General features: G+C 47.1%; 4 protein-coding genes, 2 long non-coding RNA genes and 1 other non-coding gene across 15 annotated transcripts; 3 read left to right on the top strand and 4 right to left on the bottom strand.

The window, feature by feature from the left end:
• Positions 1-7,301: 7,301 nt before the first annotated feature.
• ZDHHC3 (zDHHC palmitoyltransferase 3) lies at positions 7,302-67,725 on the bottom strand. Of its 5 annotated transcripts, none has more exons than XM_072941109.1 (8): positions 61,786-62,124; positions 48,368-48,697; positions 37,846-37,970; positions 31,554-31,650; positions 30,804-30,885; positions 30,601-30,696; positions 26,141-26,271; positions 7,302-10,375 (listed from the first exon to the last, which is right to left on the bottom strand). In XM_072941109.1, the coding sequence occupies exons 2-8, from the start codon at positions 48,671-48,673 to the stop codon at positions 10,118-10,120; spliced, it is 1,095 nt and encodes a 364-aa protein (XP_072797210.1). In that variant the 5' UTR covers positions 48,674-48,697; positions 61,786-62,124; the 3' UTR covers positions 7,302-10,117. The 5 variants fall into 5 exon arrangements, with proteins under 5 accessions (XP_072797210.1, XP_031542554.1, XP_031542556.1 ...); XM_031686694.2 differs by lacking the exon at positions 61,786-62,124 and adding an exon at positions 67,480-67,725 and having other exon boundaries at positions 9,797-10,375; XM_015236370.3 differs by lacking the exons at positions 7,302-10,375; positions 61,786-62,124 and adding exons at positions 22,174-23,817; positions 67,480-67,725.
• A 30-nt stretch (positions 67,726-67,755) lies between these two features.
• EXOSC7 (exosome component 7) lies at positions 67,756-98,612 on the top strand. 3 transcript variants are annotated; one of them, XM_015236219.3, is made up of 8 exons: positions 67,756-67,860; positions 77,676-77,777; positions 78,077-78,171; positions 85,214-85,379; positions 90,005-90,075; positions 94,046-94,169; positions 95,197-95,352; positions 98,373-98,612. In XM_015236219.3, exons 1-8 carry the CDS (start codon positions 67,804-67,806, stop codon positions 98,475-98,477), a joined length of 876 nt encoding a protein of 291 aa, XP_015091705.2. In that variant the 5' UTR covers positions 67,756-67,803; the 3' UTR covers positions 98,478-98,612. The 3 variants fall into 3 exon arrangements, with proteins under 3 accessions (XP_015091705.2, XP_072797215.1, XP_072797216.1); XM_072941114.1 differs by lacking the exon at positions 98,373-98,612 and adding an exon at positions 95,862-98,094; XM_072941115.1 differs by lacking the exon at positions 98,373-98,612 and adding an exon at positions 95,600-95,834.
• Positions 98,613-106,427: 7,815 nt separating this feature from the next.
• Positions 106,428-125,540, bottom strand: LOC140686739 (uncharacterized). 2 transcript variants are annotated; one of them, XR_012060611.1, is made up of 4 exons: positions 125,398-125,540; positions 123,071-123,266; positions 107,445-107,533; positions 106,428-107,334 (listed from the first exon to the last, which is right to left on the bottom strand). It is a non-coding gene; the product is annotated as an uncharacterized lncRNA (long non-coding RNA). The 2 variants fall into 2 exon arrangements; XR_012060610.1 differs by having other exon boundaries at positions 106,428-107,533.
• On the top strand, positions 107,051-116,195 carry CLEC3B (C-type lectin domain family 3 member B). Its single transcript, XM_006200710.4, has 3 exons — positions 107,051-107,184; positions 111,219-111,317; positions 115,651-116,195. Exons 1-3 carry the CDS (start codon positions 107,076-107,078, stop codon positions 116,049-116,051), a joined length of 609 nt encoding a protein of 202 aa, XP_006200772.1. The 5' UTR covers positions 107,051-107,075; the 3' UTR covers positions 116,052-116,195.
• An 11,919-nt stretch (positions 125,541-137,459) lies between the features above and the next one.
• Positions 137,460-194,077, bottom strand: CDCP1 (CUB domain containing protein 1). Of its 2 annotated transcripts, XM_072941106.1 has the most exons (9): positions 193,844-194,077; positions 167,322-167,531; positions 161,906-162,268; positions 160,599-160,967; positions 148,495-148,716; positions 147,080-147,460; positions 145,299-145,664; positions 143,151-143,238; positions 137,460-140,795 (listed from the first exon to the last, which is right to left on the bottom strand). In XM_072941106.1, exons 1-9 carry the CDS (start codon positions 193,923-193,925, stop codon positions 140,363-140,365), a joined length of 2,514 nt encoding a protein of 837 aa, XP_072797207.1. In that variant the 5' UTR covers positions 193,926-194,077; the 3' UTR covers positions 137,460-140,362. The 2 variants fall into 2 exon arrangements, with proteins under 2 accessions (XP_072797207.1, XP_072797209.1); XM_072941108.1 differs by lacking the exon at positions 143,151-143,238 and having other exon boundaries at positions 140,628-140,795.
• On the top strand, positions 157,788-161,209 carry LOC140686738 (uncharacterized). Its single transcript, XR_012060609.1, has 2 exons — positions 157,788-159,284; positions 160,805-161,209. It is a non-coding gene; the product is annotated as an uncharacterized lncRNA (long non-coding RNA).
• Positions 194,078-197,224: 3,147 nt separating the features above from the next.
• On the bottom strand, positions 197,225-197,297 carry TRNAS-AGA (transfer RNA serine (anticodon AGA)). The gene has a single exon. It is a non-coding gene; the product is annotated as a tRNA-Ser (tRNA).
• Positions 197,298-246,491: the final 49,194 nt, after the last annotated feature.

Genomic DNA, 246,491 nt, shown 5'->3' on the forward strand with positions numbered 1-246,491 from the left:
TCATAAGAGAGACAGCTACCCCAAAGACTGTCACTCCTTGGGTTCCTTTGAACTGCAGACCATACATAGGCAAAAAAACTACCACCAGCCTGGGAGCCCCCCATGAGGCCACGCAGGTGCAAGGTCAGGGTACTGTCACCAGGGACAGGAAGAGGCCGTGGGCCCCAAGCAGGATCAGAGTCCCTACTATCTGAGATGCCTTTCTTCTCTGTGGACTGTTTCCATATGCTAACTAACTTCCGTGTGTGAGTAAACACAAATATTTATTAAGCATCTACCATTTGGTTGTTAAGAGGAATCCAGGCACAGAGAGGACGTGGGCCAGAGACTCCTGGTCCAGGAGCCTGGGGTCTGTCACAGAGTCAGACATGTTGGGTGCTGGAGGTGTCATGAGGAGTCCTCCTCTACGATGGCAAAGCTTTTCATCTCAAATGCCCACTCCAATCAGTGGGTCGTGGGTACCCAAGGCAGTTGAGAATGAACAGAAGAGTCCTGACAACAGCTAGTGATGTCTCCATGGATTTGGGATGGGAGCCTGGAGAACTCAGCCAACTGTTATTTCACCTGGAGCCCAACTTTGTGTTTTCTAAAGAAAGAGACCTGCCCAGAGGAGCTCGGTTCCATCCAGATTTAATCTAATTCTGTGCTTGATGACGAAAGCTCCTAGGGGCTGTAATAAATGGCCACACCCCTCCTCTCTCGCTCTTTAACATCTGAAGAGACGCTATCCTTCGACTCCAGTACCTACATGGGCAGCCTGACTTTGATGAACCAGTCATCAAAGGTTTTGTAATTGTGGAGTCCAAGGAAACGGCTGCCTCTCGGGTGTCTGCATCTTTCCAGTACCCTGCTCTCTCTGAGGTGCGCCACCTGCTGGCCAGAAAGGGCTCCTGCCTGGAGGTTGGCCTTGGTGTGGGGGTGGGGCCCTAAGACCTCTTGGCGGGGCCTCTGGTTGGCTTATTCTTCAGGTCAATTGCATTGCACCTTGTTTTTCTAAGCAAGTATTTCTGGAGAAGTGATGGACCTAGCAATTTTTTTTAAAGTTTCTGGTCAGGTGAGTTTTTAACGTTTTAATTTTGGGAATTAATATGTTCAAGTTATTAAGTTGCAAAAGATACAGTGAAAGGTTTCTTAACAACTCTTTCCACAGGTGATCCATGCCATCAATTTCTCGTGTATCCATCTAGAAATTTCATACACTAGTAGCTAAAGTGCGGGGCTTGGCACAGGTCCCCACATGAGTCAGATCAACAGTGCGAGGTGTAACTGAGTGCCAGAGTGTTCAGAGCCTTGCAAGTGAGTTTTCTCCCCGGGAAAAATGGTCCCTGTTCTAAAGACTTCATGGCAGGTTTCAAATGAGGCTGTGCTCTAAGCTTCTAATAGCATCTATGAGAACTTCTAAGCTGATAATTTACTTGAAGGGCCTTGTCACAAAGCCCTTCTCTTCTGAAGCCCTTGCCTACAGGAAGGGTTGTCATGGCCCTACAGGTGGGGGCCTGTGCCCAGCAGGTGTGCTGTAAGTGGGGACTGGGCAGGCTAACAATTTGCACCCCTCCTTTAAAGAGACTGTTCTTTGAATGTCTTTGGAGGTGGGGACAAGGACCAAGAGGGCAGTGTGCAGGGGCAGGACGCTGGCACTGGCACCACCCCCAACACCTGGACATTTGCCTGGACCCCACACACACACTTTGCCTACTCAGAGAAATGGGATCCCTGTGGTTATTGGGTCCACCCTCCTTGGAAGGCAGTTGGGAGTCTGTCATTATTTACATGTCAAGAGTTTATCTTGGGGATTTCACTCCCTACCCCCAATGGCTTAGCAGAGTGTATCTTCCACTTCCTGAGAGGAACTGGGGAAAATACACATCTCTCCAGCCAGTCGTGTTTCAGGCGCCTTGTAAACAGTGCTCTAGCTTTGCCTGGCTGGCCTGCCTCTTAATTGGCTCGGACTATATTTCAGGAATTAAGAGGTTTCAGCTAATAAGTCTGTGCTGCCCGTGGGAGGGAGAAGCCACGAGGTGTGGGTGGGGAGTGGGAACTGTATCAGAAGAGCTAGGTATTTGGATGAACATTAGAAATGAGGCCAAACCTGCAACACGCGGAACAAGATGCAAGCCTGGGGTGCTGTGGGGGCCCGAGGAGGTGGGCTCGGCCAGAGCCAGGGTGGGGCACGGGGCACACCAGTGTCCAGTGCTCCGGCTCTGGACGGATTAGAGGTAGGGGTACTCTGAGGGAGGAGGAACAGAGCTTAGCTTCAGTTCTGCTGCTTCCCCTGGGCTGCTCCATGAGGCAGCCTGGCTGGGAGGCCATTCTGGGACTTGGGGTCCTGTCTGTGAGGAGGTACGGTATCTATGGGGTTGGAGGGAAGCCCTGGTGGGGGATGCAGGGGGCCGTGTATTCACCCTGGAGCGTGGGAAGGGCATCTACGGGGATCCTCCCTCATGAATGTCCCATGTTTCAAGCCTCCCTGCACCTGTCCTGCTGGAGGGGGCATCTCAGAACCACAGGCTGCAGCTGGAGCTGGGCGGTGCTGGAAGGTCTTAGTTTGGTGAGGAGGGATCCTGATTAGGGCGGCAGAGCGGCCAGGATACAGGTCAGGCTGGAACTCTGGCTGGCACGGGATGACGTCTTGAGTCTGACAAAGCTCAGGATGTCAGGTTATATACAAACATATATGACTTCTGGCAACACCAGAAGCTAAGAGAAAGGCATGGAAGAGATTCTCCCCTAAAGCCTTCAGATACATAGATGTGTGTGTCTGTAGACACACGCACACACACTCTTTCCCGGCTTGATACAACTTGTCATTGTGTTTCTGCTCCTGGTGTAACTCACCTGAGAACATGTGCCTGACTCACGTGTGTCTTCTCCCCGCTCCTCAGCCACCCCCCGCCCCCAGCTGCCTCTCGCACACGGACCCCGCCAGCCAAGCCACTTCTCGGCACTTGCGTCTTCAGGGACACCCCGCACTTCCCTTTGACAGGCACCAAGTTCTCCGTGGAAAGCCTGGGCGTCTCGCCGCTGCAGACTGTTGACCAAGGGTGAGACTGCTTAAGCTGTTCTTACAAACAGGGCAGGACGAACTCAACAGGACGTATCTCTGCTCATGTGTGCAGGTATTTCTGAGATGTGATTTCCCAGTAGTGGGTTATAGGGTCAGAATATATAGATACATTTTGCTAATGTCAAATTGCTTTGGGAAAAGATTACATTGATACATCCTCCACCAACAGATCTTTTTGATTTTTGCCAACATCATGGTTGAATCATCTGTTTTAATTTGCATCTGATTATTTATGAGGCTGAATATTTTTATGTTAATTGACTATTTGTTGCCTGATCATATCCTTTGCCTATTTGAGTCATTAATTTTTTGTATTAGTTTGTGTGTAGTCCTTATATAGTAAAGAGGGTTACTGTTGCAAATCATTTATCATCATCTATTTTTTTAACCTTTACATGCCTTTCACCATTAGAACCTTTTAATTTTAATGTAGCCATAATGTAGTTAATTTTTCCCTTTAAGGATATTAGGTTTCACATCACCCTAAGAATATAGAAATACTCCCTATGCTTTTTCTAAAAATTTTGACTTTGTTTATACTATTAGGCATATGGAATTTAATTTTGGGGGGTGTGGAGTGATGTAGAGCCCCAACTTGGTCAAGTAATCTTTCATTTCCTAATGTTTTGAAATGCTACTTTTAATTTTGATACATATCTGGGTCTCTGGACTCTTAAATTTTCTCACTTATCTTCTAATGCAATGTTACACTAAATTATTGTAGTTCTGTAGTACGTATTGGTATATAGTAGGCTAATGCCCCCTACTCCCATTTTTCTTGTCCATAGAACTTATAAAAATTGTTGGGATTGAGGGGGGTGGGGTATAGCTCAGGTGGCAGAGCACATGCCTAGCATTCATAAGGTCCTGGGTTCAATCCCCAGTTCCTCCTCCAAAAATAAGTACGTAAAACCTAATTCCCCCCCCCAAATTAAAAAACAAAAACAAAAAACTGTCGGGAGATTGAGATTTGTACAGCATTGAATTTATCAGTTTATTTGGGGAGAACCAAGCCAAATGACAATGAGTCTTACATCCAGGTATGTGGGATATTATTCCATTTACCAGGTTGTCTTTGTTACATTTAAGTTTTACTGTTTCCTTTGTATATAACTCTCACATTCCTAGTTGGGTTACTTCTGAGATGTTTTTATAGCTTTTGTGAATGAAATATTTTTCATTATATTTTGTAATTGCTTGCTGGACTGCATGCAAACGATTTTGATATGCTGATACCCAGCAAAGGACTTGACCAAACTCTAAAGGTTTGTTCCTGAAAGGTTTCTGATGGTCTGTTTCTTATAGGGTGTCTGAATACTCCAAGGAAAAACCGGTAGATTACTATTTTCCTTAGACCTTAAGGTACAGACCAATTAACTGAAGTTTTGTAAAAATGGGTGGTATTCCGACTCCAAAGGCTGTGTGTGCGCTCAGAGACTGTTTCTAACAGGCTCCGAGGGGTTGCTGGTGTTGCGGCCCCAGACCACACTGTAATCATGAGAGGCTGGGTGATTCATGTGATTCATCGTAAAACAGATGTTCCTCTTGGATTTTCATACAGGAGACAACTGTTGCTCATGCCCATGGAGCAAGAGCATATGTACCCCCAGGCAAGGGTGGCCAGGAGGGCTTGTGAAAGGTCGGAGTTGGAAGAGGCCCCGGAAACCAGCACCTTGCTTTACATTTGAGAAAACTGAGGTCCAGGGAAGTGACTGTCATCGAAAGCATCAAAGCTTGGGGTCCCAGATTTGTGAGTGCCATCCTGGGGCCAGTTTATTCTAATTAGTTGGGGACTGGCCTTTGACAAGCCTCAGAATCTGAGCCTCAGTTTCCTCATCTATAAAGTGGGGATAATGTTACCTGTCCATTGGTTGGGATGGCTGTGAGAGTCAAATGGGCTGAACAGTAAGAGAAGGGACAGATGATGGCTTGAGTGCTTAAGGGGACCCAGGTCTGTCTGGCTCCAGAGGCCACGCTGTCTTCCCCCAGGGTGCTGGTGAGTGAAGAAGTCCATAGACCAGGGGGGTGCAGACTCGAACTGGATGGACCAGTTGGCGGTGGGTGTCATGGATGAACAGGAGTGGGTGCTGCCACTCGTCTCGGCTAACCAAGACAGGGTAGGAACCTGGGCCCCACACTTCTGGACCTTCTGACCTTTCATAATAAGCTGGAGGAGTGTGTGTGGTCTTCTACACTATAAAGCCTCTGGGTCTGAAAAGATGGCAAGAATTCAAGTTGTAAAAATCAGTGTGGACACAGCAGGTCAGAGACTGAACTTGTCCTTGGCTTGTGAGTTTATAAAACAGTGCTGCCAACAGCTGAGATGTCACTGGTGGGCCCCCCTCGCAGCAGGTTCCAACACTGACCAGCTGTGTCCGACTCTCCAGCCTGGGGCCTAATCACCAGTGTTTGTCAGAAGCTCCCTGGGTGCTTCGAACAGCACCCAGTGGGAGCGTCCCTTGTGCTGTGCCCAGTGATGGCCAGGACCTTTCACAGAGGCTGACCGGAGGCTGGGACTCCCGGCTCTGCACACAGCTCACCTCCCCTCTCCGCCGTCACCCTTGGCTGACCACATGTCTGTGTTTTTTGAATTTTCCAGGATGGTGAAGCAAGGTGAGACTATCAGATTCCAAATAAAAGGTACCCAAGAAATTTATCAAGTTTAGTTCCAATCAGGGGACAAAGAGGTTCCTGCTGAGAAGACTATTCTCAACCCCAGCTAGCCTCTGCCTGATGCTGCGGAAAGAGGCAGGAGCTCTGACTGGCTCTGAGCCTTGACTGAGCATTTCCTGATTTGGAATTAGCTTTCAGATCAGACGCCCAGCCTGGGCCACAGAACCCCACAACCCTGCCTTGAGTCATGGCCTCAGGGAGCAGGCCACGCTGTCTGCAGCCAGAACTAAAGGCATCCATGGCCACAGGTCCTTCCCTGGAGCCATAGGCCATCGGAAGCCCAGAGCTCCCCGCCCCGTGAGAAGATACCTGCTCTTCAGCTCCGGGCACGTCTGCCTGGGAAGCACCTGCCCCGTGGCGTCTTCCCGCAGCGGGGCTGGGGCTGCTCTGTTGTCTGCTTGGAGTCCACGGGCTTGCGCTCCCAGATGCCCCACCCCATCCCTCCTTGCCCCCTGAGTCCCGGCAGGTGGACGGGGCCTTTCCCTCGGACCTCTGCACTCACCGAGCCCAGGCCTGCCTACCAAACCAGAAGCAGGACTGAGAGCCACGTGGTGTCTGTCCACCTTTGACTTTTGACAACTTCAGACAACTTGAAACTGCGGCACCTTAAACCCAACTTCATGGCCTTTACGGCTCCCCAGGGCTGGGTGAACTGTTGTGGTACCGGCAGGTCAGTAGGAGTTCCTAGTCTTTGTGTTCGACTCCCCAGCCCCTTGGTGGTGGCGGATGACCCAGTGGCTCCCCTGCTTGGTGTTGGTAAGTTAAAGTCATGAGACTTCATGGGGTTCAGTGTGGGGAGGGAGGCAGATGATGACCAGCCCCGCCTCTCCTCGCGAGGGGGCCCCGCACCCCTGCTCCCTCCACCTGGTCCCTGAACCTTCTCCAAGGAAGCCCACAGCCTCCTTCACCTCGGTCCCACCCAGGCATTTCAGTCACATGTGAAAAAGACCCCCGACCCCCAGGCAGCGTTGGGAGAGAGCATCCCTTGCACACAGGCCAGCCAGCCTGAGCCCCTGGACTTGAGCCTCCCTGTGCAGGAACGCCTTCCCTTAGGACCCACCTTGGCTGTGGCCCTAGACCGGTCTGTGACTTGGCCGAGCCTGTTGCTTCAACTCCTCCCTCTCCTCCATTTCAGCCCCTCTCATGGCCAAGGATGTAAGACATCCCTCTGTACCGCCCACCCTCCCCACCCCCAGGAACAGAGCTGCCTGTGCGACCCTGCGGGCCTCACTCAGGGTGCAGGCCCACCAGAGGGGTCCTGACTTTGACCAGTCTGAGGAGAAGGGTCCTCAACAAGGGGCCCCTTTCTGACCACTGCGGTGAAGATATCCCCAGGGGTGCCCCACTTAAAGCCTTCCGCCTTGCCCACCCCCTCACCTCACCTGTCCTGACGGCCCCAAGGGCTGGCCTGGAAGCAGCTCAGGGACCTGCTGGCGATGACCCCAGCCCGCAGCACCCCCTCCCTTCGAGCAGGGGTTTGTTCCTGGGAGTGGTTGTCATCCTAGAGCAGGCACCTCCTTGTGCCAACGGGAAGCCCTTTCCTGTGCCGCCCTCCTGAGACATGTTCAAATGACCAATATGCTTTTAATTAGTCATTTTGAAGCCACAGAATGTGTGGTCCCCTGGGTCACTTTTTTCCTGTGAGCAAGCTGCTTTGTGTCTTCTGCTGGGATCATGTGGGAACATCCGGGGCCGTCTGATCATCTGACTTCCTAGGGCAGAGGACTCTCGGAGGGGTCGACTTCTTTGTTCTGGCCCCTGTGCAGGACACCTACTCCTCCCATGGCTATAACTCCAACTGGACACCCTCTGGCAGAGGTACTGTGGGGCTAAATGAGGGGTATTTTGTGCGTAATTTATGACAGTAAGAGGTGGGGGGCCTGGGCGCTCAAGTCAAAAACCTTCAATGCTGGGCACTCTTGGCCCAAATGTCAACAGTAGGTGCTCAATAAATGCTCATTACAGGAAGGTGCATTTTCCTCCTGCTGGAGATCTCACAAGATGATCCAGAGCCAAGGGTGAAGCTGGTAAGTCTGTGCTGTGTGACACTCACCTGCCTCCCAGGCCAGAAATGGTAGAGAAGAGGCTTCCTTAGAGTTGTCCCCTCGCTGACCTGAGAGGGGGCGCTGCCCCCGGGGCTGGCCTGGGCCTCTGGACAGGAGACTCCAGTGACCGAGGCGGAATTGAGCTTTTTATTCAAAGAGGCAGAGGCTTGTGCCCAGTTCCCCTGCCTGCAGCCCTCGTCCTGTGCTGCTGTCAGCTGCAGTGCTGTCTGGGGCTGAGCAGAATGTTACGCTGTCCACAGTGGCCGTGGTGACACAGCTGTGGCACTGGCAGGACCCGAGGCTCAGGGGTGGGCAGGTTGTCCCCAGCCAGCCCGGCTGGGGCCAGGCCCCACCCTCCCAGGACGCGGTCTGACCTGGCTGAGGTCCAGAGCGGACGGACCCGCCCACCAATCTGAACACAGGCCTGACTTTGGGGCTGGTGGGCACCGCCATTCTCAGGCCAGGCTGGCCAGAGGAACACGGGTTTCAAATCCATCATGCAAGGAAATTTCTCAAGGGCCTTGTGGGTAGCACACACCTCTGACCTCAGGCTTGCACACAGCAGAGACTGCGGTTCGCAGTGGCCAGCAAACCCTCTTCCCTGAGTCTAACCACAGCCTCCTCGGGGACTCAAGGGCTTAGCATCCTTTCCTCACTGATGTGGAGTCTGGTGTACAGTCCATCAGGCCTGCCTTCTGGGCGAGGAAACACAGCCGGCCTCCAAGGCCAGGCCACGCCCAGACTGAGTTAATGGGCTGCAGAGCCACTCAGCCTTACATTGTCAGTAATAAGTATTAAAGCTGACAGGGACCCACAAACGAGGCCTGCTGTCCGGGTGTGGAAGAGCCCGCACCTTCCAGTTGCTCTGTCAAGGCTGGAGCCCAGCGGCCGCCCTCCTGGGGGATGGCATCAGCGCGCTGGGACCAGGCGGGGGAGGCCCCGGAGCCTGGGTCGTCGGGTGGAGGCAGGGGTGCCCTCTGACAGCGGCACCAGGACCTGGCCCTCCTTTCCCCTAGGCACCACAGCCTTCATACCTGTGCAGGGCTGCCCCTCCCCCATGTTTAACTGGGGCTACAGGCCCCTCTGGACTAGGACTCACTCTCTTGCCTGCAGCCAGGAGAGGGGCCCTGAATCAGGGACGTCGCGTGGGCAGGCTCTGCCTGTCTGCCCACACTGCCACCGATGTTGGTGTCACCACCAGGGGAACAGACCAGAGAGAATGAAGACGCATGCTGGGGAGTGGGGGTGGGGAGTCCATTCTTACACCACATGGGGCACAAACCCTCTGCTGGACTTTGTGTGGAAGATGCTGCTTCAGCAACTAGTGGGGCGGAGTTTGAGCCTAGAAGCCCTGCTCAGGCTGTCAGTGCTGATCACGGACACCTCAGCCTTCAAAGGGGGTGACTAGGGTCCCGGCTCAGCCTGGTCCTGCGGGGGTGTATGGCTGTCTGCCTGGCTCTCAATCTGCAGGCCCTGCCACCACCTATCCTTTCAGAGACGCGATGGCCACTATCTTGGGAGAACTGGCCTAAAACACGCAGGCCGCGTTTCTGGTCAGTTCTGCCTGTGTTGGTGGTTAAACTTTCCAGGAGGGGCAGTTAAATTCAGTTCTCAGGGCGGAGGCCAGCATCCCAGGAGTGCCTAAGAGGTCCTCTCCTGACCTTCCCCTGGGAACAGACTTGTAGCCACAAGGCAGGACGGCTCCCAGCTGTCTGACTCAGGGATTCTAGTGTCTGGAATTCCCGGGTGTGCCCCGCACGCGTGTGTACAGCTTAGTGCTGGGGTCCTCGCTCAAGCCCAGCATGGCCTTCCTCCTAGTTCAGGCAGGCAGTGGGGAAACCCCTTTGGAGGAGGGCCTGGGATCCTTCCAGCCTCTGCAGGCTGGTCTCTGCTGCTCCCGGTGTCCCACCCCTGGTTCCCAGGGCCTTGCTCTGTCTTCCGCCACAGCCTCACAGCCTCGGTTCTCAAAACCCAGGAGCCAGGGCCCCAACTTTCTCAAGAGAAGACAGACATCTCAAGAAAGGCCAGAAGGTAAGTTCTGTTCTGCCCCTGGGCAACCCTGTTCAGAGATTCCTTTGCTGGGGGAGGCTGGGCAAGCTGTAAAGGGCGCCCCGGCCTGGGAGAATGGTTCCTGACACTCCCTCATGGGCACAGGAGCTCAGAGCAGGTGTCTCATCCTCTGTCACTCCCAGTCCACCGACTCCAGACCAGGCTAGCATTGGGGGGAGTCCCCAGGGCAGCACAGCAGAGGGGCTGGTGCGAGGGGAGCAGCGGGTGTGGGGGAGCACATGTCGCCCCCCAGCCACTCTGCCGGGCCCGGCCCTCGCTCACCGCATCACTCATCTGTCACCTCCGCAGAGTCCGTGTCCTTCCTCTCCTCCGTCTGCTCCTCTGTTGTCTCTGTGTTCTCCAAGTCTGACAGCGATGCCACCTGTCGCACCCAGTCCCTGTCACTGAGAGGCTTTGGATGACGTGGTCTGGAGAAGGGGTTGAACCAGTTCAGGGAAAAGTCCCCACCAAAGGCCTCTTTGACTGTCTTCCAGCTGCCAGTGTGTTCCCTGGGCTGGTTCTTTCGTTTGAGGCGCTCAATGCCCTGGAAGGACAAGGGGATATAGAGAGGGTCAGCGGGGCGGGCAGGGTGTCCTCGTCCTCGAGAGCACAGCACCGGAGGGGCACAGAGCGGGACAGCAAGCGGGGCCTGTGTTTCCCCCCACCAGCCTCCTTTCCTCCCCCAGGGGCCCCGGGGTGCTGGCCTCGCTCAGTAAGACCCGCCGTTGCCTGGGGCCCAGGCTGCCCAGTGGCCTCTGTAGGCGTGAGCTGGGCCACCTGTCCTGAGACCACAGAGAAAGACGACCTTCCCCAGGGATCCTGGGCCACCCACCCCCAACAGCAGGTGGCAGAGGCATGACGGAGCATGGAGGGATTCTGGGGACAGCACAGGACACACAGCACGTGAGATGAGGAAGCAGATGTGTGCACAGCGAGCAGCCAACATGCAGCTGGAGGTGCTCGGGGCGGCCGCGGGCCTGCACGTGCAGTGGGTGCACCCTGCGGCCTCTCCCAGCTGCCCACTCACCTGCCTCTGGGCTTCGGCTGCACAGGGCCACAGGGAGAGGGTGTCAGGGAGGGGCAGAAGCCAAAGGAGTTAAAGGCGCAGCCAGGCCAGATCCTTAGGCCCAAAGCACCCTCCGCAGAGGCTCGTGCTGGGGTGGCCCCGCACAGGGACGGCTCACCGACACGCTTTCCACCTCGGAACCGTTTCTGCCTGCCTAGGTCTAGCGTTTCTCTTCCTTTCGACCTTAGATCCTTACACAACCGGCATAATCCTTTCTCTTGTGCAGAAAGAGAAGCTGAGGCAGGCGCACAGCCCCAGCCCCGCCCACGCCCTGGGCCGGCTCCTCTCCAGCACTTTCTCCCCATACCGCCTCCGGGATTTGTTTCCTCGCTTTTGAAAACATGGTAAAGAACCCACTCTCAAGTTATCTCCTTGTAAGATACTTCCTAATTACAGACGGTTAGACAGTCACTTTTCAGTAAGGAAACCTTGCAGACATCGCCTGAACGGAGTGGCAGTCAACATCGCCAACCGTGAGATGTATGAGCATCACCGTGGGTACGGCACCCCTCGGGACGCACCACCACCTCACTGGTCTTCCTGCCCCAAGTGCACAATCTCAGCCTAACTGTGAGGAAACTTCAGACCACCACAGGTGGCAGGCTGCGTGGCCTCTGCAATCTCCAAGTCTGATGAATCGTTTTGAAACCAGACAGAAGGGGGAGCTGTACAACACTGTGAATGTACTAAATGCTGCTCAGCTACACCCTTCAGAGCGGTTGGTTTTACGTGAATTTCACCTCAATTACAGAAACTGTCAAGCTCATGAAAGACAAAGACTGAGGAACTGTCATGGATAGGAGACTAAAGAGCCAGGAAAAATGATGCAGTTGCATCCTGGAACAGAGGAGACTCGTGAGACAACTGCAGAAATCTGAATTAAGTACACAGATTAGTTAACAGTACTCTACCAATAAATTTCCAGGTTTTGATATTTGTATTATGGTTTTATAAAATGTTTACATTTGGAAAGACATACGGAAGCTCTTTGTACTATTTTACCATTTTTTGGTTAAGTCTGAAAGTATTTCCCAATAAAAAAGCTAAAATCTGAGACCCAAAGACTTATATAATACAGTCTTGAATGTGGAGTTATGAGAAGTTGGAAACAAAAAAATGTCTAATAATAACAGCTAAGTAAATTATTCTATAAAACAGAACACTATGCAGCTATCAAAAGTGGTGCTAATACAGGTTTACATACGCTGGGAAGTCCTGTCCCCGTGGTGACGAGAGGAAAGCAAAGCTTCATCTGACGTCATCATGGAATCTGGGGTTTAGGGATGGATTTTAGTTTTATTTCTGTAGGCTTCCTGCACATTCCACGTTCTCATCAATGAGCATGGGTGACTTTTAGAATCAGAACACAAAAGCTGTCTCAGTAAATGGCTCTGGGTGATACAACTCTTAAGGGAGCCTCTTGTGGGTCTGGGGCACAGGACGCTACGCTGTCCATAGCCTGGCCCCCCTGGCCTCAGTGACGGCCAACTGAGTGACTTGCTTTGGGGATCCTCAGTTCCCTTCCTGGGTGATCATTTGCAGCCTGTAGAGAGTTTTAACTGCGATTGCAGGGGAGCTCACCACGTGGCAGATCAGGCTGCAGAGGGGACACCCAGAAATGACACACTGGCTCAAAGCCATGACTGGGTCCTCACAACCACCCTGACAGGGGTGGGTATTGTATGCACACCTGGCAGATGGGAAGACAGGGCTTCTCAGAGGCTGTGACAGCAGCCAAAGCTGTCCTGCTGGTCAGGCCTCAGAACAAGGATGAGAACTCGTGTCTTCTCTCTGCTCAGTGTGTTTTCAATCCTACACAAATCCTCAAAGGCAGAGAAAAGCTGTAGAGGGAAAGGAAGCAAAAGAACCCACAGGACAAAACAAACAGATGGAAAGATACACTGTTTCTTAGATTGGAAGAATTAATATTGTTAAAATGACCACACTATCCAAGGTGAGCTACAGATTCAGTGCAATCCTATCAAAATACCAATGGCATTTTTCACAGAACTAGAATAAATAATTTTAAATTTTGTATGGAAACACAAAGGACCCCAAATAGCCAAAAGAACCTTGAAAAAGAGGAACAAAGCTGGAGGAATCACATACCCAGACTTCAGACTATAATACAGAGCTTCTGTAATCAAAACACTATGGTACTGGCACAAAAACAAACACACAGATCAGTGGAACAGAACAGAGATCCCAGAAATAAACCCACACATTTTTTTTGTCAATTAATTTAAGACAAAGGAAGCAAGAATATACAATGGAGAAAAGACAGTCTCTTCAATTAGTGGTGCTGGTAGGGTTTAGGATGGGGGGTAGGGTGGTGAAGAATAAGCAGAGAACAGAGGAAACTTAGGGCACTGAAAATACTCTTTGAGATTCTATAATGATGGATACCTGTCATTACACATTTGTCCAAACTCATAAAATGTACAACATCAAGAGTGAATCTAATGGTTTTTGGATGATTATGATCTAAATTATGATGTGTCAATATAGGTTCTTCCTTGGTAGAAAAAAAATTATATATATAGTACTCTGGGGGTGGCGGTGGGGGGTGTTTATAACGGTGGGGTCTGTGCATGAGCAGGGTACAAGAGAACTCTACGCACCGCTTGATTTTACTGTGAACCTAAACCTGCTCTAAAAATAAAATCTTCATTTAAAAACAAAACAAACAAAAATAAATGGTGCTGGGAAAACTGGACAGCTACATGTTAAAAAATGAAATTAGAACATTCTCTAACACCATATACAAAAATAAACTCAAAATGGCTTAAAGATTTAAGTATAAGGCAAGACATAATAACCCTCCTAGAAGAAAACATAGGCAAAACATTCTCTGACATAAATCTAAGCAATACTCTAGGGCAGTCTACCCAGGCAATAGAAATAAAAGCAAAAATAAACAAATGGGACCTATTAAACTCATTAGCTTTTGCACAACAAAGGAAACCATAAGTAAAACAAAAAGACAACCTACAGAATGGGAGAAAATATTTGCAAAAGATAAGACTGACAAGGGCTCAATATCTACTTAATGACAATGACAAATACAACCTAATGACAAAAAAAAACAAAAACCCCAAACAACCCAGCCCAAAAATGTGCAGAAGACCTGAACAAGCAATTCTCTAATGAAGGCATACAAATGGCCAACAGGCACATGAAAAAATGCTCAATATCACTAATTACAGAGACATGCAAATCAAAACTACAAGGAGGTATCACCTCACACCAGTCACAATGGCCATCATTCAAAAGCCCACAAACGAAAAATGCTGTAGAGGCTGTGGAGAAAAGGGAACCCTCCTATGCTGCTGTTGGGAATGTAGTTTGGTGAAGCCATTATGGAAAACAGGATGGAGATTCCTCAAAAGATTAAAAATAGACTTACCGTATGATCAAGCAATCCCACTCCTGGGCATATATACGGAAGGAACTCTTAATTTGAAAAGATACACACACCCCAACGTTCACAGCAGCACTATATACAATAGCCAAGACATGGAAACATCCTTAAATGTCCATTTACAGATGACTGGATGAAGAAGTTGTGGTATATTTATACAATGGAATACTATTCAGCCGTAAAAAAGAATAAAACAATGCCATTTGCAGCAGCATGGATGGACCTAGAGATCGTCATTCTAAGTGAAGTAAGCCAGAAAGGGAAAGAAAAATACGGTATGATATCACTCACATGCGCAATCTAAAAAAAAAAAGAAAAAGTACACTATGAACTCATCTACAAAACAGAAGCAGACTTGCAGACATAGTAAACAATCTTATGGTTACCAGGGAAAGGGGGTGGGAAGGGATAAATTTGGGAGTTTGAGATTTGCAAATGTTAGCCACTGTATATAAAAATTGATTTTTAAAAGTTTCTTCTGTATAGCACAGGGAAATATGTTCAGTATCTTGTAATAAGCTTTAATGAAAAAGAATATGAAAACAAATATATGTATATATATGCATGACTGGGAGACTGTACTGTACACCAGAAACTGACACATGGTAACTGACTGTACTTCAATAAAAAAATTTAAATAAATCCACAAACAATAAATGCTAGAGAGACTGTGGAGAAAAGGGAACCCTCCTATACTGTTGGTGGGAATGTAGTTTGGTGAAGCCAATATGGAAAACAGTATTGAGATTCCTCAAAAGATTAAAAATAGACTTACCATATGATCCAGCAATCCCACTCCTGGGCATATATCTGGAGGGAACTCTAATTCAAAAAGACACATGCACCCCAACATTCATAGCAGCACTATTTACAATAGCCAAGACATGGAAACAACCTAAATGTCCACTGACAGATGACTGGATAAAGAAGCTGTGGTATATTTATACAATGGAATACTACTCACCCACAAAAATAATAAAATAATGCCATTTGCAACAACATGAATGGACCTAGAGATCGTTATTCTAAGTGAAGTTAAGCCAGAAAGAGAAAGAAAAATACCGTATATCACTCATATGTGGAATTTAAAAAGAAAAAAAGGACACCAATGAACTCATGTACAAAACAGACTCGCAGACATAGTAAACAATCTTATGGTTACTGGGGGAAAGGGGATGGGAAGGGATAAATCTGGAGTTTGAGATTTTCAATGTTAGCCACCATATATAAAAATAGATTTTAAAAAAGTTTCTTCTGTATAGTACAGGGAAGTATATTCAATACCTTGTAATAACCTTTAATGAAAATGAATATATGTTAAAAAAAAAAAGGATTAAAGACCTAACTATAAGACCAGCAACCATAAAACTCCTAGAGGAAAACACGGGCAGAATACTCTTTGACATAAATCACAGCAATATTTTTTTGATCTGTCTCCTAAAGCAAAGGAAATAAAAGCAAAAAATAAACAAATGGGACCTAACTAAATTTAAAAGCTTTTGCATAGCAAAGGAAACCATTGACAAAATGAAAAGACAACCTACAGAATGGGAGAAAATATTCGCAAAGGATATGACTGATAGGGGGTTAATATCCAAAATATATAAACAGCTCATATACCTCAACATCAAAAAAAAAACCCAAACAACCTGATTAAAAAAATGGGCAGAAGACCTGACTAGACAGTTTTCCAAAGAACGCATTCGGATGGCCAACAGGCACATGAAAAGATGCTCAACATCATTAATCATCAGGGAAATGTAAATCAAAACCACAATGAGGTATCACCTCACACCTGCCAGAATGGCCATAATCAAAAAGAACACAAATAAGAAATGTTGGTGAGGATGTGGACAACAGGGGACCCTCACGCACTGTGGGTGAAACTGTAAATTGATGCAGCCACTGTGGAAAACAGTATGGAGGTTTCTCAAAAAACTAAAAACAGAAGTACCACATGACCCAGCAATTCCACTCCTGGGTATGTATCTGAAAGAAACAAAAACACTAATTCAAAAAGATACATGCACCCCAATGTTCGTCACAGCATATTTACAACTGCCAAGACATGGAACCCACCTAAGTGTCCATCAACAGATGAATGAATAAAGATGTATATAAATACAATAGACTACTCCTCGGCCATAAGAAATGAAATTTTGCCATTTGCAACAACATGGATAAACTTGGGGGGTATTATGCTAGGTGAAACGAGCCAGACAGAGAAACACAAATACTCTAGATCACTTACATGTGGAGTCTAAAAAATATAACAAATGAGTGAATATAACCAAAAAAAGCAGCAGACGCACAGATCTAGAGAACAAATGAGTGGTTACCAGCGGAGAGAGTGAAGAGCGGAGGGGCAAGACAGGGGTAGGTTATGATGAGGTGTAAACTATTCGGTATAAAATAAGGTACAAGGATGTACTGTATGACGCAGGGACTACAGCCACGATTTTGTAATAACTATAAATGGAGTATAATCTTTAAAAACACACTCACTATATTGTACACTTGTAACTTACATAATGTTGTACATCAACTATACTTCAATAAAAATTTTTTTAATTAAGAAAAAAAGCCCACAGAATGATGATTTTCCTCCTATGGCGGCGTGTTCCCAGATGAGCACTGCTAAGTTCCACTTGACTTCCTCAGCAGGCTTGTGAAAAAGTCCCCGTCAGAGGAAGTCCTTAGCAGTCAAGCGGACAGACATCCAGGAGCGTCAGCTCTGGGTTTGAAGAGGAGAAAATATTCCAAATGAATCTGATGTGTAAGAAAGGCTGAGGGTCTGGGCCTTCAGGTTCAGGAGGAGCCAGTGGGGTTTCTTTGTCCTGGCAGGACTGTTATGAGTTGTGTGTGGATTTGAAGGCGACCTGAAGGCAGAGTTCTTAAGCCGGAGGCGAACGAGGCAGCAGTGATACCCGCTTCGGGCTCAGGCAAACACCGATGGTTGATCCTGGTGAGGGGGCAATGGCCTAAACCAGCACCTCTTGCAGAAATGTGTGTCTTGGGCCCTTTGGGCCTGGTCTGCTTGGGTGACACAAGTTGTAATCTGTAAACAAACTCACTAACGCCCCAAAATGAAAGCAGCAGGACTCTGGCTGCCCAGGAGGCAGGGAGCCAGGCATTCTGTGAGGACGCGGCTCAGACCCACAGAGCAAGCGCAGGCGGCCCCCTGCTTCCTGCACCATCAGATGGAGAAAGTCCGAGGTGCCACAGCCCGGGCACACGTGCCCGCCTCAGAGATGCAAACTCTCCCCTCAGCAGTGGTTTCACATCTTTTTATTGCAACCCACAATAGGAAATAGTTTTCTGTTGCAGCCCAGCACACATGCGTACAAAGTTTCATGAAACAATACTTACTCTACAAAGTGCAATGCATTATTTTTTATTTCTTTAAAAAAATGCTGTTGCAAACCAATAAACAGATCTCACACATGAACAGTTCTGCACATAGTTTGAAAAGCACAGCTTCAACATTTACTAAAGCCATACAATGTGCCAGACACCATCCTAACATTCATTCCTCTCTGAATCTTCACAGCAACCCTTGTGATTGAGATTATCTCCCTGATTTTACAGATGAGAAAACAGGCTTAATTACTGCCCAAGGTCACAAAGGAAGGAAGTCATCTGAGCAGGGATTGGAACCAAAGACTGCGGTCAGGGCCGCAGGGTCCCATCACCCCACTACCCCAGCTGCAGAAATTCAGGGCATCCTTTATGTCCGTGTCAGAGGTTATGCCTTCCCCCAGGAGGTTTCTGCAAACACTACTCTGCAACATTTCTCATAATTCCTCGGATCAGTGTCATCAGCTCCTGTGCGGGCAGACAAGGAATCCCTGGGGCTCGCTCTGCTCTGTTAGGGTAATCACGCCATTTTAGTCATCGGTGATTTTTTTTCCTGAGGGAGAGGGTGGGGAAATGAAGTCTTCAGTTTGGGAGAGTAGACTGGCCAGTGGCTTGTTTCTGTTCTACTGTGAATCCTTTATCTTCTGTGAGGTGATTCTCAGGCAGGTATAAGTTTAAAAGATACAAGAAAAAGCCACATGGGTTTTGAGGCTCACAGATGGAAATCAAAGGTGAGGACACGTGCACGTAGCTGCCCTGGAAAATCACTCACCAACCACCACTCCTACTCAGAGGACCCCGATCCACTCTCTCCCCTCTCCTCCTGGGGTGGCTCTTCACCCAAAGGGTCCCTTGGTCCAGAAACCGGTCAGACAGAAGAGATGTGCAGGAAGATGGCTGGACAGACCACCAGTTTAGCTCTCCTTCAAAACACACCTTCCTTGTTTTCTCAGCACTCACTGGCTGGGGAGGCCAGAGGGGCTCACGGTGGGCACACCCCACCTCAGTGCCATGCAGGGCCAGCAGCACACAAGACCACAGTATCAGCAGGCACCAGGGCCACCTGTAGGGTGACCCCTGCCAGTCCCAAGAGGATCCTCAGACTTGAGTGTGCGTCACCGTCACCAGGAGGGCTGTGAAAATCCAGATCGCTGGGCACCCCCCCAGGGTTTCTGATTCAGCACGTCTGGAGTGGAGCCCGAGAACCTGTATCTCCAAGTATCTGGGGACCACACTTTGAGATGCACTGCCTCAGTACATCACCAGCAAGGAGATTCGCCAGAGGGGTTCCAGCAAAATCGTCCTCTCTTCACCTTTCTTTGATAATTAAAGGCCCCTTCTAAATTGAAACCCCTCACTTCTACTGACTGGCTCATCCTCTAGGATTAGGTACTATAAACTCTGAAGCCAGAGAAACTTAAACCCATTAATTAGCCTGGGTCTGGGGTTTCTGTGTGACACCAACTTCACATTGGTGTTTAGTGAATTACATTAAACACTGCTTAATTTAACTCCTTGTGAAAGTGGATTTTAACTAAGCAAAAGCTGGTAATTTAAGGTGTCTCACTTTGGGTTCTTCCAAGAAAAGAGTATCAGAAAGATGAAATGGTATGATTAAAAAGAGACATAGCTTCAGCAAAGGGTGTTGGGAAAACTGGACAGCTGCATGTAAATCAATGAAGTTAGACCACTCTCTCACTCCATACACAAACATAAACTCAAAATGGCTATAAGACTTAAACATAAGGCAAGATACTATAAACTTCTTTGAAGAAAACATAGGCAAAACGTTCTCTGCCATAAGTCTTAGCAATGTTCTCCTACAGCAGTCTACTCAGGCAACAGAAATAAAAGCAAAAATTAACAAATGGAACCTAATTAAACTTATAAGCTTTTGCACAGCAAAGGAAACCATAAGCAAAACAAAAAGACAACCTATGGAACAGGAGAAAATACCTGCCCATGATGCTACTGACAGATTTAATTTCTAGAATATATAAACAGCTCATACAACTTAATAACAAAAAGCCAAACAACCCAGTCCAAAAATGAGCAGAAGACCTGGCAGAGAACAGGCAATTCTCCAAGGAAGACACACAAATGGCCAATAGGCACATGAAAAAATGCTCAATACTGCTAATTATCAGAGAAATGCAAATGAAAACTACAATGAGGTGTCACCTCACACCAGTCACAATGGTCATCATTCAAAAGTCCACAAATGATAAATGCTGGAGAGGGTGTGCAGAAAAGGGAACCCTCCCGCACTGTTGGTGGGAATGTAGTTTGGTGCAGCAATTATGGAAAACAGGATAGAGATTCCTCAAAAAACTAAAAATAGACTTACCATATGATCCAGCAATCCCACTCCTGGACATATATCTAGAGGGAACTCTAACTTAAAAAGATACATGCACCCCAGTGTTCACAGCAGCACTATATACAATAGCCAAGACATGGAAGCAACATAAATGTCCATCAACAGATGACTGGATAAAGAAGCTGTGGTATAGTTATACAACGGAATACTACTCAGCCATAAAAAATAATAAAATGCCATTTGCAGCAACATCAGTGGACCTGGAGATTGACATTCTAAGTGAAGCCAGACAGAGAACGAAAAATACAAACTTATTTACAAAACAGAAACAGACTCACAGACAGAAAACAAACTTATGGTTACTAGAGGGGAAAGGGTGTGGGAAGGGATAAACTGGGAGTTTGAGATTTGCAGATACTAATAATAAAATAAACAAGTTCATACTATATAGCACAGGGAACTATATTCAGTATCTTGTAGTAACCTATGGTGAAAAAGAACATGAAAATGAATATATGTATGTTCCTATATGACTGAAGCATTATGCCTACACCAGCAATTGACACAACATGGTAAACTGACTATCCTTCAATAAAAATAGGTATGTACGAAAAAGGAGACGTAGCATATGCATTTCTACCCAAATCCACTTTGTGTGCAAGATGTTACCAAGCCCATGCAAATACGCATAGATCTGTTTCCTTTCTGAGGCCTTTTGCATGGTCAGTCTGGTTGCTATGAACACAGTCCGGAGGCTGACAGGTGGGTAGGAGTCACCTAATCCAACTGGCCCCATCACCTTCCTCTTTTTCTGCTCCCCAGAGCCCACATTCTGAAAATCTGTGGCTACTACCAGCTCTTTTTCCCACGCACACAACATTCAGTGCCGCCGGGACTCCTGTGTAAGACGTCCTCCTCCGTTAGACGTCTGGGCGCACTGAGGAGGGCTCAGGGATACCTGTTTCTTCCTGCGTGGAGGCCAGGCTGATGACCAGTCACTGTGCCACCAAGGACAGCCATGTTCCTCAGTCATTGTGCTCCTGGTAAAATGTTTTCCATCTCAACAAGATGAAACAGGAAGAACGCAGAGGGAATTTGGGGGGTATTTCTATATTCTGAGCAGCATTTTCACTCTGGCTTGAGAACTGGGGAAAATTCATTCCTTCAGCCAAAGGGCTCGTAAAAACCCAGAGGTAGAATCATACAGGATGTGGGAGGGAGACTGAGGATATAAGTGCTAGGCTCAGGTGTAAATGATGAGTTTCTATTTTTAGGATTTGAAAGAAAGTTCAATACATCTTCAGCAAGATCTGCTGCATTCTTTTGAAACTCCATGGGGGAAAGAACCAACTTGGGTCACTTTAAAAAAAAAAATGCCTTTGAAGATGGGGTATTGTGAAGCATCCAAAGACTTAAAAATATTCCCTGAGTCCTAGTCTCCCTTCCTTGGCAGGAGGAACAGAACTAAAGCACTGTCTCCCAAGGGCTGGATCCCTGAGGGGCAGGAGCAGAGCCAGAGTCTTCCAACTGCTCGAGAATCCTTCAACAGCCACACTTTTCATAAACAAAAAAAGAAAAAAGAAGAAGACACGTGGGTAAAAAAATGGTATAAACTAGATTTAAAAACAGCATTAAAAAAAAGTTCAGATGTCAGCCTTGACTATGGCATAAATAGTACAGCAGAGGCAGGTCAAAGTTAACTGATTTAGAAAAGGTCGCAGGGTTCTTTGGTTAAACATCCAGGGGATGGTGGAGAGCTCCTCAAAGCGGCGCCCTAGGATGTTTGGAGAAGTGTCCAGTGATTTCCTCTGACTCTGCTTTCCGCTGGGTGGGGCAGAGGAGAATGGGTCTCTTCCCCAGACCCAAGCCTAGAAGCCAACTCTGCAGACTTGATGAGTTATTCTGTAGCAATTGGGAGCCCATGAGGATGAGGGAAGGGACTCAGGCTGCAGAGAGAAAGCCAGAGGAGAGAGGCCCGGCGGGTCCAGCTTGTCCAGGAGGGGGCCATAAACGTCCTGTAGATGTGACCCAATAAAAACTTCACTCAAGAGAGGGAGCACACATAAATGGCCTTTAAAAGCAATGAAACAAACGCCCCGACAGAGCATGCTCTGGTTGGCCTGGACAACCGGCTCTCCCCGCCGGGCAACGCTGTGAGAGAGCAGAGCTCAGTCAGAATAGGTTTTGGAAAAATTTTATTGCGTTTTGTTTCCACGTGGAAGCACGTACAGAATTGAAAAGAGGCAGCATGTTCCACTTATTCTTCTGAAAGATCACAAGGCTAGATGAGCCCTCTCCCCACCCAGGGCTGATTTGATAAACCTTACCCCCACCCCACCCAAGCAAAGGATTAAAAAAAGGTCTGTGGTGATGGCTTAAAAAACAAATCCACGTGAGAAGTGTGAGAAGTCACTGAGGGTAGGTATTCGGACTTCTGCGATTTCTGCATTTGATGCGCACTCCGCCTCCCCTCCCCAGTGCTGTCTTCAGGCCTTTCCTTCTCCAGATGAGGCTCTACACACCAGTGTGCACATGGAAAAGCTCGGTCTTGGCGCTGCAGACTCAAGTGCCAATTCCAGTGGACAGGATGGCCATCTCTCAACTTCTTCGCATCGAGGTCAGCCCTGCACCAGGACCACAGTCTCCCAGGTTAAAATATAGACCAAACATGGGTATGTCCACATTTATGGGTCTAAAAATCTCACAAAGTGAACCCACTGCAGAGATTTACAAAACGAGGAAGGGGCTGACGGTAGGACTGTGGCTGTTTCACTGAGCGGTAACACGCTTGCTACGAGAGGGAGGGAGGGGGCGGTAAGAGAGTCAGCAGACTGTAGCAAAGGAAAACGTAGCTTGCCTGAAATTGTGTAATTTTCTTCTTCTTTTGATTGTGTAAGGCATTTTGAACTGGAAAAACTTCTTTCCTTCACATTCTTCCAAATAATCAGTTGGAATATAATTCGTGATTCAGAATACAAATAAGACCCCTTTCATCTCCACCCCACGACCCCCAGAGTCATTCTACACAGCCGGGGCCCATAAAGTACAAGGCAGGCAATTGATTTTGGGAATTAGGAGGCGAGTCATGTTCACATGGGGGCTGAGGCTGCCGTGTTCAGGGCCCTTCTTAGGGCTCCAGCCCTGATCCCGGCCCTCTCATGCCACAAGCGATAAGCATCCATGTTCAGTGAGGTTTTAAGTCCCATCAGGGTGCCCACCACTGCCTCCTGGGCAGGGGGAGTCCCAGGCCCTCCTGGCTGTCCTATGTGTCCCCAACTGGGCATCCAGGCTGGTCCATCCACGCACAAGTGTCACGACTCAGTTAGTACAAGGGGGCATGGCCTGGAGACAGCGCCTTCCACGTTAGTCATGCCAGACAGACAGCAGAGAGGAAACCAGAGGCCAGAGAAGTGATTTTAAAAAGGAAAAAAGAAGAGCAGCTTCAGTCACCAAAAAAATAGAAAGGATGATCTTTTAAAAATAAAACATAGGGAAATTTTTTTTTCTCTGCAATGCTCAGCCATTTTACTTGAACTTGAGACATTAAAAAAAAGTTTTAGAGTAGTTGTTTTGCTTTTTCGGTTTAGACATTCATGAGAACGGATAGGATGGTAGTGCTGGGATGTGGTTTGTGTCTGAGTGGCAATGCTGGTCAGGGGTCCTTCAGACCACATACTGGTACGGGTCTGCCTTCCCTTGGTCTGGCGTGGCAAAGGGGCTGGCCCAGCCTAGAGAGAAGGGGTGGCCAAAAACGGCTTTCATGTTCATCCATTTTGTTTTTTTAGCCCATCTTCTCTCTTCCTTTTTCAATTGTTCTATTCCCTGAAAACAAGAACAATCATACTTTCAGTCAAGCACTTCATTGCTGGGGTTTGGGGGGAGAGATATCCATTAGCTTGAGGTAGAGTAAATGCTTCCTTTTTAAAGCCATAAAGCTATCTATGTAGTACATTTTTCTTCTCTTTCTCTCATAAAAAGTGTTTTAAAGAATCATGTTTTTGCGGGGGAGGGTGGGCACACAGGCATATATGTATAAGTCCGTCCAGAGAGGGAGGGACAAATCAGCAAGGTCAGCAGGCCCCTAAGCCACTGCTCCTACTTATGCGATCCGGTGTGTGGTGTTAAGCGAGTCCTTGTCGGGTCTCTGCAGAGGCACTTCCCGCCCGGGGCTGGGCTGTGTGCAGGGAGCGCTGTGAAGGCTGGGGCGCAGGGAGCCTCAGAGATGGAGGGGGGCTCAAGATCATGATGGCCAAGGATAGCCGTTAATTTGAGATCGGTTCATGGGAAGTCTGAACCTACTATGACCACTTTGCAGACAAAAAAAAAAGGAACAAGTCAAACGACTGCTCTGGTGCAGTTAGTCCTGCCAGCTTGGGAGGCCAAGGGGTGCCCTGCTTGGCGGGGCTGGCGAGGCGCCAAGGAGAAGGTGGAACAGGAGGGAGAGGTCACCACAGAGGAGGGAGGAGAGTGATTAGTACAGGGTAGAGGGACCGAACAGACAGACCGCTCAGCCTCAGCCCCAGTCCCGGCAGAGGCTTTCCTGTGCTCCTCTGGGGAAAAGTGCAACCCAAGGCCACCTCAGCAGCTGTCACAGAGCCTGCACCACCCCCGGGGCCCAGGGATCGAGCTGGTCCCTCCTCAGTAAAGATCTGGTCAGCGAGCGGGGCCGGAGGGCAGGAGAGCGGCAGCCTGGCGGTAGCCTGGCCAGGGTCTGTCTGCCGTGGTCTCTGTGAGGCGGGGAGCAAGCGTGGGGCCCCAGGGGACGGCCCAGTCCGAGTCTCTGTTCACAGCCCAGCGCCCTGGGACCACACAGGTCAAGGGCAAGACACACTTTCCCACAAGCTGCAGGCCCTCGGCTCCGTTCTCCTGTTCTTTCAGCACGACTCCCTTTAGGAATGGTCTTGAGGGGAAAGAACAACCAGGGCTGTGAGAGTTTGCCTTCTGGCTCCCCCAGACCACGGCCTGTGTGGCCTGGCGGTGTCCCAACAGTGGGAGGGCCAGTCACCTCTGGGTTCCCTGTAGGCCTTACGCAGAGAAGTTGGTAACACATTGCTTGGATACACAGCTGGATCTACAGCACTGGCTACTGCTTCTAACAGAAGAAAAGGTGCCAAGAGGCCCCCAACCTCCTCAACCATCGGGAACATCATCCCCCCCCCCTTCTCTGCACGCTGATTTTCCACACCCACAGGGACGTGGCCTCAGCAGCAGCGGCGAAAACTATGTTTTCCTACGAGTCTCCATCTAGGGCTGACCACTCAAACGGCCGAAGTCCCCTCACAAGGCCCCTAGATGACTGTTGAGAACTGCCACCTGAAGGCGACCTCAGGCTGCCAGGACAGACTCATGACCTCAGAACTCTGTGCCTCACCTCAGAGCTAAGAGCTTCCCCTTCCTTCTAGGGCCCCTTCCTCGGACCCCAAAGCCAAAAAGGGAAGAAATGCCCAAACCACAGGCATGGACTGACAACCTCGAGGCGTCTGGACACCTTAGGAAGGCTGAGAGGTAGCAGCAGTGGCACCAGGGGAGTGAGCTGGCAGTGGCTGCGCCAGCAGCTTCCAAGCTCCCAGAGAAGCTGTGAGCAGGGGGGCACATAGGGGCTGGGAGAAGGTAACAGACGGGGAACAGAGATGGCCCAAGCTGAGGTGACCTAGGGGCCAGGCCAGGCCTTGTTGCCCGATGCTCCCGGGGGCCCAAGCTGGGCTGTCTCCTGACTCTGCCCTCAGGACCTGGTCATGAAGGCACCTCCTCTGGGCAGCTGACCCTGCCTGTGCCACCTGGGTCCGGGTGCTCTTGGTCCACCACCTCTCCCCAGGGCTGTGGCCACTGGATGGGAAGGGCATCCCAGTGCCCAGCAGAATGCCTGACACAGTGCTGTGTACAAGACAGGACCATCACGGGAGGATGGAAGGGCTTGTGGCAAAAGGAATTCCTCATGGAGGCTGCTGGGGCCCATTCCTGGTGTGACCTGAGTGCCAGCCCCAAGTGGGTAGGACTCGTGTGTGTGTGAAGATCCAGTGTTGGTATGGACAGTGGAATGTGCCCTGCACACCTTGGCTGGCCACTGGACTCCCAGGTCGGGTCTGTGAGCAGCCCTCCTCTACCCCAGCTGTGGAGACAAGTGCTGGGCAGGCTGTCAGCTTACCGTTTCGTCCGTGCAGATGGAGTGAACCTGGGTCCCGAACATCACCGACGTGAAAATGAGGAAGAGCAGCCCCTCAAAGCACAGCAGGATGAGGAGGATCACCGTGGTGGGCGGCGAGAAGGAGCTGCACTCTGCAAGAGACGGGACACGCGGGCTCAGGGCTGCCAGCTCCGCACCCTGGACTCCACTCTGTCTCTAGCCCCCCGGGCCCAGGCTCCTCCTAGGCGCTACGCCTCTCTGGCCTCCAGGCTGTGGCGGGGACTGTCCTGCCCCACACCTGGCTGCACCAGCTCTCCCTTGGGGAAGCCCTCCCTGGCGGGCCAGGCCTTCTTAGGCTTCCCCTCCCTAACATATCATCCTTTGTCTCTCTTCCCTGCCAGCGTGGAGGTCTGTATTCTGGTGCCAAGCATGGCGCACAGCACATGGAAGGACCCAGAAAAGACTCCACGAAGGCCTGTTGACACCACAGGGAGACCCTCCTCTCCTCAGAGAGCAAAACGCAGGTTGAACAGCAGGGAGGGCTTCAGTCCAGCCCTGGTCTGGCTGTGCGTTTTCTGGGCATTCCTGTGCCTCTATCTGCTCCTACACCAGGGGGAAGAGGAGCATCTCTCAGTGGCTTTGGGCTCTGAAGCTTGGTGGGGGCAGTCTACCTGCCAGGGCTCGGCCCTGACCCAGGTGTGAGGTAAGCTCCACGGGGAAGGCCCCTCTCGGGAGCATGTGCATCATGAAGACTGTCAGTCCTGAAGCTGGGGAGTCAACAGAAGAGCCACCTGGCCTGGAGCAGGCACCTTCACTCCCCCGGCCCCTGCTACCAGGCCACTACAGCAAGGTTTGACAGATGTGTGGTTTTATTTTAGGCAGAGTCCCTTGTCTGCACAAAGTCTAGTCAGAAACCCAACTCACTGAGAGAAAAACAGAGGTGCTGAGGGAGACGGTCGGGGGCGAGTGGGGAGGGGACCCCTTCTCTGGATCTTCACCACCAAGGCAGCTTCTCAGGAGAGCCCTGGACCGCCCGGGAAGAAGGGGGCCCTAGCTGGTGGCACTGGCAGCACGGTGTAGGCCCCCTGGTGGGCACTTGCTACCCAAGGACGCCTGCCCTTGCCGACAGTCACCAGGCCTGTCACACCCGGGCTGCGGCCCACGTTTCTGGCTGTTCCAGCGCTTGGGCCTGTTCCCCTGTTGGGAGGGTCCGATCCTGCAGGGCAGAGCTGGACTTCACTGGGCTTTGGGGATTCAAAGTGACCCTCTGAGCTGCCCTGCTGGCTCCCTCACAGGAACGTCAGGAGTGGGAAAGGGGGTTAAATCTGGGACTGAGCTTGCGGAGAAACTGGCATTGAATGGGTGGCAGGGTAAGAACATCGCGTCTAAATGCCTCATCGCCTCACCTTTCCCTCAGAAGTTACCACTTCCTCATGAATTCCCTTCTGGGTTCTTTGCTGGGCAGGGCGGGGCTAGGGTGGCTCAGCAGGCTGACGGGCTGGCCCTGGGTGGCCACCGCTGGGTCAGCTGCCTGCCTGGCTTCTGGGCCGGGCAGGGCTGTGGGCAGGACAAGGTCTCTGAGGTCAGGCAGACGCCGGGGGATGGATCCGCACCAACTCCTGACCATGAGCTCTAATGTTCTGTTCCAGCCCTGGTGTCATTCCTATCCCATGCACCAGGAATCACCTGTTCCTTCCTGTTCCTGCTTCGTATCTGCTCCTCCTACTACACCCCTAGGCTCCAGGAGGGCAGGGACTTCGTTTGGCTCACTGCTGTCCAACTAGCCTTGGTGCAGTGCCTGACAACTAAAGAATCTGGGCAAGAAGTAGCTGTCCCTTCTGCACAGGGGGATGACTGAGAACCCACGAGAGAAACTTTGCACAACTCGGCCTTGGCCTCCCACGAGCACGCGGCAGGGGGTGCTCCTTTGCTCCCTCCTGACCCACAGCAGCTGCCCTGAAGCTGTGGCCTGTCCTCCATCCTTGCACAGTTGCCAGTGTCTTCCCTCTCATGGGCTGCCCCAGGAACTATAAACGAAGCTTGGAGAGGCAGGAACCAGATTTTAGGAACGTGGAACTACCTCCCTACCCTTCTCTGAACATCACCCTGGGGCACACTGCTTACACACGCTGGATTGCCCCCTCAGCTCATCCAGGGCTGGGCAGCGACGGTAGGAACTGGCATATCCAGCCAACTCTCAGGCCTCCACTCGGGACTGTCCAGTACCTTCCCAGCCTGCTGCCACAGGAACTGGGTGCCTCAAGCCACCTCCATCAGGAACGCTGACCAAAGACAATCCAGAGCACGCGGGGAAGACGCTGGAGCCTTCCAGGCAGGGCAGGACTGACTGCTCCGCTCTGAGGCTTGGATCGCAGGCCCTCCTCTTAGCCACACGACTGGGGAACTGGCTCATTCTCTGTGAGCCCTAGCTGCTGTCATCTGCAAAACGGGATGCATCTTCCCTACCTGGCAGGTTTGTTGTAAGGTTGAAATAAGGACCATCTCAAAAGACCTGTGTGCTCTTTGCAGTATTAATAAAATGGCCCCTGCTAGCTCCACTGCCCCATCAACACACCACATGACTCTCATCACTGCCACGTCTGTTAACCCGACGACAGGTGAGTTACATCTGAGATGAAACAGTATCCTTGCTGGACTCCTCTACCACGTCGCCAGGCCACATGTGGAGCTGAACTGGATCCCCAGGGCCTAGCAAGGTGAGTGCACATTCAGCTGCTCACCAAGGAACCTGCTGGCGATGTGCCCAACTATCCCAAATGGCATCATCTGCAGAAATCCCCTCGCCCCACCCTCTCCTCGTCTCCAACACTGTCTAATAGCCTGACCTCCCCTCTTTGGCTTGTGCCAGAACGGTGGTGGTCACGAGAGTGAAGAGACATGATGCTATGGACTAAACTGTGAACCGCCCCCTCAGTTCATATGCTGAAGCCCTAACACACACAATGTGGTGTTATTTGGAAATGGGGCCTTTGGGAGGCAGAGGGTTGGAAGAGGTAGTGAGGGTGGGGCCCTTGTGATAAGATTAGTGCCCTTATAAAAAGAGACACCAGAGAGCTTACTTCTCTCTCTGCCATGTGAGGACAGAGGCGGAGATGGCTGTCTGCAAGCCAGGAAAAGGGGCCTTATGAGGAACAGAATCAGCTGGCATCTTGATCTTGGACTTTCCAGCCTCCAGAACTATGAGAAATAAACCTTAAGCCTCCCAGTCTATGGCATGTTGCTATGGCAGCCTGAGGTGACTAACACACCTGAGGCTCTCCTCCCCTAGGATGAGGTCAAGCCAGGCAGAGCTGGGGGCAGGGGCAGGGAGACAGAAGGGGGCATGTGAACAATGAATAGAGGCAGGGAAGGCCTCTTAATATCCGGTTGGGAGCTAAAGATACTGTCCTTTTCACAGCCTCTCAAGATCTGGGGAAAATAATAGCAAGAAAATGCCTAAGAAGTCAGTATGTGCAGGAAGAGCAAAACTTCTAAAAGATGATGAAAGGATCATCAAATGGGAAGAGTGAATATATGACGTTTCTGCTCAAGACACTCATCTCACAGCTTGCAGGGGGGAAAGATGCAGCCCAGCAGGTGGCCTCGCTTAATTCCTCCAGTTATCTACAGTAGTTCCCCCATCTTCTGCTTCCCTTTCTGCAGTTTCTGTTACCTGTGGTCAACCTCGGTCCAAAAATATTAAATGAAAAATTCCAGAAATAAACAATTGGTAAGTTTTAAAGTGCAGACTGTCTGAGGAGCAAGACGAAATCTCATGCTGTCCTGCTCTGTCCCACTGGGACGTGAGCCAAACTGACTACCGTGGGATCAGTGCTTGTGTTCAAGTAACCCTTAATCTACTTAACAATGGCCCCAAAGTGCAAGACCAGTGATGCCTGCGACTCAGATACTCTCTTACTGTACCTAATGTATAAAGTAAACTTAAACCCTAGGCATATATGTATAGGAAAAAACATAGTATACATAGTACTATCTAGTTCAGTGCTATCCGAGGTTCAGGCATCCACTGGGAGCCGTGGAATACATCCCCTGCAGGCAAGTGGAGACTACTGTATTAAAAAATTTAACTTTTTATTCTTAAACTTTTTAAAATAGTATTTATTTTTTAGCTTAGGATTTATGCTGTCTTCCTCAGCATTTGAACATTTAAATGAGATACTCTAAAAGTAGGAAGAATTTGTCTATAATCTTAATGTAAATTGGTGATTAAGCAGTTAAAAAACAATAACCACAAAAAAATCAAATTAACAAAACCATCCACGTCCTAGCCAGAAAGTTAAAAATGGATTTCCCTAAGGTTGGAATAAGAAGCCCTTCAATTAAAGTGCCTTGCTTTAAGATACAGAAGTAAGAGCTCTGCTGGCTTGGCCCCCACTCTGGGGAACGCGCCTCCTTGCTGGGGGCCTGCACTCCCCCTGGGCACACTCAGGCTAGAGGGTCTGTCCAACTCACTACTTTACCTGTGGAACTGACTTTAAGGGGCTGCTTTTTTTCGTGAAGAAAGATTCGGACCTCTGCTGTTTCTTTCCTGGTCAGTCCAAAGGCTTGCAGGAGATCTAATAAAATGAGGTTGGCCCCTGGCACCAGGACGGAAATAAAGAGCCCACCCCGCTCGGGTCACACACCCCCCGGAGCAAGAAGGGAAGCCCTGGCACATACTCACTTGTCCAATCTTCTTCAAAGCAATGCAGGAAGTGGAATCCCACCATGATGAGGGCGTGCAAGGAAATGAGAGCTATGTACATCTGAAACAGGAAAGCAGTGCAGACGCCATTGTTGTGAGGACCTTCTGGCCATGGAGGCTCCCGGGCTGGGATGCTCAGAACCTCCCACTCAGGAACACTTAGGCTGAGGGCTGGCCAGGACGAGGGCCAGAGAGGCATCTGGTGATTCCCCCACCGGTCCCACGCCCCCAGCCCCAGGTCTGAGGTGAGCAGCCATTCATGGGGAGCGTGTGGAACAAAAGCAGAAACGTGCGTGTCACCACGTGTGACCCAGGCTGCTCGGGGGCTCCAGGCCTGCGACTTGCCTGAAAAGCCAGCACTGACTGCCAACGGCCCCTCCAGCCCTCACTCTAAATACACTCCACCTACCTGCAGCGGAGGGAGGGTCTGCTGTCATCAGCCAAACCACCTTCTTTAGCTACTTAGACTGGACATCTGGGATGGGAGCCCAGAACACAGCCCTTGCTCGAAGCTAATCAGCTCGAGTCAGTCTTCCAGACGCTCAAGGGAAGGGCTTAGAAGCAGGCACTCGAGGAACCAAGGAGGGCTCTGGCAGAAAGGTGGGGTCTACATGGCCAGGCAGTATTCTGAACAGCAGCACAGAACATTGTGAGTGCTGGGAATTTTCAAAGGAATTGAGCGCTCCGTTGCTTCATGGAGGGTGGGGCAGAATTCGGAAGCTGACTTACTGTAAACAGGACGAAGTACTTCTGGTTGTTCTCGCCGACACAGTTATTGACCCAGGGACAGTGGTGGTCCATCTTCCGAATGCACCGCTTACAAACACTGAAAGAGCCGCAAGGCAGACCTTTGGGGGGTTGAGGGTCCTCACGGAGGCAGGAGGACCCAAGGGGACTCAGAACCCACACATCAGTGCCACTCCTCAGAAGTGGCCTCTTAAGCACAGCCTGGTGTTTTGCTGGGTATGTGTTCAAGGGACTTGGAAGGCAGGGCCAGGACACCCAGGGTCACAGTCATCCCAACCAGGGGGACAGTCATCCACCTCCAAGGCCTCTGGTTTAACAGAGAAATAGGCTGAAACTGACATGGCTGAGAAAGAGGCCGCTCTCCTGAGGTAACAGTGGGCTGAGAATTTCGTTTACTCAGAGGTCAGAATGAAGAAGCAGTTTCAAAAACTTGACAGGATGAGATGGGATACAGCCGCTCCTCATTTCCTCTCAAAGACCAAAACCCTGAGGGCAGGCTAGGTGGAACTTCCTAGGGGTGTGGCTGACGGGAGAGTCTGGAAGAGTTCAGAGTGGGGGCAAGTGCAGGTGTCACAGGGTGTCAGGAAGTCCCCCTCAAGGAGCCTTTTAGCTCTAAGATAATGGCCACTTGGCTGAAAATAGCAGAAAAGTCAATTGAGCTTAAGTGTTGATCACAAATCCCATTAATCTGCAAGTTACTAACTTGTTATTGGCATCATTTTTGGATTGTGACTCTTTCAAGTTTTGATATTTAACAGCAAACGCCCTCCCCACCCGTTTTTGGGTGATAGAAATAAGAATCTGAAACAAGAGTACAAGGCTAATAGGGGCTCGAAAACAACTACTCCCAAAGCTGCAGCTCAGAAAGACCCATTTGCCAACAGATAGGAACAATTTTTGATGAGCCTTTTCCAATCCATTAAAATAGGCTCCCTAACATTTATCTTGGGGGCATTATTTGTTCAAAACAGTTTGAAATACTATAAATACAAGCTTGGAAATAACAGGATTAGTTTTTTTTTTTTAAGCTTTTCTTTCTACTAGTTCCCATAACTAACTTTATCTCAGATTCTCACTGAAGTGCGCTGTGCTATGATGGACGGACCCTGCAGGAAGGGTTGGCTCGGGGCCCTGCTGAGAGGACAAGGCAGTCTTGTGCTCACACATGGTGCTTCCTGAGCTCTGGCTGGCCCACTGGCAGGACAGGGACAGCGAGGAAGGGGGGTGCTGTTCCCAGACTAAAGGCCAGGAAGCCCAGACCACTCTGAGGGAGGGCACTCCCACACCCCAAGGGGGAGGCAGGGCTTTTTCTAAGCACAGCATGAGCTCTGGTGGCAAGGCAAGCCTGGATCCACTGAGCAGCTACCTTGGTCAGACTGGCTGAATGCCAAGCCTCAGGTTCCCCACGTACAGGACATAAGTACTGTTAGAAGGAAATGTGAGAACAGATACTGGGCCTGGCTCAGACGAGTCAGGGAGTCATTCTGGTCTCCACCCTTGTTCTTTCCACAAGTTCAAGGGGCCATGCTAACACAGGTGCATGGGGAATGGGCACATTTCAGAGATGTTGATCCAGCTCCAGAATCTCCTTGGGAGCCAGAAAGCTAGGGTAAGAAGAGGATGGAAGAAAGGGACGTGGAAGGACATAAAGAGAAAGCCAGGTACCAGCAACTCCACTACCCAGTCATATCCCCCCCTCTGTTATCAATTAAGAAAATTTTAAAGATAAAATAAATAATGCTTGTTCCCCATATATAACCTTGAAAGTACAGACAAATAGGCAGTAAGGAGGGGGCTGCTCCCTGTGTCCTGGACCTCGGCCACCACATTCCCATGTGGAGCCACCCCTATAGCCCATTTCTTGCATGTCCTTTCTCAGCTCTGGGGTCTCTGAACCTCTTCCTGCCTGGGGAACTGCTGAGGGTAACCACTCCCCTGCCCTGAGCTCTTGAGCAGTTTCTCTTCTACCTGCACTTATTTCTGAAAGGGGTTTCAAGTGGGTGCGTGGAGGCAGTGTTTGCTCAGCAGCAGAGTGGTGCCAATGGCCTGACATCCTCCGAAAGCTGTCCAAGAGTTTAAGCAAGTGCTCACGGCAAATCCGTCCTTGCTCTCCCCTCCCAGCCTGTCTGAAGACGCCAGGTGTGAACCCTGGGAGGGTGGGCTTCACAATGGGGTAAGACTCACTGGGCAGCCAAATTAGAAAACTATTCATCCTTCAAGAAGCTGGGCAGCGTACAGCCCACTGAGAGCTGCCAAAGTTGTCCAACATGCTGCTCTCCGAGCTTCCTATTTGCAAAGACATGGAAGCCAAGATGGCACATCTCCCTCCGGCTTACAGAGTTGTTCAGAAGCAGACTTCTGGGCCGGGGGTGGCGCGTGTGGTTGGGGAAGGTCCATCCATGCATGTGGCTGGGGGCACTATTCAGAGGCTGATTCACCCATAGTTCACAGACACCCAGCCTGAACGGCTCTGGGGCTGGGGAACACTGAGGGCAACGCCTGCGGGTGGGTCCCTGAGTGGGCCGAGTGAAGGATGCCCAGGCCCGGGTGGGACTGCCCACATCCTGCTAGCTCTCCACCACGAGCACCATCCCTTACGAGGAGGAAGACAAAATGTGAGCCTGTCATACCCCGACATCCCTCTGAGAATCAGTCACCTCAGAGCTGGCCTTCCTTCCAGCCCCCACAGCACGGTGGGCAGGGCTCAGCGGTGTCCCCTCCCCAGACACAGCAGGGCAGCCCCGCATAGTAGCCACAGCAGGCTCCTGAGGGCCTCTCTCCACTCTCGCCACCTGGCAAAATCCACCTTCTCTGGGCCTCCTCCCTGTACCAACTCGAGTGTCTCACAAGAAGATGCTGGGGGCTGCTGAGCTCCCAGGGTACCAGGATGTCCTAAGCATGCAATGAGGGTCACTGAAAAGACCAGACATCCTAACTAGAGGTATTTTGGGGTTCCTGACTTCAGGGTTTCCCAGGCAGCTCCCACTGTTTTAAATCCTGGTTTTATGAGAGAGCGAGCATCCCCTCCCATCTTCCTCCAGGCCCCCTACCATTTTCAGGCACCAAAGTACTTCCTTCATAAGCCTGGAAAAATCCAACAAGTTCCCCAGCTCCCGGGCATTCAGGTTCTTTTGGGCTTGTGCTGCCTCTCCAGGGAGGTACAAGGCCCTTCCTTGGCCCTCAGCCTCCAAGGAGCAGGCTGAGGTCCTCTTGCCCACCCAGAGTGATAGCCCTGTGTCCTCTCCCTACAGCGGCACTTGCCAAACTGTATCGTGGTGGACAAGTGCCTCTGCCCTGCCTGGGCGGGAGACCCCGGGGTCAGGGCCATGTCTCATCCACCACTAGAGCCCAGAGCCAAGTCCGGGGCCCCGCTTAGTGAGGGTCCGTGGAGTGAAGGCTCTGACACTGTAGCTGGGGAAACGGGCTCCACCACCTCAGGCTGGGATGCCCCAGTAGCGAAAGAGAAGACATAGCAAAAAGGTACCAAAGGGACCATGCTCCACATACTGGTTTTCATCTCACACCTCACTCGCTATGATGAAAATTACAAGCAAAAAAGGCATCTACAGCATGCTGGCCCTGGCTCAGAAACCAGGTAGGGTGAGGCAGTGCAGGGTATTGGAGAGAACATGGCTCTCAGATCACTTTGGACTCTGGGCAAAGAAACTTAGCTTCTCCAAACCACCCTCTGCAGAACTAGCCCTGCTCTCCCAGGGTCAAGGGTGATGTGTGTAAAATGCTCTAAATCCAATACTAGTCTGATATAAATTTATCAGCAACTATGACCACAAGAAAGACAAGAATGTGGCAGGAGCCCTAGGCAGTCCACGATGGACTCAGCCTCAGCGTGTGTGTGTTTTTGGGGGTGGGCAGGGGTGTGAGGCTTTGCCAAAGTCTTGTGCAAGAACCTAACGTATAAGCCTAAACCCTTGGCGGTCCACATCAGCGTATCATCCCCCACCCCAAGGATTTCCACATGCTTCCACGGTCCTCAATGCCAGAATGAAAGCAGCCTGCTTGAAAGGAAGACCCACCCATGTACCACCGGGCTGGAAGGAACACCTACAAGTCCAAGGGCAGGGAGTAGCTGTGGGACCCATCAGAGCTCAGGGGAAAGAGTTTAAATCCTATGGACTCTACTGGGAGGAGGGGAAGCAAACAGCTAGGCACAAACACGTATCTGCCCCTTCACCTGAGCAGGAGGACTGGCACCAACCTCCTCTAACCGGGCAGTAAGCCCCTCGGCTCAACCAGCACAGACCCAGCTCTGTCTGATGTGCTGGGGAGTCCGCTTATCCAAAACTGTGGGTCCCCAGATGGCTTGGACCACCACGAGCCATCACAAAGGAGCAGTTGTCAGCACACATTTCCTGAGGCAGGAACAGGCAACGCACAGGCATCCTCACTCAAGTTCATCTGAATCAGCAGCTCTTGTTTAGCTCAAGCTGATCTGTTTACTAGCACTCAAGAATACCTCCCTCGTCATCCTGGGGAGAAAGGCGAGGAGGCGGTGAGGAAAATGCCAGGCGGTGGAGGAAAGTAAAAAGAACCACTGTGGTCACCCGAGTTCTTTCTGTAAAGTTGACACCTCCCTTTTTCTGGTCTAGCCTGTATAAACCCAGCACACCCCCGACGCTCACACGTTCCTCCATTTACATAGCTTCTGCTTACTGAGCCAGTGCCTCGCACACTTATTCCTGTTTAATCCTCCCAAGCGAGGGAGGAACAACCCCTTCTACAGAGGAGAAAGCCGAGGCTCTAAGAGACTTGGTGTCTGGCCCACCGTCCCCCCGTGTGGCGGGGACAGTGTGGCCCTTCCAGCGCTGACCTCTCCAGTTCCAAGGCTGCTCTGCCACATGGGGCTGCACTGAGGAATGACATCATTCAGGTGATGAAAACAGCTGGCTTCCCAAGCCTCAGGGTGACAGGAAAAGGCGAGACTGATGCCCCCGACTCAGGCACGAGAAAGCTTTAAATGAGTTTCTAACCCGGATCTCAGAAACAAGCTGACCCACAGACAGAATACTCCACAGGAAATGGCAATTCCCGTGGGCCTGCTCAGCCTCCTCAGCCCTCATCCCTGAGAGGTGGTGACTAGGTGGGGAGGTCTGCAGATTGCTCTCTCTCAGACAGACAGAAAAACTTACATACGGTTACATTAAGTTATACAAGTCATCTCCAAACTGGAGCCCTAGTAGAAAGAGCCCAGACTCAGAGCCAGAAACACAGGAACCCAATCCTGTCTCTCTGTGCAACCTTGGAGCAGCCACTTAACCTCCCTGAACCTTAACTCCTCATGCAGGGAGAGTCATTCCTATGGCAAAGCTCTCTCTTGGGTGACCATGAGGACAACAATGATGAGACAGGCCGGGCTGCCGGGCCCTGGACACAGCAGGTATCAGGAGCTGACCACAGCATCTGGATGTTGAGACCAACCGTCCTCTGCGAGGTGGGCAGTGAAGCCCACACAGAAAAGCCACCTTTCAGCCACCAGGACCTCTCACCAAACCCAGATGCTTCCACACGCTCATGCTGACAAGGGTGCCTCCCAACCCCACCCCAAACACACACCTTAAGTCTGAAAAAGGGACCAAGTGACATGTCTGTATTTCTAATTTAGTATTTAAAGTTCCCTTGTATTAATAAAGTACAATATTTAGATAAGATGTTTTTTGTCGAGAAGAGTCAAAACAACAAATCTGAAAACCAAAAGAGAAAAATCATCACAGATAAGATGGAGAAATAGCTTTTTTGGCCAGATTCTACAGCTGTCACAACCTCTAGAGGTTTCGTTTTAAAGAAAAGTCTTTCTTTTCTTTCAAGGACAATCCCTTCATTTCCCCATTTCCCTGTAAAACTTAATTTAAGTGAAATCGGGCCTGCCTCTTAAATGTTTCAAGTGCTAGATGTTCACAGAATGATTTTCTAAAGCTTTGTCTCATGTGCCTTAATAAGGTCATAAAGCTGTGAAGGGGAAGAGCAGGAATCCCCCCAGTCTCACAGATCTGGACACAAGCAAGGATCCGTGCAGGGTCCTCCAGCAAGTGTGGCAAAGCCAAGTCATGGAACAGGTGTCCTGAGCCCAAACCAAACGGCCTTTCCCGTCTAGGGAGCCTGTGGAGATGTGGAGGGTGAGTCACAGCGGTCACTCCGTACCTGGAGCAGGGGATGTTCACAAGGCCTGCTGCTGACGGCACCATGGGGGGAGGGTCTGCTCCAGAGTGGGTGTTGGGGTGGGTGTGGGGTAGGGGATCCTGGGCCGGCACATGCGTACCTGCAGTGGTGGGCGCGGTCGGGCTTGATGCTGCAGCACTTGGGACACTTGTACACTACCTGCCCCGGCTTCAGCTGTAAACTCTCAATGAATTCTTTAGTGGCATTTCCTTTGGGCACTGCCCCCTGTAAGAAAGAGGAAAGGTGTCAGGGCCGGGCTAGGGCTTCCCTTAGTTCTGAGACGGTTCACAGAGGTGACAGTCATGTGAAAGCAACAACTCCACACACACTGACAGGACATTTTCACCCCAACGACACGCGGGCTCTGTTCAGAGTTATGCCAACACCGATGATAAGTTACTGACAAAGAATTTCTACGAGGAAAAGTGAATGATTTTCCTCACTGGACAGCTTCACTGCTCCTGCTAATTTTCTCTTTTCATTTTACTAAAATTGTTTTCATTGAATGCATTCTCTCTTACGTAAATATTACAGTAAGGATTCGACTCCCCACTACTTTTTTCTCACATTAGATTTCCCAGTGAGAGCTTTGGTCTTTGTGCATTTCTACTGGGGATCATCATGTCTAAGAGTCCAGCTTTCCCAGGTCAAGATTCACAGCTCTGAATTTTACTAAGGGCTGTTTAAACTGGAACCAAGTTTTACTCTATTTTATTTTTTTACCAGTACTATTATTATGAAGGATTGGTAATCTGTGTTTATTTCTTATGAACCCACAAGCAACTGGGAGCCACTGCCCTCAGATATTCAACTTGCTCTCTGCACTGAGATGCTGAAAACAAGACATGACACAGGATAATGATCACCTCTGTGGTGGGGAGGCTGGGAGTGGGAAGAAGGGCTGGTGGGGTGTATAAAGAGGCTAACTTGTCTTTGCAATTTTTTTTATTTTACTTCCCGTTTTACTGAGACATAACTGACATACAGCACTGTGTAGTCTAAGGTATAGAGCATAATGACTGGACTTATATGCATTGTCTTTGCAATGTTTTATTTATGAAGCTGGGAGGTGAATACATGAGTGGTCATCATATTATCCTTTTCATCCTTTCAACTACTATCTCAAGTATTTCATTAAATTTTTTTCTAAAAGTTCAAAGAAAAGTGGAAAAAAAAAATCTGGTCTGCAAAATACAGCCAGATGCCAGAAGAGTCTATCATAGAAATTTTATTATCATTTTATCTTTTGGGGAGAGGTAATTAGGTTTATTTATTTAATGGAGGTACTGGCAATCGAACCCAGGACCTCATGCATGCTAAGCACACGCTCTACCACTGAGCTATACCCTCCTCACCTATCATAGAAATTCTAAAAGCAAACAAACTTTGGTAGGCAAGGACTATATGGTATGTCCTGCGCCATTTAGCAGGCAGTTCTTAACGTTAAATATGCCATAAAAGTACACAGTTATAGACACTGGAAACATGTATGACAGATTCTTAAAGGGATAAGTAGATTCCTAAACAGTATGTAGACTACAAGTCCATTTTAGTAAAGACTACATACACACACACACACAGATCCATGCCAAAGTGTTAATGGTTATTTCATGCAGTAAAATCACACGTAATTTTTATTTTCTCGACTATATTTCTTAAATTATGAACATGTGGCATTTTCAATAAGGAAAAAACTCATTTTAAAAAACAAGCACAGCAGGATATGCAGAGCATACTAAACTAATTGTGATAAAAATTTCATGATGTATGTAAACCAAATCATTATTCTGTGTATCTTAAAATTATACAGTGTTATATGTCAATTATTATCTCAAAAAAACTGGAATTAAAAAAAAAAAGCAAAAAATATACTCAGGAAGGAGCTAGCTAACCAAAGTAGGAATGTGACTAACTTTCCTGAATTTTGTAAGCAAAGTGTTATGACTCGTCTTATCTTGAGATGTCTGAGGGTCCCTCTGAGGCAGCAGTGAGGGGCCAGGGTCTGGAAGTCTTCACAAAGGCAAGGCAGGGCCCAGACCACCCAGACGAATGGATTTTAAAAGGGGCTTAGGAAGGGCACTGGCTCCGGCAGAGGACAGGATTGCAAAAAACCCCAGAGGATCTTATTCTGAATTCTCTTTAATGGAATAAGTAGTTGAGTTTATGCAATTGTGTGACCTTTTGTGGATCCTGAAGCCACAGACCCACATCTGGAAGTTGCTACTGTCACATGTACAAGGGAAAAGCACTAAGGAACATCATTTCCCCAAGGAGATGAAGAAATGTGGCTGTTTTCCTAAATGAGGGTCCACTTTTGTTTTTTTCCAGTCTAGTGTTTAAGGTACCGGCCACCAGAATTTGCTGTAAACCTCAGGAGACCCCCTTCATAAAGGGCTACAAGGGCCCCACAGCGCCAAGGCCACCGGAGCTCTCATCTGCTCCTCTCAGGACCGCCCGCTCGGGCAGACCACGATCAGAGACATCACTCAGCAGTGCAGCCTTTCCAAAAGTTTCCCCTCCGAGTGACTTCATTTGCATGAAAACCCCCTGGAAGCTCAGTCTCAGCCAGGCAGGACCCCACCAGCCCAGGGAGCCTCTCTCGCAGAGCCAGAGACCAGCCGGGCCAGCCCCCCAGACTGAGGAATCTGCGACACAGCACTTTCTAGTCTCTTTTTTTCTTCTTTAAAGAATAAGCTCTTCTGGGCTCATCTCCACAGATTTCAGAACTTACTCGTTCAGGGTAAGGAATTTTGTTCTGCACAATTCTGGATAGACGGCAGGGAGTCAGATGACCCATGGAGACACTTCTTCCTGCGCGAAGACACAGCTTCTACCTTCACCACCCGGCCCCACCAATCTCACGGGGACGGCTTGAAGCTTCCACATTATTGCACCCAGGAGGCCAATGACAGAGCTTTTTTCTCATTTCCTAAGTAATACTTGTTCATGATTTAAAAATAATTTACAGACAAGAGAAAATTAAAAGGGAAAAACCTACCCTCTGATTTTTATCATCCAAAAATCAGTACTATTAACATTTTGGAATACAGTTTTCCAGTCTTTCTTCTTTGTACGTAGTAAGATAAAAACACCTAAATGCTCTCATGCTTCTAAAACATATATTCAGTCCCGTAGTGGAATCTGAATCTGGGGGAGCCGAGGCATGACATGGCCATCAACCTTTCCCCTCAGTGACTAGCCCAGACTTTTAGGACCTTCCTCAATCCCTGCCCACCTCCTTGTCTAGGTCAGAGGACACTGGGGCTGCCAGAGTAAACCTTTCTTTCATATTCTTCTTCCTTCCCAATCCCTGGACCGCGGGTATCCACTGTGTTAGAGGACAAGGGTCCCTCAGGGGCTCATACTTCTACCTGAGCTTTTCCTTTGTGTTCTCAGCTGACTCCCATGCCGTCTCTGCCCCATCAGAGCTAAGCTGCTCCAAGCTCCGCTCCTTTCACCCACTCTTAGGTTGACGGCTCTCTGGCACTTGCTGCCTCCACACCAGGGCACTGCTCTCACCCGGTCAATGAGCAACTCCCTGTGGCTCCTAGCCCTCACCTTCCTCAGGACCACCGGGCCCTCCTGCCTGTCACTCTCCTCTGGCAGCTCCATGCCCTCTGGGTCTCTACCTGACCCTGGGGCTGGGCCTCTCCCTGTCTCCTGCGACCCCGTCCATCCTGGAGGTGGTGTTCCTCGGCTCCCCCGCCAGCCCTCCTCCCTGCTCATCTGTGTTCCCCAGACTGTCTCCCCCATCACCAGCTCCAACTCAGACCTCTTTTGGAGCTGAAGATGTCTCAACTGGTTGTTTAACTGGCACTAAAACAAAGTAAACCAAGCCCTCCAATTCAGCATGCTAGAATTGAACCCATCATTTTCTCCCCGAATTGTCTTTCCTGTTCTCCCCTCCCTGGCCCATGGGACATCCATCTACACAGTCACCTGGCGTAGAAACCCAGTAGTCGTCCCTAACTCTTTTAACCCTCTGTCCCACACTCCCACCTACTCCACCTGGTCAGTTTTGCCCCCAAATCATGCCTCAAATCCCATGTTCTCCCTCCATGCCACTCCCATGGCCTTAGTTGAGCCCTATCATCCTGTGCCCGATACGTTGAGTCTCCCAGGCTTCCTGCCTCCAGCCTCTCCCTTGCACCTTGCAGCCTCACCTCCATCCTTTCTCCCCTGCACCCTGCAGCCTCACCTCTATCCTTTCTCCCTACTATGTTCCAGAGTTAATTTTCTAAAATGTAAATCTGATCATGTAATTCCCCTTGCCTAAAAGCCTTCCCTGGCTCCCTGGAGCCTTCACGTGGTCCAGAGTCTAAGCTCCTGAGCAGGGCTCGGGCAAGGCCACCAAGACCCAGCCCTGGACCACTCTTCCAATGTCGCCTCCCTCCTCTGACAATCCTGCCTTGTGGACTACCTGGAGTTTCCCAAAGGCTCCATGCTCTCCAAGTCTTCCTCTGTGCCCTTAGGGACCCATATTAGTGCCTCCCCTCCAGCCTGTCAGGCACCTCCTGGCCTCTTGCACCTAAATCAAAACCTACTCAGCAATCACCTTCTCTGCCTCCTTCCTAGTGGCCCCAGGCTACACCCAGGACAGAATCCATCACTTGGCCCTTGTGCTACCACAACTTGCATTTGTCTTATAACACCTATCATTAAACTCTACACTGATCTCTCCTACAGACAGTAAATTCCTGGAGGACAAAGACAACGTCCTTTAATTTGTAGAGCAGTGAATTGCCCAGGGCCTGGCATGGAGCAAGTATTCAATAAACCCAAGTTGAATGATGATAATGATACACAGACATCTACTGAGTGCTTATATGCCAGGCACAGTTCCAACTTTGTCACTTAATTCTGACAATAAACCTAAGAGGGAGAGACTATGACATTCCACATTTTATAGATGAGGTAACTAAAGCAGAGAAATTAAGAAACTTCCCGTGATCATGACTATAAAGTGGCAGAGCCAAGATTCAGGCCTAGGCAGTCCAAGTCGAATCTATGACTCGGTCAGAAGACAACTTATGTACTTATTAGCTATTTTCATTAAGACTTGAACAGTTTTGTTTTGTTTTTTAATTGCCTTGATGCCATAATACCGTTCTCTTGCTAAGAACTGTATCATCACACCAACATTATGATTGAAACAAGCCCAGGATAATAAGGCCTGTTTTAGTTAGTACAGGATAGTACAATGGTGTAGAAAGGACACAATGAAAAGGAGATGGGTTCCAAAGAAGCACCAATGATTCCATTTATTTCAAGCAACAAGTATGAAAACTTGCTTAAGCTGTTTCAGGGCACAGGAGTCGAGGCATGCTCACACCTGCTGGTCCAGGCACAAACTCTCCCTCCAACAGCTCTGCCAGAAACAGGGTGACCAGCCCAGGCCTGTGTCGCAAGGCCATCTGTCTCCTCCACAGAAAAGTAGGAGGAAGGTAATCCCCAAATCAGTTACCCTCCTCCCTCTGGAGCTAGAAAGATTTCCCAGTCGATGTTTATGGATTACTCAGTGGCAGGCATGAGAGGTTGCCTGGCACGAGGGAGAATGCAGCATCTTCCTCAAATGGACCCTGAAGCAAGAACCCGACCTGACCCACGTAATGTGCCAACACCTCTGAGCGAACTGTGCAAAGCCCTTCTCTGGCTGCACCCAGCACCCAGCTGGTCATGCGGCTGCGGGACGACCCAGCGCTATTCCTCCTGTGTTCCCAACATCATGCTGCCACAGTACTGGCCTGAGTGAATTCTTGCTCGCTGACTCTGTACACAGCCGTGCTCAGTAAGCCCACCCAGAGTCCAGAAGGGAGTACCAACTGCACACTCAATTGAGTCCTGCCGTTTCCACTGCAGAACTTTGGCAGCTGAAACTCCAACCACTGGCCTGCAGTGGTCTCAGATGGTCACGTGGGGTCTGCTTATAGCAAGGTGTTTACAGGGTGGGATCCAAAGGCAGGGAGGGGCAGTGGCAGGCAATCAGATGAATTTTCTTTCTCTTAACGATGTGGTTAAACTGAATCAATTGCTATTCCTCCTCTTCTCAAATCTGAGATTTGAGATCATTTACAGTGAGGTTAATAAATCATTAGGTCCAAGGAAGCAACTGCTGTGACTGTGTAGCATTTGGCTTTGGGCTCCCTGGTAGCCAGGACAAAAAGAAAGCTGTCCCTCAGCTTTAAGCATCTGGGAGACAGACATTGTCCCAGATCTAAATTTTTTTTGTGGGGGGGAAAGATAATTAAGTTTTTATTTATTTTTTTAATGGAGCTACTGGGGATTGAACCCAGGACCTCGTGTATGCTAAGCATGTGCTTTACCACTGAGCTATACCTCCCCCCTGTCCCAAATCTAAATTTTAAAGGGAATCCTTCATGATTCCTGAGGGGGCTGACAGGGTGAAGAATTACAATGTATTCAGAACTGGAAAAGAACAGGTGGTAAAACTGGGATGGGGCTGGCAGGGCGGGGACAGGGTACTAAGATAAGAATGAGTCCAAGTTGTCTTTAAGAGGCTGCCTCCTCTGGGCAAGTGGAGCCACTCTAGAACTCTCAATGCCTCAAGTGTTTCAGGAACACAGAAAGCTCCTCTGATGACATTATAATCAGGGCAGGCAAGGAGAGGGCACCCTGGGATGAAACACCAGTCGCCCTTGTGCTCCTGCCCACGGCCACGCCACCTCCAGGCCACACACCTGCCAAGTGAGGCACTGCCCCTCTTTCCACCTGTCTCCTTCCCTCTCCTCACAGACCTGCCCCTCGTACCCCATTTCTTAAATGGGAGTTTCACCTCCGAGTGAGTCACTCCCCTCTTCCCAGCTGTTTTGATGCTACAGTTGGAATAAGAAATTAAAAGCTGAAAGTGGTACAGTAACTATTTGGCTGAGACTATAGGAGATTTTTTTTTTTAACTAGTAATACTAACAAAGAAAAGTGACATATAAGCCATACATTGTTACACACCGTTTATAACCTTAGGATGGACTTTTTCTGCCTAAAAAAATTATATACAATGCACACACTGTTATACATTGTTTATAACCTCTGGACATAAACTTTTCTCAAAAATTACAAACAACATGAATTCTTGAGATACAAAACATTATAATCTTATTAGGGAACTCTTTAGAACCCTGCAGTGATGCCTTTCTAAAAACAGACTCGGCCTGCAGTGTTTATAAGGAACCCCTAACCGATCTGCTTTCAGTGTGAGATCTGGGCTTCCAACTCCACCCCTTGGAAGCCAAGGTGCCCCAGGGTGTCCTTCCTCTGCAGCTCCACCTCCCTCTGTTTTGCCTGCTGGGTTTTGCATGAGATGTCACAGGCTGGGAGTGGGGAGAGGCAGAGAGGGGGCATGTCTGTAGGCTGTGCTTTGAGCTGCTCCCCTTAGATAGACATTTAACAGATGATGTGTTTTTTTGGCCCAGTTTTCTTTGGGGCACCAGCAAAACACCTAGGAGAAGCTGAATGGTGTTCAGAATGTTGTTTGTGGATCTCACTTACTTGGGATTGGAAGCTGAGCAACATACCACAGTGAGAATCATTTGCCCCTGCATCCAACTGCAAGGGGTCAGACCCAGGAAGTCCCCAGAGGGGCCACAGGAGTCAATGTGGGGGTAAAAGAACACACGGGTGTGAGGGCAGCCGGAAGGCCAGGGCGGAAGCCTCCTTTCCCTCCCACCCCACTTCCAGTTCCCCGATTCACATGCCTTCTAGAAACCAAAGACCTCCACACTACAATCTCTGATCCTCACTCCCCACCACCCAGACTTGGTATCTACTACCCACCTGGCACCTCTGCTTACATGAAATAGAGACACTGGCCGTAACAGGAGCCTTGATTTCTCCTCCAAAATCTGTTCTCCCCAGAGTCTCACATTCAGTAAATGGCACAAGCAAATCTCCAAGATTCTCAAGCCAAGAATATGGAAGGCATCCCCTTCCCGCTCTCTCCCAGTCTATTACTTCTCTGAATGGCAGTTCTCAGACCTGGCTGAATATGAGGGGCACCTGGGAGTTTTAAAGCACTCCAATCCCAGGGTCCCATCGCAGACCAATTAGAACAGAATCTCTAGGGGTGGGACCCAAGCATCAGTAATTTTCAAAAGCTCCCAAGGGATTCTAATGCGCAGCCAGGCCTGACAATGAATGACTTTATATATTCCAAATCCCACAGCTTCTCTCCCCCAGCTTCCCCGTTCCCACTCTGGTCTGGGTGGCCCCCGCATCCTGCATGGCCCACTGTGATACCTCTCATCCTCCTGTTTCTCCTCGTCCCACCTCAGACCCCCATCGCAAGCACAAGGCAATGTCTTTTTAAAAATCAGGTCATGTCATGGCCCTCTGATGGCTTCCCATGGCACTGACGAGAGAGACTGAAGTTCTCAGGAGGCCCTGCCCGGCCTGGCCTCTGCAGCCCTCTCCACCTCTTCCAGCACCTCTTGCCTCCACCCACCACACTGCAGTCACCCTACTCTTAGACCTGTTTTCTCAGATGTGCCAAGCACGCTCCTGTCTCTGGGCCTCTGTACCGACTCCTCTGCCCGCGAGGCGCCGCCCTCAGAGCCTCACCTCTTGGCCTGCAGCCTCCTGTCATTCGGGCCTCAAGTCACAAGGCACTGCTGCAGGGACTGTCCCAGATCTCCTTCAGCTAAACAGTCTCTCTTCGCCCCAGAAAGTCACCACCCCAGCACCAGACCTGTGGTGTTTTGCTGTTTTCCTGTCTTCCAAGCACTCTTCGCTTTCTGAAATTACCTTGTTTCACCACATCTTTACTGCCTGACACCATCCGCTAGGACGCAAGAGGGCAGGGATGTGGGGTGCCTCGCTCACAGCTGTCTCCATTGCTCAGAAGGCCCCTCTCACATAGTATGTGCTCAATGAACACGACACTCATTTTATCCCTCCCCTCAGTGGCCCCTGGGCTCCTCCTCACTGCTGCCAGCGTGATTCTTGTAAAATGACAACCTGATCTCATCACTCTTTCGTTTAAACTCCTCAGGGGCTCTAGATGGCTTCCATTATCCACCCTCTACTCTACTTCTTTGACACTCTGGCCATAACACCAACCCAAACCCATTCTAAGTTCCCACCACTCCAAACAATCACATTCTGCAGGCCTGTGTCTCAGTGTATGCTACTCCCTCTGCCTAGAACACGTCAATGTCTTCCTGCCCTACCACACTCCACCTCTCCAGCCCATATACACTGTTCTAATGAGAACTGGCTTGGGCATCGCCTCCTCCAGGAAGCCACCCCTGCTTAGATTGATTAATTCTTATTCTTCCACAGCAATCTGTGCTTCCTTTTACCACACCCTTCATCACATGGGGCTAGCCCCACCTGTCTCTCCTCTAGACAGACGACACCTTAAGGGAAGGAACAGTGCTTGGGGTTTAGCAGACACTAAATTATAAGCTGAGACAAATAACATCTTTTACTTCTGTATTCCCAACAGCAAGGGCAACATAAAATTTCTGAATAAACTCAACTTGTTTCCGGTCTGATCAAGTTGATGCTGCCAGGGAAACCCTTTCGTACCCTTGTGCTTTGGGGCACTTATAACCACGTACTTCATTTCCTTCAAGTGATAGTCGTCCAACAATCTAATGAGAGGTGGAGACACTGGGCCAACAGACCTGTGACTGCCAGTGTGTGTGATCTACCCAGGCATGCACACGAAAAGAGGCGCCGTCTGGGCCAGTGGCTAACTTGTCATTGAGAAGGGAAAGCTGCTTTCCTTAGGGACAGATTAATGATCCACCACCTGAACCAGCAGGAAATGGAGCCCTTTGAGAGGGCACACTAGATCAGGACCCAGCATCTTTCCTGCACTCTTCCTTGGGGCTCACACAAACAAAATCTGTGTGGTCAGTGCCACCGCCGTTGGCTTTCTTAATTTAAACACACTCCTCTGAAGTCCTGCAACAATTAAGCCGTAGGAGGTCTTTATCAAATAACGCACTCTTGCTTTTCCCATACAAGATAATGAGCAGGAACGGAGGATTTAATACCAGGGTAAATGACACTTGATAGCCACTTGCACAGCTTGGCACATTTAGCTATGTCACCGGGCAGAACACCACCACTGCTTTACCCAGAGATAGTCACCAAGAGGGACCTGCTATATCCTGAAACAGGCTTGTCCAGCTTTTGAGGAAAAGGGCCTCCCCCAAACAAAGTAGAGGCCATTTCCATGCAGGTTCCTGGAACTTGATAGGGCTTTCATTTCAGCCCCACACAGCTCCAGTCCTGTCTTCACTAGGAAGCCCCGTCCTGACCCAACTCCCAGCATGCTTTCTACTCCTGATCATCCAGCCCCAGCCTCATGGTTTTCGACTGCACCTTTCTAACTAGAAGCAAGATTTCCTGTAGGCTAGATGCCACCCACAGCAGGGTCAATTGATGTAGGTACCAACATACAGATAGCGTCACTCAACCAAGACAGCCTGGCTGTGGCATAGATGGTGTCCCCTCGGTGGGGCCTGACCCCACTTTCCCACCCCAGCCCCGGCTCTTGTCTCCACATTGCCAAGGTCAGGGGCACATGCAGGCTGTGGCCATGCCAGGGCCAGAGGAGGAGAGTGTGGGCTGGTCAAAACAAGCCCAGACATACTCACGGGGTCCGTCAGCATGGCCCGGCAGTGGGAAGCCAGGGCCAAGAAGGCCAGCAGGTTGAACACAATTCCGTTGATGACACTGTACACGTAGTCTCGGGATGGAATCAGCATGACAAAGAGGACCACAAACTCCGCATAGAGGACCAGAAACCAGGTGACGATGGCACAGGCAATGCCACAGCCGTCGCGGATAAACCACATGGTTCCCACAGGGCTGGGGTGGGGAGGTGGGACACACTTCTCTGGCTGGAGGTATTCTGGCTTCCGCTCAATGTCTCGGAAGTGGTGGGCGGGGATAAGCATCATAAGCTATTCTGTCCATACTGGCATCTGGAAGAGAGGAGAGAACTCAAAGTCAGATGTTGTCTGGTCATCAAGGGGACTTGACAGAATCACCTTTCCAAAGTGAGCCATGAGTGTCTGTGTGGGCTGCTCACAGAAAGGTTGCCTAAACCTTCTATTCATTTCCAATGTGAGTTCTCTTCCCTACCCCTGAGAGTTAAGTTAGCCTTTGTGAAACCAGGCCACCTTGCCCAAAGCCTTCGCATGACAGATAATGAAAAGGGAGCCTTCCAAGGGCAAAGGCCTTGCCCACGGTCAGCCAGACCAGCAGCAGCACACACAACACACCAGCTGAGAGGTGGGGCTAGTCTCCAGGTCACTGCTTTTATTATGGATTCACTGGGCAGACAGTGCCTCCATGTATATGCTCAAACTTTGACCTAAAAGGCAAAGGGGTGGGGAGTGGAGCACCAGGCCCTCTGGGAAAACGCTCTTCAGCAGTAACACCGCTGCCCCTACACTGTGGACAAACCAGGGACTAATGCGGAGGCTGTCTGAGACTGAGCGGGAGGAAAGTAGTGGTTACCTAGGACTAGGGTTAAGCTGCAACCATGAAGACATTCTAACTGTACCCATTAGCCAATAGTAAAGGCAAAACAGCCACCAGGAGGGGGAGTGCTCTCGAAACCAGCCAGGCTTTCTAGCACTATGGCCCAAATGGCTTACTTTCCAGGGATAAGAGACTCTGAATTCTGCTCTCCCCATGGGTGACGGGGCAAACTGTAGGAATGCTGGACAACGAGTCCAAAGATGCCTCCCCACCATCTGGCTGTGGGGCTTCAGGAGGCTTGGTCTCCTGACCTGTGAAAACACCAGCCCCAGCCCCTCCTCACAGGGCTGGCGTGAGGGTGGAGGGGTGGAGGTGCGGTGACGCGTGCTGACTCTAAGACCCTGGGCACAGCACAGCCGGCACACTTCCTTCAGAAGTGAGTGCCAGCCGCGCCCGTTCTTCCTCGCCGCTGTGGGTGAGCCTCTGGGGACGGCCCTGAAACAACCGAGACTCCACAACTGAAGCCCGTTTGTCCATGGCACGCACTGCAATACACGGCAACTCCAGACTGCCCTCCTCTAGTTCTTTGTCTTAAACTCTGTGGCTGTCGCTGCACCAACCAGGTTGCTCAGAAAACCGTGATGGCTCCAGTTCTCTGCCAGATGTAGGTGCCATGGGAAAGTCACCCGTAGCAGTGTCTATGATGCAGGCAAGTGACATCTCAGTCCTTTGAGAACTCAAGTCCCTTCACGGCAGAGGAATCACTCAAAAATTACTCAGCACTAGCTATGTGTGTTTTTCTGAAGACTGCGGCTCTGAAGCAAAAGGGCAAGCTTTCAATGGTTGTACTGGGTTATCTTTACCCTTTGTCCAATTTTCCTCCTCCCTCCACTGCCCTACCCCCAACAAAGGAAAGAGGATCTGGAGTGAATACAGTACAGTCATGAAAAGTAAGGACGTGTCCAGAAAGCTGAGAGGGCAGAACAGTGACTACTACTCAAAATGACAGACATTCCAGAGCCAAAAGTTGCACAGACTAACAATGAAAGAATAAGGCCCAGGCCTCCCCCCTACCACCAGAGTGGCAGGGAATTAATGGCTGAAAGGCAGTCAAATGTGTACTGTCTTACTCGTTCAGAGGAACATCGACTCAACAAATACTCAAAGTGACTGCCACACGCTGTGTACACTGTTGGGAGCCGGGGAACGAGAAGCATGACACGGGGAGAATAACCATCTCAAGTCCAGTAGAAGCAACAGTTCCAGAATTTCCCAACAGAGCAACCTTGTGCTCTTAGTCAGCAGCCAATGAGGCAAGACCCTCCACCAGCAAAAAGATTATGACTTGCTGAAGGCTCATGTGATAGCATTTTCTTAGCAATAAAGTATTTTTAAATTAAGGTATATACATTTTTTTAGACACAATGCTATTGCACATATAATAGACTACAGTGTAAACAAAACTTTTATAGGTACTGGGAAACTAGGAAATTTGTGTGACTTGCTTTATTGCATTAGTCACTTTATCTCAGTGATCTGGAACTGAACCTGTAGCAACCCAGAGGTCTGCCTGCTTCACCTACAGAACAGCTCGGTGTGACCGATGTGGTCAGTTACAACTCACCCCACTCCACTGAAATCTGTAGCCGCGTACCCTCCTGTCATCTGCTGCCTGGGGTTATCTCGCCACCACATGTGCACCTCACAAAACGGTTCTTCAAATATCATAAAGTGTGGTTTTCAGCAATGGATGATCACTGAAAATAAATTTCAGAGCAATGCTCTTGTGTATACTTCCAGTGACTATATTATGCTCACGGTGAATTTTCCAAGAAGCTGACTGTATTCTACCTATCCTTTGACAGCTGCTCATTCCTGACGGTACCTGTGGCAGTGACATGACTACACTCGAGTTGTGTTTCATACGTGTGGTTCTGCTGAAGAATAGGCCCCACCATGTAAGTAAATTTCCCAGGTAACTATGGCTTGTTCCTAAGCAGAAACATATTTTAATCATTTAGACAGTTAAGTTGGACATATTAAAAATAAAATAAAAAACAACGAAGAGATATTATAGCTGTTCTTGTGTTAAGTACAATAACCATCCATTTCTTTGGAAAGATTTAGAGGCATTACAGGCATTATATCAATTACTGGAGTGTTAGGTAATGATGTCCTCATAGGGTATGGGAAAGACACTGGGATCTCGGCTTCACACATAACTGTAATTCTGGCATCTCCACTGTATGGGTATCTGTCTTCCTCCTCCATTCCTGGCTGTCATTTCTGGGTCAACAGCTACCCATCTTCCCTACACCCACTGTTTTACTACTGCTGGTTGGCTGTGGGCTGGTAAAGCAAGTAAAACTAAATCTTGTTAGATGTGTTTGTAAAAGAAAGGTACTCATTTTAGGTAACAGACCTTTAGGGAACACCAGCTCTGCTCTCCCTTCATACAATCCTTGAGGGCTGGGAGCCCTGTCTTTACATTAGCCCAGTGCCTGGCACAAAGCAGCCACTTACTACATGTATTCATTACACAAATACAAGAGTAAAATTCCAGGAGACTTGCAGTACCAGGCCCACCTCTTGGAGGCCTTGTTTGCTTACTTTTAGGGCTGTGGTCATATTCCACATGGCGGAGGGCGCCCCAAATAGGACCACAAAGTAGATGGACTGTGACTCTTCCTCTAGTAACCAGATGTTCCACCTTCAGACAATGTGAAACCAAAGAGTGGACAGAGGAGTGTTTTCCCACTGCCCCTCATTGGTGGGTGAGAGCCTGTGCTCTGGGAAAGGACCCAGACAAGGGAAGAGCATGCTCCAACCCACACTTCATAGAGTTTCAAACAGTTCAACCAAAACCAAGGAAGGCATGCTGCTATAAAAAGTATACTTAACCCCCAGCCCCCACAAAAGCAATGGAAGTAGCTTTCTAATAAGGATCTGTTCCTTAAATGAGCCAACTGAAAAGCTCAGAAATATGGGAAAACCCACCTTGAAACAAACTGTATCCACCCTCTTCACTCTGCCCCTAGTGACAACAACAGAAAAGGCAGATAATGACCTCTTTGCCTTTTCCAGCTAGGGCAATTCCAATCCTTGAGAGGGAGGCTCTTTGCCCAGGACTCACTCCTGACCTGAGGCGATGCTTGAGAGGAGTCAGGCAGAACTGGCTGCTCAGCCTCTGGGGAGGCCCACTGGGAGGCTGGTGGGTCGCAGAAGCGTCAGTACCACTCCTGCCAGCCAACTCACACCCTCAGAGGGGTGGCCTCGTCCAGTTCCCCTCCCAGCCCACTGCACCCCATGCCCCTGCCCTGTTTGCCTTCTCAAGTCTCCTCTCCAATTCAACTCAAACATGCACAGAGCAGTTACTGAATGCAACGAAAGCGCAGGGCACTCACACCCAGGGATCAAGAGGACGATAACGTGTGTGTGTGCGCGTGCGTGCGTATATATGCACTACCCTGGTCAGGCCCTGCCCTTCCCTCTCCCAGCTCCCAATCTGGTAAGACAGATCTTAATTGCTTTTTTTCTACTAACCTGCAAGTCCCATTTTGTTTAGCTTTGTAACTGGCATGAGTGTGTGCTCAGACCAATAGTTCTTGAGTGAATGGATACATAAACCAGACACACACCACGATAATACTAACACGTAGGTGGCTAATAAACAGCATAACAGAGGGGCAAACAGTACTCCTGGCAAAAAAGAGAACCCAAGCTCCTACACAACTCAGAATTGAGACAAACAGAATTTTTCAGGGCAAGGACTTCTGAGGGGTAGGATGTGAGCGGCGCGTGTAGCCAAGGGAAGTGTACTGCTCAAAGGCAAGGGGGTGGGTGGACCTGGCAGGGAGAGAGGTGGTGCAGGGGGTGGTGGTGGGGTGGGGGCTCGCTGTCCAGGGCTGTGTGCATGAGCATGTACGTATGTGGGCTTTCTTGGGAATGGGGGAAGTATAAGTGAAAATGAAGCTTTAAAGGTAGGGAGAAGGTTCTGCCTTAGAAGGCCAGGATTTCACGAGTTAGGAATTTACCCTGGAGGTGCTGGTGAGCCATTTAAGTTCCCGAGGAGAGTTGGGAGAGGGTCATATCCATGTTATAGCAAGGCCACTCTGGCAGCGACAGGCAACACAAACGACAGGGCTCTGAGACCAGAGGCCAGCAAGCCCAGGGAGGCACTAAGGCAACAGGCCTGAGTTCTGGTTTGCTGGGACTAGGTTTTCTGTTCTTGTAAGTGGCTACCAGTTCTCCAAAGAAAGATCATCAACAATGACCATTCTGCAAGCTTAATTACAGCTACACCTGGAAGATACTGCACGTCTGGCTCCAGACCATATGTAATAAACAGAACATTGTAATAAAACGAGTCACACAAATTTTTTGGTTTCCCAGTGCATACAAAAGCGATATTTACATTATACTGTAGTCTATTAAGTATACAATACTATTATGCCTAAAAAAAACCCCCAATGTACATACTTGATGAAAATACATTACCTCTAAAAAACGCTAACCAACATCTCAGCCTTCAAGGGAGGCACAGCAGTAACATCAAAGATCACTCATCACATGCTGTATTTGGGTCTAAACACTGACAGACAGACAACGGCAGCACAGAAACTAGGGTGTACCCCAAATAAAATTCTTTGACACGTGGTCAAAAAATAATCTTGTAATTATTAAAACTGGGGTTTAATTGGACAAAAAAAAAAGATCACTCATCACAGATTACTATAGAAAATATAATAATGAAGAAGCCTGAAATATTGCAAGAATTACCAAAATATGACACAGACAGGAAGTGAGCAAATGCTACTGGAAAAATGGCACTGACAGACTTTACTCAATGCAAGGTTACCACAAACCTTCAATTTGTCAAAAACACAGTATCTGTGAAATGCAATAAAATGAGTACATTGTACTTTTTCGGACAAGGGTTTTATAGCATTAAAAAGAGATGGCTTTTCCATACGTTAGTAATCTACATCCAAACTAACTATTTCTTCCTGCCAACACAGGAGTGCAATGAGGGCCAGAAAGGTGCAAGGGCTAAGCCCTGGGGCTATGAAAGCTATATGAGAGATTCACAGCATCAGAGGCATTTTGGAGCTCCCTAGAGTTGGCAATCCTAATGATAAGGCAGACATGGTGTCCAGAATGACAATCTGAGCTCAGCTGGGGGCAGCATGCAATAAGTCTAAGGAAATCATCTAGTCTTCCCTCTGAGAGTTTCAGAAGCAAAAGCCAAGAAATGATTGAAATTAGTGCTAATTTACAAAACACCTCACTGCTTCTGGTCCAGAGAATTGCCTCCAGATGCATCTATAATATATGCACTTCATTATGCCCAACCACAAGTGTGCCCCTCCACTAATCCAGACAGGCAGACAAATGTATTTCGTCAAGTGCAGCCTACGGCCCTGTGTGCCCCAAGGACTGGGGCTCTAGATCGGCCTTGCAGTACACCACTTATGGCCCAATTCCAATGCTGTCTACTCATGGCTGGGCTGTTCAGAGGGTTTAAAAATGGTGATACTAAGGCCAAGCTCACAGGCCCTATCCCACTATGGCCCATCAGTGGGTAGTTGGCCAGGCTAGACTCCTGGCCTGGCCAAGTGGTGACAATTAGTGACAGGCAGAATCCAGCTACAGTGCCTGTAGAGTGAGGGGCAAATCCTTACAAATCCATCACTGTTACATAAAAGTTCAGTATGGGATGTATTAGAGCCCACAAATCCCACTGTTCTCAATCCAGCAAATGTCCCAAGAACCCCAGATCCTCTCAGATTGCCGACTTCACCTGCTTTCATGAGACAAGCTCCTATACTGAAGGCACAGAGAAGTTCAGCTACCAAATCCTTAGAAGCATGTCAAAGGGCTTTGCGAAGATTACTTTGCTAAAACATTGCACCCACTCATGCATGCATTCATGCACAGCATACAAATATATCTTGGGACTGTATAGATTAAAGTAGTATTAACAAAGGGCAACGAACCCAACCATTAAAGCCAGAATGAAATATGTGCATGGAGACTAGTGTAACAAACTCAAAATCAGGTGCAATTATTTTCCCTTGGTTTAGAGAGGGAGGAAGAAAGGAGGGAAGTAAGGTAAGAAGGGAGGGAGGGAGGAAGGAAAAAAAAAAAAGAAAAGAAAGGATTAAATTTAAATTTTCTGGATCCCTACTAGTAGGAACTATATAGTAGTTGAAATTCAATTTCATCAACTTTTTAGCAGGTATCATTAACATCAGCAAGACAGCAGAAACTCTTAAGAAAGAGACTTTTTAAACAACTATATGGCAATAAATTGGACAACTTAGAAGAAACGAACAAGTTTCTAGAAGCATATGGTCCACCAAAACTGAATCAAGAAGAGATCATCTGAACAGACCAATCACTAGAAGTGAAATAGAATCAGCAATAAAAAATCTCCCTACAAACAAAAGCGCAGGCCCAGATGGCTTCACTGAGGAATTCTATCAAACATAAAAAGAAGAGCTCATACAGATCCTTCTCAAACTCTTCCAAAATACTGAAGAGGGAACACTCCCAAACTCGTTCTATGAGGCCACCATCACCCTGATACCAAAGCCAAAGACACTACCAAAAAAAGAAAACTATAGGCCAATAGCAATGATGAATATAGATGCAAAAATCCTCAACAAAATGTTAGCAAAGAGAATCCAACAGCACATAAAAAAGATTATACAGTATGATCAAATTGGGTTCATCCCAGGGACACGAAGATGGTTCAACATAAGCAAATCAATCAGTGTGATCCACCACATCAACAAGAACAAGATCACATGATCATCCCAATAGATGCAAAAAAAGCATTTGATAAAATTCGATCTACAGATTTAATGTGACACCCATTTATGATAAAAACTCTAACCAAAGTGGGTATAGAGGGAACATACTCAACATAATAAAAGCTATTTATGACAAACCTACAGCCAGCATAATATTCAACTGTGAAAAATTAAAAGCTTTCCTACTAAAACCTGGAACAAGACAAGGATGCCCACTCTCATCACTTCTATTCAATATAGTTTTGGAAGTCCTGGCCATAGCAATTAGACAACAGAAAGAAATAAAAGAGATCCTAATTGAAAGAGAAGAGGTAAAACTGTCATTACATGTGGATGACATGATACTATATATAGAAAACTCTAAACACTCCATTACTAACTACTAGAGCTGATAAAAAAATTTGGCAAGGTATCAGGATACAAGATTAACATACAGAAATCAACTGCATTTCTTTACACTAACAATGAAATATCAGAAAAGGAAAGTAAAGAAACAATCCCCTTTAATAACTGAAAACTTCCCCAACTTGAGAAAGGAAACAGGCACCCAGGTCCAGGAAGTGCAGAGAGTTCCACACAGGATCAGCCCAAAGAGGAACACACCAAAGCACACAGTAATCAAATTGACAAAAATTAAGGATGAGGAGAAAATATTAAATTTAGCAAGAGAAAAGCAACAAATGACCTTTTGGGAGTTCACTTGTATGTTATCAGCTGATTTTTCAGCAGAAACTCTATAGGCCAGAAGGGAGTGGCACGGTCTATTTAAAGTGATGAAAGGGGAAAACTCACAACCACAAATACTCTATCCAACAAGGCTCTCCTTCAGATTTCATGGAGAAATCAGAAGCTTCACAGATAAACAAAAGCTAAAAGAATTCAGCACCACCAAACGAGCTTTACAACAAATGTGAAAGGAACTTCTCTAGTCAAGCCATAAGAAAAGAGAATTAAAAGAAGAAAGAGAAAAAAAAAGACCTACAAAAGATTGCTTTGGCAATTTGGGGTCTTTTATGGTTCCATATAAATTTTGGAATTGTTTGTTCTAAAAAAAAAAAAGAAGGAAAGAAGGAAAGGAGGAAAGAAAGAAAAGAAAAGAAAAGAAAAGAAAAGAAAAGAAAAGAAAAGAAACAAAATGAAACGAAGTAATTCCTTTTAAAATTGCATCAAAAAAACCAAAATACTTAGGAATAAACCTTGACCAAGGAAGTGAAAGACATACATGGAGAACTACAAAACACTGACTAAGGAAATTAAAGATGACTTAAAGAAATGGGAAGATATCCCATGCTCTTGGATTAAAGAATTAAAATTGTTAAAGTGGCCATGCTACCCAAAGCAATCTACAGATTTGATGGGATCCCTATCAAATTACCCAGAACATTTTTCACAGAACTAGAACAAATAATCCTAAAATTTACATAGAATCACAAAAGACCCAGAATTGCCAAAGCAATATACTGAAGAAAAAGAATGAAGTTGGAAGAATAACCCTCCCAGACTTCAGACAATACTGCAGAGCTACAGTAATCAAAACACCATAGTATCGGTACAAAAACAGACATATGGATCAATGGAACAGAACAGAGAGCCCAGAAATAAACCCACACACTTTTGGTCAATTAATCTTTGACAAAGGAGACAAGAACATACAATGGAGTAAAGACAGTCTCTTCAGCAAATGGGGTTGGGATAACTGGACAGCTGCACGTAAATCAATGGTTAGAATACTCCCTCATAGCATACACAAAAATAAAATCAAAATGGCTTAAAGACTGAAATATAAGACAAGACACTATAAACCTCTTAGAAGAAAACACAGGCAAAATATTCTCTGACATAAATTTTAGCAATATTCTCCTAGGGCAGTCTACCCAGGCAATAGAAATAAAAGCAAAAATAAACAAATGGAACCTAAATAAACTTATAAGCTTTTGCACAGCAAACCACAAGCAAACCAAAAAGACAGAATGGGAGAAAATATTTGTGAAAGATGAGACTGACAAGGGCTTAATCCCTAGAATATATAAACAGCTCATACAACTTAATAAAGAAAAAAACAAACAACCCAATCCACAAATGGGCAAAAGACCTAACAAGCAATTCTCCAAGGAAGACATACAAATGGCCAATTGGCACATGACAAAATGCTCAATATTGCTAATTATCAGAGAAACGCAAATCACAATTACAATAAGGTATGACCTCACACCAGTCACAGTGGCCACCATTCAAAAGTCCACAAGTGATAAATGCTGGAGAGGGTGTGCAGAAAGGGAACCCTCCCACACTCTTGGTAGGAATGTAGTTTGGCACAGCTGTTACGGGAAACAGTATGGGGATTCCTCAAAAGACTAACAATAGAGTACCATATGATCCAACAGTCCCACTCCTGGGCATATATCCAGAGGGAACTCTAATTCAAAAAGATACATGCACCCCAATGTTCACAGCAGCACTATTTACAATAGCCAAGACATGGAAACAACCTAAATGTCCATTGACAGATGACTGGATAAAGAAGTTGTGGTATATTTATACAATGGAATACTACTCACACATAAAAAATAAAATGCCATTTGCAGCAACAAGGATGGATATGGAGATCATCATTCTAAGTGAAATGAGCCAGAAAGAGAAAGAAAATATCATATGATATTACTTACATGTGGAATCTTGAAAATAAGACAAATAGACTTATTTATACAGAAGAAACAGACCCGCAGACACAGAAAACAAACTTATGGTTACCAGGGGGAAAAAAGGGTGGGAAAGGATAAATTGGGAGTTTGCGATTTGGAGATAGTAACTAATATATATAAAATAAACAACAAGTTCATACTGTATAGTACAGGGAACTGTATTCAATATCTTGCAGTAACCTATGGTGAAAAAGAATATGAAAACAAATAGATATGTCCATGTATGACTGAAGCATTACTCGGTACATCAGAAACTGACACAACATTGTAAACTGACTATACTTCAGTGAAAAAAGAAAAGAAAAAAAAATTTATATATACAAAAAATAAAAGACTTAGGTAAAAATTTGTTTCTAGTGAATATTTAAAATGTTAGTAAATCTAGTATTATGCTGCATTGCTGTTGAGGGGCTGGTCTAGTAGTCTCACATCTTCTCTGATATTTCTATCATAAGTCTCAAATGAAATTCATCCTAATGAATATATCAGTAAACTCCTCTGGTTTAAACCCTACTGTCTTAAAAATATGGTGCTTGCCTCTTTTAGGGCTTCTCACGTTTTAGAGTAATGGACTTAGAGTACAAAAGTATTCAACAGCCAGCCCTGCAACTTCAAAGATGAATGAATGGTCCATGCCCTGGAAGCTTCAGAAATGAATCTGATCAAGTAGAAAATGAAATTATCTGAGCCATAATTCTCTGAATTTAATTTGTGTAGGGACCTAAAAGGGTTGTAAATTTTATACCCATTTTTAGATGATTCTCAGAAAAACAGAATGAAGCCATGAATAACTATGTTTGAAATGTTTCATAAAATTCCAGAATGAGTCACTAAACTTCTTCCAAAAGGTAAGGGTGTGGTATAAAAAAAAGATGCCTTATCTTATCTTCTGCATCGCACCCTGCCAGGCAGGGAAGGTGTCTAGACAGGCAGAGTATGTCAGTCTGTTCCATAGATCTTTATCAACAAGTATACATAGTTTCTCCCTCTACAGGAGGGTCTGTCTGTCTCCCTCTGCCTGCCTCCTGCCCCTGTCATACTTAACCTTCAACAAAAAACGTGAAAAAAAAAAAAAGCCCCTCCCCCACCCCAATCTAACCCTATTCACATTAAAATTCACTGAGGAACCAGGAAGTGGTCAGTAAGCTAAATTTGCCTTCTTGCCTCATAACCGGCCAGTTTCGTATAAAATCTACTCATGTACAAATTCAGACTCCTAATAATGAATCTTCATTTCAGAAAAAAGTTTGGGATTTGGACCGCTCATGGAGGCTAACATTTCCTCACTTCCTACAACTGACTATTACAGTAGTACAGTACTACAACTGGCTAGTTTACCACCTCCCAGCTTTCTAGATTAAAAAAAAAAAAAAACCCACATATAGGATAACATAATGCATGTTAACAATGTTGAGGATTAATACAAACTGCCACTTGTTTGGATAACACACTCATTTTCTTATGGGTGTGCTTTATCATTCGTTGCAACAATGAGAAAAAAAATGAAAACATGACCACGCATAGTATTAACCAGTTAAAAAAAAATCACTTTCTGAGTCAGAATTTTAGAGTGAGAAGGAAACTGAAAGACCATCTAATAGATTTTAATCAAACTCCTGTCTTACAGATGGGGAAATCAAAGTCCCTCTGAGATTTTGTTTACAACATGCTACAGGAATGGAGGTGGCCACCAACATTAACTGCCCGCTCATTATAATCGAGGATGTACACAAAACAGCTCATCTTAATTCATACAACCTAGCTTAGTAGCTTTTATTATTCATTGTAGAGATGGAAAGAGTGAGGTGCAGAGGCTTTTAATAATATTCTCCAGATCAGAAAAAGCCAGGATTCAAAACCAGCTCTGCCTGCCACCAGAGACCACATTCTGAGTACAGCACATGACTGCTATTTCTTTCTCTCTCTCTCTCTTTTTTTTTTTTTTTTTTTTTGCAACAAGGGGAGAGGAGGAATGACCAAGCAGGAAACACGAGTTCTGCTTCCTTCCTACTCTCTCTCACACATTTCATGGACCTGAGAAGTCACTTCAATTTAGCTTTAATGTCTCCATCTCTAAAGTGAATGGAAAAGACTAGCTCTCTACACTTTGTGAGTTTTCTTTAAAAAACTGAGAAATGGACTCCAAGCAGGCTTTCCTTCCACTCCCAGGAGCCTATAATGCCCACTCTTTCTTTATTTATTTAAAAAAGGGCATTCTTTCTCCTGTGAGCCATTTTAGTTTTGGCTGCTGTCTCTTTAATGGAGCAGGACATCCACGAGGCTACCTCACTCACTGTGGTCTTCAGAAACACAGCCTTTTGGAAAGAGATTATCGGGACGGGATGAGCTGACTTCTAAACTCTGAGCCAGCCTGTTCTACAGATGGGTAAAGAAATGAAGCTCAAGGAGTCAACTGATTGTCCATAAAATGGTTAGAGGCGGCTAATCTTCCTTCTAGGTGTAACGGATGGTATCTGCTAGTTGCTTATGCTGTCATCTCCCTGCACTAACTCCTCCTTCCAAGGAGTCTGCAACCCAGCAGGAAAATCATTACAAAGGCAACAATATATCATTGATCTAGCTACCCAATTAGTATTTGTCAACGAATGTGATACTCTCATAGTATGAGGACCCCTTTGTAGTCAGGTGCATGATCTCACTTGACACTGAACTGCCTCTGGCCTGTCGGGGTAGGTTCCAAGATGGGCATTTTTACTGGGTATGCAAGGCATGTGGAATGTGGAACGGGCCCCTGACTCTTACTGAAGGTCTACTATGCAGGCTGTACACTAGACACACCTCATCCAGTCTGATGCTCACAACTACTCTATCTTGTAGGATAAGCCCTGACTTTCCCACCCCCTTTTAGGGGTGAGGAAACTGAGGCATGGAAAGATTAGCCTGTGTTCATACTTCCAGGAAGCAGTAGAGACAGGATACATTCCCAAGCCTGCTCTCATTCCAGAGCCTACTTTGAACTACTCTCTGCAATCATTAACTTTGCCCATTAACTAGAAACCAAAGGGGGAGGGGTGCTGATGGCTCCACTAGTGACCTCAGGTTACTTACAGCTGCGATCTCTTGCCCACACATGGTCACGCAGAGATGGCACTATTGGGTGAACCACATGCAGCGGTCTTCACAGGCCACAGACTGAAACTGAAGCATTTTGTGCTCGAAGGTGGGGCCCTGGCCGAACACCAGCCAACATTCAGAAGGCTGATCCTGCCTTAACTCAAGAAGTAGGAGGGCTGTGAAGCTTCAGACAGGAGAGTCACCCTACGATTGAGTCCTTAAAATCTGCTTTTGTGGGGGAACACTTCCTGTAGGGCCAAGTCCCAGCACGCTGCTTTTTCTGAGGGAAAGCCCACCCATGCTAGGCAGTGACCAACCAGCAAAGGGGCCCACCTGAAGGTGCTGAAAATGGCACCTGGCCCCACATTGTGCCATGTGCAGACATGCAGCCACTGTGACATCACCCAGGCAAGAGCTTAGCTTTTTTAGGGACTAAGAGCAAAAGCACTTGGAGGGATCTGAAAGAGGAGCCAGAGAAGGGGAAAAGAGAACCAGTTGCTGTAACTGTACCAGGCTTCAAAGAGGGGAGACATTTCACTTTCAGGTCTCTGCTCACCCCACTCACCCCAAGCCCTGTAAATGGCAATACAAGGAGCAGAGCCTTGGGAGGAACCTGGGCCCAAGGAAACGAGGCTCTGTAAGTTCACAGCTTCTGCCTGCCAGGCAAGGTGCACTCCGGGATCTGCGAGAGGGTTTGGAGATAGGTAGGAGGCTAGTGCCAAACAGAATGAAGACTGAACTTGGTGTCAAGAGGCCTGAACTCTATGCCCTGTCCTGCTGCTCACTAACCTCATGATTTGGGACAAGACTCTCCCTGGGCCTCAGTTTCCTCATCAATAAAACAAAAGGAAAGACTGAGCTGACTGCTAAGGTGCCCTGCAGGGCTGAGATTCTGATTCTTCTGTTCTCAGAAACAAATTCAACATCTTTATTAATTTCTTGAGTTTCTTTTAATTGTTGAAAGCATCACTTAATGTCCTTTCCCCATTCTTTGTTAATGTTCAAAAAGAAACCCACCAATAACTTGTCTGTTAGCAATTTTCCTGAGCATGTTCAGCTTTTTCAATGAAATACGACATGTCATTACAACTTCTCTTGTTCCTTCATTTAATGTTTTGCAGAGTGGAAAAAGCACTGTCAAACTACATCAAATATTACAAAGTAGTAAAAAGAGAAATCTTCAAGTCCAAAGTTTTTACACATGACTATTTTTCAATGTTTAAACGTCTGCATATCCAAGATCTAGTGTGACTTCTACAACCTGGTAAGACAGTCATTTTGGTGTAAAACGAGGCTTGGCAAGGTTAACTGACTTGCTCAAAGTCACAAAGCAAGTCAGTGGCAAAGCCTAGATCACTGGAACAGATGCCCAATAGTCTTTCCACCACAGATCATTATCTTCCTAACCAGCCTTTCTAGATTCTCAGCTACTATTTCTTGGCTTGAAAATGCATGCTTTCTACACAGCAAAGTCAAAACCAATTGCAATGGAACTGAGGCCAGAACTGTACTCATCCTATTAGGCCCACTGTTCTAAGGTGAAAAATCAATCCTATCCAAAGGCATTCCATCCCCAAGGACCCTGGAGAGGTCTCAGGTAGCCCAGAAAATCCAAAGAGTTCAATCAGCAAGTCTCTATATACTAGGAATGTTACAGTTTGGAAGAGACTCTGGGCATTCTCCTGGTGTTTCCTGGCATTGCCTGGATGAATGACTGAATTAGGTGGGACACGCAAGGCAGCTTTCTCACCTTCACAGTTGAGAGTCAGGAATGACCTGGCCAATTGTCTCTGGAAATCTGATTTTTGAAGAGGAAGGCAAATGATTTAAAAATGCAAAAACTGGAAGAAACTCAAAGTAGCGCAACACTGGCCTCTTTTTACCCCCCTCAATATCCAGACAGCACTCTTTCATTTCTGTTTCAGCTTCTGTTACTTTCTGTGGCTATCAGGGTGTGTATATGTGTTTAAATATTTCCAGATTTGCTAATCAGGACATGTGACCCCCTTTTCTCACACATGCCTTAATGCCCTAAGGAAGCTGCCACCCGCTCAAAATGAAACACACATGAAGGCTCTTTCTCTAAGTGAGAATAGGCTTTACCCATGTATTCCTATCAATTTTTCTTTTTTTCCTTTTTAAAGCTGTCCTAGCAATTTTTTTTTCATTTTTTATTCCTTTTTCAGTGGAGGTACTGGGAATTGAACCCAGGACCTTGTACATGCTGGGCATGCACTCTACCACTGAGCTATTTCCCTCCCCTCATCAATTTTTCTATCACTGAAATCACAAGTTGTAATTTCTACAACAGCAAGACAGACACAGACTTGCTGGCCTGACTATGACAGGTTATTAATACCCAGTATTCCTTAAGACAAAACACAGGAAGGACAAATGCAAAGTGTTTAAAGGAAATAGATCTATAGGGAAAAGAGTAGCTCACATTTGCTTTTCCGGGGTGCTGGGCTAGTTGTGAGAATGCAGACGGGAAGGCCTAAAAGTTGGCTACCTCTCTTTAACACTAGTAATAAAATGGTCCCTTGCTGGGCTTTTAAGAGCTCTCTGCAACTTTAGCACCACACACTCAGCACTGCCCCAAGCTCTTCCGTAACTGACTTTTATTGCTTTAATTAACCAAGGCTAGGTGGGACAGATTTACTCCATCTCTGTAATGTTATTGTTACCTGCCAGTGGCTAGCAGCAGCTCTTTACCAGTTGCCCTTGATGCCTGGCCTGCACAATTAGCACCTTATTATAGGCCGGCCTCTCTTCTAATCACCATGTGTCTCAGTCAAGCATTTTATTGTCTAGTCCACATGCTAGTTCAAGAGCCTGGGCTCCCCAGTTATAATAAATCCTAAAGTCCTTTTAGGCAAGTGTGTGTTTTCAGTTTACCTCCTCAGGCCCATGAGAACACGAGGCATTCACAGATGCAAACAATTACTTCCTGATTGTTTGAAGAGCTCCTCAAACGGCGTGAGCATGTGATTGGAGTTTGGGTCTCCACGCCTACCTCAACCCTCTGTACCAGACCCAACGGATACTGCTGTTGAGGGCTCTCAGCTACTTTGAGTTAAGCTCCACTTGGCCCGCATGTGACCTTTTCCCTTATCTAAAACAGACACAGGAGCTTCCCATAGACACCACGTTCAACTTTCCTCCAGAAAAGGGATTCAGGGGATGGGGATTTACGCTTGAACAGACTCCTTGCTTTTGGAATTAAAACCAACTATAGCTTACAGGGCATTACCAATTCCTTAACAGAGGCCTCCTTTACCAAACACTCTGGTGAATGAAATGGAAGGGGGAGAGGGACAGGGACACCTGCCTAAGGGGATGGTCAGGAATGGGAGCTAGGTCAGGTCTCAAACCCTGGCTCTACCACTTTAACTAGTTACATAATTAACCTCTCTGCACCTCAGTTTCCCATTCTGTGAAACAGGAATAATACTTGCCTCAGAGGGCTACTGTAAGGGCCAAGTTAGTTAATCAATTTGTAAAGTGCTTTAGAACAGTGCTTGGCACACAGGAAGCACTAAGTCAGTGTTAGATAAAGCTATTAAGAGTGCAGAGATTTAGAAAAGACAAACCTACAAAACAGTATGCCCTCCAAGGAATCTGACAGTGACAGGAAAACAAGTTGGTTAGTAGAATACTGTGCCATCCTTGCCTTCTTGATTTTCTAGCAAATACACAATATTTGAATTGCTTCAATAAACCAAAAAAGAACTCTGAATTTACGGGGTTTTGAAATGTTGAATGCATTATCACAACAAACAGGATTTTTAAAAAGTGTTCTGGCAGCATTAAAGTAGAACAATTAGTGAAGGTGTCATTGTTTTAGCAGAGAATTTAAAGTGAGCACTCTACTGTTTACACCTCATACCTACTTAGTCTAACATGTCAGACACTGTTCATAATATTATTTAGCAAATACTGCCAACCCTTCTCCCCCAAGGAATCTTTAGTCAATTATCAGGGTAACAGTTCAAATGAATGCTCTATATTTTTAAAGACACTTTGAAAGATTTTTATATAAAGATGATTCCATGGTATCCAAACTCATACTTTCTGTGTCGTTTCTGATCTATTCACTGCCACTTTAAAAATAATCAATCCTCTTAGATACCCTAGCTAATAAAATTCTACATCCCAGATCTCTCCTTTCCGAGCAATCTCTAGCACAAAGTACTACTACTTCTAACATCAGCAGTCCCTTGTTATCTCATCATAAAGGTCCTCACATAGAATCCCGGCATCTAACCTCACACAAAGGCATCTTGCCACAACAGGTGGGGCACCTGTGCTTTCATTAGGGAGGAAACCCTTCCAGTCTCAGCTCTCCTAGTTTCCCTGGAGAGCAAAGTCCAACATTGCAAGACTTCTTCCCTGTAGGTGCACTTGTAGAGAACTATGTAGAGATATCAGAAACAACTAATGTCCAGTCTACCAAGAAGTGATAATCTGTTTTAGAGCTCACCAGTTTAGTGCTTACGGATGTGGGCAGGTATTTCCTTTCCATACCCTCCTCAGCCCACTGTCCTCACTGGTGCCACTATCACAGCTCTTACTACCATGTTCTGTGGTTATGTTGGCCCCGCAGCATTCCCCTCTGCCAGGGTGCTTTTCTGGGCAGAAGTTGTGTTCCACTTGTCCTAGCGTTCCAAAGCTCGCACAAAGCCCAACTATAGAAAACTCCCAATAGTTTTCCGTGAAACTTATTGAAGCTACTATCGATGAAACTCCAAACGTTCTTTGGATGCTGAAGCTGTCAAAGGTTGCTTTCACTTTTGAGAACAGGAGGTTCCTCAAAAATGGGACACTTGAAAAAGTCATCAGATTCCTTCTTTGTTTCAGTCACTTTGGGTTAACTTTTCCCCATTTATCCACATGGTCCCTTTAAAATTTGTTTCCTGCCCTGTCAGCCCCGCCTTAATGGGCTCCTTCAGTGACCCCCACATTCACCTTGCAGGTATCCTTTCTGGATAGTCAAGGCCCATATTCCTACTCAGCCACGACCCGGAATGGCATTTTTTCGGGTACCTGTTCACAGCTCCCAGCCATCACCCCATCAAGCCGGGGCTTCCAGCCACGGCTGGGAAGTGCTGGGGACGCCTGAGCACTGCGCCCCTCGGCAGCGCCGGCTACCAAGACCACCGCCCCCCCTCCCGCTGCTCTCTTTGATACAATGCTCCGGCAACCACCGGGGGCAACGGGATTCGGTAAGGTTCTGGGTCAGCGTTCGGTCAGTCAGCCCCAAAGAAACAGCCGGGGTGAGGGGTAGGGGGAATCCCTAGGGTGGAGCGAGGACGCCTCGGGACTAGTGGGCACTGACTCCTCGCCCGGACCCTTCCCACTGAGAACGACCTAAAGAGGGCTTCATCGCCTCTTTCTTTTCTACCAAACTAGGAACCAAGGAAATTAAAGAAAGGGAGTCAGGAGAGGAGCGAGGAGACAGCCCCCCAGGTCAATCACAACGTCTACCTCCCCTCACTCGGGGTCAGTCTCTCTCTCTCTCACTCACGAACACATTTACACATACACGACCTGCTGTTTCAACTCCAGCACTCAGTAAACCGCCGCAAGCCTGTCCCACTGCTAGCGCGCTGGCCCCGGCCCCAGCCCCGGCCCGCACCTCTCGTCTCACCCCAGTTTTTTTCACCCAACCCGTTTCCCCACCCAACTGACCGTGAAGCCGGAGGCAGTTCCCCAGTCCCAGGCTCCCGGTGGGGCTCCCGCCGCCGCCGCCGCCGCCTCCCTCTGCAGCGCCCGACCCCGGACCCGGCCTCGGGCTGCAGAGATGGCTCCCCGGCACGAGGCACCGCGGCTCCCTGGACTTGGCCAGACACAGGGCGGCGCGCAGGAGAAGCCCATCGAGCTCCCGGCGCTGGTGTCGGCGGCGGCTGCAGGAGCGGCCGCCGCGCAGGCTTATGGCGCACGGGCGCGGGGGGCGTGGCCGGCGCGGGGGCGACGCGGGCGGATGACGTGCGGCGCGCGGGGCGGCTCGGCAGCATGGCGTCCGTGGCGCTAAGCGAGGCGGAAAAGGTGTACATCGTGCACGGCGTACAGGTAGCGGCAGCAGCGGCGGCCGACGCCGGCCGCCGGGTTCCCCTGGTCCTGCGGGTCGCTGCGGGCCCTCGGTTCGTCCAGGGGGCTGCGGCGGACTGGATTTACCTTGTGATGAAATCGCTCTGCTGCCGGCGAGTGCAGCCCGAAGTCGGCAAAGCGAGCGTATTTAGGACCCGGCGGCGAGCATCTATTTAGGATTGTATACGTACTTGCAGTTTTCTGGGGCTACAAGGTTCTGAACCCGGGTAGGAAGCGGTGGGTAGTCCCTGAGGCCTTTTCTTAGAATGGGAGCATTGCTACCAGGGCCATCTTTTCAACCTTCTCGTGTCGTTTCCTTGGGCTGAGCTTCACTTTTCTCTTCTAGGAAATGGGGGTTGGTGGGCTTCTGGCCACGCCAACTGGTTGGGAGGCACAGGGAGAGGAGGCACCCGAGTGAAAGCGCTTTGAAAATATAAATCGCCTTACAGATAAAGGGGGAAGGTGTTTTAAAAAGCAACTCCACTGCCGGTAGCATAATCCTTGCTGTTTCCCTTTTGCCAGTGGAGAACTAAGATCCCCAGAGGTAGCTGTAACTATGTTAAGATCTTCTGTGCGCAGCCTTCAACCTCTGGCTTTGACTACTCCAGAACGAGAGTTGGAGAATATTGGGCCTAGTAATGAGCTACCAGGGAAAGCCAAGTGTGTCTTGTCTATAAACCTCCCTAGTTTAGAGACGTCTCCTAAACGTCTTACCAAAGCCTAGCCATAATCCTGTTCCTGCCTGTACAGACGTAATCATTTTGTTTTACTTTTCACTTTCACCTAGTGTGGTCAAGTTCAGCTTCTGGTGTCCGTTTCCATCAGTCTCCAATTCCTTTATTATTTCAGAGATGAAAAAAGGCAATGGAATATAAGATATTTGCCAAGGGAGCAGTATAGTTAGTGGGGGTCAAAGGAGCTACAGAATACTGAGGACTGTCATGTTCTGAAGGCTTCCTTAGGGGGATGGAATTCCTTCCCTAAATCCAGGTCAGGAGATCCTCCTGTGTATTTTCAGGACTCAATATTTATTCATTCAACCTAGACTCAAGGGATAGGAAGGTGCTTACCCTTAACATACCTCCCATGCTAGAAGGTAGAGACTGAAATTACAGATCTATTTGTGTATTTATATGTAAAATTGTACCGAATGCTGTGAAGGAAAAACAAAAATCAGAAACCTGATCTAGTCTGGGAGGTTGGGGAGGCTTCCCTTAGGAAACAGCATTTGAGCTGAGCTCTCAGCATGACTAAGAATTAAGTAGGGCTTGAGCCTTACAGAAGGAAGGATGGTGAGTCCATAGCCCCTTCTGGTGAAAGAAGCATGGAGCCACATAGATTGACTAGGGGAAATGGTAGAAGGTTCATTTGCAGGCCTCTTAGAGGCTCAGTCACTCATCATAGATTTTGGAAGGTAATAATCTGTTGACTTGTCTGTATGGGACCCTTAAGTTTTAGTCAGTGTCCAGCACTTGGAAAGTACTCAGTAACACTGAAGGAGTAAAAGGGAGAAGAGTTGAACAGTGTTTTCATTTTTTAAATTAAACCTCTCACCAGCATCATGGACCACAATTAGGGCCACAATTGTTGGTAAATGCTCTGCTCTATCACAGAGGCATGCACAGTAACTGACTTGAAATAAATCTCTTCATAAGCACTGTTAACATTGGCCACAAATTTGCTGTATTTCTGGAGGAAACAGATTTCTGTATTTATGAATGAAGGTAGAATGCATGTAAATGAGCCTACCACAGGATCTCCACAGTTCTAAAAAAACCTAAACTTTTGTTTCATTGATCTTTGAGTGCCAGCAGTGCCCTCACAGAACTAATCTTTTTTTGTTTTACTTTTCACCTTTGGTCCTGTATGGTCAGTTTTAGCTTCTGGCATCTCTTTACTTTTAGCCTTTGATTCCTTTACTATTTCAGGGATATTTTACCTTGGTTTAGTGGTAGTTAAAAGCAGTTGAAAGCAGGGAGGGTATAGCTCAGTGGTAGAGTGCATGCTTAGCATGCACAAGGTCCTAGGTTCAGTCCCAGTACCTCCACTAAAATAAATAAATGAAGTAAAAGCAGTTGAAATTAACCTCACAATGTGTGTTGAGGATTCAGTTGCTGGTAACAGTAATAAAAGCAGATAGGGTAGGTGGTCCCCTAGACACCAGATGTGGCTTTCTTGACATAAGAAAAGCCATTTTCAGCCTAAGCCATTTTGTAATCTAAGCCTGGCCACAATACTTGTCCTTGAACAGGTCTCAGTAATTGATGATCTTAAGGGAACAAAAGAATGCCCAAACAACTGTTCAGGCAAAAGAAGTAACAATAGCAAACATATCAGTTGTAAAGACTCTCAGTTATGTTTCAGTGGTAAAAATTTGCCTGAAGCTGTCAACCACCAGAACAACTGGAACCTAAAGGGATGATAATGTTGACCTTTTCTGACCCTCTTGACTTCAGTCAAGTAAAGCTTGGACTCTGTTGATATCTGCCCCAGTTCTATGCTGAACTCTTTTTGTTCAAGCCCCTTTATGAACATGCATACATTGCCCAAACCCCTTCATGAATATGCATGTACCCTTAGCTTAATATTTGCCCAATTTTGCTGTTTGGGGAGATACTGCTTTGGGAAAGATCCCTGGTGTTCTCCTTACTTGCTGCAAGTAGTAGATCCTTCTCCTAGTCTTTGGCTTTGTTGTGTCTTTTGGCTCAACACCCACCAAGAGGTGAACCCAGTTTTTGGGTAACAGTAACCAACAAACTGGCTGAAGCAAAAAAAAAAGTTTTCGAAGGCTGCTAGTGTTTCTCCAGGAATTCAAGAACAATGAAATTCAAGGGCATCTCCAGGTTCTCCCTTGCTCATCTCTACTGCTTTGTATGCCTTTGCTTTATTCTTATCTATCTTCAAATTAGCTTTCTGTTTCTCAGGACAGGTGGGAGAAAGAATGTGATAGAAAGAAAATTGTTACCCCCCATCTCCTGGGGTTACAGTTCCTCTGTATAAGAAGCTAGCTCTTCTGGCTCAGTTCCAAACTCGTGTTCCTGGGAGAAAAAACTCTGGTTCAGTTGGGTTGGGAGAAAGGATGGACAGAATCATTCAGCTCAAACATGGCCACTGAGGGATGGGGCCCACTTCAAAGGAGGATGAATCATTTTCAGGTCCTCGGAGAAGACAGAATCCAATTCAGGCAGTTCAGGAGACTTTCATGATGGGCCTTCTTATAGAGGGCAGGTTTGGGGGAGCCAACAAGAGATGCTGAGGAGCCCAAACTAGCAACCACAGGGAGCACTACCACCCCTAGGCCGAAGGGACCAAGGGAGGAAACAGTGCTGCCAGATGCCAGTGATAGCTGGAACCTTGGAGGAAGAGCTGCCCAACAGAAGTTGTAGGCTTGAGTAGATGCAGGCAGAAATATGGCCCCAGGGTGGCAGGGGTGGGGTGGGAAGCACCCTCTGATCTCCTTCTGGTACTTTCCATTGGCAAGCCCAACCAGAATCCAGCAAAGGGAGTCCAGGTGATGCAGTAGGAGGGATTCAACCTGGTTCACAGATTAGGGCAGGGAAGGACAGAGAATGGATCTGAGGGAGTGAGGCAGGATAAATGGAAAGGTTGATAAATCAATATTTTAATATATGATTTGATTAAATCCCCTCTCAGACTTTGAAGGCTGAGATGTCCCACTTTTGTTAGGTACATGATCTATCATAATGTTTATCTCATTGAATCTTTATAACAGCCCTGAAGGTAAGTATTACCTCTACAGATCAGGAACTAAGCTCAGAGAGGTTAGGTCAGTTGTCCAAGGTCACACAGTATGTGCTTGGACGTCTTACCCCAAAACTGGGTTTGCCTTTCGGTGGGTGTTGAATCAAAAGACACAGCCAAGCCAAAGAGCAGGAGAAGAAAGGATTTATTACTTGCCATACGTAAGGAGAACACCAGGATCTTTCCCAAAGCAGTGTCTCCCCAACAGCAAAACTTGAGAAATTTTAAGCTAACAGTACATGCATATTCATGAGGGGGCTTGAGCAGAGAATTCAGCATAGAACTGGGGCAAAGGTTGCCAGAGTCCAAGCTTTAGTTGATTGAAGTCACAAGGGTCAGAAAAGGTCAAAATCATTCCTGAGGTTTGGACCAGTTTGGGGTCCTAGCCTAGTCACCATCCTCCACCTAGGTGGGGGCCTTAGTTCCTGCAGAACAACTCAAAGATGCATATCAGATTGTTACGTATATCCCTTGAGGAGGAATTAGGGCTCTGTTTTATCACGTAACTATTTCTTCACTGCTTTTGTTCCCTTAAGATCTTTCATTCCTAAGGGCAAGTACTGTGGCCAGGCTTAGATCATGGAAAGGCTTAGGCCTCAAATGGCTTCTCTTATGTCCAGAAAGCCATGCCTGGTTCTCTTTTTCTGGGGACCCCCTACCCTCTCTACTTAAAGTGGAGCTGGGATGTAAGTCGAGATCTCTGACTGCAAAGCCTAATTCAACTCTCAGGCCAAGTTCCCATTTTTAAAATAGGGATCCAAAGGCAAAGGCCAAAGAGAATCCCCATTTTGTCGACTTCTCTTTCTTCTGTCCTCTGAAAGCATGTGGGGAAACAGGATGAGGGAGGGCAAGTTCTGAACCCCCCCCCCTTTTCTAGACCTTAAATAGTAGACAGACATATTGCTGTATTGTTACATTTTAACATAGTATTTTTCCCATATCAGTTCTAAGTTTCTTTAGAACCCTATTTGGCATTTATTTGTGCAACTTTTATTTTACGAATTTGTATCTCAAACTTCTTTTTCCTCTGTTTACAATATGGAAAATTTGGGGACAGATCTCAGAATTTCCAGAATTAGGCTTTAATCCTTTTTGGGTCTGCTTGACTGACTAAAGTTGTGCTCTTTCTCCATGAAAAGACATCGCCAACACCCATCTTAGCCCAGTGATTCTGAAGCCCTGAGTGCCTTTTACTCACCCACAAAATACCGCTTCCCAGGCTTTACTTGGAACCTTCTCAATCTGAATCTTCAGGGCCAGGTCCTGGGAATGGGCCTTTTCCCAAATGTTGGGAGATTTTTATACAGCCACCAGATGTTGGCCCACGGGCACGCCACTGGCCAGCCCCAGCCTAGCCTCTGCTGCAGAAATCTCTGCTCCTCCCGCCTAAGGACACGTGGCCTCCTGCCTCTGTTTGCATGAGGACTTGGAGTGAGACGGAGCAGGACTCCTTTCCCAGCTCCACCATGTGCAGTAAGAGTGATTTTTACCTGAGCAGCTGAGCCAGCTCTCCGTGTAAAATGAGAACCTATCCATCTGGGGGCAGAATGGGATGTGAGGAATGGGGAGACCAGAGAGTATGCAGCACCTGGAGTGTGGGCAACCCTGGAGGGGAGTTGGCTCCCTTTCAGGACTTTTCCATCAGAAGTGTGGCTTTGTCCGGAACCATCCATACTATATCCCCAGACTTCACTGTGACCCCATTAGGGGTTCAGCCTGTGGCTGCTGGGATTTAAGTTCTTTTGATTCAGAGGGCTAGAGGTTATTAAGTAATCTCAAGAAAAAGGGGATTTGTGGCAAGGGCTTGGCAGCTCTGGGGCCCTGCCTCTCCTGGGCTCCACTGTGGGTCTCGTGGACTGGGCAGCTCTGCCTGTCTTTGTGTCTGTGGTGATACCTCCCCTCCTCCCTTCTCCGCAGCCACTTGCTGTCCAGCTGCCCTTCACCTTGGTAAAAGCTGCCCACCTCCTTAAGTCTGTGAGTAAGACCTGTCCAGCCTCCCTCCACACCGTGACCTGTCAGCTCCTCTTTAACTCCTTTTTCTTTCCAACTATTTCCCAGATCAGAGGTCAGATTCCAAGAAGAGAATCAGTTTCATGCCAAGGTGGGCAGAATCCCAAACTAAAGGCCCATCAAACGCCCATCAACAGGCTTGGAAAGTGGAACGAGGATCAGCACCTCCTTTCCCCTGCTGTGCCGTGGGCCTGGGCCTGCAGAGCTGGGCCCTTTCCCAAGTGGGGTCTCTTTCCAGGAGGGAGGCCTCCTGGCCTGGTCTCCATTAGCAAGCTCTGCGCCCTTGGACGAGCCAAAGCAGGGGTGTCAGGTGTTAACGTCACCTCTGAGGACCACTTCGAGCAAAAGTCCTCCCTGGTGCGTTGGATTAGGGGTGCCGACGTGCCCGCTTCTGTTAGGGAGTAGAACAGACTGGGCACCTGGGTGTGAGGAACAGCAGCTCTGGGTTGAGTCCTCTGTCTTTCTTTCCACTCTGTCACAGACAGGAGATCCAAACTTGGTGCCTCAGTGTCGTGTCTGTCACCTCTCTTGGGTTGTTTTTAGGATTCAGTGAGGTAATGCATGCCACCAGAGGCGGAGGAAGGGAACTGCTGAGTGGGGACACATGCGCTGCACTGTGCTGAGGGCTCTCCTTAAATGACTTATGGCTTTTGGGTTCTCCTGTAACTCTGTAAAGTTGGGGTTATTTCTGTTTTCTCACTAAGAGGCAGACTCGGGGCTGTTGGGGAACTAACTTGCTCAAGGTCACAAAGCTAGTAACAGCGGAGATTCAGATATAGGTTGGAGGTGACTCCACACCACACCCAACTGGCAGGGTTGTTGGGATCACTCAGGTGACAACTTGAAAGTCACCAGGATTCATCCCTGCATCCAGAAAGCCTTTGCTAGAAAGGTGCTCTGTCCCCTCCGCTGAGAAGGACAGGGCTGCACTCCATGGTGTCACCTGTGGACATGGCTATTCATTTTGCAGATGGCACTCTCCCCGCAGGGCTGCACGTGTTTCAGTGCTCACACATGGATTGATTCCTTTGCTCCTGAATCCTACAGATGACTCAGAATTGTTGTAGGATGTCAGGCTCTGAGCCAGGCCAAGCAGGTTTGGGCAATTTCCTAAGACTTTTATGAGGAAAAGTGGATTTTAAAAAGTTGTCCTGTGTGCAGTGATTCTTGGACTAGATTGTTTGTTTTGTTGTTTTTCTCCCGTTGTGTGCTTTCTTTTCCTATGAAAAAAAAGTGTACTTCATGCACCCCTGGAAAGGGAAGTTTGTAGCTTTTTGTTTATCTCTTGTCACCAGAGCCTTCCCAACTGAGCCTTCCCCAGGGAGCAGAGAGTGATTTACAGGCTGGAAAGGCGAAATCTGGTGAGACCCAGCTTTCTGACACCCCTCCAGCCTCATCCTGGGACAGTGGGTTGTCACTACAAAGGGTTATGACTAGATCTTTCCAGAGGGAGTGGTCATTTAAAGCAGGAGTTGGAAGCCCTGCAGCCTGTGGCCTCCCCGCTTTCACAGTCGTTAGTCACCATCATCAGGACCAGCTGGGACAGCCAGCCAGTTTGTCCTTTTAGGGAGGCCTGTGCTGACTGCAGATCATAGTGGAGAGACCCTTTAGAACACAGGAAGCTATGCCAAATTGTGGTTAAGACCTCTGGCTTGGAATTCTCCTGGATGTGAAATTCTGTTGCTTTTCAAGAACATGTCTCCCCAGATTCCAGAGAGGGGTTGCCTCAAGGGAGGGAATGGCTGGGAGTGGACGGGCTGCAAAGGGACTTCACCCAGACTTAGGATGTTCATTTTCTCTCCTTTAATAGGAGTTGAGAGGGTGAAAGAGCTGAAACAAGCATGACAGACGGTAGTAGTCAGTGCTGTGTGGTGGGAGTACGCAGTGTTTTCCGTTTCTGTATTTCAGTTTCTCAGAATAAAAAAAAATTAATCAGATGTGCAATTAGCCAAGCAGTTTAAAGATAAGTTTCCGACAGTTGCATACTTCACAACAGTGGTTTTTTTATTGTTGTTGTTTCGTTTTTGTTTTGAATGTTTTGAGGATCATTAACCCCTTGGAGAATCCGATGAAGCTAATGATTCTTCTTCTGATAGAGCTTCCAGAAAATGTTTACAAAGAATGAGGAGGATCCCTATGAGCTGATACGGAGTGATTTCCTGCATATGTATTGTTAATTGTTTAAAAAGAAGAAGCAAGGTGTAAAAGAGTTATCTGTAGTAAGCCAACTTTTATATAAGAAAGAAAGGCTTATAAAAATACTTGTGTATCTGTTCATTTGTGCAAAGGAAATACAGGAGAGATGAAACAGTAACTAAAGAGATGGGATACCTGCCTGGAGTGAGTGGGAGGGGCTAAAAAGAGGGAAGGGGCCTGAAAACAGGGACAAAGGGAGAGTGACGTTTCTGTGAGCACACCTTTTCTGATAGCTTCGACTCCTAGAGCTGTTACTACAAAAGTAAATAAGTAACCAAAATAGCCGGGATGTGGGGGACCCAAACTAGAACCCCAACAGTTATAAATGAACTTGATTGGGGTGCAAATGAGTAACAGAGGCTCAGGAAGAATGAGGGGAGACAACTGGGAGAAACAGAATTTTGAGTGGGTGCTAGAAGGCTAAAGACAAAAAGAACTCTACACAAATACTGTATTAGTGAATTTGTTTCTCACAGGGGCATGGGGTAGCAATTTTGAAACTACTTTATGTGTATACCAAATTTAACAAATACATAAATACATTGTAGATAATGAGAGCCAGGTTTCTCCCTGTCTAAGAAAGAAGTTATGAATGAGATGAAGAGGAAGGTTAGAACCAACTCCCAGTATGAACACATGGCTTTTTAATAGATATGTGGATAGAAACAACTAAATGTAGGCGTGTGTATATGTGTGGGTTAATGCACATATTTTCAAGTTCTGCTCTGCTGAGATGTAGAAGCAATGACAATAAACTTAGCACCCAGATCCTGGTTTTTAAGTAGTGCTCTCCAATAAAAGGAACCAGGGCTGCTTGGAAGAAAGGGCTGATCCCAGGGCTGGGGCAGGGAAGACATAAGAGGCTGGAACATCTTGTGTTGTCAGAAGTAAAGAAATGCTCACAAGAAATTGGAGATATGTTGAAAGAATGCAGGAACCAACCCAAAGGAGCTCCCAGTGGCCAAATCTGGATCACTTTGAACAACAAGATAAATAATGTTAGTACTGGGTTATAACCACAACATAAAATAGGTATCTGTGAGTTACACTGATAGAAGTAAATAACTGAGGGAGTCAATAACTGGATCGCCCTGAAACCCATCTTCTGCCACAGGGGTTGGCCAGCTTTTCCTGTAAAGGGCTAGACAGTGAAGATCCTGGGGGTGCAGGTCATACAGTCTCTGTCTCAACCACTCAACTCTGCTGTTGTAATGTGACAGCAGCACAGAATTCCTACACGAATGGGCTTGGCCGTAATCCAGTAGAATGGTTTACAGAAACAGGTGGCCCACGGGCCTCGCTTTGCCGACCCTGTTCTAGAGAATGCCTGTTGTAGAAGCTATCAGCTAGTTGTTCTTAGCTGCGTACAGAGTAAGTCTTTCTGAGTTTGGGGGGTAGGAGGACCACAGCTGAGCCAGCTGTACCTGTAGCCCTGAAAACCCATACTTCTTGTTGTGACTTCAGAATTGCAGATTTGGAAAGAGGCAGCTGACTTTGTCTCTTGCTCGGATTTTGTTCATTTTTGTGGGCCTGTTCTGTATAGTGGTATGTCAATTGGACTTTGTGCTTGGGCAGACCTGGATGGAAGCCTAGCTTTGCTCTCCTTTGCTGTGGGACCTCAGACGAGTTGCTTAACTTCTCTGAGTCTCCATTTCCTCATATGTAAAATAGTAATGTTACTAGCTCTGAGGGCAGAATTTTTGGATGATTCACTAAGAGGAAAGAAGCTGTACTGCATATTTCTCTAGGGGGAATAAGGAGTTGAGTCAGTTTAGGAGTCTGTTGGAGGTTGGGGATCACAGCCTTAGGACTGTGGTTGTTACACTCAGGAAGACCTCCGCGTGGATGGCCGTGGTTGTGAGGACTACCGATGTGTCGAAGTGGAAACCGACGTGGTGTCCAACACCAGTGGGTCTGCCAGAGTCAAGCTGGTGAGTGCTGTGGCCACAGTCCATGGCCAGGTGGAGGAACAGATAGGCCCTAGGGAATCAGCTGCCGGCCCTTCTGGGCTTTGGGAGCACAAATTGTCCCAGGGGAAATCTAAGATCCAAGCCAAACTCTGGGAGGGAGTCTACATAGATCTGGAGGACCCTCACTTTCTCAAAGGGCCACTTTCCAAGTCCCAGCACTGCTCCTAAGAGAGTCCCCCGAACGTATGTCCGGGAGAGGAGGGGGTGGTGGGGTGCCTGGCTGCCTGCCCCAAGTGAGGACCCTTCTTGCCTGTCTGCAGGGTCACACAGACATCCTAGTGGGAGTGAAAGCAGAAATGGGGACACCGAAGCTAGAGAAACCAAATGAAGGTTACTTGGAGTTCTTTGTTGACTGGTGAGTACTCTGAAGATGTTTACTTTTGTTTTGTTTTGTTTTTAAGAAAAACAATTTAAAAATGAAGATTTTTGAATGAACCTCTGGTTTCCTGTTGAGCCCACTTTTATTTTGTATTTAATCATCATCCAGCCAGCCAGCAGCTATTTACTGAGTTCTCATACGTGCCAGGCACTGGGGAATGTGAAAGGAGGTCTTGGCTGGGGTCCTGCCCCATCCTGCTCAGCTGGCCCTCCCTGGGCCTCATCTTCCCTGCCTGAAAAAGGAGCGCAGCTGCCAGGCAGCCCCGCACGCAGTGGTTATGAGAGTTAAGAAATGATGGATGTTACAGAGCTTTGAAAAATACCAAATAGAGCTGATGAGGATCATTGGTCTGAAAGGCCCCGCTTCTCTTCCTGCTCTAGCTTTACAGAAAACTCTTCATGACTTGCTTGGCAGAGCAAGGACGAGGGCCAGCCAAGCAGCCTGACAGGCTGGGGCGGGTGGCAGCCAGGTGGGCTGCGTGGGTGCAGGAAAGAGCAAAGACTCGGCAGTCTCCGCGGCCAGCCGGCCCACCTTGCTGCTGGCTTCCTCCTCTGGCCAGCTGTGTGACCTCAGGCTAATCACTTAATCTCTCTGTGCCTAAAGTTCTTTATGGAAAAACTGGAGATAATAATACTGTTGTGCTGAGGAGGAAATGAAGTAATGAAAACACAGTGAGCATCCGGTGCAATGATTGGCTAAGGGGGCTTTCAAAAGTGTTCTCTCTCTCCCTCTTGTTACCTCCCTCTTCTAGGGGTTGGGTCTTTTTATCGGGTTGCTGGCCCAGTCTCATCTTCTGCCTGTAACTCCCCTTCTGGGTAGGTGGTGACAGCAGACTTTGAGGTGGGTGAGGATCTCTGCCAGCTCATTCTAGGTGATACTGTACTGGGGGGCCCCAAGACCACCCCTACATTCGGAGCCTTGCTGAAAGAAGTCAGAACTTAGCTATGATTTGTTGCAACAACAGAAATGCAGCAACGCGTGTGTGATGATTCTGCCCGAGAAAAGACTGTCCACTAGAGATGCAGCACCCGGGGATTTTACTGGGGCTGGTCACGCAGGCACCCTCTGCTTGGCACATACCAAAGTTCCCGGCTCCTGGAGGGAAGGCAGGTATTGTTTGCACAGGCGAGGCACAGGTTACTGTTCACTGGGTACTCTGAGGGCCGAGGGCCCAGAAGCCAACGGAGGGCCAACCTTGCAAGCAGGCCTTGCGCCCGCGATGTCAGCCCCTTTCTGCAGAGATGCTAACCCACGTTTGCATAGTGAGCTACAGTCTTTGGTCTTTACTTCCAAACACAGAAGTGGATCCTCGTCACACTCCTATGAGAGGGATCTCACACGGGGTTCCAAGTGACTTTCCTGGGACCACATGACTAGTAATGCCAGCTCAGGTCTATCCAGCTCCTAATCTTGGCTCTTTCCACTTCATGCAGCCTGCAGAAGCCAGCTTTCGGGGGATATTGTGCTTGGAGCTTCCAGAATGTGTCTGTGTTCGTCTTTCAGGTCATTTTTCCTTCCAGCCCATTCCTGCCCCCTGCCCTGGCCCCCCAGCATTCTCTTCTTGGTTCTGCCCAGCTGCCCTCACCAGTCTGAGTTGTGCGGTGGAACTGGTCCCTCCTTTAAGTTGCTGTGCATGATGATGACCTTGTTCAGGCCTCCGCCTTATCCTCTCCTTTGCTCTTGGAGGAAGAAAAAAATGCCTCTCCTGCCTTGATCTGCCTGATTCAGTGCAGTAAACAGTCACTGAGGAGCAGACACCATGTGTTAGGGGCTATAATTTGCTTTCCTTTTCTTCCTCTTCATTATCTTCTGCCTCATTCATCTTAGGCTGACCACATGCAGTCAGCCCAACCACACCAAAGACAGGGTGTTGCACTCAGATGCTTGGTATGAGGGACACATTTCATTGTGGCTCTGTGTCTGAACATGACTCCAGGTTAGCCTGCTGCTCTTGTCCCTTCCTTATCCCAGCTGGGACCCTCTTGGGTGGCTCCAGGGTAGAAGGAGCCTTTGAGCTGCCTCTTCCCAAGATCTGGCTTCTCGGAGTAAGCCTCTCTCTTGGCTGAGAGTGGCTGCCTGCTGGTCTCTTTTTCCCCTTGGTAAGTCTCAGGAGAACCCCACCAGGCCCGCAAGCTCCATTCCCCAAGGGTTCTCCTGATCTGTTTCTCAAGGTGGCACACTTCAGTATCTTTAAGTGGCTCAGTGTGATCAGCCCAGTGGGTAGAATGACCATGAGAGTCACAGAACCCCGTTTTCCTGCAGAGAAAAGAGAAGGTACCAAGCACCACTGGCTGTCACCTTTATCAGAACCTCATTTGCATCTTCAAGGATTAACTCTTAATTGCATAAAACAAATAAACCCCTTTATTCCAATCCAGTGGATGGGGATGGCTTCTGGGCACCTGCGGCTATGCCCAGCAGTAAGGTCTGCCCACAGTGCCACCCAGGCCCCAGGCATGGGGCCTCTGCTCGAGAGCTCAAGGCACTCACCCATCTGCAGGCTAAAACTGAGTTGTTACCCAGTGGGAGGATAACTGCAGTGGGTTGGGGTGGGGGGTTCCCTTCTGCCAGTCTGAGCCCAGCAAGACTTTACTGCTTACCAGCAACTTCCATGTTTTAATTATTTAAATTATCAGTGGTAGAGAGGTCCCAGAAAATGAACTGCTTTTCTGCTAACTCCTACTTCCATGTGTCTACTTGGAATAATATATAGAGCTTGGGGTAGACACTGCCTCCCACCCCCATGATTTTCCCTGAGTCTTGGAAATGGTTTACTTAGGAAAGGGTACCAGCAGCTTGGACCCTGAGCCCTGTACCAGTGGAGAAGGGAAGCCCTGGGGTGTCTGAGCTCTGCTCCAGAGATGCCTGGCAGCACTTTCACTAAGCTGGAAACAGACTCAGACTTTCTAATTCCTGTCTCACGTCTTTGGTTTGTTAGTGGTAGCCTGAGAATAGGCCATTTTAGATAAGAACATTGAAACTTTGGGGGAAGAGTTTCCATCTAAAACTCTGAAGAATTTAAGTATCTAATGAGCTGGTATGTCCCTCTGGTTACCACCAGGTGGCAGTCCATCAAGTCACTTCTGGGCTCTGGCCACCATGTTGATGGGTTTAGGAACTGTGGTTTGGTCTCAGTCTTCGGTTTTTAACTGGGGGAGTTGAGGAGAACATATTCCATTCACAGACATTTCACTGTGCCCAGCACTTGTCACTTCCCTCTGGGATCTTTACTTTTCAAAGTGATCACTTGTTTTTTTCACTGATGTTGAACCAGAAGCTTCAAGCCCTGAATTGGTGGGTGGAGCCACTTGATCTCTGTTTCTTACCTGCTTTGTGCTGCTTGAAGGGAGCACTGTTCTCAGCTGAAGGGCTGAGGGTGGGGGCAAAGCAGAGAGGCATCCTGCCGAAGTCATCTGACAGTCTCCAGAGCTGATGAGATAACTCTCCCAGAAACTTCAAACAAGGGCTTACAATGAAATGTTCAGAAGGTGCCACTGTTCCCATACCCATTTATAGGGGAGCTTCTGCACACTCAGAAATGAGCATGTGTGCCCCCAGAGGAACTGGGACCTGCCTCGGAGCTAGATGACCAGAGGAGTAAGGCCTGGAGTCATCCTTGCCCCAGGTACCCCACTAAATCGCTTTTTCTACCAGGGGCCTAGCCTGACCTGGCTGAGACTTCACAGATTTACAAGTGAGACTGATTGCAAGGGAAATAACTGGGCCTATTGTCAGAAGTCCCGTTCCAGGTAGACATGGCCTTGATCTCAGCCTACTCCAGTTAAACCAGCGATGTGCCAAGCAGGAGAGCAGAGTGGAAGTGATGAGTCAGGATATGTGGAGAACTGGGAGGGGCAGCGTTCCCAGGATGTTTATTAGTTTATCCAGCTCAGTAAGTGATTTCCTAACACCCCTGGAAGATAGGCTGGGTCATACTTTACGAAAGATCTGAACTGGTTTTGGTAATTGTAAATTAGAAAGCATTTGTATTATGCCAAAAAAAAAAAACCCCAAAAAGCAAACCAAAAAATAAAACCACCCAAGTGTTTACTCCCCTCCTGAAAGAATATATTGTGATGCTTGTGAACAGAGGCTAGGACCACCAGCCTGTGTTCTCCCCTTTTTAAACTCTGTACTTAACAGAGAAGATTTTATTTAGGACTCCCTTGGTCTTCATTCCTTGACTCTGACATCTGTGGTCTAGTAGTAGGTCCTAACACCAGAACACCCATTCATTACCTTGAGGCATAAGACAGGCCCAAGGAGCGCTACCCTGGCTGGTGTCAGGCTACCAGCCAAGTGTGCCAAAGGACAAGCTCGGGGTGAATCCAACAAAGCCTAGCAGATAAGGGCTGGGCTGCTGGCATTAGAATCTTAGCTCCCTGTCACTAGTTTGGACAAATTACGTAACCTTTCTGTGACTCAGTTTCATTTTCTCTAAAATTGGGTCAACTAATAACGCCTACCTCATGGAATTATGAGAACTAAATGAGTTAATACACCTGGGAGTGCTATAGGTGGTATCTAGCATAAACATTCCAAAAAGCTGTTAAAGTTTCCCTCCTAGTAAAATGAGAGTTGGACCATCTGAAGCCTTGCAGCGTCATCCCGTAGGTCAGATCCCACCTGCAAGATTTTCATTTCACTAATGGAGTTTGTTTGTTTTTTATTTTAAGCAAATTAAAATGCCTTTAGACAGGGCTGGAAGGTTTGCCACAGTCTCCAGCACTCCCTATTAATTACATGTAGGTAGCCCATGGTTGAGATACACGTGGTTGCCTGGCTGGCCCCTGCAGGCATTTGGTTTTTGTCCTCTAGGGATGGTCTCCGAGGCCCTGTCCAGGTCTGCATTTCTGTCCAGCTCTATCAGGAAGTGTCCTGTGCTGTAAGAACCCCTAGCAATGAGGTGGAACCCTCATTTCTCTGCTCCAGCCCTTCTCTTCATCCTTCATACCCAAAGCACTACACCCCATCCCCCCTAAGAATTTCCTTCCATTTTCCCAGCCTCCTCCCCAGAGTCACTCCATGGCCAGGGCATAGGAGACATAGGAGCTTTCCATGGTCTTATGAGCCTCTAAACCTTCCTTTCTGCCTGGCTACCAGCTATGCTGAAAGAGTTAACATGTTTTAAAAAAAGAAAAAAAACTTTTAAAATGGAGGAAATTTCCACTTTAAATCAGCTTAGTGTTGAAAAACAAAAAAGAACAATGGGGCATGGTTTTGCAGGTAGATTAATTTAGCCAGTTGGACCTGGGGAGTTCTTAAGCCATCCCTTGGGGCTGTACAAGAGCTAACGCATCAGTCCCCAGTAATTAGTCTCACCCAGGAGGATGGGGCCCACTATAATCAGGAAGAGGTAAACATTTTAAGCATAAGCATCTCTGCCTGGATTTATCTACACAGAGATCTATATAGATGTATTTTTAAACACTTAAAAGCTGGAACTTAATGTTGATTGCTTAGTGTTTAAATCAGAAACAGGTTGTGTTTTGCTAGCTGTGCAAAATAATGAAGCTGGTCTCTAGTGACTTGGTTATTTTCCCATAAATGAGCTTCTTTTCATGGCTCAGTGCCTGAGTCTCGCAGAGGCAATGAGGGAACAGAGAGGTTGCTAAGGCAGGAATGAAATTGCTCTTGGGGATTTTAAGCTGGGGCTCTGCTGGCTCATAGTGGTAAGGGAAGACTGTATGATTAGAGAAGCAGAGTTATTATACACCAATACACTCTGATTATTTTAGGATTCCTTCTCAGATCTGTATTAGAATGGACCAGACAAAAGGGATACTTAAATATGCTGGGTGAAGTTTCTGTCGGCACTGCGCAAAGCAGGGTGGGCACAGCCTTGAGCCTTCACACAGGTTTTGCTTTGGCTGGAATCCCCCTGCCTGTCTATGGCCTGACCAGCATCTGCTCATCTTCAGGCTTGAGGTCTCCTATAACCCTCAACACTGACTGACATTCTCCTACTCCTCCTGTTTGCTCCCTATCATGGAACTCCCCCGCCCTGCTTCATTGGAATTGCTGGCTTAGGGTCTGCATCCGTCTTGCTCAGTCTCAAGGTCTCCAGGGCCTAGTGTAGGGCTGGGTGCCCTTCAGATGGATGAGAGGGTGGACAGATGGGTGGGGACCAGAAAGCTTCAGTAAGTGATTTTGTAGAGACCGTACTGAAACAGTTGTTTGTCTTTCTGGGCGTTATTCATTAAAGTAAAATGAAGGCTGGAGTGTTTACATATCTTACTAATGTATTAAGGGTTTGTTTTTGTTAAGGCAAAACCCTCAAAAATTTCCTGTTAAACATGTTGAGTGGTGCTTAGGGTGGCCAGTGTGGATGCTTGTTCATTCTTTATTGAGGTAATCGGGCATCAAATTCAAGAGGCTAAAACAGGAAAGGTTTTCTCTTGAAAAATAATGAAGTAAAAGAGATAACCTAGTATCTAATCGGACAGTGGTATTCTTATTTCATTTTCCTGCTTCTCAGTACAGTGATCATCTAAAGTTTGTGATGTAACTCTGGCATACTCTGATACATATCTTCTAAATCATTCCAGGAAACTTACTGTACCAACATTGTGGTTTTTGTTTTGAGAGTATCAGAGTCCATTTTCAGGCTGTGAAATCTAGGGACAATGTATTATAATGTAACCCCTCCGTAGGCCAGACTGTCTCTCTAGGCCTCCTGGCTTCCTGGGCCTGCCAGAGGAGACACTTTATTATACTCTCCAGATACACTGTTTCTGGCCGAGGTTCACTTGACCAATGCTCCTGTTTCTCTCTGGGTAAGGATGGCTTCTGTTAGAAGTCAGTGGGAACTCCTATCACACACACTGACGCATGCAGGGCATAGTGGCGATGTGTCTGGAGGCTGGGAAAGTGACAGATGCCATCCTTTCCTCCTTTCAGTGACTTTCCTCATAGCGCTGGTTCTTCCAACATCCCACAAGGAAACTGGAATAAAGTCTGCCCCTTTGCTCTTTGCCTTTGCAAAGACTCACCCCTTTTCCTTTGCCCTTTCATACAGTTCAGCCAATGCTACTCCTGAATTTGAAGGTCGAGGAGGTGATGACCTTGGCACAGAGATTGCTAACACCCTCTACCGCATATTTAACAATAAGAGCAGCGTCGACCTGAAGTCCCTGTGCATCAGCCCCCGGGAGCACTGCTGGATTCTCTATGTGGACGTGCTGGTAAGTATCGCATTGCTGTACTTACTTGGCCACACTCCACCTTTGTTGGAGGCCAGTTGGCCTACTTTCCCCTCAGTGTTTTTTCCCTCTTCAAGTGGATACTTTCAGTTTCCAGGGTGAGGCTGTTGGGATAAGATTGGTCTCCTGTAATAATTTTTAAAATTAAATGCAACATGTGTAGTAGCACACGTATAATACCATCCTACAGTAAAGTTACAGTCATATCATTGTAGCACCTAAAGTTATCCACAGAGGTTGTCAGGAAGAAGAAAACAAGAGGTGCTCTCTAGATGGTGCTAGACAGAGTTGATGGGCAGAGATAAGACAAGCTGGCATATTCTGCATGGAAAGGTGATGGGCTCTTGACATGCATTTTCATTGAACCTTTACAAATGTTTTGCAAGTAGGCACTTTATAAGTGCCATTTATAAGTGAGGCAACTAAGACACAGAGAGGTAAAGTAACTGGCCCAGGAGGTCTCAGTTTGTGACTTGGCCTCAAAGCCAAGTCTGTTTAATGCCCGTGCTGGCTCTTGACCTCACCAAGCCATTCTCCCTTGAAAACAGCCTGCAGCCCACCTTGTCTGAGTCCCTCATTTCCCCAGTAAGAACCCTGCCTCCTCCCTCCAGATTCTGCACCTGCAGGAGTCTTCCTAGTGGAGCCCTCCGTTTCCTTCCCGCTGCTTGCCTCCCAAGTACTCGTCCACCCAGTCTTTGGGACTTGACAGTAACTTCTCTCATAGCTATAATTAATGTGGCCAGTTGCTTGCTCAGGTACAGGCTATCGTTGGACCTGCTTTATTCCTTTTCATTTAATTTTATGAACCCTGAGATTAGTGGCTACGTCTTCCATTTCATATCGAGGGCATGGGGCTAAGCCATTGACCAGATGGATTCTTTAATGAATCTGAAGATAAAGCCAATCTTGTGGGCTGATAGTGAACTTTGTGACAAGGAACAGCTCGGCTATCTCTAATTGTTGGCCCTGCATGAAACAGGGCAGGGTTTTCTGGATACTTTTAAATTACTTTGATGATGGATGGAGCACGGCTGGCCAAAAGACAGCAGTGGTTACCAGCGTCCAGCAGGTTAGGGCTGTTCTGAATGCTGACATTAATGGGGGGTAAAAATAATGAAATTACAAGTCCATTTGCTTTTTCTCATCTCTGATAAACAGGATGCACCTTGTAATGTAATTCTTACAACCAAGGTAGTTTTGTAGGTCCTGGTTTTGAAGAGGTGGGAAATGGCAGCCTACAGTCATTACCGATAGGAGACAGGCTTCACAGCTGCCCACGGAGGTGCAGACCTGCATGCCTGTGCTTTGGTAGGAGGCTGGCTCAGTGAGGGGTCTGGTCCACTTTTGATTCAGTCAAGAAGCCTGTTCTTTCAGTGAAGGCTCTAGCAAAACTCGTGAACATCATAGGGGCGTCATTTCAGCTTAGAACCAGCAGCCTCTTTCGTGAGCAGGGATGTACGGTGAGCAGGAGTGTGTCAGGGTCACCCGCAAACCTGTCTTTTTAAGACTTTTTACATTAGGATTTCTTCCTTAAAAATTGTTTTAAATATTTTATTTATTTTGGAAGAAGATACGAGCTTTTGAAATGTCATCCTCAGACAAGTTTTTATGAATTAGGAAAGCATTTTAAAAATTATGTTATTAACGAGGTAGATGACTCTTTGTCAATCACATAATTCATACCTGTGGAGCGGTGGTTCTTTCCATGAGAGCAAATGTTTGCTTTCAGCCTTGATGGGAATGTGCTTCATGCATGTGAGATGGGGGATAGGCTTTTGTTTGGAGACTAAGTTTTTGTCCTACATCTAAAAATGTACTGAATACACCGAGTCCATGTTTGGAGTAAGATGGTGGAAATCCAGTCTTGTCACTGGGATTGTGAAAATTGAATCTCCTGTGATTTCTTTTTACCAACTGGTCTGAAGAGTCCTCAGGCAGAGCCCGTCTTTCAAACAGGTCTTCCCTGGGCAGCCTTCCATGTTTTCACTTTACTGCAGACACAAGTACTTGAACCTAGTACATTCAGGTGAGCCAATTTCCAGTACTGTTTTTCTACCCAGTTGTGTTATTAAAGTAGAAATTTCACTTCATAGAAACTTCACTCTTCTTTGCTCTTCATAGTTCTTTATTGGCATTGTTTTTATCTCAAAGTGGGATAACTGTTAGGACTCTGTCGTACAGACAGCATGGGGAGGTGCGTTTGTGACCAAATGTGTCTTCCTTCGCCTTCTCCTGCTCTGCTCCTTCCCCACCTCTGTTACAGGAGCGATCTTTTCCCTGCTGAGGGTGGACACCTACGACCTGCTGTGGGATCACAGTCCAGTCTCTCTGTAACACTAGATGCCCCACACCCTCTGCTCTCCTCTCAGCTCGCCTGGGCTTGTTCAGACAGCCCAGTCAGGCCGCTTTGGGTCTCTGCATCACCCCCTCAACTCTCCCCCTGCTTGTCAGCTGTGCCACTGTGTTTAGCAGAAAGATTCTTGCTAGGCTGGGCCTGCTTGGCAGCGGAGAGGAGGTCTGTGAGCACCGCTTATGTGCTGGGGATGGTAAGGGTGTGGGGTCATTTAGTTCTCACAGCCACCCTGTAGGAAAGTATGGCTTTGTTTCACTGAGAGGGAAACCGAAGCTCAGAGGACACATAGCCAGCAACTAGCAGAGAAGACTGTCAGACCCCTGCTGCTCGGCCTGGGTTCCCCATCGTGTGGTGCCCCATGAGGAGCTGGGGCAGGCGGGCGAGGACTGCAGTGGGCGTGCTCTTGCACCCTGCGGAGGCGGGCAGGCTGATCGGTGTCTGCCCTTCAGGGGGGCCCCCTCAGCAGTTACTCGGGGCTCAGCATTCTGCCCTGTCGATTTCATCTCCTGGTGATCAGCTAGAGTGTTGAAAATCAAAGTTTGTGCACAGGACGTGGTGCAGGACAGTAGAAAGAACACTGACTGGGAGTCAGGCCGCTTTGTTGTAAGTGGGGGGCTTCGGTATCCCCAACTGTCAGGGAAGGGTTGGCCGAGGTGGTCTCCGGGTCCTCTGCAGCTCAGAGGCTTCACAGCTGCTAGAGCAGACACCAGCATTTATCTAGCACTTTCTCTGCATGAGGCAGATGCTGTGGGCAGCAGGGTGTAAAACAGCGGTCTTCAGCCCTGGCTGGCCATCAGGACCACCGCTGGCCTGGAGTAAACTGCAGTTTCCAGGGCCTCCCCCTGCATGTTTGATTAGCTTCCCGGGCAACTCGGATGCACAGCCAGGGTTAGGGACCTGGGCTGTCAGCAGTGAAGATGCAGGACGGGCAGTCCCACACTGACAGTCTGCGAGGACAACAGTGGGAAAATGAAAGAGGAGATGAATATTTATTTATAAACATGTGGTTAATGCTTACGAGGTTAGGTACCACCCAGGGTCATGCAGTTAACCAGCGCAGACAGGAATCAAACCAGACGGTCCAGTCAGGAGTCCAGCTAGAGCTCAGTGCCATGTGGCAGCCTGTATCTGAACCAGGGGACAGGAGAGCTAGTCCAGCTGCTAGACAAACATGCTGCTGTTACAAGGCCAGTAGGATTGCATTCTAATAAGCAGTGACTATAGAAGGCTGTAGGAAAGACGGCGTCTGCACTGGAAGTTTGCCTGGAAAGCTTAAAGGTGGGAACTGAGTTTGTACCATGTGAATGAGGTGCGTGAGTGAGACGTGCCAGGTATGGTTGTTGATTCTTAGTATGGAAGGCCAAGGCTTAGGGTCTGCCTTTCTTCCAGAAATAATCACCAGGCTCCTCCTTCCCGGCAGCCCTTCTACTGGGCTCAGAAGATACAGGAACGAGCAAAGCCAACAGGGTCCAGCCTCAGGAGTTTACAGTTCAGATGAAGAGGAGACAGACTCTAAACAAACACACAAAGAAACATATGACTATTCCTTCTCCATGTGACTTCCTCTCCTCTTTTCCTGCTGGCTTTATTCCATAACCTCAGGCCAAGGCTTCTTTAAAATAAGGAAGAAGGACGTGTTGCCTTCCACTTAATAATGACTCTGACCTCCCCTGCTGGATGAGCACACATAAATGCAGTCAACACTTTTGCTCATGGGTGAAAACGTGTGACAGACCTTAGTTTTTATTATGCTTAATGTAGTACATGGAGTTTGAGCATCAGAGGTGTACTGGTAACCACATGCAGTAGTAACGACACTGAGCAACATGACCCGCGGCATCAGTGCTTGTCTGGAGGCCAAGCATATGTCACAAAGATGAGAGTAACACTTGCAGTGCAGCTGGGGGTTATCTGGGGCAAAATACGGGTGATCAGCTCCCCCTGCAGCACAGGCCCAACTGGCTGAGGGGCTTCACTGCAGGCTGAGGCTTCTGAGCAATGGTACCACATCAGGGCAACTGTGACCTCGCACACATGGCCCCTGTAAGCACAGCCCTGGCGAGGCAGTGCCTGCAGTTAGAGTGATGACACCGTGTGTGTCAGTGGGCCCGTGAGCAGCCACGAGTTCTTGTCTTTATTTTTATAAACACTTGATCAGCATTTCTTAGGAACTGGTGTCCTTTCATTGGGATAATAATTAAAGTAAGAAATAACGCTTGCTCTTTCTTCCTCCCTCACTCCCCCTCTCCCTTAGCTGCTGGAATGTGGTGGAAATTTGTTTGATGCCATCTCCATTGCGGTGAAGGCTGCCCTCTTCAATACAAGGTAGGTCCTTCTGGAAACAGCCCCATGAGACCGCGGAGAACCTGAGCAGACACTTGTGATGGAACACAACACTGAGGGCATTTCCACAGAAGCTCGTAGACGAGAACAGGGGGCTTCAGCATTGAGAATGGTGCTATTTAATGTTAAGCTCCAGAAAACAGATTTTATAAGTTATAACTAAATAGATGCGTATATTTCTGTGTTTATTTTTTGTATTATTATTTTCATAAGTAAACATGTACCATGTAGAAAAATATTAGAGAACTACAGAGCAGCAAAAAGAGTAGAAACAGTACAAGATCCACTGTCTAAATACTGTTGCTAGAAGAAGCTCCACGGGGGCAGGGGCTTTGCCTGCTTTGCACTCTGGTGTCTCCCAGCGCCGTGAACACAGCCTGACGTATTCCTCGTCGGGAACTGTATGCAAGTCGGACTCGTATACCAGTAGTAGGTGCTCACGTATTCCTTGGTTGGACACGTGAATGTTCTAGAAGCAGGTAGCAGCCTGCTGTTCGGTGAGTTAGGAGCAGGAAATGGTGGTGGTTCAGCCTCGCACACACAGCTGTGGAGCTCGGGACATGGCCCTTAGCTGCTCTGCAGTTGACGTTTCCTCTGACCGTTTGATGATACAGCTCTTTTCCTCTCTATGCACAAGGCTCTTTGGGGGAAAGTTCGCAGCATTTGAAAATAAGTCTGTGGAGGGGAGTGTTCAGTCTGTGAGAGAACTTACATTATGGTAATGGGGGATCCTGGGGTATTTGAAAATAAGGATTAGAAACTCCTAGGGATATAGCCTAGAGGAGTAACTGGGTAAGTGAGCAAAGATGTTATTCGAAGATGCTCATCACAGCTTCTTTGTAATGGTGAGAAGTTGAAAACAACATGAATGTCCCAACATAGGGGACTGAAATCTACACAGCAGCATATGACTATGTCTGTACGTATGCCTGTCCCCAAATGGTCATTGTGATTATTTTCCAGTGCTCATATTATGGGCGATTTAAAATTTATCTGCATCTTAAGAGTTTTTTGCTGGTGAATTTAGACTACCTGCATAATTTAAAACAAAAACAGAATTAAATAAAGGTAGATCAGAAATTGCAGGATGGAATATTTGTTGAGAAAGAAAGCTGAAGAGTCCCACCCTTAGCTGTGCCACTAGACCCCTGGCTGAGACTAGTCGAGGGTATGCCTGGCACCGTGGCCACTGTGAGGGCTCGAGTACCAGATGCCCGTAGCAGCAGCCTGGGCTTGGGCTCTGCTGGAGAAGAAAGGAAGTTGCCATCTGTTGTCCCTCAAGCCTCAGAACTTACTCCCCATCTGCTAGCTGGTTTCCATGGGCACCAGGGCAAAAAGAAAGAGTAGAGCCAGATGAGGCTTTTGGCTATAGGGGAGGTGTTGGGCAAACTGTACACCAGGATAGTCACACCCAGCTGCTCGGGTTGGGGAGGACACCTGTCATGTGCACAGCCATCAGTCTCGTGCCCAGAGCAAGAACAGCCCTGCAGGCAGCAAGAAATGGAGACCCCGCAAGGCACTGGGACCCCCTGGTGTGTGGAGAGACCTTCTGTACAGTCAGGGCCCTCTGGAAAGGTTAAGGCCATTCTCTAGACAGCATTTGCTAGCCCTTCTACTGAACCACGATGTAGCCAGAGGGGTAGGAAGGAGTGTGTGTGTGTGCACGCGCATGCACACAGGTGCTTATTTTTTACCATACCACAATTCAAACTGGTTACCTGACTTGTTCAAATAGGATATTACTTAGTACTTAGACCCAGGGGACCCCTGACATGGAGACGTCACCTGGGGCAGACCCTAGCAGGACTCCTTGGTTCTTGTGGACATTCTCTGGCTGAAACTCCTCTGCACTGACATTGGCTTGTGTAGGGACGGCCAGCAGGGGTGAATCATAGCCAGCTTTTGTTAGAGGCACAGGGAAATGCACCAACACTGTTTGTATTACAGTAGCTGGGTGGACCACCTCTTCCTTCCTTGCTCCTCCACCCCACAGTGGAGTGAATAGACTTTATGGCTTAAGTATATTTCCAGCACCCAGCTCAAGAAACAGAACATTGCCAGTTCCCCAGAAGCCCTCTCACCCTGTACCCCCATGCAGTCACTGCACCCACTGAGGATAACCACAGCCCTTGGTTTGTGCTTGACATAAATGGAATCACGCAGTGCTTTCTCTCTCATGTCTGCCTTGTTCGCTGAGCATTAGGTTTTGTGGCATCTGTGTTGTGGCCAGGAGTCATAGTTTGCTTTTTGCTGAATCGTGTTCCACTGTATGAATATGTCACAGTTCATTTATCCATTCTTCTGTTGATGGACAGCTGGGTAGTTTCCAGTTTTGAGCTTTTGCAAATAATGTCAGTCGATTCTGCAAAACAGTTTTCCAAAGTGCTTTGACCAAATGGTACTCCCACCAGCAATGTATAGAGTCTGGGTTGCTCCACTTCTTTGCCAACCTTTGGATTTTTTTGTCTTTTTAATACTAGCCATTCTGATGGGTATGTCCTGGTATCATATTGTAGTTTTACTTTGCACTTCCCTGATGGACATTTAAGTTGCGTACTTTTCTGTATGTTTACTGGCTATGTGAATAGCCTCTTCTGCAAAGCTCCTGTTTAAGTCTTTTGTCCATTTTTCTGTTGGGTCATCTGTCTTTGTTTGGTAGGAATTCTTTATGTAGTATGTCGGTTTATACACACACACACTCATAGAAATATTTTCTCTACTCTGAATTATTTTTTGGTTTCCAAATGCCTTTTGACAAACAGAAGTTCATAATCTTAATACATATTATGTTAGACACACACACAGAGGCAGACCTTGTTTTACTGCACTTCACTTGATTGTGCTTAGCAGATACTGTGTTTTTTGACAAATTGAAGATTTGTGGCAACACAGCATAGAGCTAGTCTATCAGTGCCATTTTTCTGACAGCATTTTCTCACTGCATGTCTCTGAGTCACATTTTGATAATTCTTGCAATATTTTTCATTATTCCTTTATTTGTTATAGTGACATGTGATCAGTGATCTTTGATGTTAATATTGCAAAAAGATTACGACTCGCAAGAAGGCTCAGATGATGGTTAGCATTTTTAGTAATAGAGTCTTTTTCAATTGAGGTATGCACATTGGGTTTTTTAGACATGCTATTGCACACTTAGTAGACTACGCTATAGTGTAAACATAACTTTTATATGCACTGGGAAACCAGAAATTCATGTGACTTGCTTTATTACAGCAGTCTGGAACCAAACCTGCAGTATCTCCAAGATGTGCGTGCGCGCGTGTGTGTGTGTGTGTGTGTGTGTATTCAATTATAATATAATTGAATCTGTTATTTTTCCCCTTTATGATAAGCATTTTATGTCCAATAAATCTTTGTCTACTCAGATCATGAAGATGTTCTTAGTTTTTCTTCTAAAAGCTTTATTTTTTTATCTTTCACCTTCACATGTTCAGTCCATTTAGTATGGATTTTTGTGTATAGTGTGAAGTAGGGATTGGGATTCATTTTTAGATATCTGGCTAATTAAGCATGATTTTTAATTTTATTTTTAAAATGTATTTTTACTGAGGTTTTATTCATTTAAATATTACATTAGTTTCAGGTGTACAACATAGTGATTTCAGTATGTTTATATATTATACTCCATTTAAAGTTATTATAAAATACTGGGTATATTCTCTGCGCTGTACAATATATCCTTGCAGCTTATGTATTTCATACGTACTAGTTTGTGACTCTTAATCCCCTAGCCCTGTCTAGCCTTCTCCTCTGCATCATTTTTTAAAAGGCCTCCTTTCCCCACTGCACTCAGTGTCACCTGTACATTTTTGGCAGGGATCATAGGGAGGACAAGCATGCCTGGTGGGACACAGGGATTGCAACTCAAGAAAAAGAAGTTGTCATCCTTCTTTTCAGTAAATGGGGATTTTAATTATGCTTCTGCTTCTAGGATACCAAAAGTTCGTGTTCTGGAGGATGAAGAGGGGTCGAAGGACATTGAACTGTCTGATGACCCTTATGACTGCATCCGGCTCAGCGTAGAGAATGTCCCTTGTATCGTCACCCTGTGTAAGGTATGAGCTTATATCTCATGGTTTTTGTCTTCCCTGTGGGTCTTCTTCAACCCCAAGGTTACTTAATAGGTTGGGAAGTTATAGTTTCATGACCCATACTGAAGCAGTATTAACCCAAACTCAGTAATTTTCTAATATAGAGACCACTACCATGAGCAGCTCTTTCTTTTCTTTTTAACTGGAAGATACGGAGTCCCAGGGGCACATGAGCAGCTTCACAGTAATAGTAGCCAAAGTTGGTTAAGCTCCTCCTGCCTGCCAGGCATTACAGTGAAACATCCTGAATGCATATTAGCTTCAGTACTCTCAACTCTATGGTGTCTAGGCTGGCTGAGTGGTAAAAGGGTGGTTGAAAGGCGAACGCTATCCCCTCTGTGGGCCCTAATGTGCACATCTATGAAATGAGGGGGTTGGAGCAGGGCCTGGGTCTCTGATGCGTCATGAGGTTTCACATTAGCACCGAGGCCTGTGGAGCCAAACACCCAGCTGATGCTGACGTGTGGCTGCCCCGCCCAGGACTGTGCAGAGGGCCTGTTTTGGCTGAGACTGTCACTGATTACACGAAGGTTTCATTATATAAAAATCGGACAGAGCGGGTCAGGTTTAATTCCACCAGAATCACTTCATGAGCATGGAGTATAGTGAAGCTTTGGGATGACCAGAGGTGCCTGCCCTTGACTCATCCTTGAGCACGTCCCTCAGCATGGGCCCTCTTGATCCATCTTTGTCTTCAGTGAAACATCCAGGGGGCCTCTGACTTGGTCTCTGAATTATAATTCTAACCACCTTCCCCCTACGCCTATATTTCCATTTCATGCTTCCATTGCACTGCTTACACAGTGGCCTGTGACAGAATGATTGAACATTGCTTCAGATATTTTCCATATGAGCAGAATCTAAAATAAGATTCAGAATGGGCCGTGCAGGTTCCTTGCTGGTGCTGATATTCCCTTCATGAGGCTCTCAGGGGTGGGGGGTCTGGGACGTGTGTCACCCACATGTGTGCACTGCTGCCCTGTCCCTGCAGATTGGCTATCGGCACGTGGTAGATGCTACTCTTCAGGAGGAGGCCTGCTCTTTGGCCAGCTTGCTGGTGTCCGTGACCAGCAAAGGAGTCGTGACATGCATGAGGAAAGTAGGGAAGGGCAGCCTGGACCCAGAGAGCATCTTCGAGATGATGGAGGTGAGACTCTGGTTCCGAGGCCAGGACCTGGCTGGGAGTGCTTGCTGCTTCCTGCCCTCTTGGTCACACTGCGGGAATTCTCCCCATTTACCCACTTCACCCCAGGCTAGGAGTGTGGGGAACAGCTGGTGTGAGCTGGATGTCACTGAGCAAGCCAAGGGTACTGGCGGTGGCGGTGGGGGCTGTGGGCTGGGAGGTAGTGACCTGCCCGTAATATTCGCTTATCCTCTCCCTCTCTGATCCCCAGGTCCACGTTTCTAAATGAGAATGTTGGACTGATAATGTAAAGAGTCACTTATAACTCCAAAATTTCAAGCCTTTGTGATTTGATGAGGGAGCTGAATTCCTGGCTGTCTGCTTCCTGTCCCTTGAAGGGAGTGAGCAGAGGTAGAGCCAGGGGCTGAAGGATGGCCATCTCCCCATTCTTGTGGGTCCAGAAGTGTTTAAAGGGAGGCGAATAGGAACGGTGGGAAATCCTCCTGACTGTCTCGGGTGCACGTTCCTCTCAGGGCTCCTCAGCCCGTCTGGCAGCACCATTAGGGCACTTTCCAGCTGCTCCGTACCAACTGGTTACTGACTGATCCGTGTGTCTACCTCACTGGCCTGAAAACCCCTCTGCAGCAGGGACCAGGTCGCACTCACTCATGTCTTCCCAGACCTTCCTTCCGTCGTGTCCACTTCAACTCTCCAGAAGCTTTTGAGGACTTTGAGACTGATTAACTGACTGACTTGCCAGGAATAGACTGACCAGCCCTGGGAGGTTTTGTTGTAAGTCATCTCTGTGTCACAACACGTGCCCAGAGGTCACTGCTTAACAGCACGAAGGTTGCCGTCTACACTCTTCCTTCATTCCCAGAAACAGTGATTCTCATTGAAGACTCTACGTGCTTGATGTCTTTTTTTTTGTCATCTTATTTGAGAGCAAAAATGGGCCATGTATACAGTGTTGAGGACGCAAGCGTGAGCTCTGAAGCCAGATTGCCCAGGCTGCGAATGTGGCCTGGGCCCCAGCTCCCTCATCTGCAGAGAGGGGCTAACAACAGCAGTAGTGTCTGCTGCTGCCGTGTCATGAGGGGTAGGCAGGCCATGTAGTGGGGAAGCACTGACACATCGCAGTTTGCACTGTCAACTCTCACTCTGTCTGGATCTGCATTAAGCACCCCGAGTTCCAGTGTCTCCAGCTGTGCATGGCATCAGGTGTTCTGAAACTAAAGCTCTTAAAATGCTTTACAAGTTCTACCAAAGGCCTCTCTAGACGAGTGCCTCCCAAATCTTGTTTTAGAGGGAACTCCCCCCTCATCCCCCTCAGGAGAGTCTGATGAGAATTCCAGGCTCTAAACAACAACAAAAACAATAAATAACAGCTCACATTCGTTGTGTGCTTACTTCACGTCCCACCCTGTTTCTAGTGCTTTAAATGTATCACATCATTTATTCCTCAACAAACCTGTGAGGTAACAACTGGTATTACCCTTATTTTTATAGATGAGGAAAATTGAGGCATGTAGACGATCAGTAACTTGCCTGCAGGCCTCACAGCTCTTAAATGCTGGTGCTAGGATTCAAACCCAGACTGTGCCCCCAGAGTCCCCCTGAGCCATGAGCTATTTTAATAACCTCATGACCCAGGTGGGCTCTGGCTGCTGTGGATGGAGGGAGAACCAGAGCACTGTCCAGGGAGCTGAGCTTCCTCCTCCCTGGGGCTCGGGGAGTGAGGTCTGCAGGGGGACCACAGCCTCTGGCCCTGTCTCCCCATTTCTCTCGTACGAGGATGCAGCAACCCAGAGATGCTGCTCATGGTAAAGCTGAGAACCTCAGGTTGTCCTGCGGCTCCGCCCCTAACCTCTGCGGTCTCTTTCCTGCAGGTCCAGGTTCAGACCTCTCAAGTTCTGGTGTCCTCTCTGTCTCCTCTCCCCGCCTTCATGTATATGAATAAGCAGTACCCCTATTTGATCAACTTGGACATTTTTTTTTGATGTTAGGATAAAAATCTTTCCAAAGTCACTCTGGACCTTAACCCTGACTTTGCATTTCACAGATTTGCTCACTTCCCCGCCTTTAGACTGAGATCTTCTCTTTATATGAGTTTTCAGTAATACTTGAAGTCTCATCCCGTGTTATAGTCAGGGGCCAGGGGAGAAGGCACAGAGCCCTGGGGAGGCGACACCTGTGACAAGGAGGACTGGGGTGAGGGTGAGGCCTGGGTGTGTTTCCCCCTGATGTTGTCGGGATGGAACCAGAGGCACAGGTGAACTTAAAACTGCTATGGGAACGTGAAAGACTTGATGAGATGGAGACTTGTAATTGGTTCACTGTGTTCTTAAAATGTTCATGAGCCGAGAGACAGAATAACAGTTGCATAAAGAAAGATTTTTGTTTTGTAGGGTTTTTTGTTTGTGAGGGCCCCCTCCTGTTATGCTGTGTAGGGGCTAACTAGGAAATCTCTGGGTTGTCCAACCTCTTGATGTGTCTTGATTCCAACATTCTTGCCTTTAACATCTCTGCATGGTAGTGACATCAAAGACCCTATCCAGGTATTGACTTTGGTCCCATCTGAGCAGATCTTTGGTGGCAGGTAAATCAAAAACTGCTTGTTAACACAGGTCCTCAGCACCACCTGTTCCTTCATCAGATGGGATTCTCTGGTCTCCCTGGGTCTCCTCACTGCAGTACAGTGAGACTCAGCTGTCAGCAAGTCCAACTGGTTGACAGTTCAGCTGCTCTTAGTGGCAGCAGCTAATGACCGAGGTGGACTTTGCCGCTTCCTGCTTGCTGCCTGAGGGTTGGCATCTTTTTTTTTTTTTTGGAATGGAGGGTCTTCCAGAATGTAACTATTATGTTGTCAGGGTTTGGGGTTTGTTTCTGTATTGTTTGTTTAATGAGATAAAAGACCTATAAGGCAGATGGGACGTGTGCCGCTTTAGAATGGCTAGCTGGCAGGAAGGGGAGCCTCTCTTGGTCAGCATGTGTCTGCCTCACAAGCGGGCCTGGCCCTCTTCTGTCCCTTCTCTGTCCTGCAGACCGGCAAGCGCGTGGGCAAGGTGCTGCACGCGTCCCTGCAGAGCCTGCTACACAAGGAGGAGAGCCTGGGGCCCAAGAGACAGAAAGTCGGATTCCTGGGCTGATGTGCAGTCAGACACCAACTGCAGAGTGTTTGTTTTCTACTTTTCCTTTAAGCTGAAGTTTGTATATATTTTCCTTAACTATTATGAGTTTAAGACAACATTTATACAAGCACAATTAAAGTCTATTTTCTGGTCTGGTTTGGTATCGCTAGAGTTCCTCAACTGTAAGCCAAGATGCCATTCGGTGACCCCTCAGAAAGTCTGACCATTGTCTAGTGACAGCTGAGTCCAGAGGTCTGCTCTGACGAGAGGGCTCTGGTAATGGGCCTCCCAAGGGAGACTGGTTTATCTCCTGCTGCAGAAGTTCAGAGTGGCAGACACACTAGAATAAGGACCTAGCAGAAAAATGGTTCAAAGGAAATGCTTATGATATGTATATTGTCAACTTTTTCCCCCTATTGAGCTTTCAAAATAATAACTATATTAAAAAAAATCCACCTTGTGGGCTTCTGGGTTGGGGAGATTGAGGAGGCACTCTGCCCCAGACGCAGACCCAGGGCTTCCGCCTGGCTGGTGAGCCTTCTCCAGTCTGGGGGAGCCCAGTTCTTCCTGCCCTCCAAGAGATCCCGGCCCACCTCCCTAGGCACTTAACATCTACTTTGGTCCTTAGCCAACCTTTCTTATTACTCTTGTTTTGAAATTGCTTTGTGTTTTATAACCACTCCCTGGTGTTTTGTAAGATTTCTATGTTTATGAGCATTAAGAAAGCTGCTTTAGAGATGTTGTCATTTGATTACTCAGCCTCCCTTCACACTCCGGGGACAGAAGGAGAGGCCATTCTTAGTGGCGCCAGAAAGCTCGTCCTATAAGCCTGTGTTCTATTCACAGTGCAGTGTGTTCGAATTAAGTCCACTTATGGGTGAGCAGTCTTTGTGTTTTTTTTTTCCCCTGGGGAACTGAAATTCCCCAATCAATCTTAAAGAGAGCCCTGGGGAAGGAATTGATTCATGAAGGAGGGTATTTCAGCCATGGCATTTACTCTCTGCATTTCAGTTAGACAAACAGGGTAAGGAGTTAGGAATTTCCTGCCTAATGGAAAGAACATAATGTGAGCTGAAGCCCTTTCAGACCAGTTCCAGAGGTCTTGGCGTGGGCACCTCCTCCCGGCATGGCCAGGGCACCTCCTCTCCTATGGAGAGAAGCAGCTGCCTAGACTTGGACTTGGAACTGTTGCCCTGTTGAGAGAATAGCTTGGGTCTTCATTTTTCATTTTTTCCAGTGATTGTCCTTACAGGCGCCATGACAGTGCTCCCAGCGAGGCAGCGGTCAGCCCGTTCCTCCCCCTGCCCCTGGTTGACTGCGCATACTGGAACGTTGACAGTAGGGGTGCACAGATGCAACTGGAGTGGGAATAAAGTTTAGAAACCTTTGGTTTTGATGATTAAAGACATCAGATAGTTGAGACAGACAGACAGATGAGGCTTTGCCAGGCCAGCTGTACAACAGCCACCCAGCTGGGCTGGCTGGCTAAGCAGTTACAGTGCAAAGGAAAGGGAGAGGTAGATGCTAGCATCTGTCTGTCAGCCCACACCTTTCCTGTAGGCCGCCCTACCTGGAGAAGTGTACCTCACACACTAAACAAAGTACCGAATGAGCACAGTCTCTCCAGGAGAAGCGTTAATGGGAAATGTGTGACTATTGCACCTCCCAGAATAAGGGACAAGAAAACTGAAGGCAGAGACGTGGAAAAATACTGCCATGGGGAAACCCACTGCTTCATCCAGCAGAACCAGAGCTGTCTTTAGTGGCCGCTGAGTAAATACCAGGGAGAAGCGCTGAAGGCAGCCAAAAGGCAATTAAGGGCTTGGGGGTTGGGTGGGTAAGGGCGGGCACGGAAGGACTGCAGCATTATAGAATATTCGAGTTGGTTTTATTGTTTCTGGGATTTCTTGGTCTCCCAAATTGTGTGAATTCAAGCCTGCAAATTCAGAATATTGACAATAATTTGTTTTTGTTCAGTAAAGGCTCACTTATAACTGCCAGTCAAGTGCGTATCTATGCTCTTCAAAACCTTTTGGAAATAATCTGGCAGTGTGTATTAAAAGTCTTAATTTCATGCCCTTTGACCTAATAATTCCACTTCTGGGAGTGTAACCAAAGAGGAATAAAAACATGAAGCATAAAGAAGTTCACCCCAGCACCAGTGCTTGTGCGAGAACGGCAGAGCTGCAAAGGAAGGTGCAGCCTTGGCAGGTTTCCTTTGCCAAAGTCAGGGCTTCCCTCAGGAAAGAAAGGGACTCAGTCCCTCCTATTCCCCTGAACGCTCTGGGAGGGCAGACGAAGCCCCCACCCCTAGCTAGAGGACAGCAGCCATCTCCTGAAAGAAACGCTGTGCCACTTCCCATGCAAGGACGTCCCTGAGGCAGATGTCTCGTGAGATAGTGCTCCTCGACCTTTGCCCCACCTCCCCTCACTGGCTCCAGACCCATGACTGGGGTCTAATTACAGCCCAGCCTGAGCAGGGAACTCAGCCCCTGCCACAGGAAGAAAGAGTACTTATCAGAATAACTGCAAGACCTGACTTGGCAGGTACCAAGGAAATAGAAGTGGGAGTGGATCTGAGGGTGTTGCACCAGGACCGTGGCTGGAAAGGAGGTTTCATGTCCTGGCAGGGAGGTCCGAAGTGGTCCTATTTCACCGCTAGGATGGCCCCTGAAGTTCAGATCTGGTGAGCCCCTGAAGTAAATGAGGAGGAGGCACTAGAACTGAACAAACTGGAAAAGCCACAGCACTTCTCAGATCTGTAAGAGAAGTGAGGCCACAGGGCAAGCAGTGCTCCCCAAATCAGAGAGACCAACAGGCAAATAAAAAGAAATTAATGCAGCTGTATGAAACTCACTCTAAATATGAGACACAGATTAAAAGTAAATGGAGGAAGAAGGATAAAACCATGATTACCATTCATCAAGAAGAAGGCTGGAGTAGATACATTAATTTCAGACAGAGGGGACTTCAGAGCAAGGTAAGCTATCAAGAATAAAGAGGAGCATTACATGATGAAAAAAGGGGTCAGTTATCCAGGAAGACATACAAATCTGTAATGTGTACATGCCTAACAACAGAGCGTTAAAATACATGAGGTCAAAACTGACAGAACTACAAGAACTACATGAATCCACTATCGTAACTGGAGACCGCAGCTCCCCTCCCAGAAAAGGACAGATGGAGCAGGCAGAAAGTTGGTAAGGACAGGGCTCAAGTCACCAACACCATTGATCAACTGGATATAATGGGCATCTAGAGACTGCTTCATCCATCAACAGCTGAACACACATCCTTCTCAAGCTCACATGGAACATTCACCAAGAGAGACCAGATTCTGGGCCATAAAACACACCTCAGCAAATTCAGCAGAAGTCACAGTGATCTGCCATCAGACCACAACAGAATTAAACTAGAAATCAATTACAGAAAGATAGCAGGAAAGTCCCAAGATGCATGCAGATTAAACAACACACTTCTAAATAACACCTGAGTCAAAGAAGTCTCAAGTGAAATTAAGTATTTTGAATTAAAATGAAAACACAACTTACCAAAATTGTGGGACGTAGCAAAAGCAGTGCTTAGAAGGAAATTTATAATGTTGAGTACATATATAAGAAGAAAGATTTGAAATCAATTATCTAAGTTTCCACCTTAGGAAACTAGAAAAAAATCCAAATTTAGCAGAGGAAAAGAAATAATAAAAATTAGAGTGATATAGATATCAATGAAGTTGAAAACAGGAAATCAGTGGAGAAAATCAATGAAACCAAAAGCTTGTTCTCTGAAAAATTCCAGAGAAGGGAGAGATCTTTAGAAGGGAGAAGTCTGTCACTGGCCGTTTCCTTCCCTGGGGCATTTGCAGACTTGGTGCACAGAGAGGGGTTCTACAGGGGAAAAAGAGACCAGCAAAACTTCCGGTGAGGTTGCGCAAGGCTAGGGTGATAATTTGGGAACTTCAGTTTCCCTAAATACACAACTGGGTTTATATTTGTTGATTTTTAAGGCCATTTGTGGGGGTGAGGGGACAGGTGTCAGTGTGGCAGATGTAAATCTGTAGTATTCCACAGAACTATTCAGATTTTCTCTTCCTGTGTAAGCAATTGTAACTGAAGACATCAGATAAGTGCAGAACTGGGCTGTGAGTGCCCAGTTTGTTTTTCCCAGATTTAGAGGTCAGGTCATTTACTGTCTCACCCCTGGAGCGGAAGGAATAAAGGGGTGGGCAGAGGCCCTGGAGCCCCGAGGGGGCCGGGGGGCCGGGGGCCCAGCTGCCTCACAGGGCAGCTCCACGTGCTCCTTGCAAGAATCCCATTATGTAGGCAGAGTAGTGATTACTGCCCCATTTTATGGAGCAGGAATCTGGGTCTTGAATAACTTGCCCCAAAAGACAGCACTGGGTGTCTGAGCTCGATTTGGAATCTAGGACTCCCAGTTCTCTTCCCACTAGGACACTGCTGACCTTTAGGGACAAAAAAACAACAGGGAATGTGGGCCCCGTGGAGCCAAGAACTTGGCTAGGTGGTGTACTGCCTCCCCCAGTATTGTGTGCCCCAGGGCCTGGCACGCACGGGCAGAGCCAATTTTTTTTGAATGAACGACAGCATCAGGCCAACGTGGTTTGACAAGGAACAAATGAGGGTCATGGAGGCCTTGGTTACAGGCCGTTCATGTGTCTTTGGTTTTGACTAAGGGCCGAGACTGCCCTCACAATATTCTTGGAGATGCGCACCCTGGATGTTCGTACCTTTGAAGAGAGTGTGGAAAGTTCTCTCTGCTCCATAGGCGGGCCACATTTTCTGTTGACACAGGGCCAGTGGAGCTAAAAGGAAACATCTGTGCAGGGTAGGGGGTGGGGGTGGTTCCATGTTGGGCCAGAAGTTTTGTTGTTTGGGCTGACATGGGTGGGGTGGCCAGAGCTAGTTTTATATAACTCAGACATCCAACAGCTTTAGGAGAAAAAAAAAAAAAAACCACTTGAAAATGTACCTTTCAGAGCACTCTTCTGATTTTTCTGCCTCTGGGCTTTATTGTCAAGATGATTCCTCCTGTAGGGAAACTGGCAGGAAAAGCCTGCGCCCTGAGGGTAGATGTGTTAGTACTCGGACCTTTCCCTGAGGGTGGGCCATTTGTGAACATTAACCCAGCATTGTTCTTCTGGCTGAAACCACCCCCACTTGCTGTCCTACTGGCTGGTAGAGGCCTCAGGGACAGTGCCAGCAGGAGACATTGTATGCTGGGAGGATGAGATCCATAGACCCCACCAGGGCTGTCGGTGAGTGCACTGCAGGTGGTCACAATGATGGTTCTCACCTGGCCGGGGAGAGCTGGGAGTAGACAAGGGGACCTGGGTATTTGATGGCCATAAGCTCAATACTGGCAACCAGTGAGGCATGGTGGCTACAAAGAAGTGGCTTTCTGAAAGGACTGTCCAGTCTGACCACCGGAGACACCGGCCCCTGCCCCCGGCAGGCTCCTGAGAACACGTTTTGTTCTCAGAGCTGCACCATGGTGAGGATCGTGACAAGCAAAAATCTATTCCAAGGTGATTTTCCAGAAGATTAAAAAAAAGTACAGTAATCATATCTTAGAGGAAAAGTTGGGAGGAAAAGGGGAAGGAACATGGAGAAGAGACAATCAGAGAGGGACAGGAAGGCGCGTTTCAAACATTTCCTAGCCTCTTAAATGACTGTTCAGAGGCCAGTGCCAGGGACCTCAGGGTGATGTTTCAGGGGCCTGCCTGCATAACTTTATAACAAGCCGAGCATCTGGAACCAGCTACCTTGCAGAGTAATGACCCACTCATCCCAGGAATTATACAAGCAAGCACATGGAGACGTCTGACAAGGTCAGTGGAAAAGGACATCCCATATCGAGAGGTGGATGATGGGGTGCTAAGAGTTCCAAGCGTGTTCCGCCAACGCTCCTGCAGGGCTCGTGTGAGATGAGACCAGGAGTAGGGATCCCCGGGCTCTGAATGCTCACAGCAGAGCCTCTCTGGGCCCTCCTCCCCAGCATACCCAGGCCTCAACAATCAGGCCCTCCTGATAAACTGGGGGTGGTGGTGGGGAGGAGGAGGGCCCTCTGGCTGCCTTATACTTGGAAACAAGCTCCTCCCATTTCCCTGCTGCCAAAGAGCTGAGGTGAGAAAACCAAGAAAGCAAAAGAGTTTTAAAAAGGAAAAAGAATCGTTCAGTTTCTCTTGTCATGTGCTACCCACCCAGAGTTCCAGGAAGCAAGGCTCCCTGTTAGGTTGTGTAATCTTTGATCCCAAACTGTCTCAGTGAGGGCCTGGCTGCGAATATAAAACACTCTCCCACTCCCAGAATGTGACAGAAAGGGCCTCATGCGTGTCTGCTGCCTGCCCCAGGCTCCTGCCCTGGGGACCACAGGGGCGGGACCAGCCAGGCGGGGCTGCAGGCACATCCCTCCACAGACTAGATGGGGCAAGGTGGGGACCCTGGAAGAAAAGGCTGACTGACATAGCACTGAACTTTTCTTTTGAACATTCTCGAGCTCACAGAAAACATGCAACTACAGCACAAAGAATGTTTTCCCCTGAGCTATCTTCCAGTGAGTTGTCAACCTGATGCCCCACCTCTACCTTGTGCTTTAGTGCGTGTTTCCTCCTGACAAGGTCACTCTCCTCCGAAATCACAGCACACCATCCTAGCAGGACACTAACATCCAAGAGGTACGTTGCTGCCACATGCTCCTCAGACCCCTCAAGTTCCTCCAGTTGTTGCAGTGGGGTCCATGAGAGCCGAAGGGTCTGGTTCAGATCCACACGGCGCATTCGCTACTGTGTCTTCAATCTCCTTCAGTCTGAAACAGTTTCTGAGACATGACCTGAACAGTTTTGAAGATTGTTGAGCAGTCGTTTTTTAGAAAGCCCCTAGGCTGGGTTTGTATGATGTCTCCTGGGCAGAAATCTCATGGAGGTGGGGCTGCATTCCCCTCCCTGCAGCCTGACAGGTGCTCAGGTGCTGCGGGCTCTGCGTTTGGCGCATTACTGATGACGCTTACTCTGGTCACTTGCTTAAACTGATGTCTGCCAGGCTTCTCCACTGTGATGTGACGCTTGCCTCTTTGTAATTAATAAGGATTTTATGGGCAAGTAATCTGAGATGATGAAAATCAGACTTCCAGTGTATTTGCTTATTTACATCTGTGGGTACTCATGGTTTCCTGTTCTACTGTTACTATCACTATTTTGATGCTCAAACTGTCCCTGGTTTTGGCCCCGGGAAGCTCCTTCAGGCTGCCTTGTGTCCTGGCACGTTCCCATCCTTCTTTAAACACTTCTTTGCTTTCAAGCGAAACAACTTGTTCTAGGCTTACTTTCTACTTCTGCCCCAGTGCTGGAATCAACCATTCCTCCAAGGTGCTCTGGTTCTTATAGTGGGAAGCTGTATTTAGAAACCGGCACTCGGATGCTAGGCATGCTCAAGGCTGCGGAGGAGTTGCTGCTCCAAGGCCCCTCCCAGACGGCTGCGGAGCTGATGCGCACATTTCCACCAACATTCATAGGTTCCTCTTTACTTGCTGAAGTCCACAACTGCACGCTGATAACTCCAATTTTAATCCTATAGCAGAGGATTCATTCTAGGTTTTTTTCTCTCTCTCTATTTGTACCTCCCTTTTCTGACAATGAGAAACCTGGCTCCCTTGGTCTTTAATAGATTTACTTATTCCATAGATGCCCCTGTATGTGAGCAATCTCTCACCTCTGCTCTCCCAAGTGGACCCCTTCTTCTCCTTGCTTGGACTCCAACACTTCATACAGGACCTCTGCTTCCCCGGGGATGCCCTCCTCCGCCCCTGCCAGGCCCTGGCACCCCACACCAGGCTGCCTTCCTTGGGGACATTATTTCCTCCCTGTTCCATCTCTGACAGCACTCTGGGACACCATGACTTCCCCTTCTCCCACCGTGGCCACCTCTGTTTCAGGACAGGATGGTGAAGAAAGGAGAGGACTCCCTTGTATTTTTAATCAACGATGCATCAAGTACATAGACAGAACCGTGAAAGAATCATAGCAAGCACTCTAAACAATCCAGCAATCAGCCCCAGCTCAGTCTGTAAGGGGACATCGTAGGACCACTGTTCTGCACTCACCCTGCTTGGGGTCAAATACTGGCGCTGTCCCTAACTGCTGGGTAGCTTGGGCTCCTTTAATCTCAATGAACCTCAGTTTCCTCAACTGCAAAATATAGAAAGGACAGCACTTTCCTCACTGCTCGTGTGAGGCCTCCGTGAGGCCAGGGAAATGCATGACCCAGCGCCTGCCCAAGGAAACCGCTCAGCAGATGTGAGCTATGACAGCCAACATGTATTTTTCAGAATCCTAGAAAATGACTCTGCTTCAGAAGGCGGGGTCAGGATGCTGGGTGGGTGTTCCCTGGACAGCGAGGCTCTGTGGCTCCCAGGCCTTCCTCCTTGTGCAGGCTTTTTTTTTTTTTTTTAACATTCCCACAGCCAAGTCTGGGAGGGTTTTCCTGGACAGAGGGCCTTGTGGCTGCTGCCTTAAGACGTGCAGCCTGGGCTACAGCTGCCAGCGCTCTCTGACCCAGGCCCACCACAGGCAGCAGCAGCAGCTCCAGCCGGCGCAGCAGCATGGAGCTTTGGGGGCCCTACTTGCTCCTCTGCCTCTTCTCCCTCCTGACCCAGGTCACTGCCGAGGTATCAACCCCCAAGGTCAAGAAGGCTGCAAATGTCAAGAAAGGTAAGGAGGGGGGCAGGGCCCTCCGCATCTTCCAGGGAGCTGGTTGCCGTCTCCTTTGCTGGTCCTCATGCTCTGCCCTTCCTTTGTTTTCCTTCTCCATGAGTGAAGTACCCCCTGAGGCTTGGGAGAGTTCCCCTGCAGCAGGGGCAGCTGTCAGAAATGGAGGAGTCACTGACTCTCAGAATAGGAAACAACCTTCCAGATCACTTAATCTGACATTCACTCCTCCCCCCAACCCCAACATTGCAAAGAAATCAAACCTTTGGCTGGGCAGTCTGGAGATGGCTGGCTCTCATCAGGGAGTGCTGTCAGGCTCTGCTTTGTCGTCTCCAAATCCCGGGTTTCTCAACTGTAAAAGGGGGATTGTGGCATTTGCTCAAAGGCTTGTCGTGAAGATTTAACGACACAAAACATGTAAAGTGCCTAGCACATAGGACATACTTGACATGCAGGGAAAAAAAAGAACAAATTAATTCTTAGTCCTGTAGTGTATCACAGGTTTGAGGAAATAAAAATGTTCAAACCCAAACTGGGGCAGCAGAGGCAGCTCTGCTCTCCCTCTGTTGCCTCTGGGTTTGGGATGTCCCTAAGTTGCCTTGGCCTCAGCAAGGCCTGCCCCTGGAGCCCTGCCGGCAGTGAGGTCACCCTGGGCTATGTTGAGACAACATTAGTGAAATGCCATGGCAACGAGAACTGGGCTGACACCCCCCACAGGGCTCAGAGGCAAGGGGAGAGAGTTCCAGGGGATGAGAGTGCTGATTTAGGCAGAGAAACAGGTGGCCGAGGCCAAGAGCACAGAGAAGGCAAGAAAGGAAGGGGGCAGGCGCAGCCCTCAGGCTCCTCTCTGAGCCTCTGAAAATGGGCAGCTGCCCGGTGGCCACTGACTGGTGGTGTCCACAGAGGCACATCAGGACCATGGAGACCCACAGAGCTGCAACACAGAACGGGGCAGATCTGGGTGCTGACAGAAAATAATCCCCAAGGCTCAGTTTACAAAGTAAAAATGAAAAGTTCAAAACAGAATGGATACTATGCTGACACTGCTTTTGAAAAAGGCATTTATATGAAAATGTATAGTTACTTATATGTACATGGCATTTTTCTGGGAGGACCCACAGGAGTTAGTAACAGTGATTACCTCTGGGAAGAAAAACTAGGGAGCTGAGGGCAGACTTGCTTGTGAAGGAGACGTTTATGTTTTGAACTGTTCAGGGTTTTTAAAAATTATATGCATATATTACCTTCTACAAAATGTTCACTAAAAAGATAAGACTTAAGAGCATGCATTGTGTCCATGAGCATTAGCTAATATTGCCACCAACAGACATTCTTTGTAAAGGGTACACAGTTTCAAAGGCAAATAATACAATTTTGAATGTGGCAAATAGTTGCTAATTTCTCAAGTCTACCAAAGATTTAATACGTATTTGATCATGTGGCAAGAAGGTCAGACCAGACAATGCCCTGGTCCTCTCCAGTTACTACACTTGAACCCCGGTTCCAAGTGGTCTCCATGGAGATGGCCCCTGGAGGTCCAGGGCTCTGGAGCCCGCAGAACAGCCGACAGAGCAAGAGTGGAATGTCCTGACCAGCCCTGCCTCGCGCTGAAACCCACTTCAGCTTGGTTTTCCTTCCTTCCACCTACTGCCCACCTACACAAAAAATGCTTTTGGTGCCTCCTCCATGTAGGGGCCGATGTATGTGCTGAACACTCTAGCAGATCACAGTCCCTGCTCTTAAGATGTGAATCGATCTGAGAACAGCATGGTTCTCACTCAGGCGTCAGCGTCATCTGGGAAATACATTCAAATCCAGGTGCCTGGGACCCAGCCCCAGAAATGCTGGATCAGGGGGCTGGTGTGGGCCCCAGCATCTGCTTTTCCCACCAGTTTCCAGTGATTCTTGGGAGCAGTCAGGACTAGGAATCACAGGAACAATCTAGTCATAGGGGCCAGTGCACAAAAGTGGGGGAGTGAGTCCAGAGGAAGGACCGTCATGCCCATAGAGACCCTCTCAGTGACTGTCGAGTGGTGGAAAAGTTGGCAGGATGGACAAGCGGAGGAAAGGACAGCATATGCCACGCCCCATGCTGGCCCCCAGGGTGGGGTGAGGAGGCTGGGAGCCCAGGCTGCTTTGGGGAGCATCTGCCGATGGTGTGGGGTGTGGCCTCAGCTGGCTGTGTGGGGTCAGCCAGAGGTAAAGCAGGAAGGGCTCAGGCATCTGGAGCTCCAAGGGCCACATGGCCACACCTGCAGAGGAGCTCAGGTGGGCAGGATGGCCTCATAGGGGGTCACAGACCCCTAGAACAGGGACCTGGGGACCTGGAAGGCATCTGTTTCAATAACACGCATCAGGAATCTGAGGCTCGGAGGTAGAGAGGGGCAGCACAAGGGCTCCGACTCCCAGCCCAGAGCTGTAGAAACACCCCAACTCCCACTCCCTCCTCAGTGGAGCTCTGTTAGCATCTGGCTCCTTGGCCAGTCCCTGGAGGGTCCCTTGTATACCAGGGCACCTCTGTGCAAATCACAAGAGGTCTCCCCTCTGCACTGACAAATGACAGATGGGCATCCTTTCTCTGGTCTGGTCAGACAGCACAGCCAGGGCAAGGCTTAGGGGCTGGACATCAGCCCCCCTCTATCCTCTCAGCCGAGTGCCCTTGTGCAGTACTCAACTTGGCGCCCAGTGCTGGTGCATCACATGACTGGGAACAGAGCAGCTGTGAACCACTGAGGCAGAGACCCAGTGGGAGGCACACATAACCCAGTCAGGCTAGTTTGCCAGCCCCAAATACCCGCTGTTTTGCCTTGCTCGTCTGGGGATAATTTCCTTGTATTTGGTAAGCTACATCATGAATTTCTGTATTTGCCAGTATCTTTCTTGTTCACATGTTTCCTGTGATTCCCCTGCAAAGGCATCTGCGGTGGACAAAGGGGTAACTGACTTCACCCCTCATACCATGGACTTTATGCAGGCACAGCCAGATGAGCCATGGAAGCACTTCCCCCTCTCCACCCAAGCTGAGCTCAGCTTTTCCTGAAGCCTCTGGGATTTCGGAAAGACTGGGGTCCACCAACTCAGCTCTCAACTTACACACACGGAGACAGACGTTTCCCACCTGCCTCTCATGCATGCATAACTGACTCCCAAAAGGGACTCTGTGCTCAGGAAGGCTTGCATTAGGAATCCGTTGCCATCACGGAGGTATGGAGAACAAGCTTGGAGCCATGTGGACTTGGGTTCAGGCCAGCCCTGTTGGCTGCTGGCGCTGCCATCTCAGGCGAGTCGTTTCAGTATGGCCTAGTTTCCGGCCTGTGAATGGGTGGTGGTACAGAAGAGACACATTACCCACGTCACAGGGCTGATTGTGAGCCAAGCAATGGTCACATGCTTTATTTCTCTTAGTCTTTAGTCTACTTCAAAGTCCTCAGAGGTGGGGCTATTATCATCTCATTTTACAGATGGGACAGTAGGTCCAGAGGCTGAGCACCTTTCCCTGGTCACCCACCTCCGTGTGACCTCAGAGCCCACGTACACGCTAACCTGTACTGACACGCTCAGCTCCAGGCTGGGGCACCTACCCTCCTGCCCTATGTCTTATTCCTCCAGCCTGGGAAAGTGAATCTGGGAGGTCACTGGGGATGAGGGGCCCTGGCCCTGCTTCCTGTGCTCTGTTCTCCTCTGGAGCTGGGAGGGAGGTTGGGGGTCACGAAGGCTCTGCCTGCACCTCCTACCCAGCCTCTGCCAATCCCAACTCCATTTGATCCCAGTGACCCTCCTAAACAATGCAGCACAGGTCTCATGTTAGCAAGAGCAAGTGAAGGATGGTCCCCTGGCAGAAGGAAAATCAAAAGCCATCACTCAGTGTACCACCAGCAGAAACAGACAGAGAGGGAGTCCGCCAAGATATCAAGGTCAAGGAGAGTCTCCCCGTCCCCTTGTGGCCGACACCCTGTCCAGTCCCTGCCCTGCCCCTATCCCCACTGCCTCCCTCACGTGTTTGTGATTGTCACCACTTCCTTCTGACTTCATCCTAGATGCTGTGAGCCCAAAAATGATTGAGGAGCTCAAGACCCAGGTGGATAGCCTGGCCCAGGAGGTGGCCTTGCTCAAGGAGCAGCAGGCCCTGCAGACAGGTGAGTGCATGTGGCGGCCTCTCCGTGCAGGGACGCATTGGACAGAAGAGCTCAGGCCAGCAGCCACCAATCCACTGTAGCCTCCAGCCAGCACTAGAGCGCTCACTGGCTCCTGCAGGCCAGCTCTGTAGGCCAGGGCATGGGGTTCAGGGAGCCCACTCCTCAGCCTGCTTCCTCTTGGGAGGATCCGCTGATGTGTGGAAGCAGCAATGTCCCAGAAGGACAAGCAGCTCTCGCATAAGAATCTGTTACCACCCCCTGGAAATGAGCCCTGGCACGCTCTGTGGAGCAGAGGCCACCCTGATGAACCCCCAGGAGACCCTCCACTGAGCCAGCCCCCACGGCCTTACAGGGCATGTAAGCTCCACCCCATCAGCAGCTTTGCTGATGCTGTCACTCTTCATCATTGTCATTATACTGAGGCAGGATTTATCATCCCTATATTAAAGAAGGGAACTGAGGCACAGAGCGGTTCTGTTCCTTGCTCATGCTCACCTGGCTCATTAGCACAGTTAGGATCAGAATGGAAGCAGGCTGCCCGGTGTGTGCTGGGTGTGAGGAAAGGTGGGCTTTGGCCTTCCTGGCCCTGCACTAACCCGCCAAGCAAGGACGGACAAGACACAGCTTTGGAGCCTGGGGACACGGCCAGCTGGCAGCCACCTGCACCAGCACTGCCTGGCCAGCCTGCCTGGGCAACCTGTTCTCTTTCTCTCCACCAAGTTCCTTTCATATTGTCTCCATTTTCCACACATCTCAGACTCACCCACTCTTTCCTGACCCTGAGCCGGAGAACACACAATACAGACTAACAGTAACAGGTAACACTTAGACGTGAGCTTCCTGAGCGCTTGGCAGTGTTCTGAGTGCTTTATGTTCATTAACTCACACAGAAAGTCCATGCAGTGGACCTATTACTCTAACCCCACCTCTATTTTCCAACGAGAAGCTGAGTGTCTTACCAACAGCCGAAATAAGCAGAGTCTTGTCTTGGCTCTGCTATGCTGCCTCTCAGGTTATCATCTGGGAATTGCCTTGGCTCCTTCTTAGGAAATCTACAAACCTTCCTGTGCCCACAGCCACCCTCTCATCTGTTGCTTCTCTGACCACGTGTATCCATCCCTGGGCCTTGGGCTTTCCCCTCCTCCCTCCTCAGAAACCTCTAGGGTCCTTATCATTGGGCAGTTTTCACGCACTCCCTCCCACTCAGATCTTCTCTTTCAGGAGCACACTGGCCATCCTTCTGTCCCTCTAAAGCACCACACTCTGTCCCTCTCACCACAGGGTCTTTGCACATGCTGTTCTGGCCTGAATTGCTCCCCTGGGATCCACCTAATAAATGCCTCTAGCATCACCATCTTGGGTATCTCTAATCCCTCATCTCAATCAGGCTCCTCAGTTATCAACTCTTACAGAATGATGTTCTTTCCTTTATCACATTTACTGAAGTTTGCAGTGATATATTCACTTGTCGATTTATGTCTGCCTCCCCCAGTAGACTATAAGCCCCAGGAACACAGGGGTCCTGTTTGCTTTTGATTGCCCTTGTCTCTAGGGCCTGCCACACACCAACACAGTAAAACGTTTTGAAGGGAGGACAAACACGACTGTAAAACTTGCTTAGTTTAGCAGTAAGGGGCTCTAGAAAGGACGTGTCTACCATGTTTTGGCTTCAAGTAATAGAAAAACCTAACAGTGGCTTAAACAAAGAGTTGAGTCCAGAAGTAGGCAGCTCTAAGTTTTTGTTCAGAAGCTTCACCTCATGGTGCCAAGACAGCTGCCTCAACTCCAGGCATCATGAGTGCATTCAAGGCAAGATGAAGGAGGAAGGGTAGCCCAGCCACATGTGTCCCTTTTATCCAGAAAGTGAAGGTCTTCCATTCCAGTTCTATTGGTCAGAGCTCTACCACATGACCACCTGTAGCTTCAATGCAAGAATGAAGCTTTTCCCACCTCTGTAGTGAGAAGGGGAAAGGAGTTGGGAAGGGGTGTTGGTTGAGTCTACCAACAATGTCTGCCACGGGGGAATGTTTAGAATGAGCAAAGTGCCATTTGGGGCCTCAGTTTCCTCACCTTAAGTGGAAGGATTGGGGGCAGACTTGCAGGGCAAGCTCTAGGGTCTCTCTCTGACTAAGCTTTGTGCTTAAGTTAAGTCTGTGCAACCCAGATACCACTTGCCCCCTGATATGACGTGCTGTGGTGGGGACCTTTCTGTGCAAAGTCCACAGCACACGGAGATCCAAACACCCTCCACATTTGCTGATTCCCAGGAGGCTCATGGGCTCTCATTATCCCCTCCTTTACCACCACAGCACACAAAACAGCTTGTCAATAATCCCACACAAGGCATTCCTGAGCTCTGCTGACCTAGGTGAAGAGTTGAGAGAATCAGGGGTTAGGGGAACAACGCTCCCCTCCCACTGTCTGCACTGTCCCTCCTCCAATCAGCAAATATATGTGACCTCCCCAACCCTGGCACAAGGAGGCAGAGGTGACCCAGCCGGGGTCCTGTTCTCTGGGAGCCTCAGTATATTCATGGAATCAGTGTATTCACTGGAGCCCTCAAAGCACGTGTAGGAAGACAAAGAGGGATTCCAAGCAGAGAGAACAGCAGAAGCAAAGCTATGGAGGGCTAGCATGGGTCACAAATAGGCCAGAGCAACAAAATGTCAGTAACATCTCATGATAAGGCACTGAAAACTAACACTACATTAGAGGGAGTGTTGCGGGGTGGGTTCCCAGGAAGCAGCCCTGAGATAGAGTTTAGCTTGCAGGAGGTTTATCGGGGCACCCTAAGGATGGGTGCCTGGGGAAGGGACGGGGCAGAAGGAAGCAGGAGTGGGTAGAGTTCACTGTCTCAATGAAAGCCTCAGCCAGCTGCAGAGGGAGGACTGCAGAGGGAGCCCTGATGAGGGGAGGACCCTTCAGAGCTGTCCTGAGTTGCGGCAAGAGGGCTCTCACTGGGTGCAGGCTGCTCTCCCCGCAGCACTCCTACTGGCTGGGGTAATCAGTCCTTCATCCTGAGAGGGTCTAGGCAGCGTGGGACAGTGTCCCCGGTAGGAAGGAAAGGCAGCGTGGGAAGGGCAATGAAGTCCGGCTTGTATGAGCTGCAGGATAGCAAAGGATGGGGCCGGCTGACTTCAGACAGTCTGTGAGTATAGACACCTCCACGGTGGACCAGGGTTTAGAGTTCCAGGAGTGTCAGATGCCCACGGGGACATGAAGCTGTGTTAAACAAAAGTAATTGAGTGAGTGGGTGAGTGAGGGGATGGGACAGGGTGCAGATCCACCCCTAACATTTTGGGGGTCAGCAGCAAGAAGACAAATGGAGGCATACATCCATTTAAGTTATAAGCCAAGCTAAAGAACAAACTTTGGGGGAAGAGGGTATAGCTCATGGTAGACCACATGCTTAGCATGCATGAGGTCCTGGATTCAATCCCTGGTATCTCCTCTAAATAAATAAATAAAGGGAATGCTGCTACCACTAAAACAACAACAACAACAAACCATGAAAATGTTCTATGCTCCTAACTTGACCAAATATATACCTTCATTACATTTAGAATTCTTGGACTCCTTAGAGTTCCATGCCTGAGAGAGCTAGTCCCTGGTCTACTGCCTACCACTGCCTGGGCCATCATTTCTGTCCAAGAATCTTGCTGTCTCAACTCCGTCCTCCCAGCCCCTCCCCAAGGAGCACTGATCCCAGAAGATGACCCTGGCAGGTGCTGGGAGCTTGCTGGGGCACCTCTGGCAGGGATTTGGGGTCCTGGGTACCTGGAGTGTGGTCTACATTCTGGGTCACCATGTCCCCTGGCTCTGCAAACTTCTTTCTTAGGGAGGGTGTGGCTGGGGCAACCTGGGAAGCTCACTCTGAGATGGAGTTAATTTATCCCCTGATAAATGGAGGGAGGGGCAGGAAATACACTGGGTAGCACAGGCTCAATGCCAGCCTCTGCCACCCTGTGGCACCTTGATGCTGAAAAGCCCCTTCAGAATTATCCTGCCTGGGGCAGAGATGACCTGCCCTTTACACTCCTGCATCCCCCAGGCACTGGATGTGGCACCAGGGAAGGATGTGACCTCAGGGAGAGGCCCTCTGCAGCTGAGGGGGCTGACCTCACTCCCACCAGAAGGAACCACCTCTTGAACGGGGATCTGAGCTGTGCATCAGTGTCCACCACAGCGCGGCCCTCTGGCGTGGGTCTGGGGCCGGACCGGGGCACATAAGATGGACAGGGATGGGAAAGAGGAAGGTGCGCCTGCTCTAGCCGTTGGCTCTTGCCTCAGGAACGGGAGACATTTGGGTGACTGCCATTTCTCCCCTTCCCAGTTTGCCTGAAGGGCACCAAGGTGCACATGAAGTGCTTTCTGGCCTTCGTCCTGGCAAAGACCTTCCACGAGGCGAGCGAGGACTGCATCTCGCGCGGGGGCACCCTGGGCACCCCGAAGACAGGCTCCGAGAATGACGCCCTGTACGAGTACCTACGCCAGAGCGTGGGCAGCGAGGCCGAGGTCTGGCTGGGCTTCAATGACATGGCAGCCGAAGGCTCCTGGGTGGACATGACCGGCGGCCACATCACCTACAAGAACTGGGAGACGGAGATCACCGCGCAGCCTGACGGCGGCAAGGTCGAGAACTGCGCCGCCCTGGCCGGTGCTGCCAACGGCAAGTGGTTCGACAAGCGCTGCCGCGACAAGCTGCCCTACGTCTGCCAGTTCGCCATCGTGTAGCTGGCCGGGTGGGGCGGGGCCGGGGCGAGGGGCGAGCGGGATCGTGAGCGGGGAAGCGGGGTGTGGGGCCATTATGCTCCGCATCCCGGCCCCGCACGCTGGGAGCCTCCTTTTGCAAATAAAGTGCGTGCAGCTTGGCAGAGAGTCGCTGCGGTCTGTGCCGGTCCGTGAGGCAGGGAGAGCCCGGGAGCCCAGGGCACGTGGAAGGAAGCGAGGAGGGAGGTAGTGAAAAAGGGTGAGCTGGCTCACTGAGGAGGAGGAGGAAAAGAAAAGGGGGGACGAGGGAACCCCAGACTGCTGCTGCCTTAAAACAGAACTTTATATTTCATACCCACTTACAGAAAAGTTGCAAGAATTCCTGTATACCTTTTCTCCAGATTCTCCAAACATTAATATTTTCCCATATTTCCTTATCCTTTTCTTTTTTCTTTAACTGTTTGACAATAATTGCAAACGTGATGCCTCTTTACCCCTAAATACTTCAGTGTGTTTCCTGAAAACAAGGACATTTTCTCCCATAAGCACAGCACTATTATCAAGGTCAGGAAATGAACACTGATAACATATTGTTATCTAAGTTACAGCCCCTATTCAAAATTCCAGGCTTCTTATTGTAGACTCCATTTCCATGTGTTGGAATCCAGCAGCCCCTCTGCAACTCCAGGGGAGGAGAGACACCCCCACCCCGACCCCCTCCTGTTGCGGATTCATTTCTGGGGTGCACTGATGTGTTGAGTCTTGTTGGGGAAGTTGGGGTGGGGTGAGAGCACAGGCTGCTCACAGGGGATGTTTGCAACCCCGTTCTTGCCCAACAAGGGGGCTAGTCCAGGAGCCAAATATAACAGCTGCCAACATTTCCTGACTGGTGTGTCCCCCTCCTTTCCCAATCCTCACAGAAAGCTCCACACTAGCAGTAACCACTACCACTTACTGAGCCCACATCATCGCCGGAACTTTAGGTATGTCGTCTTATTTAATCTTACCCACCCAGGGCAAGATGTGTTATTATCCAAATTTCGTAGAAAAGGAAGTCGAGGCGCAGGGAAGTTAAGTGACTTCCCTTGGTCACACAGGTAGTAGGCAGCAGAGCCAGGATTACAAGGGCCTTGGCCTTTCCACCACCACATGATGCTTGTGTCATGTTACTGGAACTTTCCTGAGATAAGCATCATCGAAGTGGCCTGGTGACCTCCAGAGGCTACTGGCCAGCTCCTGGAGTGACCTGGCCCATCTAATCATGAAGGCCTAGCTCTAGTGACACCCTCTAGGGGAGGTCTTCCCTATCTCATCCGCCACAGCAGCATCCACTGTCTGGACTTCTGTGGCACCTTTTCTCCCTGGTTGTCTTCTTGTGTGTCTTGCCTTCAGTAATACACTGATGATAGTTTGATTTGATCAAGGGGAGTGGAGGTAGTGTGTACCTTGTGCCAGTCTGCTCAGCGTTGTCACAGAAAAGCATCTCGTGTAATTCAACAGTTAAAGGAAGAGTTAATGAGATCCATTACAGATGCAGAAACTGAGGCTCAGAATGGTGATGCGATTTTTTTTCAGGATGGCCCAGCAAGTGAGAAGTAAAACTGAGACACAAATCTAGGTCTGACAACTCTGAGACTTGGGCTCATTTTATCCCACTCAACTATCTGGCAGGAGGTAGGTAGGTGGCTATGGGTTTTTCAAAGTTCCTGCATTGGGTGGCTGCCGGCAAGAGGGCACCATGCCTCTGTGTGGGAGCGTGGGTCCTGCCTGGTGGAGAGGTGCGGCTGAGGCACTCCTGGGGCCCACAGTGAGCATTGCCTGCTTCCAGCAGCAGGGAGCAGTATGAGCAAGAGAATCATTACCCATCTTTAATAATCCACCAAAGCTCTTACATTTGAAACAGAGACTTGTGGACTTTAAGCTGGGGTACACTTATCCTAGGATCTTGTCTTTATTTTAAATCTTGGTGTGTTTTTTTTTTATCATGGATTTTTTGGCGTTAATTTTTATTTTTAAAAACATCATGTTCAAATATTTACCATAATTACTGAGTTTGGGGGGCACTTCCTTAAATTTTGTACCCCAGTTGAATGCCTCACTCATCTCACTAGTTCTGGCCCTGGCTATAAAATTTGTAGAATTTTCCAAGGCGTATGTATTGATGGCAGCACCCTCCTTCACAATCATCCATTTCTCTTTACCATGTGTTGCCCTGGTGTGTAAAAAAGTTTGAAGATGCCCAACAAAGAGACAATTTGAGATATTGGTGTAGGTGTTGAGGAAGCAAAAGACTGAGTAAAAACTCCCTTTGCAAGTTTAGTGCTTTCCAGTTCTCAGCCTTCAACAGCCTTGGAGAAGAGCCTAATCAAGCTGTCAGCTCATAGACCATGCAAAATAGATTCTCGTGATGGAGCGCTTTTGACCTGTATCTTAGAAGAAGTCCAACGGTTAAGTGACATCACTCTTCTTAGTCCTACCAACCTATTTATCCCAACAAGGTTTCTCAACATTTACAAATCTAAAAGTGAAAGGTCGGAGTGATGCTGATGCCAAGCCCTGCTTCGTTATAGGATACATGAACCAATGAAAGACCCATCCATCCAATTAAGAGATGCCTGTTTCATCATATGAGGGGGTGATTTCTAGAAGGGTCTTTCTCTGTCAGCTTGCTGGTTCTCGCCAATGTGCTAGATCCATGCGCTCAGGCCCCTACTGAGCCTCGACCTCTCCTTTTTGTCCCATCACTGCTGCTGCTCCTGTTCCTAATCCTCCTTTTGCATTTGGCCATTCCTAAAGCCTTCCTCAGCCTAGCCCGTCCCAGCCAAGGGGAGGCAGAGTCAAGGAGAGGAAGTACAGAGGGAGACCCCCTGTGTGGAGAAGGAGGTGCCCTGGGAGACCTGGGGCTGGTAACGGTGGCACTTGCTGTGGGATCCTGGAGAAGGCTTGTGGGGCATCATGGCCCCCAGTTTCTTCAGCTGCAAAGTGAGTTTAGCCCAGATGATCTCTTCAGGCTCCTGAGTCCAGGATTCAGCCCACCTGTCCTCAGGAATGTCTTTGGTAGAACTCCCTCCGGAAAAGAAAGCTTTTGGTGGTTGTTTCCTCTGCCCAAGCAAGGCTCACCCAATGTACTGGATACCTCACTTTCCGCAGTGACCATAGGCACTGTTCTCTTTCTCTCTTGAATCCCAAATGGGTATGATTCAGATGCCTGGTGCACACCGCCTCCTAGGAGTCCTTAGGCACCTAAGCCAACATGTTTCAAAAGGGAACTCAGTCCTCTTCCCTTCCTGAGTTCACCATCTCGACAGGAGGTCCCCGCCTTCCCAGTCACTCAAGCCCCAGACCTGTGAGGCATCACAGGTGCCTCAGCGTCTGTCACACTTGAGATTCAAGTCAGCAGGACTCCTGTATTTTATTTCCTGAGGAAGTCTCAAATCTGGCCCCACCTCTCTGGTTCCATTGCTACTGGACACAAGTCTCCTGCCTCACCCTTACAAATAATATTCTTCCTGGCTCCCCATCTCCCCCAACGTCTCCCATCCTCCCTAAACCAGAGCCACTACTGCACAACCACTAGTTGCCGGGCAGAGGAGGCTGGTTCAAGCCTTGGTCAGAGTTGGCCCATGAAATGTGAACTCCCCTTCCCCACACAGACACATATTTGCTTCAACTGAAAATATTAACCCACTCATGTGTCCCTGATGCCTTAAATCCCCAGGCTCATTGTTCTTTTGATTCTGGCTTTGTTGAGAGCCAGTGGAGATACTAATAAAAACAAAGAAAATGAGTAATGTGTGTATTCCTGGTGTTGCTGGGCAACTTCCCAGAAGCCCCTTATAATGTCCTGACAACAACTCAGAAATTACCTAATTTAATATTCATAATGACCTAGGAGAGATGTATTATTAAGCCTATTTTATAGTTGAGGAAAATGTAGTAGAGAGAGGATAATTTTTCTAAGAAAATCCTTGGATGGGCTGGATTTCCAGCACAGGTCTGTTGAGTTCCAAAGCCCATGTACCATCTATCATGTACACTGAGTCCTTCCTGAATCTCAAAGAAAGTTTTTAGGTATTTTGTGACATGATTGTGAAAGGTTTGTAAAAAAGAGCTGACGGTGATGTGCACTGGTGTGTATTTGTGATTGCTGGTAGGGAATCCAGTAAAAACACATTTTCCACCCAGATCTTCCAGGGCTGTTTCTGAAGCCTAACATTAGATTGTACTTCATTGCTTTTCATGGGTGACTCATCTATGAGCATGGTTTATGAGTCTCTCTTTCAAGCTAAAAACACAACCTATGAAACAGCTAACCATCTTCTCCTCTAGAGTGCACTGCTGTTTCATCAGTGTGAGAACACAGCCAGGGGAGAAACATCTCAACATCAATGCATTCTTCAGACAAAAACCAGAGGCACAGGGAGGTTAAGTGTCCAGCCAAGGTCACACAGCTTGCTAGAGATGAGCCCAAGAGTCTCCCTTTCTTAGTAGGAAGAAGCTTTGTGCAAACCATTTCTCCAAACTGTGAACTTGGTGAGTGCCTACCATATGCCAAGTGCTCTGCCAGGAACTGGGCCATGAGGCCTGGATCTGAGGGACTTGTCATTTTAAGGAGCTCAAAGACAAAGGGATGGGACTGTTTTGCCCCCTAAGAGTAGCTCTCCTGTTCTGCATGGTTGTGAAAATAATTGGGCAGTATTGGTAGGAAAATGTTTTTCAGATGAAGACATATAAGCCAAATAGCTAGATCAGTGACAAACTGGGAAACTTGTGTTTCCTCCAGTTAATCACCAAGTTTCACCAGGAAACCTTTAAACCAGGCTGAAGTTACTCGGTGGTAGTAAAACAGGGTCAGGAAGAAACCCTGGATTTGGATTGCAGCTCTGCCCCTTTCTAGTCCTGTGGCCATGGGAGAGTGACAATCTGTGAGCTGTACTGAGCTCTCAGCCGCACCGGGAGAACACAGCATCAGGGCCAAGCTCACAGACACGGACGGAGACCAATTTCTTAGCCTCTCGCGTTCACCAACCATGGGTGCCTTACCTGTGGTAACTGCAGTCTATTCACATCCCCCCTAAATTATTCTCTCTCTCCAAGGCCCTGGGAGAAGGCAGCGGAGAGAGGCCTGGAATCCATATCTGGTAAGCTTTCACCCTCCTGCTTCCACAAACCAATCCGACTTTCTGGAGCAGTACCAGCTCCAGCTGTAACAGCGCCAAATATCTGTAGTCACTGCCAAATGTCCCCGGGCGGGGAGTGGGGGGGACACAAACCACCCTCAGTTAAGCAGCTGAGCAGCAGTGAGGGAGAGGGCACACATGAAGCACTCACAGAAAGGAGCCGTACAAAAAATAGTAGTTGAGGCCGACCTTGTGTGTTTGATGTTCAAAATCCAATTTCATCAATTAACAGGACTTATAAAGAAACCGTATTTCCCAAGGCAAAACTGAGGACTTATAACTTAATACAGGCTTAAAAAAAAAAAACCCAGAACTTATGAATTTATTTGCTAGCAGTCTAGAGTTTAAATCACATTTGTGTAAGTTTTTTCCCTCTTCTCTTTCCCCTTTTATCCTTCCCAGGCATTTCCCTTAACAAATCTCTTGCATGTCTAATCCTGTCTTGGCCTCTGCTTCCAGGAGGACTTGACCGGTTCAATGACTCAAACACAAAAAAGATATTGGTAACTGAAGAAATGTGTGGTCACGGAGGCTGCTGCTCAGATGGCTGTAACAGAACCTGCCACCAGAAGCAGTGCTAGCTGCCAGCCTCAGCTGCCACCCTGGGGACAGAGATCAGTCTTTCCCTAGTTGCCTCTCGGCCATGACTGAGCAGGGCAGGGGCACCAGTGCTGAACCATTCCTGCCTGAGACGACTCCTCTAAGGGGAAAGTGTAGCCTGGGGACTCCCCGGCGACCTGGCCACCAGCAGTGTGCTGTGGTCTGAGGTTCTTCCTACCCAGTCCTTCTTTCCCCAGCTCTTTACACAGTCTCCCTGCCGACTCCTGCTCCACTGGACCCTTGATCCTTCACAGGTGTTTCCCCCAGCAAATCTCTCTCACTTCTAATCCCATTTTGCTATCTGCTTCTCAGAGGATGCAACATGTAATGGGATTCCCTTCACTAAAAAAATAAAATCATATAAAACAATATAATATGTGGCCAAACTATATCCAAGGTAATTAAATAGTTGTATTACTTAAAATCGGAGATGTTCCAGTAAATGGGGATGTATGATCATGCTACCTATGTTTCCTAAGACAGCGGATTATATTTCTAAGGGAGGATTATCTGTACTAAAAATGGCCACTTCTTATTGCCTCCCCACCCCTCTACCTGACTTACTCCAATAATTCATAGGACACCTGCACACCAATGTTATCCTAATTCCTTCCCTGACTCCCGAACATGGCTTTAGAATCTCATTCTGTCCAGGTAGAGGAATGGAACCCTGGATCTACTCAGGTGACAGAGATATGAAACCTCTAAGCTAAGATGCTGTTTTATCCCCAACCCCAAACAAATCCCCCTCCTTATTCTCATCCATCTCTCCTCCTCTTCCCCTTCAAACGTGAGAATCCTTATCCCACCATGAAGATATGAGACTAGGATATAGAGAAGGCTGGAACTTGAGGATCAAGACTTTGCCTTTTGTACTGACAAAGAGAAAAGTAGTCCCTGGAATCAGGCTCCGACTAGTCAGGCAGTTAGAGCTAGGTTGCAATGTTCTCCTGCTGAACAGAGCCGGTGTCACAGATCACCAACCTCAGACGAGGCTGACAAAACAAGACCACTCTGTAATCATGTCTGAGCACAGACAAAAACAAAGCCACTGTGCAAACCACAATCATCACCCAGCACCTCCGCCCCCAGCTAACACACAGTAATGGCTGTCTCTTCACCAACCACGGCTTTAGCTCTGCTGCCTTTGTCTCACCTTCTATATAAAAATAGAAACTCCTGATCATAGAATCAATCCTGCTTCCTGACAGCATCCAATCCAGAGCAAACCCGTTTCCTTGAAACTTCCCCCACATCACTTACCACAAGTCTAAGTTGTATTTTAAGTCCCTTGTGCTGCGATGTCCATGACTCCTCGTCTTCACCTGCACACAGTCTCCCTCACTGCAATAAATCAGTAGAACCAACTTTGCTCCTGGTGGTCTTTGGCTTCAGGGCATAGACAGATGGTGCACAGGAGGTCAGGTCCTGAGTTTGTCTCCAAGGTGCTGGATCCATTCTATGAAAGAAAAAGAGAAGAAATGAAAGGCAAGATAATGATTGATGAAAAAAAGGTTTCAGTACATAGAGCTGAGATGTAGATGAATCTCCTGACTAGGGTTCCAATTCTAACTCAAGCTGCTCTGTGACCTTGAATAAGTCATGCAAACGTGGAAATACACTGAACCTTTGCAGAGCTGCAAAGTTAAGTTTGAAACACGTCTAGGATGAGAGCGAGCCATGCACAATGGCGGGCATGCAAAAACACTTGCAGGTTGAGGAAAGACTGAAGGATCAGAGAATGTGAGATGGACTGAAAGTGAAAATCCAATCATTTCAGGGGGAGAAAAGAGCTAAGAACTTCAGGTTGAAACAAAGCTGGAAATAGGAACATAGGAGATAAAGAAAAGGGGAAATCAAGTTCACCCCAACTGGGAATTCCCTGCCCGAGAAGCACACCTCAGGTTACAGCATTCTCCCCAAGGGAAAAGAGATTTGGGGAAGCACTGAGAACGGCACCAGAGAAATGGTGGGGGGATTGGCAAGATCAGACAGATGAGTGCTGAGGGAGGCGTCAGGATGGACAGGGGAAGGACATCTACTCCAGGAATGGGGTCCAAAGTCCACCTCTGAGCGTAGGCTGAAGTGGGACCCCCAGATAGGTCAGTGTTCCGCCTTGCCTTCCTCTGTGTGTCAGAAGGAAGCTGCCAAGGGAAAGACTCCAGAGCAGATGCTTGGTCCCGGTCTCAGAGCAGCCTTTATGAAACTCTTCCCAAGACTCCACCTTGGGTTGTCTGAGCAACCACCAATTTAGAAATGCACAGAACCCTTGTCAGAATGGCCATCATCAAAAAGAACAAGATAACAAATGTTGAGGAGGATGTGGAGAAAAGAGAACCTGTTGGTGATAATGTAAATTGGTGCAGCCAATGGAAAACAATACAGAGGTTTCTCAAAAAACTAAAAATAGAACAACCATATGACTCTGCACTCCTATATATATACCTGGAAAAAATGAACACACTAATTTGAAAGATACACGCACTCCAATGTTCACAACAGCGCTATTTAGAATTGCCAAGATATGGAAGCAACGTAAGTGTCCATCAGCATATGAATGGACAAGGAAGATGTGGTATAAACATACAATGGAATACTACTCAGCCATAAAAAATAAAATTTTGCCATTTGCAGCACATGGATGGACCTGGAGGGCATTATGCTAAGAGAAATAAGTCAAACAAAGATAAATACTGTATGGTATCTCTTACATGTGGAGTCTAAAAAATACAACAAAAAAGAAGCAGGCTCAGATACAGAGAAAAAACTAGTAGTTACCAGTAGGGAGACAGAAGGGGGAGGGGCAATATAGGGGTAGGAGACAAAGGTATAAACTATTAGGTATAAAATAAGCAACAGGAATCTATTGTACAACATGGGGAATATAGCCAACGTTTTATAATAACTGTAAAGGGAGTACAACCTTTAAAAATCATGAATCACTATGTTATACACCTGTAACTTATATAATATTGTGTATCAATTATAGTTAAAATAAAAAATAAATGAATAAAAAGAACTTTAAAGGTTAAAAGTAAAAGGTTGCACAGGTTTTCAGGAACAAAAACAGACGAATAATGACCGTCACCTGCCAGAGGCCAAAGTTAACAGCTCAACCCTTAACTCAAGGGTGGGAGTAGCCGTTACTAGTTAGGAAAACTCATCCTTCTCAGGAGAGACCAGACTAAAAGCTCTGTGAGCTCGAAGAGAAGAAATGCAAACGTGGGTGGAAGGTTTTCTGAACTTTCTATCTGGGCTACCTCTTCTGCGGCGGGGCGGAGGCGGGGGGTGCTGCCCGCGGGGATGGACTAGTGCCGCTGGCCGGCCGGCTGGCCTTTGTCACCACTCCCATCACACTGCTCACATTTTTAGCTGCGCGCCTTCTCTGGGGGAAGACCAGGGCCCCAGGTGGGGAACCGCAAGCTCCAAAGGAAAAAGGGGCCCCAACCGAGACAGAGCAACCTCTCCTGCCCTCAGTGGTGAAAATGCTACCGAGAAACGACCTTGACAAGCCCTCGGCAAAGTCTCACGGACAAACTGCTCCTTCTCCACCTGCCCATGTCCTCGCCCTGCAGTTTCCTCTCTCACACCTGGTGTTCGCGGACTTCTGCGTCCTGACCAGGGCCCAGGGGTCCTCGCCTCCTCCCGCGAGGCCTATGTGGAAGGTTCCTTGTGGGCCGGGCAAGGCGAAGTTCTTAGCGTCCTCGGTGCCCTTCCGCCCTGACCAGCGTGCGCTTCCTGTTTCTGGGCTGCCTGCGGGCAGGGCGGGCCTGGAGCGAAGCGGCCCGCGCTCCTCAGCGCTCCCCGCCGCGATGGCGCCAACCGGCCCCCGGGCCCCGGACAGCAGCCCCGCCCCCGCCCCGCCCCTCTCGGGGCCTCGCCCTTCTCTGCGCCTCCTGCTCCCGCGCCTCTCCCTCTCTCGCCCGCGAGGCTTTCTGGCCCTCTGGAGCCCTCAAGCCTAGGCACCTTTTGCCCCAATTGTCCTCCCTTGGTAGATTAAAAGAGATTTTCTTTTTTGGTAATTTTTGAAAATTGAAGTATAGTTGCTGTACAATATTATAGATGTACAGTATAGTGATTCACAACTTTTAGAGGTTTTATTCCACTTAGAGTTATTATAAAATTTTGGCTGTATCCCCTGTGTTGTACAATATATCCTTGTAGCTTATTTTATACCTAATATCTCCCTCAGGTCCTTGCCTCACAGCCCCAGGATGACAGCTTTGCTTTTCAAACTAGAAAGATCTGGGAGGGTTAGGAGCTGAGGTAACCTAGAAACGTTGGGTGGGCATTTTTTGTTGTTGCTGTCGTTCGAGGGGCAGGCCTTCAAGACGCCTGGGAGAGAGATACCCCCTGAACGCCAGCAGTCCTTTATTTAATGATCCGCTTGTGACAGGAGCCCCTTCATGGGAATTTGCTGGAAGAATTTGACCAACTGAGAAGACAAAGCTCACTGATTCTCTTTCACTTTCCTCATGTCATCCCTTACTTATCATCTTAGGACGGCTGTTCAGAGAGGGGTCTAGGACCATGTTTGTTGCAGAAGCTCATTCCTAACATAGCCATGATCTTCAGAACTCTCTTCCTGATCGTCTGGGTCCTTAAAGAACTTGGGAAAGGAGATCTGGAAAATGACACTTCAGAAACTTGAGATGGGACTAAAGAATCATAGAAGGGCCCGCCCTTCCCCATCCCAAACTCTGGGTCTGATGAGTTGGATGAAGGATGCCCCAGGGTGCCACCCTCCCCATTTGATCCTATGTGGTTCCTTTTAGTCCTTGGTGGCCTGAATATGGGTCTCCTGTCCCCTTCTGTCAAGAAAATATTAGGTTGCTCTTCCTAAAGAAACAGCAGTTCTCTGTGCAGAAGTTTGGAATCAAAGTTAAATCTTGAGGTGACCTTTTGCTCACCCGTGCAGGATCTATAAACTTCTGGCTGCTCTAGCCCTCAGCATTCCCGAGGGCTGTGACAGAGTGCATGGTTTTCTTTTTCAGTATCCAGAATGGAAGTTACTAATTAAAGAATATTGCTGAGAAATCATCACCATATGTTTTAATAAGTTTATATTAATGTAGCTTGTTTGTGAAATACTTGCAACGTGCTCTGTTGCCTTGGGAGCAGGGCTAGAGACAAAAGGTCAGAATTGGGAAAAATAGAATAAAAATTGGCAAAGAACTCTGATCACATTTTCTGACTACCTCTCCAGCCAAGCCCCACGTTCATTCCTCTTCCAGTTTAGAAGTGTCTTAACAACTCAAGAAAGGATCTAATGGAATTGAGGCATCCTACACCTCGATTGGTGCCATGCTTGTTGAATGAATGAGCGAATGCTGCCTCCTAAGCTTCATAGTCTCCTCCTCTCCCCCACCCTGTGTCTGACCCCTCACAGCACTTCACGTGGCAACTTCTCCACCAGCATTCAGCCTTAGGACACTGTCTTGAACATAGTAGGTGTTCAATAAGAGTAAATTGAAATAACTGAATTGAATTGGATACACCACAGACTAAATACCACACAGTTGAGTGCTACCCACACTGAAATTCTTCTTGCAGATCAAAGCAGATGTGGTGCCATGTTCAATTATTGTTCAACCCTTGGTGAGGATCTGAAGACAAATAGAAACATCTTGATCTATTTGTACAAGAAGTCTGTGCTTGCAGCTTCTGTAGCATCTTAAAAATTGATGTCCCTGGCCTGGAGAAAATAAATTAGATTGATTTTTTTTTTTAACACCAAAGATAAAGGCTTTAGTTTCTCAAAAGGGCTTGTTACCCATGTTATTTAAAGAAAATATAATTGAAAAAACAACGTCATTCTGAATATATTGGACTGATTTGACACTACATACTTTTTAAAAAGGTATAAGTCCTTTTTGTCCTCATTATTGGAAGTACCTGTGTTGCCAGTGTTCATCAGAGACTGTTATTTGCAGAAATATCACTGGGTTGCTTTGCAAGAGGAAGTGAGGAAGATTTAGCCCCTGACTGGAAAAAAAATCACCTCTGAAGAACACATTTCCAGTTATCCTTCCTTTAACTGGGCCTCAGTTTCCTCATCTGTAAAATGAATTGGTTGGTTGCTAGACAATCTTTAACATTTCTTCTGATTTTACACAGTTCTTTGCCTTTGCCAGCTGAAATGAAGGGCAGTTGATCAGCTAATAACAAATTATGAATCTATCTTAGTTTTTTGTTCTCAAAGGGAACAAATGTAATGTAAGGAAAGGCCTCTGCCTCCACTGGGTCTCCCAAAGTTTTTGTAAGTATTTGCATTTCAAATAGAAACTCTGAAAATTGCAGGAGAATGAAATCTGGCCTCCAAATGAGGCATTGCTTAGAACGAGTCACAGAATATCTTAAAAATACAGGAAATCTTGAATAATCTTTTCTAAAATCAATTTTATTGAGGTGTAATTTACGTGCAACAAAACGCATCCATTTTAAGTGTGCAGTTGATCAGTTTTGACAAATGTTTACCCCCATAGAATCTGCCACCTCCATCATGATATAGAACTTTTCCATCACTCCACAAAGTTCCATCATGTCCTTTGATATTCAGTCCTCATCAGATTGGATCTTCAGTATTGATACATCTTCCCTGCCTTTAGGGGGCCTACAAACTAGTGCTGGAGGGTGGGCAATTCTTCAGCTAGTACAAGCCCCAGTTTAACTAACTTAGCCTATTACTGGATAAGAAGATGAGACTCTGTTTAAACCTTTGCTCCACATGGGGGCTTCTGAATTCCCTCAATGTCCCCCGCCTTTCCATGGGCCTTTCCGTGAGTTTTTGATAGTCTCCCCTGTTTCTAGCATTTTCCTTGGAACAGACCATTCTCCCCCAACAGGACGAGGAAGTTCCTGCCAAGTCTTCTGCAACTGAACACCAGTGGAGTCTTCCCTGTTCTATGTTTTCCTGGCAACAGTGCAGAGAGCCAACCCCCAGCTCAGAGTGGCTGACAGTGGGGAGCAGAATTTCTGGGTGCTTCAGAGGCATTTTGTTCTCCTTCTCTTGAAGGTGGTAGCTTATTTTAGAAAGACAGCCCACAAGAATTATTTATTTTTCTGAAGACTCATGATATATAATAAATGTATACTCAGTGGGAAATAAGAATACGATGGCAATGTTAGATACAAAACTGGTTAATATCCTACAGGGCAATAAAACCATAATCTTTAAGGTTAACTTCTCTGTGGGATAGAGTTCGTTTGCATCTCTACCTGACAAAAATCATTTGCAACTTACAATTTTCTACAAATGAATATATGCTCTCACAGAATTTAGGTCCCATTCAATAGTAAGTCAACCAAAAGTTTCATTTCCCTAGAGTATTATATAACCCTTAGGTGAGCTTGTTAGACAATTCCCTGTGAGATTCAGAAAGGAAATTCAGTCCATCATTTTGCCTAACTTTCCAACTGTGGATACTCCGCAAAATAATAGCTAAACCTGATTAGACTGAAGGGACAAAAGCCTCTTTCGTGGCCATTTCTCTCTGTCTTCAGATTTATCCTGCCCAGTGACCTGGGGAGGGCTAGTTGGCCATGTCTGAGTACAATCTGATAAATGAGTTGTTTTTTTGCAGCTCCCTTTTTGATATCTTTCTGGAGTGGAAAGGACCATTGCTCAGGAATGTTTGGCTTTCCTGGAAATGGGCTTGCAGAGGAAGAAGACTGATTCATTCTCCTTTGGCAACTTTCAGTTGAGCTTTTTGGCCCACTAGTGACTGTAGAAAGACAGCTAAGCGAAAGAAAGGAAAGAGGCCCAATCCTGAGTCACAGAATCCCTAACACCAAATGCCTGCTCTAAAGCTCGGGAGAGCCTGTGCCCTCGGGAGCACAAAATACTGAGCAGAAGACCAGCAGCCACTAGAAAGTTTTTATAAATATACCTTGGAGGGACTTATGAAGTCCTGGGGGCGCTCAGGCTGGGAAGCAGGAAGGCAGGAAGTCTGCCACTTACTAGCAGTGTGGCCTTAGGCAAAATCACACATTCTTTAAATATCATCATTTAAATTAAAAAAAAAAAAAGAAAGAAAGAAGAGGAAGACAATTAGTCCTGCTTACGAACCTCACAGGGGTGAGGACTGATTTTAATTTAGAATCTATTGAGTTGTTAAGTGCCAGGCACAGGGTTTCAAGTGGGAAGAAACCGAAATACTGTTTGTAAACGTGTTTTGCAAATCAAAAGAGAAAGTATAATCAGTTGATAATCTTTGAGATCAAAGATCCGTGAAAATTAGCCTGCAGGCTGACCTCCCAGGTGGCCGCTGCGACCAGCGGTGGGGGTGGGTGAGGGGTTGGCAGCCTTGGGAGGAGGTTGGAGGGCAGGTTCCCACTCTACCGCCAGGTGGAAGGTGGGAAGGAGACCTAACCCAGGACTATAAAAGGATCCTGCCTGTGCTCAGCCTGCAAACAGCTCAGACGACACTGTGGGTGGCAGGCAGCCAAGCAATTAGTGTCTCCTGAAAAGAGAGGGACCTACAATGGACTTGGCTCCTGCTGATAGCCTGATACCCAGTGAACCAGCCCAGGGTCCAAAGTGCACACTGAATCCAAGTCTGAGGCATAATGGCTTTTTCACTCACTCCCACAGGGCTGTGGATTCGGATTTTGGCTAAAAAATTTTTTTTCTCTTTAAATGACATAGCATCACAAAATTATTTTTCTCTTAACTCCAGGGAATAGTCCGCCCCCCGCCTCCCCCAACCCTTGTCCCTGTCTTAATATCTGAGCAGATGCTAGTCCCTCCAACCTGGATCCTGAAGAAGTCAGATGATTGGATAAAGAAGTTGCGGTATATATATTTTACACACACACACACACACACACACACACACACACACACACACACACCACGGAATATTAATCAGCCATAAAAAAGAATGAAATAATGCCATTTGCAGCGACATGGTTAGACCTACAGATTATCGTATTAAGTGAAGTTAAGTCAGACAAAGACAATTATCATATGATGTCACTTTTATGTAGAATCTAAAAAAATGACACAAATGAACTTATTTACAAAGCAGAAACAGACTCACAGACATAGAAAACAAACTTATGGTTACCAAAGGGGAAGGAGTGGGAGGGATAAATTAGGAGTTTGGGATTTGCAGAAACAAACTCCTATATAAAAAACAGAAAAAAAAAAAAACCCAGAGTCCTACTGTATAGCACAGGGAACTATATTCAGTATCTTGTAATTACCTATAATGAAAAAGAATATGACAGAGAATATTTATATATGTGTGTGTGTAACTGAATCACTATGCTGTACACCAGAAACTAACACAACACTGTAGAGCAACTATACTTCAATTAAAAAAAAAGAAAACTGAATTCAGTCTGAATGTGCTGGGCAATGTGGGGAACCCCACAGAGGCTGAAGTCACCTCACCAGCTGGTGCCCGGGACGCCTCTCTTCAGAGCTGAGGTGGGAAGGAGGCAGCACCTCCTCTCCCAGGGCTGGTGGTCAGGCCCCCGGAAGACTTCTTGGCCTGGGAGTATCAACATTGAGGAATGGTGTCCCCGAGGTGTTGTAGAAGTGGCTTCCAGGGTGTTTGAGCAACTGTCACAATTTCCAGCCTTTTCCAGCCTCTCAGGGAATAACCTGGGATCTCTGACCAGAGCGGGGTTGAAATCCAGGCAAACTGGTCCCACCACTGGGGGGTAGGGAGGGGAGAAGCGAGGCTTAAAGTCTCTGAAAAGCTCACTAGAAGCCAGCAAGGCTGAAACACTTTTCTGAGGCATTTAACCACCGCAGAATCCTGAGTTTTAAGAAGTTTTCTTGTTTTAATTTTCTTTCATTTTAAAATAAGATACCTTCGCATGGTTCAAATTCAAAAGCTACAAAGGTGTATACAGGGTAAAGTTGCCCAGTCACACAGTTTCCTTCCATGAAGGCAAATGCTGTCTGTCTACAGTTTCTGTTAAACAAGATTTTTTCCCCACATTTCTTTTTAAAACTTTTCTAATGCTTAGAGGCTATTTAGAGGCACTGACTTTACATTGGAGAAGAAGTGATGAATTTCTGACCATCTTGCAAGGAGAGGTCTTGTATATACAGCCTCCTGTCACTGAGGAAAGGTGTCCTTTGAGGGTGGGGATGGAGCAGGGAGGTAAGACTAGATAGTTGCTATGGTAACTTCAAGTCACAGTGCTGGGATGTTGCACCCCTCACATGTCTCCATGGGGTTCCACTTCTGATCTGAGCACCTGGTCAGGCATGCCCAAATACCCAGGGCTGCCTCAGACATGGGCAGCCAAATATCTTATCACACTGCCGTAGTGCTAGAAAATGAAACCCCACAGTTCCCTGTTCTTTGGCTGTTGAGCTCACATGGCTCACACTGTGATGCGTCTCCCAGGAACATCTCTTTCTAGGGCTGCACTAATGCTGCAGGATCATATGCCGGCTTGCTGGAGCTGACAGCTAAATGAGTCTGGAGATGACGGGAAGTACAGCATCTTCGAATTGGACACAGCTAGAGAACTGTAAACTCACAGGAAAAGATAACCATCTTGCTGAAGATGAGACCAAGCCAAAATAAGCAGACAGCCTACTGGCAATATTTTTTTCTATTCAATGCGGATTTAAGGAAGAGTAGCTACTAAATCCAGACATTGTCATATACATCGTCTCTTCCCACCTTCACAATCCCCTTGTTAGGTAGGTATTAGGATTCACATTTTACAGTTGAGGAAACTGGCTCAGAGAAGTTAGGTCGCCTGTCTGGGGCACACGACTGGTGTTCACAGCTGCTTCTCAGCAATTCCGAGGTCTTCTGCACTCTGGGGACAAATGTTACTACTCTTGCTGCACTTACGTAAATTAATTTAGCCAGATTTAATGAGATTGTATTTATTTTGCAAACAAAATAGACTTCTCTGATAGAAATGGGGATAACTGTAGAGAGAAATTCTATGTTTCAATTTAAAAAAACTATAGGATAACCTGAAACATTGTAAATCCACTATATGTCAATTGGAAAAAACTATAACTATAGTGTATTCTTGTGGGTTGTCGAATTCCAGACATGCTCACCGTCTCAAGGCTTTTTTACCTCTTTGTAAATTGGCTCCTGACATTTGTCCATTGTAGTAATTAACGTTCCCATTTTTTCCTTTCATCTTCTCAACTTAATGCCACTGGGAACTAAAAGCTGTCTGCCCAGATCTTTATTGAGACTATCTGAAAACAGGAGAAGGAGCAGCAGAAGGAGAAGAAACCCTGCAGTGAAGCTGGACACCTGCATACTCTGCACAGAGAACTATTTGTAACTGTGACACTGATGTGTATGCTATTGCCAGACATTCAAATCGCAAACGAGGAAATTTGCTGGCTGGGCACTGCTATTCTCACCCCCCCAGCTAAACATGCTTTGAGTCTACCACCTAGAAATCTTGTCACTACCCTCTGGACTCAAAAGCTGAGGTTACAGTTTGTTCTAACCATTAACTCTTTCGCCCCTTCATTTTCAATAGAAATGTCCCTCATTAAGTGCCTGGTTGCTCACAGCATATAGAGGCTTAACTTAAGCAGATCTCTTAAGTCACAATGTCTAACACAAATCTCTCTCCACAGCTGCCAACTCAACTTTTAATACGTAAAACTAATTTGTGTTTCAAATGGGAGAATGAGGGGTTCAGAGTATCCCGCCCCAAAATATGCTGGCCTGGCTTAAGGATTATTTTGAGCTTCAGGCAAGTAAGTAGAAGTAGACACAAAACTCTCTGTCCTCTCCCTACCAGGAAGGACAGGGTGATTCTTAATCACCAAAGATGACTCTAGACTCAGAGCCCACAGACAGCACCAGAGAAATCTACATAGCACACCTTGCTAAAACCCTTATCTTCCATTAGTTTCCCCCAAATATTTAACTTCCCACAATTTGCCACTCCTAGAAGCTCAAAGTACTTTTCCTTTGCCTTGCCACCGCTCTACAAATTTAATGTCCTTTTAAGAGTTCTAGCCATCCATTTGAGTTACTCATCACTGAGTTCTGCAGTGTGTATGTGTGTTGCACACGTCAATGAACATGTTTGTTCTTCCTTTGCTAATCTGTCTTTTGTCAGTCTAGGATGGGCAGAGGAAAAACACTTTTTCTCCCCTACATCAGCATCACCAGGTGAGTAAAGCTTCCCAGGATTCTGAAAGCCTATTGGTTTTGGTGTTCTCTCCATTTTCCTGAGGTCCTAGGGAAGCCTGGCTACTGAGCTCTGTGGTAGAAGTTTGGGGGAGGTAGAGGTAACCACCGCCAGGTTCTCCAGGGTCCAGCCACTCTGGAGATTCCAGGCACCAAGTCTTGGTTAAAAGAACCTCAGATGAAACAAGAATGGTTGAATCTGGTTGATGGATATGTTCAGTTTATTCTTCTCTTTGCTTTAGTGCATGTTAGAAGATTTCCATAATAAAATGCAAAACATGGGTTTTTTTTTCCCGTTATTTTATTTTTACTTATTTATTTTAATGGAAGTACTGGAGATTGAACCCAGGACCTCGTGCATGGAAGCATGCTCTCTACCTCTGAGATACTCCCCACCCACCAAAACATACTTTTTAAGTTGAGAAAATTTAAAAAATTAAAAAATAAAAAAAGAGAGAGAGCACTTCAAAGATCTTATAGGGTTATTTTAAAGTGATAAAACTTTGGAAGAGTGAATAACCTCAGGTAAACAGTAAAGGACCTTTCCCCGCACAGATGGCAGGTCCGTTTCAAGTCACCTGCAGAGGCTGGTCTGAGGGGTGGCCCTGGAATTTGGCTATGACAGTTCTAGGTCTGAACTGTTGGCCATGATCTGCTTCCCAGGGCTTTTCTCTAGGACAAACCCAGAAGGAACTGACAGGTTGAATATGAGATTGATCCTCTGATCTCTGAGGAGTGTTCCCTATGCAGCATTTGGTGACACTGAGGCCCTGCTGGGCACCAAGTAGCCCTGGATTTGGATTTATATTCAGTAGATTCATGTGCTTAGCTCTTGCCTCAGCAGCCCCAACCCCAGTGTCTGGGTGGGTTTCCACTGGGAAAGAGATGCAGTCTTATATAGATCTCTTCGATAGATGGAATGTTTGTGTCCCCCTCTCCCAAATTCATATGTTAAAACTTAAACCCCAATGTAATGGTATTAGGAGGTGGGGGCTTTGGGAGGTGATTAGGTCATGAGGGTGGAGCCCTCATGATTGGGGTCAGTGCCCTTATAAGGCACAGAGGCCCTACAGAGCTCTCTAGCTCCTTCTACCAACAAGGGCATAGTGAGTCTGGCCATCTAGGAGGAACAGAGCTCTCTCACCATACACAGAATCTGCTGGCACATTGATCTTGAATTTCTCAGCTTCCAGAACTATGAGAAGTACATTTCTGTTGCTTATCAGCCACCAAGTTCATGGTATTTTGTTACAGCAGCTGGACTGGACTAAGCAACTCACTGTTGCTGGGATCACGGATCACCAGAGGCTGACATGAAATAAGGTTTGCAAAACTTCTAGCACAGAGTATGTGCCTAGCATCCAACTCCTTCCCTTCATCTGGTAGCCTGAAGTATGACACCTGCCTGAAGTCACTGCTGAAGTACAGCGTGTACTTCGTGCCTCTATTCTGATGATTAAATGTTACAGACGTTATTTCTAGGGCACCCACTGTGTGGGGCAATGTGAGGCAGATGAACCAAGTACTGAACACGGGCCCCTCCCTCTCAGAGAAGTACCAATTGTGAGGCAGAAGCCACACAAGTACAAGCTTCTAAGTAACTAAACTAATGAACATCAGTGCAAAGTGTTAGGATGATATGGATTCTTGGCCTTTAGAGGGAGAGCTCATGGAGCTGGAGGGCTTCCTGGAGGAAGTGGGCTCTGTGACAAACTCTGAAACACTGTTGGATTTTCACTGATAGGGAGGAAGTGTAGCTTCTGCCTGAGTTGTCCAAGAACAGTGGCACAAGCAAAGATTCGAGTGGGTGTGCCCACGAGGTACCTTGAGGATTTTGAGTCCTGATGGGATGGAGCTCTGAGGTCACGGCTTGAGCGGAGGGAAGGAGGTCTGGAGAGGTAAGGAGGGCCAGGTGGCAAACTGGAGCTGCTGTGGCTCAGCAGGAGAGTGAGGATTTTGTCCTGAGGGACAAATCCAGAGGCACAGATTTCAGAGAGAGGGAGTCACAAGATAAAAAGGAATAATGGAGAGGAGGAGAGACAGATGGGAGAAGAATCTGGAGAACCCAGGGTGAGGGGCAGGGATGAACAAAGGTGGGTCCAGTATTCTGGGCCCGGATGAATCAAAGCACTTTAGAGATGGAAGTGACCTTAGAAGATTCAATCCTGTGTAGGCATTTGAGAAAAAGAACCTGACTCAAGGCCACATAGCTAGTTAGGGACAGAGTCAGGAAATGAACTTACATTAAAGAGGGAGAGTATTTAGAGCAAGGGGAGGGGAGGAAAGAATGAATTTACCCCTTGAGTATTCAGGTTTGGGGTACATGAGGATATACGAGTGGATAAATCCACCAGGCTGCCAGAATTGTAGGCCTGGTGCCCAGATAGATATCAGCCAGGATTTGGGGCATTATCATAGAGCAGAGGACACAGTAGGAACCCCAAGGGGCAATGTGCAGAGAGAACAGGTCAGAAGGCTGAAGACTGAAACTTGAGATCCAAAAACAGGATCTAGGAGCAGCGGCAGTCGGAGAGGTGGGGTGTGGCACGGATGCGGACATAGTGGTCAAGGGAGAAAGTGTTGGTCAGAGCTGCCCAAGGGCTTGAACATTTGGCTCTGGTCTCCCCAGCCCCACTCCAGCGTACTAAGACAGCCGCAAACTCGTGACCCCTCTCCCACTGGGACGTGGGGTCTTCGCCTACTCCCCTTAAACCCGGGCAGGCTCGGAGACTGATGCACCCATAGACAAGAATGGAATTGATGCTCTGCCAGCTTCCAGGCCCAGATCTCAGGATTCTGGGAACACTGGCCCTGGGGACCCAGCCTCTGTGTTTTGAAGATGCTCAGCAAGCCCCACGGAGTGAGTGGTCCAAGTGATTAAGAATCAAAGCTCCCAGCCAGCAGCCCGTGCAAACTTGCTGGCTGTGTGATCCACCATCTTGAAAATGGGATTCTAGTTGAGTTGCCTCAGAGTGGCCCCACGGAGCAGAGACAAGCCATCCCTGCTAAGCTCTGCTCAACTTAGATTTGTGGCAAAATACATGACTGTTCTTAAGTCACTAAGGTCTGGGCTGGTTTGTCACACAGCGACACCGGGCCTCCTCCATGCATTTGGGTCTCCTGTCCAAGGGGGTGGTGGGTGGTGGGGGCCCACTTGGAGCTCCCCTCTCCCCATGCACTTCCTTTGCTTTTGTTCTGGCGGCTGGTAGCCTGCTCTGGGCTCAGAGCAGTCAGTGGCAAGGGTGGCCCCAGGCTTCTGTGGGGGTCAGGTATTGGGGGGCTCACACAGAGGGGGCTCAAGTTGCCTCAGTAAGAACAGAACCAAAGAAACTCTGGCCTCTGAGTCACCCACTGGCAGCCCAAAGCCCGGCTTGCTGGGCCAGAACCACACAGAGAAGACAGCATCTGCTGAGCCATGTCGAACCTGTCCCAGTAAACAGCTGGGACATTTGGGCCTCTGCTGAGCCAGGGGACAAGTAGCCAAAGCATTTAAACAACCTGATGTCTTTTTTTTTTTTACTGTATATTTATTTAAAAAAGTGTAGGAAATGAATAAAATGCTACCTAAAAATTATCTACAACAAATAAATTATTTCCAGTGAAGCATTGCAGATCCACACAAACCAGTCCTAAGCTTGACCAAAGTCATGTCCCACGGACTTAACGCTTTTCCTCCTTGACTCTTTCTTCCTTGGGACGTCCCCCTCCCGTGCAAAATGACCGCAGCATTATTCAGTCCTGTCTGAGCCGGGCTTTGTCACAGCCACAGCAGATGGGCGCAAGGGCTGCCCGGCATCTGCAGAGCCAGCGTGGAGGGCACCGTGCTGGCACAAGCTGGGCTTCAACAAACATGTTTGGTTTCCAGCAACCCTGAAATATTTTACAGAAGTGGGGACCAGGCTTTAAAGAAAAGTGCCAGGGGTACGTCGGGCTGGCCCCTTCAAGGAGGCGTGTCTTCAGAGACATTAAGTCCACCTGAGATCTCAGGAAGACCACATCTTGGCCAGGAGTTTTGAGCTCTCCATTAAAAGATGGCCACGTGGGGCCCTTGTAAGTAACGGTGACATGTGTGATGACAGCCACACTTTGGGGTGGGATGCAGGGCACTGGCTGAGTGACCCTCAGAAGAGGCCAGGAGGTTGGGGAAGGCAGAGAATGGAGGGCCAGAGCTTCAACGGTGACTTTAAATAACGACACAATTTCAGCAGAGGGAAGGAAGCCACAGCCCTCCTCTGGCCCTTCATGGGGGAGGTTTGCCAGCATCTCAGGTCAAGAGGCCAAGGGTCCCTGTACAGAGCCAGCCATTCAGAAGTAAAAGTGTCACAGGCAGCACCGAAGGCATAAGTAAAACAACAACAAAAAAAGTAAAAAAAAAACACAACATACTCTTCTTTCTGGAGAGAGTTCAACAGACCTTGGAACACAGCATTTAGGAGATTGCAAAACTCATTTTCATGGAGACAACTCATTTTCATGGTGGACAAGTCTGGGCAGTGTGTTTCCAAGGGGAAGTCACTGAACACAATAGATGTGAATCTATTATTTAAAGAAGGTTTTGCCACAGAAGTATTGATCTTGGGACTGTGCTGACAAGTCACAAAACAATCCCTCTTCTCCCAGATGAGAGCAGGGTCCATAAAGGCAAACACCCACAGGAGCCAAGTGGTAATTAGTATAAATGAAGGATGTGGGCTGTGTGTAAAAAAATCTTTCCTGAAGCACACATTAGCCTCGAGGCTGGTCTTCTTATTTGAGATGAGATACGGGTTCCGAACTTTCCATTTCATGATGAGAGAAGCAAATCTGCAGGGCACTGACCAGTAGCAACGGAGACTCGGCCTCAGTGTGGGAGGCGACAGGGAGCGGCGGGGCCTGCGGCGAACTGGTGAGCCAGATGCCCCATCTAATGATGGAGCTGCATTTCAACTCCAGCCACTTGCTGCTCAGTGAGAATGTGAGCTCCAGCGTGGTCTGATCTTCTGACCTGGATATTTATGTAAACATTTTATAATTTTAAATGTTGGGAACTAATTCTTTAGAAAGATGCTGCAGGCTAAGCATAGCACACCTGTGGGCTGGATCATCTTGTCTCTCTTGCAGGGGCAGGAAGGTGTGGTCAGCAGAATAATGATCTGTGTCCTAATCCCCAGAACCTCTGGATATGTTACGTGACAAGGCAAAAGGGACTTTTCAGTGTGATTAAGTTAAAGATCTTGTGATGGGGAGATTATTCTGTATTATCTGGGAGGGTCCTTTATAACTGAAAGTTTCTTGTAAGTAAAAGAGGGATGCAGGAATGTCACATGGCCACCATCGGAGGCAAGGAAGGTGAGCAGCCTCTACTAGCTGGAAAAGACAAGGAAACGAATTCTCCCCGGAGCCTCCAGAAGGAGGCTCTGCTGACACGCTGATTTTAGCTCAGTGAAACCCACTTTGAGCTTCTGATCTCCAGGACCATAAGGTAGGAAATTTGTGCTGTTTTGAGCCACCATGTTTGTGGTAATTTGCTTCAGTCGCATTAGGAAACGAATATGGGTGGCCACTCTCTGGTGTATTTTTAAATGTTTTTAGAGGATGAAAATATTCTCTCAGTTTCTGTTTCAATGCCAAAGTATCGCTGCAGCTGGGAGAGCCACACATGGCAATTCAAGGAAACGTCTCTTATTTCTAGGTCAAAGGACAATGGGACTGAGGATGTCTTTCTGCAGTGGGATAACCACATGCCGAGCGAGAGAACCAGGAGGGCTCTTGTCAAAGCAGGTGGGCGTCAGTGCCTTCAAACACACACACAGCCTTTTCTGGCTGGACAGATTACCTATTCCACCTCCTAGGGGGCAAGCACATGTTTATCTAGTGGTCAGCAGAAGTCAAAACCCAGCTGTCTAACTAGTCAGCATGAGTTGTCACTATGTCAGGTGAAAAGAGCTGCGTGGGTAGACATTCAACTTCTTAAATACACAGGACCACCAAATAAATATTAATAATAATGATAATAATAAAAGGCACATTGTCATTTTCACCCAGGGGACCCCAGTGAAAGCAGGGACCTCGGGTGGGCTCCTAGGGATCGGAAATGTCAACCTGAAGAAGTCTAACTCCAAATCCAAATCTAGGGCTGGTTGCAACCCTGTCCTGGGTGACTGAGCCTCTGCCCTCTCACTATGGGCTGGTTACAAGCCAACCTGAGTTTAGAAGGACATGCACTGTGATGACTGTACCCAGATCACAATTCATTTTCAACGTCTCATCATCGGAATGGGTCCACTTGGAAATCAGAAGAAGTTGGTGGTGTCCAGGAAAACCTCTTTGTCCTTCCACACAACTCCTCTTCTTTTAGGATTTCGGGTTGGGAACCCCAAAGGGCGTCTCAGTGCCCTGCTTTATGCAAAGTCTTTGGAGTGGGTCCAAGTTATTCCCCAGGCTCTGTGGGCTTGTGGGTGTCCAGCAAGGGAATGTCCGTGTTCCCGTTGCTTATATTCGTGTCTTTGGGGTGGGAGAAGGTGTAGGGTTCGCTCTCAGACTCAGGAGGGGAGCCAGGGGATGGCTCATCTGTGGTCAGCTTTGCGGTTGGGGCCCTGGAGCAGGTAGGGGGTGGGGAGGGGGGGCAGTCGCCCATGGGGCCCTGGAAGGGCTGGTAGGTGGCAACCTCTGGCTGGAGGAAGGACCCGCTGGAATCCTGCAGCAGGTGCCCGTACACCATGGTGTCATCGATGACGGCATACACATGGGAGTCGTTGTCCTTCCGTCTTTTCTGAAACTTCTTTGGCTGCATTGGCATATGGGTATTGATGTTACCATTGTAGATACCTACGGCCGGGCCCTTGCTGATCTTCTTTTTCTTACTGAGAAAGGGAACAAGACAGAGGTCAGGAAGAAATGACCTCAGAGGTGCACCATTCGTACATCCCTACTGGAACCTGCCCGATCCTTCAGGTTTCTGACCATTTTTCCCCTAAGTCCCTCAGATCGCTTAGTGTATGAAACTGAAGCTGTTGTCACTAGCAAACTTTTAGAAGGGACCAACTTCTGCCTCTAGTTTCCAAGGTGGAAAGAGGAGCAGACAGTGGTTTAGAGAGGTCACTGTTAACACCATCTGCCCCTGAATTTGCTTCGATAATTGCGTGGCATCCAATGGTGGAGACATCTGACAACCCCTCTTTCCTACCAGAAACGGGTAGCGTTTCAAATCAACCACATCAGGCACTGGTAGCCCAGCCCAACCTTCTGTGAGTCTCTGAGTTCTTTCTCACAGTTAATGCTTCATCCCACTTTTACACGAGGACAGGCTATGACTGTCTAGAGTCTAAAGGACGACATACAAAACTCAGGATGGGGAGTTGCATCTTAGTTTCTAGCTGGAGTTGGGGACAGCAGAATTCAGTATTAGCAGAGGGATCCAGTCCCTTCAGCAGTGACCTCCAGCTAAGGAAAGAGCTAAAAAGAAGACAGAAATAAGGTGGGGGTGCCCGAGTTCCTCTGTAAACCATTAACGTTTGGTTTGTAATGTTCTTTGGTACTTGGACATGGATGGGCATCAGCACTCCCTGCCCTGGAAAACAAAGTCCTCCGTCTCCACCAGTGGAAAGCAGGGGACGCTGACTTTTCAGCTGACCAGAGATTCAAATGGAGGACGTTAGCTCAATTAGCATAATGGACCATATAATGCACAGCTGGTGGTTGACTAATTGTGAACCTGCCCTTTTCAGAGATAAAAATAAATCCAGTGCATGTAGTTTGTAACACTGAGTTCCCTGGCCAGGGTGGCGGGCTCCAAGGGCACCAGCCTGACGCCCCGTGAGGACGCCCCTCCCACGAGCTCCTTGCTTGTCCTCACCAGGCTCTTCTCAGGCTGCCCTGACACCGACTCTTCACCTGCCTGCCCCTTTAGTCCCTCTGTCCCCACAGACAGCGGGAGACCAGACTGTCTTGCTCACGGGTGTATCCCCAGCACCTCGCCTGGTTCCCAGCACCCAGGAGGCCCCCAGGAAATAAATGGTTAATGAGCAAATTCAGTGTCTTCCGTCCTTCTCACTGCAGAACCTGTCTGCCTTCCAATCCCAAGTTGAAGATGGATGGGTCTTACACAAACCTGTCTGCCAGCCAGTGGTCTCCCCCACCCCAAGGCCGGGCTGGTCACTCTCAGGCCAGGACTGGGGCACTTGAGAGACAGAGGCATGTGCTGGCCACCCCACCCCCTTGCCTCGCCCAATTCCCTCCTGATGAGGAAGCTGGGGCCCCGTGTTAATGCCATGCTTTCCCATCTGGGTGGGACACACTGTGCACCCCTGACAGGAAAGTTTCCTGCAAGAAACAATAAAACAATATTTTGTTACAAGAAGTCCTCCTCCTCATGAGAGATGTGTACACTCCCATTTCACAGAGAAGCGTCCCCCTGGATCTGCCGCAGGACAGCCCGTCTGCATACACGGAGACAGAGGCAGTCTCACTGCTGGTTAGGAATTGTAATTGTTTGCTTGCAGCCCCAGTTAATTAAAAATTTTTTTTCTCCAGCTGTTTGGAAGGTAAAATCATGCTAAGGAAAATAGATGCCCACCCCCACCCGCAACATGGCTTTAATCAGAAATCTGAGCAGAATTGATGAAATCTGGTAGCAGTACTCCATCTAAGAAAGTCAACACTTTCCTCTTGTAAAACAGAAGCTGTCAACCTGAGTGGGTGGAAGGTGAAACTGAGTCAGTTAACTGGGTCTTCCTTCCTCTGGCCCACAGGGCTGGTTTTTGGTGCTTGTCTAAAGTCCAGTAAATAACATAAACTGTTTGCTTAAGAAATCGGAGGGGACTGAGCTGGGCAGCATGTGTGCATTTTCCTCAAGGTGATGGAGAGGGGCGTGGCCTGGCGGGGCCTATGTGAGCATTTTCCTGCCAAGCTCACCCCTGTGATGACCAGTCTAATGAGCGGACAGTAAATGATTCACAGGGAACTCGTGCTGAGGCAGCTGCGTTAAAAACTGCAGGCTAAAATGTCACCACACATCTATAATTTTTTTTCCCTGCTAGGTATGGAATTTTTTTCCCCTCCAAACATAATTCACATCTGGCACTATTACTTAACATTGACTGATCTTTGGGGGGAAAATGGAACGCAAGGGAAAAAGTCAACAATTAACAACAGCTCTGGCCTGTGTGATGTAAGGAGGAGTCAGATCAAGTGAAGACAGTTTGAGAAATTCCACCTACTTCTTTTTCACAAAGCAAATGATGAGTCCGAGGGCAAACAGCAGTAAGGCGCCACCTCCCACCACGGTGAGGATGATGACAGTCAGGTCTGTGAGCAGAGACACAAGGGAGGGAGACGAGGAGATGTGTGGGGTTAGGCTGGTGATGAACTGGAGCAGACGGTCCCCAAAGATGGCCGCAGCCCATTGCTTCCTCCCCTTATGCACACGCTGCTCCTCACGTGAAGGGGAATCTACTTCCTTCCCTTCTGAATCTGGGCTGTGGCAGTTGTGGGCTGAGCCTTTTAGAAACCTGGCAGCTTCTTGCCCTTTCTCTCTGAGGAAAAGCCAGCCACCATGTAAGAAGTCTGATATGCTGAGCCCACCACGCTGTGAGGAAGCCCTAGCAGCCAAGTGGAGAGAACAAACCAAGGCTCCCAGTCAAAAGTGAGCCCCAAGGTGAGCTATCCCAGGGCCCCCTAGCTGTTCGAGGCATCTGGCTGAGGCCCCGGATTATCTCAGAGCAGAGACAGGACCCCTGCCGGGCCCTGTCCAACTTCCTGACCCACGGGATTGCAAGCAAGCAAAATGGTCATCCTCTAAGCCACTAAACCTAGGGGTAGTGAAAGGAACCTAAAACAAACTGGGGGACCTACTAGACCTACTCCAAAGGCCACCCCTGGCCTGGCCCAGCTGTGCTCCCCCCCATCGCCACAGCCAGTGCTGAGGACAGAAGAGCAGAGGGTGGAGGAGAGAGAGCAGGGGGTCAGAGGCCAGAGGTGAGGGAGTTAGGAGAGGGTGGTTCCACGTGTGCTGCCCCCCTTCTCCTACACTTGTGCAAAGGGAAAAAGAAAATAAATCAGAGAGCCCTGCACCAAAGAGGGATTTAGAATTTCTGGCTTGTCCAACAAGAAGACAGAAGGTGAGACTGAGAGAAAATAGGAATAGAAATGAATGACAGAATATGAATGTAACGAGGAAGAAAATCCAGGCGCTAATCTGAGAGTGTGAGGGAGCTGTTCACTGGCGGCTTCCGGCTGCAGTCAGTGCTCTTGCTGCTCACCAGCCGCGTGGCCTCGGGTGGACACGCAATCTCCCTGACTGCCAGAGAGGGACGGGGCCGTGGGAACAACACGCACGGTCCCTTCTGGTTCCAACACGGCGATGCTCTGTGACTCTCTTGGAATAAACAGTGAGCATGGCCCCACCAAAGACTGCCCTGCCACACGTGCGTTCCTTGTCTGAACGCTTCAGTGGATCCTGCCACTTTGGGCAGAAAAGCGAAATCCTCATCGTGGCTCTGAGGCCTCTGACTGAGGGCATTCACTGTGACTTAGGGCATTCATAGATTCCAGCGTTTCATTGCGCTAAATAAAAAATCCCAGCACCATGTATCTGTGTCACACTTTTCAGGTCCCCACATTTTAATCACCAACACCAAATCCCCAGTGATACTTTCACTGCATAGTTAACATCATCTGCTCTCTACCGAGGAAGATGAGGAAGATCAGAGGAGTAAAGAGACTCCTCCTACGTCAGAGAGAGATTAATAGTAGATAGACTACAAAAATGCCCCAATTCTGCCCTCTCCCTGAACCATGTCCTTTACTGTGTGACTCTGTAGCCCCTCCCATCAGAAGGTGGAGTCTGCCCACCCCGTGAATCTGGGCTGGTCAAACCAATGCTGTTGAAGGGATGGCGTGTAAATTTCTAACCGATGTGTCAGGAGACCTTGTGTGCTTCCCCCGGCCTCTCTAAGACCTGTCTGCCTCTGCCACAGGCCCAGGCTAGAGAAGAGACCATGTGGAGGAGAGCCAAGGAAGCCAACTTATTCCAGCTGATCTTGGCTGTCCCCAGACACATGAGAGGGCCCAGCCAAGGCTGACAAAGCTTTCTAGGCAACCTGAAGCTGCCCACAAGTGCTTGACTGAATGAACCCTGACAAGTCCAGCTCACCAGAATTGCCCAGCCAACATGCAAGCAATAATAAATGGCATTCTTAAGCCACTGAGTTCTGGGGTGCTTGTTATGCAGCATTATTGTTGCAATAGCTGAATGATACATGGACTACCAGGACTCAAATTCATGTTTTCTGACTCGCCTTCCAGGCTTGCTCGTGACCCCTCAGCTGCCAATTTGTGACCCACTACCACCCACCAAAAGGCCTTACCTGTAGTCCTTGGGGTAAGTGAGACCCAGAAGAGTAGATCCAGCTGCTTGCCACTCACGGGGCTACAGTTGGAGATATTGACCCAGAAGCTGTGATGGCGGAAGCTTGGCTTGGGCAGCACCTCCTCCTCCAGGCTGAAGATCTCCTCAGCGTGGGACCGCTGCTCCTGGATGATCATGAAAGCACGCCCCGTCTGGCAGACCACACCAGTCCGCTCCTTGAGGAAGGTCAGGCAGGCCACTTGGTCATGGGGCACGCTGATGTTCCAGGACACCGAGGTGAGGGACGGCAAGCCCCGGTCCCAGTTAGGGGTCCTCAGGTAGACCTTGCTTTTCCTGTCGGGGGTCACTGTGAAAACACCATCCTCTGCAGGAAAGGGAGGAGAATCCATATAGATGTTGTTTCACTCAATCAAGATGGAGCAAACAGGAGGGTGGAGCAGACAATGTTACACTGTCCAGACCAGTGCTATCAGAAAGCGCTTCCTGCCGTGATGGAGAGGTTCTGGATCCACACTGGCCAGCAGAGTAGCCGTAGCTGCCGTGTCTGCGAAGACTTGGAATGTGGTTGGTGTGACTGAGGAACCGATTTTTTAATTCTGTTTACTATTAATATAATTTAAATTGCCACACGTGGCCAGTGGTTACTGTATTGGTCAACACAAGATTAGAGTCTCAGATTAGGTTCTCTGGCTTTTTGAAAAAAAAAAAAAACAATCAACCAGCCAAACAAACAATCAAACCAAAAACAGGCCAGTTTGCCAAACCAGTGCTTATCCTGGCTTCCTTTCAGAAATGCCCTCAGTGGAGCTAATATCCACCTAATGCCCTGCTCTGCAGTGGGATTGGTATAAACTGATCTCTGTTTTGGAGATTTAGAAAAATTCAAGAATTTAGAATTCTGCAAGTTTCAGAATTTCAGCAAAGCTGAAAAGGCCTCTGACATGTCAACTAATTCACCCTTTACCTTCAGGTGAGATTAAAACTCCAGCATTTCACTCTGAGGACGGTGTATCTTATTTTCGAAGACTCCCCGGAAGGAGTTTCTCTGGTAGCCTTGAAGACACCAGGCAGCCTGGACTGACCTTAATCTTAGGACCAAAGATTCATCACCCTCCCACCCATGCCTCTGAGAACAGAAGTACCAAGTAAGCCTTGAATAGAGGTCTTGGTCAATTTTAAAGTGAACTGAGCAACCTGTAAGGGTGACTGTGAATTTTAAAATCAACCATGTTGAGTTCACCGCCGTGACCAGTTTAAACCTCATTTCCTGTCTCGGAAGATCAGACACCAGCCTCCCAGGAGGAGTCTGCTCCTCTGTGTAGGAGAATGCTCTAGAGACTCATCTCTCAGCAGTCCCTCTTCTGTGCCCTCCGGACCACATTCCAAATTGTCAAAGCAGAATTGGTAAAAATGTCTGCATAAGGATTTTTATGTTGCCACCTTAAGAATCCAGAACTTGGGACTATTTGGTTAGCTCTCATTTATGCCCTGCCTGCCTCCAAAAAAGCCTCGAGCCTGATTATTTGTTCTGCTGCCTACTGACCATCACCTCCCACTGTCAGTGAGTCTTGTGTTTCTATCTCCTGGAATTTTCCACACTAGGTTAATGGTAAAGTCAGGATCAGGACTGATCATCTTGTGTGAGGACCAGCCCACTCAGCTGTCCCTGCTCTTCAAACTGACAACTTAAGATGATCACAGAACCAAAATAAGATAAGTGCCCAAAGAAGAAAGGCTAAGGGGGCAGGGAGATGGGGAGAGACTGAAAGATCCCGTTACCTTTGAAGTGGGGGATAAAGGACACGGTTAGGTTCTGCCTGGAGGCCTCCTGCTGGAAGCTGGGGGCAAAGGTGCGGAGGGTCACTGAGATGTTCTGCTTCACCCGGATCTGCTCGATGGAGCCTCCAGAACAGAAGAAGCCGAAGCGAAGGTCCTGGCCGGGGACAGCGCTGGCCAAGAGGTAGCTGAAGCTGGCATTGCAGGCTCTCTCGTGCGTGTGCTGCTGCAGCTTCTGGGCTGGCACCAGGGCCAGACTGAGGCTGTCCTTGGGTACCAGCAGCTTCCAGGAGAAGTCGTGCAGCTGCACAGGCAGCTGGAGGATGTACCCTGGTACTTGGAGTGAGTAGGACTTCCTGTGGCAGTATCGGTGGTCTGTGCAGGCTGGAAAAGAGGGGTTCAGGGTACCCAGGCTGGGAGGAGACCGGACGTGCACCCTCCCCAGCTCTCAAATCAGCCTGAGGCTGTCTTGCTTTTCCCTTTGGTCTCCCCTCTCCTGCTCTGTCCTGCACTCCTGACTCCTTGATGCTCCTTTGCTAGCTTCCCCTCCTGCTCTCTTTCTCACTCTCTGCTAAACTGGCAGACCAACTTCTAAGGAGTATTCAGGGTTGAAATTTTCTCTTGTTTGCTCAAGTTCTCATCTAAGACAACCTGTGTCTGAGATGCTAAGTGCCACATAGGCAGGGTTCAGGTTTTTTTCCTTCTCCCAGCCCTGCTGCCCATAATCCCTGACCGTAGGGAGGCAGTTCTGCATAGTGGTTAGAGCAGGGAGTGGAGCTGGGGAGATCTCAGCTGGTGTTTCAGCTCTGCCGCTTCCTAATGAGGTGTCCTCGGGCAGGCTGCTTTGCCTCTCGTGGCCTCAGCTGCTGCATCAGCGGAGGCTCTAAGAGCAGCCACACCAGAGATGATGGTGGCCCAGCAGGGAGGTGGCTACTGGTTTGGCTGCCCTCCGTCGATCAAACATTTCTTACATGATTAGCCCATGTCTGGCACCGGTGGGAGTTAAAGGGAGAGGGAAAAAATGGAAGCAGCCCAACTTCTTGGCCTCAAGACTTGGTCTCATGCCAGAGAAGACAAGTAGGCAGTGAGCGTTGAAGCAGGGGGCATGCGGATGGGAGAGGTTAGGGAAGGCTATGAGGATTTCACAAGAGGGAGACCAGAGGCTGGAGAGAGGAGATGTCAGCATGGACATGGGGGATGTCATGCACTTTCAGAGGATGCACATTCCAAAAGAGGTTGCTGGTCCCAAAGGGGCATGGCTCCACCATCTTGCTCTGCCCTTTTTGGTTGCCTTTGCTCTGAGGGGGGCATTTCTGATGATTTACAACCTAGCCAGTAGGCCCCACTGAGAATTCAGGGCAGGGAGGGGAGAGCTGCCCAAGGCTCGGGAGGAGAAAGCTAAGGGGGTGGGGGCGTACTTATGTTTTTCTCGGCATTGATCCACAGGCGAGTCAGATCATCACAAAGGAAGGAGATCTTATGTTTGGATCCAGGTGTCAGGGTGAGGTTGGTGCTGCAGGTCCAAGGGTCCAAACACACGAAGCAGCCAGGGACAGAGTCAGTGCTCGGTTTGTTGGACCGTGGCTCGATGGTCAACGACATGGCTCGCTCATTACTCAAGTCAACCACATAGGTTTTATCTGGAACCATAAGCAGAAAGAAGGTGTGAAGAATGGATCAGGAACAAACCCATGAGATGGCAAAAATGAGCACAAAACCTTTTATGGCTGGGGAACATTGTGAATTTCTTTTATTGTTAAGACAACACGGTGGGGAGGGTATAGCTCAAGTGGCAGAGCACATGCTTAGCATGCAGAAGGGCCTGGGTTCAATCCCCAGTACCTCTGAAAATAAATAAACCTAATTACCTACCCCCCACCAAAATAAAATAATTAAATAATAAACAAATGAAAAATTTTTTAGAAAGACAATATTACAATGGCTTGAAATGAAATTAAAAAAAGAAAAAGTGGACTGCATATATACCACCCTTATGTAACTACTTTCATTTCTTCAAACTCATGTTTGTCCTTGTTCAGATGCATGTGTATTTTCATCTACTTAAAAGTACAGCGTATCTAAAGTTTTATGCTGAGCTTTTACTTCATTATTTTATACAGATATACTTATTTTACTATACCATTTTCATATTTACTAATCTTTAAAAATACTCATTAATCTTATACATAATAGTCAACTGAGTGAGTTTAGCATCACCTGTTTAAATACTTTCCTACCATGAACTGTAATTAATAGCAGTTGTTATTAGTGCAGGGATAGAAGATTCATAGACAGGATGGACCCACAGATATTATAATTTAGTCTTTAAGAAATTCTATACTTAAATAAGTGAGAAAAAGATGAACTATTCCATAGACTGGGCCAGAAGAATGGTCTCTCCCATTTGTAAAAGAATAAAATTACACTGGTACCTCAAAGCAGTCACTATAATAAAAACAAAGAAAATATCTTTATTAATTTGGAGTAAACATAAATTATAAAAGCAAAAAAAAAACAGAGATTAAAATATATGTCTGACAATAGGTACTGTAAATAATGTTAAAGGACAAGGGACACACTGGGGGAAAATATTTGCACCATAGAATGACTGAGCAGTTCACAGTGAAGAAATATAAATGTCCAAATATCCAAAATATAGAGTTCTTAATATCACTTGTAATACCACTTGTAGTCAAAGAAAAGTAAATTAAAACAAAGTATATAGTATAAAAATAAAAATCGTACATCCCTGTAGACCCAGCAGTGTGACATGGGGACATATGTCCATATTTGCACTGCAGTGCTGTAATAGTTACTGGAGAAATACTGGAATCATTAAACAATCTATGGGACATTCACCGATGGAATATTATATAGCAGTTAAAAAGACTGAGGGAGCTCCAAATATACAGCTATAAGAAACTCCAAGATACAGTATTAAGCAAAACAGCAAGTCGTAGAACCGTATTGTTGACCATGACACCATTTGATTGTCAAGTCTCTATGTAAAATGAAATAGCTATTTCTACATGTACATACTTACATACGTAAGTGAAGAGAAAAAAGATGTGGAGAGAAATACAGCAGATTTATAATTGTGGATGCTCTGGGAGGGAGGCCTGGATGAGGAGACAGTACAGGTGGTCAAGAGGGATTTTAGCTTTGCCTGTAACATTGGATTTTTAATAAGAAGATATGTATGTATTTCTTATGTAATTTGGAAAAACTGCCCAATTATTGGTTATTTAGGTCATTTCTATGATTTTGCCATTAGAAGTAAAAGAATCTAATAAGCACATGTGTATGTTTAGTTTTTATCTATTTCCTCAGGATAAAATCCCATAACTGATTGTTAGGTGAAAGAAGAGTCACTTCATTTTATAATGTCACCCCCAGAAGGCTCAGCACTATGAACCCCTGGGGATCACTTTTCACTGAGTTGCTTTTTAATTTCATTCATTTTGCTTTAACAGAAAGCCATCACATGAGGAAGCCACCTGTGCAAGGTGGTGCTGCCTTTGCAATTCAAGGGTGTTGCCAATGTGTCCATCAGGGCTATTAGCCTCTCTGTCTGGAGCTCCAGTGAATAAGTTTAATGCCAGCTGGGATAGCTCTATTTTCCCCGAGAGTCTGATGGGCTCCTTCCTTCCTGGTAACAGGAATCATATAATTAAAAGAACTGCTTCTTTTGAACTGGCTTCCAGGGAGCTCAGCATCAAATTAGAAGCATAATTAGGGAATTGTCTTATGGTTGTCATATCTGCTGACTCCTCTCTTTAGTTCTTATTGCCTATGTCTTTGTAAATTTTACCAAACAGTCTAATAGTGCTTTAATCAGAGAGATGACATGTTCAGAGCTGAGGTATATATTCTAATGTTGTTAATTTAAATATGATTTGATTTAGATAATGGTTAGCTTTTCAACCTCCTAGCCCCACATTCAGCTCATTTCTTACTACCCTTTAAAACTCATCTTCATTGTTACCTCGGGAAAGCCTCCCTACCGCCACTCTGGCTGTATCAGGAGCACTTCTGCTTCTGCAGCCCTGTTCACCTTCACTGAGTCCCAATCACACACTCCAAGAGCCTCGCTACTCTCTCCCTCTTTCCTCACTGGTCTCTTATCAAAGTTATGTGCATGTGGTTTAAAGCAGGGTTTCTCTGGCTTGGCAACACTGGCATTTGGGGCGGAAGAACTCTTTGTTGCAGGGCCATCCTGTGCATTCTAAGGTGTTCAGCAGCAGCCTTGACCTTTGCCCACTGGATGCTAGTAGCAGCCCCATGGCTCCCCAGCTGTGACAACCAGAAATGTCTCCAGACATTGTCACATGTCCTTGGGGGTGGGGAGGGGGCAAAATTGCTTTTGGCTGAGAACGACTGGTTTAAAGAATCAAATAGTTTTCTAAAACTTATTATGGAAACAAAACTCCCTCCTCACTGTGACCGCTCCCCAGAATAACAATTTTCACTAAGGTTCTCTTTAAAATTACCTCCACAGCACTCAACTACATGCTTCTCCTGCCCCTTGTTATTTCTGTTCCAGGTATTATTTGTTGGTTTCCCACGAAGGAAGATGTGGATTTCCCCTCCTTCACCCCACACTCACTTCCCCCTTCCCACACCCCACACCCACACACATAGTACACATGCCCACCAGCACCCACACCACACACTTCCTTTTCTCTCGTCTTCCCAATCGTTACCATCATATTTCTTTCTAGTTAGATCATTATTCTGTGTTGGCATTATCATGACTATGTTAACAATATTAACACAGTATTTATATAGTCATGTTATTTGTGTGCTATAATTTCCTTTCCTGCACAAGATTTCATTTTCCCTAGAATTAATTACTGCCATTTTAATCATTTCCTTACTTATGTACTTATCAGTAATTTGGCACCAAACTCTCCCTCACTTGTACAAATCTCATTTCAATACGTAAGAGAACATTAGGTATTTCATTAACTGAAGAAATCTCTCCAGAGCCTTCTCAACTGCTCTGATCTAAAGGGGCCCAGGTATGGCCTTGGGACCCTGTCACCACCATCCAGAGGTTCCCTTTGCCCCGCTCTCTCTTGCAATAGATCCTGGAACTCACATCCTTCTCTTTACTGATTTTTACCTTCTTTTTAGGTGGATCATAGCCTCCAGGAGCCTCTTAGGAAAACATGTAAGGAGGTCAAATTTTCGAGAACTTGTAGGTCTAAAATGTCTTTATCCTACCCTCATACTTAACTAATAGTTTGGCTTGGTATAGAACTCTGGGTTGGAAATAATGTTCATTCAGAATTTTGACTGTTTTGTTTTCTAACATCCAGTGTTGCTGATAATCTTGACTGTAATTTGTTTTTTTTTTGTTGTTGTTGTTCTTATAAAACTTGTTTCCTCCTCATTGGAAGCTTAAGTCTGTGATGTTCTGACATTTCTCAGTGATGTGCCGTGGCATGGGTCCTTTTTTGTTTATTGTGTTTAGGCGGTCCCTTTCAATTGGCAGCTCATATCCATCAGTTCTGGGAAATGTTGCTAAAACATTCTTTGATGATTTTCTCTCCTCCATTTCTTCTCTCCTCTCTTTCTGGAACTCCTTTTATTTAGAGATTGGGCCTTCTTGACTGGTCCCCTGATCTTCTTACCTTTCCTCCTGTTTCCCAGCTCTCCAGCCTTTTCTGAATTCCATGTTCTGGGTGACTTCCTCATCTTTACCTTTCAGCCCTTCTTGAGTTTTTCATTTCTGCCACCATATTTTTAACCTCTAAGAGCTCCTTTCGGCACGCTGAAAGCTCTTTGAAAAATTACAGCCCATTCTTGTGACACAGATGCAACATCTTTTCTTGTTTACCTGCATCCGTGGCACATGGTAGAGTCAGTGACATGTCAGATTGTTAATCCTCATGATACCTTTGAGAGGGAGTGTGGGCCCAGCTTAGCCTAAACTATGCTGCAGTAACAAACGAGCCCCACATCGGAAGGGTTAGAGTAACAAAGGTTTATTCCTCATTCTCCTGCCATATCCATTTTGAGTTGGCTAAGATACCCTCTTAACCATTTGATGTATCTTCCCTTGATTTTTTTTTGACATATAACTTACACATAATAAAACGCACAGGTCTTAAGTGTTCCGTTTGATGAATTTTGACAGTGTTATATATCCAATGTATCTATTACCCAAAGCAAGATCTAGAATGTTCCTGTTATCCCAGAAAATTTCTTTGTGCCTCTTTCTGGTCAATTCACCCTGACTATAGTCAAGTCCCCCCAAAGGCAACCACTTTCTGACTTCTGTCACTGCAGATTTTGCCTGTCCTGGAACTTTGTGTACATGGAATCACACAGTCTGTACTTTTATGGCTCTGGCTGTTTTCACTCAGCAAAAGGTGTTTAAGACTCATCCATGCCACTGTGGGTATCCGTCGCATTTCCCCTTGTTACTGCTGAGCTGCATTCCATAGAACAGTTGTACCCCATCTGCTTCTCCATTCTTCGATTGATGGAGATTTAGGTTGTTTCCAGTTTGGGGTTTTTGTGAATAAGACTGCTGTACCCATTCCCTTCTAAGTCTTCGAGTAGATGCATGGTTTCACTTCTCCTGGGGAAACACTGAGGAGTGAAATTTCTGGGTCATAGGTAGGTGTGAGTTTAACTTTGTAAGAAACTGCCAGCTAGTTTTCCTGAGTGGTTGTACCATTTTATACTCCCGCCAGCAGTGTTCCACATTCTCCCCATGATCTGGTGTGGCCAGCCTTTTTTATTTTAGACAGTCTGGTGCAAAATAGGACTGCAGTTTTACAGTTTACGTTTCCTTTGAAAGTTATTGTATAATGACCAGGTGGACAGTGATGAGACACCTGACAGCTGAGCTTAAAACAGAGGGTGTGGTTTGTTGAGAAAAAGTCCTGATTCTGGGGCAAAAGACAGACCTTCCATTTCGGGAAGTGTCAGGAGGCTCCAGGCTCCCTGTAATAACACGGGGCATTCCACTTTCTAGTTTGCACACGAGTTCCATTCATTACATGCCTTCTTTCCATACTTAGTTTGGTTGGATCTCAAAATAACTCGAGGGGTAGACACAATAAATTGATGTGCTGCCTAAGGAATGTCTGCCTAGGTGGCTTCAGCCGGCAAAGCAGGATGGAAATGTGCAGCCCTCACCTCGCACGGATGGCTGCTTTACACGTAAAGGTCATCGTTAACATTCGTGAATCTGTGGAAAGACAGGGCAATTTATACTCAGTCTCTTCTGTGTGCTTCGACAAGTTGCCTCATCCTATCCTCACAGCGGGGAGGAGGGTAGGTGTGGCCATCACCTTTTTACAGTTGAGAAGAGACTACTGAGAGGTTCAAATTAACTACTCAAGGTGCGTCAGCTAACAGTGGCAGATCTGTGATTTGGATACAGTTTCCTGCTGTAAAAGAATCCCATGCTTTTTCTACAACAGTGCAGATGTGTCCTTCATGTAAAAAATTTGACCCTGAGGTTTAAAAAGACTCTCCTACAAAAAAAAAAAAAAAAAAAAAAAAAAAAAAAAAACCCAAAAGACAACTTGTCACTATTTGATACTTACTAACACTGGGAACCTTTGAAGGGATTAGGTAGGTTATTGCCTGAAGTTTCAGAAAGGCCCTAATCATGTTTGCGGTACCTACAGATAGAGATTTCTCACTTAAAAATGAAAATGTGCTCCATTGGGAACAAGTCAGAGGCCACAACACTGTCAACTCTGCCGGGGAAAATTTAAGCCTCTCAGAGCATGAGTTATCCAGCAAAAAACAAAAACAAAGTCAGTATTTAGTTAAGGGTTCCCGGTGGCTTCTGGGGGTGATAAAAGCTGAAAAAAATGCAAGGCAACTGCCTCCATAACCAGCATTTACCCGGACTGGTTAACAGAAGTACCTGGTGTAACATGCTGGAAACTCACGTCCATCTACCTTATTTGAATCACGATAACCTTGAAATCCGAGGTTGAAGATATACTAAATCTGCTTGGTGTTTTTGGAGCCAGTAAACCCATTTTCCAAAAGCTAAAGGAGGCTGCGTAAGGCAGTAGGCTAGCGGTCTGCTCCCGCTAAAGGGAATGATACAGACCAGTAGGAGGCCATTAACTCATAGGGCTGTTATCAGCCGGGCCACTTGAACCTTTTAGAAATGATAGTATAAAAAGAGAAACGGGCTGTGTACAACAACAGGGAAGCTCTCTTTCTATAGTGACTATTGGATGAAACTCCAGAGGGCCAAAATTTACTTTTTATATCTCCAGGTATGAAGTGGTAATAACACCAGGTATGACATCGTAGTATTGTACCATCAGAAAAGACGAGTGTGCCTTGTGGAGCACTGAAGAAGGAGATGTGTTTGGTGGAGACAAATGTAAACCAAGCTCTCAGACATCACCGAGCTTCACGTTTTGGGCAGCGTCAGCCGCCAGTGCTCACACACCCCATCCCAGCTGGTCAGATCAGTCATTCCTCGGGTCCGGGGCAGCCTGTCCGTTACTCATCTTAAGACTGAAGATGCTTGCGGTCAAGCCATGGAAAGATATTCCCTGCAGGAGTCCCCTGGGTCAAGTCTGAGCCTGGTTGATATTTTCGGCAAAGCAGAGGGTTGAGAGTAGGGATTTTTTTAGGGCAGACAATCAGGTTCAAGGTAACAGCCGCCTGCTGCCCACATTCAGAAACGATCTTTTTGTTTTTGTTTTTGCAGTCTGGGTCCTCCTGGAGTCAGGTCCTACTGTGGATGAGGAGGGGTCTGGGCGCCTCTGACAGCCGCCTCTGCCCTTGCCGAGGCTCTGGCTTTGCGTGGCTGCTGTGACAGCTGCCCTCTTTGGCTTGAGAAGGCCTCCCAGCTCCACCTCTGCTCTGGTTGCTTCTGCTTCTGCCCTCACCTGACTTCCCGAGCAGCGGTGCTCCTGGGGCCGTGACGGTGTCCTATCTACTTCGTCCCTTCCGAGGGGGGATGCCTTTGGATGGTGCATCTGGCTCTCAAGCCACTTGGGACCAGAGGCTGCCTCCTGAGATTAGTGCAACAGGGTTTATAGAGGGCCTGGAATGTGCTGGAAACTGTGCTGGGTGTAGGAAGATGGAGGAATAAGACAAGATGCCTGATTGGGAGTTTAGCAGGACAAGCCCTTCAGATGGATAAACACAACATGGTGTGTGATGAATGCAAACCACTCGCTTTTGGGCTAACAATGTCAGATGACCTCAGTCATGCTCCTCTTTTTCCAAAGACTCCCTCACTCAGACTCTCACCTTGTCCTTGCTTGGTACAAATCCCCTTCTCAGCCCATACCCCTTCTCATAACGCCTCCACTTCCACTCAGCCACCATCCTCCTCCCCCAAACCAAAGCCACTCTGGGCTCACCCTGTTGCCCTTCCAGGTGCAGAAGAAAACCACAAAGGTAAAAAGAACTCTTCAAGGGGGTTTGAAAAAAACCTGAGAGTGAGACTCTTAACACTATTAGTCTCTCGCCACAGTCTGAGTAAGAAAATAAATAAAAATCAGCTGGAGCAGGACTGAGAGACCATGGAGAAACTCCCCCATCCAAGTAATGGCTGTTCAGGCAGTAACTGCAGGGCAGAGCCAGAGACCTCAGAACCATCTGGTTCTCCAGTGGCCCAGCTAGTGAGTTTCAGCCAACCACGCAGAGATCCAATCCTACATAACAGGGATGGGTACAATCAAATCAACAATGTGTGAAAGGCTCCTGCATCCAGGGGATGAGTGTGTCTCTGCAAGATCTCTGCTGCTGGGGAGGAAGGAAGGGAAGAGGTGGCTGTGAGAAGGAATGGAGGTGGGGGTCCTTCAAGGTGGAGGACCAGATGGCCAGACATTGGGAATAAGGACTAGGCGAGCAATTGAGCACAGGACCCAAATTCCCTTCTTAACACTTTTTCTCCCAGACAAGGAGGAGAAGGGGCTTGGTGTTACTGCTTGGGCTGAGGAGGGGGGTTCCAGCAGAGAGGCCTGATGTATATGGGGTGGCAGGGCACCCACCAAAAGGGCACACAGACGAATCACTTCCAGCCATCTACCTCTTAGTGGTGTGTGTTGTAACCTACCCTATGCTATAAGCAACTAAAATCCTTCAGAAGGATCAAAAAAACCTCACTCTACAGAAAATCACCAATACCACCCCCAGTAACAGAGTTTGGAGGCCACAAATCCAATACTGATTAGGACATTTTCTTGCTAAGTGACTTGGGGTCATGCAGTGGCCTACCTAGGGCCGGGCAGTGGGGGTGTTTCATTCCCTGTGCAGGTAATAAAAGGGAAACAAAGAATTTTAAAACAATAATAAGTCTGAGTAAAGCCAGGCTTGCTTTTATCGTCACCACGCTCCAGCATTTCTAAACAATGTCAGTGATAAATTACTTCCCCTCACCAACAACTGGTTTTTGTCTTTTCAAAATTGTTTTCTTGCAGAGAACATAACTTTTAAACAGCATTATTGAACAATAATTGAATTACAATAATCCGTGCATATTTAAAGTGTGGATTTGACTAGTTTTGAACTTATGAATACACCTGTATATACATCGACACAATCAGGATAGTGAATGTATTCATCACCCACAGACATTTCCTTGTGCATCCTGCTCCCCCTCTCACCGCCCCCCAAGGGGTTGGGAGTGGTGCTTTGTGACTTCTAAGCCATCTCAGGGCTACCACTGGCTGGAGCAGTGACTTGATGACCAAACAAAGCTGAAGGGTGTGGCTCCTCATTGCCTAGGAAAGGGTACACACAGGGATGCCAGGAACCCTGGGGTGGACCCCTGGGAGGCTTCAGCATGGCTGAAATTACTGGCAAACCGCAGTTCCAACCAACCACAAGTGTGGAACAACCAAACGCAAGTGGGCAACAGCCATCCACAAGCACTCAGAAAAGGACGGAGAGGATGACCCGCTGCCAACACAAGTGCGGAGACAGTGCCAAGGTGTGGAAGTCAGCCAAGCAGCCAGAGATGCCAACCAAAATCTCCTCTGAAACATCTATCACCTGGGCAAGAATGTGCATGAGAGAAACAAGACCCACAGTAATTGCTACCACCAGCTGATGAAGACAGTGAATGAAAACAGCAGACAGAAGCAGCTGGAGCAGAACCAAGGGACCCCACCCTGGAGAACTCCGTCCATCCCAGTGACAGAGAGTCCTGGGCCCCTACAAGTATCCGCTGTATCTCCAGAGGAGCCTGTGGAGCAATGGCTACCCACATAGAGACCAAATGTTACACCAATAGGGGACAAAGGTTGCAATTATTAAAACAAAATCAAGATATGAAAACAAAAAAAAAGAGAAGAAAAGCCTTCTGGGATGTGACCTCCCACTTCCTACAAGTCTCATATCTCTTCTGAGTTGTAGTCTAATCTCTAAGGACAAGTGCTGGGTCTTTTCCAACTCTGTACCCTGTCCTTGACCTTGAACCCTGCAGGATAACATTTAAAGAGTGCTTACTACCTGCTAAGCACTGCTACCTCATGTCATCCTCACAACACCCCTACAAGCTCAGTTCTATTATCTCGATTTTAAAATGAACTGAGTCACACACTCGATTTACCAGGACCACGTGGTAAGTAGGGGAACCAGGGTTTCAAATCCACTCGGGCCAGCTTCAGAGTGGGTGCCCTTAACCACTGCGCTATGATGCCTGCAAAACAAGCTGTCCACACATATTTACAGAACCAGACAAATGTGTGGGTGCACAGGGCTGGCTGTCTTGGGCAATCTCTTGAAGTTTAGGGTCCACATTGGGGTTCGAATGATCAAGATGGAGCTGTCTGGAAATCAGAGCTCTCGGGGAGTCCAGCCTAGCCTAACTTTACCCCTAAAGATACTCCTGCTGACCAAGTCTGCTCGCTCTAGAAAAATGCAAACTCTACTTTATGTAAAGCCTGGACATTGCTAAACACATCTAAAGTGCAGTTAACTATTACTTACCTCAAAACTGAAGCCATACCCTTCTGATGCTGGTAACGGTATGTTTAACAATTTGATTAGACCTAGACATCAATCCAGCTGATGTTACAGGAAACAGAATTATTCAGCAGCACATCACCAAGACTGAGATGATAAACAAACCCTCCATCTTCTAAAATTCAAACCCACTCCATTTCTGAATCCTTTCGTGGCTGTTTTCAACATTCTGATGATAAAATTGTGACAGTGGAGTCGTGAAAATGTATCAATGGACATACGTGCACACACACAGGTATGTACAGTTATGCCTTCTACACGGTTATTGTGGACTAGGAGGAATCTTGGGTCAGGATATGGAGGCACTGAGGCTTCCCAGGCAGCCAGGCTCCAAGTAGGGTGTGGACCAGGCACTCCCAAGACAGGGTCAGAGGGGCGACCCTGGGAGTGGATCCCCACATGGTCTCTTTTCAGATGTTTATCAGCCGCCAACAATAAACAGCATGCCATTCCACACTCCCACCTACTTTTTCTGCCTGGTTCTGTCTACTTCCCGGAAGTAAATAATAATAAAAACAGGGATGAGAACCAGCCCTGTGGGCAGAACCCATCCTCAGCACACGTCACAGGTGTCCTGGTTCAAGACAACTTGTCACAACTCACAGACTCCAGCTCACAGATGAGCCCGGGAACAGCCACTCTGTATTCATCTCGTACCTTTTATCTCAAGATCCATGCCACTCCCCTTCGTGAGGCAAGGAAGGCACTCAGCAAGTTTAAGGAGGTGCTTGCTTTGGGGGGCTGACTTGTACTTACACAAGTCTGAGGTGAGAGCCTCCGTAAGAGTGAGCTCCCCAGAGCCGGTGCTTCCTTCAGTGGTGTGTCCTGGGCACATTGCCTTGCTGCAGGAGGGCCCAATGACCCTGCTTTAGGTTCAGGCATCTCAGTAAACGTGTGTGGAATGATATACAACTCACCTCATTCTCACCAACCCACCTGGGGTTCTGTGTGGTCCAGAAGCATAGGCTCTGGGTTCTGAGCTTGCTCTGCTCCTGGCAAGCTGTGTGATGTTGGGCTAGTTCCATAACCTCTCTGAATCTGGTTTCTCATCAATAAATGAAGATTACTCCTGTCTCCCCTACAAGGTTGTAATAAGGATTAGCTGAGACTGTAAGTATTGTGTTTAGGGCAGGGCTTGGCACGCAAGGTGTGTGCCCATGGTATGGGGCACTCAGCCAATAAAAATGTTATTGTCACAGATCACGGTGCTGACAACATCCTGATTCACAGTGTAGGGTCAGTCCAGACATGAGATCTAAAAAGTAACCTTTTAACACCTTCATTAAAAGTAACTTAGCACCTTGAATGCAAGATTGTGTTAGCTTCTTTTTGTGCTGAAATGAAACGGCAGGCCCAGCATTCACCAAAGATGTGGCCTCACTGCCTAGCAACGCACTTCCTGAAACTCTTACAGGGTCCAGCGTCCAAGTGTGCCAGAGCCACAGGGGAGAGGTAGTAGGAAGGGAAACTCACCCGAAGCAGACTAACCCAGGAAGGAAAAAAGGCACTGGGGAGGAGGGGGAGGAAAAGGAACATGGGGCTCACTTACTGCTTTCATTTTGTGGACGTTGGACCAAAACTTGAAACTGCAGCCGGAGGATCCCTGGATTTTGGGCATCTTGGTCACAGCCCTGCAAAGAGAGGTTGAAGTTCCCGGCCATGTTCCCAGGTTGCTTGTCCTCCAACTTGAACACCTCGGGGTTGGTGGTGGAGCCTGGGATGTAGTACTCGACCCGCTCCTCCTTCTTCACGCAGTTGGAGACGCTGAAGTGGAGGAAGGAGACGCTGGCCCGCAGGTGCGCGGGAACGATGAACTGCCACGTCATGAGCTCGTCCTCGGGGAAGCCATCTGGGTAGTTGGCAGACATCAGGGTAGCTGAGCCTTCACCCTCGAACACAGACTCGATGATGCACAGGCCTGTCAGGGCAGAACCCAAACAAGAGAGAATAGGAGGCGATTAGCCCCTGGCTGGGTCATCCATGGCTGCGGGAACGAGGCTAGAGAAGAGGTGACGGTGGGTCTCCCGTCCTGAGCAGCGGGTCTGGATGAGGTACGTTTACACTCAAGGTAGAGAGTGAGAATGAGGATGGGTCAGTGGTGTGTGAGTAAATGTTTAATAATCAACCCAGCAGGGGAAAAAAATAAAGCCCTAACTTGTAGCGTCCGCCCATTTCCTTGGCGTCAAGACTCCCACTCTAGCTGATTTCGAGCTTCCAATGGGAGATGATGAACGTGGAGTTGGGAGGAGACGGGCAGCCTCTCACATCACAGTGTTTCCACCACCCAGACCCAATGGGCATGTATAACCTCAAAGCACAGAGAACAGTCAAATGCAGTACAGTAACTAGGAAGGCATGAGTTCTGCACACTTATTACCTTTGTTTCTAAACTAATTAATTTAAGTTTATGTAACTGGATTTTTAGTAACGGCTCTGTTTAACACCAGCTTACAAAATTGCAGAACATTTAACCATCGGCACTTATGAGCCGCTGTGAGCCACTCTAGCACACCACCGATACAATTCTAGACAACGTGGAAGAGGCAGGAGACAGGACAAAGACCTGAGAAATGGAGTAAACAAGCGGTAGGTCTATACAACCAGTCCCATTTCATTTCTTGAAAACAAGTCTCACATACAAAGGACAAGGAAAAGCCATTTCCCGGTTTGTTTAGTAGAGAAGGGGGGTTCACGTCATGAGTGGCCCACATCCTTACAGGAGAGTGGGACTTCCTTTAAGGTATTCAGATGGAATCGTACAACACTGCCAACATCTGACCACTTCTGAACCGAGAACAAGGGTGATTTGGTAGGTTTCAACCTCAGCAAACAGCAGGGAAGGCCTGGCGCGCTCACGTTTTACTGATGATCGGTTTGTGATGCTGAAGCCGGAGACGTTCCTGTTGTTGAACCAGGGCAGGTGCAAGGCCATTTTCACTCCCTCTTGCATCTTGATCCGGGACACAGTGCCGTTGCTGCAGAAGGTTCCAATCCTGACCACCGTGGCGTCCAGGCGGCCGCTGATGTCGTGAGTGACTCCGTCTGGGCAGCTCTCCCCCGGCCCGACCTGCCTCAGGCGTGGGAGGGAGAACTGCAGCTCCAGACCGATGCTCTTGTGAGCTTTGACATCCCAGACGAAGGTCCTGTTGAGGGCGGGCAACACCGACGTTGAGGGCTGAAGCTGAACCTCTCCAGAAGGACATGGGCCTGACATGCAGTCTGAAACACAGTCACAAAACAGTCTGGTCACAAATGCTACTGGGCCCCCCACTTCCCCACCTCAGCCCCTGCAGTGGTCACTTTAGGGGGTGGTGTTCCACCAGGGGGCCACCCATCTTCTGGCTGGGTGGGTGCTGGCTGCCAGCGGCTCGCGGAGGCCCCCCCTCTCTGGGAAAGTGCCTTGGCAGGGGAGGAGGGAGCAGCCCTCTGCCTTGGGGCAGAAAAGCCTGAGAGGTTTCCCTGCCCCTGACACCATCCCACCATCCCGACTAAGTTTCTTTCAAAGGCGCTTTCTTGATAAATGACTTAAAAAGCAGAATCCCCACATCATACTCTGCTACCAGGGAACCAGACCCAGGTCACCTCCTCGCTACAGGTCTCCCTGCTTTTTAAAAGTCAGCTTTACATCACTTTGCTTTTATGGAAGACTTAATGTTAGTACCCGTTTCTGACAACCAAAATAAATCCAAAGAGGATTCTCGCTTTTATGAAAAAAAAAATAGTGCAAATAGCGTTTAGTGTGTATTTTGCAGGGAGCTGTCACAGAGGCAGCACGCACCTCCTTCCCCGGGAACTGCACTCGGCATTCCAGCATCAAGCCGCCGCAGCTCTGAGCTGTGTCTGTGAGCACCTGCGCTTTATCTCGATTTACTGTGTGTATCCGTTAGCAAAACATGTCCTCAGGTTGCTTCTTCGCTTCATGCCATTTTGCCTTGTGAAGAATGTCATAGGAACACTCTGCTTTTGGATACTGAGGGGAAAGCCGCATTGCTTCCCAGAGCAAGTTGGTGGAGTCCAGCTGGTGGGCCCGCGCCCAGGCCTCACCAGAAGCTACAGGGAGGCCCCCTTGCAGCGGGGCCTGTGCTTTGGGATACCCTGCTTCCTCTATCCTGCAAGTCATGATTTCACAATTTTTAGGGTGCTGCTCTAAGCTCTACCTTTTAAAAATGGTTTTCCCATCAACACACTCATCAACGACTGAGTATACACCGAATGTACAACCCCTAAATGGCTGGAACCCGGAGGCACAGTCATCTTGCCTCGTGACTTTAATGCTGGTATTTTATTACCACTGCAGGTGAATTATTTTTTCCCCAAAGGCTAACAACTAATGACAACCTTTGATGTACTTTGTTTCCTAAGCCTTTTAAAACACAGGGAAGAACGTTGCTGTCAGGGAGGCAGTGAGCGAGAACATGCAAAAGAAGTAACAGAAACCAGGCAGCCTAACAGCGGGGCTTTTGTTGTCCCGAGTACAGGGAATCTGAAAGGTGCGATGGACTCTGGCCACTGTAATAATAATCCACAAGTCTTTACTGCTGCTCTCGTGGGGTATCTGAAACTATTGCCACCTCGATGGAATTATGGGAGAATTTCAGAGCTGCTAGGACCTCTGAGGTCATCACACTAAACCTCTCATTTAGGCAAAGCAGCCCTTGAGTCCGGGTGACGGGTGTGGCACTTGAGGTGCACATGATCTCAGGACAAAAGCCCAGGCTGCGTTTAGTCAATGTGCACGCTTGTCAACAGACTGAGCTGCTTAACCAGTAAAACAAGGTTGGATAAGAAGGTGACTAGGGTAAACTGAGATTTTGTGTGTAGGTAAAGACAGTACCTATTTTTAGGAGCTCATGGAAACTTCACTGTTTTTATCAAGTTCTTTCATAGCTTTCCACCTGCACCTCCCGTGTGCCCAGAGCCACATGGAGTAGCTCTTACTGGGTCCCCGTGTCCTGTGGGATCACTTAACCCTGTTAAGGTAGTGGTTCACAGCCCTGGTTCCACACTAGATTCACTTGTGGACATTTAAAAAATTTACCACCTGAGCTTGGGCCACTCCAGAGGTTCTGATTTAATTCCATCCCAAGAACCTGGAGTCCAAAAGCCCCATCTCCTCCCAACCATGGCTCTGCCACAAGCCATGAGACCCTGGGGGGTGTCAGGGTGTGTAAGCACCTTTTAGTTTGTTGCTAAGAGCTTTGTTTTTGGAATGGACACACAAATGAAAGTAGTCAATATGATGGGCATGCCTCCAAGTCTTCTCCTGTTCCCCATCCAGTGCAAAGACGTTGAATATCTAAAATGATTTCTAACCAGAGGATGAGACGGGTCATTTCTGAAGTGATTCACAACTCCTTTCCCCCAGCACTGACTTCTACATTCATTAGCTTCAATGGGGCCCTTCAAGAGGGATGACAACAGAGGGGCCAAACTTTGAAATTTTCAGGATGTTTATTCAGAAAAGGTTTTAAAAATGAGAGGCAAGTAGAACAGTGAACTTGATTCCAATGTCTAGATTTATAATCTAAAAATTTTATCATTTGCAAAAATTTTGAGCATGAGTCTTTATTATATGGTAAACTGTGTGTGGCATCCTAGTCTTGTGAGATGAGATGTGGTACCCTATTCCTTTTATAAAATGATACTTTCTTGGCTTAATGATTATAAAAGTAAGTGCTTGTAAAAAAAAAATGACAGGACAGGCAAACAGAAAGACAAAAATGAATGTTACCTGTTCCTCTCCCAGACTCACTACAGAAATAATATAACATTAGCATTTTGGTGTTTATCCCTCCAGACTTTGGGCTCAATATGATTATAAATATTCAATAAAGTGAGATTAAACTGAATAAAGTGAGATTAAACTACATAAACTCTTTTCCTCTTATAAGTTGCATGGTTTTCACAGAACAAAATGATCTGGGTCTTTCTATGTCAAATACATAGATTAACTTCATTCTTATAATAGGAACAAGACATTCCTTTGAATTCTTAAGTATATCAATAATCCCCTCAGCTGTATAAAAGCTTTATTGAGATTTTAATTGTAATTGACTTAAACTGAGAAATTAACTTGAGGGAGAAATGATGATTTTTATATCATATTTTTACATACTGAGATTTTCACCAAGGAAAAGGGTGTATTGCTCCATTTATTAACTTCTTCTCTTTTGCCTTTCAGTAAAATTGTATATCTTGCTTCATATACATGCTATGCATTTATTAAGAATATCTCCAAGTATTTAACTAGAACTTCTTTTATTTTGGAGGGGTGTGTGTGAGGAACTTTGAGGGGAGGAAAGTGTGAGGAACCTGAGGGAGGCGGGTTTGAGGGAATCTGTGGGAGGCAGGTGTAAGAGAATTTTATTAAAAACATTTAAAATCATCTACTATAGTGATCAAATGCAGTTTCTTCCCTCTCACTTAATAACACAAGGCAGTACACATTAACTGACTGGCTAATGGTGAACTACCCTTCCAGTCTTCCAACAAGCCCTAATTTTTGGATTTGATATACTTATATATTAATCAGGATTTTTTGATATGTATATTCATAAGAGATTGGTCTATGGTTCTCTTTCTTATTCGGTGGAAGATTCTGACATCAGAGTTGTAAGATCCTTATAAAAATGAACTGTGAAACTTTACCCCTTTCAATGCTCTAGAATGGGGTTTGGCAAACAATAGCTCGTGTGCCAAATCCAGCCAGACACCTGTTATTGTTAATAAACATGTGGGATGTTCATTACCCATTTGTTTATCTATTGTCTCTAGTAGATTTTGTACTTTAACAGCAGAGCTGAGGAGTTGTGACTAAGACCATCTGGTCCATGATGCCTAAGATATTTACTATCCGGCCTTTTGCAGAGAAAGTTCGTCAAACCTTCCTCTAGAATGGTTTAAGCATCATGGAAATTACCTACTACTCGGAGTTTTATAGGACTCTTCTATGAAACCATCTCTAACTAAGCCAAACCCTCTTCTCCTTCACCTTGGACATTTTTTCCCTCCTGGTTATGTTGTTTATTCAGGTTTCCTACCTTTCTTTGAGTCAATCTGACCCATTAAATTTTCCCTGGAAATCATCCTGTCATTCAGATGTTTGCATTTATTATCATAATGTACATAGTTCCTTAAAATTTTGGAAATCACCTTTGGGTATGTCATTAAATCCATGTTTATGCATTCAATGCTGTGTATTTGTAATTTCTCTTTTTTCCAGGAGACTAGTCAGAGATTTGTTTATTTAATTGGTCTCTACAGAGAACAGGTCTTGGCTTTAGTTTTCAAACATAGTTTTAAAAACCCTTTTAGGTACTTTAAATTCCCCCTTTATTTTTATGAATTCCTTCTTCCTAAGGTTTATTTTATCCTTTTTCTTCCTCATTGATCTGTTCCTGACTCATTTATTTCCACCTAAAGGTGAAGAAATTTTCTGAGTATGGCTTTGATTAGATCAAAAGAGTGTTCTCTCTGTTGTTAATACAGCTAGTAGTTCCTCGCTGGCATCCTGTCTTGAAATGATTGGGAAAGTATACCTTTAATTCTTTTTGCCCAATTATTATTTCTTTTGTCAATCTCCTATCCCAAGCTCAAATTATGAATCATAATGATACCAAATACCTACAGTTTTTTGAATTCTGGTGTGTCATACACTCTCAATCTATTATTTTATTTCAACCTCAAAACACCCCTGCTGGTTGGTACAGTGACTCCTATTTGACAGACTAGAAAACAAAGTCACAGAGATCAGGTCACATGATCAGCAGCCCTGGAGCTTGAAGCCAAACCCAGGTCCCTCCGCCTGCAAAGTTGCCGTTTTTCCCCTTGTGCCTTGTGGACCCGTTTCCTCACTCTTATCTTCTCAACCTTCAATTCTTTTGTCCTCCAACTTCCTTGACTTTTGCTCCTGCTCAGCCAGAAGTTTTTAGCACATCAGACAGAGCACCGCCCAGGTGTCTGTAGCTTGGTCAGAAAACTGCGTGGCATAGTGGTTACAGGCCAGGACTCTGGATCCAGAGCGCCTGGCTTCCAGTGCTGCTACTTCCTAGCTGCGCCATCTTACACAACTTACTCTCTCTGTGAACTTCTCCCAGGGCTACTTTGAGGATTAAATGACTGAAACCATGTAAAACACTGAGAATCGTGATTGGCCACACAAGAGCTGAAGATTTTGCCATTTCAGAACAGATCTTATCTGTTAGCAGCAGAGGCTGGCTGAGCATGGGAAAGACAGGCGGGGAGGCCAAGCAGTCCAAGAGTGTGTACTTACCAATATTCTTCTGGATCTCAATGACAAAGTGATTCTCTGGATTCTGGCAGCTAAAGGAAAAGACTCTACTCTCTCCGGCTTTGATGGACAGCTTGGTTTCCCGTCTTGTGGAAATGATGATGTAACAGACCTTTACTGGCAGAGTTGGGGTCCCGGGCTTTATGAGAACTGAAATGCCGCTTCCAGGTGGCAGAGCGATCTCATAAGCTTCTGGAGGAAGGAAGGAAAATGGAGTGAACAGGACCAGTTAGGTCTGCCAACCTGCTGCCATCCCCTCAGCTGGTCTAGGAGGATGACCTCCTTGAACTTTGTTCCTTCCTCCCTGGTCTGAGATGGCGGAGGATGCAAAATGACAGTGCTGTCCTTGCCATGGGCTGGGCATTGACATGTGTCTTGTGTTTGGTTTATTAATTTTCCTAAAAATTACAGACACTGTACCACATCCTAAGTGTCGGAGCAGTATGGTTTCAAGTACCCCATCTGCGCAGGATCAAATAGCGATCACAGAAACCGCCACACCTCTTCACGGTATGGCTGCACATGAAAGACCATACACAGGAACCGTCTTTCCGCAGAGAGACACGTTTTCCTGCAAAGAGCCGCTGTCCCCTGCCCTGGGTGCTTCATACTCCCACTGCATACATACATACATGCAGGAGTGGAGGCCAGGACAACTTGCAGAAACTAGATATTAACCTATTGTGTCTATGAACTTGGAAAGTTAGAGCCATGTAATGCTCATATCTCAGACTGGGGGTCAGCGAAATTATCTGAACAAACAGTATCAAGCAAGAGAGTGGGTTACTAAACAGTAGGGTGGGTGCCTGCTGGGCAGGACCGGGCCCTGATTCAGCAACAAGCCCAACCTCCTTCCCATTTCCTTTGCTTTAGGGATTTTCACGTCCCTCAGACCAAAAGGAAGAGCCACTTTTCCCCTTGAGTAGCCACTGTCCCCTCCCTGACTTGGGCTCTGACTGTGGTCTCCGGGGGGCTGACCGGCTGGGGGCAGTGGATGGTGGGAGGAGGGAGCCCAGGGGCTCGCAGGAACGGCTGGTCTGCCCCTGTTATGGTGCCTGTACACGGAGTTGCTCAGTAAGCATTTAGCTAGAGAAGAGCAATTTATCCAAAAGCTCTGCCTTTTCCCCTCCTTTCAAAAATTTATTTTAAAAACCAACTTAATTGAGATATAATTTACATACATTAAAAAAGGACCCATTGAAGAGTTTTGACACAAGTGTACACACGTGTAACCACCACCACACTCAAGATAGAAAAACACTGATCACCCCCAAAAGCTCCCTTGGTGCCCTCTGCAGTTCACCTCTACTACTGTTCCCAGAAAACTGTCAAGTAGTTTTGCCCGACATGGACCTTCCTGTAAAACAGGGTGCTCCCTTTTGTAGCTGGCTTCTTTTGCTCAGCACATGTGAGTCACCCACGTTACTGTGTGGATCAGTGGTTTGTTCCTTTTTATTACTGAGCAGTATTCTGTTGTCTGGAGAGGCCGCCATTTATTTATCCAGGCACCTGTTCAGTGACATTTGAGCTTTTCCCAGTTTATGACCAACCATGCGCTTTACGGGAACTGCTGGCCTGCCCGAGCGCTGGATGCACTTCTCCTTCCGCTCAGCGCACAACCAACTGCACCCGTGTCCCCCCTGCCCAGCAGCTGTGCGGGATCAAACACTTGGATTTTTGTCAACCTCTTCATGTAGCCCTCTCTCCCCCTCTTCTCCCTGCTCCAGTCCCTCCAGCCAGCAGCTCTTTATATAGGGCAGAAATTGATCTCTCAACCTGTGATAATGAACTGCAAATATTTCCTCTAGTTTATCGGGGAAGAACTTTACCCTCTTTGGGCCTCTGTTCCTTCGTTTGTAAAATGAGGGGGTTGGGCTAGACTAGCTCTGTGTTCCCTGCCAGTTCAGGGTCTATGATCAGTTTCTGAGGAAGTAAGTGATTTTGCAGATGTAAGTATTCCCAGCTGCAGCCCAACCACATATATCTCTCAGAGTGCAGGGGCACCAGAACAGCTGACTTGTGACTTTGTTTTCAAGAGGGCTCAGGTTTACACTTTTGGAGCAAGACTTCTTATCTCTCCAACCTCAGCTTGTACCCTTCTTCATCTTGGTCACTGTGCTTGGGCCACTTTTGCCTTCTTTCTTGAACATGCCAACCTCTCTTGTACCTCAGGGCCTTTGCATGTGCCAGTCTTGATTCCCAAAATGCTCTTTCTCTTGCAAGAGCTGGTTCCTTTTTGTTATTTGGATCTCACTCAAAGATCACCTCTTCAGCTGTATAGCACAGGGAAATATACACAAAATGTTATGATAAATCACAGAGAAAAAAATGTGACAATGAGTGTGTATATGTCCATGTATGACTGAAAAATTGTACTGAACACTGGAATTTGACACAACACTGTAAAATGATTATGAATCAATAAAAATGTAAAAAAAAAAAAATCACCTCTTCAGAGCAGCCTTCGCTGACCAGCCACCTAAAGTGCTCCTCCCACCCTCACCCCAATTGTCCTGCACGTGCTCTCTGTTTATCCCTGCTCTCCTCTCTGAAAGCACCGTGTAACTTGTTCCTACCTCTTGCTATCAGAACGTGAGCTACTGCCTACAGGAAGGCAGCAGGGTTTTGCCTGTCCTTTTCAGTGGTAGCTTAAGGACCCAAACAGTGCCTGGTGCCCACATGCAGGCAGATTTTATGAGCTTCCCAAGCGACATACAAAATCTCCACATTCTTGTCTTTGCTGCACTTGGTTTTTCGTAGACATATCATCACTCCTGTATTTCAGTTTGGGCTAATAAATCTTGCTGGGAACCAGGGACTCTGAGCTTTTTAATTTATAGCCTCAGAAAGAGAAAATATCCTCTGAGGCAGAAGTTTCTTTACTCAAATGCTTCATCTTCAAGCAGCCATGGCCATTGGGAATTTCTGAGAGATCAGATGGCCCAGGGGTTCCTTAAGATACCAGGTTAAGAATGAGTCCAGATGCATGTTTAGAAATCCACTTGTCAGATCTGAGCCATATACATCAACCCTTGCATTCTCTTTATGTAATTATAGAAATGTCTAACCATGTTATTTGTAAAAAAAAAATCTTTGGAGCACCCCATCTCCGAAGGCTCAGCATGCTCTCCCAGGGCCTCCGACACTCTCAAGTGAAGCTGTCATCAGTCTCAGGGCTGCAGCCTCGCTGGCTAAGTTACCAATTTTTTCCTCATTCTCATTTCTCCCCTGTCTGTTTTTACACCCTTTGGCCAAAACATTAAAAAATGCCTGACCCTACAATTATGATTATTATTTCAATTGAGTGTTAGACACAGAGAAGATCAGCGGTTCCCTGAGGCTGGAGGTGGACGGAGGGGATGGAATACAAAGGGGCCGAGGAGACTCTGCAGGCTGAGAAAACCATTCGGTATCTTGACCACGGTGGTGATTATAGGTTGTACACAAATGCTACAACCCATCAAACTGTACACAAAATTGGTGAAGTTTATTATGTGTAAGTTATGCCTTAATAAATAAAAAAGAGGGGAAAAAACTTGTGCTGGAGATATTGTGTTTCTACACAAAGTAGGCACCTAATAAATGAAAAAAAGAATAATCACGACTACAGTCAAAATATGGTTTAATAATATTTTGGGAGTGGGCCTAGTTTCTCCCAAGGTATGGGTAATAATTTCAAATAGCTTTAAATGAGATGTTGAGAAGAAAAGGCTAATCTCACTAAAATTTCCCCATTCAGTTCTTCTCTCCTGCTTTCCTCCAGGTCAGCACCACAAATAATTCTGCATATATGACAGTTGATTCCATTATCAATGAGAGCCAAAGAAAAATGTATAATCTTTTTTTAGAAATTCATTTTTTCTTTTAGAATCTTTGAAATCATCTATTCATTCAAACATTTTCTGGGTTCAAACTACGGTCCAGGGATCATCCTTAGTGCAAATGATTTAATGACAAAAACAGCCGGAGTCCCTGCCCCTAGGGAGTTAATAGTTTATAGAGTAGGGGTTTCTAAATGGTCTGTGGAGGGCTTTAAAAATGATGAATACACCAGAAATTGACATAACATTGTAAACTGACTATACTTCAATAAAAAGATATTTTTAAAAAATGATGAAGTTCCAAGTCACAGTAGATCCAATGTGGGACCTGGGAATCTGTATTGGAAACACTTTTTCTCCCCCTATAATTGGAGGTTGGGATTCCCTTTTATTTATTTATTCCATATGGAAAGGCAATTGTCCCAGCTCTAATAATTGAATATGCCAGTTCTTCCTTCATGAATCGCTAATGATACCTCTGTTGCTTACATTTTTTATTTTGGGTCTAAATAACTCAGATTTTCATCCAAACTCCTTTTTGGAAAGAAAGCAGATGAAGCCTTGTAGGGGTTAAACGACTCACTTGGGGCGTACTTTTACCATCCTACCATGTTTCTGTGCTCTGATTTCAAGATGCCCAACCCAGCATGTTCTGTGGTCAGGCCACAGTTCATATCTCTCTTTCAGGGCCCCAGGCCAGAGAATCCACACCTGGCTTCCAGCTCAGAGCCCAGGGAACACTTAAAGCTAAAGACACATGGGCTGTAAAGCCAAGGCTTATGCACCTTTGCGTCAGGACACCGTTTCTATTACATGATGTTTCCTAGGATCACAGCCAAGGACACTATAGGACTGCCATTTTCAACTGACCCCCTCATCCTCAGTGATAAATATATCAGCTGGAGGGGGAGGGCGGGAGTGAGAAGATATTGATTCAACCGTGTACACACTTGAAATCTGGACCCCCCTTACCCACCCCCCACCAACTCTAAGTACCCAGGTACTTATATCACTATATTAAAAGTAGCAGAGAGACCCCCACTGCTTGAGTAAAATAGCTTATAACTCATGTTTTCACAAATGCTTGGAGTTCGAGAATGACATCTAGCTTGCACATTTTTCCTCTTCCCCACTCACCACCATTAATCATACCTTGAAACTGGAAATTCCAACACTGTGGAATAAATCTCAGCCACCTGCAACCACTCCCACTCCCTGGCCTTGATAAATGTACTATAATTTAAAGAAAATGGATGGACATTTTCTTCCTCAACATCTCTTTCTTTTGTCTCCCCCGGACCTTTGTATTTTGGAAGATCTATTACCCAAGTTCACAGAAACCCAGACAAAGCGCCAGATTCCGGCAGGATTTCGAGGTCTCACAGGCTGAAAGACATCCAAGGCGACCTCACGGATGGTTGCAGTGGGTGGGCTGCCAGTCTCCGAGCACTCGGAAAGCTTGCAGGCACCACACGTGCGCTCATGAGTCACAGCAATCTTCTTCAGCTGTCCTGCCTTCCGACCTCTCCTTATTAGGACGCCTTGCCTAGTTTCTGCCTCACCAGCGGCTTCTCTGGCGGGAATTTCCAACTGTTTCCATCACCATTCGTAATTCATCATTTACTATTCATATATCTCAGGATATTCTACAAACGCCCCTGTTATGTCTTCTCCCTGCCATGCTGTGTCTTTGTAAGGTAAACGGAGGAAAGGAAGGGGATTCCACCAGATAAACACAAGGAAGTTCTCTGTTCCCAGAGGTGTCAATACAGTTTCAAAGACTGACAAATGTGATTTACAACTTCTTAGATGGGTCAGAGCCTGCTGCCTCAAATCTGGGTGTGGTTTCCTGGGACACCCTGCTCTCATCCACTCTCTCTTTCCAACGACGATGAACGGAACAGCTCCTAGCCAGGGACTAGGCACAGCCTGGGCACCAGGCGATACACAGTAAGACATATTGGACGGATGCCCAGGAGGTCGAGGACTCAGACAGGAACCAAGCAGTGCAATCGTGAATCAGCCTGGCTGATCAGTCACAGCCTGAGTGGGAGTCAGATTCCAAAGCAAGCCCATAAGAAGAACATCACTTGGGGCAAAAACAGCCCTGTTCTCTCTCAGGAAGACGTCACCACCCTGCAGACCAACATCACTCTCTCAGCAAGTCCACGGGGCCGTGGCTGGTGTTTGCTCCCCCATGCAGCAGCTCCGTACTTCTCAGGCTGAGCACCAGTTAAAGCATGATTTGATTTTAGGGGCCAGGTTTGCAAACTACAGTTAAATTGTGGATGCTCACACCTTGAAAGCTTGAGGAAATGACACCAGAAGAAGGGACGGTGATTCACCCTCCCACCTCTCATTCACCGCACAGGGACACTCACACGATTTACATGATTTCTCCCTGCAGGAGGCAATTGCTGAACTCACATAAGTTGAATATACGTTTGCTTCTTTATCTGCCCCATCAGACCCCATCAGATAGACAGCAATCTGAGGGCACTAGGAAGGTCAAGTTACTCTTGAAGAAACAGGTCAGTTATCAACTGTCTGGGGTGGTCAAGTAAGACTTCACAGAGAAGGCACAACTTAAGATGGGTCTAGAAAAATGCATAGATGTTTGCCAGCCAAGGATAGTGAAATGGATGTCAGGAAGGATAGGTGGAGGGAACAGCAGGTGCAAAGTCACAGGTGTGAAGACGGCTTCCTTGGAATCACTCCAGAGAGTTTGGCTTGGCCAGAGGGCAAGGAAATGCACGTAGAGGAGGCTGGAGACAGAGGCAGGGGCCGGTTGTTGGTTTGGAGTTTAGGCTTCACCCAGTGGCACTAGCATATCTTAACAGCTTTGTGTCATTGTTGAGAGCTTGGATTCTAGAACCTGACTGCCCAGGATCAATTCCTGGCTTTGTACCACTTACTAGGTGTGTCCTGTGGGGCAAATTCCTTGGCTTCTCTGTGCCTCACTTTCCTTATCTGCAAATGAGGATAATAATGGAATTGTTGAAAGGACTACATGAGTTAATATCTAGAAAGTGCTTAGAATGGTGCCAGGTAGTCAATCGATGTTAGCTGTTATCGTTACTAGTAATGATAGCACATGACAACTACTGCTACTCATGCTGGGGCACCACTGAAGGACGTTAAGCAGGGAAACAACTGGAGTAGCCGCTTGGCTCTCAGTCTGAAGCCCAGGGTCCTGGCTGGATGGGCAGGACAACGGTGACGCAGGTGAGGCACCTAGGGGCAAACTTTAAGGAGGCATTCATTCTCTAGGGTTGTGCAAGTGTGGGTGCCGCCTTAAATCTTCTACGCCTCCCCTCCCCTGTCCTGCCCTGGCCCTGCTCACTGGCTATTAAAGTCCTTCTACATGTGTTGACTCATGTGACTCTAGCTCCCTTCTGAGGCTCAGAGAAGTGACCTCACTTCCCTGTTTGCTGAGCTCGGGAGACAGCTGGGAGAGTCTGGTTCGACCTCAGCACCCTGCCCTCCCTACTTCCCCAGCATAGGTACCACACTGAGCAGCCCTCACGGAAGCTGCCAGAGCTGGTGGGACCGACCAGAAGGGGAGGAAGTGCTGCCATTGTTATGAAGTGCATGGAGCTGTTGGCTGACACTGCGGGGCTGGGCATCACCACCAACATAACCCACCTTAATGGGGCCTGCTGTGGGGAGGGGGTGCCAGGCTGTCACACCGCCAAACTCGGAGCTTTGCTAATCCATCCTGGGGGAGCAACACTTGCAGGCCATGGAGGGACAATTGGTGTAGACACCTTAAATTTCTTTGGCATGGACTTGGCCAGGTATGTTTACAGACTGGTAATCCGAGGTGAAAATCTCACCAAGAGCAGGAAGATCACCCAACCACCTGCCTGGAGATAGTTAATTCCCCACATTCACATAAAAAGAACCACAATCCAAGTTGCTGGTTCAGAAACTAATCAGCCTCTCTTGGTAAGAAACCTTTGGAATCTAGGTACCAGGCCAGCCTTAATAATCACACTGGGTACTTAATATGTGCAAGCTCGATGCTTACCTTTGATAAGAATTTACAAATGTTCACAGCCACTCCACAGAGCAGGTTCTAATATGAATCCCCATTTTAAAGATGATGAAACTGAGGCTCAGAGAGGTTAAGTAACTTCCCCAGGCGCATATGATTAGTAAGAGGCAGAACTAGGTTTTGTGCCCCAGCCCTGACACTGGAGCCGAGCACATGAAAAATGGCTCGTCAGCAGAGCCAGCCCTGCCCAGGGAATTCCACACACAGCTGGGAGCCTTGTGATGAGAACTGCTTGTTCTCAAATAGGCTTGTTCTCAAATTGAAATGGATTAAAACCTGCTGGCTGTCTGGGGAATCTCCAGGATATCAAAAGGGAAAGGTATTCATTTAAAATGGTTACACAAGCAGTTCCCTTCAAAATAATCTGAAAATATGGTTTGAATTTAAACTGAAGATTTAAAGTTCCGTGGAATTCAAAATGTTTGGGGGTGTAGTTCTTTTCTGTGTCTTTTTGGCAGTGTCTCTGTGCGAGGACCTGAGAAGGGGAAACTGGCGTGTTTAGCCGCTGATGGCTTTGCAGCTTTGTGAGGTCTGTCTGGGGGTTGTGGGTGTCAGAGGTGTGTGACCGAGCTGGTGGCAGAAGAAAAGTAGCCATGATTCTGGAACAAAGCACTGGGTATAAACAGCTAGTGCCGGGTCTTGGAAGAAAAGCACCACCTTCCAGAAGCCCCGGCCTGAAGGGATCACTTCTGAGGACCACTGTCAGTGAGACTCATAGGTGAAATCAGAGATGCGTTTAGGAGAATTCCCCAAACCCCCACCTACCGAATTTCCTTCTCCTTTACTTGGGCTGAGAGACTCTCAATCCAGGCCTCTGGCTGGCTTGACAGGAAGTGCCTCCTCCTGGAGACTTCCACCTGTCCTTTCAGGTATCTGAGCTGGGACCGCTCATTGGTTTGGAAATCAAGCAGGACCTGATTGAGAAGTCACACCAACGCTCTCCCCTGTCCCCTAAAATCTTGTCCCCCTCCTAACTCCTCCCATCTTACTCCCCAGGCTTCGGAAAAGTAGCCTCTTGGGGTAGCAGGGCAAATCTTTTTTCACTCTCTTTCTCAGAAGTAAGGGGAAGTGGGATGAGGGCCGCCCGCACAGCACCCCCGTGGCAAAGCTGAGTGTGGTGTTCAGGCCGAGCTGGGGGGACTGCGGGAAGTCTGGAGGAAGACAGGGTGACAGAACAGGGAATCATCCGATTCCCCAGCCCCAGACAGCATGTGCACCTCCCAACTGAAGGCATGTTTTCACCCCCTTAGTGAAAGAGACCCACAGTTCCCTTTAAAATAGTTTACTATTTCCATAGCTCTTCAAATAATCACAGAGGACAGACAATAAAATAAAGTTCAAAGAGCAATGTTCAAAGGAACTGTGTGCATTCTTGGTCAATCTGACTTGTCGGACTAGTTTATCAAAACAGGGCCATTGTGTCCAACCATTCACTCCCTACTCTTAATTTCCAAACTCTTTAGGAGGGAAATTTATATGCAATGATGCAAGTCAGTTACTTTCTAAAGTAAGTGAACAATCCTCCAAAGTGGACACTAGAGGTCAACTGTCTGCAGGGCCTGTGCTTTGAATTATTTTTCTGAGGTCGTGCTGGGCTTGCAGGGAGCCATCCGAACCCGCTGTTGTTTCTGTTGTTTCCTTCCCCGATTAAAAACACACGGCATATTGGAGATGTATGTCAGAGACTCGTAACTAGGCCGTGGCCCTGTGTGGGCCACATTCTGAAGCAAATGAGCACACCTACGTATGAACCTCTCTGGCTCCATTTTAAGGCTTCTTGCCACCCCAAGACCCAGAATTTAACATTTAACATTTAACTCCAAGTGAATGGAACTGCACTGGGATGACTTCCAAGAGGCAGAGAACGCTGCGTAATAACAGACTTTGCACAAGGGAACTGCAGAATTAAACCACAAATATAACTGAGTTTATGACTGCTGCAAGTAATTCATGATGATATGCTAAAATGTCACAGAGATGTTAAAAAGATTCATTTTGTCAGACCTTGAAGTATGAAGCACACGACCATGAAAGTCACTGAGGACGGATGGGGAAGAATCAAAGCAGATTTAAAAGAACCCATGTGTATCTGTGCTCAGGGACACACACAGAATAAGGGGCCATCCCTTCCCCTGCCTACCAGAAGTTCAGAAGTTACTGAAATTCCCATTTCTTTACTGTTCCAGCCCTAGAGTCCTTTGCCAACGGTCCTATCTTGCCATCAGAGATTAGTTGTTCAAGTTCTTCTGATAAAAAGTTAGCGGGAGATGGCTACATGTTGTGTGATTCCATTTAAATCAAAGTCAAAGAAGACAAAATCAATTTTTGCTGATGTAAGTGAAGGTCTAGGGGAGAGACACTAACTAGGAAGGGGTAAAAGGAAAACTTCCCGGTTACTGGAATGACCCTCCACCACGTATATAGCACATGCGTATATGTACATACACATGTAAATTTCATCAAACTGTACCCTTACGATTTGTGTATTTTATTGTACACCTCCATAAAACAATTTTTTAAAACTCAGAAAAACTGTTGCTAACTATTTGAAGCTTTGATGAGATGCTCAACCCTCACTGTGTCCCTCTATGTGTCTGTATGGTGCTGGGTATGGGGTCTCATCCACACACAATTTAGCAATTCTGCCCTCAAGCTACACGGTTCTTGCTGCAAAAAACTGCCGGGTTTCCAACTGTGAAGATGAAGGAGAGAAGCCTTTTGGCTTCCGATGAAATGATCCTTACCCGTGATCTGAGCGCTGAGCGCAGGGAGTTAACTTGAGGGGGCAGGAGGCTTATCTCCCCAGAATTTGTGAAAGGAGGGACCCTAGCATGTGTCAAGTCTTCCTCTAAATACAGGGTTAGAATCAGATACACAATTTACAAAGCAAGCCTTGGAATCATAAAGGGTACTTCACTGTTTTCTTATTGTTGTGGAAAAATAAATAACAAAGAAAAGGGAAACATCTTTCTATGCTCACAAATAAGCCCTGCAGACATGCCCCCCCCACTTTTTAATTGTGGTAAAATACACAAAACACACACTTTACCATGGAAACCATTTTTAAGTGTACAGTGCACGAGGTACATTCATATTGTGCAACTATCACCACTGTCCGTCTCCAGAACGTTTTTATCTTCTCCAACTGAAATTCCACCCATTAAACCCTAAATCCCCACACCCCTAGCCCCCCAGCAACCACCACTCTACTTTCTGCCTCTATGAATTTGGCTACTCTAGGAACATCGCACATGAGGGATCTTATAGGATTTGTCCTTTTGTGTCTTGCTTATTTCATTTTGCATAATATACGTGTGCTTCACTTTTAAACCTGAGAATCAGTTGCTGATCACTGATTTGAATAACCACCAAAAAGTGAGCAAAACTACAGACTCAAATTTGTACATATCCGTGATAATCGCTCTGCAAGAAGGGGAAGAAATTCTTCTTTAAGCAAAAAATGATGTTCAATTACTAGAAAACTCCAAAGATGGCAAAAGACTATGAAAGATAACCAGGAACATTTCTCTGAAAAGTGAGAACCTGGTCAGAACACTGCTCAGTCACTGGGCACTGGACTCAGAGATCTTTACTTTGTCTCTGCTACCGACTGAACAACGGATTTCAGCTGGGGGCAGGTGAGCACAGCTGCCTTGAAACATGTTCTGACGGGGCTGCATTTCTTGGTGATTAGGAGCAATATGAAAGAACACTTTCCTACTTATCTGAATGTAAGCCACGAGCTGGTTAAATGAAAAATGAGTTTAGTTTAAAATAGGATTTTCCAGCAGATTGTATCAGCCGCTTTCTACCTTATTCTTCACTAACTCTTACAGGATAATGTAAGAATGGGGCGTCGGGGGAGGGCAGAGAAATGCTTCATTATTAAAACATCCACTTAAAAATTCTTTTTTTTGAAGTTTAGTTGATTTACAATGTGGTGTTAGTTTCCAGTGTATAGCAAAGTGATTCAGTCATATATGTACACCCACACACATTCTTTTTCATATTCTTTTCCACTATGGTTTATTACAGAATATTGAATATAGTTCTCTGTGCTATATAGTACAACCTTGTTGTTTATCTAGTTTATAGATAGTAGTTTGTATCTGCAAATTTCAAACTCCTAATTTATCTCTCCCCCCTCCCTTTCCCCTTTGGTAACCATAAGTTTGTTTTCTATGTCTGAGTCTGTTTCTGTTTTGTACATAAGTTCATTTGTATCATATTTTAGATTCACATATAAGTGATATCATATGACATTTGTCTTTCTCTGTCTGACTTACTTCACTTAGTATGATAATCTCTAGGTCGATCCATGTTGCTGCAAATGGCATTATTTCATTCTTTTTTATGGCTGAGTAATAGTCCATGGTTTATATATACCACATCTTCTTTATCCAATCACCTGTTGGCTGCTTCCATGTCTCGGCTATTGTAAATAGTGCTGCTATGAGCACTGGGGTGCATTATCTTTTTGAATTATAGTAAAACATCCACCTTTGATTTAGGTCAGCCTGCAGCTTTGAAAATCCACTCATGAGGGAGCAGGGATGGGGAGCAGGAGAGCAGATTCCATTAAAACAGAGACCCGATCTGGGGGCCACCCCAGCACTGCCCTCCAACATCACCCTGTATGAGAAACACTCCCTGCCCCGAGCCCAGGCACCTCACTCATTCTCTGGGCCCACACTTGGCTAGGCCACTTTAGATGAGCACCTGACCTCTCTACACTGCAGGTTTCTCGTCTGCAGTATTTGGCTGAAAACATGAACTATGTAGGGCTTCTACAAGCATTGGAATGAAGCCATCTGTGTAAAGTGCAGAGAGTGGGGCTGGGCAAGGGGCAGGCTCTCAACTAGTGATGGCCACATCATTACCATCCCCACAGATGGGACAAAGGCCCTGAGCCTCTGAACCCTGTAGTAGGCAGATTCCTAAGATGACCCCAGTGGCTCACACCCTTGTTTTTTCTTTTCCCTCTGTGTGTGGAAGGGACTCTGAACACTGTGTCACTCATATGATGAGCTTATGTTATAACGGCCCAGTGGGCTTTATCCTGGTGGGTCTGACCTAATCAGTTGAACCCTTAAAAGAGACTGGGCTTTTTCTGGAGAAAGAGATTTGAAGTAGTAAAAGGATTTGACATGATGGAGACTCTCTGTAGCTGGTTTTGAAGATGGGAAGGGCCACATGGCAAGGGAATGTGAGTGGCCTCCAACTGCTGAGAGCAGCCTTGGCTGTCAGCCAGCGAGGAAAGGGGGACCTGGGACTTATAACCATGAGGAACTGCATTCTGCTACAACCATGTGAGCTTGGAAGAGAACCCCAAGCTCGAGATAAGCACAGCCTGGCCAGTATCTTGATGTTAGCCTTGTGAGACTGAGCAGAGACTCCATCCATACCATATCTGGACTTCTGGCCCACAGAACTGTGAGCTAATTCAAGGGTACTGTTTTAAGCCACTCAGTTTGTGATAGTTTGTTATGCAGCTGTAGAAAACTAATTCAGAACTTGAAACCAGATGGGGTACCAGGTAGGACCTGCTGAGCTGCTCAAGGAAAGGGGTTTGGACAAATACAAAGTATTGTCTAGGACACTGGGCCTTCCCTTTTGAGCTGAGTTACCATTATAGAAGGTGTTGTGTCAAGTGGATAGCCTTTAAGGGAATGTACATCAATGAGGATGTCTCGAAATACTGTATTTACTGTAAAACTTTAGATGCTGGAAGGGGACAGGGAGGGAGGTGGAAGAGTGGGTCAGAGAGAAGGTGATGCTGTCTGGTCATGTCGCCTAGATCTTGGGCAGAGCAAGAACAGGTGGGTCCTCAGATGAAAACCAGAAATCAAGGTGTAACCTGGTGGGAAGCCTGGCCTTAAAACCCCAGGGGTCCGGAAGTGTTGGCTGTGCAGGGCTCGCCAAAGCTGAAGGCTGGTGGCAGGTGGCATCCAGGAGCCATGGTCATTACTAACCAGCCCCCATTTGTTCAGCATCTGCCACGTGCCAGGGACTTCCTATATATTTCCTTTAGGTGAACTGTTCCCATTCACAGCTGGGAAGATGCCCAGCTGAGATTCAAAACCAGGACTGCCTACACCAAAACCAGCTACTCCAAAACATCCACCAAGTCACAGGCTGCTGGGCAGCCTGGGCTCAAGTGCTGGCCCCAACCCCAGTGAGAGCGGGGCAGTGGGCAAAGAGGCTTGTTGCGGTTTGTATCCTCAACAGCACCGACACGGAGACAAGAGCGGTGTTTTCTCTTCCGAACACCCACTCTGAATAGCTGCCCTGCCCTCTGCCCTGGTACACAGGCTCCTGTGACCACAGGAAACGTTCCGTAGGGAGGAAGGAGGCTAGTCATCCAAAACAACAAACTCCCTACCTAGTAGGATCTCGAAACCTTGCCCCTCGGAGCTCTGACCCCAACTCTGCCTCATGAGCACGCACTGAGCAACCAGAGATGACGTCTGCTCACCCTCTCACCTCTGACATCCTCACGACCTCTGCACTGCCTTTACTCTCCCTCCTCTGGCAGCAGTCCACCCTCTGCTCTAGCACTGTCTGGAGGATGACCACACTGACTCACTCCCGCTCTGTCCTTGGAGCCACTGGATGGACAGACAGCAGTACTTGCCCACTGTAGCCAGAGATGCCAGCCTCCACCAAGTGGCAGCTGAGACGGGGGTGAAGCTGGTCTTGGCGGGGAGGCCTTCCAACTACCTATTTCTTAACTACAGAGGCCCAGCTTCTTGATCACTTACGCGGACATGACTGTGGAGTGTGAGTGTATCACCATCCCAGGGGCCAGGGCAGCAGCCAACAGGGAAAACAGCCTTCCGCTTGAACCTCTTGTTTTAGGGACTAGGGGTTAGTACTTATTGTTGTTATCTCCAGCAATCTCTTTATTGTTTTTTATTTAAAATTTCTTTTTCAGTTTGTTTGAAATATAACTGACATAAAGTACTGTGTAAATTTAAGGTGTACAACGTAATGGTTTGATTTACATACGTCATGAAATGATCACCACGATAAACCTAGTTACCACTGTTTCCAGCAATGTTCAAGGCAGGGGTAGGGGTTGGGGGGCAAGCAATCCACATGGCCTGGCATGGAGAGTAAGTCTTTGAATGAAGCTCTCTCCAACGACCATGAGCCAGGTCAGTAAAATGATTCCTCTGGCAAACCAGGTGGGCCAGGGGAAAAAAGGCCAGCAAAGCCAGGCTGCACACTCCAGGAAATCTTTGGGGCCTGACAGATACATGCTTTCCTCACCCAGAGAGGCCAGGACAGCCCCAGGAGGTGTTATGTCAGTGAGGAGGGCAGTTGTGGACTATGTTACATCAGAGGATGGTTATTATGGAAGGTGTTACGTCAACAAGATCAAGTGTTATGGAAGGTGTCACGTCAATAGGAGGACCATTAAGAAAGGTACTGTGTCAAGAAGGATGGTCATTATGGAAGGTATTATGTCCATGAGGATGGCTGTTACGAAAAGTATTAACATGGGAGGCATTAAGTCAACAAGAATGGACATTATGGGTGCTTAGCCATCATGGATGGAGTTATATCAACAACGATGGTCATTATGGGAGGTGTTACATCACCTGGGGTGGCCACTATTGGCACCTGGACCGTGCCAGTGTTGGGACTAGCGAATGATCTTAATATAATTACGTCAAAAATTCAGGGAGGTGAAAAACTATTTGAGGGGCCCAGAAGGCTGAGATGGGGGTTTTCAGGAGCCTGGCTCCAAATTACATTGTGTAATGTAATTTACAGGTGGAAGAAAGAGGCAGCAGCACTTTCCATTTCACGAACCGTATTCCTTCCTCACAGCAGGAGTTGGTCCTACTGCTAAGTGCTGTTTCCAAAGGAGGAAGAAGAGGATGGGAAGAAAACTCAGCTAGAAAATCTCAGAGTAGTGAGGCATTTACTCGTCAGTCAACTACATTCTGCTTTGCTCTTCCAGCTGGTCTCCATTTATAAATCACACATTGAAGGATGACTCTTCATTACATTCTTCCAGATAGAGGATCACTTAGCAAGTTGTCTTTTCAGAGATGGTGGGAGAACGGTTTTAAAAGAACGAGAGAGCCACACTTCTGCTCCAGGGCGTGTCTTATTTCTGATGGTCCTCAGACCTCAGACACCAGAACACCTGTCCTCCTCCTTCTCCTTTCCTGCCTGTGGAAGGTGTTCTCCATCCCCAATCTTTATTGTGGTTCTTATACATTCATTTTGCTGTACATAACACATTGGACAGTGTCTCAAACTCAAATGCTTTCAGAGCCCAGGCAGGTAATATAAATGAGAAAAGCCAACACAGTGAGGAGGGTCTTCGTTGAATCACAAGGTAATGGGCTCTACTAAATACGTTGCAAGTCAGCTTTTTTCCAAAACACATCAAACAGATCTGGGCCAAGGCCCCCAGGCCACCTGTTTGTAGCTCCTGGTTTACCTGTTTGAATCTCTCCTGGGTGGTGAGCCCCCAGAGAGCAAGGGACTAGGGCTTCCTACCTCTGTATGTCAAGCACCCAGCACAAGGGGCCTCCAAGATTTGCAGAATGAATGGAATTTGTCACCAAATGACCTAGGACTTTGCTAGATCTTTTCAAGATATTCTAGGCAAAAATCAAATTCTCTAGGCCTGTTCAGTGCTAGGCACTAAAAGTGGACGGGGTTGGGGGTAGGGTGGGTGAGAAATGTAGCAAATTGCTCATCAAGAAAAGGCAGTTGTGGTCATTAGTTCCCTGATTCCTAGTGGCTTAATACTCCTACTCTATCCCTTCCACACGACCACATTCTTGCAGGAAGCAACTACAGTTGGAAGACCTTTTGGAAGACAGAATCATTACTATACCCATACCCAGCTTAAACTTTTTTTTTTTAAATTTAAAACTATTTTTAAGGCAAAACTGTAGTGATAGAAGGCAAATCAATGGTTGCCAGGGGACAAGGGGCAGGGACTGTCAGCAAAGGGGTCTGGAGGAATTTCCCAGGGTGATCGAAACGTTGCGTCATGAACCCGACATGCCATGAAGGGTGGTGGATTTTAATATATATTATATCCCAATAAAGCTGAAAAATACATTTTACTTTTAGATAAATAATATATGGAGCACAAATTTAAAAAAAGAAAGAGAGTTTACCCATAAAATTTCTTTATTTTACCTAGAATCTGGTGCTGTTGCCAGAGGCAACCACTGATAAGTTTACGTGTCCTCCGACAGGTAATTGATGAATATGAGTATATAACTGTGGGGCACTCTGATTTCATTTTATTTCATTTCATTTTCCCAAAGGGTAGCAGGCCATCCTCATGGTTCTGAATCTTGTTTTCCTCTCCAGAATATGTCTCGGGGGTCCCTCCATGTCTGTACATGGAGCTACCTCATTCTTTTAAACTCCTGTGTAGCATTCCACTGTTTGAATGGACCAACATTTATTTAACCAGGCTTCGGATGATGGACATTGGGGTTGTTTTCAGTCTCCAGCAACCAGGGGAAGGAGCGGAAGATGCTTCTCTGGAGTTTCCAGGTGGCAGCAGGACACACCTTCCCTGGTGTCCCAGGTTCCTGGCTAGAACTTGAACTGTATTCCCACAGAGGCAGAGAGCAGGGAGGCTGGAAGATGTTATTTCAAAGGTTCAGCTGTATTGTTTGGGGCAGGCTTCTGTGAGACAACCCAAGCACTGTTTACAATTTGAAAAATGTCTTCTATGTTGTGACAAGTTGAGAACTTACTCTTGACAGCCTGAGGCTGAAGTGCCTGATAAGATTGCCAGCAACTTCCAGGCCAGTTGGGCAATCCTCCTCCATCTCTCAGCAGGGATAAAGGCAGGGGCCCGGGGCAGACTCCACGGAAGATCCAGCTCTGATTTCATGGCCTGGCACACTCCAGCCAGTGTACCAGTTTCTGACACCTGCGCACAAACACAGATGTAATCCTCAGAAACCCACCGGGCACACTTGTTCGCTCCTCACCTGTAACTGGGCATGACGGGTAAACTATATAAAACCGGTCTGGTCGGTTCCTCGGCTAAAAGGAAATGCGTATGTAAGCGTGTGCGTATACGCGCGCAGGTACTCACTTACAAATAGTTTTTAAAAACACATTCTAGTGTCATGGAAAACACTTTCTTGCAGTTTTTAATCCAGGAGCTTCACTTCTAGGAGCTTTCCCGATGTCCTCCCAAGGGGCCGACAGCTGACGGCACCAGGATAGGGACTGAGGCAGAGGGAGTAGGAGCAGAGCCTGAAACAACCTAACTGTCTCCCAAGAGCGGCCTGGTTACACAGGCAACAGCCTGGCAGTTTGGTCCAGACTGTCTGCTGTTGAAAATCTCAGTGTTCTTCTTGGGCCCACTGCAAACTAATAACAAATCTTAACTGAGGAATCTGTTCTAGGCTGGCCACTGTGCTGAGTGATTTGCAGACATTATTTCGTGGGGATGCCAGTCAGCCACAAGATGCTGCTGTCCTCATTTTGGAATGAAGGACACTGACTCTCAGGGAGGCCGAGTAACTTGCCCAAGCCACCTACTTAATAAGTGGTGGAGTTAGGATTTGAACGAAGCTTTGCCCAACCCCAAGGCTTGTCTGAATGACGTTGGTTCCAAAAAGCTAGAAGGTAACTACTAGCCTACTGAGATCTCTGGCTCAAGTCCTTCCATTTCCATTTCTCCAGTGCCTCCCACCAGTTTCCAGTCAGGAATCTGGGGCCTTCAGGATGTTTGGTCTGAGGAAATGAGAAATGCAGCAGTGAGCAAGAACCAGAAGGCAACAATGACCAAGACGCTAGGTCTATGCCTTGAAGATGCTCTAAGGCCCACTTCAGTGAGCTTTGTCAGCAGTGCTGTGGGCGGTGAGGACGGCCCATCGTCACAGGCTGAGTCCTCCCTGGACTGAGACAGTGTCCTAGGGCCTCCAGCATAGTGTAGACTTCCAGCAGGAGCAGCAGCATATGAAAACTTTGCCCTCTGTGCTGCTGGCTCTTGGCCTCTCCCCATGGCCAGTCTGCTGCTCTGCACCAGAGTCAAGTGTCTGTCTGGGTCCAGGAGATGCCCTGGGCCCTTCAAACTCAGGGGCTTCACCTCACCACCTCTGCATCCTCCATGATGTCCTGGGACCTCTCACCAAATGTTTGTGAGTTGTTCTTAGATTAAACAATGTTTTAGCCAAACATCCTCGTTTGAAGTAGCCTGATGTTCCTGCCACCAGATCAATGATGGAAGATAAGGCATCTGTTTGGAGGAACCCGGCATGTTCCTGGACATCCACCTTCCCAGCCCAGCTCCCAGCTGGACCACACACTGTCAAGCGTTGAGAAGCCTCCTCATGGCTCCAACCTCCAAGCATTGCGTGACATTGAACATGGCCAAGTGGGCAGATTCCAAAACCAAAACAACAGCCTGACTTGAACTCCGTGTAAATTTTGGACTCAGAAAGCTGATTAACTCATTCCTGAAGACTGTCTTTTATTGTCCCAGCCAAAGGCAGCAGGTTGGCACTGGTACATTTTTGTAGAAATGGCACATTTCACCTAGAATGCTTTGATCTTCTGCATTGAGGGTAAGGAATATTTGCATTTCATTTAAAACTTAAAGTTATACCATCTGTACTCATGGAACAGTTTTAATTTACGTTTTTTCCAAAACATTTCCAAATATATTATTTAAAGATGTTCATACTCTGAGGTGCAGTGGTTAATGGGCTCCTAGTCATATTTCTGAGCTACACGTCCATCTGGCAGAATGGACAGCCGGTCCAAGATGACCACCCCTCCCTGGCAAAGACAGATCAGCCAAGGCTCTCAAGTGGTGCCGTTGGCTTGGGCTGTGCTCAGGAGAAAAGTGAAACTTGTAGATCATTTTTTAAGCACAGTAATTGAAGAAAGAACGTTTAATTTTATAAAATTTTGTGAAGCGTATGTCTGTAAAACAAACCTGATTTTTCTACTGTATTCTATCACAAATTCAGTGCTAGTGTTTAGAGAAAACCAAACCAACCAAACCAAGCTGGGATACTGTGGAGCGATGTGGTTCACATGGGAGAACATTCAGGACGATACAGAGTCCTTGTCATGATCTTTACTGCTACCAGCAATCTGTCCTTCGCCCAGGCAGGCTCTGCTGAGTTACACCGTGGGCCAGTATGCCCAGTGTAACTACTTCCTTCCAGTCTTTTTTCCTAAGACTCGAGTCCCACTGTACCCGCACGCTACTTTACATCTGCTTCTTTCACCATACCACAAGCAGTCCTCCATCATTTTATGGTTCTTCCCTTGCAAGTTTCCAGGAGTGGGGTTGCCTTCCTGAAAACCCACCCACACCTCCATCCACTCCCTCTGGGACACACGTCTAAAGGGACCAGCACAGACTTATGAGCATGTTCCTCTCAGGGAAGACCCCAGGCCCTGGGGTAAGGCAGCGAACCCAACCACCCAGGAGGTGTCTTCCACCCCCCACAGGGACACAGAGAGCTGTGGTCCCATCTGTCAACCCACATTTTCTTTTTTCCCCTCTCCAGTTTTCCCAGTGCACACATGCAGTCAGTGGGACTCTGCTTCCCTCCTACTCCTCTTCTGTCTGATTTGCATCAGATTTGAAGCCAGAAGACCCAGGCTTTAGAACTTCTTGCCCTTGCCACCCTTCTCATAGTGTGATTTGAAGAAGTCATTTAACTTCTATAAGCTTGTACCCTCTCCTAAAAGAACCTGGCATGAGGGTCGACCTGGATTATCCATTTGTTTATTCCACTGATATTTATTAAGTGCCTGCCATGTGCCATGCATAATTTCAGCCACTCTCCTCATGGGGATTGGATATGAACATGTCTGAGTGTCTCCCCTAGCTCAGGGGTCTCCAGAAGGTCCACAAATCAGCTCATAAGATGTTAGGGCTGAGGGTTCCTCTGCATGGTCCAAGCCCCTACATGAAAGACTGGAAAACTGAGGCCTATGGAGACAAGGCAAATTTTCCCAAGTCACAAGGCTAACGGTTGACAAGACTTGAAGTTAGAACCAGGTGTCCTGACTCTTAAGTCTGGCGCTCCTACCACTCTGCCCACTGCCTTGCCAATGGACAATGACGACCTCTTCCTGGGCTCACACCTGCACTACACTTCAGCCTCCCTTTCAGTTGGGTGGGGCCATGCCACTGAGTCTGAGCCAACAGAGTGGCAGCAGAAGTGATGTGAAGCAACTTCCATTCCTGGATCATAAAACCCTCCAACTAAGACCCCTCCTGCTTATTTCCCTTCCATCAGTTTGAAATGGATGAACACAGAACCACACTTCTTGAAGACAGTGGAGCCAGAAGGTGGAAGGAGCCTGGGTCCCCATTTAGTTGCTTGGAGGAGATCCCCTGTTTGAGACCTTCTATAAGCAAGAACTAACCGTCCATCATGTTCGAGCCATTATATATATTTGGGTTTGTGTTATAGCAGCTCAATACATGTTACACCATAACTATTAGACATATCAAGGTAAAAAGTCTGTAAGAACTAATCAGTCCTCAGTGCAGACATGAGGAGCTACCAGAGCCCATGACCGTCTTCAGCCTCCTCGATACACAGTGCTCATACATTGATCATGTAACCAAAAAGTAAATACTTGAAAAGAAATTAAAAATATTTCCCTTGCCTAAAGTTTATGATTAATTTCAACTGGAAGAAATAGAGAGTGGAGTAAATCACAGCCTGCGGTGGTGAGAAGCCAGTACTCTGAAACAAGACTGCCCAGATTCACAGACGGCACTGCCATGTATTTGCTGGGCTTTCAGGCAAGTTGCTTCACCTGTTACTCACTGCCTTTCACTTCCTCTGACATTTTCCGTACAAACCCTTGGACCCAGAAATTCCTCATCCAGGAATTTCATCTACAGATAAACCTGTCCATATACCTAACAAAGTCAACCACAAAGATAGTCAGTGAAGTTCTGTTTATAGCAACAAAAGATTGGAAACAATCCATTAATAAGAGTTTGATTAAGTATAACAAGGTGTCCCTGTGACAAGGAATATTATGCAGCTGTCAAAAAGCATGTGACAGCTCCATATGTTCTGGTATAGAGAGTACCAAGATGCATTACTAAGTGAAAAAAAATCAAGAAGCGTAGGGGACACATCTTAAACTATATACTATATTTATGCTCATGATTGTGTAAAGAAAGGAGAGATATATCTATATTTATATAGATATATATATTTATAAGCTTGTATACGCACAGTGTAGCTCAAGAACAATGCACAAGAAACCATAGATGCCTCTGGGAAGAGGCCTGGATTCAGAGGCAGAAGGAGTCATACTTTTTCCTGCAGATCATTTTGGTCTACCATCTCAGTATTACTACATACCCGCTGGGAAACCCTGGGGAAGTTACTTCACCTTCCTGTGTCCCTCTGTTCATGGCATTACAGGAGTACGTGCTTGAGGATGGAGAGCAAAATGACTAACAGGTCTACTCAAGAACGCCTCCTCAATTGACATTTTATCAAGAGGAAACAGCTTCGTTTTTATTACTCAAACATTGTGTCATCTATCATGGTTATTTCTGGCCAATGTCTATTTGGGAAACATGTATATTTACATCTCCAAACACAACACAACATGTTAAACAAAATGCATGCTGCACATACAATAGGCAGGATGGCAGGATCTAGTGGAGAGTCAACAAAGCGGGTGCAGCAAGTTATTACACACAAAGCAACTGCTTGTGAAGAGCCCCATACAGTAAATGGTCTGGCAATCTGAAAGAGTTACCTTATGCATTTTACATTTAATAGAACTGGTTGTTAATTATATATGGGTATCCTCCAGCGCTTTACTGCACTTTTGGAAACTGTTGAGGGTTTGGGTTTTGTGCAGTGGACTGTTACAGCTTTCCTCCACATGAAATAATGAGGTGTTCGGCATCAATGTTTTTGTGCAGAAAGTCTGGTTTTTAGGAGTGAATTACTGATATTATGTGAGAGATGCTCACTTGTAAAATACTCAGAAGAGTGGCCAGCACAGAGCAGAAGCTCAGTGTGTGTTAGCTATTACAGGCAGTAGTTAGTAATTTTTAAAACACTGACCTACTGAATACAAACCCAAGGCTACAAAGAGGTGAGGGAGGAAACTTGGATTTCCTTGCCAGGTTCTCTAGAATGTTGCCAGCTGCCTGGGAGAAGGTGATGGGCTAATTACAAGGTTGTAGGAAGTGGTCTGAAACAATTTGATTGTGGAATAATTTTTATAATTTAGAATGATAATTAAAGGGTAGGAACCTTTCTTAATCACCCAGGTGGAGAGCCTTAGCTATGGCTCCCCTGTGTCACCCCCGCTGTCCCACCCATCTTGACCGCAATCATGGATCCTTCTGACCAGCAAACTCCTCTTCTCCTCCATCCAAACCCAAAGCAACACGACTGAGCAAAATTGAAGGTGAGGCTTGTGTTATAAGCCAAGGGACTCAGTTCTGGTTTTTTTTTTTTTTTAATAGCAAAAAAAGTGCTGCTGGACTGTTAGTACCAGCTAGCTGGGGTATGCCTAAAATTCTTGAATACCCACCAACACTGTTCAGACCCTGCTTGCTGATAGTAGAGGGAGGAATGCTTCCTCCATAGATGCTAGTGAAACAACGATGACAGCCTAGGGGAGCGTGGGGCACAGGCGTTTACACATTGTGGGCCAGAATGTACCCTAGGACAACAGGACAAGCTCCTCACAGGGCAACGTGGAAATGTGTATCCAAAGCCCTAACCTTTTCTCTACTCTTCATCCCAGCAATTCTATTTCCAGAATTTTACTTGGATAAAATAGTCAAGAATGTGCAGAACAATACAACCATAAGAATACCTTCTCAGATGTATAAAATGGGATAATCTAGCTTACACTGTTTTATAATCTTGGCAAAACAAAGATAATATTTCATGTCATTACAGAATCTATGCCACATAATTTTTAATGTGTTTTCACTGAACACACCTATCAAGATTGATACAAGCAGTCCCCTATTGTTGGACATATTCTATTTTTAGTAGGAAAAATTGAAAGCAACCTTAATGTCCAACATCAGGGAACTCGTTAAAGCCATACAATGAGATGGTCCCATTTTTGGTTTTATATACACATATATACACAATAAGATTATACACCAAAATGACCGAGGTGGCTTGCTCACAGATGACTTTTTTCCCACTTTGGTTATATTGTTGCCAGTTTTTCTACAATAATTATACATGTATTACTTTAAACATTTAAAGTATTGTTTTCAACTTCCTTCCCCTACATTTATAGGCTGAGACAACCTCTGGAAGAATGGGGGAGGGGCAGGGTATAGTCCTCACAGATGAAGTGGTGGCATTTGAGGTGAACCCTGAGGCTGACAGGTCAGGACCCGAGCACATTCCTACGACCAGCAGAGCAGCCATCTCTGACTGTCACACAGATCTGTGTGGGTGTGGGGGAGGGCGGGGGGGAGGACTCATCAGTCCTGCCAGTTACACATTCCAGACAGCAGTCACCAGCTCCTCACTTGAATCTGAAGAAAGATGAACAGACTCACTGACCCAGGGTGAGTGAACACATCATTTGACGTCTACTCATATTTCTGGCAAGAAACAATGGCGGCCAGAATGGGGTCACTGACCCAGACTCTGGTATCTGAGTAGTTCTTGGAAAGCTACTAAGCTGAGGTTTTAACAAGGGTATGGTTTTCATGTAACCAGTCCTTCATTTTTAAAAGTAGGAGAGCTGGCAGGAATACCAAACTCATACAAACACACCCACAAGAGTGCAAACTTTCTTTTACTCTTCATCTCTGTAGTGACACCAGATCCATTTTCACTCCACAGAGTCTTAAGAGAGTTCAGAGATTGATAAAAACAAATCCATTGTGCCAGGCTCTCTGTCTTTCTCCATCTTTTTGGGACAGATTCCAGCAACTTCTCAAAGGCCCCCACCAGTTAGACTAACCCTAAGCCTTTGGGCAAAACAGATGAGCTCTGTGATGGTACCAACAACAAAGGCACAGCCTTCAGTAGACAAGCGATGTGGCCTCATAGGTCCAGTTCCTGAGACCACAGGAAGGATCTGAGAAAGTGAAACAGGACAGTTCCTAGGCTTCCTTGTATTTATACAATAAACCATGAGATACGGCTTTGACAGTCAAGAACTTCCTAGAAGGAACAGACTCCACTGGAGCAACTGGAGACCAAAATGGCAGCCCTCTCCAGGCCGCAGGGAGAAATCAGATGCGCAACAGAAGCCGGTTCCGACATGGTTGTCGTTAGTAACGCCTTGATGCCTTGATGTACACCCTCCTCTTACTGGAGGCGTTCTTAACTGTTATCATAGACAACTGGAAACATTTCAGACAATTCCCAAAGTTTCAAGGCAGCTCCCAAGTGTGGGGCACACATTTTTCTTATACACACATTTACACATATTTTCAGTTGCTAAATTATTCTTAGACTGATTTTCTTCTTCAAAGGAAATCTTGAAAACTCAGGCCTAAATTACAGCAAATACAGTAAACACGCACACGATCTTTTCAATGTCCCAACAAGCCTGTAGCAATATGCCACGTGATGCTGTTGGAGAAAGGAACCAGGAAGCTTTCCTGTCTTGCATTTGTCATGACGGCAGTTGCCTGAACGCCCAAGTTCACCTCATCCGCTTAGTTTGATTCCTTAATTTAATCTACCCTAATTTACGTACCTGCCAAACACAAACGCCCTCTTAGATGCCGCAAAGAGTAACCAAAGACCTAATTTGCTTCTGGAGAGCTTTAATTTGCACAAAAGCTGTGCAAGTATCAGGAAAGGCCTCAAACCAAGTTCTTTTATGAAGAAACCAAGTTACTTATGGTTTTAACACTTCCAGGGCGCCTCTTCAAAGGCCCAGGCAGCTGGGACATGGCGGTCCCTGCCCCCAACCGGAACACCTCGGAATTCACAGGCAACTCCGGAACGCCCCCTCTGCCCACCCCCTCCCGGCCTCCAAGTCCACTACCCACAGGTGCGAGGGGCGGGGGAAGGGCGGCTGTGCTGCAGACCCTCTGAGGCGCAGAAGCGCTTTCATTTCTGTTCCTAAACTTTTTCCAATTCCTGTTCCTAAACTCTGGGAGAGCGAGAAAGGAGCGTGCGCACAGGGAAAAAGGTGACCTGGTGAGAACTGTGGCGCCAAACCACTGTTTTCTCGCACCTCTCTGGCCCAGGCGCTGAGGTGAGAGTGCGCCGGAGAGAGAAGCTCCCTCTCCACGCCCTGCTCGGCGCCACCAGGTAAAGCCCCCGGACGCGCGGAGCGCCACCCTCGGCAGGGCCGCCGGACTCGGCTTCCGCGGGCTCTTTTCCCTTCCTGCTCAGTCTGCGTGGGGTTTATGGCCCCGACAGCGGGGCTCCCCGCTTGGGGACACCTCCACACCTCCACGTGCCTCGGCCTGCGCCCCGGGCGAGGTCGCTCGGAATCCAGGAGAGGTACGGTCACTGCGCCCGACGCGGCGCGCCCAGGAGCCAGGCGGTCGCGGGGACCCCCGCCGTCCGTGCACCCATACTGTGCCGCCCTCGCCCCACTCGGCACTCTCCTCACCCCGCGCTGGCGGCCTCGCCCCTCAGCGCCCCGCGCACAGGCAGCACCGCACTCACCCACTCCGCGCGGCAGGCGCGCTGCGCCCAGCAGCAGGACCCCCAGTAGAGCGACTGTGACCCCGCAGTTCAGGCCGGCCATGGTTCCGGGGCGCTTCGGCCTCGGCGGGGAAAGTGGCCCGTGGTTTGGAGCGGCGGCCGCGGGCACCCGAGCCTGGCACCGGCTGAGCTGCGCTCCGCCCCGGCTCGCTCACCTGCGCGCAGGCGGGCGCGCCCCGGCTCCGCCCTGCGCCGCCGGAGCAGCAGCTGGCCAGGTCAGTCCCCTCCTCCCTGTCCTCCTCCCCTTCCTGCCTCCGCACCCGCCTCTCCCGCCCAGAGTGCTGGGACCGGCTACCACCTTCTGGACTTAGCCGTCCTCTCCCTCTCAAGGCTGAGGGTGATCAAGTCTTTGTCTACAGGCGCGAAGGTTGTCCTTGGGGAAGCCAGTTCGACCTCCGTTCCCTGTCCAGGAGACAAAGAAGGCCACTATGCGGCCCATTTTTCAGGGGAATCACGTTTGTGGATCACCCAAGCCCTGGCTTCCGCCTCTGTGAGCTCTCCTTTGCTTCCTGACTTGGGCTGAAGGTTCGCTGGACTTTAAAGCCGGTACTACAGCTACTCCTAGCAGGACTGTGAGTCTGTAGGCTACTCCAGAAACTTCACCGGCAGTATTTCTAATACTCACAGCAACCCTTCCTCAAAACAGATGAAGCAGTTAACTGAGTTACGCAGTTTGCCCAAGTTCTCCAGGCCAGTTACTAATTTATGGAGGCAGAATTTGATAACACATGAAGGGATTTCAGCAAATAGGGTTGTGCTGCTACATTTTAAAAAATTGAAGTATATTTGATTTACAACGTTGTGTTAGTTTCTGGTGTACAGCATAGTGATTCAGTTATACATTTATATATACAAATTCTTGTCCATATTCTTTTTCATTATAGGTTATTACAAGCTATTGAATATAGTTCCCTGTGCTGTACAGTAAGACCTTGTTGTTTATCTAGTTTTTATATAGTTGTTAGTATCTGCAAATCCCAAACTCTTAATTTATCTTTCCCCTCTTTCCCCTTCAGTAACCATAAGTCTGTTTTCTATATCTGAGTTTCTATTTTGTAAATAAGTTCATTTGTTTCATTTTTTTAGATTCCACATATAAGTGATATCATCTGATATTTGTCTTTTTCTGACTTCACTTAGTATGATAATCTCTAGGTCCACCCACATTGCTGCAAATGACATTATTTCATTCTTTTTTATGGCTGAGTAGTATTCCTGTGTGTGTGTGTGTGTGTGTGTGTGTGTGTGTGTGTGTGTGACAACTTCTTTATCCAATTATCTGTCAATGGACATTTACGTTGCTTTCATGTCTTGGCTATTGTAAATAGTGCTGCTATGAGCATTGGGCTGCATGTACTTTTTCAAATTGGAGTTTCCCATGGATATATGCCCAGGAGTGGAATTGCTGGATCATATGGTAAGTATTTTAAGTTTTTTAAGTAATCTCCATATCGTTTTTCACAGTGGCTGCACCAAATTACATTCCCACCAACAGTGCAGGAGGGTTCCCTTTCTCCACACCCTCTCTAGCATTTATCATTCATGGACTTTTGAATGATGGCCATTCTGACCGTTGTGAGGTGATACCTCATTGCAATTTTGATTTGCATTTCTCTTATAATTAGTGATATTGAGCATCTTCTCATGTGCCTATTGGCCATCTGTATGTCTTCATTAGAGAAAATGTTTAGGTCTTCTGCCCATTTTTGGATTGGGTTGTTTGGGTTTTTTGTTATTGAGTTGTATGAGTGGTTTGTATATTCTGAAAGATAAGCCCTTGTCAGCTGCATCGTTTGCAAATATTTTCTCCCATCGCATAGGCTGTCTTCTCGTTTTGTTCATTAAGAGAAAGAAATCTTGAGAAAATCTAAACCTCCTTTAAATATGTTTATGCTGACCAGGAGAGTAAAGCAGATTTTGTCTGTTTCTGTAATTCTAAACAGGCATATATATACCCCAGCATCTTTTCCTAGCACCCATAACACTGTTGTTTTCAATAATAATAATAATAATAATAATAATAATAATAATAATGTGGCAATGTGTCAAATTGAAAATCTGTGAATATTGCATGACAGCTTTAAACCTAAGGGACAAGTGTTTCTTTACTGCCTCATATCTCCAAAGTTTGCTTAACTAGCCTCCCTGGAAGAGTGAAACTAACATTCTGTAAATGACACAAGAGTCAGTAATTCTCAGATGTGAAAGATTAGTGATGGTTCTAGACAATGGCAGGAATGAGAAAGAGATGAGGCAAGCAGGAAGGCACTGCAGCCTCCTTTGCATGACAACCTAACCATAGAGTCGAAATCAAGATGTCTTGAGGTAATGGCTTGGTTCTTAGAGTACAGTGTAAGCAAAGCATTGCCAAGTTTTGGGAATGTTTTGTCTTTACAAACTTGGCTGCATGGAAGGAGTCAATTTTAAAAGGTTATTTCTGAACTGGAAGAAATGCAGGCAGCTGCAGTCTGTTGCCAGAGAAAAATGACAGATTGAAAGATGAGTTTTAAAGCAGACTGTTACATCTAACTTTGACCCCTCTGGAAACCCTGTAAAAGCTACAAAACAGGGATTTTTAAAAAGATATAAGCCTACAAAGATGGGGAGAACAGACAGAAGACAACAGCAAAATTCTCTTGGAAGCTGGAAAGCAAATAAACAAGTGGTAACTGGAAGCCAGTAATAGGGAAAACTGAGAAATAGCATGATTTATACTGTTAAATTCAAAACAAAACAAAACAACCCCCCCACAAAACTCTACAACAAAACAAAACCCTAAGGAACTGGCAGCACAAGGTATTCTGGAATGGGCGGGTGAAGGAGGGGCTAAAACAACGGAGCCTGGGAGTAAGCTGTTTGAGAAATGTTAGAATTTGATCTTTGGAAACTGCCCTCCACCCCCCCTGGCTGGGCAACTGTTCCCCAACCCCCCAGCGGAAATCTGAAGCCTTGTTTTCTAAAGAGGTTAAGACTGAGGGATCTGGGCTGAGGAGAGCCAGGCATGGCTGAAGGCCTAGGAAATATTCTGAAAAATAGGTAGATGAGAGAAATGTATGCATCCTCCATGCTTAGCTCTCCAGCCACTTGACTCCAGTTTGCCTCCTAGATTGAGAGGGCTTTGCCATCCATACCAGAGATGGTTAGAGTCTTCTGGGGAATCTGACCAGCTTAAACGGACCTAAAGATACATTTATCCCCTTCAACAGGCTAACCAGTTACCTCCAATGATATTCCTGGTTGATAAGCCCCACCAATTCAGCTTTTTAATGTCTCACTTTTATTTTATTTTTTAGCTTTTTAGAGGGAGGTAATTAAGTTTTTATTAATTAATTATTTTTTTAATGGAGGTACTGGGGATTGAACTCAGGACCTTGTGCATTCTAGGCATGCACTCTACCACTGAGCTATACTCTCCCTGCTAATTTTTCACTTTTAAATATGACCAGATGGTTAGGATTTGAAGACATCTGAGAAAAACTTCTAACATGATAGAGTCAGAATCAACTAACTAACCAAATAAAAAAAGCAACTTGGAGAAAAGAGACTATATAAGCAGAAGAAGACAACACAATGACTAACTTCTTTAGAAAGATAGCAGGCAACATTGTATCTATGCAGCAGGAACAGGATGTTATAAAAATGAATATCAGGGACCCACAAAAGAGAAAATTTCTTAGAAAACTTCAAAGATATTGAAAAAATTTAATGGAAATGCTGAAAGATTTCCCAGAAAATAAAGCAAAAAGATAAAGATGAAAGTAGGAGAGGAAAGTTAAAGAGAACTGGTGGTTCAGTTCAGGAGGTCCAACATCTGAATTTCCTAGAAAGAGACAGCAGATGAAACAGAGATGACATCATCAATAACATAATTCAGGAAATTCCCCAGGCCTGACTGACGTGAGTTTCCAGACTTCAAGACTCACAGTGTGTCCAGCACAATGGATAATTTAGGCTCATGTCAAGGCACATCACAGCAAAATTTCAGAAACCTAGGAACAAAGAGAACGTTCTGTAATTTCTAGAGGCCGAAATGAGTCTCATGCAAAGAAACAAAAATCAAAATGGCTTTGGATTTCCCAACAGCAACGCTGGAAGCTCGAAGATAAGGAGGCAATCAATACCTTCAGAATTCTGAAGGAATAACTTCCAACTCAGAATTCTGTTCCCAGCCAAACTACCAGTTAAGTGATAAGGTTGAAAAGGGAGCACTTTTAGACATCCAAGATCTAAAGCAAAGATAAAAACCATAAAAATTCCAAAATGACAAACTTCCACGGACCTTTTCTCAGGAAAGTACTGGAGGATGTATTCCCTTTAAACAAGAAATGCATGCAACACAGAAAGGAATGGATACATCTTTGTGGGGCTGAACTTAATCACCTTAAGAAAAAGAATACAGAATTACAAATAGAAAATCAAGTGTGAAAAGTGATTATTTATTTAGAATAAAGAAAGAAATCACAACAAATTACAAACTTAAAAAATTGAAAAATATCACAAATGTCACAAAGTGCAGAAAAACAACATGATCTTTACTGTTAACTCACTGGTACAGCTCAGTAGCATTCATTCATTCATTTATTCAAGTCATTTTGCTTCAGTGATGTATGTGCTATTCTGGAACTATCAGATTTCATCATGACAATGCATCAGATAAAAGTTGCAGTTTTGATTTGTTGGGACGCATAAAACATGTGAATTCACACACAGAAATACTCAATGTTTGTAGAAACACTATAGTTTTGGGCCCTAAAAAATACAGGAATTCTTATAAATTCTATAGGTTTGATTCTTATTATAGAACAAAATAGTATGGTACATTTATATTTTACGTGCTACATTAGCCATTTATTTCCGATAGGAAAAAACCCTCCATTTTTGATAAGACATGATGAGAACTGAATGTTCTGCTTAAAATTTTAGGTTTGATAATTGGAAGAATTTTCCAGATGAGCTTTGATTCATTCTCCTCCACAACCTACATACTTCTGGTTGGGCCCTGTAGGACAGATTCAAAATGTGATACCACTTCTGGCCTTGCTGCTTTTGGTCTCTTCATCTGACAAGTCAGCCCAGTGGGTAGGAGAAGTATTCCTGGAAGCCACTACTGCAACATTAGGGCAAGAAATGACACAAAAGTGACCATGAACTATGTAAAGATACCCCACCAACCCCCAATTAAATGCATCTTCAATTGAACCTCACCTTAGCCAAATCCCAGAATGCCCATAGGCACTCAGTGCTGCATTGTGTAAGGGGAGGTGTGTTGGAGAGGAGGTGGGGGGGGCAATTCTTTTGCAGTTGAAATACGTGCCTTTGCAAATTTTACAAGAAACATGACCAGATGAGCACATGCCATTGGAAGGGGTGCACAGTGATACTTGAATTATCTTTCTTTTTTTCTTTCTTTTAATTGAAGTATCATCAGTTACAATATGTCAGTTTCTGCACAGGAAGCACAAGATCCAGCTCAAAGGAGAGGGAAGGGATCCCAAGATGACGTACACTAGGCTTAGTCCAGATTGAGTCCAGTTGTAAAATGTATGACCGAGGATTCTGGGGATCCCTCCCAAGTGAATGGCAGGACAGAATAAAATCAAATGAAGTCATTGCTTTTATGGATGAGATCCTCAAATAATACTGTTTGGCCAAGATGTGCATACCCCACACCTCAGCATACCTGTGCTCTCCAGATGCACCAGAGCCACGCACAGCTGAGCAGCCAGGAAGAAGGAGCTGGTACCATGAAGTGGATGCCTACCTATGTTTTTACATGAGAGAGGAATAAACTCTTTTTTAAGTTTCTGTGATTTGGGGCTTCTAGTCACTTGTAACTGAACCTCATCCTTAGCCAAGCATAGGAGGTTTGTCTGGTGCTGTGGAATGTTAAGGGAAAGCAGATTCAGTGCAAGAAGGAACTTCTGGGGGAAGCAGATTCAGTGCAAGAAGGAACTTCTGGGGGAAGCAGATTCAGTGCAAGAAGGAACTTCACCTGAATAAGCAGGGTGGAATGGCTCCAGAAACGATGAGTGTGATTCTGCAGTCAGGAGTCCTGGAGCCAGACGCAGGCTCTACAGTTCACCAGCTTGTGCCTCGGTCTCCTTGCTCACAGACCGGGCCGTTCAAGGGTGTCCTTCGGAGGGTGCTGCAGAGATTAGTGAGACAGTGCCCATAGCAGAGTTTGCACAGTGCTTGGCACATAGTAAATGCACAGTGAAGATGGCTGAGGTTGCCTTGGCCGTGGGAGTCGGCATGAAGGGAGGAAGTGTCAGCTCGGTGGGGGTGGAAGCCTTGGAGGTGGAGTGGAGAGCTCTGGAAAGAAGGTTCTGCAGGCCAGCTTCTTCAGAATCTCACTCAAGCGTGGAAGTGTGAGTTCCCCGAGACAGGAAGCTGAGTCTGCTTTACTCATCTGGATGTTCCCAGTGCTTGGTACACAGTCCCTGCTGAGCAGATAGCCGGGGAATGAATGGATTCATAAGCCAATGAAAGCATGGGTGGCCCTGCTAACCCGATCAGCTGAGCCTGGGGATGCTCCTTGAAACTTAGGACCCTGAAAAGATGAATGTAAGTGTTCATTTTAAAGGGGTGGGGCTCCTGGCTTCTAGAAGGAGGCCATTGTGGCCCACACCAGGTGTCTGGCAGCGACCCTGGCCTTGTGGGACGGGCCAGTGTCTGTCATAGGGGACTTCATCTGGTTTGAACAGAGGGTGGAAAGGACATCTGTCTGTGTGAGGCAGCTTCTCTGAGACCTTGCTTTCTAGACGATTAAGCAAGTTCACAAAGTGGGGATTCTTTCAGGGCACAAACAGCCCTTACTGTCGCTGTGATGCCAACCACTGTTTGAGGGAGAAAAATCTCCCAGTCACAGTTTGCAGAGGCCCCTTTGTACGTCTTGAAACAGAGGAATTCGCTGTGGTCTGGGGATGAGATCGGTGTTCCTAGTTTGCCAAGTAATTTGCCCAAGGGGGAACCGCGTGGTACAATTTCAGTCCTGGGATGAGTAAGACAAACAAGGAAAACCCTTGAGGAGCAGCTAGTCACGCTGCTGCGGACCCGGAGCTGAGTGAACTTGGATTTGTGTGACTCAGGACCTCGCCAGCAGGCGCTGACACCTCCGGTGTCATCTCTCCTGAAGCCCAGGGATCCACACTCCATCACCTCCCCAAATCGTGCCACCCAGGAGGTCAAGGTAAAATGACTGGGGGCAGAAAGGAGAAGTAGAGCGGGAGACTGCTCTCCTCTACTTCCTTTTTTAAGCCTGTGCAACTGACTCCCTGTAAGTCTCTTGCCCTCAGGGCGAAGAAAGTCAGACCCTGCCCCTCCCCGGATATGACCCATACCCACATCAAGCCCATGCCTGCCAGCCTTGCTCCTTTCTTTTCCATGTTTTTGCTTAAGTTTGGGAGGAAAACGACCTTTAAAATGCCTTTGAAGATTTTCTCCCCCCTGGGAGCAGGAATTGAGTCATCACCACTGAGCTGGATAACGTGGAGCTCAGCTGGTTGTCACCTCCTGCCGGATGGAGTCACGGGGTGGGGGGGGGAGACGTGACACAGTCAAGTCACACAGAAGGTGACTTTCAGAACAGAAGCCAGGTGTCCATCCAGGAGCGCTTGAGCTTCCTAAAAAACCCTGGTCCAACTCTGCCAACGCATCGGGCTGGCCAGCATCCTCAGGCCCACCACCCACTCACCGATATAGGAAAATGGGGCACCAGTTTCTGTGTCCCAAGGTCTCCGTTGAGTCCCTGGGACGCATTCTATCAAGTGAGGGTCCTTGGCTTCGCGCAGGAAAGAATTCAAGAGTGAGCCACAGTTGAGTAAAAGTAGATCTATTTAGACAGACGTACACTCCATAGACAGAGTGTGGGCTGTCTCAGAAGGCAAGAGAGAGACAGTGACCATGAGGCAAGATGTTGCTAGTTTTTATATGCTAACAAGTGGGAGAGTTATTCCAACTACTTTGGGGAAGGGGCAGAAATTCCCAAAAACTGGGCCACTGCCCTCTTCTTGACCTTTAATGGTTGTCCTCAGGTGTCATGGCGCCTGTGGTTTCGTCATTCACCATGCTAGTACATTACAGTGTGTATAATGAAGCTCAAGGTCCCCTGGAGTTCAAATATCCGGCCATCTTGGCCCTCTAGGTCTTTTGGGAGTTGACTTTTCTGCCATCTTGGTGCTAATTGCTGTGACATTCCTTTAATGCTGCCCTGCCCTCTTCCCTCCTGTCTCATCACCACACTGCCACCCACCTCTGACCCTCAGCCTTTTAAGCCTGGCTTCCACCCACACTCCTCTGCTGAAACATTCCTTCCCAGACTGGCGAAAGCCACTCCCCCTGGTCACAGTAGGTCAGGTGATGGGCAGATGGCTTCAGAAGGAGGAGGAGGTGGGGAAGAGGTGTGAACTGAGGCTCTGAGATGTCCATAGGTCCAGGACTGGTTTGGGAGCAGGATAGGATAACCCAGCAACACTGAAGCCATTGGTCACTGTCTTTGTCTGCAGTGCCCACCCCCGCCCCCGCCAGTAACTTAATGGGCCGAGAATCCAGTCCATAGCCTCAGGCAGCTCAGAGGCACTACCCAAGGAAGACCACTAAGTCCCATGCATTCATGGGCTTTGTGCCCCCTTGATGTGACTTGGTGCCTGCAGCACGGGGATGGGCATGCTTGTTCTGCATGGAAAACTGATGAGGAAACTGAAACTGACTTCATCTCCTTTGTCACTGGGATTTTTTTTTTTGTCTTACGTAAAACTTTAATTATACACAAAAATAGAAAAAATTCTAGGATTATGAATGTCTGTGTGCCCCTTATCCAGCTTCAGTGATTTTCAACTCAAGCCCGGTCCTGTCCTGTTCTCACTCAATAATCCTCTTCTCTCTGCACCTCCTGTATTATTTGAAATAACTGTCAGAGATCATATCATTCATCCTCAATACATTACAGAATATGTCTCCAAAAGATTGGGAGTCTTTTTATTGTGATAAAATATATATAACATGAAATTTATCATTTTCACTGTTTTCAAGTCTACGGTTCAGTGATATTAAGCACATTTACATTGTTGTACAACCATCGCCCCAGCCCCTGAGCAACCACCATTCTATTTTCTGTCTCTAAGAATTTATTATTTTAGGTACATCATATAGATGGAACCATGCAAAAAAGTGTCTTTTAGTGTGTGTCTGGCTTATTTCAATTAGCATAATGTCTCCAAGGTTCATCCATATTGTAGCATGTGTCAGAATTTCCTTCCTTTTTAGGGCTAAATAATATTCCATTGTATGGATATACCACTTTTGCTTATCTGTTCATCCATCAATGGACACTTGGATTGTTTTCCCCTTTCAATTGTAGTGAATAATGCTGCTATGAACATGGGTGTACAACTATTTGCTTGAATCCCTGTTTTCAATCCTTTTGTGTGTATATCCAGAGTGAAATTGCTTGATCATATGGTAACAACAATGCCATCATCACACCTACACCTAAATGGCTGAAGATGCCTTAATAGCATCAGATATAGTCAATATTCAAACTGATAATTATCTCATCAATATCATTTTTAATAGTTTAGTTATTTGAATCAAAATCAAAATGTGGTTCCTGTACTGCATTTGGTTAGTTTGTCTTTGTTTGTAAAATAAACTTGTTTATTTTGGAATAATTTTATATCTATAGAAAAGTTGCAGAAACAGTACAGAGAAATCCCATGTACTCTTCACCCGGGGTTTCTCTAATGTTAACATATTGCATACCATGAGACATTTATCAAAACTAAGAAATTAACACCAGTACTTTACCATTAACTAAACTCTAGACTTTATTTGGATTCACCAGTTTTCCCACTGACATCCTTTTTCTTTTCCAAGATTCCAGCTTGGATTTAGTCATCATGTCTGCTTAGGCTTCTCTACTCTATGACAGTTTTTGAGTCTTCCTTTGTTTATCATGACCTTGACAGTCTTGAGGAGTGCTGGGCAGGTATCCTGTAGAGTGTCCCCAATCTGGCTGTGTCTGGAGTTTGTCTCATGATCATACCGAGGATGTGGGTTTTGGTGAGAACAGTGCAGAAGCAGAGCACTTCCTCACACCCCTTCAGGGGTGGGTGACATCCACACGATGTCACTGGTGGAGTTCACCTTCATCTCTGGGTTAAGTGGTGTCTCTAGGCTTCCCACCATGAACTATCTTCCCCTTTCCCTGCTCTGTTCCTTGGAAGTGAACCATGAAGTCCATGATATGTCTTCCAAATTCATTTTAATCAATAAATCCTCCATCTCTTATTTTTTCCTATTTCTTATGTGTTTATAATTAAATAAATTACAATTTGTTGAAGAACTCGAATCATTGGTCCTGTTCCTTTGCCCTCTATATTTACTATAGACTGGAAGTTGGATCTTGAGGCCTGTTCTGCTCATGTTTTATTTTTTCAGCAGGGCCACTGCACAGGTGGGGCTGTGGGCTTTGGTCAGGAGGCACCAGTTGTCTCCTTTTTGTGTCTTTAGTGGCTACTGGTGCCCAGTGTTTTACCTCAGTTCTAATGCCTTTGGATTCCTCAGGGCTAACCTTATCATGAAGGTAACTTTCCCTCCATGAAGACTGTTCCTTTTCCTCCCTCATTACACATAGTAGATTCGAGCAAATCAAAGATACCACCCATGCTAAGAAACACCATTATTTATGTACAACTGAGAAAAGACACCACGAATTCACCTCTGGCGTGTCGCCGTAGAATATCAAGGTCAAGCTAGCATTTTCCTTTTCCACTAGCCCCGTAGTTGTAGACTTTCCTTGGTGGAATCGCACTTGCTAGAACGTCAGTCCGTGTCGGGGCCACCTGGTGTTTGGATGTCCAATGCTCTCAAGGCAACCCTCGCTGCAGGGGCACCGCTCACCAGGGCTCTTGTGGTTGAGATGTCCCATTGCCTTCATCTGTCCTGGGGATTCTGTTTCCTCTAAGCACCTTGCGTTGCTTGGTGTGTGGTCTGCCATCCTTTTGCACACTTCACAGGGACAAAACAGCTTAATCAAATTCTATTTCTTCTATGTTCTTCCTTAAGTCCCATAAGCACTTAGTTCTACCTTTGTAGGGAAATATGAAACTGTGGTCATTCCTCTAATGGCAGACAGTTGCTGCTCTGCTGTTACATTTGTGCCCCGCTGCCCTATTTCCATGCCTTCCTGTGCCCATGCCAACTGTTTTGTTTCCATACTGAATCACATTGTCATCTTTTTGACAATATTTTAAATGATAATTAGATACCATATGGGTAGAACCACCCATGTGTATAAGTCAATGAAAGTTGACGCCGTATGAACAGTGATGGCCAAGTGTAAGTGCGTCCAGGCATGACTGCCACGCTGGGACCTCCACTGGGGGGCAATGACTTTGAGAAGCACCCCAGTTTCAGAGATGTTAAAAGTTTTCAAGACGTGTGTCTTAGAATTGATGAAACAGAGTTTCTGGTTCTGTGGCTGGCAAGAATCCCATTTTATTCATCTGCGTGACCTCCCTTAGCTCAGTGCTCGCAACTCTCAAAAATATTTGTCAGAGGAATGAAGCGAACAGTAATCAATATATATTTACCAGGAACAGGGTCTAGTTGGGATAAATATTTGAGAACTCAAACCAATTCTCTTTCTGAAATGTTAATTTGCCTTTCCCCATTCTCATCACATTTCTGCAGCTGTCCTTGGCCAAGTTGAAATCTCCCACTGCTATGTTAGTGGCCTTTTTGTTTCTTTTCCACTTAAGTAGTAAGTACACCCAATAGTCCATCTTAGATTTTTGACAAGAGTCTTGATTTAACGCATTTACATTTTCAGGTCTCCTGAATGGATTTTTGGATCAGAAAACATGGCCATGTTCATTACCACCCTCTGGTTCATTTTCCTCTACGGACTTCTGACAGCTCAGCTGGAAGATTTCCTGAACCACAGAACGTCCCCATCAGAATGAGTGAGTTCCATTTATATTCAAGCAGCACTTTTATTTCTTTTTTTTCCCCACAGGGCAGATAATCATCTCCTTGGATTCTTTTTTTCCTTCCTTTCTTTTATTAGTAGACTTTATTTTTTAGAACAGTTTTAGATTCACACAAAAATTAAGCAGATAGTACAGAGAAGTTCCATGTAGCCCCCATTCCCCACGCAGTTTCCCCTAGTGACATCTTACGTTGGTATGGTGCGTTTGTTACAATTAATGCAGCAACACAAATACGTGACTATTAACCAAAGTCCATCTTCAGATATCCTTAGTTTTCACCTAAAGTCCTTTTTCTGTCCCAAGATCCTGTCCAGGATCCCACATTATGTCAATTATCATGTCTCTCAGGCTCCTCTTGGCTGATTGAGTTTCTCTCCCTTTCCTTGCTTTTGATGACCTTGACAGTTTGAGTCTGATTAGGTATATAGTGAGATGCCCTTTTATTGGGATTTGTATGATATTTTTCTCAGGATTAGACTGAGATTATGTGTTTCGGGGAGGAAGATCACAAAGGTGAAAGACATTTTCATTACATCTTAGCAAGAGTACAAACTATCAACATGACTTATCACTGATGAATTAATCTTGATCATGTGGCTGGGATGGTGCTTGTCAGATTTCTCTCCCCGCCCCGACTTTTCCATAGAGGGCTCTTTGGGAGGAGGGCACCAGGCCCAGCCCACACTTTGGGGCTGGGGAGTTGCAATCCCTCTCATTTGAGGCGGAGCTTTGGCTTCTTTTTAAGCAGCAGATGCCTGTGTTTCTCTCCATCTTTTCTCCTGCCTTTGCCCTCACTTCAGTTCCCTCCCCAAAGTCATCTCTTTCTGAGATCTCTCTTCCAGTGTCTGATATTTTTCTCTTCAGAATTACTCAGTTCCCACATACTGTTTTCCTTAAAGTAGCCTTTTCTGAGTTGGCACTGCAGAATGCCCCTTCTCTGGGACACTCAGATAGAAAAGGTTCTCTGGACCAATGCATGTGGGAAACAGCTCATTCCTTACTTCTTGGAGACTCAGTGTGCACATGAGCATATTAAAAGCTCTGACAATTCCTGCAATAAAAAGACCTGTTTAGCTCAAAGGTTTACTTAACCTATTTCATGTTGAAACCTTTTACCATATTTCATTGATTCAGAGACACTCATTTTTTTCTCACATATTAATTTCTGAAATTGGGATGCATGCATCTTACAGAAGATTAAATAAGAAAATAGTACATTTTTTCTTGAGGTACCTACAGTAATGGTGTCAGATACATTCATGGTATTTAAGAATTGAGGAAATACAGGATTCACAGCACATCTATGGATATTCTCCAGAACCAGTGAAAAGTAGAAAATGAATTAAGAAACTCAGCCTGCCAGATCCTCAAACCCCACCTCTGCCTACTTGGACAACCTGCCTCCTTGGTTTTAGGTATCCTGCAGCTTGGGTTGCAGGTGTCCTCTGCTCCCTCTGTGAGATGTACCCCAGGGCCCACTCCCCACCCCCTTCAGGCAGATGGCCAGACTGATTGGCTAGACCAGTCCAACTCAAGAGTGAGATATTAAAGAGCCCCTTGGCCACAGATCTATGCTGAGTTCTCTGATCTGTTTTATCAGTAGAGAGATGCAATACTATCCTTAAGGAAATACATTCCTAGACTGCCTGGCTTCAAATCTAGCCTGCTGTGTTATCTTGGGCAAGTCAGTTAACCTCTCTGTGCCTGTTTGCTCACCAATAAACTGGGGATAAATAATTGCATCTACTTGATAGTGTTGTTGTGAGCATCGGGTGGGATAGTACATGTAAAGCACTGAGCACAGTGCCTGGCACCTGGCAAGTACTCTGAAGCATCAACCATTATTAGAAAGAACATTTTTATCTCTGATTCCTTAGTCATTTTTCAGGAATAAAAAAGACTTGGAGACACTGACCATCTCAGTTCCTGATGGTGGCACAAGGCAGTAGGTAGGAGGGCAGAAGAGAAATTTTCTGTAGCGCATCACGGCCTGTAGTCAGGCTTGGCTTGATGCTCAGAGTTGCTGACCGCAGCCAGAAGGTGGGGAGGAGAGAGCAAGAAAGTGATTCTCTTCCAGCCAGCCCAGCCTCTTGAACGGAGGAGCCTGGCAAAATAATGGCCAGAAGATTCAGAAGCAGTGAGTGGCGTTCAGGCCTTAGGAGACTGGTTGTCTTCCAGGGTCCCCTCTGCCTTCTGCTGCGTGTGTCACCCTGGGCAGGACTCTCCACTCCATGCACTCCCCGCAGTTTCCACCCCTCCCCTTATTATTCAGGGCGTCTTGCTTCACGTTCATTCCCCACATGCTCCATCTAATTTAATCACTCTGTCTCTGAAGATTCCTCCTGACAGATAAGAAAAGGACACCTGGAAAATATTGACTCTACTCCTTCTTACCTTCCCTCCTGGGAACTTCACACCTTCTGTGGCTTGCTCCAAAGCTTTGTCAGGTTGTTGGAGTGGCTCATTTCAGTGGGTGAACTAATGGGGGCTCTGGTGCCCAGTGCTCCCGGAGGCTGGCGGCTGGCAGGGCCTGGCCACCTGTTGCTGTGCCGGAAAGATGGGGCTGAGACTGGAGGCCAGGCCAGCTGGGACCTCAGGTCCCATCCCAGGCAGGACAGTCCCTCCCCTTGAGCTGCTAGAAGGCAGAAAGGCATCTGAGAGGCAGACGGCTTTAAAGCATACAATTTTTAAAAGCTTGTTCTAAATGAAATATCATCAAAACTTTGCCAAGATCTTCCTTGTTGTTCAGAAGATGGCCAGTGTTTCTTTCTTTTTCTCACTCCCTTCCCTCCCTATCCCTGACCCTCCCCTCTCCTTTCGTCTCTCTTTTTAGCTGTAGTTCCTGAGTGCTCAGCCCTCACTGGCCTGTTGATGGGACTGAGCAGGGGTGGGGAGTGAGGTCTCAGCCACGGGTCAGCCTGGGGGCTGAGGAAGTGTTTGGGGAAATTGGCTTCACTTCCTCCACCTGGCATCTGGCAAGCACTCTGAAACATCATATGTCCTTTACCAGGTGGCCTTTCTGGTGAGCTACCTTGTGTGGGTTAAGTGATTATCTGGGGAACGAGCATCCACAATTTTTGTGATTGTCACTGGTCACTATGTAGCCCTGCTGCTCCCTGGGTCCTGAGCTCCTTCTATATTTTTAATTATGTGTATCTGGCTCTCTATTTTATTTTTATATAAATAATAACATACTATCTCGCCTTGTTCTACCCCTCGGGATTTTGTTTCTTTCAGCGTAATGAGTCTTGATTATCTTTCCGTGTCTATACGTAAGAAGCAGCGTAACCGTTTTGAATGACTTGTGCATCAAACACACTTTCTGCTCTAAGGCACTGTTGCCAGCCCGCCCTGGGCCTGCGGACTGTACAATGCATGTCCCCAGGCTGCTGTGTGACTCTGGGGCAGGAAGCAGGTGGCAACTCAAAAGTGGGGACTGAGGAGCTCTTAACAAAGATGTGGACGCAGGACAGGGAACCAGCCCCGGGCGGTGGGGGCCAGGGCCAGCACCATCTACTTTACTCATTTTATCAAGTCCTGAGGGGCTGTGTGACTTGCCCAAGGTCACATAGCCAGAGGCCAAGTGTCCCAACTCCCAATCGGGATTCTTTCCACTGGGCTTGCTTTGATTGTCAAAATTGAAAGAAATCAAAAACACCCTTGGTTGTTTAGATTCCAACCATTAATCTAGGAAAGAGCTTTTAATTTAATCTTTTCCATAATCAAGACCAGTTAGTCAATTCTTCTGTCATGAGTTTCCATAATTTTTCAATTTACCTAACTTACAAATTGCTTTTTAAATCATAACTTGCAAATTTATTTGACAAATGTTTTTAAAAGCAAAATTTTGGTATCAGTTTAAGTGTCCCCAAATAGGATAATGGGCAAGTAAATGAGGATGCATCTACCCAGTGGGAAATTACGCATTTCTTAAACTTGATATTTATGAAGAGTTTGCAATAAAGTGGAACATGCTTAGCTGTAATACTCAAGGAAAACTGTGATCTCCAGTTTATTTGGAATATCATCAGAATGATGTTGATTCACTCATGCACTGAAACAAACCGAAAAACACCAAGCTTACAGAAAGAAGAATAAATATAGGAAAGGAATATACCAACATGTTACTGATAATGATTATCTTTATCTCGGTGAAATATGGGTGATTTTTATTTGCCTCTTTCAAATTCTTCAGATTTTTCTACATTGATCAGCTAATACGTTCATAGTAACAACTGTATCAACTATAACAATCACAATTCAAAATAAAAAACATCACTGTGGTCATTTGACAAGGGATCCATATCTAGAACCATAAAAGATACCCACACCTTCTGACCCAGTCATTTCTCTTCCCAGAATCTGTCCTGAGGAAAAGCTCTGGGCAGGAAGAAGTTTACTACAGGGAAAAGCTGGAAACCACCTAGATGGCAAACAGTGGAGTAACAATGATAGAAAATGTGGTTTAGGTGCTCAGTGCTGCTACATATTGATTAGGAAAGAAAATTATGATAAAAGCGTATGCTACAACATTAAATGGAAAACTCAGGATTTACAATTAAATGTAAAGTATGACTCTAAGAAGTTTTTAAAAATGTTGTAGAAAAAAATACACAAAGATGAGCAGAATGAGCTGGCAGCGTGGTGTGGTGGAATTACGGCTAATTTTTTTTCTTTGATTGTCTAACAGTTACTGTAATACAGTTATCGTGCCTTTATAACTTGAAAAGAATACTAAGCAGCTGTTCATCTGGGAAGCTGGTTCTCAACCACTACCCGCTAAGCCACAGGGAAGGCTGGTCGACCCAGCCCCAATGTTGGCAGGAGGACAAGAGGGAAGTGCTCATCAGTGGGGGCCTGATGAAGTCTGAGTAATTTACTCCAGTGCTGATTAAGCACTGAGTAGGTGAGAGAAATTGCTGAGCCCTGCAGGGGTCAAGGTGGAGAGTGAGACAAGAATTAGAGATAAGGACTGCAGAGCAAGCTGTTGAAACGTCCGTCCTGGGACCAGTTCCAGTGGACAAACATCAAAGCCCTCACACCTGCCTGGGCGAGAGCCATGGTTGTGGCTGCCCAGCTAAGGCAGCGTCCAGGCTCCCAGAATAGGACACGGGGGAACATGGGTTCTGGGGTCTCACCACCAATCCTTAACTGAGGATGCTGGGATTGACCGGGGGCTCCAGGGCCGCTTCCAGCTCCAGCTCTGTGATCGGTGCTGCCCTTTGCTCCTGAAATTCTCTTCCTCATCCCCCAAGGTTTGGCACAAATGCCTTCACCCCTTCGAGGCCTTCCTTCACTGCCCCTGCCTGGGCTGCCCATCTGTTGTTCTGTTCAAACTCGGTGCCTGAAACCCACTTCAGAACTGACTTCTTCCGTCTGAAAACAAACAGAACAAACATCTGGCAGCTAAGGAGCATTAGGATGTGCCAGATAACTGTGCTCAGCTGCGTGTTGTCCAGAGGTGGGTTTGTCTGTCCTCCAAGGACTGGGTCTGTGTATCTGTGCCCACCTGCCTATTACTTGCATTACAAAGTGTCCCGAAACGTAGAGGCTAAAACGACAACTGCCTCTGTGTTGCTCACTTTTACGACGACAGCTGGGGCAGCCAGAGGCTGGGGCAGGAATTATCTGAAGGCTCCTCACTCACACGGTTGGTGGCTGATACCAGTTTTGCGTAGGACCTGGGCTGGGGCTGTTGGCCCACTTGAGGTTCCCTCTATATGGCCTGGGTCTCCTCACAGCAGGGGGAGGGGGAGAGAGAGAGAGAAAGTGAGTGAGCCAGACAGGAGGAAGCTGTATTTCTTTTATGACCTGGCCTCAGAAGTCAAGGTGTCGTTCCCACTGTGTTTTACTGCTTAGAATCGGTTAACCAAAGGCGAGCCCCATCAAGGGAAGGGGAGTTGGCCGCCATCGTTTATGTGAGGAAAGTAAAAGAACTTGCACGTGTGTTTTCTAACCTCCACTGTTGACCTTCCTCGTACCCCTCTCTTTGTGCCTAATGCAGAGCCTTGAACAAAACCAAAATTAGCCAGAACTGTTGGTAGAGCTGAATTGCCCTTTGGCAATTCAGACCTGGGTGCATAGGTTGGTGTGAACCCACTTCCTTCCCATTTATGTTGTTCAGAAACACAAAACACTTGGAGAAGTAATGAATTTCTTGCCTCCAGCTGCCCACAAGCTTGAGATCTAGCCCGAGAAGCCCAAAGTGCCTGGGCAGCAGCTGCAGCTTGGGGTTTGATGGAGTCCTCACTGTGTCACCAGTGGAAGCATTTCCTCCTCTGGAAACCAGAATTTCTAAACCCACAGTGGGGGGGGTGGGACATGAAATTCTCCACCAGGGTTCTCAGAAGTGACAGTGATTGGGGCCACTCTGGCTTTCCCTGCTTGGTTTCCAGACTGTGAATTCCCCTAATGGGGACACAGCCCCATACAATGCCCACTGACTCAGGGTGCCAGGGTGCTTAGTGCCTCTTGGAGGATGGCACCCCATCCTCTCAGAGCACGCTCTCCACTAATTCTCCAATGGGTTCTTTATGTCGGAGGGGATATTCTGGCATGCCCCCACACCATTAGACCCCTAAACACTTGCCCAGTCTGGTGGATACGAGTCCTGCTAGGATTTTTCTTCCACTCTCTGGAGTTCATGTGTCTGATTAACATCTCTAACATCTTTGTCAGTTCTTGGTCCTCTGTTCTGATTATATGGTCTCCTCAATGCAGTGAACAAGGATGCTCTGAGGGATATCCAGGTGAGACAGGTCCCGATGGACTATGGTATGACAGAGGGCAGGAGAGGTAACAGCCATTGGCAGGCGCGTCAGTGTGTGCTGCTGTCCCTCCCAAGTGAAAGTGAATTATTTCTGATCCCCTTTACTGGCAAGGATGGTGGGGGAAATAAAATGCTTTTGCCAGTTATGATTATGATTATGATTTTATTGAAGTATAGTCAGTTACAGTGTGTCAATTTCTGGTGTACAGGATAAAGTCCCAGCCATACATACATACATATATTCTTTTTCATTAAAGATTATTACAAGATATTGAATATAGTTCCCTGTGCTATACAGAAGAAATTTTTAAAATCTATTTTTATAAATAGTAGTTAATATTTGCAAATCTCGAACTTCCAAATTTATCCCTTCTCACTTCCTTTCCCTCAGTAACCATAAGATTGTTTACTATGTCTGGGAGTCTGTTTCTGTTTTGTAGATGAGTTCATTAGTGTCTTCTTTTTTCTTTGTTTAGATTCCACATATGAGTGATATCATATGATATTTTTCTTTCTCTTTCTGCCTTACTTCACTTAGAATGATGCTCCAGGTCCATCCATGTTGCTGTAAATGGCATTATTTTATTATTTTTTTATGGCTGAGTAGAATTTCATTGTATAAATATACCACAGCTTCTTTATCCAGTAATCTGTCGACGGACATTTAGGTTGCTTCCATGTCTTGGCTATTGTAAATAGTGCTGCTATGAACATTGGGGTGAATGTATCTTTTTGAATTAGAGTTCCCTCCAGATATATTCCCAGGAGTGGGATTGCTGGATCATACGGTAAGTCTATTTTTAGTTTTTTGAGGAATCTCCATACTGTTTTCCATAATGACTGGATCAAACTACATTCCCACCAGCAGTGTAGGAGGGTTCACTTTTCTCCACAGCCTCTCCAGTATTTATCATTTGTGGACTTTTGAATTATGGCCTTTGTGACTGGTGTGAGGTGATATTTCATTGTAGTTTTGATTTGCATTTCTCTGATAATTAGCAATATTGACCATTTTTTCATGTGCCTATTAGCCATTTGTATATCTTCCTTGGAGAATTACTTGTTTAGGTTTTCTGCCCATTTATGGATTGGGTTGTTTGTTTTTCTGTTATTAGGTTGTATGAGCTGTATATATATTCTGGAAATTAAACCTTTGTCAATCACATCATTTGCAAATATTTTCTCCCATTCTCTAGGTTATGAGATCAGGTCTTGTTCATCTACTGTAGCAAGGATACCATATTCAGAAATAGCAATCAGGGCTGTGACTTCATTAAAGTTTAGGTAGTTCACTGTCATCTTCCAGGACCCATCTGGCTTTGGTAGGGGACTACCATCCTTGCATCTTCTAGGATGCTGAGAGCAGCACTAGTCTCTGCCATTCTCCGAGGGATATGACATGCGTGGGGGCAGTTCCAGGGGCTTCCATTTGGCCTTTTCCACCATCATAGCTCCCACCCTCCTGCCCAAGAAACCAATGAAGGATTTTACTCCCAAGTATATCCATTCACATTATACACTTGGGACTGCAGAAATGCCCATCAGTCAGCTCCATGGATGGACCACTTGGACCCACTGTGAGCTGAACTTCGACCAGGGATTTATTTGTTATCTCAGAGATTGATGATAAGGTCAAATAAGATAATATAGGAGAGGAAGATTGTAACATGCAATAAGTGACAGTAATTTTCACCTTGGAACCAGTCACACAGGGTTGGAATCCTGGCACAGTCATTAATAGACTGCATATCCTTGGGCAGTTTGCCATACCTCTGAGCTTCAGTTTCCTCATCTATAAAATGGGAGTAATGACATCTGCTTTACAGAGTTGTCATAAGCGTAAATGAGCCACTAATAAAACATGTAGGTACCTGGCATAGTTCCACGCACAGCTTTTCCTGAATGAAAACGTTATTGTATCAAGAACTCTTCACTCTGAATTTCTATGGGGTTCTCTCCCTCTAGGACTGATGGTGCTTTGGCTGAGCCCAGAATCAGCTCTAGGTGAGACCGTCAAAGCTGGGTCCTCCAGAACTTGCATGTCACCTGCTTCTACATGTACCTCCTCTTCTGGCCTGGCTGTGCTTTAGATTTCACCATTAAAAAGCCATACTTTTGCCTTTTTGTTGTTGTTTTTGTCTCCAGGAAGCCCCTGTTTGGCACAGACATCGCTCCATTGTATGGCATTTGCTTTATGCTGTCCAAAGCACTTATCCTTTCTTCCAACAGCCTTGGGAAGTAAATCAGAGACTTGCCCAAAGTCACCTAGCTGGAAAGGGAGGAGTTGAGGCCTGAAACCAACACTGTCCATGAAGAGGCTCTTGGCTGAAGGCAACTCCAACACTAATTTGTCTCTTTGTCTTACAAAGCACATTCTACTGCTCTAGGTGAGGTACAGCAAGTGAATCCAACTCAAGTTAAACATTAAGAGTCTACGCTGTGTCTCAAGTGCCCTGTCTACATCTCATCTACCTAGAATGATGCCCGGCCCCCAGAACTTTATGGCGAGAGCTGTAGATAAGCTAAATAACTTGCCCATTTTCACACACTTGTTCAGCAGCAGAGCCTGGAACAGAGCCCGGGTCACGGGATCTCAGAGCCAGATCCCAAGCCCTTAACCACTGTACCAAACAGCCATCAATATAATAGATGGTGTAAGATTTGTTTACAGAGTGGAACATGGAGAGGGCAGTGCAGGCAGGGGAACAAGTCAAGCCGAGGGCGGGAGGGGTGGAGCAGCTCTGTGTGTTCAGAGTCATTGGAGCACAAAGAGAGAGAGAGAGGTCATGGAGATGAGAACGGAGCAGACCAGGATTGCCTGGGGAAACCTGGTGAAGGTGAGCAGTCTCAGCTCATCCCCCAAGACATTACCAGGGCCCCCAGCTGAGAACACCTCCTCTGGGAGTCTGAAGCTGGGATTTGTTGCTCCATTTGAAAGTGCACTTCTCTGCCCTGCCACCGCCTTTGGGGTATGGTGTTTACCCATCCCCTGTCACCACCAGCCACATTTGAATACCAGGCTCAATTGTCAAGGGAGCAGATGGCCATTGCCTCCAGAACTCTGCCCAGGATGGAACCAACCACTCTGGGGTGGAATCCTGGCACTGCCATTAACGGGTGAGCTTTGAATTAAAGTGTTTTTGAATTTAAAAGACAAACAAGTAGAAACACCTCCTAACCAGCCTTGATCGGCGAGGCAGAGAGAGCCAGCTGGAGCTTAGCTTCAGAGGAACAGATCGGAGGCAGAGTCCCAGCACTTGCCTTTGCCGTGAGGCTGGGCAGGTCTCTTCACCTCCTGAATGCCCAGTTTCTCCAACTGTGACTTGGCGTCCCAAACACTCCTGTTGACGTCCAGCTCTGAAGATAGAGGGGACAGCCCAACTCATAAGCCTGTGTCCAGTGACATTTAAAGACTTGTGTTTTCAGTCTCAGGTCAGATTCTTCTAGAACCTGGTCAAGAACTTGGTGCTAGCAGTTTATGAAGGGAGTGTTCTCTGGAGAACCTAGGCAGTGGGGAAAGCAGGAGAGGGAGGGGAAGGAGCCCTCTGCCTCCACGGGGAGAGTTCGGGTGAAGCGCAGCCTCGGGCAGATCCTGGGCATCACAAGAGCCCTCGGCTTGTCTCACCTGGAGGCAGAAGAGCTGGTGTTTGTCCTCCCACGAAGAGAGTTCTTGGTTATAGGTGAGCGAGAGGCTCTCTGTAAGGGCGAGGGGGCTCCGTGCAATCTCCTGAGAGTTGCAGGGGTCAGCCCCAGAGCAAAGCACGCAGAAGCTGGGGGAAGGGTGCACAGAGCTGGTGCAAGGATTGTCAGAGAACTGCACGAACCTGAATTTCCTCACTCATTCTCTGAAGGCTTTCCAAAGCTCAGGCTGCAGGGACCAAGACCAAGAATAAAGTTGACAAAATCTTGACTTTAAAGTTTGAGACCTTTGTCAGACGTAAGACAGATGTCTGGAGGGAAGTGTGATCTAGTTCCTTTCTCCAGGAGACCTGGCTGGCCTCTGGGGAGGCCCCCTGCCTGCCCTCAGGGCCCGAGCTGGCAGGGCCTGACTCCAGATCGGCGCTCTGTCTGGGATGTGGGGTTAGGCAGTGGCTTCCCTCTACTGTTTGGGGGCAGCCAGAGGGAACTGAGGAAGTACTGGGCCCATCACCTCATCTCTCTTTCCAATGTACTTATGAGATGGGGTAGGGAGTGTAGGGAGAGGGCAACTAGTGCAGAGATGTTTTTCCTTGACATCTTTTCAAGGAGGTTGAGGTGGGGCTGGAAGTCAGGTGTCCAATGGCAGCTGCTGCTGGCTCTGGGCTGTGTGTTGGGGTGTGGCGGCTCTGAGTGTGTGCCTTGGAGACTTCCAAGTACGGAGAGCTTAACTGACCCCAGGGCCCCGGCTCCTGGATCCTGAATCCACCCCTCCCTTGTGCTGAGGCCACAGCACTTCCCACGACCCACCAATACTGAGTACAGAAGGCATACTAAGGCCAGTCCTTTGCTGAGAGACAGGGGACTGCTCGGATGTCCCCTAACTTTAGCTCAAGGACTCCCCGATGGCTTGGCTGCACCTTCCTTAGACATCACAGGATGCTCCCACTCAACCTACCTTTTTTCTTTGCTTGGAGTCAGGGCTGTGGGATACAATATAGGACACCCAGGTAAATGTGAATTTCAGACAAACAACAAACAATTCTTAGTATAAGTATGTCCCAAACACTATATGAGATATCCTTATAGTAAAACATAATGTGTTGTTTATCTGAAATTCATATTTACCTGGGCATGCTGACTATTTGCTAAATCTGGCGGCCCCACTTGGGGGTCAGACTCACCTTGTAGCTTTCTCTGCTCCCTCTCTATTTCCTGCCACATGTACTTCCTCTGATAAAATCCTTGCATGTTGAATCCCTCTTGGCATCTACTTCTCTGAGGACCTGGACTAACACAGCGGGGCGGAGCTGAGAGTAGGTGGGTAGGGGAGGTGCGAGTAGGCAGGCTTGACTTACAAACATCTCATTTCAATACAGCTGGCATAGTCCTGGGAGAGGGGCCATCTTTTGCTGCTTAAAGCTACAGTTGTAAGGGAAGAGGAGCTTTTCTTTGGTCCAAATTGGAATGCACTTGCCAAGTATAAGGAAATTCTGAATCAGTTATCTAATTTTATGGTGTCCAGGAATTCCATGGGGGAGCACAAGGGAAGTGCATGTTCGTGGGTCACTCCCTCCAGCAATTCCGATTTTATAGGTCTAAGGTTGGGGTCAGAGTTTTGCATTTTTGTAGGCTTTGCAGTTGATTTTGAAACTGCACTGGGAAAATAACTTGGTGTATTTTGTAAAACTTTCCATGAATGCTGCTGCTTATGCTAATTCATTGCTGTCTCCAGGTAATAATTAATTAGCATTTAGTAGTCAAGGCATCAAAGCTGGGAGTAAATTTGCTTTTTTTCCTTCCCCTCCATATTTATTTTTCTGAAGGCTCTCTTTGGGTTAGAAAAATTTGCTGAGAACCTGGGTTCCTGAGAAGATATGGTATACTTTCTTTTATTTGATAATGAAAGTAGCATAAATCACTTTTCCCCTTGCCTGCTAGGAGGCTCAGAGCACGATTTTTGTATAAGTTGCAGTACTCTTCCTGAATCAGGATTTCTGATACAAGAAATTCCTGCCCCCTGCCAAATAAACACACAAGGACTTCATCGGATCGTTACTGTGGTTTCATTCCTGGCAGTGATAGTGGACTGTCTATTTGCTTCTTATTGTAAGAAGCAGCCTTCTGTCCTTTCAGAAGTATGCAGAGTATAAACCAGTCCTCATTTACCTGACTTCTGAGAACTGGAGGTGCTTCCCAGGGGCCAGGATTATCTGTTTCTATGCTTCTGTGGGAGGGTTAAAATAGAGGGTGAAGCTGCAAAGAGGGTGTGGGCCTGCGAGGAACAGTGAACCAGGTGCCACCCTTAAAGGCAGAACTGGGTGGGGATCAGCTGAAGGTGGTGGCTGGCCAGTGGAACCAGTGTGTTTGAGATGGGCGTTGACCGATTCTGATCCCAGGCAGGCAGGGTGAGTTGGCAGGGAAGGAATGTCCTGACTCATCCATGTCTCGGTTTCTCTTAGGGTAGAGGGCTGCCCCCCCAGGACTGGGGAATCTGGAAAGAAAAAGACAGACAATGGGGCTTAATATGAAGCCTGTGGAAACAGGATTCCCGGCCACAAGGGCTCAAGTCCTCTTTCATTCCAACATTCCACCACTACCCGCTACTGAAGACCTACCAAGTATAGTGCTGCACTAGGGGCTGGATTTGGGGCCGTCAGGATATCTCCCACCCCAAAGATTCAGGCCACCAACTTCTTGTTTTAGGATCTTGTTTAGGGTTCAGGCATCCTTCTTCCCATTTTTCCAGGGGCTTCAAGCACCTGCTCTTCAGCCTTAGCTTGAGCTCTATCTGTCAAATGGGTGCATGGAATTGGAGCAGAGGACAGGGTCACTCTGAGTCCTGGTGTCTCCCTCTCATTTGCTGACATCAATTCCTTCTCCCCTGGCAGAGCGATAGCAGGACATGCTGCTGGAAGCCTGGTGGGGATGGACCCTGTCCAGGCATCTCTTCATGTGCCCAGCTACTGGCTTAGAGCCACCCCCAGAAGGGGTTAACTAACCAGGTGCAGGGCCAGAGTGACCTCACCTGCCTAGGAGACAGGAGCATCTGTGTGCTCCTGCCTTTCATCGTGAAAAGTCCCAAGGCCAGTGTTCTCACCAGCCCTACGCACGTGCACTTCTTCCTTTAAACAGAACTCCAAACCTAAGGGGCTGGGGCCGGGAAGGTAGAGGTTCAGTTCTGAGCAGGTTCGTTTGTTCCATTTTCCAGAGAGGCATCAGATGGCGATTCACTTGCTGAAAGAAAAAGAGACAACCCCCAAACTCTAGGCTTCTAAATGTGAGACAGAAAAGTGATGAAACTACAGTTGGGTTTTTAGGCCCAAACCAAAGGGGGCCAGAGGGTACTCTGACAAAAGCAGGCCATGGCCAGTGGCTCCGCAGGCAGAAGGATGGGACAGATTCTGGCTCATAGCAGCTGAAGACCATGGGCTGTCCATCTTGGAGCTTCAGGTCCTTCCAGTAACACAGGGAACTCCTGTCATCTGTGGAGTTGTCCCAAGGTCCAGGGTGATAGCAGGTGTGAGAATGCCAGGTACCAGGTACCGGGGCTCTCACTGCGATTAGCTTCCCTCTGCCTTCCAGGAAAATGAAGATCAGGATTGTGGGACTCCACTCTGGAGCCGGGTTAAAGAGCCCTTTGGGGCCCTGCTAGGCGCATCTTGGGAATTAAGTCATAGCCATCCAGGCATTCCTCAAAAGGTACCATTTTAGATCAGCGTAGAATGAAGGGACTCCTAATTCCACAATGTTGGTGTTTTCCCAGACAACGCTCCACCCCTGGAAGGCAGTTTCCTGTCCTTTTACAAAGTGAGCTGCACTGAGTGGGCTTCTGCAGAAATAACTCGCTGTCTGTAATTACTGCTGAGTGTAGAATCTCTGGCTGGTGAAGACCACCCTTAGCTAATTGATGCCTGATGCCATGGGGGCTGTAAGTGTAGCCCTCGTTGTGTAAGGGAGGGAACAGATGGAAGTGTGACGGGGCTTGTTGGGGTGGGGTCTCAGTGATGTCTGGCAGGGAGGACCCTCAGCAGTGTCAAGTGGTAAGTGGACGCCCAAGCTAGTGGCCCAAGCACAGACTCCACCCCTGCCACATGGCTGCTCTGTTCACGAGCCCACTGTGCAAACACTGGGTGGTCAGGGGCAGAGACTGACACAACTCCTGGCCGAGTCATTCTGTTCACTTAAGCATTTAATGCCTCTTCTGGAGCAGATCTTCTCTGATGGGTGTTAAAATGCGGCACAGAAATCCTCACAACTTGTGCCTACGCCTGTAGGTCCACCCTGTGCCTCTTCCCGGGATCTCCTTGTTCCTGATCTTCCAATCTTGTTCCTCCCAGGCCCCTAATCAACTGCCTAAGTCACTTATCACTACTCATGCATCTGTGTGTATTCTTACCTCAGGCCACTCTCTAACCACGCAAGGTGGATGGATGACCAGGTGCACTTTGCTCCAAACCCCGTACATCAGGGACATTCTCTTTCTCTCTAGTCTTTCACCCTGACAACGGGTGCAGGGCACCAGTATCCATCCACCCACACACTGAGCCCCCCTACCCAGCAGCCAAGCTCAGGCCTTTTCCTCTGTCAGCTGGCCTTAGGGGACCTGTCATCGGGTCTGAGGTGCACTGCAGGAGAGACGTCAGTGCTACACTGATGGATGTGGCTTGAAGATCCGTGCCGCCTGGTCATGCAGCTTAGTTGTCCCCTTTGGCCCCGTTTATACCTGATCCTGGATGTACCACTTCCATTGTGTGAGGGATTGCTGCTCAGCCTGCCAGCTTAATGAGTTGGTGGGTCGGACATTATCCAGCTCATACTGGCCAGTTCTGCCACGTGGTCATTTGATGTCCCATGGGCATATGTTCAGTCCCTGCCAGGATGCAGTAGTTTGCCCATTGCTTCTTTTGAGTGGAATGTATTTCTTCCCTGCAATTATATGACCTTGATCCAGAACCCTATGGGTCTGTGCTGTGCCTCTCCTGTTGGGGCTTGCCAGAGGCTCCCCATAGCATCTTTTTCTTCTTCTTCCTCAGGTACCTCTGGTAGCATGGGAACCCACCGGTCACGTGCCCCACACAGCAGGGCTGCAAGGATTGTACTAGGACTTGCTGCAGGGCCCTTTCTTGTTCTGGGCCCCACTCATAACCATCAGTTTTCAGTGTCACCCCTAAAATGGATCTTAGCATTTTTCTCAAAATGCTACCTCCAAAACTCAGAACCATATGCAGTGTTGTGTTACTTTCACAGAGATGGAAGATTAAAAGGACAAAATTTTATCTTTTACTTTGAACAGAATGCCTCCCTGTGTCCCAGAACCATTGGGCCCTCAAGTCCTTGTGTGACCCATTCTCTGAAGTGACTGTTCATCCAAGGTACTTGCCATTAATCTTGCACATCTGGTTCAATTAACATAATGTCATCTATAGAGTAGACCTAGATGATGTTCCCAGGAGTATCTAGCCAGTCTAGGTCCCTTTAGACTCTGTGGTGGCAGGGAGGTGAGTTAACATAACCCTAGGGCAAGACCATGAGTGTATACTGTTGTCTGTCCCATGTGAATGTAGACTGGTCTGTATGGAACAGAATGCATTTGCCACACCCCTTACAGAGCTATGCTAATCTGCTCAGAGATACCATACCAGGTTTAGCAGCTGCAACAGGGCTATTGTTTATGGAGTTTGTGGAAGACTACTGTCATCAGACTGTGGTCAGTCTGGCTTTTGCAGGGGCCAAGCTGTTGAATTAAATGGGGTTATACTGGGGATGACCTTTGTGGGTGGCTTAATCTCTGTCATCCCCCTGAAGCATGATACCATTTGTGACTTACTGTCTTGGCAGGAGTGGATATGGTTTTAGGAGCTCTTATTTTACTGGTAAAGGAACCAATGAGAGGAGTAAGTCCTTTGCAGTTAAACAGTTGGGAGCTGAAAACATGACCACTACATAGGTCCAAGGACCCAGCGGACCCACTGTGAGATGAAGCTAGGTGGGAGCTTCACTTATTGCCCAACCCTTACAGGCCTCGGTCTTGGAGGGGGGATGTGATGGCTCTCTGGTGCCAAGATCTGGGCACTTCTCTTTCCCCATTGTGCAGTTACCTGAGTAAACATCCGGGGATTCCTCTGGGAAGAGACTGAGAGATTCACTCCTGTATTCAGTTGGCATGATTTTGCAGGCTTCTTCCTTATGGGGACCTGGCATCTCCTTTAGCTGATGGGCTCTGAGTCTACGAACTGGCTCAAGTCTGGAAACAGAGCAAGGGATTGTGATTGTTGGTTGAGGTGGCTGAGCTTGGCCTTCTGCTCATCCTTGATCACTCCTGATTTTATGTATAAAGCCTACCCTTTTTAGTTGACCATCTATTTTGCTAGTAGGAGCATCATCTTATATTATTTATATCTGTAGATCTATGCAGGCTGGGCACCATTTGTTGCCATTCCAAGTTGTCATCCATTTTGGTAGTTACGCCCACCTTGAGTCTGATGGTTAAGTGCTATCACCTGAAGACTTAGTGCTCCCTACATCCCATCATCCTCATGGCTACCAGGGAGCCCAGTTCGGTAATAATACTTATCCCCTGCCTACAGCAGACAGCCAGCACTGAGATGCTCAACAATCTGGTGCCCCCTTACCGGAGTATTCCTACTGCCTTGGCAAATGGAGTGACCTCCAGGCCAGGCCCTCCTGGGGAACACAGTCAGCTCGGGGGTCTTTCAGTCTTATACATTAGACCTATTCTAGCTGCCCACCTTTTGAATCTTTTGGCATTTCAACTTCATTTAATGTGGGCTTTGCTTTACCCAAGCTTGTAAGAGTCATCTCAGCAGGGTATCAGGACAAGCCCCTAGGACCTTCCCTGGATATTAAATCTTGTGTCATGGGAGAGAGTGCTCATATCAACAACTCTCCCTTGCTTAGTTTAGATTCTGACCCCCTTGATGCAGCACCAGCAGACTCTCCTTCCAGGCACATTCTCCCAGATCCTGCTGGTACTTATTAGGCAAGAGCTGCAGCTTCTTCAACACACAGTCCCTCTCCTTCCTTTGCGTGTGTGTCCAGCACTTCCCCAACCAAACTAGCTATGCTAAGATTCCAGCTAGGCTAAACATTAACCCCACTTGTAGGTCTGGTGGCCAGGAGGAGAGGTGGGGCAGATCCTGGGGAGGGCAAGCATTGTCCTCTAAGGCCTCTGTCTCATTTTAGGCTCCTGCATGGTCATCGAGCAGGGGGCAGTGCTTCCGCTAACCAGGGGTAGTGAGCCCCTCTTGCAGGCACAGAGCCTTCAGGAGAATCAGAGGTCAAGTTTTCCAAGTACATCTACCTATATGTTCCCATCCCAAAGTTTTCCCAGGACTGGATCTTAGGCTTCCCTGGCTTTCTGAGCACAGTCCTTGCAGTAACTACACTTTCTCTTAGTGGAGATCATTGGAGAGAGTTTATTTTTCTTGGAATCCAAGGAGCCCCACCTCTCCCCCTCCCTCATAGTGCAGTCAAGCCAGAAGAAAGACTACTAGTCCTGGCTTGGTTACCAAGCAAGGTTACCTGGGTGAACCTGGCAAGTCACTGCCTCCTGTTCTCTGCCTGTAGAAAAACTTTTCATGAAGCAGTCTGAGTTGGCTTTTTTTTCCCTTGCTACCAAAAAAAAAAAAAAAGACTGTCTAGAACGCTCTCCTTTTCCCACTTCCACACATTGAAGCCCCGCTCTCTCTTTCAAATCTCACCTGAACCTAAAGTCTTCCCAGGTTTCCCTCCAGAAGTCTCCTCCTCTAAGGACCCAGAGCACGATCTGGATCTCCCTTAGGCTTCTTCCCACAGTCTACCTCGCACCGTGGGTGCACATGACTTCCCACCACACCCCCTGCAAACTGGATAGTGTCTGTAGAGTCGGGAAACCCAGCGAAGAGATACAGCATCCAGAGCTCTTCAGTGTGTAAAATAATGAAATGTGAACTGCGCCTCCAACTTCATGGCCACAGCATAGATGCTCCTAGTGTCCAGGAACCTGCCCTATTCCATCTTGAAGGCACCCTTGCCGGATGCTTTGCCTGTCACAGGGAGAGGGGGTCGTCCTAGGCTGTCTCCCCCATCTAACTCCTCCCAAGCAAGGAAGCATTGGCAGTATGGTTGGTCAGAGCCCGAGACATCCACAGGGCCACGTTTTACTCGGGGGCAAGCTCACTCGTGTTACAGGTGAGGGCACCTTGGTGAACTTCCTCTTGCCCTTCCCATCTCCATGTGATGAGTATGCTGAAGGAAAACCTGTTTTCTCAGGGCAGGCCCAGCCACCCTCTTTTGCTTTCTGTTCCGTGCAGTCCTCACACCTGGCAAGATCTACCTCTCTTTCGGTCTGTTTTCTCCACCTGAGGTTGGAGGCTGTGGATGCAGGTACCTGAGATTCAGCGGGTTGGGGGTTGAGTGAGAATCAAGTGACCACTTAGTGACCCTTACCCTGAGCTGCCTTCTCCAAACCAGCTTGTCCCTGAGACTGGGAGTCTTAGTTGGGCCACCATATATCTATCACCCAAGTGGGGCATTTTGAGAGTGAAATGGCAGGTTATTCATATGGATACGGGGAAAAGAGTCACAAAATGGGCACATTCCAGGCCACCCAGGGCACCTGGTCCCCACAGTTCTCAGGCTCTTGCTCTGTATTCACGTGGCAGTGCTTTACTTCCCGTTTAGTTCTCTTTCCTGGTGAGTGCAGCTCCTGTGCTGAGAAATCCCAGAGGGGAGGAGAGGAAAGTCAGGATCTGAAAACCAAAACCCAGCCTTGAATACCTTATGCATATAATAGACTCTTGAGTAAGTAACATGGGTGAAAGAGTAATGAATCCAGCTGAATTATTGCCTAGTGACAATAAAAAAATCAGTAGACGATATTGCAGCAATACCAGGAGTTTAAAAAAGTAACATTGAAAACACATCTCTTTACTTTATGGATCTGATCAGAATGGGCTTGGGCTCCCAGCTCAACCCTTGCTAACTGTGTCGTTCTGGGCACGGTGCTGAGCTCAGGGCTGTGTGTGATCCGAATGTCATGTGGGACCTTCCTGCCCCTTGGAGATTTGGCACATTTGACTTGAACACTCTGTGTAGTGGATTAGGTCATTGATAGTCTGCTTCAGCAGCAGCAGCCCGGTGATGTTACATTTTTGCAAGTTCCAATTCCTAATGCTTAAAAACACACACACACACACACACACACACACATACACAGACACTTTTTTCTTTATGCTGCTGTCTCCACACTCCACATCTGTGTGTGTTGCCTCACATCAAACTCAGATGTGAACTTTAGCCCCATCATTGTTTTCTGCATGAAACCGAACCTTTCTCAACATTTCCCAAGTTTGGAAACTTCACTGAGGATGTGAGGGGTCGTAAGGAGAAGCCTATCAAACACAGGGCCGTCTGCCAGCTGGGTGGTTGCCGATCTTCTTCCCCTTCCCACCTGGTTGTCATCCAAAGTCCCTCTCCCTTCACCCCAATCCCCCTCCCATTCCACCAACTTTGGGAGAACACACTCCAGTCTCTTATGACTTCTCTCATGAGAACCATATGCCCCTACCCTCCTCCTGACCCGCTGCTCTGTTTTAAAGCCTCCTCCTGAATTCTGGTGGAGAAAATGTTCTTCATTTCATTTCCTGAATAAAGCAATCTAGAATAGTCTGCACTCACAGCACCATGAACATCCTTTCAGCTGTAGGGATTCTCAGTAGTGCTTCCAGAAGCCTCTTTGAAAGCTTAGCATGTGGGCACACTGTGTGGGCATGTGCATTTTTCCAAGATGTTACTTCTCAGCTCTTATCAGATTTTCAAAAATATCTGTGATCTCTGAAATTAGATCCAATGCTTTGGATCTTGAAGTCTTGTTTCACTTTAAAACTCAAGGGTCTATCTCTATTTCTACGATACAGGTGCAAGGTTGAGCTGTCTCCTAAACTTCACAGCACTTATTAGAGCCATCTTTGGGTTCACATAAAGAATAAAAAAGGAAAAAGAGATGGAACATCCCTAATTCCCTTTCCCTAAGGCATGAGTTGGGCACACGTAGGAAGAATGGAGGAGGAAGAAAGTTAAATTGTATGTCAGTTAGTATATTTCCAGATACAAGCAACAGAAATAACAACTGGAAATGGATCAAGGATTAAATATACCCAAGCCTGGGTGTCTCCAAGGCTGACAATTCAGCAGCCCAGTGACATTACCAAAGACCTAGGTTCTTTCTGTCCTCGGCTCCCCTTTGTCACAGGATGGTCATCTCAGCCCTGGCATCATGAGTGGACCCGACAACATCTAGGGACAAAGCATCTCCCTGCTAGGCAGCAGCATCTCCCACTGTGTGTCTCTTTTCATCAGTAAAGAGATAGTTCCCCAAAACTCCCCATAAACTCTCACTCATACCTCATTGGCCAGGATTGTGTTATCATATGTTCCTGCCTAAGCCAATCACAGGCCAGGAAATGGTACCACCAACACTGGCTTAGACTAATTAGGACACACTCCTAGGGATAAGGATGGACTCAACCCCCATAAATTATATAACTGCCACAGAGGAGGGTGGATACCAGGATAAAACTGGGTTTGTTGGACTGGTGATTGGGTACGTAGTGACGTCGGCCTCCATGGGACTGAATTAATTGTTCTCAAAGTCATGGAAGACAGAGGGAAAAGAGGGCCCAGCCAGAGAAGGTCGTCATTTCCCTGGTAGGGGAGGAAAGGGACGGGGGTCAGACAGATCTCTCTGCTGGAGTGATGTACCGTTGGCAGTCTAGGACATTCTGGTTATTTCCTAAAAAACCTCAGGGCAGGTAGGGGCCAGGGGAAGTGTTAATCTGAGCAGCCATGGGTGTAAGCTCTGTTGAATATGCTGCTGCTTGGGAGAGTCTCCCATGAGATCTCATTCGCAGGCTGTGATCACAGTCGTTTCCCTTTCAACATTTCCATTCTAACTCCTTTTCCTTTGACTTTCTCTAACACTGACCATGTCTTTCCTTGTCTCAAAGTCTTTAAAGCTATACCTTTACTTTTTTTTTTAAATCATGTTTTTAATTTTCATAAGGTCTCAAGAAATATGGTTTCCTTATCTTTAATGTCTTGTCTAGACACTCCAAGTAGGGAAACAGCTGCAAATTTCAACCCAGATTCTGTTCTGCACGGTTATAAAAATGTTCAGTCCAACCATGGTGGGCCTTTCAGACCCCTCCAGTGCCCTGATGAAAGTACCTTTCTACCAATGGATTCAACTAATCGTGTAGACCTGGACTCAAGATAACCAGCTTTTAGCTGATTTCTAGTCTCCGGGTATAAAGTCATCTCCTTTCGCATGGCATCATTTAAATGCATTTTTAAATCAAAGTAGTTTGCAAATAACTCTGCTGTGATATGTTCCCATAATGGCACTGGTGTCTGCTCACATCCAGAATGAAACTTGCAATGATGCTCTCACAACATCCACCAGGAAGGATTCCCATAACTGAAAGGGTTTTATTGTCAGCAGCTTTTGTGTTTCCATTCCTTCACCCTCATTTCACTGAAATGCAATTTAAATAGCCCTTTTCTGAATTTCTGGCTCTTCAGAGGTCTGATATACACTGTGGAGATGAGGGCTTCAGCTGAGATAATTCTGGTTAGGAGAGCGGTTTTGGTGGGCTGCATGGGGCCTCGATGTGTAAAAAACACGCTGCTTCCACCCAGCATCGCTGGATACGTGGGAGCTTTTGCTCTGCAGTGAGGGGAGGATGGATGAGTTTTATGTGGGGGAGTGGGTTGGAGGAGTTCTAGGTCTACAGGAGGGATGCTACGTCACCTGTTCTTTGAACGACGATGGAGGAAGGGATTTGAGGCTGAGGCTACTCAAGTGAGAGTTTTTGAGACCCTGGATCCAACTACAGCTGCCGGGGGGCCAGGCAGCCCAGTGAGGAGCTGGCCGTGGGGAGGACTGGTCACCTCACCTCTGCCCTGCCGAGGGGACGCCCTTGGTCTGCTCCTTGGTGTTTGATACTGAGCAGTGGCAGTAGAGCGCCTCCGTCAGGTGGCCTTGTGGGCAGTGACTCCCGACTAGGAGGAGTGAAAGCTCCGGCAGGAAGTGGGGGCAGTGGAGGGTGGAAATTGCAGCATTGTTAGCAGGCCTGAGAGGGCACCGCTCTGGGACTCCCAGAAGGAGCAGGTTGAACCACAGAGCTGCTGACAGCCAGTGACCTGGTTGCTGGAGCGTGGGCCCTCACCATTGGTCTGTGATAAGGGAGGTTAGCATCATTTTGAAGTCACAAGCTGGTGAGGATTCCATTCATTTAATTTAAAGAAAAGTTCATGCAGACTTGTTTCTTTCCTCAAGTGATTTGCAGTGACCTCAACTCCCCACTTCATTTCCTGTCTAATACACACTTGGCCGGAACCCATGATCCAGGTATCCAGTGCTGCATAACAAATCACCCCACAATGTAGTGCCTTAAGACAGTGGTCATTTTGTAATTTCCCATGATTTCTGTAGGTGAGGAGCTTGGGAAAGGTTCATCTGGGCAGTTGTGGCTTGAGTCTCTTATGTGGTTGTGATCAGACGGCGCCCAGCGCTCGGATTGCTGGCTGGGGACCTCCGTCTCCTCACGTGCTGTCAGGGCCTCTGGGCAGCCTTTCCATGTGGCCTAGTTTAGGCTTCCTCACAAATGGAGGCCTCAAGGCAGTCAAAATGCTTCCAGAGGGCTGGAGGCTTCACGCGTGAGGACCACAGGTGGAATGTGGCTCATCTTGCATGGCCTGGCCTCGGAAGTCTCACGTAGCATCACTTCAAGCATGACTGTTCATGGAAACAGTCACAAAAGCTCACCTGATGTCAAGGGGAAGGGAGTTAGACCCCACCTCGTGATGGGGGACTGGCAAGGTTCTAGAAGAGTGTGGGGGAGTGGGGGTGGGAGACATTGCTGCACCCATCTTCGGGGAAAACAGTCACAACCACCTTCTCCACGCAGGGTGAAATCATTCTCCCAAGTCTTCCTCCCTCCAAGGCTGGCTTCCTCTAAGGCGGCCACAGTCTGTGTGCTCCTTCCTGATCCACTTTCAGGCACCTTTCCTACCTGCTTGCATCTCCGCTCACCCTTCTTCCCCCAGCTCCTCAATCACGTTGGCTCCTCTCCTCCTGAGCCATGTTTGGTATGCAGGGCCTCGGGTGGAAACCTCTCCAGGTCTCCTGTTTTCCCGCTGAGGGATCTTTTCCTAAAAAGGCGCTGAACTAACAGTTCTTGTGAGCGAAGAGTGTGCGGAAGCCCCACAGAACACTAAGATGCACTGCAGCTGGGGGACAGCTGGCTGATTGAAACATTGCCGAGTTCTTTGATCTGAGCAGAACACACATCAGTGAGACACTTCATTATATGGGGGCTGGGCGGACTGGGAGGACGGAGAGTGTAAGGCTGGGGAAGAACGCCAGGAAGATAAATGGACTTGGGGACCAGGAAGGGCTCTCTGGGAATATTTTCCAAGCTTGCAGGCATGTAAGGACACTCCCAAATCGCCAATAAGTGAGTCATCACTGATCATCATGCAGCCCAATTAAGGATAATGGTATGCTGCAGGCCTAGAATCAAAGCCTTAAATAATAATAACAACAACAATAACATATTATTATTATTACTTTAATCAACAGAAAAGAGAACCTATTTAGAAGCCCAGAGGATGACCTAGAAGGGAAGGTCAAGACGGGAACATCTGGAGGCCAGACAGCAGAAAGACAGGGGTGTTCCTCTGTGACTGTTAGGAAGGGCAGACTCATGGAGGAGCATGGAGCTTCTGGCCAGAAGAGACCTGTTCACAGAATCAGCTAGGTCCCCTGAGTCACACTAAGCTGCTACCCTCTCCACCCTGGGGTATTTGTACTTTTTGTGGCAGTGAAATAACCAGGCCCCACACACATCATGCATTTCTGCTTCTTTGCAGTAATTTTAGGCAAAGAAGGTGAGACTCAGTCCCAAGTGTGAATTCTGGCTCTGTCCCCATTGAGCTGTATGACTCTGGGCAAGTCACTTAACCTCTCTGAATCTCTGCTCACAGAAACAGTCAAATAGGAAATGTTGTACCCTACTTTTGTGTTATGATAAAATGAGATAATATGCATAAAGTGTTTAAAATAGCCTAAGATGCAGCTGGTGCTTAATCAAGTCTGTTCTCTTCTGTTCCCTCTTTATTATCCAAATAGCATCTTTTTTTTTTTAATTTTGCAACTGGTCTCCACCTTGTTTCTTTTGATAGGTGTGCATTATTGCAAGAAAGCAAGGCATTTAAAAATCAAAACATGGTTATACTAAAGGGCAGGTTATTATCATTCTGTGAGATTCAGTGAAGGAAGTTTCCTTTTGCCTAGTTTCCTTTTCATATTATGGCCTTCCAAGCCAATTTTTCTGCAAGGGAGTCTTCTGGTGAATTGAAAATCCATCTCTTGTGAAGAGCAGATCTAGGTAACGAGATGCTACCAAGTTGAGGATGCAGCCCTCCCAGCATCCTGGCCTTGGTCCTTGGATCTAGGATGTCAGATTTCCCAACCAGTCACCTGCTGCCATCCCAGATTTAGGAAGGGCTGTGGAGTCTGGGTCTGTGAGGCACGCAGAAGCCTTGTAGGCAGACTGCACACACCCTACTCAAGTCCAGCCCTTAGGAACACACACCCCAGGCCCTCTGTTCCCACTCCCTGAACTCCGTTTCCTCCGAGAAGTCCCCTCTCAGGCAGATGTGCTTTTCACCTTCGGGTCCTCGTAATGCCTGGACTCTCCTCCATCACAGCCACTCGCCCTCCTTTGGCATCTGCATCCTGACAGTTTGGGTGCCCACTGCCCACTGCCCTCCCTGCCAGGCCCCGCGTGCTGTGGACACAGCGCTCCCCCTTCCTCTCACACTCCTGACTCCTGGCAGGGAGCTCGGCACGGGGCTGTGCTCAGGGGTATCTGTCAACCTGAATGTAACTAATGAAGGGCCAGACTTTTAAGACTCTCCCAACACTGACATTCTATGATTTTAAAAATTGCCTCCCCAGTTAACTTCATTTTCAGAATCTAATTAGGTATAAAATATATGTTAAAGATTTGAAAATTTCACATTATGACTCAGATGTACATAAAAATATGGCTTAAAATTCTTTAAATGATTCATCCTACTCTGAACCTTCATTTTTTTTTCCCTTAAAATTGCCTTTAAAATGAACAGTCTCCGGAGTAGAGTAAGATTTCTTAAATATAACACAAAAAGCACTAACCATAAGGGGAAAATTTAATTAAGTGGACTGTATTAAAATTAAGAACTTCAGACCATCAGAAGATACCCTTACGAGTGTGAAAAAGAAGTTGCACACTAAGAGAGGGTATTTGTAGTAAATGGATCCAACAGAGGATTCAGAATATATAAAGAACTCATACACAGCAGTCGATAAGACTGACAGCTCAGTAGAAAATGGGCAAATGACTTGGAAGTCCAAAATGAATATGCTAGCTGATTGAGTTTCTGGTGAGAGCTCTCTTCCTGGTTTATAGTTGGCTGGCTACTTTCTTGCTGTGTCCTCGCATGGAGAGAGAGAGAGAAAGAGAGAGAGAGAGAGAAAAGGCTCTGGTTTCTCTTACGTATACTAATCCTATAGGATCCAGGCTCCATCCTTAGGTCATCATATAACCTTAATTACCTCTGTATCGGTCCTGTCTCCAGTACTATAATACTGGGGGCCAGGGCTTCAACATACGAATTTGGGGGTGCAGTTTAGTCCATTCAAGGCTCAACATAAAATTATAATGAAATGCCATTATGTATCCACCAGAATGGCTAAAGTTACAAGGCTGACAATTCCAAGTGTTGGAGAGGATGTGGAACAATGTAACTCCCCTGCACTGCTTATGGGAGAGTAAACTACAATAACCAGGTCAGAAAACTGGCTGGCAGTAACTACTCATCTGAGCACACAAAGACTGTAGGACCCAGAAAAGCCACTCCTAGGTGTATAGTGAACCAAAATGGGTGAATATGTTTTGAAAAAGATGTTCAAGAATGTTCACAGTAGCCCTATTTGTAATTGCTAGAGACCAAAAACTACTCACATGCCTGTTCACAGTGGAACAGCACTGTTATAGGCTGAACTGTGTCCCTCCCAAATTGATAAGTTGAAATCCTAACCCCCTGTGTCTCAAAGTGTGACTGTATTTAAAGGTAGGGCCCTTAAGAGATGATTAAGTTAAAAAGAGACTGTTGAGGTGGGCCCTGAGCCAATCTGCCTGGTGTCCTTGTGAAAAGAGGAAATTTGGATCTCCAGAAAAATACCAGATATACGTGCACAGGGGAAAGACCATGTGAGGACACAGTGGGAAGGCGGCCGTCTGCAAGTCAAGGAGAGAGGCCTCAGAAGACGCCAGGCCTGCTGCCACCTTGTTCTTGGACTTGCAGCCTCCAGAGCTGTGAGGGACACATGTCTGCTGTGGAAGCCGCCCAGTTTGTGGCACTTTGTTGTGGTGGCATATTCACTCCATGAGGCACCACCCAGCACGGGTACATGAGCTGTGATGGTGCACAGCCACACAGGGTCATGTCCCCGACGTAACGGTGAGCCACGGGAGCCAGCCACAAAAGAACACCAACTGTGTGCTCCACTGGGTGAAATTCAGCACCAGGCAGAGCATGTCTGTGCTGCCTGAAGCTTTCACTGACGTGCATTCTAACACAGAAAAGGGCACAACTGACTCGGAAAGTGCCTGGGAGGGGAACTGAGGGGCTCTGGGTGCTGGTAAGTTCTGATTCTTGACCTGGGTGCTGGTTACACAAGTGTGTTTACTGTGTTATGAAAATGCATCGGATTGGGCACTTACAATTTATGTACTTTTCTGATCCTTTACTAAAAAATGTACCAAAAACACTTCACATAACTATGTCTTTCAGCCAAGTAAGAGTATACACTTCCTAATAAGGCCCTTTCTCTTCACAAAGGCATCTTCCCTAGCCTTTTTATCTCAAAAATGTGAGCAGTTGAGGAGGGCCCTGCAGTATTGTCCTTCTCTGCAGGCTCCCACTGGTCTGGGTTGAAATAATAATCACTCATCTGACCCAACTTCAGTCTTGGCTCTTTCCACTGTGTCCCCAGCTCAAGTGACTGTGGTTTGTGTCACCTGTGCAGTCTGTTTTCTCAGCATGAGTGATGCATTGTAAATCGCTTTCAGAGAGACTGACTCAGCCCTCACCAGTGTGTGGTTGTGCACTGCACAACCTACACAACAGTCTACAGCAGCCCTGATCCTCACCTCAGCTCCTGAGGTTCTGTGGAGTCCATGAGACCTGGACACACGCTCCATCCATCCCCTCCCTCACCTCTGCCCTCCACTGCTGGCACTGCTAGGACATCCTCCTCCTTCCCAAAGACCAAAAGGTAGACCTCCCCCGGATCTCTCCTGGAATGGGCCGGTGTGGGGAGCCAGAGTAATGTGAGGGTTGACTGTGAAGTTGGTTCTATCCTTGTGGAGAAAGCCAGGGAGCCAAGAGCAGCAGACACAAGGAACAGAAGGAGAGGGAGAGAATTGTGAGTGAACCTTGGCTCCTGCCTCCCCTGAGCTCCACTGTACGCCCCAACTTCCTGGGCTTAAGTTACTTAATCCAGACAGAGAATTCCCCTTTTGGCCCATGTTGGTTTGAAATGGGTTTATGCCCTCAGCAATTAAAAAAAGGCCCTGACTAACACGTCTATTGAAGGCTTTTTCCCCAAAGAAGCAGACTTCCTTCAAAGATGAACTCAAACTCCTGACTTGAGGAAAGCAAAAAAAAAAAAAAAAAGTTCTCATTTTAAAAGAATGAGTCAAATTTGCCCACCTTTTCACCCAGTCCTCCTCTGATCATCAAGGTTGTCAAAAAGCTGGGATCCGTCTCAGCGTGAGCACCCTCCTTCACAGAGATTAGGGCCGAGAACTTAGCTGCTACTCAAAGAATAGGTGTTTGCGCAATAAGCAGATCAAACGAACGTGACAGTAACACCAGGAAATAGACTCACTAACCCAGGACGTATCACCTTAGGTGCTGGTTTAACTTAGGGGGATGATGCAGCATTTCTGGGAACCCTCAGAGTGCCGACAAAAATGCAGGCATTGCCAGGAAAGTGGATTAAGCTGTTCTGATTGTCTGGGCAGATGTAGGTTTCAGCGTTTTCCCATGGTTACAGCTCTGGATTTTGATGATCTGTCTGAGAGTTTATAGAAGGACAACCTTTCCAGGGGCAGCTGAAAGAGTCTTTTTGGGAAGCCTGTGTCAAGAAGACATGGCCACATGGATGTCAGCACAGGATGCAATGTGCCTGATGGGAAGATGCAGCAGACATGGCTCGAGGAAGTTGAGTCTCTTTACTGATAAAGGATATGGAAACACATAGAAATGGTTACAGAAAGCAGGAGGCAACCCATCCTGCTTCCAGAGAGACATAAGCCTTCCCAGGTCCCCAGAATCCCCACAAGGACAGCCTGCTGCGAGTGATGCCAACTTCAGAGTGAGACTCCGCCAAGGCACCACGTGGGGCCCTCTGCCATTCTCATGGGAGGAGTGAGTGGGTTTATCTCTCTTACCCAGGATGTTTTAGAGACTCTGACTACATACCTGCACACTCACCACGTGTGAGCGGTGGTACAGAATCACTCTAGCACATTCCTGAGTGATCGCCCTGAAAATAGGCCAAGTCAAAAGCCTGTCTCCCAGGAGTACCCATTCCTGCCAAGGGCATTTGTTCTGCTTTGAAGGGGTTTGGTAGTGATATGTATTTCCAAATTAGAGTCCATATTGCTTTCATAAATTTATACTGTCACCAGTGCCTGCATGAGGATATCCTCACCAGCATTAGATATTAAGATTTTTTTAAAACATTTTTCCTCATTCAACTGTTCTAAAGTAATATTTGTTGTTGGCTTTTGTTTGCATTTATATCATTTTTAAATAATGCAGTGGGATCATGTTTTTTAAAAAAACATTTTTTATTGAGTTACAGTCATTTTACAATGTTGTGTCAAATTCCAGTGTAGAGCACAATTTTTCAGTTATACATGAACATGCATATATTCATTGTCACATTTTTTTCCACTGTGAGCTACCACAAGATCTTGTATATATTTCCCTGTGCTATACAGTATAATCTTGTTTATCTATTCTACATATGCCTGTCAGTATCTACAAATTTTGAACTCCCAGTCTATCCCTTCCCACCCCTCCCCTTGGCAACCACAAGTTTGTATTCTATGTCTATGAGTCTATTTCTGTTTTGTATTTATGCGTTGGTTTTTTGGGGTTTTTTTAAGATTCCACATATGACCGATCTCATACTGTATTTTTCTTTCTCTTTCTGGCTCACTTCACTTAAAATGACATTCTTCAGGAACATCCATGTTGCTGCAAATGGCATTATGTTGTCAGGTTTTATGGCTGAGTAGCATTCCATTGTATAAATATACCACATCTTCTTTATCCAGTCATCTGTTGATGGACATTTAGGCTGTTTCCATGTCTTGGCTATTGTGAATAGTGCTGCTATGAACATTGGGGCGCAGGTGTCATTTTGGAGTAGGGTTCCTTCTGGATATATGCCCAGGAGCGGGATTCCCGGGTCATACGGTAAGTCTATTCCTAGTCTTTTGAGGAGTCTCCATACTGTTTTCCACAGTGGCTTCACTAAACTGCATTTGCAGTGGGATAATGTTTTGAATATCACCTAGGACATATTCCTTTCTCCATAACCCATTCAATTCCTCCTCTACAGCCTGTGCCAGTGAGCTTAGGCTAGGAACAGAGGCGAACCTCTCTAAGAAAGAGGAAGGTGGCTGCAGCCTGAGTTAAAGATGTTGCTTTTTCACTTAGAGTTTCAAAGTAGTCTTAACAATCTGATAGCAAGACAATGGTCTTGAAAGCCAGACTTTTCAGAGAGAGAGAGGGTTTTCTTAAAACTCCCAAGGCTGGAGCTTTCACACATCAGGAAATCAAAGCTGGGAATGGTTGAGTGATGGTTCGGTGAGTCATGGAGGATGGCAGAATGCAGATATGACAAAAGGGAAGTTTCTGCTCCACAGGAAGTACAGCTGTTTTGGGACTTGGGGAAGGAATCGAGAAACAGGGCAAGAAAAGGCAGGCAAGGGTCAGCCTGTGAGTGTGCTGGTTCTCCCCACCCCACCCGTCAGGGCCAAACCCCAGGGGTAAGTGAGGATGGAAACACCCAGGTAGTTTTAAGGACTCCAGAAACACCAAGGCTGGTGTCCCCACTGCATTGGGTGGAGCCTGAGGGGACTTCCCATCTTTCAGAGGATAGTGCATCCAACATGGTGCCCAAGCCATGGAGTAGAAATGGCTGAGTGCTGTGGTGGGTTGGGCCTGAGATAGCACCCCTGGTTCATAATGTCTGGTCCAGCACAAGAAGTGGAAAAGGTCCAGAAATTCTTGTATTTCACAGGAGACCCCAAGAATAGCTGGAGTGCTAACTGGTGAATTCACTAGGACGTCACCATAGCAGAAAGCAAAACGACAGTTTAATAGAGAGCTACAGGATGGACCTCTGAAACCAAGAATCAAATGGCTTTCCCATGCAGGCCTCGGGGAATCAGAGCCTCAGTAAGAGCCACCGGGGGCCTGGGCAGCAAGACATTGCCTCCAACCTTGACAGCAGCATGTAGTTAGTTGTGCCACAAGACCTGAAGATGTGTAAACTTCCCCTGTGACCAGCTGTTGTCTTAGAATGACAAGGAGGAAGGAAAACCCTTGTTATGATGAAGAGACCAGAGACGAAGTCATTACCCAAAAGGAGACGATTTTAAACCAGAAAAAGTGTGAGATCCTTAGCAGCACAAACAAGAGTTTTTTGCTCAAGGTGGGGAACAGGGCCTCAGGAGCTGCTGGGGCTCTTCCTGACAATTGTGTTTTGCATGTGGGAGCAAATGCCACCTTCACAAGATACTCCTGACTTCCATAATAGCATACTTCATTCTTTCCAATTACAATGGCTGTATGATTTCATTTCAGAAAACTTGGAGAACAACAGTATAAAGAGGAAAATAAAAATCATCTTATCATCTCAACAGCCACAGATAACCACTGTTTATATCCTGTTGTATTTCCTTCCAGTCTTTTTTCTGTGTATATGTGTTTGTGTATGTGTGTGTATTATTGTGATTATACCCTGGTGCATCTTGTTGGTTGACAAGATTCTTTAATGTCTAAGGCACTTTTGTTTGCCGAAAGGAATACCCACCACTTCGTGTACTTTGTTTATTATCTTTAAATAACTAACTGTTCTAAGTGTTCACAGTACTCATGACGGCCAAATTGAAAGTATAAGGTTCTCAGATCCGATTTCCATAGGTGCTTAAACCTTGATGGAAGTGCAATCAAGCAAACTTCCATAGACATTTGGTTACAAATCCCCTGTATATCAGATTCTCTCATGTGCCTTAAAACAGAGGCAGAACACACTGCCACTGACAACGATTTCTAAACTGAGCAGCACTCACACTGCAGGGTTACAAAAGTGCAGCTACAGTGGGCTTACATCACATCTCTCCTTCGTACTCCTGTATTTATTTCTCGGCAGAGACCTGGCCTCTTCACTTGACCCAGAAAGCTGGCTGCCTCTTCACCGGCTCAGATGGGAGGAAGGGTGGTAGGTCGGTAACTGCTCGGAATATCGGCCCTGATTACTCAGATGTGATTTGATTTTTTTCATAGCTATTAACTTTCCCACAACAAGAGACTTGCTCTGGGTACTTTCGCTTTGTAGCCCAGCCTGTTATAACCCTGCTTTGTAATCGTCCTGGGTCCGGAGGTGGCGAGAACTGAGCTGATGTAGATAAAAACTTGTCACACTGAAACTACAGCTTCTCTTTCTCATGGATGATTTTGACCTATAGTATTGACACTCTTTTTTCCATCTTCCTATCATTTCATGGGCATTTTGTGAATGATTAGATTCTCTTCAAAAAAAAATTTTTTTTTATTGGCTGCATAACACTTCCTGGGATGGCTGCACCATCATTTAACCTGCTCACTTAACTGCTGGTCATTTAGATTCTGTTCAGTATGTTTTCCATTAAACTCTTCTCTGTGCTCATGCATCTCGGCATGCCTTTCTAGTTTCTTGGGTTAAACTCATAGAAGGGAACCTCCTGGGTCAATGGTTATAAGGCTCTTCAAGGCTTTTGATATATAATGCTGAATTGCCTTCCAGTAAGGCTCTGCAAGGCCTCATGGTTCCGGTGTGGTCCCACATAGACTAGAAGGCATTGCTGTCTTGCTTTAAAGCCAGGGAAGTCAAGACATAGCAGAGCCAATTGTTTGAGGAGAGTTACTCCTGGAGGCTCTGCTGAAGGAAGGTCCATGCCAGGTTTCCAAACAGCACCCTGGTTACTCACATAACCCAGTAACCGTGCTTTTCAAACTAACAATCAGCCTGACATGTCCAGGTATACTTAAGGGACAATGGAAAAGAATATTTGGAATTAGGACTGTTCCAGAAAAGCTGGAACATATTATGATTAGCTTTTCACACCTGCATTGTCCAAACTGGCAACTACCAGCCACATGTGGATATCGAGCTAATGTGACTGAGGAATGGAACTTTAAATTTTAATTTAATTAATTCAAATTTGAAAGCTGATATTTGATTCAGCTATTGGAAAGCTTTTAAGAGTGTTTGGAACAACTTGAGTATGTGAATCTATTTTTTAACTCTAACTTTTATGAAACTTAACTAAATACAGATCAACATTTCCAATGAAAATTTAGCATCCAAACTGAGACATGCTATAAGCATAAAATACCAAGTGGATTTCAAGGACTTAGTATGAAAAAAGAACATAAGATATCCCATTAGTAAATGTTTTACATTGATCACAGGTTGTAATGATAATATTCTGGATATATAAGGTTAAGTAAAATATGTTGTTAAAATTAATCTCACCTACTTCTCCTTTTTAAAAATAAACTTTTAATTGTAGAAAAATTGCAAAGATAATATGGAGAAGTCTCATATGCCCCACACTCAGTTTCCCTGTTATTAACATCTTAACGTTAGTAGGGTATACTTGTCACAGTTAATGAGCCAGTGTTGCTGCATCATAATTGACTGAACTTTACTCAGACCTCCTTAGTTTTTACCTAATGCCTTTTTTCTGTCCCAGGATCCCAACCAGGCTACCTCATCACTTTTAGTCAGCATGTCTCTTTAGGCTCCTCTTGGTGGTGACAGTTTCTCACACTTTCCTCGTTTTTGATGATTTCGAGTTTTTTGAGGAGCACTGGTCAGGAATTTTGTAGAATGTCTCTCAGTTGGAATTTATCTGATGTTTTCTCATGATTAGACCTGGGTTGTGGGTTTGGGGAGAAAGACCTTAGAGGCAAAATGCCCTTCTGTCACGTCATACCGAGGGTATATAGTCAACAGGGCTGTCTCTGTTGACGTAAACCTTGATCAATGTTTGATCAGGCACCGAGGTGGTGCTGGTCAGGTTCTCCTCTGTAAAATGGCTCTTTCTCTGCCCACATTTACAGGTGAGGGGTTGTGCGTGTCCCTTGAGAGTGGAGATCTACACAGATTATTGGGAATGCTTCTGGAAGGGAGATTGGTCTTTTCTTCCCATGTATTTATTTATTCAATATTTGTATCAGCATGGACTCACAGATACTTATTTTTAGTCTTTGGGTTATAATCCAATGCAACTTTATGTTCTTGCTCTAATTGTTCTCACTTTGCCCATTCACTGGGAGCTCTCTCAGCTTGCTCCTGTGTCCCTCTGACACACCCCATTATTGTGGGATTTTTTGAATCTGCTTCTTTTTTTTTTTTTCCTCGTGTGGCTACTAGAACGTTTAAAATCACATTTGTGGCGTGAATTGTATTTCTGTTGGACAGCTCTGTTGTAGATTCTCTTGTGTGCAGGGATTACATACTTAGAAAATTCTTTTTTTTAATAATTTTTTAAACATTTTTTATTTATACTCGTTTAAAATGTTGTGTCAAATTCCAGTGTAAAGCATAATTTTTCTGTTATACACGAACATATATATATTCATTGTCACATTTTTTTCTCTGTGAGCTACCATAAGATCTTGTGTATATTTCCCTGTGCTATACAGTATAATCTTGTTTATCTAGTCCACAATTTTGAAATCCCGTCTATCCCTTCCCACCTCCGCCCCCTTGGCAATCACAATTTTGTATTCTATGTCTATGAGTCTATTTCTGTTTTGTATTTATGCTTTGTTTGTTTGTTTGTTTTAGATTCCACATATGACTGATCTCATATGGTATTTTTCTTTCTCTTTCTGGCTTACTTCACTTAGAATGACATTCTCCAGGAGCATCCATGTTGCTGCAAATGGCATTATGTTGTTGGTTTTTATGGCTGAGTAGTATCCCATTGTGTAAATATACCACGTCTTCTTTATCCAGTCATCTGTTGATGGACATTTAGGCTGTTTCCATGTCTTGGCTATTGTAAATAGTGCTGCTATGAACATTGGGGTGCAGGTGTCATTTTGGAGTAGGGTTCCTTCTGGATACATGCCCAGGAGCGGGATTCCTGGGTCATACGGTAAGTCTATTCCTAGTCTTTTGAGGAATCTCCATACTGTTCTCCACAGTGGCTGCACCAAACTGCATTCCCACCAGCAGAAAGTTCTTAATCCTGGGACCAGCAAGAGAGTCTAAACCCTGTGGGCATCATACATCTTGCATTCAATTAATTTTCCCTCTTTGCTTTGGCTGCTGGGAAACTCGATGCTGACATTGTAATCCTTATCTAGAAATTTCCTAGCATACTGAGTTTCCTTCTGGATACATTTACTTTTCTTGACCTTGGAGAATTGACCCTCTATAGGAGATGTCCTATGCATCCCAGCAGTGCACTCCCCTCTTGTCACCCAAGGGCCAGGGGCTAGCTGGTCCCAGGGTAGAGTCTGGCCTGAGTTTGTGGATTCATTCCTCATGCTATAGGATTGTTGTTTTCTTAGTTCTGGTGTCTGCCCCTGGTGGGTGGAGCTGGGTCTTGGCCCTCTGGTGAGCAGGGCTGTATCTAGGGGCATGTCTACAGGTGGCTATGGGCTCAATAAGTCTTTCTGCAGCCTGTCTGCTGATGGGTGGGGATGCGTCCCAACCAGTTAGTTGTTTGGCCTGGAGGGGAAGGGGGTCCCAGCAATGAATCCTACAGGCTGTTGGGAGGGGCCAGGTCTTGGTGCTAATGACTTAAGCAAGATGTCTGCCTCTAGGATGGAGAGTTCATGCAGATGAATATTCCCCAGTCTGTTTACCACCATGTCTGTGTCCCCAGGGTGAGCCACAGCCTCGTCCACCACACTTCCCCAGGGAGACCCTCCAAGAACAGCAGGTAGGTCTGGCCCCAGCCCCTATGAAATCACTGCTTTCTCCCTTGGTCCCAGCGAGTGTGAGATGTTTGCATGGGTCCCTTAAGAGCGAAGTCCCTGTTTCCCCCAGTCCTGTGGAGCTTCTGGAATTAAGCCCTGCTGGCCTTCGAAGTCACATGCTCTGGGACTCCTCTTACTGGTGCTGGACCCCTGGAATGGGGAGCCTGATATGGGGCTCAGAACTCTGACTCCTGTGGGAGCACCTCTACGATGTAACTGTTCTCTCTAGTTTACCAGCGTCACCCACCCGGGGCGGGGGGGCGGGGTGGGGAGAGGTTATGGGATTTGATTATGTCGAGCATCTGCCCCTCTTACCCATTGCGTTGTGGTTTCTTCTTCATGTCTTCAGTTGTGGAAGATCGTTTCTGATAGGCTGCAGTCTTTTTTTTATCAGTAGTCGTTCTGCAGTTGTTGCGGTTTTGTTGTGGTTGTGAGAGGAGGTGAGCTCCTGCTCCTTCTGATCTACCATCGTGGCCTCTTCTCTCTGGATTTGTTTACTTTTTATCTCTGTTTCTCCATTGCCTCAACTCCAACAATTAATCATTTAAAATTTTTGGTATTATGCCTACTTTTGTTAAGCCAGCCTGTATCCGCTATGGAATAAGGCAGGTTTGCAGGACAATGATGATGCTCTGCTCAGATCTCTCAGATCCCTTCTACTGTTTTGTGTGTGTGTGTGTGTGTGTGTGTGTCCCTACTGCCACACTTTCAACAGCTGACCCTGTTGAGTCTTTGGAAAGCCAGTCTTAGGCTATCTGGGGAGTCATTGCCTGAGAATTTACATCCCTTTAGGGTGGCCCTTAGCCAATGACTGATGGGGTGTGACAACGTGGAGGTCTTGTCTAGAAGCACTGGGGGTGGGAGGCGGGTGATTCTGAGGTTCCACTTACACTGCACAGGCTCCTACGGGATCAGCCTTAAAGCTACCTTCCATGGCACTTTGCCTGAGATGGCACCCTGGCGTGGCTTCCCTGAGACTGCATCCTTCATAAGTCACTTGCACACAGAGCTCTTCTCAACTTCTGCTTGGGGAACCTGACCTAAGACAGCCAGTGATACGTTTTTAGATGTTAAAATAAATTTTTAAAAAATAGCAGATTCGGTAGGTGCACTTGGGAATTTGAGTTTGTTTGTACGGCTTATTAAGTAAAAAATAAAGCCAGACTCATTTCCCTCGACATGTGAGTCTGGAATCAGAACTTTAACAGCAGGGAGGCAGGAGTGGGATCCCCGTACATCTTGAGCGCTCATTTTGTGTCCTGGGGGCAGTGACACTAGGTGCTGAGCAACTTCTGCGGGGGCTGGAATCACCTCAGAGAATGGGGCGCAGGTGAGGCCAGAGGCCAGAGCAGGGGCAGCTCAACCAAAATAACCGTCCTGCTGCACCTGACCATTGGCCCCACGCCCCAGGTCCACCCACAGGCCCTGGGGAATGAGGAGGCAGAATGGGGTGCCTAGTCCCACAATGCAGGGGGCTGAGTGGCGATAGAATTTGGTTTGCTGCCCTGAGTGATCACAGAGAGGGTTTTAAAACTCTCCACCCTCCTGGCAGCTTTGGAGAGAGGAGAGCAGCTGAGAAAGACTGAGTGTGGGTTATTCAGACAGCCCAGAAGTCCTGGGACTTCTGAGAAACCTCCTAATTCAGGTTCTGCCTTTTGTAGAAGGGCAGAAGGCAGAAGGCAGCACCTTGGTTCTTCCAAGTAGCTAGTTCTGAGCAAGTAGGGCCAGAACTAAGGACCTTTTACCTTTAAGTGTCCAGAGTCCCTGCAGAGCCAGCCTGAGCCTCCTGGAGAGGGCGCCACCTGGCGGTAGGCATTCTCTCTCGCTCTCGCTCTCGCTCTCTCAGAGCTGGTGCGTGCTTCGCGGTGAGGACTAAAGTGGGGTGAAGGGGTGGAGATTTGCCTCCTGCAGCCTCACGCTTCCCTGGCAAGCCACTGCCTGGGGCACATTGACTGGCTAGCTGTGATTGAGGGCTTCGTGGGGCACTGGAACCAGATGCTGGAATTCAAGCCTAAGCTTCACCACTGTGGGAACTTAAGACAAGTTACTAAATATTTCTAAGCCTGTTTCTTATCTGTAAAAGGGAGAGCAAAGGATCTGCCTCCCTGGGTTCTTTGTAAAGAATAAATGCGATTATGCATTATCTGAATCTGCATTCCCCAAAAGCAGACCCTGAGATTCAGATGTAAGTACTTTATTTTGGAGGTGATCTCAGGAAATACCACTTGGGGAGAAGGACGTGAGATGGGGGAGGGGGAGAGAGCAGCAAGAGTGACTTATCCCGCAAGTGTGCTGCCACTGGGGGCACTGGGATGCTTAGCCCCCATCAGTGTTACCTGGCCTGAGCGGCAATGGAGCTGGGGTAAATCCACTGATTTGGGGGTCCCCCTGGGGTGCCTTAATTCCTCAGCACTTCTGGCCTATTGCATGCATGGGCATAGCAGACTTCAGCAGCCAGTGTCCTAAGAGTCAGAAATGATGGTGTTTGGAAGCTGGTCCAATATGGATGGACATGGTCCTTGGGGAGGAAGTGTGGATGGGGAAACATGAAAGTCTTCTATATGCATATTTAAAAGTTCTCAGAACAGACTGACACCAGTAGCAACTCAGTAAACAATAGCTCTCAATATTAGTACACATCAGTGGTCCAGTGTAGCCTGCTTCTTCTCCACCAAAGTATGGCATGGCTGAGAAAGTAGAAGGGGTACTAGACTGTGCTATGGGGAGTGCAGGCACCAACAGCCCTACCAGCAGGTGTTCGATGTCCCCTCATCTTACAGATTAAGAATCCAAGTCTAGCAGAATGTAAGTGCCTCATCGTGGTCATGGGTCAGATGATGTCAGTGTTGGTCTCCTGTGGGCAGGTACCACTGTTCCCGCCAATGCCAGGGTTGTTAAGGGTTTTCATCCTGTGCCTGGATGAAAATGCTCTCCCTCTCTCTTTGAGCCCAACAATGACTTTGCAGAAATTTGTTTCCCTCTGTAAAATGTCAAGGCTGAATCTTTTATGTTCTGCCCTGAGTCTGTGCCTGATAATGAACTCCATCCAAGCCCCGTGGCTGCCTCCAGCCCCCGAGACACATTGGGAGTCTTGGAATAATGACAAAAGAAATAATTCTCAATGGTAGGGGAGACTGAGGGAATGGTTTTATCATGCTTTTCCTGCACCACTCAGACCTGAGAGAGACGAGGGAATTGGCTGAAACAGGAAAAGGCAGCAGGCCTCTCTCTCTCTCTCATTTCCAGTGCTGCCTTCATGGAATATTGGAGCTTGTCTGCCCAGGGGGCCCTGCTTCCTATCCACCAGGAGCTAGAAACCCAGGGTCCCACTGCCGGCATCACTGCCGGGAATAGAGGGTCTGCCAGCTCTCCTTCCTAAATGCCTTGTCCACATCCATCAGTGCTGGTGATGAGGTTCACGTGGCACTAGCAGGAGGCCAGCCCGGAGTGGGGTGGGCGGGGCTGCCACAGAGAGCAGGGTGGCTCCTGGTTCAGGGGCAAGGAGCTGCTTCTGGGTCACTCCCCTGGGCAGACAATAAACCCATCTTTTATGGTCAGTTCTTGGTTGGAGACAGCTAAGCCTTAGTTCTGTCATTATTATTTAAAAATTTTTTTTGTTATGATAATATATATATAACATAAAACTTTCCATTTTAACTACTTTTAGGTGTACAATTTAGTGGCATTAATTATATTCACAGTGTTTTGAAACTATCATCACTGTTTCCAAAACTTTTTTATCACCCCAAACAGAAAGTCTGGTCACATTAAGCAACAAGGCACCATTCTTCCTCCTCCGACCCTCTGGGCAACCGCCATCCTACTTTCTGTCTCTATGATTTTGACTACTCTAAGTACCTCATAATACTAGTGAAGTCATACAGTATTTGTCCTTTCTTGACTAGCTTATTTCACTTGGCATAATGTCTTCAAGATTCATTCATATTGTGGCATGTGTCAGAATCTCCTTCCTTTTTAAGTCAGAATAGTACTCCATGATATGTGCAGACTGCACTATGTTATCCCTTCACCTCTGGATAGAGGCAAGTCTTTCCTTTACATCTCTACCCCATTATGCACTTAAAAAAAAAGTACACTTTTTAAAAGGAACAGAGAAGGCACTCAGTCCATACGACCCTCTCACAGCACCGGCCTGGCTTGCCCGGCCGCCCATGACACCAGTGGTCACCGACACTCTTCAGTGATGCTTCTGAGAACAGCAGCTAATAGTAAGAATAACATACATGTGTTTCTATCAATTACCCATAAGCATGGATTAAAATTTGGTCCTTGGAAGTGACTAGGTGAGGCTGCATGTTCTGTGAGGGCAAGGTCCAGGCCTGTTTGTACCCAGGGCTCACCATGGCCTGCCTGGCATATAGTGATACTGAGACAGGTGGTCTCCTGGGCTGGAGTGAACTGCTGCCCTGGAGTAATAATACTGCCAGTACTGTTTGTTGAGCATGTCCATGAGCCTTGTGCTTCACACTCACTCTTCCTCCCAACAGCCCTGCAAGGATAGGCCTTGTTATACCCATTTTACAGACAAGAAAGCTGAGGTTAAGTATTTAACCCAAGGGAGTACATGGCAAAGCCAGATTCCAGTTGGAATCTGTGTTCCTGGAAGAGCATGGAGAGGAAGTAAACTCTTGGCTAGGTTATCTTTTAAAGTTTTTACAATAATACCTATGGAGAGGTACTGTTACTACTGCCACTTTACAGACAAGAAAACTGAGGCCTAGAAAGCAGCTAGCAAGTGGCAGGGCCAGTATTTGAACGTGAGTACTCTGGCCTCACTGCCCAATGCCTCTGCCCCAGC

The sequence above is a fragment of the Vicugna pacos genome, chromosome 17 (assembly GCF_048564905.1).
Source record: "Vicugna pacos chromosome 17, VicPac4, whole genome shotgun sequence".
NCBI lineage: Eukaryota > Metazoa > Chordata > Mammalia > Artiodactyla > Camelidae > Vicugna > Vicugna pacos.

Bases quoted from the DNA above. Each gene is read 5' to 3' on its own strand.
- ZDHHC3 (XM_072941109.1), bottom strand. From the start codon at position 48,673: ATGATGCTTATCCCCGCCCACCACTTCCGAGACATTGAGCGGAAGCCA. The intron at 37,971-48,367 runs GTGAGTATGTCT...TCTTTCTTACAG, and splicing joins GGGCCATGCTGACGGACCCC to GGGGCAGTGCCCAAAGGAAA. The intron at 30,697-30,803 runs GTGAGTATGTGC...TCATTTTATTAG, and splicing joins CTTTGAAGAAGATTGGACAA to ATCTCCTGCAAGCCTTTGGA.
- EXOSC7 (XM_015236219.3), top strand. From the start codon at position 67,804: ATGGCGTCCGTGGCGCTAAGCGAGGCGGAAAAGGTGTACATCGTGCAC. The intron at 78,172-85,213 runs GTGAGTACTCTG...CCTTTCATACAG, and splicing joins TTGGAGTTCTTTGTTGACTG to TTCAGCCAATGCTACTCCTG. The intron at 94,170-95,196 runs GTATGAGCTTAT...CTGTCCCTGCAG, and splicing joins GTATCGTCACCCTGTGTAAG to ATTGGCTATCGGCACGTGGT.
- CDCP1 (XM_072941106.1), bottom strand. From the start codon at position 193,925: ATGGCCGGCCTGAACTGCGGGGTCACAGTCGCTCTACTGGGGGTCCTG. The intron at 148,717-160,598 runs GTAAGTGAGCCC...TTATGGTTCCAG, and splicing joins ACGTCCACAAAATGAAAGCA to ATAAAACCTATGTGGTTGAC. The intron at 147,461-148,494 runs GTACGCCCCCAC...CCTCTTTTCCAG, and splicing joins CAATGCCGAGAAAAACATAA to CCTGCACAGACCACCGATAC.
- CLEC3B (XM_006200710.4), top strand. From the start codon at position 107,076: ATGGAGCTTTGGGGGCCCTACTTGCTCCTCTGCCTCTTCTCCCTCCTG. The intron at 107,185-111,218 runs GTAAGGAGGGGG...ACTTCATCCTAG, and splicing joins GGCTGCAAATGTCAAGAAAG to ATGCTGTGAGCCCAAAAATG. The intron at 111,318-115,650 runs GTGAGTGCATGT...TCCCCTTCCCAG, and splicing joins GCAGCAGGCCCTGCAGACAG to TTTGCCTGAAGGGCACCAAG.